General features: G+C 33.0%; 11 protein-coding genes, 1 long non-coding RNA gene and 1 other non-coding gene across 18 annotated transcripts; 5 read left to right on the top strand and 8 right to left on the bottom strand.

The window, feature by feature from the left end:
- Positions 1-76,943: 76,943 nt before the first annotated feature.
- Positions 76,944-77,573, bottom strand: LOC124530953. Its single transcript, XM_047105327.1, has 2 exons — positions 77,567-77,573; positions 76,944-77,506 (listed from the first exon to the last, which is right to left on the bottom strand). The coding sequence occupies exons 1-2, from the start codon at positions 77,571-77,573 to the stop codon at positions 76,944-76,946; spliced, it is 570 nt and encodes a 189-aa protein (XP_046961283.1).
- Positions 77,574-94,943: 17,370 nt separating this feature from the next.
- Positions 94,944-96,212, bottom strand: LOC124530873. The gene is made up of 2 exons (XM_047105229.1): positions 95,850-96,212; positions 94,944-95,453 (listed from the first exon to the last, which is right to left on the bottom strand). Exons 1-2 carry the CDS (start codon positions 96,159-96,161, stop codon positions 95,028-95,030), a joined length of 738 nt encoding a protein of 245 aa, XP_046961185.1. The 5' UTR covers positions 96,162-96,212; the 3' UTR covers positions 94,944-95,027.
- LOC124530874 lies at positions 95,286-162,709 on the top strand. Its single transcript, XR_006966485.1, has 3 exons — positions 95,286-95,377; positions 105,025-105,104; positions 162,431-162,709. It is a non-coding gene; the product is annotated as an uncharacterized LOC124530874 (long non-coding RNA).
- Positions 162,710-164,409: 1,700 nt separating this feature from the next.
- On the bottom strand, positions 164,410-165,992 carry LOC124530774. Of its 2 annotated transcripts, none has more exons than XM_047105047.1 (4): positions 165,556-165,992; positions 165,280-165,472; positions 164,978-165,197; positions 164,410-164,763 (listed from the first exon to the last, which is right to left on the bottom strand). In XM_047105047.1, exons 1-4 carry the CDS (start codon positions 165,826-165,828, stop codon positions 164,670-164,672), a joined length of 780 nt encoding a protein of 259 aa, XP_046961003.1. In that variant the 5' UTR covers positions 165,829-165,992; the 3' UTR covers positions 164,410-164,669. The 2 variants fall into 2 exon arrangements, with proteins under 2 accessions (XP_046961003.1, XP_046961002.1); XM_047105046.1 differs by having other exon boundaries at positions 164,410-164,777; positions 165,556-165,974.
- Positions 165,993-173,829: 7,837 nt separating this feature from the next.
- Positions 173,830-174,911, top strand: LOC124531243 (probable RNA methyltransferase CG11342). The gene has a single exon (XM_047105742.1). It carries the CDS (start codon positions 174,090-174,092, stop codon positions 174,807-174,809), a length of 720 nt encoding a protein of 239 aa, XP_046961698.1. The 5' UTR covers positions 173,830-174,089; the 3' UTR covers positions 174,810-174,911.
- LOC124531244 lies at positions 174,484-176,743 on the bottom strand. Its single transcript, XM_047105743.1, has 4 exons — positions 176,545-176,743; positions 176,372-176,463; positions 175,845-175,917; positions 174,484-175,022 (listed from the first exon to the last, which is right to left on the bottom strand). The coding sequence occupies exons 1-4, from the start codon at positions 176,563-176,565 to the stop codon at positions 174,912-174,914; spliced, it is 297 nt and encodes a 98-aa protein (XP_046961699.1). The 5' UTR covers positions 176,566-176,743; the 3' UTR covers positions 174,484-174,911.
- A 2,513-nt stretch (positions 176,744-179,256) lies between these two features.
- On the top strand, positions 179,257-180,988 carry LOC124531304 (nuclear fragile X mental retardation-interacting protein 1). The gene is made up of 3 exons (XM_047105820.1): positions 179,257-179,606; positions 179,679-179,946; positions 180,102-180,988. The coding sequence occupies exons 1-3, from the start codon at positions 179,388-179,390 to the stop codon at positions 180,902-180,904; spliced, it is 1,290 nt and encodes a 429-aa protein (XP_046961776.1). The 5' UTR covers positions 179,257-179,387; the 3' UTR covers positions 180,905-180,988.
- A 1,992-nt stretch (positions 180,989-182,980) lies between these two features.
- Positions 182,981-184,081, bottom strand: LOC124531150. Its single transcript, XM_047105619.1, has 3 exons — positions 183,970-184,081; positions 183,677-183,905; positions 182,981-183,575 (listed from the first exon to the last, which is right to left on the bottom strand). The coding sequence occupies exons 2-3, from the start codon at positions 183,700-183,702 to the stop codon at positions 183,032-183,034; spliced, it is 570 nt and encodes a 189-aa protein (XP_046961575.1). The 5' UTR covers positions 183,703-183,905; positions 183,970-184,081; the 3' UTR covers positions 182,981-183,031.
- A 4,389-nt stretch (positions 184,082-188,470) lies between these two features.
- Positions 188,471-191,085, bottom strand: LOC124531052 (60S ribosomal protein L3). Its single transcript, XM_047105497.1, has 7 exons — positions 190,955-191,085; positions 190,477-190,669; positions 190,203-190,371; positions 189,671-189,993; positions 189,406-189,585; positions 189,141-189,319; positions 188,471-188,693 (listed from the first exon to the last, which is right to left on the bottom strand). Exons 1-7 carry the CDS (start codon positions 190,955-190,957, stop codon positions 188,502-188,504), a joined length of 1,239 nt encoding a protein of 412 aa, XP_046961453.1. The 5' UTR covers positions 190,958-191,085; the 3' UTR covers positions 188,471-188,501.
- LOC124531500 lies at positions 190,738-190,816 on the bottom strand. The gene has a single exon (XR_006966547.1). It is a non-coding gene; the product is annotated as a small nucleolar RNA U43 (small nucleolar RNA).
- A 2,635-nt stretch (positions 191,086-193,720) lies between the features above and the next one.
- Positions 193,721-195,100, top strand: LOC124531368 (mediator of RNA polymerase II transcription subunit 11). The gene is made up of 2 exons (XM_047105918.1): positions 193,721-194,075; positions 194,154-195,100. Exons 1-2 carry the CDS (start codon positions 194,000-194,002, stop codon positions 194,483-194,485), a joined length of 408 nt encoding a protein of 135 aa, XP_046961874.1. The 5' UTR covers positions 193,721-193,999; the 3' UTR covers positions 194,486-195,100.
- Positions 195,101-196,540: 1,440 nt separating this feature from the next.
- Positions 196,541-199,823, bottom strand: LOC124531194 (protein slowmo). Its single transcript, XM_047105684.1, has 4 exons — positions 199,621-199,823; positions 199,371-199,536; positions 199,079-199,273; positions 196,541-197,496 (listed from the first exon to the last, which is right to left on the bottom strand). The coding sequence occupies exons 1-4, from the start codon at positions 199,650-199,652 to the stop codon at positions 197,203-197,205; spliced, it is 687 nt and encodes a 228-aa protein (XP_046961640.1). The 5' UTR covers positions 199,653-199,823; the 3' UTR covers positions 196,541-197,202.
- A 2,519-nt stretch (positions 199,824-202,342) lies between these two features.
- Positions 202,343-216,383, top strand: LOC124531113 (diacylglycerol O-acyltransferase 1). Of its 5 annotated transcripts, none has more exons than XM_047105570.1 (12): positions 202,343-202,502; positions 202,836-202,972; positions 203,162-203,290; positions 203,479-203,576; positions 203,968-204,020; positions 204,108-204,216; positions 204,920-205,069; positions 205,965-205,991; positions 207,154-207,292; positions 208,266-208,431; positions 215,405-215,677; positions 215,935-216,383. In XM_047105570.1, the coding sequence occupies exons 2-12, from the start codon at positions 202,860-202,862 to the stop codon at positions 216,145-216,147; spliced, it is 1,470 nt and encodes a 489-aa protein (XP_046961526.1). In that variant the 5' UTR covers positions 202,343-202,502; positions 202,836-202,859; the 3' UTR covers positions 216,148-216,383. The 5 variants fall into 5 exon arrangements, with proteins under 5 accessions (XP_046961526.1, XP_046961528.1, XP_046961525.1 ...); XM_047105572.1 differs by having other exon boundaries at positions 202,366-202,502; positions 202,842-202,972; XM_047105569.1 differs by lacking the exon at positions 202,343-202,502 and adding an exon at positions 202,530-202,707.
- The last annotated feature ends 4,066 nt before the right edge of the window (positions 216,384-220,449 follow it).

Genomic DNA, 220,449 nt, shown 5'->3' with positions numbered 1-220,449 from the left:
ATAAATAACATCGCTTATCGCGTGGGAGCCTACCCTTAAATTGGATTTATTTTAATTATTTATTGGCACAATTATCTTGCTGTCATTCCGAATCATTTTATATTTGTCATATTGTAGGCCTTATGTACAACACATAAGTTTGTATCTTAAGATCGTATATCCAGTGATTCTTGAGTCATTCAAAATGAAAATTAAACATTGTTATTAATTAATAAAATAGGCTGCGTTACTTAAAAAAAAACATATTACAATAAGATAGTCCGTTATGAATATTTATTAGTGAATTCAAATAAAAGCAATCAAGGTCTCTTTAATTGAGAGCATACGATATTAGTGGTTTTTATTTCGAGAGTATCTATCCTTTACTACGCTCGTTATCTATATTCCTTTAACCCGCCATCATAAACACTTCAGTTTTATCTGCGCGTTTACCTTTACGTTTAAATAAATAAATTATTGTCGGCGAGAGTAACGTTGGTTATTTTTATCTATAATCGCGGGGTATGACCATAAATTAGTTCTATATTTAAAGCATGTTGTTTTGCATACAGACAAGCCGTCTGCACATGCGTGCGACATCAATCTCAATTCTGAAATATTTTTCCGTCTGCGACGCCGCGGCGGGACCGTCTTCTGATCGTTCGCATGTTACATTTTGGTCAAATATTTTTTAAACCGATATACGTGAATGAAATTTAAGTTAAGTGTTATTTTAATTAGGCTATTAATTATTTAAATCAAATATTATTCGGTCACTTTAACTTTCCATCGTGAACATAATTTTAACACGACGATTTAAAATGGAATAAAAGTACTGGAATTGAAATCATTTTGTTACCTTGACATTCACATGTTGTAGCCACTGCGCTATTGTGGCTTTATTTCTACAATGCGAATTCAATTTTACTGCGTCGAATAAGATGTAAGTTTTTCTGCGTTTTCAAAGTACGTATGTGAAATAAAGTCCTAGCCCAGTAACGAAGAAAGACTACTATTACAATCGCTATGCAATATTTACTAAGTAGATACTAAGTAAACCAAACTCATCAAATATACTATCAAATTCAATCGTTGATCGCTGTGATTGAAAATCCAAAATACCTTTTGGAAAGGTATAAAAGTGATTATCAAATATATCCTTGATATTAGGTAATAATGATATTGTAAATGTCTTTATACGGTTATATATTAACATAAAAACGTACTAATGTACCTGTATAATTGAACTTCTAAACTGGTGGACCTATTTTGATGCACATTTTTGAGTCGTTTAGATTACAGCCGCGCGTAGCGGGCTAAAGAATTAAAAATAATAAATAAATAAAATTCTTATTCAATACGAAGTCAGGACGGGCAGCTAGTTAAAAATAATTTATGGACATGCCTGTTTAATTAAAAAATATTCTAATTTTATTTTTAGAAGGTCGAGCAAAGAATCGAGATGGCCCAGTGGTTAGAACGCGCGCATCTTAACCGATGATTGCGGGTTCAAACCCAGGCAAGCACCGCTGATTCATGTGCTTAATTTGTGTTTATAATTCATCTCGTGCTCGGCAGTGAAGGAAAACATCGTGAGGAAACCTGCATGTGTCTAATTTCATCGAAATTCTGCCACATGTGCATACCACCAACCCGCATTGGAACAGCGTAGTGGAATATGTTCCAAACCCTCTCCTTAATGGAAGAGGAGGCCTTTAGCCCAGCAGTGGGAATTTACAGGCTGTTGTTGTTGAGCAATACTTAAGTTAATAATGATTTTTACTAATATTATAAATTTATTGTTGTGAGTGACTTTGAATTTGTTTTACCCTCTCATTTGTTAATTACTCAATTGAGTATTGTGAAATTTTGCATTCAAGGATACAGAAAAAACATAAGGGACCTAACTTTAACATAAATGGGGGACAAATAGACCTAGGCACCAGAGTCTATATTTTGATTGCAATCAATTTCGGAAAACAAAACAAATGTTACAAGAAAAACTCTACTTGGTATTTAAGTTTGATTGTATTGTCAATCAAGCTCTCATGCGTTATACCAGCCATACTGTTTGAGCGAGGGGAAAATGATTGACGGCATCAAGAAGTTTCATTTTGCGGCTTGTTGAGAAGTCGAGGACACGTCGATAACTACGAGGCACCTACTACTGCTCTCAATTGTCTCCTCGAGAACGCTGTGTTGTGGCTCCCGTGATGCACTCCAATTCATACGTTTCCCTCGTTTTATATAGTCCAATGACTATTCGAGAGATTCATTGGTTTCAAAAGTACCTCTGATTATTGTTGATTCGTTTATCACACTTGTCTATACATAAATTTGTTAAAGTACACAATTGTGTATTGATGAGCATCGTTCTGTAAAACAATTCGATTTTCCGTCAATTTTAACAGTGAGCGTTATTCTAAATTGTAAATTTATTTAAAAATGGAAGCAGCCGTGAGCATAGACAACTATTTTTTTTCCATTTACTAATAGCGTAAAGGTTGAACGGTCGTGTATTAATACATGTAACAAGAAAACAGTCCTAAATCAATTTAACGACAAATCTTAATGCGACATTTTTATGCTTATTCAAATGTCATATAATTTTGCATACAATATTTTGTTTGTGAAATGAAACAGTCGGTGACAGGGGAATTTAATAATGACAAAATAATACAAGGCAAGTTTAAGGGCGACCCTTTCTGCTGTCCGTCATACGGCGCTCTATTCATGCACATAATATTTCTGGGATATCCGCGGACCGCCTAACGACTGACTAATTTATTCGCGTGTGGTGGATAAAAGTTTATACAATGACAGAGTTCTATAATTTGAGAAGTATAACCGATTAACTACATTCATTTCATCTAAGAATAACACTTGCAAGTTTTACAAAGAATAAAACTACTTTGTAATCATATAAAAGATACAAAATATATGATAAAATGTAAATAACAGTTCAATGTAAAATAACTATGTGTATTAGTTAAAAAATAATTATGCATTCAGAATGGATATGTCTAATAAAAAATATATGAGTGTGGTCTATAATCTACTTGATATCTATATGTGATACATTTTTGTTCTTTTTACAATTTTACTTTACTTTAGTAAAGAACGTTAACTTTCATTTACTTTTACTTAGGACAAAAACGACAAATGGTTTCAATGTGAAATGTTAATAATATTTTATTCTTGAAAGATTGCCTTACATCTTTTATTTATGTCATTAATTTTTTAATTCAATTGATTCGATACAATACATAGTGTCTCGAGGTTAATCGCAGTCACGATGACAAATGCATATCGCTTCATCTCGAGCGCAGAGATTAATGTACGAGAGGCGAATGCGGCTAGACAAAACCGCCTGTGCGTAAGCAACTATACACTAATTCGACCCGTGACTCCAGTGTTCACGCGACAACTACACTCTTCTATTACCGACGCTTATTATTTATCGCTTACAATCCTAACAATATCGAACATATCTTCAACCAACCTGCACATAAAAGTGGCACTGAGATGTCTTTATATAGAGGGCAAATTGCTTTAGCAAAGATTGCTTCTTATGTCGTCAATAATCGTCGTAAAGGTTCACAAGACAATGACATGATCTACATGTAAGAACTATGGTTTGAACTAAAATTAAGCGAGATGAAAGGGAATATTTATCTGATACAAAAAATATATTATTAAAGTATTAGAGCATTGTTCGAATGTGACGCTTTGTGCGGACACAATTACAATATTAACACGCGAGCATTCCGCTCGATTAAAGTCATAAATGAGAGAAATGTCGGATCAAAAGAATAGCAGGTGTGCCCTATTATTATAATTTGTCATTTGTTCTCTTTCAGCGTTTATATCCTTTTATGTTACGATATTAACCGCGGGAAGCTAAATGACATTTCATATTATTCATACGTTTTGACGACGTCCGTCTGGCGCAATGGCGGAATACCTGCTTACAATAACAATTTTAACAGTTAATATTGATCATTTTAAAACAAAAAAATAAACGTTTGAAATCGTAATAGCTATTAGTAGCTAATAAATGTGATTGAGGATTTTGACCACTGGCCTGACCGCTTTTTATTAAAACTTTCTACTAACAATGCTCAGTGCTTTCTTGTACCTAACTGATTATGATAATAGATTTTTGACAATGTTTTTATCAAAGAGCTATTTTTGTATAACTTTGCAATTTTAAAACGAAATTCTTTACCGGTATTGATCTGTATTCTAACGAAACGTATATATAAAATATAAATTAGTTGGATTATACTACTAGTATTTCACCCGTCACTCTCATTGTGGAATAAATGTTTTATAATGGAGGGACGAAGATTCAGCGATTAGCTTAAATTAAAGATTAACACTTTTTTTAAGCTTAATACACTCATCGTTATGTAATATGCTTGGAAGGAGTCTTTGGCATTTCTTATTCGTGATAGTCGATATTGATATGAGCCTAAATTAGACCATTAATTGTCAATGTCATTAAAAATATCTAATTAATCTTCATTTGAAACGTAGTCTCGAAAGTTATATGTCGCCGTTCATGTAGAATAGTCATTCACAAACGATGAACGTATCGTTCATAAATTGTTTCATGATTGTATCCCAATTGATACAAACATTTACAGATTGTTAGCTGAATAACAATGAACGTACATAATCCAAATCTAAACGCCACAACAAACTTGACGGAATATAAATGTGATGCTTGATCCTGCTGGCTTGTGAACCGTGAACGTGATGCGTCGTTATTAACAAACCTGCATTAATGACACATAAATACTTAACCGCACTCGGTCCACAGCGCGCATACACTTTCACGACGTACGACTACGTACGACTACGTACGACTACGTACGACTATTGCTCTAACTGCCGTCGACGTCATTTCATCCGTTAACTGGGTCTCCGAAGCGATTTGATTATTCGAACCCACAGTTCGTCTACACTTTTTACATTTTTATAGTTTATGTACAAAGTATTCACGACGTACGCAGCGGTGGTTATGCCTTATTAGTGATGGCCGTCGACTAAAATTATACAATTTCATCTGTATGGCGTATGTTTTATTGAAACCGAGATAATTAATCGACAATTACGATGCTGGACGTTATAATACGGGACATACCGCTGTGAGCGCCGGCCTTCGCCGCTGCTTAGGACCTAAATGTCGCTTATAAATCGAGGAGCCAGCTCCCCCGGCCGCGACGTGCCGGATAAATATTGACATTTATGCACATATTGCTCCATATACGTTTTTTATGCTTGTAAAATATGAAGCTAGAGCGGAACGTTTGTTCGGTTTTTAATGTCGATACCCTCAGTAAGCAGCCATAAAAATTAACATAATTGAATGTTTCTCGTTGTAAATACATATTATTCGATCGTATAAGTCCAAAACGTCTCCGTTTATGCTTCTTAATCAATAGGGAGTACATAAAAGGTGAATTAATAAAAATTCAATTCGAATTTTGTGTAGGCGACGACAATGAAAATTAAAGTGTATTTAGTTGAGCAATAATAATTGTTTTAAAACTTCCAGTACGAATGCGGCCTAGCAGCAGAGTGGGCGGCATGTGGCGACAGCGACACGTCGATCTGATAACATGCACTAGACAACATCCAGCAGTTATCTGCAGACGTGAAATCAATTGAGCTCGCGGAATTATCGCATTACGATGCCCGAGCTTTGCCTAATTGGACACTTCCTTCCATGTTCTTTTTCAGATACAGTACAGTCAATCGTTAGGTTTACGCATACTATAAAGTAACAGGGCGTGTATTTATAAATGTCTTAAAATATATTTAATGTCACCCGTATGGTAACAATTCCGTGTCGCGTCTATAAAATGACGCGTCAGAGTGTAACAACAGAAATATAAAGGTCTTTATATCACAATTAATCACCACATTACTGAAGCTGAAATTTTTTTACACGTTGTTATCAATTTTAGACTTTATCGTAAAGGTATAAGGCGCTTAATTGTGTTTTATTTTCTTCTTTCATACGGTAGCAGGAAATGCCGCTGTGGCGACGAGTCAACAAAAAAAGTCTAAAACACGTATTATGCTGTTAACTGCGATTTAACTCATTTCATATTTGAAAACCGTTGTTGTCAGTTACCACTTAATTTTATTACATAATTTATGGGATTAGATTAAGTGACACGGAGTTCGTCGCGAGTTCATAAAGGTATTATGAATGCTACATTAATATCGAGGGATTTATTTAAAGCTTTTTCGAATACATTTTGTACCGACTCATTATTCTTCATGGAAGATGTTTTACAATAGCTTTTAAGGGAATGAAAATATAAAACGGTATCTTAGTAGTTTAATAGCTTATTATTTTTAACAATAGACTAGAATAGTGGTTAGATTATAAGTCTGTAGATCTCAACGTCCACGTTTCAAATTTTGGATTTATAAAGAGATTTATAGAGTTGTACAGTTAAGTTTGAATCAGTAAGTAAGCATAATGCTTCTATGTTAAATAAAGAATCAATTAAAAATGGATTTTCTCAGTAGCAGTTTATGATAGAAGATAATAAGCCTTTAATGTATGCAAAGCCACTTGTCCTGAGTGTAATCTCTCCAGTCATATAAATATGTCGGCTCATCGAGTTATGAAGTATAAATACTTCACTCAATTGAGTGCACCTCTATTTTCACATACTCACAGGTGGCTATGTTTTAAAATTGACTATTCTAACCGATTACATTATATTATAGGCAAATATTGTGATTTTTTTATTTCTTTATGGAATCAAAAACATAAACACTTTTAATTTATTTAATAAAATTTATTGTAATCTGTATTAATGCAAAAACGAAAGTATCTCTTTCTGTCTTTTAGTATGTTATGCTTTCACGGCTGGACAACTGAACAGATTTTGATGATATTCAGAATTGAAGCAAGTTTGGACTCTGAGGTAGGACACGGGCTACATTTTTATGCTTAATGCCGAAGCCGCTGACAAGAACTGGCTATGTATGACGTCCTAATAGTCTAGATAGAAGTATTATTTTTTTGGGTTCTTTACGTTTTGTTTCTTCAAGCAATTTGTTTAACATTAGGATTAAAACTTATTATAGTTCAAATAAAAATAACATGTACTATGCATCGATATACTTCGACTAACATACAGATAAATCGTTGATATTTGCGTTGACGTATTTACAAATCGATAACAGGTACATATAAACTAAACTATGTTGTGTTATCTTAAGATCTTATAAAGTTTTATTAAATGCAGGCGATTTTAACGACATTAGACTTGATAGTTAATTTAATCGAATGTTTTAAATGACATTTAAACGTAGCATAAAAATCTACAGACTTATTTTGGCTCAATCGGATATATTTTTTTTTTATATCATTAAGGTTACGGACCACGGTGAGAAATATCATTCCTGGCTTTAAATATTTATTCTACGTTCAAATTTTTTTCAATTGATACATGATACATAATAAATTTTGTTAATTTCTTCAAAGTGTCTTTACGGCATCTGTGATCTGTTCGGACTGGTCATTACGTGTCATGAAAAATCTCTTACACTCAATTTTTTTTAATTTAAATTTTAAGAGTGCAACTGGATTTTAAATCTTATTTTGTTTAACAATAATTTCAACATTTGAAGTATGCGTACTTTATTCTATACTACATTCCCGTGACTTCGCCCGCATGTAATTTACCGGTGTTAAATTCACTCCATACTGTATTTCGTCAAAATCGCTTTTGGAGTTTAACGCGTTACAGAGTTACTTTCGTATTTATAATCATCACATAGTATAAAACAAAGTCGTTTTACCTTTACCTTTAAGCTTAAATCTTTAAAACTACGCACCGGATTTTGATGCGGTTTTGTTAATAGATAGAATGATTCGAGAGGGCGACTGTGATGACATATCATTGCACCCGTACGAGGTCGGGCCGGGTCGTCATTATTTGTATAGATTAGTTTATTTATAAGATTTTATTGACTATAGATTACAAGAGAGTTGTTTACCGATTCTTCCGCCTTCAATTTTATTTGATGTTATTAAACGACGAATCAAATCTGTCCATAGCAGCTAACACGGATGTATATTTTGATTTTGAATCATAAAACATATTTATGGAATCGCAAATCGGGATGGATATTAGTTTTGTGTTGGTCTATAAATATTAAAGAGGTCGACCATATCAAACACATTCACCAGCCGTCTCATTAACCATTCAGTGTAAACATTATAAAGTCACCTCATCATACACAACCTCTCTAAGTCAACAACTTATATAACATGTCAGATGCCTTAGAATGTATAATGGTTTTAAAAAGTTTTTAAATAACATTTTTGTAATACGAAATGGACAAACATCGATAAACTCATGTTGTTTCGAATCGAAGTTTCGTGTTATGTTTCAATGTTAATAAAAAACAATCATAAAATTATTACAACTGTTCTTAAAAGATTTTAAATTTAATCTTTAAACAAAGATAAAGATATACCTTAAAACAGTAAAAATATATTATGCAGAATTTTAGTCCCACTTGCTAAAAATTAAACCATTGTTATTGTTATTATTTTAACATTTGTAAAACATTTATTATTTTCCTAGTAAATTATTATAAAAGATATACTATGAGCAAAAACATTTAATTCTAAATTTTAATAAGTTTAGGAGTGTTATGTAAGTTAAACATAACTCTTTGTTTGTTAATACGTGTGGAATATAAACAACATTACATAATGTAATAAGAGTCCTTAAATATAGCAGATAGTAAAATTAGTTAACTCATGAAATGCACAGTGCGAGCTATTTTATTAGCGTTCTTGTCTTTTTACATCCACTGAGCGTTACCCTGAAATGTCTGCTAAGACAGTTGTTGCAGTTTAATATAAAATTAAGTAAATTTTTAAAATGTCTTATAATTTGTATAATGACAAATATCCATCGAAACTCGCCTTCACAACCAAAGTTAATTCGTCTCTGTACAAACATGGATATTTTGTCTCTAATGATGATAAATTACAATGTATTAAAACTGAGCAATTCGGAGTGTCTCTATAAATTGTTCAGACTGTCAGAATATAGTGAAACGGCAATTAAATGGTCGAACGAAATTACCACACAATGAGTCGTGTATATCATCAGATGACATCTGTCCGCCACTCTGAAAATGCTGGACTAACCACTCATCATACACTACTTATAATACTATACAGAGATGTCCTTTATTGAGGTATAAAAGTATTATATTACCCTTTTTATATCTTTACATACAAACGATAAAATTCTATAAATGAAGCGGTTATTGCCGTTGCTTACAATATAACATAAATATAAATAAAACATGGTATTTCTATAACTAAAACTATTATTCAACGCGAAAACATGAGATAATTCTAAATACAAAAGAGTTGTGTAAAAAATAAAAACAATTTTCGCGCTTTAACATCCAGCTGTATAATCGTGATGCGCTAGAGAAATATTTATGAAACCCGGGACGCATGACGAGGAATGTATTTAATGAGTCCGCGGTAACTTATACACTACAAGTTAATTTACACTTTTTGGAATTTCATTCACTCCCTCGTTTGTTATGAAAAAGAAAGCGCTAAATTAATTAGCGGTAAAACGAACGCGCTGTGATATACAACTCTTCAAAGATTTATAAGCTCAGTGCGTCATGAATTATGTGTATATTTTTATATTTTATTACATGCCTTTACTAAATAAAGATAATATCGAGAGCTGAACGAAATAGTCTTCGAAATATCAAAGTATAATCGGAACCAAATTACTTGTAACGTATTCAAAACGGCGTTCAAACTTCGGAATAGATCTTATTTGTTTAAGGGTAATGCAAATATTTATGATAATGCGATTTATCGCAGCGGTTACAGATTCATAATAAAATCATGTCCATGCATTTGTAAAATAATGATCCGATATTATTTTCAAGTTTTCACGTGTCCCAGCAACGTGGAGCGGCTCCTCAGAAATTCATATTAATGCTATTCAATTGCATGAGCTCTATTGATAAGCATATTCTTGGACGTGTATTTCGTAACATTACTTTCAATATTTAAAGGGTTTGTAGGATCCGTTTCATAGTATCGTTGAATTTTATATTATAATTTACATAAAATTTACAACTGTTATAATCTTAAACAACTTATTTCTTTGGCTTGTTTTTGTGCGTAAACAACTTATTTCTTTGGCTTGTTGTTGTTTTGCGTTCAATTTATCAAATTTTATTTTTTTTTATTACTCTTTATTATAATTTATGTAAAAAATTTTAAAGTAATAAATTTATATATATAATAAGTGATAAATTTGAGTTAAAATATTAAATAATTAAACATATATATTAAATATTTAGATTTCTTTATATTTTGATATCTGTGTATCACTGAAATAAGTTTATTTGTTTGTTTTAAATTCATTTCATTGCAAACACGATAAAAGACTGCGTGATCATAAAAGATACTTTTTGCGAAATTAAAATGAAAATAATTGGACCGACGTGCATTAATAAAAGAAGTTGGACGTCTCATTGACGTTCAAAATAGAAAATTAATTAGAAGAGTAACGAAAGCAATTATTTACGTATTTTATATGTACGAAGCATATTATCGAATTACAGTGTTGCCAAGCTGATATAATTATTTCTTAAGACGTCATATAAATAAGTTGATACGTTAATTATTTTGTAGTGTTTTGCATAAATATAAAACACTCGGAAACCCAATCGATACTAGAGTTTAAACTCGATTACAAGCGAACACCTATATTTCATATGTGAATATATTAATTAATTCACAAATGGCGGAAATCTGAATGTATCATATCGGCATATATTTTTGTAATTATTAATTAATATTTAAATTTTTTGTTATGTAAATAAAGAGTCCTGAAAATATCGTTATTACATAGACAATAAACGAGATAGATAATGTTTAAAAACCTTTGATTAGTTTTTAGGAATTTTGTGTAAGACGTTTGAGCGATTTATTTAAAAAAAAATAGACACTTCTTTTGTGTGAGTGTGAAAACGTCCTATGGCATTCTGCCGATCAATATGTCAAGTTGTTATCCCACAAATTGTATATTCAGTATCAAAATATGTGTTCGAATTGAATTTTCTTTGCCTTTTCCCAAAGAATAAATTGGTTTTTAAAAAAGTTGCATACGAATTTTTCACCTCTTTTGTCTTTGAAAACACTAGGTAGGTACTTTAAAATGTAAAATATCCTTATCAAGTGGTCTTAATAAAGAATATCTACGGTATAAGTGTATTATATGAATTGAAGCTTCTCAATTTTTTTTATTTGACTGTCATATCCACCTTTATAAAAATATTTTGATATTACAAAATAATTTATTTTGAGTAACGTATGAAAATATAAAGTTTTTATTTGCCGACCGCGCTTAAGTTCGTTCGTTAGGGTTTGGTCAGGTTTTAGATAAAAAGTAGCCTATGTATTGATTGGGATTTAAACTGGTCAAATTTTATCTATTTCGGTTTTTTTATTTTATCATAAAGGACCATAGACAGACAATCATTCCGTCGCATTTACGATAGAAATATAGAGTATTATTATAATATAAAAATGTTATCATTGTTTTAGAAATATATTATATATTTGTTAATAATATAAATACAACAAAAGATAATCTACTTGATCTACTAATTCTCGCTCTGACTTCGTCCGCGTTTAATAAGAATTTTAAGTACGCCCTGATTGCAGCGCCACTTACACAAAAAAATAATCATTAATTTGTATTGACCGCTTAGGAGTTTACTTACATACACATGTACAGACGGTTTATAAATTATACAACTACTTGAATATAAATTATTCAATCCAAAATAGTTTTCATAGAACAGAGAAAACTGTGAAGATGACATAATGAGGTAGTTACGATTCATCTGGCGCAGCGAGAATGGGTGAATTGCGACAGTTTTAGGCATGTGGATATCAAAACATCGATTTCAACAAGTAAGTACTCTTACGGTATATATCGTTGCCCGCAGCGCACGTACTCCCAACTACGTTTAGAATGTTAATTTCATATGTAGTTACGTTACGCATCGTAGCGATATCGATACTCGAATCGACGGTGTATTATAGGCTATAACAAGAACTACCCCGTCCCCCGCGCGCTTTCTTACATCAGACGGCAACGAGATCATAGCAGGAAATGCGAGAGTTCTCCTCAAATTGGACGTGCCATTCGTAGAGCTGCGACCGAGTTCACTCGACACGCACTAGTTTTATTGCCCTCATGTTTCTAAATGGCCCTCATTTCGTTTCAACCAAATTATTTATATTTAACAACACGGACATATCGTTTCCCAATCGACTTTCGACCTAAAATTCAAACATTGACATAATAACATAGCTATGCCATTACTAATGAGAATATTCTACTAATAAACTTTTAATTAATGCCAAGTATTTTGTTGTTATCTGTGTACTTTGTTACTCGTCATCCGTCAGGTGACGTTCTATCAGCACATAATGTGCGCAAGGTCGTTACTGTTAGTAAAAAATAACCTTGCAAATATCATAGTGTTTAAAAACCGAATTAATTACCTAATCTCATACTATTATTACCAATTAACGTTAACTGTTACGCAGTGATTAAATACAATTTTAAGCACGGTTGAACGGTTTGAATGAATAACATATCATTATATAAATAAAATAAATCGACTTAATCAATCAGTAAATACAATTATTGTGTACATAAACCATGTTTCAAGTTAAGTTTTAATGTTATTAATGTACAGATTTAGCCTGTCAATGACTACTGAGCTATAGCTTCCTTTTCGTTTGAGGAAAAGGCGGAAAATTAATTCCACCATAATCCATTTTGGATTGGTGGATACACTTGTGTCGCAATTACATCATCATCAACACATGCGGGTTTCCTAATTTTCCTCACCGCCAAACACGTAATAATTTCAAAAACAAATAAAATTAAACACATGAAAATTCAGAGGAGCTTACATGGGTTTAACAACCGGTTAAAATTCAGATGTACTCAGCACTACGCGATCATCAGCTCATGCTATAAATAATAAATGTGATATTTAATTTTGTCGGATTAACTTTGTGACGTCATTTCATCCTTGAGTATTGCAAGTAAAACTTACGAAATAAAGCAAATATATAAAACCCGCTGACTATATTTTGCCAGTTCATGACAGGGCTGTGGTAAGTCCGAATCAATTGTAAATTTGTCAATTAATAAGCAAGTGACATTAGATAATATCGCTGATGTAAGTTATTCAATTCGAAAACACAAAGATTCGTTTACCAATTAAATAAACGAAACGGTTATAAAATCCCAATGACAATAAATATCCTCTATTACCGATCGTACAGTATTTCAAGCCTAATTGTGTTTACTTAAATCGATCCAAACTTACAACAATAAAGTGAATCATCTATATGTCGGGTGACCATGGTTCGTATACACAATAATATTAATTCTAATGAAACACATCACATACGACAAACAATAATATCAACTGGTGTAGTTGTTTAAGAGTTTTAGTTTTGTCTTTATAATAAATGCAAAAATGTATCCTTACGTAAATCTGTATGAAATATTACGGGGGGTAGGGTTTTGTTTTTGGGCAAGTTGTACCTTGACCAATAATTATTGTTGGCCTTTTCCTGTGTCGAGATGGCCCAGTGGTTAGAACGCGGGCATCTTAACCGATGATTGCTGGTTTAAATCCAGGCAAGCACCGCTGATTCATGTGCTTAATTTGTCTTTATAATTCATCTCGTGCTCAGCGGTGAAGGAAAACATCGTGAGGAAACCTGCATGTGACAAATTTCATAGAAATTCTGCCACATGTGTATTCCACCAATCCGCATTGGAACAGCGTGGTGGAATATGTTCCAAACCTTCTCCTCAAAAGGGAGAGGAGGCTTTTAGCCCAGCAGTGGGAATTTACAGGGTGTTGTTGTTTTCCTGCTGCTTCGGATAGTTAATGCTTTAGATAGTATTTCAACTCGACTCTCAGTAAGCTAGTGTAATCACAAGACTACCATATGCGGCATATTCTTTCTAGCAGTACCAGCGCGAAGATGAATATGAAATGAACTTATACCACCAGGTGGTCGATCTGCGACTGATATAATCTGATAGAAAAAAATCAGTCTTGAGAGCACCACGTCACACATGAAAGTCAGGAGCAAGATTGGACGTGTTCCAACGGGTATTGTTGAGTCCGTGTCGAGCTTGTGAAGCTATGAACTACATCACTATATGTAATGGTGTATACTAGACACACACAAAATATATTTTATAAGACCTGATGAAAATGCATGATTCCATATATTCTATCTTATGTATAAAATTCGTCATATGTTCTATGTTATAACAGAGATATTGAACAAAAAATTTCACCGACGCAGTAGCAGATACAACTAATATATAAAAATGACTATAGTCATAGTACTTTAACGGTAGACAATCTACCTATCGAGGCAATAGTCACATCTTGACAACTTTCATACCACGTTTCAATTCAAGTTTAATAATCATAAGTTTTAAAAATAATATAATATATTCAAAATAGGTTTTATAAATTAACATATAAAATATCTATACTTTTATATATATTCAAAAAAATAAAGTCGATGTATCGTGGTCACAAACATTTGCAGCTTAAAATAAGCTGGACAAATTCAATAAAATTCAATAGTTTTTTAATGATTTCATAGCGTATGGGGTTATCGATGTCCGCAGCTGTTTAGATGTTGATTTACGTCGGTACAGAGCGCGGCCAATTATCTTATTAGTGGCCAATTCATCGTTCATCACATTAACATATGGACGGCGTAGGCTCAGAATGAATCATAAATTTTAAATTCTATTAACAACATTTTATACCATTATAAGCATTTAGGACTAATTGTATCAACATTTTTTTCAAGTATTAAGGATAATATTATACTTTTGTAAGTCAATGGCATCATTAAAATATACTTCGTAATCGAAACAATATTAAAATATTTATCATTTTTGTGTAAACTTTAAATAATGAAAATAAAATATTAAGGCTAAAAATACGCAAATGTATTACGCAGCATTTAAAATTAAATTTACAGAATGTATTTCGGTGTTCCGCGTAAGAATAAAAAGAAACGTATTTTTTTTTTAATTACGGAAATATTCTGCCGGGTCGCATTAATTAACTAGTAATAATTTTCTTATTCCACTATCTGCGGGTCGATATTTTCTCATGAAGCTTGACGTTTTGTCACACAAAATAACGTGTTTTATCGCCGTACGTCGTTCGCTAAATGTTTTACTGCAATAACAATAAAGAAAAACAAAAGCATATTGTTTTCTCTTCCCGTGCTTATTTTCACACGAAAAAGAAGACAATCGGGTCGTTTTATTAATATTTATCTCTTTGGCCAAAATACTCAGTGACCTCGCACATTTAGGTAACCATCAATACGGTCGGTTACGCGATAAAATAAAAATACTAATGAGTATTTCTAAAAGCATTCATAAATCACTTTATCTCGTCGTAAATTAGAGGAAATATTTATAATGCGATTATATAATTCACACGAAGATTGCATTGACACATGTTTTTAATAATATTTCTATAAGAGCTGCTCAACATTCTCGATGCAACGAACAAGTAGCCCTCTATGCGCTTCTGTGAACTGCACGATGGCCATCGCAATTACAACCCGCTGATGTTCTCATAAATCAGTACATATCTACATACCTACGCTCCGATATGTGCTCTGCAGTCTCGCATCGATGATCTCAATAAAAACAACTAAATTTTATAACATAAATATTTAAATTTATTAGGATATGAAGTGCTAAAAATTATACGGCCGCTATGCGGCATAAATACCATTTTTTATAATCTTTGTTTTGTATTCTTTAGATTGAAATCTTAAAAGTTTCAACTCACAGTAATTATCATATTTGTGTTAGGATTGTATTCACGTATCCGTAATAAAATGTAAAGGAAGAATATCATAACTGTTCCAATGAAATATTACCTAAATATGTTTGATATTCAAATAGCAGAGGGGACTTCCGCTGGGAACGCAGTGGGCCCCCGACGCATCGTCAGATCTCAGGCACAAATACTCGTATTTTACTGCTACAACCGATCTGAATAATAACACGCTACATTAGTTTCCCATTATGCCTTCGAGACAATAAAATTTGCCCAATTTTACGATCACATTAATAATTTTATGAATGGAAGCAATCGTTTTAAATCTTTAAAAGCGATGAAATGAATAAAAAGTGCGACGGAGAGGGCGACCGAGGTCAGTTGGACGCGTTAGCAAGGTGTTAAAAGTAATGAGATGCGTTTTCATTGGGCGTACGTCCTCGGCGAGGCCTGCGTCGTGTGGCGATGCAGTGGCCGTCCTGGAGCGGAAGGCGTTCGATTCCCAACGTATCGCTTGCACACCGCGTGCCGGATACATTCAAACCCAGAGTAATTAATGATTTATTTTTCAATAATGCTATCGTAGCGATGTTCCTTTGTGATATATCGATTTATTCGTCAACTCATTTACTTTTACGTCCATAATTAGTTATTTTTTATGCGCATATAAACTTTAAATATGCACAGTATCAATAAAGACAATTCGGGTTCGATGGTGACATGACATTATTTGAAAAAAAGTCGTTTGCTGTTTCTATTGTTTACTCCAAATGTTTTCTTTTGTTGCTTTCAAGTATTAATATATTGGTGTTTAAAAGGAAACGTACTATTGGATTCCTATCCCTTGTCGATATACAAAACTCCAAGATAAGACACTTAATTGTGCAATCGTAAGCTTAAAATTATTAATTAATTTTAATGCTAATCTGTGTGCATATCCTTACCTCATTTACAAATATGTTTGGGTTTTAAATAATATATATTTATACATTAGTTAGTAGAAGGGTTTTTTGCCAGCCGCCTGGATATATACCCACTCAACACTTGTACTTGTACTATTTTTGTATTCCGACTATTAGTGACGTATGTATGTTTTGGTCATTATTTATTACCACGATAATATCTATAATGGTGGCCACTTATAATCTTATAGACTCTGCGCAACTCTACCTATAAAGTATGAATTAAAAAAACAATCGATAAAGTTTGTAACATCACTGGCTCATTGTAATTAACTTCAAGGATGTGTAAGTAACCAGTGTCTATCGGGTTACGCAAAATGAAACCACAAAATCAGCCACAGCCGCAGAACATCGGAAGCCAGACTCCGCGCTCTCACGGACCGTGACATATTGAGATACTAACATTTTGTTCACACTCCTATTGTAATTAGGATTAATTTTATATTATATTTTAATGTTATTATACATTGAGTAAAAACTCAAAGAAAAGTTTTGTCCGATTGTCCGATTGTTCAAGTATAAAATTGATGAAGTCTTCTCCGTATTACAACACAATTTGCTAATTAAAATTAGATTGCATATCATGTGCGTAATTTTACACAACTGTGGGTTTTTTAATTACAAATTTCCCACTGCTGGGCTAAGGCTTTCTCTACCTTTGAGGAGAAGGTTTTTGGAACATATTCCACCACGCTGTTCCAATGCGGGTTGGTGGAATACATATGTGGTACAAAATTTCTATGAAATGAGACACATGTAGGTTTCCTCGCGTTGTCTTCCTTCACCACCGAGCACGAGATGAATTATAAACACAAATCAAGCACATGAAAATTCAGTGTGGTGCTTGCCTGCTTTGAACCCGCAATCATCGGTTAAGATGCACGCGTTCTAACCACTGCGCCATCCTTAATTTGAAATCTTTAAATTTATTAATCTAATTTTTATGTAATAACATCTTTAGTTAGGTGATTGTCATAAAAAGGTCTTCTTTGGTGTTCAAACTTGCTTCATACCAAAAAGTAATTAAAATCACATGCGTATTACCTTTCTCTTAATTACTCACCAAATTTTTCATTCTATGTCTATGTTCTAGTAGCATCAAGCTATCGTAATGTCAAATATAATTACAATCAATTCGTTGGTTTAGTAGTGATAAAGTAAGAAACAGACAGACAGTGATATTTTTACACATACTAACATTAGGACCTACATATAATCTAAGTGAAGGTAATAGAAATATGTCTAAAAGAAAATTATTGTAAGTAACATTTTAGCGAAAGGTTTTTACTATAACAATAAAGTAAATAAAACTCACAGTATAATATACAAATAGTAATTAAAATCGTAACAAAATGGCAGTCATAAAAGTATAAACCATCTATGGCATTATTCAACGGCATATCGAATCAAACGCTCTCTCTGTTTAATACACTACAGTCCAAAAAAAGGTATATCAAGATAATTTTAAATTTACTTAATACATATAAAATAGATATGTTAAAATAAACATCAGATGTATTCTTCAAATACATTGTGTCATTTAAATACGAGGTGGCATAACATTATCCTCAAAATGTTATAATGACGAAGTAGATTACAATATTTTATGTATATTTTTAGTTGACCCCGTTTTATTCAAGATATTAAATAACTGATTATAGTATGTATTCAGTGTTAAGTCACTTGTTTAAATTTATTTTAGGATGGTGCTGCCCTTGAAAGTTCGTGTAAAATAATTTTACTTACCAATGCAGAGCTTTGTTTGACTACGTTTAGTCAAGGCGAATAAAGTTCATTTATAAAAAATATATATTGTTGGTCATTATAATGGCACGAAGTGTATATTAGGAGTTATAGGTTTCATTTGCGGGCGATAGACGACAATTTTCAATTTTCTTGCGCGTGCGTCCCATTTGAATATTTTAATTTGGGGGGCGGCTCGACTATTTCAATTTATTTTATGAGTTCGGGAGCAGAAGGGGTTCGCGAGACTCACCGTTCCAGATTAGTAAATATTTGATAGGTTTATTGCTGGCTGTGATACACGCCCGTGGAACGATTGAAACTTGCCCATTAACAAGGAAACGGCTTTTGAAACTTTGTGGCTTTATTCACGTATATAGAATAATTATTTAACTCTGTGTTACGTTATTTATACCTTGATGATGTATCTCATTTAACGTGACATATCGAAGTTTTACCCTTATCTGTTTGTGATTCGTGTAATGATTTGACCGATTTAGGTCAAATTCACACAATGTATTTGTTTTGTCGGGAAGGTTTATTGCTAAGCAAAGATCCGAGCGGTGTCATTATCTAGTTAATAACAAATTCTTTGTTTATGTACCAGAGTGACTCATAATCAAAATATATCTTGGTCCAAAAAAGAAAATCAAAAATTTGGATCCGATAGATGGAGCTATAGTTATAATAATAGTAATTATTAATTATATATAATTATAATATTTATTTATTTCCTACTGTTAGGCTAAGGCTTCCTCCTTCTTTGAGAAGAAGATTAGGATTATGGCTGAAGTTCAACGAAATTCAAAATGGGATGGATAAATTATAAACTCGTATTAAGCAAATGAAAATTCAGTGGCACTTCAGTGGTTTGAACCCGCAATCTCCAGTTACGATGCGCTCTACCATTGGGCCGTCTCGGGTTGGTGATTATAATAGCCATATATAATTTAAACAATAATAAAGAATTACCCTAATTACTCCTCACTATATATATTAGTATAAAACACTCGTTCATTGATAAGAATACGACATATTTTACAAAGAAAAACGCTCTGAACATAATTAAAAACACAATAGACAATGTCATTGTACCTTTGGTTGAGTTTTTAATTTATTTGAACCTTGTTTCACGTGTGGAAATGATAAAAATGTCTGCTTGAATACATTAAAATTAACCTTAACTTAGCTCTCAATGTATTCAATGTTTTTATTCTAAAATACCGTAGTGTTAAAACGTTTAATGTGCGCCGCACGAAAATATTTGATTGTCATATTACAGCGCAAAAGTTATAAGAGGGAGGGTCGCGAGCGCAATGCAACTAGGGCCGGCGTTTTCGTGTTTAACCTCACATAGCTATGTTTCATCTAATAGAATTGCGAGCTCGTTATCTGCGCAGATTAAAATATTCAGTATTTGAGTGATTTCACGAGCGAGTGAGCGGCAAAGGGTTGACTAGTCGTTTCGCCCGCTTTGAACACTTGTGGGGAGCAAGCCTCGGGTTAGGTGAAGCTACCTACTGTACATACGGGGAAGTTACGTTATAATTTTATATTATTTATTAACACAAATAATTACATTTAAATTTGGAACATTGATAATATTCAACTACCATTCGTATTTGGTAGGATAATACTATTTTCCATATTTAAGGAGACATTAAATATTTAGCAATGTCGTGTTAGTAGTCTGATTAAATACATTTGAAACACACATGACGTGTGAATACATGTGCTGCCTGAAGCCGCCACCACACCACAGCAGTCGCGCGAGCGAATGAAATTTCGAATTTAACTGAATTTTTCCAATATCAAGCTGCATGAATAATTCCATTTATATAATGGCGCCGACCGCATCAAATATTTTATTCCGAATTCTGCATATTTAAGAGTGACAAAAACAATGTTCGGGAATATTTAACAGCCAATTTGACGCTCGCTTCCATTGCGGTAGTCAATTATTTTCATAATTGATTGATTCAGAAATAAATGTCGCATACGCGAGTACTTTGCGTGGACGGCAATAAATAAATTTTACAGAATTAGTTCGACTACAATAGGCCGCAGCGCGCGATCGGTGCTTATTCAATATGATGTAAAGTAATCTGTCACGGTAATATTCTACATAAATAGACGGATGTTGTCGACGGATAAATATTGCACTCCACCCATGGAGAGCTAATTTTACGAGTGAAATTAGTTATTCACCTGTTGTTGCCATTTATTTATAGTGACTACAATGAGACCGGCAGCGAAGCGCTCAGCCGCACCCACCTATTATTTGCGAACGCATCAAAACCAATTTGTTGATTTCATATCTAGTCCGAACTATACCACGTACGGACACGCCGGCTATTTCGGTCATAGACAAACTTCTGTCGTTGGACAACCGAGGCTGCAGCATACATGCTTCTCAATCTTCTTCTAAGAAAACTTTATAATGTATGATCACTTCAGTCTTAAAAATGAATGCGTAATACCTATTTGTTAATGAGTATGTACTTTGCATTTACTTTAATTAATTATTTTATTAGGTGGTCCCACGTCATAGGACTTAGCATAATAACTCCCAAGGTTGGTGGTAAATTGCCAATATAAGAAATGGGTAATATCTTACCGTACTAGTGGCTATGGGTGGTGATAACTACCTGCCATTGATTTACCAATATCCTATAAAAAATTTAAAAATGATGTATTGATAAAATTCGATTAAAATACAGGGTAAAGAAGCGATCACGTCCGCGGCTGCGGGCATTCGTTTTACCGTAGATGGTTCACTTTGTACAATTTTTAGTGATTGTCCAACCAGTCCATATAATTCGTGAAGTACGTGAGCATGATTTTTTGTAAAATGAAGCGCTACGAGCGGATCACAGGCGTGATGATATTCCGTTGAACAGGTGCGGTATTCAGAGCGGCTCAAATAATCGTCACGTGTTCTAACAACCGAATATAGACAAACAATTTCCAACTAAACGTGGACAGAGATCAGTAATTATATTTCAGATAAAATTTGTAAAAAAATTGATAGCAAATACATCTCTAATTTAATTTGACTTCAGCGGTACCGTAATAAGCAACGCACGTTATTAAAGACAAAACACTTGCACAACCCGTACATTGTAATTAGCTGTTATTGCAATATAAGGGACTAAAAATGTTATGTCACGGCATTTTTTAGTAAAAATAACCATTTCTTAAAAGGTAAAAAAAACTATACGGCAAATATGAAATATAGTAAAACGTTAATTGCATTACCGTATCGATAGCATCCTTAAGTCGTGTATCTATTTTCATATGTCAGCAAGTACGTAATTATGAACTGCCTTTAAAGTATCAATAAAACTTTTATAATTTTACATATTGTTACGTTTTTAAATGTAACAGTCACTCTTGTTTCGCTCAATAGCTGTCAATAATGAAACAGTGTAGCGCTCACTTTATATTTTAAGCAAAAAGTTTAAAGATACATAAAATAAAATCGTTTAGATCGTTCAAAATTCGATGTCCAACAAAAATGTATGGTAGTCAATTTAACTATTGATTTTATTAAATTATTTATCATGTTCTCTTGTTCTATGTCTAAATATCTAAATAAAAATAAAGTAAATATTTAATTTAAATTCTTAAATGTTTGTTCAAACGAATAGTTCGCTATTTGCTTTGTTCATATAAATCATATTCAGTAATTACCAAGTCATGCCAAAATTAAAAATGGCGAATTCAATTCGACTTCATATTAATTGTAATGTATATGCTAAGTAAAAAACAATCAACTTTAAAGGTCATAATTTTAATGAAAATGTATAACTATATAAGTATCTATAAAAACCGAGTACGATCGATATTCGGCCGAGCCGAATCGATTACACCGCGCTACCGGAGAATGTTTCTGTTAAAAAAAATAATTTAAACGATTTTAAATCTTACTGACATATCGTTAAGCTTACAATTTGAACAATCATAGCAGTAATATTAAACAACTTAAGGGATAGTGATTAAGCATTTTCCTTGAATTATCATCATAACACGCAATGGAATCTTCTCATTAACACAGCTTTATTACTCTATTTTGAAGAAATTGTTTATGATGTCTGCCGATTTCAAAATCGATTATTTCCATATAATAAATATATAGGATATCCTTTTATGACTGTGAACGGTTATTATAAATATTACTTGAACACTTTTAAGTTCGACGAATGTGTAAAAAATATTACGAGTTTGTACCAACACGTTGTATGATTACAATTATTCAAAATATAATGCAAAAATAAATTAATTTAAAGAACTCAAAGTAAAAAGACACTTTGAGACCATTATAATTTTTTAATCGTTATCATTTGTCCGAGTGACCATATACACGCTCAGTAATGACTTGTAATGGAATGGACAGTAATTATCACCTCGCGACAAACGGAAGCACGTAGGAACGATGATGGACGGATCGAAAGGAGTCAATAACATCATCACAATGAGCCTAAATGCCAAACTGTCTCGCGCTACGCCGCCTCTGGTACCAACGGAACGAATGATCTTGATACTTTCCAAGAAGTGCTTGCGACTTCCATAAAAATAACATTTAAGGTTTTAAAATGATAATGAAACAATTTGACCGATAAAAAAAGAAACTAATATAAAATTTATCGTTCAATAAACAACCCAATGCAAATTTAATATATATAATAATTAAATTTATATATATAACAAATGTATTCAAATATTTTACAGTTTGTGTAACGAAAGAAAACCTGTATCGTTTCGAATACTCATGTCTGGTGGACCAGCGTGGTGTAATAACCTCCCAGCCTTCTTATTAAGAGAAGATACCAATTTACTTACAATATATACTAGTTTTATTGATTAGAACGATATTTTTTATTGATATGTAAAGATTTTTATTAAATGCAATTAATTATTTAACAGGTAACATTTTAAATCAACAACCTAATGACATTTTGTTTAATGCATCCATATAAAGCAATATAAAAAGACATATCCAATAAATTATAATTAATTTATAGCGGTCGACTAAGATCAAAATTGTTTAGGTGCAGTCTTATCGGTAGCAAAAGAAAAGTTATTATTTTCTGAACTATGGTCATTAAAATTTTTGATTAACAGCGTTTGATCCGTGTCGATAAGATGACTCGACAACACGCTCCGAAAGTCCTTTTCTTTGAACCGTAACTAAATGTTTTGTTGTACTTTTTATTGGTCATAAAGATATTAATAAAGTATTATCCTGGGGATGCGGGGAATGCATTTAATGATAAAATATTTTTTTTATCTTATAACAGGTAATTATAATTATGTCTAGGAAATTACTTCAGATGGACGATTAAAGGACTTAAATTCTTTACATACTCGTTGAGACTTAGATATTAAAGTAACAGCGATCGATAAATATCTTTACGAAATAGAAAAAAAATGGTGGAATCAAAATAAACATAAACACTTTTTTTGTTTTAAAAATTAAAGCGAAAGTAACTTTCTGATACAAACATTTTAAACATTTCTTACGCCGAAATAAAGCTACTTTTAATCTTTCTCAACCGTTGATGATAACCTCTTGAAACAATATATAACATAAATTTAGATATTAGAAGTAAATTGTTTTCAACAAAAATAATCTTGATACTTGATAATAGAGTGAAGGTTAACCCAGTTAATGATTGGTACACTCTCCCATACCTACAGTACAATTGAAGCCCCCTCCATTGCTCGATTCCTGTATAGAAACTAGCCATTCGTCATCCATTATTCACGGCCTAAATTGCACAACTTTAGAGCGCCATTTCTAAATGACATCTAAATCTGTTACTGTATTAACATTGTGAATAAAATTCATACAATCAATCTACATAAATGTCTGTGAGCGTCCGTCCATTAGTCAGCCCGAGCACAAAGGGCACACGCTCATCTCGTAAATCAGTATGAGCTCGTATTGAGTCGCTTGCCCAAATCGCACTCAATAAGCGACGTGCGAGACGCCCGCGCTCGCGCCGCTTGCTTGCGACTCTAGTTTCCAGCCATTAACTACCCTCCACGACTATTTATCAATAAACGAAACCTTGAGACGACGAAATACGTTTTTCTAAGCCAAACAATATTTGCCTACAATATTCATAATCAGTAAAATAACATCGTATTACATGACCCAAACTCTGTTTAAACATTTTGCAAGCCTGTTATCATAACAACCAATTATTAATAATAACTGCTTAGCATAATTATACGTACATCACAGGGCATTAACAACTGTCTACATACAAATTAGATAATCAGTGCGTCGTTTTGTCAGACATAAATTGGATAATTATTCAAAGTGTTGCCTAAACACACCCTAAACGGTTATTAAGATATTAAATATGAGCGTGGCGTGGACCGGCGTCGGGCGTCGCAGGCGGCGCGCGGCGGGGCGCCCAGCGGGCGGCGCTACCGGCCGCCGCGTCGGCCGTAGGACGTGCACAGCCGATCGCCAATCACTATTTACTTAACAAGACATTTAGGATTTACTACCAACAAATACACGTCACGTCGACTTCTTATTTCAATTTGACTTGTAAACCCAACAACATTGCCGAACATTGTCAAGTTGTTTTAAAAGGGGCATTTACATGTAATTTTCATTTAAATATTTCTTATTGATTTTTTTAACGTCATGTTCACTTCGGTAATAACAACATCCTGTACCCTTACATTAACGGTGGGTATTTAAGACTTAAGTTTATTGTATTGATGGTATCACCTGTTGACGACTAAATATATGATGTATGCATGACGTTAATGTGTGTAAACTGCCTAATTTCACGGACTATGAAATATTATCTATTTGATTATGTATGCTAATCACGTGATACTTAAATAGGGAGTCCATTATGTGTTAGTTGAATAAGTTAATCATATTTATCACTTTTATAGTAATTTCATACATGGTAAAATGTATCTTATAAGTATAATCTGTATTTAAAAAAAAACTTTATACAGAAAACAATAAAATAGATTTCATAACAGTTGAATGTTAATGTGATATACTTTGTCGAGACACAATGAAAACTACTCGTTTGAAAACTATACAAATTTTTGTTTCACGACCGGAACGTTTAATTGAGCAATGCGCCACCGACCTTAGGAACTAAAACATTACGTCCTCAGCTCCTGCAGTTACACTGGCTCACTCATCTTTCAAGCATACACAACAATATTGAGTATCGCCCCTTGGTAGAATACCCAGCCGGTGATACTTAGCCAGCCGTCTAGCTCGTCTCGCACAAAGCCATCATCACTAAGCATATGATAATAATAATTAATAATGATTTAGGGACATGCAGGTACAAACATCATCTTAAACACATAATATTAATTGTTTATTCGACGATTCTCCTCAAAGCATTGTTTGTTGCTGTGTTTTTAAGAATTATGAAATGTAATTTACTTACAAATTTGACAAACAAGAGGACGAATCGGGACTTTTTTGTTAATCCTTTAAATTTATATCACGTTCTAAATAAACCACTTCTCCTGGTATAAATATGAGGTATAGCAACAGAACATAATCCACTACTGGGCAAATTCTCTTACTCCTTTCTAGTTTAATCGCGATTCATTTGCTTGATATTCTTGCCCAGGTTTGAAACTGTGATCTTCGCTTAAGTTAAACGCGTTCTATCTAGTGTGTCATCTCACTTTTCTAGTTTGCTAGTAATTGTTTATTTTTCTTTTTTAAATTTTAGATTTCTTTTTGTTGACCGAACTTTTTAAGGTTTAGATGCTGATAGTTTAAGAGTAGCCTGAGATATAGTTTTAGCTATTGCCTTAGTTATACATATAATTCCAAAGCATCGACTATACAGAGTATACTGCGTAAAACATTAATTTCTATAATATTAATAGTATAATAATTTCAGAAACTTGAAGCGTTGATGTATATTGGAACAAGTTCACTATTAGATGATCTAATGAATAATCTCACTTCTAAATTAAATATAAAAAATAATTGATGTGAGGATAAATTTTGATCTTCCGAAAAATGTAAATCTCTACAACATATAAATGTTATTATAAAATGCAATGTTAAAGTAAAAAACCCTACAGTTTTAAAATCGTTAATGGCTTTTCAACGTTTGCGGTACGGCATAAAGTATTTGTATCAATTCACACAAATCGTAAGTTCGTCGTAAATCGTAAGACTTTGTCACCGGGATTATTCATCATGACACTTCCCGTGGAGATCGTGAAACATGAAAATAATGTTGGTAATTATTTGACTTATTACTTGACATATTTATGGTGTATATACGAACGTACGGATTTACTTCATGTAATCTCTCGCAATCATCAAACAAAGTTTCAAATAATACAATATGTTTTTCAAGAATATAATATATAAATAATTTCGAAGCATATGAACTCAGACACTACTATTAAATAGCTATTTTTCTTTTAACTCACATTTATATTTTCTACTTGGTCCGTAATTATTTATCAATCAATTCCAAAGAGAAGCAGCAAAATATTATAAACACTATTTTGATTCCAGGCGCCTTTCCTTCAATCGTATAGTTCTATGGGGTAGCTCTCTACAACAACCAGCGCAGTTTCTTGATTTCTGAGACACAAGAAAACTCTTAGGATCTACGTATCCCATAAATTAAACTAAATAAGAACCAAGCTATTAAGAATTTCTTTACACGAGGATCAGGAGACACAATGAATGGAGATACAATGAAGATGGCACGTCATCTTCGAAGCAATCCCAATTTGAACTATATTTCAAACCCTATATAATACGTTCAAATCCAAGAGTATTAGCTAAACTAAAAAAATATTTGTGTCTTTCATATTTATAAAAGTACTAACATTTATAAAACTCTAAAGTAAACTCAACAGCTTTCATATCGTACCTGCTAACGTTTAAAAAAATAAGATTTATTACATCCCAAAACAACATACTCGCTTAGTGCACTCGGTGTCATAAATATAACAGATTCAGTAAAGCATCGAGTTACATCAAACGGCTTTAAGGAGACCTTATCTGCCCATCTCTCCAATATTGTCGCCACATCTCAAAGCGACTAACACGCAGGTATAAGATAGGTGACGAAGTCAGCTTCGAAACCGAACATATTAAAATAACGACGAGGATAAAATAAAGGAATACTTATATATGCATAATAATGATTTTGGGTGAATAAAAATGAGGGGATCGGTACAAATATCTAAATAAAAGAGTGGAGCATCATACGGCGGCCGGGCGAGGCCTAGAGAGGCACGAGTAGATGCCGCGGCGAGATTGCGCCGACCGAGACCAGCAATCATTTATATCATTTCATTGCGACTGTTTACATTTCATTCATAAGACCAACTCCAATATTTATTTTTATAAATAATATCCTGCGATAATTCCGTTGGAATTTCAAATAAATTTTCCGAAATCTTACAAGCGCTGTCACGAAGTTCAATGAACTCTTTTTTTTATTACAATTCATGCTAGAGTATGAAAACCATTATTTTTAGTGTTTTGATTGCCTGACCGTTCAAACACGATTTACCGGTATTTTAGAAACCGACAAAAACTTCTGTTGTCTTTTAAAAGACCCCCTAGCGCGGCAATATATTGATAACTGCACATTACAATTGTTGCAAATATGTCGTTAAACGTGAGTAAAAGGTAAATTACTTCGAAAATTTGCAATATAATAAATGTTCATGTATACGCCACTGTTCATTGACAAAAACTGAATCATACATTTATGCAGATAAAAACAAATTATGAATAAAACCGACCGGAGGTAATATTAAAAACAGCGATCGTTTTCATTTTGTTTTAATAAGCCCTCGGCATGTATGTGTCGCCGAAGCTCGCACGTTGCTTCTTATTTATTGACCTATTACAGATAACATTAAGATCAAGATGCACGGCCAAGGACCTTTGTTATAAAAATGTCTACCTCATTATTCTTAAAAAAATTAAAAGCAACTTAATATGGACCTCTATGGATCGATCTACCTTCTTTAAAAAACAATAACGTATTTTTATTAGGTATATTTTAAATTATTTATAGATGAAAATAAAACCGTTTCGTATTAATTTGCATTTTATAACATAGCATATTAAGTTTAATGACGATATATTGACAGTAATCGATTTTGAACTGTCAAGTTGTTTGAATGTAATCTATTCTGTTAATATTGAAATTGTATCAGTAGGATGTCGTCCGTGCTCAGCGGAGCGTGTCCACACTATTCTTACGGTCAGCCTAATGGCGGCATCCTGTCGTTATAATTTTTCCCAGATTTTTAATCTAAACAATTTAAATCAATACTCATTATAGGTTTCAAGGGACACTCGTCTCGAACTTTTAACGCGATACAGAACTTGTTTTATTATTATTATTATTAAAGGCATTCTTAATTTTATGACTTTCGGTTCATGATAAACGATTGTACATAATGATATAATACATCAAAGACAGGTTTTTTTATTGTATTGCTTTATGTTGATCAAAGGCATAACGTCTGAATGAGAAAAACTGACACACTCGTAATTGTAACGATTATGGTTTGGTACCTTTTGTTAATAATTTTAAAACTAAAACCGCATCCGTTGTTATGAATATTACATTTTAAAATGTTAACAATAAGTACGTGTAAGAATTAAATATTGAAAAAATAATTAGACACAATTAAGTCAAATTTCATTAAAATTCTGCCACATGTGAATTCCACCAACCCGCATTGGAACAGCGTGATGGAATATGTTCCAAACCTTCTCCTCAAAGAGAGAGGAGGCCTTTATCCCAGCAGTGGGAATTTACAGGCTGTTGTTGTTGTTGTTGAAGTCAAAAATAATATAAGTATGGCAGGCGTTCATACTCTTAAGGAGATTTGAGTAAAGGACCTTGGTGTGAAACATCTATTGGTGCGTCTTTGGGTGAAAGATATTCCTGTGCCTTAAGGGCAATCGGGGTGATACTGACGCCGCTTTCAATTGCCTTCTGTGCGTTGTGCGTGTACTTTGTTTCTCTACGTCTAAGTGATAAATATTTATTTTATTACCACTATTTTTATTTTATTTTTTATTTGCTATACTCGTTCAATTTCATTGTTATACATCTGCCAGGCGATGGCTACATTTTCTGCCATAAAGCTACTGACCTAACTGTACACTAACGAATAATTCAGATCAAGATACTGATCGAAGATCATTTGATACACATCCAGCCAGCGGGTATCTTGCATATATTCAATGGATAATAGTCTAACTGCCTGCTTAAGCAATTTCTATTAAAAAAGAGGTTGTGGGTAACACTAACCACACTGTGCCCATTGAGATTAGCATACATTTCGGTTAAAAACAGCCTGTAAATTCCCACTGCTGGGCTCAAGGCCTCCTCCCCCTTTGAGTAGAAGGTTTTGAAACATATAACACCACGCTGTTCCAAAGCGGGTTGGTGGAATACACATGTGGCAGAATTTCTATGAAATTTGACATATGTAGGTTTCACACCGCTGAGCACGAGATGTATCATTAACACAATTTAAGCATATAACCATATGTTGAACCCGCAATCATCGGTTAAGATGCAAGCGTTCTAACCACTGGGCCATCTCGGCTATTTATTGGTATATCCCGATCAAAATATTCCTTACACCTAAGTGACATTTCTAAGCCGTTGGTAGCCTTCAATTTAATCCTGTTCTTGTAAGAACTTACTTTCACAGAGGTATAATATAATCGGCCTGATAAAATATTTCAAATGTTATTGGTAGTTTGTAATCAGTTTCCTTGAACTCAATAATATATTCATCAGTACAGTGATCAGTATCAATATGAAGTATTAGTATATATTTTTGTCTGGTATAGTCTGATGGCCTTACTGTTTCTCTTTAAGAGAAGGTCATAGGGACTCATTTATAATTTCTATTTTGATTATTTATTCCGCAATGTTAATAATTCGTATATTAATGCAGTTTTAACATTTTTATTTTTTTTGTGAAATTAAATTATCAATGCAAGGAATGTTTCTTGCATTGTAATATAAATTCAAGGAATTTAAGGCTATATACATTGTTCTTAATTATTAGTTTTTTATTTATTAATAGTGAGAATAATTATCTGTGAATTATTTTATAATGCAAGGAATTAAGGAATTACACTTCTTGTATTATCAAATATTCTTCAATCTTCATCCGATACCTTATTTACTTTAATGCAAGACTGTCAAAAGGCGGTTCACGACTTCTCCAGTTCTAAAATCAAAATATTTCGATTTCATCCCTGTTTTCTTCTCCAGCTGTACGAAAAACTTATACAAACAAGCATACGACAATAGCCCCAGGGCTCTGGATCAAACTCTGTAAGTTGTACATCACAAGACGTACCGTTTTTGACATTTTCGTTTATTTCATTCCGGTACTGCCCTTAAGGCTTGTAAATTATTTCCGCTTTCTGTCAGACTTCTTGAATCGTAGAGTTCACTTTATTATCAACAGTTAATCGTTATTATTATAACTATGATATTATAATTCATCATCATCCAATCCAATCCCTTATCCAGTCATCATCCTTTATCATCATCCTCCTGCCCTTATACCAATTTTATTTCGAGTCGGCGCAGCATGTCTTCTCCTTCCATACTTCTCTGTCAGACATCATCTCACGAGTAACATTCTTTCTAACCATATCGTCTTTCACACAATCCATCCATCGTTTCCTTGCTCGTCCTCTACCTCTATATCCATCCACATCTATGCTCAAGGCTTTATATATTAATTTATGATAATATAATTATAGTTATGGTATAATTATTCTTATATATAGATAGTTTTAAAACAATTGTTTCACAAAAGGCTCTAATATAGACAATTATAAATATAATGTTGTTAGGTGCCGGCGCTCCTTTTGACTCGTAGTTACCATTTAAGTTTACTTATTAGCATATGAATTTAATCTAATTACTGCAGTAATTGTATATTTTGCGACATATTATTTAAAATGTTACACGTTTAATTTTTCGGTCCCTTTATTCACATTGTTCGCTTTTAATTAGCGATTCCACTGTTACATAATGTATCATTGTTGTAATTATAATTAATTAACTTTAAATAGCGCATAATAATATCTTTGGATAAAATTTTATCAATATTCCCTTTGTAATGCTATTTTTATTTAAATAATAACTGAGATTATTGATTAATTGCACGGATAACAAATAAAATAATAAAATATAGATTTTCTCTTTTATTTCACATTAAATTCTCATGTCTTAGCTTAAGAATTACTTCTATTATTATATGAATAGATGCGTGCGTGAGAAGCATAATTTGAAAGCATTTGCTGTAACAAAAACTGAGAAGCTTTAAAATTTTAATCAATTCCAATATTTACTTTGAGTTTAATCCGCTAAACGAATGGAGTCGACTCTACAACAAAATTTAATAAAATAAACATATTATTAAATTCTTCAAATTGATTTTGATTCGTAATTCGAAACAAATAATTAATTTTGAACATAAAAAGATAACTCATGGAACCTTTAGGATTCTAATCAGCAGAGAGTTGCTTCTTTTTAAATTCACTCCTGCAAAATAAGTAGCGTAATAAATATTCGTGAAAGTTGTTTTAATTTCTTCTTTACACAGCGTAGATTACCAGACGCGATCGGAAAAACTTCCTTCTTTTTAATTTTCTTTAAAACATTCATTTTGTTTTTGTTGTTTTTTTTTTACATTTTATTTCAGCGAATAGTCTGAAGGCTTTCTTAACTTCAAAACGCTTATCTCTAGAAGAATATATACAGTTAATTGTTTCAACTATTTTAGACTTTAACACGGTGCCTTAAGTGCTCTTTTTTAATAAGTAAATTCCTTTATTGTTAACTTTTTAATTGCTTGGTAGAATCCTAACTTTACAGTGTACTTAATTCGTATTTTTCTTTGTTTTTGAAACAGTTTTCGCCTTGCTTGTTTAAGTATATGAGGCATAGGAATTTTAGTATGTTACTAATTATACATTCTTTAAAAAATTTACCTTTAAAACATGTAATTAATTCAAATCGGTTTTCAAAATTATATTGTTTACCATTGAAAATTCAAGGAATATAGATAGAACTTATGTCATTTCCTTTTCATGAAGTACCTGATCGATAGAAATATTAACATGACGTCTTGAATTACTCGAATGTATTCGTAAACAAATTGTTCATCATGGTTCATTGAGAACTTTTTAAAAACTCTATCGACAGCATCACTAACTTTTGCTAAAGAATATTTTGAAAATTTGTTTTAATAATAAGTAAATATGCTCCTCTGTCTATTTGCCGTCTGGATTTGCTTGCAAATATCTTGAATCAATGACATTCAACAATCCCCAGTTGAATAAAATATTATTTCAATATTCCCTCTATTGTCATAAGTAATAAATTATGCTCTAACATTCGAGTTGCAAGCTCTATGAAGATATTTGTTAGAAAGCCGAGATATCGTAATACGAGGTACAACAATAGTGATAAACTTGAATGATCGCTTCACGAGCGGGAGACAATGCCAGCGTATCGGATGTATGGACTCGCGATCATGGGAAAATTACCGATCCTTGGACAATCAGGGAGACGTGAGCGAGCTGTACGCGTTATCACTCCAGCCGACCATTGTGCCGATGTACACCTCACATTTGCAATATTCCATGCCGTTCGACAAATACTTTGTAGATTAAAACCGTGATTAGAATGTTTAGTGCCGCTTCGACCGAGTGTATTCGCATGCGTCTCATACTTCTGGCTTAATGTCGACACTGTCATGCGATTTTTCGTTAAGACACTTTTGGGACGAATATGTGCCGAATCACACATACATATACATATATTAGGCGGCGGCTCAAAAGAGATTTAAAGCGAACGGAGATGACGAACGTTCAATTTATCATCGCTTTGAGTTATGATATAAAAATAAAGAATTGAAATGATCGTTCAGTCTCGAAGAGAACGAGAAGGTACGCTGTAAAAACTCATCCTCTTATAGTTTGCGATTGCAATTAAGTTATAAAATTTAGAGATCTTCACTGTTTTAAAAATATTCAACTTGGATTATTATTATTCAAGTTTATTGGAGAGCCGTATATACGATTGTACTGGAATACATTATATTATAAACAGCATACTTGAAAAATGACGTATAACAGAAAAGAAAATTAAAGATAGGTGCTTGTTTAAGTTATAATACCTACTAGCATACCGATCATATACAAATTCACTAAAAATAATTGCCTTACATGAATTGCCTTCGATTTTACAGTCGTCGAATAGAACTCATTTACATATAGTATCTGATTAGCATCTGCGAATTTATATTAAAGAAAATATTACCTACTAGTAAAATTTTACTAAAGCCTATCCTTTTTCTTGATAATGACGACATACTTTATTAATTGTATATTGTTTCGGTTTTTGTTATCGATGATATATTATTTTAAAAAAACATAGTGGATTGTACGCTTTTTTAAAACGACGTTTGAAATGTAATATTAAACGCAAACTGCCAATTTAATTTTAATTATATTGGAAAAGATATATCTAGTAATTAAACCGTAGAATGCAATTATTGTAGAAATGTTTATGATATTTTATTTATAAATAACGAATTCAAGCACTACAAATCAATCGAAACAAATTTATTATCAGTTTATGCTTTAATAGCTTATAATATTTATTGTAGGCGCCATTAAATTTATAGAATAACTATACAGATATGTTACTAAATAATAACTTAATTACGTAGGTCTAAGGTAACCTCCACTTAATCTTAATATAACTTTAGGTTCGAATTATGGATTGTAAAGTCATAAGCGAGAACAATAAATACCAAAGGCAAGCGATATATTATATATAATTTTGTTGCAATAAAATAATAATAAGTTCTAATTAAAAAGCTTGAGAAGAATTAAATACAAAAAGTCGACGTGGTGGTCCAGCATTCATTATTTCAAAATAAAAGACAGTTGTAATTGTATAAGTGCATTTATATTTAGAGCCGAGAGTTTTCATGTTAAAACTACAAAGAAATAACGTGGTTCCTACTAATTAATGTAAGCACTGAGGAGTTAATTAATTGTCGGCTACTCGTGTAGAGCGCATGAAATATTTATATAATTCATAACACAGCTAATTATGAAACATCGACGCGCCTGCGCCCGCGCCACCCGCAGGCATTCGTCCGCTCGCTGATCCACTCTGATGAAAAACCTAATAATTCCCTGCCGGCTTCACTTACTACCCTTTTTGTTTCATACTCAGTATCCCGACAACGCACCGCGATCATAAGCACTTTTTGTTCAAATGACCAAATGCGTCGCGAAGTATGTAGTCGGTAATTGTCGGGGCACGTAGAGGGTCGCTAGCAACTACTCATTGCGAATAAATAGGAATGTTCAAGTCATAAATCGTCTAATCTCGATCGGACTACCGCACTGCCGTTCCTCATTCACAGACGAAACTTACCGATGAAAAAAAATAAATAAGCACGCGTATAAACCGCATAAGCCGGATTGCGAGAACCATAAAATTTTGTTATTGTAAAACATGAAGCAACGTGCCATCTGTAGAGGAACCTATAAGGCAGCCGCTAAATATTTATCAGTAAATTAGTATGCCTAAACTAACAAAATCAATTAACTTCGCTTTTTGCTGATAACAGGTTTGGTACGACATTCCGGTATTCCGCAACATGGATGATGTCGAACAATCCCATTGCCATGACATAGTAATGTTTTACGTTCATATCTGTTCAGCGTCGGACCGTTTTTATTAAGCGTTGATAGCCTTCCGATTCTTAATTCCTGACAAATTTGTGTTGCGTGCATTGCTCGATACATTATTCCGAAATGTAACTAAGACTTGTTTTTTATTCGTCAAATTATTTCCAATTATTTTTAATTAGAACTAACTATGTGTATTATGTATTTTTATCATTAATTTTATTTGTACTTTGCAAGATTTCAAAGATAAGGAGTAACGAAAATATTTTGATTCAAACAATAACATCAAACGGAAACAACACACCTGAACAATGGTAAAGCGCCGAGCGAATTCGAAACTCGAAGTTGACGCTAAACTTGTGACCCTACAAGAGGAATATCGAAGTAACAAGTCAAGTTTTGCATAGAGTCGAGTGGCCGTACATCAAAACAAGTGGTGTCGTGGCAATGAGGCGAGGTGGTGGCGGGGAGCGGGGTGGGGGCGTGGGGCGGTCCGGGGGCGGGCATGCAGGCTGCATCGCCTCCCGGCTGCACTCCGAACTAACGCATCGTACGATGCACTGTACTCAGAATGCATCTCTTGTCAATATCATCAACTAAGATCGATAAACTTTACTACACGCGATCTAAATAAAACCTACAAGCCAACACGCATTATCGAAATAGCTTAAGATTATTATCTTAAAACTTTGTATAAAACTGAAACATTACTTTTACGACATTTATCTTAAGTTGAAAACGATAAAGAATATATTTGCTACCGGAATTAAATTTCGTCTAATGGTAGTAGTTTATTGTGATACAGCTTACGCCATCTATCGGCTGATAGCAACACTACTTAAACCGACTACAACTGTTTACATCTAACTCTTTGAACATTTTTTTACACTCGCATTACAAAACAAATTAAGGTACTTAAACCTTTTATAATTAATCTATGTTTAAAAAACCGTTTTAAATTAAGACATTAGAACCGCATTACGACTCGAGATTCATTTAATTAAAATAATTAAAAAAAAATTAAATAGGGTTACATGATCTTCTGTGGATATAATAAATGTAAAACTAATTACATTAAAAACTGGTACTTTTTAACGAAAACATCAAACGCCGTGCATTTTTATGTCTGTGACGATGCACATTACAAATTGTAATGGTTACATCCGCGGATACGGACTTAATTTACATGCAAATACATCGACATTATTACAAAAATGAACTTCCTGTCGCAATACGATCGATTTGCATATTTTTTAATAACATATCAGGAAAAATAACAAAGGCATTCATTTATTAAATAGACGGCGAGCCATTGTTAGCGCTTCCGTTGAATTATACAAAAATTTAAATCAAAGCGTCATCATAATCTACTCCCGGCTATAATTACATGTGTGTTATGACGTGACGGAATGAACGGTCTACTTTTGAAATGTGCATAAATTATAGTATGACTACAACGGTTTGTCACTAATTGTTTTTTTATACACGTAAGCTAGGGCTTGTCTGTCATCATACCTTGAAAGTGATGATACAAATTAAACTAGAGCGCTCTAGTCTAGAAGATGCATATTGACTTGAAGGTAACAGGTACTGTACCGAGGAATGCTGTCGGGAGGTATTCCAGACTTTTAAGGTGCGTAGCAGGGGGAAGAAAATAATTTCATATATCCTTTAAGTACATATAGTATAGTATCAACTACAAACAAGTGCAGATGTCATCGATGCACCACAGTACAGATTCGCAGTTCTGTGCTGTGCCGTGTTATGGGCCGAAATATATCCTGTAAAATACCGATATACCAGCAACCTTACGATGGAGTAAAGTTTTGTAGATGATAAAAAAGCGTGGACTTAATACCTGTTGACTTCCAGGCAGGATATACTAATTTAAGTTATTATACTAACTAACAAGACTTTGTTTTTTTAAAATTTGAAAAAAGAGTAACTACTGACTTTCTTGCCGGTTCTTCTTGGTAGAATCTACTTTCCGAAACGGTGGTAGCTTTACTTAATTGTTATATGACGATACAAAAGTGCTTGTAAAAGCTCACTTGAATAAAGTTTATTTTGATTTTGATTTTGGTGTTCCAAGCTCTGGAGTTTTGTATTGATCAGTGTCTGGCTACCAATGAGCCCTCTATCACGGCGATCCATTGAATCCAAAGCATTTACAGAGCCGTCCCATAAATGACAACAGTAGGTACCATTCAGTGGAGACACATCATATTTTGATAAACACATTTTTTTTATATTCAAAGACATACATAAAAGTAAAAGAAGTTTGTCTGACTGAACGTCTTATAATATCAGAAAGGATATTTTATTTTCGATATAGATCATTCATTGAGGAAGAAAAAGCACAAGAGAAAGATACAATTGTTACGAAAGGTACACGTTAACCAGTACGACCAATTTGAGAAGTATGTTTACATCAAAATTAAAGGTAAATCACGGGATACGGCTTTGTTATATTGAAATAGAGAATTATTGAAAAATTATGAGACATTTTGTGTCGATTCTGTGTTGCTCGGAGATTTAAATCTTCATTGATTGTAGAAATGAGCAAATTGCATCCCATGAAACATAGCGAGTGTTACTGGGTGCAAGGCCAAAGCCAAAGCCCGTGAGTGAATCACCAAGCAAGCAGCAAAAATCAAGCATCATGTAATGTACTCGCAGAAGTCCCTTGTGTGTATCATCTTCCCTGTTGTTAAATGTTTATAATTTCTTCAGTAACAGAAAGTGCCAATCAGTGTTATAAAGCAAATACTTCTATGAGATAATAACTCAAAAGTAACAAATACCGTCAATATGACGTTTTTGTGTTTGTTCTGTGTGATTTGTAGCACAATATTAAAATAAAATGAACGAATGATTATCATTATAGTCGATAAAAATGTTTAGTAAAACTGCTATAAATATATTAAAGAAAAATACTTGTAATGTAAATCCTCAATATAACATGTCATCCTTCCAAGTAACTTTTATCACTTTGTGAAATTAATTATCTTTATACTGAATCACAAATAATATTTATGCAGAGGTAGAAATACTAATTAGTTTTGCGGACATTGATTACGGTGCTCATTTTGAAAGAATCATTGGAAATATTGCATTGCATAATATGGAGACAGCAATCCACAAGATTTAAGGTACAGGAAAAATAACTGTAGGTACTTGGTTTCCGAAGTACACGATGAGTCAACAAGATCATAGAATTTTGTTAAATGAAAGTATAACACCGGAACGAAATGCAGATTCTATCAAGAAACTAAAGTATGAAATTCAATGATTCCACTTTCTCTCGAATCAAATTACATTTATATCAACTGTATAAATTTGAATTGTGTAAGAATAAAAAATCAACAAAATCTGGATAGAAAAACTTTGAATTGGTTGCTAGGAAAAAAGAATGCCGGTTTTTGTCTTAAAATCGTATACCATGCTAAAGGACCAAGAATATCTTTACTAGTAGGTAGGTACTGCTCGTCTTTATAAAATGACTGTCACAGTATTTCTCAAAAAATTATTTCGATGTCATTATGTTAGCTTTAATGGTCAATACACATTATATTATTTTAAGCACGTTGTGATTGTAAGTATCTACTCCTTATTGAGAAGATATGTGCTATTATTATAATTACTCAATAATTAGTGAGTAGTAGTACAAATGCGTTTATAGCGTTAGTTTCATTCATACGATAAATGTTGTATAATATAAAACAAATAATGTATTAAATATGATAATAAAACTTCATCAAGGAAACAACATGTTCCGACTCGTATTCTTATGCAAATGAACACAAAACGCACACAACGATCGCTCACAACACAACAAAACAACAGCCGGTGACTATTTGAGTATTAATTTGATAACATCGAGTATCATTTCAACGATGTTTAACCGTTTATCTATTACTGAAGTATAGGCTATCTACGTTACTGTCATGCTGAAATGATCAAAAGAAGAACATTTTTATTTATCGTGTGATATGATATTATTCATTTCATATTTGTAAATACACTCAAGTTAGAATTGGCAATGTCACACTCGCAATTCCCCCCAATATTATTGCGTGAATCGCAGAATAAATTATAAATGTAAAATAGGAAAATTAAAAACTCTTCAATGCTTTTCCAATAGTACTATGGTTACGTCACTAAATTATAAAAAAATATTATATTCTATTTTTCCAAGATAATGTTGATTATCCAAAAGTTTTGTAAATAGCTTCAAAAGTTAAAGACAGCTGCTAAACATGTTATAACCTAAAATATTAGGATAGTGACAAATTATGTTGAAACGATATAGATAGTATCGGGTCTCGTCACCTGAGCGGAAGCGAAGCGATGCGAGTGACACAAAAACTGCATTAGTTTTGTAAACTTAATTATAATTGTATTCCCTATTTATACATAAATTAAAATGCAACAGAAACTTACATAGATAATCATCGGGTGTTCTATAGTCATTTGTTTACGGTATTTTATAAACTCGACTGTAAATTTCTTAAATAGATTTGGGCCCAACTTCCCCTCTATAATATAATATGATCTTTCCTATTATAGCGTGTGTCTATTCCTCAGACACTGGAGTATTCCGAACTCAATTAAAATAATAAAATGCTTTAAAAACTAGTTAATATTAATAATTCTAGTAATATAATAATACATTGTTTCGTTGCAAAATAAAGTTAGTAAGTGAATAAAAAAACAAAAGAAGATCACAGAACATTCGATTTTACACATTACTTATTCTATTTAAATATTGTAAAAAAAAGGTATTATATATAATGAAATAATGTTAAATAAAATTGAATTTATGGATATAGATATTATTAAAATAAAAATGGCAGGCGCGAACAGCGTGTGTAAACGTATACACCCTTATTCTTTAGCTATCAGACTCCGAAGGGAAGATAATCTGATGCTATGAAGAGGAGTTTCAGCCACAGACCTTAATGTTTGATCTGCTTTTCTAAGCGCAAATATAATTTGAATAGTAAAAAAACAAATTCTAAAACGAACATAAATTTATATCTGGATTTGCTGTTTAAGGTCGTTTATTCAAATGTACGAATTATAAAAAAATAATTTCGAATTGTTAATTTTCTAATTAACATTCAAAATAAAAAAATGGCATTACGGCACTCAAACCTACGTTTTCATTGTTATCTTCAAATATTTATAAACAAGCTGTACCCGAAACTTCGTTCGCGTTCAAATTTAACATAATAAGTTATTGTTGTACTTTATTTAACTTAGGAGTTACTCCTCATTACATCAACTTTCTGCCATATGTTCCAGAGATTATCCGAAACGAATATACAAACATACAGGCAGGCTAGGGGTTTTTTTTTTACATACATATTTAAATTTTGGTATATGTACCGTGATTCGTGATTTAATAAAAAGCGGTTGTTTGAATATTACAAAAAGACGCTCTAATTTTATTATATGTATATAGGTACATCATTCATTTTAATAATATACATATTTAAATATTTTTTCAAATATATAGATACACTTTAATTATATTGTATTATCGTATTGCGTCATATACGTACTCGTTAATATGACATTCTATGTTCGCAACAAGTTATGTAAAAAATAGCACCATCTGTGCGCTATGAACTAGTAATGAATAAGAAGAGTTCTGCCAGATGTTTACAAGGAAAATTATTTCTTCACTGCAAGTATATTATTTGAAATAAAGTATACGAGTATTATAAACATCTGATTCTGGATAAACACACACTCAGTTAAATCGGAATGGTAAATGAGTAACTATAATATAAATATCTGAAATAACAAAACTAGCAACACATTTTATAATCAAACAATCTTTCAGCAGCTTCCACAAAGCTTAGAATTTTAAAATTAATCTGGTGAAGATCGTAAAATATTCGATAAACAGGGCGGGTGTGTTTGCTTTCGCCAACTTTAACATTGCTATTAAACAGTCGTGAAATGGACAGAAATAATCGGGCCGATCCGTTATAACGCGTCATTCGTATTATGCTGGCGTCCGCATACATTGCGATCGCACTCACGGCCCATTGCCATGCAAGTCTCCTTTCCGCATTTTCCTACTTCGCCGTTCACTTATAGTTAATTCATTTAACATTACTTCATTACATTTGGCAAAATAAGTAGGCATTTTAAATTAATTATCATATCGATGACTTTTCGCGTGGAGTCTAACGCTTAGCATGCACGAGCGCATACGGCGATGCGAGGCGGCGTGACGGCACGGAGCGCGGCGCTCGGGCCCGCTCCCGGGCCGGCGCGAGCGGCCGCGGGCGTGCGGCACACACGCGCACTCTGCGCCCGCGCACCAGACGGTTCTGTTTTTGCGAGTCGCGACGCGCGCCTCGACCCTTTGCCGCCAGTTCTTCAAATTCACTCGGACGATACTCAGAACTAGAACGTTTACTCTGCTCGAACTTTCTCATCGCATTTTATGCTAAAATAATTATCTAATTTTTGCGTTTTTAAATTCCTTTTATAATTGGTCAATAAAAAAGTTAGAAACAAAGTTTTTTTTTAAATATAACTATCTCCTAAAATGCTGTATTGGAAAATAGCTGATATCGGTACCTATGCAGTTTTTATTATTAAGCAAAACCATTAGGTGCTCGAAACGTTTTTTTCGCCATATTTGTGCAAATACTAACATGCGGCATAACGAGTTTAAAGTACACATATTAACTTCAATTCGACAACATAGAAGTATGCAAGGGGCAGCGAGGAAACGGGCGCGGCGGCCAGCGGGCGGCGCGGGCGCAAGCGGCAGTACGCAGCCTCCCGCAGTGCAGCTCTGGCCCCGCTACTTTTTACCAGCGAATGCTTGGCTCGTGTCTTTTTCGCTCTTCCCGATTGGAATTCGTTGAGAGATCGCCGCTGCCGGTGGCAGACGTCTTGTGACATGTCAACGGCAGTACGTGCGCTGCGTACGCGCTAATTAACCAGTCATCTCGTTCCAATGCAACTTAGTGGGAATCTCCCCTCAAATATTCAGTGTTTCTAAAGTGCTTCCAATTATTCATGAAAAAATATGTTAAATAAATTTTCACGTAAATTTTAATGATGACATTTTAATTAAAAAAAATGATGTATTATTTTGAAATTTACGTGTATATTAAATTTACATAACACTCATATAAAAAAATGATATTTTTCTAAACAAAGTAACGCATTCTAATTCTTTAGGGTCAATTCTTAAAAGTTACTGCTTCGTTGACGATCAATATCAGAAAATCAAAAAAAAAATAATTAATCAATTTAAAGCAAATTTTCAAACCTTTTTAAATCATAACAAAACACTTTATATATATAGTACTTCTCAGTTTGGCAATGGTAAATCGTCATAAGGTGACCTGCATGTGTCCTACATGAGAATCCGCAAACAATAATGCTAGTATGCTCGATGAATACGTCATCTAGCATTTAGAGAATATGTCTGAGTACATACAAATATTAAAGGCTTATTCATTTATATAGTGTCCTTATTTTCAATCAAATGCCAACAATTGGGAATATATCCTAACCTTCATTATAATATATGTATATATAATATGATAGGTTAGTGAAATAGCAATGGCACTTCTTTCCTACCTAAGTAAGAAAAATGGCTCAAAAGATGGTGAATGGTTGACTTCGTTCACACACATTGTCACTATAATAAGTAACCATCCCTTACAATGTTAATGCACCACCAACATTAGGAGCTGAGCTGAACCAAGATGTAACGTCCTTTGAACCTAAAGTTATACTGACTGGCTTTTTATAAACATGGGTTTGATGAGGCGCGATCCGTGGTCTATTACATGTAAATTCTATGCTTCATACCAAGACGCCAGCGTTCGCTATACTGACTGACTTACCCTAACACAAAAATATAAAACTATTTGACGCTACAGTATGTAATAAGTGTGTGGTCACATTTGACTTGCACAAAGTCCTACCATCAAGTTAAAAAGTTTCAATTAATCTTTATTAAATTAGATCGCCTTTATCTATCTTTTATACTTCAAGTACAGTTATCTGTTATGTTGAGTTCATATTCAATGCACATATCCTACTTAGCTTCCATTTTCATTCCATTTGAATTTTATTACCTATTACTTTGCGATATAAAGTGTACGCTTTGCTGTAGGAGATAGGCCTCATATACTATATCTAGCGTCCCACCCCGGCTTCGCACATCTAAAACTATCAGTGTTTCTCTACTACGTTGTGCATGTATTATAGAGATCATAAACCTTCCTCTAAATCAAGCTATCTGTAGCAAAAACCGCATTAAAATCCGTTGTGTAATTTTCTTTAAAATTACACAACGGATTTTAATGCGGGTTAGTTTAGATCTAAGCATACATAGGGACAAAGAATGGTACTTTGTTTTATTCTATGTAATGATGATAATTATGGTTTTATTTTTTACTATAATAAAATATATGTCGTTGTTAAGATTTAAGAAGTTAAACTATCAATATTTTTAATCAGGATAATAAATATAATTTAAACATAAATACTTGAAGTTCTCAAAGGGCAAATATCTTTTATAATAATATGTAATAATGTCGTTTGTTCTCGGTAGAATATATATTTCTAACGTTATAACCCTACTAAATTAAAATATCCTTTATTCAAAATATTTTGATTTAATTACTAACAAGATATATTTGCACGTTTGATCGTGAGTTTCTGACGAGAGCTTAAAATAATAGTTCATAAATAAAAGGCTATAAATAATAATAGGTTTTATTTTTGACGCAAATTACGTCAATATTCTGAAAAAGAAAAACGTGAATGTTAGTATAGAGTCCAAGTACAACGTTGAGGCAATTATGGAAAAGGCTGCGAAGGTGTCGTGGGTAGCGCGGGAGCCAACTACACGTGTTAGCGACCACTTGCATAATGCCTTTTCAGGGCTATGCTCCAGTAATACTATTGTATGGCCTATTTTTGGTCCACGTGCTGAAAACTTTGACTAACCAACGACAATTATATTAACTTTATTGGCGCAGATAACTAATAGGATTTTGATATTATATATTTTTATTTAAAATAACTAATCTTTTTGTTTTTTTTTTTTGTTATCGTATTAGTGTATTATTTTTAGACCTATTATAATTCATTTTAGCATTAATATTATACATTACATTTTTTATTATAATTCTATTTTCGGACAAAAGTTTCGCGTCACTCAAACGAATACTGATGTATTTTCAAACAAATATTAAAATCTATATTAAATAGCAAAAATTGAATCAATTAATATCAGTAGGCATTTTAAAAAAAAGTAAGCAATTATAAAATTTTATATCTAATTAAATGAAAGATTAAGATGGCAATTACCTCGCTAAGCGAATGTCTGCGCTGCTTTTAGCTTTCCATTCATCATTATAAATGTTACCTTTCTGTCTTATCTTCGCAATTATTGATTTCTCTATCTGATTATTATCAGCGGGCTATTTCAGATCATCGCTCAGCCATACATATGACAATCACGAACAGAAACGATCTTATGTTTAACCTTTCGAATCTAGCCTTTGATATGTAATACATATAAAAAATAAACAACATGATTACTTTTGTATTGAAATATAAGATGATTAAATTAGGCGGTAGAAACATGTTATTTTTTATATTGAATATTTTTTGTATTTATCTGTACATAGTATTGTGACTGTGAGGGAGTTATCGTATCTCCATAACTGTACTGTTTTGGTTTGTACTGTAGTGATATACTTGTCAGTCTGTATGTTAACATACAAAAAAATATTAATATTTATGAAAACATGAACATAAGCAATAATGTTCATACAGTATCAATCGAGGGCGCAGATTCAACACATTTTTATGTAATTTTCTGCTAAATTCGCCTTAAAGAACATCAAAAATAAAATCATAATCAGTTAATTAATAATCATGTTTTTTAGAATTCCTACATTGAATATCGAATTTTTCCTTAAATAAAAGACTGAATATTATGTTATCATAAATATTAATCTATGCACGGCGTTCGGAAAGGAAAATATGACGGAATATTTTTGCGAAACTCGCATAATGTGGCCATATATAATATTAAAAATAAAGAAATGTGCCAAGCGAATGCCCCGGTGGCAGCCCTTTGCAATCACAGAAAGAGAAGCCGCTTGCCCTTCCATTGAATCAAATTCATATATTTTGAGATTCAGTCGCCAATTTTATCTGTACAGTCAGCAGAAACATGTCTTGTCTATATACCCGACTAACTGTTTCCGCCAACTCTCTTGTTTGTAATTAATTAATTTAAATTGCTGATAATGTTTGTTTTATTAAAAAACAAAAAAATGAACACCTGTAAATTAAATTACATGTAAAAAAGTTAAGATCTTAACATAGTTAGCTACTTTAATTGCGGTCGTTTATAATATATTATATTTTTTTATACAAAAAAAACACTTTTATACAAGCAGTATGTATGTTTTCGTTGACAGATCTAAACCGACAATGCGGACTGAATATTAAACAGAATTTTAATTACTATACGATATAAATATTCATAAGTACATTTATATGGTTCTTGATTGTATGCGTATCTCATTATTTACAAAATCAAATAAAATTAAAAAAAAATCTCTTTAAATTATGTATACCTATACTTAAAGATAACGCTTCTTTTTATTAATAGACATAATTATGTTGTTTCATCCATTTTAAATAATTACAGAAGCTATTTAGGAATAAACTAGATCCACGAAATAAAAGGTTTCGTCATCTATACATATATTATCAATGGGAGAGTGACTCGGCCTGTCTGTCTGTATGTGCGTTACGCTTTCACGCCAAACTGTTCAGTGGCTGTCAAACATCATACAGTAATATTTCACATGTCGCTGTTTAATGCGTGACCTTTTTTGTTCTCAAATTTAAAAAAAAATCGAATTACGTCACGAATTAATTAAATTTAAGCTACCACCGGTTCGAAATTTAAATTCTACTAAGAAGAACCGACACGAAACGCTGTAGTTGTTATTTTAATTACGAATTAAATTTATGTAATTTAAGTATTTTAATTCAATAGAGTTAAATTATTTATTTATCCTGCATGGTAATCGACGAAAACCTCATTGCTTTTTAATATTTAACAATATTTTTGTAACATAAGATTTACTTAATTGATAAACAAATAGATGAAATTATCTTCGTCTCTTTGTGTAACTGTAGTGTAGACAGCGAGCAGTACAGCTCTCATATCACACGACATTGTTTAATGTAAGACTGGAACTGATTAAAATATTAAGTATTCTGACGGTACCTACATTCCGAGAATTGTTTTATTGGATTATGCGGCGAGGACGCGAAGCAGCTATAACTATTCAGTGTCGTCTTTTGTGTTATGGAAAAACTTGTTCTTGAACCCATGTAGTGTGAAAGTGTCGTTTATTTTTGCAGTTTAATGTTACATATGTACACATATTATCGCCTGCGCAGCGCGACTGTCATCTCAACGCACGCCGCGCTCGCGCAGACCTCTTGTTAGCGGACAATGCAACGCCCGCTTAATATTCCCTATTTTATTAACCTCCTCTTATTTTTTTGCTACTGTTACATTTTGTAGTATTATCAATGGTTATCAGCGGTACGGTACTTCACTATACATTGATTAATTTAAACATATATTTGAAATATCAGAGATTGTTCGCTTGTTGATATGGTTATCAGTTCACTAAGGCGATTATTGCGATAAATACGAAATAAATCCATATAAAAGTAACAGCCCAACAGTTCTTAGACTCGGCAGAACCCTACAAAGCTTACACTGCCCGTTGAGACTAATGTTTATTTGGACATATTTATGGCTATAGTTCCGCTTTTTGTGCAGATGGAAATATGTGTGGCGGATCGCACGTCTGCGTGAGATTTCGGACACCTCTCCGCTTACTAAATTTAATATCGTCGGCCTTTACGGCGAGGACGAAACAAAAAAAAAATCAAGAAATCGCCATTGTGTCGGCGACGCGAACGGCAGTTCGCGCCTACCGCCACTCATGAAAATAATTTTGTTTTTATTTCAAAATGTATGTTTATGATAACACCTGTTTCGTTGATGCCTCCGCGATCAGTGTCAGTCGAAACTTGTCGCGCTTTTTGCCAATTTGAGGACTATAAAGACGCCCGCATCGCGAGCTAATTTAACCACTGTTCGCTGAATTACGCATTCAATCGCGCTCGCTCCGACAAAAGTATGCGTTTTCTATCTTTTTCTACTGAAATATATAATCGAATGCTTCACAAACAAAAAATATCACCAAAAATGTATAATATAGTATCTTGAGCCATTAATACCATGTTTTTATATTGATAATTACAATTCTTATGATATAAACTCTAACTAGAGGACTAATGAAAGTAGTTCCCAATCACCACTTGTATGGCTGATGTTAAAGTATATTTATATTTATTTCACTTTTCTTCTCCAACTTTTTGGATATTCGTTCATTAATAACTACTCACTTTATTGTAGGGCTTTGTAAAAGTCCATGTGAGTTGGTATCAATCTCGTCTAATATTTTACTGTTAATCAGCAACAATTTGTATTGCTATGTTACGGCTTTACGGTTCAACAGTGGTTATAAGGGAAATAACATCTTAGTTTCCGCGGCTGGAGGCGCTTTGTTTATGAATGGAAAGATTAATTTTTCTTGTACCACTTCGATTACCAATGAACGTCGGATTTCATCACTTAGCACCGAATGGGCCATATGCTTGTACCGACGCGTGTTTGTTAAATAAATATCGAAAGTAAGAAATATGTTACGAAGGGGATTGCAGTTATATCAAATTCAATATTGATGTTCGAGAGATAAATGCAAAGTACGTACACCTTATTTATAGCGTAATGACATTTAAGTTGCACGCGAGATTGCCGCAACTCACATTCAAACCGATATTAAAATTAATTTATTGATTTAATATTTCCAATGACTGCGTAATATCAAGGTGAACATCGACATCGCGGTATTCCACATTTCATATTTACCTTCTAATAAATCAATCGTACGAATCTAAGTTTATGTCAACTATAATGATGTGGTTGTCAAAGGAGGGCCGCTGCGGCCACGGTCCAGCTTTTTGCATAATTACGTCGATGGAATGTCGTCCCTTCAATATGATAACAAAGAAAGATGACCGACTATATGATTGCAAAAATTTATGGCCGTCTGATCCCGAACATTTGGTCCGAAGCCCCTGAGAACAGTCGAAGATTAAAAAGAATATTTTCGACTCAATTATTGCTATTAACTCTAATAAAAAGTGTTTGCTGCGAATATATCAAATAATGCTCGTATCGAATAGAATTTCTATACACCTGTAATTTAACAAAGGCAGAAATCACAATTTATCTCGTAAAACAGCGCAAACATTGTCTGCGAGTAAACAAATATGTCTATGGAGTCGTTCAAATTGATAAACCACATGAAATCGCAGATAGTGAAGCCCTCCTTAGCGTATCCACGAGTTATATATTATCGTAACACAATCCATAAGAAAGCGCTACAATAATCGTACGTTTCTCTTGACAATGTTCCTTTGAATATAGAGAGTTAAGGCGAACAGATACAATGTCGAAGATTTGTTTACTCAGCACTATGAGTCCAGTATTCCGTGATTACCTCTCCGCTTCGACCGCTTGAAAAATGAACTTTCCAGCGAAGACGAATAAGAAGAAATTCCCCTTCTCGTTAATGCGGTGCCGTATCTATGCGTAGATAGCGCAATGACTCGCAGACGCTCTGGGAAGGCTAAATTAGTATGTACTCAAATGTCATCGCTCACTATAATACCGCAATCAAAATTGACGTGGGAAATATACTTGTTTGTTGCTGAAGCCGTGCAAGCTGTGCCTATAAATTTCACAATGAAATATAGAACTGGTAAGCTAAGCTTAGACTTGCATAATTCAATCATATTATTCAGATACACCGCAATAAACGCAGCGATCTCATTTGGCCCGTTTGCGAGCAGTAACGATGCAATAATCGAGTCGATATCGCAATTGTATGATATCGATATTAAAAAAGGAACAACTTCAATCATTACCGAACATGTTCGTATAAAAAGTAAAGTGTGCGCGATAAGCGTGTACGTAAAAAATATGTGAACATATAACCCAAGTAACTGCACGTCGCGGGCCGCGGGGCACGAACGAGATGCAGTGTCCGGGTTCGCATACATACTTACGGGATGTGAACGGTATGGCAAGCACTGGCTTCCTGTTTTAATTCCCACTTTTTGCGAAGTGCGTGAGGTCGGATGTCTTGCTGATAACTATTTATTGAAATAAACACATGCTTTTTACGTTTATAATTATATATGGATGTAAGTGGTAAGGCCACATGAATGTTAAACAAAGACAGTGGGTTCAATCTCACATCACTGACTTTCATCTAGTTTATTTGTGTTTATAATTTATAATCCTATGTGCTTGATTGGAAGAAAATATCATGTTGAAACCAGCATGTGTTCGATGAAAATCTGACACATGTACCTTCACTAAATATAATTGCTACAATTGGTGAAATAAGTTTCAAAAACGTCCCATTCAGGAGGAAAGGCATCAGCCGACCAATGACACAGAAATAAATTGTTTACGTTACTTTATTTTTACTTAATAAAGCAACATATCACTACAATTAGGATTTCTAAGACATACGGTTGTTAGCTGTTGACTTTTCGGTGGAGTTTTGCGTTGCATTAGTCGTAGTTTAATTAAATAAATGATCATGACATGCGCTACTTTATTTTTAATTCCGTTAACATGAGTAAAATGTCAGAGTCAATCGACAACCTGTTGAGGTGGGCTCGTTCGTCAGCTATAAAATGTAAATCCTGCTCTCGGAATAAAATCGAGAAACAAAAGTATCATTTTTAATAAGACAAAATGATGAACGTATAAATCTTCATTGCATCCTTAACGATTGTATCAGAAAGGCAAAAGGGAAATATATTTCGCGTCGCACTCTTGTCTAAGCAAATATACGCTTGAGTAGTATAATGTATTCGTTATTATGCGTCCACAACAGAATGTATAAAAGTCGAAGGGATCATGATTGTATTTTCTTATAAAGTGCCTGCACATTGCTTGCAAAATTGACATCCAAATCAGATTAATCCAATCAATGGAAATTTATGACGCACCCGAGAGCGGGCGCGCTCCGTGCCGTTGAGAGATCCGCTGCCTTCGCTAATCAGTTCCCATTCCCAACCTGCAGACCACATCCTGTCTACCGGTCGATGTTTTATTTTAGATCTCAAACAAACTTTCGGCAGCGTATAAATAAACATCGATATTAATAAGGCTTTAGAAATATGAGATGCTCGGCGAGTATTGTACGCGTTTGGGAGACGATATCGTACAAGCGACGCGTATCGTGTACATTTATCGGTTAAAGTCGATACTTATTGAACGATTCGTATTCAACGAGCAAAACATTGTCACACTAGAGGTATGATTCACTGGAATTATTTCAAAATTTACCATCGAGTTTAAAAATCGCTCAAGTCAGGTTTTTGCGGCAATTACAGAGACGTGCCGCTCCGCAGCCTTCCGCTTAAACATTCTTTGATTTATATGTCTGCTTTCAACTCACGAGATGAGAGTAAAATATGAGACGAGCCATCAAATATTCAGGCTTTTTAGGACACAGAAGCAACTCTTCGTGCTCATTATAATAAAAATACGATAGTTCATGTTTCGAGCTCATCTACATAGCGAAGCGAAATCTCCAAACGTATTCCAATCATTATTCATAGCTTATTGTTTTGTGACTCAGAGTAAATCTGTATTATATTTACATACGGGTTCTATTCCAAAATTAATGAATACTAATTATTTGAAAGGAATCTGATTACATTTTGCAATCATTGAGTTAAACTTATCTAATATATGTATAAAGTAATGTTAATATAATAAGACTACAATTGTATGGTATCAAATTATGACCCTTATTACAAGATGTTTAATTTATTTGCACGACTATTAACATTAAATCAATGTAATTAAGTTCACTTAGTGTTTTTATCTTAAGACGGAAGGTACAAAATATACTTAAGTGTATTTTATATTTAAATCCTTATAAACCATAACCATACAATTACTTGATAAAGGAACATATATATCCAAAATCGTTAACTGTAATAAAACATACATACATATTAAAAACATACAATACAAATTTTAAGAACATTATTAATCGATTACTTTGGTAAACACGAAACAATAATGTTATATTAAAAAAAATATATGATGTTGTATTAAACGTGAACGTGGCCATATTTGTTATGGATTAAGGCCAATGGCCAGCGCTGATACGCGTCAATCCTCAGCCATTTACGCGACTGTCATTGCGGGCCGCGACGCGTAATTAAAATCAATATTTATGGTCTTATTAGAAGACATAAATAAGAAACGCTGGACATTCCCCCGCCGATGTGTACTGACACTCCTTCACTGTCATTTGATCATAAACTTAAAATACCCACGGGACGTTTATTGACAGCCCGAGAGGTTCTACATTGTAATGTATACAAAGCGTGTATGTTCGATTTATATTACCATAATAATATTATAAATGTGTAAGTAACTCTGACTGTCTGTGTTCCACGGCCAAACTACGGAACCGAATTTGGTGATATTTTGTAGGAAACAAATATGATCTCCAAGAAAGGACATGCTACTTTTTATACTTGGCACGCGAGTAAAGCAGGGGATAGCATTTTTAATTCCATTTAGTATTGTTGTTAAAATATATTTAACAGTTTATCAATCAAAAATTTAATTAATTTTATTAGATTCATTATTGTCTATTGTCTACGGTTACTTAACCTTTTTTTGTTAACTGATGAACTGGTTCAGAATAATAGGAAACTTACTAGTGCACTCTTTTATGTAAATTATTATATGGAACAGAAATAAAACAAATGCAACTCATTTACTTGACGAAAAAGTAGAAGTCTTTGGTTAGAATGTAATGAACCATCTCGGTTCTTAAGTAAAGTTTGTATATATATATATATATATATATATATATTTTATATAATACTTAAGCATTAATCTTATTAAAGGGCAAAAATAAAAGTGTCTGCAAGACCTTATTATAGAATCGAATGCCTTGCCCCAGGAAGGATACATTGACATCGCGGAGTCGGACACTTGGTGTTATAACTTTATCTTTAAGTACAACTCATGTTTTTGCAAAGATTCTTTCTGTTTCAATAAAGATAACAAATATTATTTTAACGAATAATAATTTGTAAAAAAATTGTATATAATTTAAGGATAACTCGTACATTTTCTAATTTATTCAAAATACCCTAAAAGAAATGAAAACCGATGTCAATTACTGTATTTTAATGTATCTCACAGTCGAACGTAAGTTTTTTTGAAATATATTATTTTTTTATTGCTTTAGATTCCTGTGGGGTATCATATGGTGTGTGCTCATCGGAGTTCATAGACAATGACACTGCCTTAATAGTTCCATACATCGTCAATGCGCCACCAACTTTGGGAACTGACGTATTCTGCTCATTGTGGCAACACGAGCTCACTCATCCTTACAAGTGGAACACAACGTAACGTTATATTGCTATTTGACTGTAGAATATAATATACCTATATACATATATGTATTATACATACCTACTTTGTTTAGTAAAAAAACTAAAGAATTGCTATATATGTTTAATATAAATAAGTTATTCTTTTTGTACTTGCATAGTGTCGTAGTGTATTTATAATTTTTATTTTTAAAGTATGTATTTAATGAACACATTACAATTTATTACTCCCGGTGCAAAACTTTGTATACTTTTTTTGCAAATTCATTTGGTAATATAATAATTGCACAAGTACACAACGGAATAAAACATTGTTACAAAAAAAAAAAACAACAGTTGTCGTTTATAGAAAATCTCAAAAAGTTTTCATTCGAATGTGAACCGTAAGCTAAACTAATTGAAATTTGTTTCTTTAAACGTGATAATTACTATCTGAATTTCTCAATATTAATTATTATGACCCTTAAGATAAGCAAACTGACACATACGTTGCGTAATGGCGCAACAAACGATTCTACCCAGGCGCCTCGACGTGTACGAACCACCGGAAAAAAATGATTATTATCCTTCAATCAATAATTACGAATAAGGCGTACTTAATGTATTTGCGTGAGTCTTTTAAATATCAATTAAATTTATATCAGTAATATTTACGACAAGAGGACAGCATCAACGATAACTAGGACTTTTTGAACACATGACGGTTATAAATTTCGCTTCGCTTACTCAATTAAGAAACTTCAGTTGAATGACATAAAACTTGAGAGAGAATGCTATAAAGTACTCGGTAATTACAGGTCATGTGAAGGTTCAGCATCATTCTCTTATGACATTTATAAGTTTCATTAATAAAAATAAAACATAAGTATTTTCTCTTTAAGGGAATTATGTACCTGTTTTAAAATTCTGTATGTACGAGTATAATCAACCGATATGGCATAGAACAATTTATCTTAATCGAAGTTGGTTGAATCTCGCGCAAGCCCCACCGAATTTTATTCTCTAAATTTGTGCTTATAATTCATGACATTTTATACATCAGACATTCTACCCCCAAACAGTATACTGTTCTGTTTCGAAGATTCAGTGAACCAGTGTAACTACAGACTTATAGATACACATAACATTAGTTCCCAAGGATGGTGATGCATTGGCGGTGTAAGGAATGGTTAATATTTCTTACAGCCCCATTGTCTTGAACCTCGTCAGGATTCTGCGTGTTTTAGATGCAATCATATGTCATACGAATTCTGCCACATATATGTACACATAAACGCCATGAATAAGATGGACTTTGATTGACTATGGCATACGAGGAACTAAGACACGAAAGCTTTGTCTTTGAGGATCAAACTTGCTTCACACCACATTTTATCAAATTTTGGTTCAGAGAGGTAGGTAAATAACGTCACTTTCGCATTTATAATATTAATATAGATTAACAGCAAGAAGCCTTTCTTAAAAGTAGAAGTAATTATTAAGTAGTGACGTTAATTTATTTCATAGAAAACATATTTCTATATACATCAAGTTTTACTATGTAAAACATGTTTAGTGATCATCAGTTCGACATTAAGTTATGATGATTCTTAGTATCAATAAAAAGGATCGACCGATACTTGTTATTAACTTTAATTATGACAGTTTACCATATATGAATGCTTTACTCGATTGCGACTGGCGACAGCGCAAAAACAGGCAAGTCCTGAAAAGGCTCCAATACGCGCTGTATTGGACTTGATATTTGAAAAAAAAATTAAAAACATTAACTTAGATGTCAGCGAGAAGTACAAATGAAAGTTATTATTTACTTGTTAAAACAAAATTGCACGATTTTTGATTCGACTACAATAGATTTCATCCTATTTAAAAAGGTGATATGTCTTTTAATTAATATATAGTAACTTAGTAAGTACGTCAAAGTAAAATGTGCGTTCTCGATAGTTTTATGTGAGGTAGATGAATAGTCTTTTTCATTTTATTTTAATTATTTTTATAATAACGCTCTTATTGTATTATTTGTATCATTATCCGATCAACTAAAGGTTGACTCGAAAATGATGCCTCTTGGCATTATCTGCCTTTGTATAATTTGTGCAAATAAGTTGATAGCATAAGACATTTATAAGAAACAGTTTTTTAATTAATTAATTGCTCAAAAGTTTGAACGAAACATTCAGAGAGTATTTTTTATAATTTAAATACACTTTAATGGTCGGGTTTTGAAATCCGTAATTGGCTCTGGGATTCATCTCGCTGCATTTTCAGGCAATATGGGTATCGATTCTTAAAGCCAAATGTTGAGCTAAGAGTACTTGGAGCAACGGACGGCCATGTTTAATTGTAGCTATTAGAACAGATGGCTTATTCATTTGTAGAGCAGTCGGTCGTTGTGCTCATGTCGTAAACTGGCGATTCGTTCCCGTACTGATGTTATTGTAGCATTTTGTCTATGCTCTGCTATTTTATTGACCCGTTTCGTTGTCTATCTGACTTAATATATTTATTTACGTTTATGCTTTTGATAAATACGAGTGACATTCAATGTTCTGATTTCTTTCTGATACAAATATGATCCTAATTGATGTCATATAATAATTACAACTGATCAATGTACTTTTAATAAACATAGCAAATGATAAAGAATATTAGTAAGAACGGTATACATATTAATAAGTATAAATTGAAATATCCACGTGACAGAATACTTTGTTTTTATATATTATGTTATATAATTATTTGATAATATATATGAATAACAATAAAAATGGGTTCAAGTTAATTTGTATTAGATATTATGTTTATACGTCATTTTGTTTCGTCATATGACGAAATGCGACGAAACTTATTTTTAACTCAAAATTTAAATAAATGTGTATAATTACACACTTTTCTCTATTTTCCACGTACTCGTACTATGCGGAACGCGTTTCTATCTGTTCCGGCGAACGCAGTTTTATCATTACGCGACCATTAGCATGTGGCTAACCGTACCTATTTGAATTCAATTTTGCTCACGTGAGTGGTAAAAATAAATAAAACAGAACGAAGCTATGATACGAGGCGGGTTGCGAGTTATGGGTCCCCGTGCGCCGCCGCGGCCACTCAATTTCTCTAATTAATTAACGATCCCATAGATAAGACTCGCTGACAACCTTATTTGTGGCGAACAAATCTTTGAAGCATAAATTTTAACGTACATGCTCCTAAGTTGTAAACACTATGCACGATTACCCGCGCACCGATAAATATGGCCCGATCGTCGCTTATATAGCTGATGCATTATATTGAACCATTTAGCGGAATAAATGCCTCGACGTTACTTATATAAATACTTATCACACAGTAAAATCGACTAAAATCTATGATATATTTATCAATGTCCGTGATAATATGAATAAATGAGCATGCTTATAAAAAATACGTAATTGAAAATTCATACGGCGTGTACTGGAGCGTTCTCGCACTAAATATTCGTGAAAGATTCACTCTATCCAGAGTTCCAACAATTTACATTTGTCACATAAATAAAAGAAGCAAGCGGCCTCATTAGGCACACCGCGACAGCACGCCGCGCCGCCGCCCTCCGCCTCCGTTGCTACCGTGTCTCTTCCACCAATAACGTGTATTTGTCAGGAAATTTCCACATAATTGCTAAGGGCTCCAGCACTCGCCGATTATTTTATTCGTTCTCTTAGGGTTAAAAGGGTGAGCACAGAGTGAGATGCTTCCTAATACCATTAGTAACGTGTTATACCAGACCAAGGGATAAATTGAGTTTAAGAGCCTTTATTTGTTTTTTCTGCAGTGCGTTATCTTTAACGTGAAGTTTGGGTTAAGTTGAGGACGACATTTTTAAAACGATATTAGTGTATAATTTATTAAAGGCTTCGCTATCACCAACAGCCAGCGAATGGGTCGTGGCGTGTCGGCAGGATCGGCCGCTATCGAGCGTGTATAAGCATTTGGTCAATTTGTTGACCGCTGGCCCGCCTACTATCCTTTATTAACATTTTTGGTCTCCCTATTTTCCACTCTAGTAAAGTTATGAGGTTTTGAGCGGGTATGGTTTTATTGCAGTAATTAAGATATGGTCTTTGTCATGCTTTTAGAGTTAGGGTTGTGTTATGTAAATTTAAGAATAATATCTTATACTTACTACGTTACTAATTTACATGATAACTAGTTTTATGGCACTGGACAAAGTGATAGTTTATATGCTGCAGATAATAAAATAGGGAACATACAATATCAATTTGCATCAAATCTTTAAATGAGTAAATATTCAGATCAATAATTAATTTATTTTGTTTCAAAAACATCGTTACGAAAAGGTTCATCGTTACAAAAATAATACCTCATTATGTATTTTGCATATAAAACATTTGAGTTACAAAATAAAATAACGTGTGTTCCATATTTAAATGCAGAGAATGAAATTGGGAGGGGTGGGAGTCTACAAAACTAAGACACGAATACCATATCACCACAATATATTACTCGTGCATGGAGACAGTTTCACGAACAGCTATTTGACCGACCTCGTACCGTTTAGTATATAACATGACTTCACTTGCCGGCAATATAATTAAATTATTAATATTTATTGCTATTAAATAGTTTTAAAATTGATTACGAACATCCATTACTGCTAGTACATTATTGATGACTAACACATATCATTTGCACGGTAAATTACAATATAAGAATTGCAAAACAGCAGTATATTTTAATATGAAGCACATAATGTCACGAATTTATATGATTTGTATAACGATTCAATAGAAGTACTCATTTGATAGCCGCGGTTCAGTTCCCATGGTTATTGTAGTCGTCGAATAAAAATAACGACGTGACAGCGCAATAGACATAGTGGACAGGTCATTGCTTAAATAAATCAAGAAGTAACAACTAATAAAATATTCTTCATACACGTTAACGGTCGTGCAATACAGACGCCGGCTACCGATTCTGTGAAGTCGTTTGGAAAGCAGGCTGTGATTTGCAAGGTCACGCGTATAACACGGATGTTCCCGATATTGAAATGTACAGACGTGCTTTATTCACCTACATATCAACATATGCCATTTGAAAAGATCGGAGCCAAGTCGCTGACACCTCGTCAAACTCGACCTTATGCGACGGCTCGAAGCCAGCATTTCACTTGGAGAAAATCTCACGTCCGAACGTTGCCCAATGCTGTCGCAGTATGAGAAACAAACACTCATATTGAATACGAAGCAGATGAACGGTACGACACATCGTATGGTAAATTCCGTATTGCGAATTATTAAATTATTTATGCCGCATATCGCGGTGTGCCGCCGATCGCTGAACCACAATATCGGGAATCCCTGTTCGCTACTAATGCAATAATTTGGCGTATTTTGCAATCGCGTATTGAATATTGAATAGTTGGTAAATAGTTTATGTTCTCATCGTGGATTTCAGAGTACGTGATCCGCCGTGCGCGGTGGGCTCGTTGTGAAATTGCGCGACTTACAGATATATAACACGTTAACAAGTGGCCGTTTCGAATAAAATTTTATGTTCTAACTTATCTTAGATTTACATCAGATAACGTTGATAGCTTGATCTATATTTACGCATCATTCAAACTTATTTATAGCCAGTGACTTCCTTGAATCAAAGAAACAAGCCCACGTTTACGATTAGAACATTTTATATCTATATTATTGCTCATACTATTTGAACGACATTTATACATTATAATCTGTACCCTTCATTGGAACTGGTTTCGAATCTTTTCTTTAATTTTTTGTAGGAATTTATAAAACTCGTTATGATAGTTCGATAAACAATATCATTTTTAATTTACACATATATGTATATCTAAGGACTTTATTTCTTTGAAAACTAGGTATGTATTATATATAAAACTTCGTATTCGTGTTATATAATACAAAAAAATTCTATAACTTGGGAAATATTCATTCATAAAAGATCTATTCAATTTTGGTTACAAAAATTTGCGATAGCTTATAAAATTGAAATGTAATCGATGCGTCAATTTTTTTTACAATGTTCTTAAAGAAATTAATCTTGAAATCTAGGCTAAAAAATCTAAGTTAAAGAGAAAAGAGACATTTATATTATGAGTATAAAAACGATGAGTAAGATAACACTTATTATGTAGAGGTTAATAAGTAGTGTCATTGAACCCACTGAAAATATAACGAATCCTTGTTGTACAGGCGATTGCTAATTCTCCCTCGAGAACTGTCAATCTTCTTGGGAATTCTTTTTAAACGTACATTACGCTTAAATTGAAATAATTCCATGTATTTACGATTCCGCAAAAGTGGATTCATCTGTAGCTGCCGTGATTTGTTTATTAATCACATTTATGTCGGCCAACAATTACAAGTATTAGAAGAAATAAAATTTTCCACGTCCGACACACGTTACATATGGACATCATCATATTAACTAAGAATAACAATATGTTTGCCAACTTTTCTTAATGTTACGTAAGACAGGATAATATAAGATATAAGTCGCTTGGGAAATCCTATTTTTTTATGTTATGATTTTATATTAAATTATAAATGAGATCTGAATGAACGAAAATCGGTGTGATAGATTGTTAAATAAGTACAAGACTAATGAACAAATTTTGATTGACAAAATTGCGATATTAATTAAACATTTTTAAGTCCACAGTCAGTAAAAACATCGTTCGAAATACAAGGATATGAGCGCGTTTTTAATCCTAGTTTAGTAGGTGTATAGAAGAGAATGGCATGTATTGCGATAAATTTAAAACCTCAATTTTCACCTCCATAGAATACCACAATAGTTTCTTCCACAAACATTTAATACAACACCTTATCTGCCCGCAGTTACAACTACAAGGCATACAGATTGGACTTGTTCGTCCACGCTATTATTTTCTACCCTCCTATTAATTTTGTTACCGCATAAATAAACAAATGAAGATTCGTTTTATCTGTCATACTATCCATGTTCTATAATGACAACGCGTGCGTTGCGTGTCTAGTCAATCGCAAGCGAAATAGAAATGATTTAATTTGGCCGCTGAGTGGCTCCGAGGGACGACTTACCTGCGGTTTACATAGCATAAATAATTCAGCATCACATCTACATTTTACTGTTATATTTTAATGCATTGTTAAGTATTTTTGATTGCGTTAGAAACAAATGTATAATGTAGTAAGCTATACCGCTAGTACGTTTAATACTTTGAAAGCTCTTTTATTTTATAAATGAATATGAACGCCTAAACTTTAAAGTATGAATACTACAATTTGACTAAAGGTTACTTTTAAGATTTACATATCTCAAATATAAGAATATATTTAAACGTAAGCAAAAATCTTGACACAGCAACATAAGATAATTCTATTGAAACTGTTAAATATACTCTGTGGCATGGCACAGCGGCTCCGCAATCGTTCGTCATCGAAGCGTCGCGTGACCAGCTAGTGTTGACTTTATGGAGTGCTCGCGAACAAATTTAAACACACCTCGTTATAACCGACAAGGGCCCGCTTTTATGAGTTATTGCACGAATAACTCGAAATAACGTATTAACACGCAGAAACTGATCATGATTTACAGCATTACCTATCCTTTACAAATTAAGTACAATGAAATTAACAGTGGAAATTGTTTAGAATAAACATACATATGAAATGAAATAAAAAATGAACATCGTAGGGTCTTGCAAAGTTAACCCCCAGGCGCCCGACGAGACCGGGGGATCGTAATTGAAAAATAAAAGGCCGTAATAATAGAATTTACATTACGTGCTTTTAAATGACAAATTTTGCTGTCTGTGTTTTTGTCAGGAGAGCGAAATTGACTAACATACGTACAGCGATTAGATGTTCAATTTTAAAATTATTTATTATTTGTGGCTTATAAATTGATTAAATGTCATATCAGATAAATTTCGTATATGACACATTCGTAAATAAATACATGCAACACTTTAATGCCCCATGGACACGTGCTGGCTTCTTCACAACTTTCCATCACCCCAAGCACGATTTAATTATAATCAATTATTAGGCACATGAAAATTTAACGGTTTGAACCTGATTTGAACCCGCGACCTTAGTTTTAGATCCACGTGTTATCCGATAGGCCATCTCGACTGTTGTGAATATTGATTACAATATTTTAATGGCACCAATAGCATTTATTACACTTAAGTATCAGGTATTGTAATCCGTCGTACTCGTAACAGTGACTGACTTTTATCTAAATATATTAACTTAATAAAGCGCTCAGTTGCAGATGTACAATTTCCTCTAAGGCAGTTACATATTAGGGAAGCTAAATAAAGCATAAACACATGCAGCGGAATACCGAAGCGAAGCGAAGCACCGAAACATTTGTATGCAGATATTACGGTATACGGTAGAATTGTTTCGTGCTCCGTACCGACATTTCCGTACAATACATTGGTCGAGGCGTGGCTTAGCTAGTTAGCGAGATGTAAATATGCGCTGGCGCAGGACCAGGGGTCGCAGTATCTCTGCCGCATTGTAACATTACATACTCGACCGGATTTCGTACAATTTCACGGCATTGATCTACAATATTTCAATCCTATCATTCAAATTCTTTATTGAGAAAAAATGTCACTGTATAGCAAAAAATATATAAGATTATAACTGCATATTAATTACATTCTAAATTGAACCTTATGTATTCGATGATGACATTTACTTGCATGAGAAATTACAAGTTGTAGACAGTACTTAGCTCGTTTAAACATGGGTTATAAATCTAACTAATAGTCAACATATCAATTAAAAGTTCCATATGCCTTTGAGTTATATACATGTTAGTTATGTATTTGACTGCTGTAACTTTATTGAGTACAATAGCTCATAAACATATTAACATGTGGCTTTTAACCGACAACAGTATTGAAATGTGTTAAGCCATTTATCCTCTAGCTTTGTAAGTAAAGACCTACAACTCTCTACAACTATTTGATATTTAAACAACTCAATAAGGCGCCGAAATTAAATATTTTAAAAAGTGTTTGATGTCGCTTTTGATGCCTGTAATTTAATAATCGTTATTAAATAAAATATGAAAAAAAACTGCAAGGCTGCTGTTTACGATACTTAAATGTAATTTTAAAGAATATTGATCAATATTATATTCATATAATTACGACATAAAATCATATGTTGATCAAAATCAAAAAATCAAAATAAACTGTATTCAAGTAGGCTTTTACAAGCACTTTTGAATCGTCATTTAACAAATAAGTTAAGCTGACACCGGTTCGGAAAGTAGATTCTACCGAGAAGAACTGGCAAGAAATACAGTAGTTACTCTTTTTCAACATTTAAAAAATACAAAGTCATGTTAGTTAATACAATTATTTAAATTAATATATTCTGCCTGGAAGTGAACAGGTTTACAGGTAGATAGGTACAGTATCATCAGCTTTGTTACTTTTACTCATTTAACGATAGTCTATAAGTGGAATAGCACTAAGTTAATTCATTGTTAATCTCTAACAGGCGTATTTTTGTGTATAAGAACTTTAATGGTAGTTCAGTAGTAAAGAAACGAAGAAAAAATCGTATATATACGACCTGAGAAATCTGTTATATTGTTATTTTTACGCACTTCAGAATGTACTTGCCGTAGTGGCGTAGGTGAGGATGTATTTTATAGGTATTTTATTGCGCCCTTCTATTTCTCTGACAAAGTTAATTCTTTTTTCGATACCATTTTAGTTAATAATAGTTTTTAAAATCCACGCTGATTTAAGGTATATTGAGAAAAAAATATTTGAACACAATATTTAATTCATAATTACAATATGTAATTAAACACAGTAATTTAAATAATACGACTATTTGTTTTGAATGATGTGTTTGTTTTGAGAAACCGTACCCTATTAACTACGTGACTTTGTCTATTCAATTAATTTATAAATAAGAAAAATAAATTTAATTACGTAAAATGTTACAAAGGGTAGCTTATGTATCTAAGAATAAACATAACTGAAGCTGTAATTAAAGACTTTATTAATAGCTCAGCAAGGTACTCTTTAGATTTGTTTGTAGTTACAAAGTCTGTTTTGTAGTTGAGTATGAAAGAGTGATTAGCCATCCTCTATAGGCTACTTTTATAAATTTATAATTTATTAAAAGTAATCGTATAAGTTTTACCAAAAATAAGTTTTTTGAATTAATTTGGTTGGCAGTCAAAGTCCATCCATCTATGATGTGAAAAACGTTATTAAAAAAAAATATTTAAAAATAGAATAAATGATAGTCGTATGATATCCCCTATATTATTAACATTGAATTTGACTTTAATTATGACATAGGAAATTATCGAGTAATAAATGAACAAAATCTTTTTAATTTATTCGGTAGTTATTTTCATATCACAGAAACAAAAAACTAGCTACGCGTACTTCGACTTCGTATGGTTACATAAATGGCCAGCAACTTAATATTTATTAGAAATACATAGTTCATATTAACTCGTGTGATTCATTAATTTTCTCGCCCCAACCCTTCTTGCCTTTATCAAACGCACCCATAACCCATGGTTAATACAACTTAGGCTTTTCTCGAAGTTAGTTCAATAATGTCGATAACATTTTCTTTATTGACAACTAGTTTCCGCCCGTGGCTCTCCCTCGTCCGAGAACAGGACAAGTGTTTGGTTATGGTGCGAAAGCTTAAATACACTTTCGCGTTAATAATATTAAATAAATCGATACTAGTACATATTAAGGTAAATAAAGAAAAGACGGCTGCTATAAAAAAAACAGTGTTTTATAAATTAGGTATAGTATAGTAGGTATATTTTTTAATAATTATAATTATAAATTCGTTCGGGGATAGACTCTGTTTATGATAATAATATTGACCTTGAAAGGTCCAAGTCAGTTGAATGAAATACATATTGCATACTATGTTTTATTATATAGTTCAATTTAATCTTGGTGCACTTGTTCGATTGAGGTCATATTCATACAATATTGTATTGTTTTTTATAGACAATGCTACAAAAGCTATGCTATGTGCAATATGCGATGTGCGATGTACGAGCTAGTCATATGATATTTTATTATTTTTTTTTGTGACTAGTAGTTGGCTCCGGCTTTGCTTGCGATTTAGGGGATTGGTTGTCATGTGTTAGGCTAGGAAAATATGTTCTTTCTTGGAGTTCAATTTTGCTTCATACCAAATTACATCAAATTCGGTTCAGCGGTTTGGTCGTGAAATAGCGGCAGACAGACGCACAAACAAAGTTACTTTCACGTTTATCATATTAATATAAATTTGCGAGTAATGTCTTATCAACATGGTAACGCTTTGCGTTGTCCTTACATTAAAAAACAACAACATTAAAAAATCATAAAATTATAATGATGTATGAATGATATTACCTACGCAGTAGATGTCAATCTGTATAACAATTAGGCAAAAATAATATATATACAATGCCACCGCTAGGAAATGGCTAGGCTGGTTATTAACTATTCCACCTCGAAAAACCCTTTTCATATTAAAAATTACTCTAATATTATTTGACAGGTCAGTCAGGTAACATTTAAAAAATATACAATTATAACATCGATTTCGTTTAATCAACAAAACGTATTGTAATTTTGTATGAGCTTACAATATATTATACAACGAAATGTCAATTGCGCGATCACTGACCCGCTTTACTTGGAGCTGCTTCTCGCGACATTTCGAAGTAATTATATATTGCGAATAGCTCACCGATGTCATATTGAGATAAAATATATTGTTTTTCATCGCTTTTATATTTTGTATGGCTGCTAAAATGTTAACGTACAAGTTCGCGTCGGTAACAATGTGCCGACGAATGGAGATGATTTACTTGAAACAGCGCCAGTAAATAGTCATCATTAACATTTTTTATCCAAATAAGTTTGGCATCACACAAAAACTAACCTACTAACTACATTAACGAACATAAATATAGTTTTTTTATGTGTACTTCCCAAAAAAATGGATAAATATCTCATCTCTAGATAAGATTAATTCGCGTAAAAAATATTTTAAACTCATGAATATAGTCCTGGAACATGGCGGAGTAACGTATTAAAAATTTATCGTTGTTCGGTCGCAATAAAATAGTTCCGCAAATTTAATATTATGGGCAATAATTGGTCATTAGCATATTTTCAGCTTGATAATGAAAACAGAGAAGCACGTAGATTACAAAGGTGGCTCAGGCGCATACCATTCTCGATGCGCAACGCCTCACCTAATTAAACGGAGACGTGACATAGCTTCGTTATAAATTTTTAATCTGTTGCTACTGCGCTAATAAAATAAGTTCAATTAAGCAGAAACAAAAGAGATTAACACAAACGATAGTACGAAATGGGACTTGATAAAATACTTTGCTTAAGTAAATATAGTATGCTTGAAAATTTTTATTATCTTAACGACTTTTGTGGTAATATGTTATGTAAATGAAAATTTTTGTTTGAAATAAAATATACGTTTTTTTAATTTTACCTTTAAAAGACTAGTTGAGACCACGACTTCGTGCGCATTTGAATTTAAAAAAAAGTTACCGTTGTAGCCTAAGATACTGCTTTTCATTATCTACTTATATCAGTATTCCGCCAGTGAAAGTCCCGTCAAAATCGATCCAACCGTTTCAGGGATTAGCCGGAACAAACAGAAAGACAAAAAAAAAATAGTTTTTTTGGTACTTGTACCGAGTAAACATACGTATTTAGTGAAAACTTTTAGTTTTATGTTACAAACTAATTTGTTTAATACATGTAACATATCAAGTGATATTATTTTTATACGTTATAATTGCATGAGTCATGGGTAACAAAATAAATGTGCGTTGTAGCCGCTCAACCTACTAACCCCGCGGTTCACGGTGAAGGGCGAGGCGGCTACCGATCATCGAGTAATATATAAATCGAAGCGTTATCATCTTCGCCGATCACCGAGGACTGCGGCGGCGGTCGAGACGTCAAATAAATATCCATTTCCATAGTCAAATGTGAGAAGCTTTGCTGCGGGACGTCAGCCGACATTGACAGCTCCCGCTGATCTATAACTCCTTATTATTATTTGAATGAGATCTATTGATCCGAGAGGTGTGGAACGCGCAATCCGATCGAACGAAGATCATTTTGTTCGCCTGCAACGACCGCTTTTGAACTAACTTGACGTTACAATGGCGGTCGGTGACGGCAATGATTTAAAATCTGTTAACAGGACGGTCCTCTTTTTAACGATTGGTATACAATTTCCATAAATGGTTTCCAGATGATCTTAGCGTTCGGAATGCATTACACATAATAAGGTGTAACAGGATCTCCGTCATATATAAAATAGAACTGGACGTGGCAAGGCCCTCGATGTGGTCTGAACCTAACAATCGTGAGGGATTATACGTGATGAAACTGAAATCCCCGCCCTAATGAGGTTCCTGTTCATAGCTCCCCGTATTATCTCAAGTAATTATCTGTTACTCCCTACTATTGTGAATGGCGGATCATCAAGATGTCAATTAATGTCCAATTTAGATATACAATAGTCTTGATACTTGGTATTACAATTTATTTATTTTTAAAGCATAATTAAAAAAAATACTTTATTAGTTTTTCAAATCTGTTGATAATTTATAATTACTTATAAAAAAATAAAAATATACTATTGAAAGTTTGTTTTATAAATACTATGTAAAAATAAAAAATGAATTCGTTTCTTTAAAAAACAATTTCGTTACCAGAAAAAAATAGCGTTCGATATTTTTATATTTGCTTTTAAAGAGTAAAAATACTGCGAATGCATTCTCATTTCATCTTTCGACGAACTCTTATTTGCGTTGTGATAACAAAGCAACCAGTCAATTTGCTACATGATGCATCAAATACAGAAGCGCACTTTTCTATTTATGTTAGTAGATTGCTGAATGCTTGCGTCATCTCGGCATCGCGAAGTGGGTCGCAGTAGCTCTCGAGGTGATTGGCGGCCGGTGTCAATCATCGGTGATAAAATAACGACTCCACTGCAGGAAGCGCAGTTATTCGCTACACCCGCTCCACCCGCCACCGCCGCCCGCGCATAGGGGCTTTTAATCAACACTTTATTGTTTAATGACCCCTCGTCCGACTCGTAAATTAAAAGGGTGACGGCTCAAACCCTATTGACGAATGCGTAATATATGAACGGATTTAAGACTGAATATTTGATGATAGATAATAGCACTGTAGCTCAATACTCGCCATTTGCATTCGCTTCCAACACGGTTTTAATTGATTTCCTTTTAAAATATTATAAGCCAACATCTACGTGGAAGCGAATTGTTTCGTAAAAGTATTATTGGAATTTTATAGAACAATGTGGCCATAAAAAGGAAGAACAAAATATAAACGCTTAAAATCAAGTGTAAGAAGAAACGTGACTAAATAGGTTGTAAGATATTTAAATTACCATTAACTCGAGCTCTAGTTAATATATAAACATACCTGTAATCATTTAGAATTATTACTTTAATTATTTATTTTATGGTACCCTTTGTTGTACAATTTTTCCAGAATAACAATTTATTGGTATCGATCCGCGCTTCTTCTCCGTATTACGGCAGAAAAAAAACAAAAGACCGCTCAAGAAATTCCTCATACAAGTCCATAGAAATACAACGAAATCCCTCTAATGACACACAAGTCAACATTACACTTTATATGTACAGGAATATTTTAAAACGAAAAGCCTTAAATATTACAATACTCACAATTTAACTATTTCACGGCATCTGTCCTCCAAATCGGGAGTGCAAAATAGTATTTATTTAAATGTATTTAACATTGAATGTATGAACTTATTGGTAGTATTCCTAGAACTATAAAGAACATATGCATATTCTAATCATAATGCTACGATAACTTTTTTTATCAGTAAATAGAGTATATCTTGAGATGTAATGGTGATAATAGTAAGATGTGCTGTGCTGATATAAAGTTTTGTATTATCATATTGTTGTACGAATTTCAGTTATGCTTAAACTTACAACCATTACTTTGAATTTTATTTACAATGTTAAATACATATCTCTTGTTATTTTAACATTTCACAACAAAATGTAGTCTACATGGTACAATGACAAAACTAGTATAATATATATAGTAGCAAGCGATGAATGACAATCAAACTATAAAAACACTATACAAAATACAAACTACGTGTAATAGTGTCTAAATTATCCAATATAAAACATATATGTAGTTCACAACAATTGTAATTAATAATTTCGAAATAAGAGTTAAACTTCGACTGTATGTCACAAAAATTATCCCCAGCCTAATAAAACTGAGGACCAATTGTACTTCTTTACGCGTTATGATACCATCCTGATTACCAATTTCCACCGAAAAACAACTGGATGGTTGCGTTATTAGAACAGATACTCGATTGAACGACTAATCGATTGCAGCATATTATTAAATCGTTAGCACAATTCAAGCCTAGTGACTGGATCTGTCATACGAAGACGTTACACAAGCTAATCCACATACATGTAAAAGCTACGTAATATACCTTATAAGTTCAGCCAAACCGTATGCGATAAAATATATTTCTCGTATAGAATCAATGAGCTTATTTTTTTGTAAAGTAAGCTTTTTTAAAATTATCAACAATAATGATTCCTTGGACATTGATATAAGCAGATTGGTAGTTTTTTAGTCTGTGCCATAGACAATTAAAAAAATCTTAAAAAATATTAATAAAGAGTTTTCACTCATTAATTGATCACGAAACCTGTAATAATCGGATATAATACCATCACATGTACCTATATAAAATCATAACCTTTTAATTGACGGAAGTGCCAGTCTATTACTCTCCAATAAAAATTATCATAATTAATACAAACAAAATTTCTTGCTCAATAGAACACCTGATAGCGAGTGTTATTAGTGAATATGATTGGAGATTAGGCTAAGTCAAGTGCGGATGGCGCAGGTAAGCCGTGTGCGTCGCGTGCGCCCCGCTTGTGTAAATAACTTACACTTAGTTGTTTAAAAGCAATAGAGATACCATGAAATGTTCATGATATAACTTTGCAAAGAAGACAAAAGCGCTTTGTTAAACGTATCATTGCGACTTAAAATACTTTGAATACAACTAAGCTCTACAAAGGTGTCTTTTGTCGCTTCAATATTATTGATAAAAAAATTAAGTATGCTAAAAAACATACTAACAGAAAAAAATTAGCAAAGATTAAATTTTGTTGATTTGATAGAGCTTAAAATTCAGTTGCCAATATTATACCCGAATAAAAGTCGGATAATAATTTCGCATTGAAATAAATAACATTATTTTTCTAAAATAATAAAACATGTAGTTCAAAATAAAATAATTTCAAACGAAATTACAAATTTAATAACAAAAAAGTATCTTTACAAACGAAATAGTACTAAAAATATGTTAATTACAATTTAATCAATTCCAAAAGCAAATAAAAACAATGTCTACTCCACAGCTCCCCCATACGGTATTAAAGGCATTTGATCCCTGACTTTTAATGCTTCACCCCGGCATTAAAATTATGTGTATATTTGTATCACGCTAGCGATTGTAGGGCCTCAACAGCTACACGGTGAAACGAACACCGTCCGCCAAGGTCTTCACTTATACTCATTACTTTATTATTTGTGTATTCATCACTAATTTACCTACTACCTATTACCCCGAATACCCCGAATATAAATAATATATCCTTCGTAATCCTTAATCATTTGTACTGATAATACACTTACTTTTTTGTATCGATTCTATTGTTACGTAAATACTTCTAGAAATATAAAAAAAAAAAAAACAAATAAACACTTAGACAAAAATATCCCGCAATTGTATCAATGTGCCCTGAATCTCTTCCATTAGGTGAAGGGCTAGAGCTCGTTCGACTTCGGTGCTCAGATGTGGGTTGGCGGATATAAATGTAAATTACAAACACAAAGAAATATTATATCAAAATAATACTTATCATATACTACCGCCAAACAACAATTCTTAGTAATGTTATGTTACAATTGTTTCAATTTGAAGAGATCTCGTTCTAACGACAGACACAAGAAACTCACTATCTTAACATCCAAGGTTTTAAGGAATGATTAATATCTCTTACTGCACCAATTTCTATGGGCGATAATGAATACTGATCATTAGTTAGCTCATATGAGATTAAATTTATTAAAAAAAATAGTTCACAAAAATTCGATGATGTTTGCATAGATTTGAACACGCGATCTTCGCTTAATATAAACAATCTTTTTAAACTGGCCACATCGGCTCTTTCTTAGAGAGTGTAAAAAAAAATCCGTTTTATTTTATTTTTTTGAAACTTAGACTGAGACCGTTATTTTAATTCATTATAAAAAACTAAGAGTAACCTAGTAACCATAACCTCTTAGTAAAGTACCGCTTATTGTACTTTCTGCGCCAACACGCTTCAACCGAGCAACCGGTTTCATTAAAAATGTTAAAGTAATTATAAAACTTGGAAATACCAAAATAAGCTTTTTATTTAATGTACAGCAAATTAAAGGATTGCAAAATCTCATATTTATATTTGATAACAAAAATAACAATAAGCCTCTGGCGTTAATTACACGGAACCCGATATCGTTCATTAGAAGATCCCCAAATTATTGCGCCAGCAAAATTCTTAATTATATATCTTAAATTTCTAAGTAAAGTGTAGCCCTAAGCGCCGCCGGAGCAACAAAATAATATGTTTGTAAACAACAAAATTTTACCGTTAACATTAATTATACTTTTTGATAACATTCTGCCAGAGCCGTGATAAAGGCTTGATCGGTTAATTCGTTATTAGTGTCAAAATTATGCTAATTTTATATGATATGAAAATAAAATGTTTCAAACGCCAATAGCAGGTAAATTCTTAGGACTCGAACGTAAGTAACCAAATTACACACTTCATAAAGCTCGAGTTAAACGTTTAGGTAATGCGTTAAAAGAGGAGCTCATCGCCCTTCCAATTAGACGGATAATGACGGTGTTCAGTTGGAGTTATTAATTTAATAAATGGGGGAGGTCGGGTGACGCGTCAGGTGCTTGGCGCGTGGCACGCGACGCGATGACACCGCGCGCTGACATGTTACACTTTAAAATAACAGCGATAGATTACCTATGTAATCTTTACCCGCTGCAACGTGCACCGAGCAAGGAATGCCTAAGCGAGACTCTATTGTACACACTGACTATAAAAGTACTTTTATTTACAAGAAGTACTTACATGTACAAAACTAATATACGGTTCTAACACTTCTTTCACTCAAAGAAAGGTTATTTTTCAAATGAACCGCATTTAGAACCGGTGAGGTACAAAGAATCACACACTTTAATTTATACGTCTGGCTTGCTTCAGTGAAATTAATGTGGATTTGTAAGAAACAACCAAGACTTCTTTCATAAAAATTTAATTCTCTAATTCATCCATCTATAGCTTGCTCTCCGGACGAGTAATTACAGTAAAAGGTCTTAAGCATGAATGTTATGACGGCGTTTATGAAACGTATTTCAGAGTAGGTATAACGATTCATTCGCGCTTCCTTTTTCGGCGTCTGAATGCTCGCCACACAATAAATTTTAGGTCGAAAAGATCTTTTATGAATTTTCAGACGGCCCGCCACCTTTGGAAAAACTTAATGTTCTTTTTCACACACAATTAAGATTAATTAATAGCCATAAGTATCATCAGCAAAAATTCCGTTATGTTAAATGATATCAAGTTAAACACAGGAGAATCTGTGGATCGAAATAATATGCTATTCTTTTTGTATGGAAACATTTTCGGTGTACGAAATTAATTTGGGAATTCAATCGAACGTCTGATAGGTTGCTTACACACGACGAGCCTTAACATTTGACATAATGATAATTCGAAGGGAAGAAGTCGAATTTAATAGCAAGTTAAATGATACGTGCCCTGATTGGAAAATGTATGCTTATTCAGGTCGACGAGGCCTCACCCTCCCTGCCTCCACACGGCTGATTTGAAATGAATGGTAATAATGCCCGAGAATCCCGCTCGCATCGTTTTGTATGATTATTCCAGATTAATTATTTGTCGGAATTTTGTTGGCTAATTTTTCGGAACAGGATTTTTCCGCTTTGACTGACGTTTTAATTCCAACTCGTCATGGGGTGATCGGAATATCTTTAGTATATATTTTATGCCTTTCATTTATACTTATCACTAAGATTTCATAAAAATACTTGGATGTACACAATAAAAAAAAAGTAACAATTTCCAATACTAACTAAATGATGAAACTTATGAGATATAAAGCCGAACGTTAAATTATAATAAATTGGTTCATACACAGAGCATGTAATAAATAGAAGAAAACAGAGAAAATTATGCTTTTATAAATCTGAGTTAAGTCTACTAACAACCTTGCATTTAAATACAAATAACTTCGTAATCAGTTTTAACTATTTTAACCAAAAAAAAATAAAACAGCTTTCAAATATTGATGGAAAAATTATTATCAAGGGCACGAAAATTTATAGGAAAAACATCCACATCCATATCGGTCCCCCATACTTTCAGGTTGGACATTTAAAAAGGCACATGATCGATTTACCAAAGCACATTCCCATATCAGAACGCTTATAAAAAGCCAGTAGTTTTGCTACAGAATCACGTCACAGAGTCCCGAGGGCCGACTGATGCGAATATCAAATCGCTGCCACCCTCGCGCTGAATAATACTCATCCATTAGACGAGAGGGAAAAACGACACCTATGTCCATCATGTACATACAGCTACTGTCAATACTTATGATACGGCTTTTTACCGATATCGAAAAAAAGTGATAGCATTATTTTCAAACAATCAATCCATCCATACATTTCCACGTATTATCTGTGATTTTTAAATACTAGTTTTTTTACTCTTTGTCCTTTTCTTTAACACTGGTGAGGATGTATATTGATGTTTGTCAATTTTGATGATGATCGGTTGAGTATTTATTGTAAGTTTAAAAACAAATACAGAACCTCAATTTAACATTCAAAATTAAATAGGATTATATCATGAGCTTAGCAAAGGTAAACATTATTGTAAGAAAATATAAATGTATTTCAATTACAAATATATATACTATACGTCATTAAACGCACTACTCTCTTCATTAACGGATCATACGCTTTATATTATTTTGACAGCATAAAACAATATCTAATATCAGAGTTGAGAGATTAGTTTTGCTTGGCAAGCAAACGATGTTTATAGCCAAACTGGACTGTCCCAAGGGGCCTGAGCTGGCATTCTGACGACTGAACTAAGTAGAAAGATAGAACAGAATTAAGCGGGCCAATTATCCCGTATTGGATTTATTGGTAATCTCTGCACGAATGGGCGCGAGGGTGCGAATCGAACAAACTTTTGATGATGCCTCCGTCGGTATTATGAACAAAGTTGTTGCAATTTTTATGTAGGTGGATTTATTGTTTGCTTTCCTCTTGTTTCGCCCCCGATTGTGTGTAGATAGATAAAAGAAAGCCCAGCGTTTCATTACGAATGAATCAATCTTTCATCAAATATACCTTGGATTAGACATTGCCTTGAACAAACGATCATAACAATGATTCTCACTCCCTATTCATTTCAGATATAAATATGAGGATTTTTTTTAAACTTTACATGAACATAATACAAGCTAAACCTCCCTGACTGTGTTTGATATGAAGAAACACCCTATTAGTGTAATAGATGGTTGAAAAAGTGTGCAGATCTCGAGGTCTCAGGTTCGATGAAATTTTAACCCGAAATTTAAAAAGTTAGCTGCTTCACACTTGCATGCCTCGAACGGTTGTGTGTTTGAATTTGTTTGAGCTGCGTAGCTTTCCTATCAGATTATGAATTTAACCGAATAGTTAGACACATAGATCAGCAGCAGCTGTAGCAAAATATCAATTGCGCAGTTAGTCGAAATGGTCCAATGGATAGAACATTTGAATCTCTACAGAACATTACAGATTCAAAGCCATCCAAGAGATACAATGAAGATTCGTGTATTTAAACGTTAATTAAAATGTATCTCGTGCTCGGAGGTGAAATGAAACATAAAAAAACCTGTATGTGTCGTTAGAAAAACCTTAAGGTTCTTAGTCTAGGAGCTAAATTATAAAAAAAAAAATTTACAAGTATAAATGATGCACCATCACGTCAGCCTGTAAATTTCCCACTGCTGGGCTAAACCATCTTCTCCCTTTGAGAAGGTTAGGAGTACCTTCCACCACGCGTTATATATGTATAAATAGTACACATTTGATACACTTATCATATGTGCATCATTTATACATAAAAAAAACGCATAATTAATGGTTTTACTCAGACCATCAGAAGTTTTATAAAGTAGCTATCAGACCAACAAGACAGAAATAAAAAGTATCTTATATCACTAGATTAAACGGAATCAGTGTTCACAAGATCAAAGGAATACATTTTTCCCTACAACTATAAATATTTTAGAAAAACGAGGGGTCAATCTTTAATAAATATCGACAATCGAAATTTTATTGCGTCCAGCCCCGTCCCGGCTGACCTAGTATCTTTGTATCTCTACTGCCATAAGGGAGGGTCATCGCGAGATTTATTACTCTAGCCCCTGGTGACAAAGAGCCAAAAGTATGAAAAGCGACGTACGACTCAATCCCAAATATTCCTTTTTATATTCTTTAGTACGAACCGTTTCGCTTCTGTTATTTGTTACAATTGCGACGATCGTCCCTAAAAACTCCTTTATGGGTACATCGTGAATGATAACATATGAACCCAAACTATAAGTATAGATTAAAACTATTCCATTAATTATTATAAAATTCATTAAAACAATAATAATACACATATAAAGTCGTTTATAGCAATGCCATTTAAATAATAGTTTTGACATTATTGCTGAGAGCGTGGGTCTTAAATAAAGACTGTATTGCATTATTTAATACATATAAACGTCTTATATTTGTAATTATAACCTTATTACCTGCACGCGTTGGTAAAAATCTGCCACAGTATTCGTGTCTACCAACCAGTGGTAGTGTAATGTTGGGGATGAAGAACAATGTTTCTCATCAAGTAAGGAGTGGTAACTTAAAAAATCTGCCAAATGTGTCTCTATTCGTGGTACCAGTGGTAGTGTGATGTTGTGGATTTAGATACTATCTTTCTGATCAAGTTACTGGTTACTTATAATAGATAACACACTGTTACTACACTTACGGCATGAAAAACAATGAAATTTTTCACAGTAATTAATAATTACACACTACGATTTTAGATTCATAATTAATTAATAAATATAATTTAAACGATACAAAATTTAGTGTATTAAAAAGTATTATGCTCTAAATTATTTCATTATAATTACTAATTGGTTTTGCGTATACAATTTTTCCTTAAGCAATCACAACTAGTTCTTGTATCCATACATTTAAAACATTAAAATAAGAATAATATAAAATAATACGTATATTAAATAGTACCTAAAAAAACGATAATAATATTATATTTTTTTCTGGTTTACATTTGATAAAATAACATAATTATCAACTCACATATTGGTAATTTAAGAAATATTAAGCGTTCTACTGATTCAAATATGGAATTTAGACGTCGTCTCGCTTGTTCCTATAATAACACTGGCTTACTCGCCCCTCAATCGGTAACCTAACAATACAAAGTTTGGCCATAGATTAACGACCTACATAAACACACCACCTTTAGATATTATAAAACCAAAAACTTCTCTATAATAATAGCTATTAGTCTGAAATTGAAACAAACACACTTTTACTTTCACGTTTATTCTAATACCAACACTATTCGACAACATCGTAAAAATATCCATAATAAAAAAATAGTTTTGCCTAAAACGTCGAACGTGACAAAAGAAATTGATGTATGATATAAAAGCATATTTATGTTCTCGATATATTGCTAAAAAAATCCTCAGTGATACGTCATAGCCGTCAATCTTACATAACGTCTCCAGTGTATTCGAAAAAAGTTTTTCTACAGATGGCTTAAATTGAATGAGTAAAAGAAAAAAAGTTGATAAAAATTATATTAAAATAAAAATGCATTGAAATTGATGCACATTGCGGACCCGATCTATTTACCTATATTTTCGGATAATGTTCAAATTTCCTCCGTAGAAAATCATTTCAAAGATGATGACATGCATGCTGACATGTCAGTTAGTCTAGTAACTATTGTCATGTTTAAAACCTTAGTCAGACTAAGAAAGAGTTATAATGTTTTTGCCTTATAGAAATTTACATTAGCCTCTCGGAGTAAAAAGGAGGCAAGTAAATCGTGGATGTCTCTCTAATCGTGTCGGGTTATATTCAAACAACCGATAAAAGTACACTTGTATTATTAAAAAGATGCTTATGTTATTATAATACAATATAATATATCTGCAGAAAGTTGTCTTCGAAACTGACCGTAATTCGATACATATGTTTACTATTATTTGAAATATTTGATTAAATGGAAACAGCAGCTAACTACAATTAAGAGTTATCGTGATACGTAGTAACATTATTTCAGAAAGCAATATCAATATCTTATGCTATTTCCCTAATTCAGCCGTTAAGTAGAATATATTGATAATTATATCACAATATCCTCGTAACCTTTCCGATCACGAACTAACTTGGCGTATTTATAATTTTGCAGACAAAAATCAAATACAATAAGACATTTAGTATTTATTAAGAAACTATTTAATACCATGTAATAATTAATTACTTTTGTTTTAATTTTTATTTAAGTATAAGTTATACGTAACACAAATCCTTAAATAAATCTTCAGTAAATTCTATAAGTAACATAAAAGTTTTTTTTTTAAATTACGATGCTGTTTCACTCGCAGCACCGGCTTCAGTGGGGTTCAAGGTTACCCCTGTTGAACCTTCACCGCCCGAGTTCGAATCTGCAGTAGAATTAGAAGCTTCACTATCAGTTGCGTTGACACCATCAGTCATGTTGCCATTATCAATTGAATTTACATCTGTTAGATTTGTATCACTACTCATTGTACTCGTTTCATTTGAAACTTTCATATCATCATATATGCTTAAAGTCGTATTACTAATATCTTCTCCATTATCGCCTTCATGATCACTTTCGATCTCATCCTTTATTTTATCCTTTAATTCTTTATTCTGTACTGCCCAAGCTGGCTTCGTGGTTGACGGAGGTCCTAGTTTCCACTTGGTTCTATCATAGAATGATTTCGGTGTATATTTTGCCTTTTCCTTCTTATGGTAACAAGTACAAAAGCAATATTTATCTGAATATGCCAAATCATAACGCAAATCTACGCATTTTTGGACGCAAATATAGGCTTTTTCAAAATCTTGACATTCAGATGTTCTGTGAAAGCCGTATCTCAATGCTGGTTTAAGAGAACCTAAAATTTTATTTAAAACAAATATATTTTCCTTATTTATAAAATTTTGCAATAAATCACATGACATTTTATATGGATTTGGATTTTACAGGGTATTTTTTTTTATTATATTGCTCATGCAAATTAATTGTATTGTATGTTTCGAAAAATCTAAGAAAATCCAAATTTTCTTAAATTTTCTCGCTTTGCTTCCAAACAACTCTACTTTAAATTAGTTACAAAAACCCTTTTATAAATTTTAACCATACTTCAGATACATTAATTTCAAAGAAATTGTCTGTGAAAATAAATAAATCATTCAGTTTGATTCTTTGAAAACTAAAAAGTCAAAAATATATTTAATTAAAATTAAATTCATTATGTAAGCTATGCCTTAGTTGCTTTCTTTTACTTACTATTTGTTGCAGTGTAAAAGCTGGTCAGTTCTGCTGGTGAAAATACTGAAAAATAAAATAGGTTAAATAAATTTATAATACTTCTAAATTACTATAACATTAAATTTACTTGCCTATTTCCGCGGGCTTGTCTGGTGAGGAATTTACTAAAAGAATATTAAAAGAAATTAAAAATAATAATGCAGTCACATCCATTACGATGTCTTTCCAAATGCTTATATAATTCTAATCATAATTAGAAATTTGCACCTGGAACAGCAAAACCTATTAAGATGATTAAATTGTTATAACAGTTATTTATTACTTGCAATACCAAGAAATTGTTATTTGAACTAACATTATTGTTTTTGTTTTATATGAATGAATAGATTTGAATAAAAAACTAAAGGTCTAAATATCGTAAAGCGAGACCCTTAGGTCTTAATAATAAAGAATAGATTTATTGGTAAATTATTAAAAGGTAATAAGTTTATCGTTTAAGCACAAATCATCCAAAAACAAAAGATATTTAATTTTCCCTTATAATGATAACTTTCGAATCTTCGATGCACAGATTTAGATTTTTGTGAAAAGGTGCTTTATGTTTAAAGATTGTTTATTACACTGGTCTTGGTTATTTAACTTAATATCTTCGTAGGTTAGTAATTAAATAAAATCTTAATTTAATTTTTTTATGGTATTGGTTGGCGGACGAGCATATTGACCACCTTATGGTAAGTGGTCACCATCACCCATAGACAATGACGTTGTAAGAAACATTAGCTATTCCTTACAATATTAATGTGCCACTAACCTTGGAAACTAAGATGTTAGGTCCTTTGTGCCTGTAATTACACTGGCTCACTCACCCTTCAAACCGGAACACAACAATACTGAGTACTGTTATTTGGCGGTAGAATAACTGATGAGTGGGTGGTACCTACCCGGACTGGCTTGCACAAAGCCCTACCACCAAGTAAAGTAAAATAAAATAAAAGTCCATAAATAAAAAGTAAAAAACTACCTTAACGTTATAGAGACTTTTTTTTAATATGATAAAAAATATGTTTTACATTTCAATGTATCCAATGAATGCTTATATGTTAAATGTATTGATACAAAAACCGAAGTAGTTTTTCAAATAAGAAAAATTATATTTGATCTAATTATCAGTCTAAAAGATTTACACATCTACATATTTATAAATATAATTTAATGAATGAACAAAGTTTAAACAATAAATAATTAATTATACAAGGTAGTGAAAGAGTTATTTTGTAAATTCTTGTATAGATTTCTAATGATAAAATAAAGTAAAAATATTCAAAGCATTTTTATTGAAATGATAAACAATTGTAACGTGAAGAACTTTTATTATTATATAAATTATATTAAAGTAGTATTTGCATTAGTTTTCTGGTTTACTCGAGTTAGTTTGACCGGTATTATTAGCAGCATTATCCAACGAACCATTGGTCACAGCACCTTTATTTGTATCGATCACATTCGTGCTCTTCACTGAATCTTCACTCTTAGTAACACTACTATCTGTACTTATTTTCACTGTTGAAGGTAGAGTGGGACATTCGGATTGAGTTGACTTAGGAGGCCTAGGTTTAGTGGGTAGGGGCGACAAGGTTCCAACTATATCGTAAAGGCGAGGACTGTATAACTTTGGTATCTTAATTGAAGTACCGTTGGTCCTCCATTTGAAAAATGGTAAAATAGTACTAGTTTTCATTTCATGACATGTGCACTTACAATGGATGTCTAGTCGATATATTTGATAGCCGATGCTTTTACACGCGGCCATACATCTGATTACTCTGTAAGGGCATCCGCATTGGCTGTAACTTAAGCCGTAATGTTTTCTATAATCTGAAACTAAAAATTACATTGTTTTATATAACTACAGTTCACACGGTGATCTAAATTCGAATCTTTACTTTAAGGAAAACATGTTTGAAATTTCATGTTGCCAACTTTATTTTAATTCTTGCTTTTTATGAGTGTTGCACAAGATTATTGATAGCTGTAATAAAAAACTGATCGATTAAAGAGAAAAGGGTTTTTTTTATATTGCATATAATACAGAGGGATTTAGATTTGTAATTTCAAATAGAGCAACTTGCTGTATACTGAAATGCAAATTGCGATACATTTTTATTAAGAAAACAACATGAGTTAATTTTTAAAATATTATGTATCTCTTGTTTGACCTGTAAATATTTCTTAATAGGCTACTTACTTTAGCTTGGTCTGAATTTTTTTCTATTCAACAAATCATAAAATAAATATACAAACCATTATGTGAGTTAATCGTAGCGAACAAAAACCCTAACAAGAAATAATTCATGCTAACATAAACGTTAAACAGGAAATTTAATGAGATGCCTTTAAAAAAATACACTCACAGCATTAATTAAAAGTTTTATTGATCCATCATAATAAAAAAATACATTAATTAAAAATGATTATTAATAAAAGTAACAATCGAACAAAGATAAAAGATATTCGAATTTCAAATAGACATTTGGAATTAATTCTTTTTTCGAAATGCAATTGTTTATATTTGAAATTCAGTTAGACGCTTATTGAAAAAATAGTTCGCCGCCGTTGTCTGATCTGAAGCTATCAAAGTTCTAATTAATAAATCAGGAATGTGATAATGGCGGTGCACATTTGAGTCCGTCTAAAATTCTCGGAACCCTGGATGGTTCTATGGCCACCCAAATGATGATTTCATTATGTGTATGATTTTGATTGATGTATCAAAAGAAGTTTGCTGGCAGCCGAATTCTTTTCATAACGGACATATTTGCTTTGTTTATTACCTGGAACTAATTGATCTGCGGCGCCATAGTTTTTGAGCGCTTTTAGATCCGATTGGAGAATCCAAGACATAATATTTGACAATCTGCAAAAGAAAGTATAGACAACCTTCATAATTAAAGCGTCATCATTCAGCAAATCTTATAATATAAACTATATACAATTAATTTGAATTAATAGACTACATTTTCAACCGACTTCCAAAAGGAGGAGGTTATCAATTCGTCTGTATTTTTTTTTTTTTTTTTTTTTTTTTTTTTTTTTTATGTTTGTTACCTCATAACTTTTCACTGGGTGGACCGATTTTGATAATTTTTTTTTTGTTTGAAAGGTAGTGCTTCCCGTGGGGTCCCATTTTTTTTATTTTTTTTTCCGATGATGGTATCCATGTGAAAACGACATAAGTCTTAAATTTGCATTATGTATATGCGCGACAAATAGGTGAATAACTGAAAACCACGTTAACCAATTTTGATAATTCTTTTTTATTATAAAATATATACTTCAAGGGTAATTTGGTGAAAGTTTGGTAAGGTTCTGAGCACAGGATCCATGACAAAGTAACGGAACGGAAGGGAACGGAACAATTCTGAGGAGCACGTTAGCGATACTCGGTCGAATCTTTTATTTATAGGTTATTTGGATATTTGAGTCACCTTCCGTAATGTGGTTATGTTTATGTAATTATCATAGTCGAATATTATAATCAACTAGCTACCCACCCCGGCTTCGCACGGGTGCAATACTGATACTAAATATACTACAGAATTTGTTTATATACGACATCACATCGCAAACTTCTAAAATTATCAGTGTTTCTTTACTATATTGTTCATGTATTATATACACAAACCTTCCCCTTGAATCACACTATATTTTAAAAAAAACCGCATCAAAATCCGTTGCGTAGATTTAAAGATATAGGGACAGAGAAAGCGACTTTGTTTTATACTATGTAGTGATGGAACTCCTATACGGCTCGCAGTTAGGGTGCGATATGGGGCAGAATTTCTTACTATCTAATCAAATTTTGTGTATGTGATGTGATGTCATATGATGTACGAAATATAGTTGGTCTTTTTCAAAGTTTTTTTGCTGAGTTCGATTACAGCTCTTTCGAGGGATCCTTGTAGTTTACGCCGCGTGACGTATTAAATCCGCATTTTCGAAAGTCTATTTTTGCTTTATTCGCAAGTTTCCTTTGAAGTTGTTCTCGAAGTAGTTTCTGACTCATATAAACGGAACGCTTAATCTATCCATATTAAAAAAAATTAGTTAGTCAGCATCAGCTTCACTTAAAATCAAAAAATAAATAAAAATTTTAACAAAAAGAAAAACCGACTTCAAACAAAACACTATTTTAAAACAAATGAATATGCACGAAAAAGTAATAAAAATAATTGCGTATTCAACATATTTTTTAGAGTCTTCCTAAGTTAAATGAAATGAAAAATATTAGACTACTTAAAAGTTGATCAACGATTATATCATGTAGTTATAATTATTGTTATATTTGGAGTCGGTGTCAGCCAATAAAACCCTACAGTATATCTATCAAAAACCAATACGAGAATACTTTAACAAATATGTTTTTTACAAATTACGTTTTACACAATAATATACTGGATCAATCAAGGGGCTCGTATCGCTTCTTTCTTTTGATTGTTGGGGCAAGGGCACCGTGGCTGACACCGGCTCCAAATATACCAATAATTATAACTACATGATATAATCGTTAATTGACTTTTAAGTAGTCTAATATTTTTCATTTCATTTAACTTAGGAAGACTCTAAAAAATATGTTGAATACGCAATTATTTTTATTACTTTTTCGTGCATATTCATTTGTTTTAAAATAGTGTTTTGTTTGAAGTCGGTTTTTCTTTTTGTTAAAATTTTTATTAAAGTTTGATCGTTAAGTTTTAGATCATTAATAAAACAGAGATTCATGAGGACGGAATGACCAAGAAGAAGGTGACAGGTCCCCACGGTTTACGCCAACTACGACACAAATTGCGATATTAAGAACAGGGCGTGATGAAAAAACTCCAACTGAATATAAATAAGGCGGGAGCGCTATAATCAATATAAACGATGCTAAGGAAGATTAGAAAAATCCTTCGCGAAAACAAATTTCACAAGATTGAAAGTTTAGAGCGACGAATGTTTCATGACACGTATATTGTTACTATTTTTTTTGTTTTTTAAATACTAATTCAATCATTTTACGCATGAAATTCACTTCAAAACATTATCAATTTTAAATTTCGCTCATTTTGTCGTGTTCACCGAAATAGTACATATAGATTTGATTATTCACTTTTTGAAAGTATACCCCAATAAAATAAACATGATTATTATGAAAATTACGTCACGGGCGTATCCACATTATTCCTTTCGCTCAAACGTTAAAGTTATACGACTCTAAAAAATCGAATATAAAATGCAAAGACGAAATTGAATTTGATTCCGATACATAAATTTTACTTAGACTATTTGTCTCCTCGGATCAAGCGGGAAAATAAGCCGTGTTAATTTAATTTGTTCGTTTCAAACTAAATCACTAACCGCTATTTAATTGTCCTTTTTTTTTTAATTCATTTACGTTTAGACTTTTGGATGTTGTCTATGTACTTCGTAATAAAATCTAATCATAGTTGCCGGCTGCCTCAATACAGTACAAACAATGCTTCTGATTGATAGCTTTCGAAATGACTTAAAACAACAGATATAACGGATTTTAATGTATGTTATGTTTACATAAAGATTCTTTGTGTGTGGTGTTTTATGGTTTTCTGTTCAACCGATTTGTATACGAATGAAAATAGATTATAGCCAGTTTTTCTCGTTATTAGTGGTCATAAATCATTGGACATCCGTGGTTCTCGATCCTTAAATAAGATCTGAGGAAACAATAGGAACTCTCATAGACGCCATTGATCACTATTTTTTATTATAAAAATACAATAAAAGAAAATAAAGTTAAAGCAAGTAATTTCTTCTCTGGTCACAGCTGAGGAGACTGTCTTGGAGTGACTTACAAATAATTTAACTATTGTTCCATGAATGCAAATTGATAGAATGAAAATATACTTCATTCAAGTAAGCTCAGCCAGTTTTCAACAGCAAATTAAATTTAAAGTTTCACTGCTTCAGACGAAGATTTTATTGAAAAATTTCTATTTTCCTACCATTGATGATATGTATGTTATTGTTTATATACAGGGTTATTGGTAATTCAACGTATATCCGTTAGGAGGTAAAAAACGCGATAACTCAAAAATGGTTCACTTTTGCACTATGCATATGGGGGTTCAAATTATTGCAAATAGTCACCTCTGTCACCTCCTAACGGATGGATATACGTCGAATTACCAATAACCCTGTACATAGTTACTAACTCTACTTAATAATTAAGAATATTTTTTGTAGAGATACGAATGTATGTATATACTAACAAGAAATAGGCAAATCAATATTACATCATTGGACAAAAAATAATAAAAAATAATCACAAAAAATAATCACAAAAGATTTGAAAAACAACGACTGCATTTGGTTCTTTAATAGGTGTGTCATTCAGACCCCAAGTTGGGATCCAAAATTCAACATATATTTTCAGGAGGAACATTTGTAGCTTAAATGGATTTTGACGACTTATTTATATTACTACATAAGATAATCATAATAGAGTATTTAAAGATTACTAAGAGTGTCTTCCTTTTTTTGATCTGGTCAAATAACAATGATGATTTATTTAATATTATTATAATTGATTAAACAAATATATTTCTATTTAATTGTCGAATAAGGGGTGACTAAAACAATAGATTTGAGGAAACCTGCTTGTGTCTAATTTCATCGAAATTTTACCACATGTGTATTCCAACAACCCGCATTGGAACAGCGTGGTGGAATATGATCTAAACCCTCTCCTTAATGGAAGAGGAGGCCATATCTCAACAGTGGGTAATGTACAGGCTGTTACTTTACTTTACTTTACTAATATTCATTTAGATGATTGTGACTTTTATTTTTATTGACTCCAATAACATGGACTTATTTATTGATTTGAAAGACCAGCAAGTATAATGGTAACGAATTAAAAAGACCATATAACTTAAGGCATATATATAAGTTAATTAGACTTACACGCATACGTGAAATATTATTCATTTGAGCCATTATCCACCTTGAATGTCGTAAACGTTTTAATTGTCTTCATAAATTTAAAAATAATAGCAATACTATGACTATGAATTGAACTCGAATTTCTCTGCTAATTAAAATATTTTCCGGGAAAGGAGAGGACATATAATAATTTAAGTAAGCCTTAAATATACGTTTATAAAATACGCATACCTATCTCATTATATGTTATGTTTTTAATTATAGATACTATAAAATTAAATTTGCGTTTGATAATAATTAAATAACAATGACAATATCTGCTGTGTAAATAGACAAAATAAAAAAACTTAACAAAAAAGTTTTTTTATAGAATAGGTTGGCGAACGAGTATATGGGCCACTTGATGGTAAGCGGTCACCATCACCCATAGACAATGACGCTGTAAGAAATATTAACTATTCCTTACATCGTCAATGCACCACCAACCTTGTGAACAAAGATGCTATATGCCTTGTGCCTGTACTTACACTGGCTCACTCACCCTTCAAACCGGAACACAACAATACTGTGTACTGTACGCGGTAGAATATCTGAGAAAATAAAACTGGAAATTAAAAAAGTCATCTGGAAGAATATTGGTTACGAATTCCACAAGCTCAATCATATTAGATCACTATCAGTTGTCTTCTACGATTGAGCTTGTGGATTTCCTTCCAAAAAAGTAGTATCAATATTAATAATGATTATAATAATAAATCACATCACTAATGCGTCTCTGTGTTGAGTTCATTAATTTACGTTGATAGCTATGTACACATAAATAATGGTCTTTGAAGAGGCTGTATTTATAATATGCACAGGCATAGGTTAAATATGAAACATCCATCACTGTGACAGGTTGGCTACCTATATTTACTGCCTCCTCCTCCCACCTAAAGCTACCAATCCAAGTTAATGCTCCGAATTCAAATCTTCCGTATCGCATTAATCCAGCCGAGGGTCGTGCCGTAATAAATTCCGTATTATACGCACGACACGCGTATTAGAATAAACATATAAATATGTTACTCCCCCGCGATGTACAACCGAACGTGCAGTTACATCAAATCAAAGGTTCCGTACTATTTCAAAACTTCAGCATTACTTAAATTAAAGTTAATGCAAAGCAGGGTACACCCAGTGAAACAAGTGAATCTCAATCGATATTGTAGGTTTAAGCCCGAACAAGCAATACAAATATTAACATAACTAATTTGTGTTTATCATCTATATTCTCAGCTGTGATAGAAAAAAACGTGAAGAAATCTACCTATATAGATGAACATCTGCCAGTTTGTATTCATTGAACCCTACTAGAGCCAAGTCTTCTTATTCTTCTTGTTCTCTATATAGATGATTTTATTATTTAATGTTGTTTGTCAAAAGTAAAACTAGAATCCACGTTCTCGTTACGGTGTGCAATAATTCTCCGGGATGGCGTTTTATTATAACAATAGAGTCCCGGCGGAACGCAGCCTCGCTTCGGGGCGCAAGTGTATAATTTACATGACACATTGTCACCAAATGCACTCGCGAACACAGGCTACATCAATTATATTGCTCTACGAATAATGACTTGAACACTCTAAGTGATAGGAAATTATGGGTTTAATATGAACGTCATAAATTATATTTGTTTAAGTAGCTTTTTTGTATTGTTTACGGATTATATTGTTTACGAAAATATTATCTTCTTTGATTTTTGCAGGTATTTCTTTAAACTTATCTTAATTAGTTTCACTAAATTAAATTATTCGCTTATTATTCTCATTTTTTTTAATAATTGTCCTATTAGTTGTATACTTGAATCCTGATGTAAATTTTCCTTTCATTAAAATCCAGGCAGGCATCCTTCCCATGCTTATTTATAGATCTTAACAACATTAATTTGTGTTTTTGGTACATTTCTGCACGAAACGGTCCAATTTCTGTTTATAAATGATTACGCGCTCGTATAAGGAAAATTATTGTGAAATAATCGGCATAATATGTTGTGTAACATTTTGGCACAAAAGATGTCCGTATCGATCAACTTAGTACTTAGTAAAATAAAAGAAACCTTATCAGGACGACCTTTACTATATAAATTTCCACAAAACAGTTTACTCCAGCAATATCGTAGAATTCGATATAGTTGAGCGCCGTAATTATTAAATGTTTTATTTAATCGATTACACTAAGAACCGTTTAATTTCTCCCAATCCTGAATCGCGCTTATAATTTATGATAACAAAGTCGTCCCTTAACGAACGATCGTTTTGTAGATAGGTATCTATCAAATTACGCGCCTCCCCCAGAGCTCATTGTTGTCTAACACGGAAAATATTCATTTGAATATTTACTTAACATGGATAATATTTTAATCTTCCCCTTTGAATTATACATTTTCCAACGGAGACAATTTCACGCCTATTTCATCACAAAGACGTAACTTCGCATTTTAATGCAATCAATTATAACACGTAAGCGACTTGAAAACGTGTAATTAGAGTTGCAATTTGCGTGAACATATGAGCAATATCAATTTAACAAGATATTCCTTTTGTTAATATTCGCACACGCTTTATCAAATTCTCTAGCGGGGGTGACAATAAGCCGCTGTAAGTACTCTCCCTGACATATGGATAAAAGCTTTCATTTCACTCTTAGCTCTTTTGAGTGTGATATAGAATGGGATAATGGATATAAGTGAATTAAATAAGAAAATTGAAAACATTAATAAAGTCCCTATTCAGTTTCCGCGAAAGAAGAGAAGTATAGCTTTCCACGCGGTCATGATTAGTACAATAAAAAAAATGTATTCAATTAAAGACTAGATATAGGTTGTAAATAAACATTGTATAATATTCCACATATGTCTTCTTTATATATCTTTTCATCTGTACAAATAAATGGAATGGAAGTGTCAGTTTTTATGTAATTATTGCTATTGGCAAATAACCAAAACCAATACTTTCCTTACTTTTATTTTTGTCTGTCAATCTGCTTGTCGGATATAATCTTTCAAACGGGTAGAGTTACAAATATAATAATCATTACGTAATCAAGGGTACCGTTTAATTTCACCTAATTGAATTTGTTTTATCAAACAATAGTACAACTAAAAGTTTACGTATACATCTGTTTACTGCCATTTTAGGCATATACTCGAATATAGGTCGAAAAAGCCATTTACAATTCAAATTTAACGCAGATAAAACCGCGGACACATCTAGTATTTACATATATTGATACAAATTATTGAGAGTTGTTGATTTGCACATTCTCATAGGGCTTTATACAGTCTCATGGTAAACATTGTAGATACCCAAATGTTGTCTAGAAGAGATTGCTTACTTAACGATGGGCCCGTACATTCTATTACATACATGAAATACTCTCTATATTCTATGTTAATAAGATGTATTCTTTTTGTTATTGAATATAACGCAGAAATCATAACTAAATTATCTGGCTGTATAAAGGCGATTAAAAAATTAAATTTCCCAGTTGTACCAAACAGAAACAAAATTAAATAAAATGTAAGTTACTCTATCAGTGAAGGTTTTTTATCCGATATTCGCAAGTTTACCTTTACCACCGAGCAAGATATAAATTAAAAAATTAAATCAAATACATATAAATCCTTATCCTTCTTCCCAGAAATAAATTATTATTCCAATATCACGTGCTACTATCACTTCTCTGATATATTCATTATAATTTAAGCATAAAATCTAACGTTTTGTCACGGTAGGTCACATAATTTAATTTGCAGAGAAGCTTGCACGATACCCGAAGGGTGCGAATTCGAATCCCACGTGGATGCAAGTTGATATATTTATTCAAATTTGGAATTAATGAACCCATCATGTGTATTAACTTTAAAATGAATATCATTTATTATCTGTTCTTCTTTATGAACAGCGTATTTACTACTGAAATCGTACTGCGCAAGTTATTGTTGCAATACAGATAAAAAAACCTGAATATAGAAATTTTAGATATGATACTTTTTAGTTAATTAATTATTTTAATTTTTATAAAAAACTTATTTTGCGAATCGTGTAAATTAAAGTAATTTTGATATGAATCGTAAAACTATTTTACTGCTAGCATTCTTGCCACCATTCCACGCTTTCAAGAATTATGAAGTAACTATCTTTAATATCTTTAATAGTAAGTATACATTTAAGAACTTAATGATAAAAAATCTTATGTGAATATATTTATAAATTATCATATTTAAAATAAACTAAAAAAATAGTAAAAGTGAGCGACACTTAATAATACAAGAAATCTATTTACGAACACATATTTTAACTGCGAGTCATTCAGTAAATTAACTTATCCGCCATAGACTTCGTGCCGAAACGGCTTTGTTGTGTCAAATTATATCATAATTCTATTGTGAAAACTGTTAACTGTCTCCACGACGCCCTCCGGATAAAAAATAACTTGAACGGGGTCCTGCCCTCCTCTGTTTAATAACATAATAGCACAATTCCCTCGCCGCATGATTCAATTTGGATTTCCTCCAGCCTCCCCCGTGCAAGCTAAAAAATGACAACTTCATTATATTCTTCGCACTCCCGGGGGCGACTTGTTTGTCGCGAGGATTATAATGATTAATTCCCTAAAATATTAATACCCATCGCACCCGTGTGCACACTTGCTAGCCGTTCAGGCTTAGCGGATTTTATAAGACTCTATTGTTATCAGAGATTTGTTATTTAAAAAAAAAACTCCGTCATTATAGATGAGGACTACAATTAAAATAGTAATATTATATAGAATATGCAATTAAATTTAAATAATTTGAAGTCTTATAAAGAATTAAATATATAAAAGTTTTTACAGAAAATGTTCTACAACTAAAATTTTTTAAAGTTACTATTGCTTGGGCATTTTCTTCCGGGCCTTTGTCTGCGCAGAATAAAAACTTCATTTCTCTCCCCGAGGAATTTAATTTGGAGTAATGGAAGTGTTATATTGACTTAACAGGCCAGAAGCTCCCCTAGCACAGTTACAGTTATTAAAATGGAGAAATTTATTATTAGCATTTCACTGTTATACTATTTACATTTGAATTTATTTGTTCTGTGATTCCATTAGTCACAATCTGGTGCATTAATACAATAACGCGGCCCATAAAGCAGTGAAGTTTAAAGACAAGGTTACAACGAAGGACGTATAATTAATCACAGCATTGTGTGCTTGAGTAGAGATCCGAGGAAGTTAATTTATTGAAAAAAGAAAACTCCCTTTTATTTCAATTATTTGCAATTGTATTAAATAGTCGAGATAGTCCAGTGCTACTCGTGCATCTCAACCGAAGATTCAAAAGCAAATAGATATCCTCCGATTTTTATGTGCTTAATTATTTATATTTCTAGTATAGTTAACGGATAAATTGATGACCACTTACCATCAGCCGTAACTGATGGTACCTAAGTGGTCATCACTGCCGATATATATTAGCGCTGTAATAAATATTAAACATTCTTTACATTGCCAATGTACAACCAACTTTGGGCATTTGGTGATTCCGTTTCACTGGCTTACTCAAACACGGCTATGGTACTTCTATTTAGCGGTAGAAAACTTGATGAGTGATTGGAACCTACCCAGGCAATCTTGCAAAAAGTGCTACCATCAAATACTATATACATATTGTTTATTTTATTTACTGTTCTATATTTAATCTATACCCAAATAAATATATGAAATAACGAATTACATCTAACTTATTGGCACAGCCCTCCAATAGCAAATATGGACTTAATTTTAAAATTCGTATAACAAGAAATGTGACACGCACTTGCAGCAGTACCCTTAGCGTATCATTTATAGTCCTTTTGTCGCCGAAATTATATTTACAGAAGTGAGCAGACAATTTCACGCTCTCTTCCCCGCACCCCACGCCCTGGACTCTAATCAACGAGATGTTATACTAGGATGGACATACCTATATTATTATCTTATAATATAATTCTTAATATGAACGACAATTATAATTTGGTATATTAAAATTGATTTTTCGAAATTGTTTTATTAATAAATGAATGAAAGCAAAATTTACATTCAAATCATATCTATGTATACACATTTAAAAATATAAATTTGTAATTAAGACATCGTTTCAAAGAATTATGTGAAAGATATGAAAAGTTGAGACTTGCCATTTCTGTTGGAAACACAATTTGCTAGTTAATCTACTATGTAATTCCAATGTTGATTTATGTGGCAGGTTTCTGTAGGTACATGTTTTCCGCAAGTCTTTACAGAGCACGTGATTAATTATAAACTAATATAAAAATTCAACGATATTATTCGGGTTTCGAAACTGCAATTTTCAATTAAGGTTCACTCATTATACCCACTGGAACTATCTGCTGCTTTTATATTAATAATATTATAACTAGATTTTTTTAAATCCTGATCCATATTATTACAATGGTACAACGTAGATCAATAAAAGGGTGAGCGTACAGATGAGCGTGAAAGATTGTCCACATGTTCGATCACACCCCATACGATCGCGGCTCGTCTTAGCGGCTATCTGGCCGATGCATCAAATTAATAATCTCAACTGTCCTTTCCGCTACATTATCTAATATGTCACCAGTTTTCACGCCTCGAGTTACTGTTGTAGTTTATAGACAACGTTATTGATGATATTGATTGAGGCAAGGAAAATTTTATAAGGTGCTATTTTAATTATAAGATTTAATTCATTTAATTTTTAACTCGTTTTTTTTGGTACCGTTTCGTCAGATTTATTGATAATTTAAGACGTATTTTCTCTTTAATTTCTTCTAAGCAAAATAAAAACAAAAAAATATAATTAATAAATCTAATTATATATATATTTTTAATTTTATATATTATTAGAATTTCTATACATAATATTTTTTAATATAACAAATTATTATATAATTGCAAAAAATGATATATAAAACTCTAGCAATTAAGTTGTACTCGGTCACGGACACTTATTCTGTGGATACTAAATAACAAAGATAGAGCCATTTGATTCATATTATTTAATAAGGCTGCCATCACGAATTTTACTTGTTTAGTTAGGCTACGTATCTATACAACAAATTTGATTTACTTATTTATTTATATTTTTCAAACACTATCAATTAAAATGAAATCACTAAAATAATACTCCATCGTTAGAGATAACTTGTTATTTGAATCAAAACTTACATGATTATCATGATTCATTTGATAAAAACTCGAAACTCAAACATAAAGCACCATTATGTAATAAATATTCACATAAAATCTAAATAAAACCATAGTATGGATGTATCAAGATTTTGTCACACCATTTAACATGATATAGTATTGCTGAATCATGTTAATATTATTTACAGTACCAATATTGATAAGATTTATCGATGCGATACGAGGCATCCAGCGCCGCGTGTCCTTTTCCTGAAATTGACAAGCAAATAAATTGCAAGATCAAAGCTTGGTACTTAGAAAAACATCGTATCGAAAGGGGCGGACCGTACGTCATGTATCCATGATCGGAAACGGAAGCAGCGATAGAGGATGCGACGCAGAGCGGCAGACGAGCCCACTTCCTGCGCGTTGCCATCACTTAGCTCAGCAGGGTGTACAAAAATTATCTTCATACTTCCGTAAATAGACAATTTATTCGCTAAAATTAGTTTCAAAATTGAATAATGTTACTTGCAAATAATATATCTCAAAATATCTCTACATAGTATGAAGCAGTCGTTTCGCCCCGTCTGTACATCTTCCATTCATCTTCATCTTTTAGATCTTTTAAACTACGCAACAGATATTAAAGCGGTTTTGATTAATAAACAGGATTGATTCAAAAATACGGATTATATATTATAGGAAAGCCTAAATTTAGACTTTCTTATTATACCTTATACTACCCCTACCCTACCCATATTCTATCCATGTGAAGCAGGAGTGGGGAGCTAGATTACCAATATTTTAGCTTTAAATAACAAATCATTGGTTCATTAACCCAACGTTTTTTTTTTTCCTTTTCAAAAATAATAATGTGAAGGTGAATCATGTGGGCGCCCTTATACATAAGTTATTCTCAACTAAATATTTCATATGTACTTTATAACTGTTAGCAATAATCTTCAAAAACCTCAGAGCTGGACAGAGGACAACTCTTCTGATAATGCAGAATACTTGCAGTTTATTAGGCCAAGTTGGTTAGCCTGCATATACTCGTATATACACCCGCTTTTTATTAATTATTATACATATTTGTGTTCACCATTAATACGAAATGAAGAAACGCAAATCACTTCCACAAAAGTTTAGTATTTTTCAAACCGGATTTTATTCAGCTATCATTGGTTATGATCATCGCATTACATTCTGGGTCATATCTATGGGATGAGCTGAAGAAGCGGGACCCAACTGGATGCGAATGTAAGGCTGGTGTTGAGACTTATGTGCAGCAGTGGATTAAGACTGCATCTTGATTTGTAAGTGCAAAACGCACTTACCTATATAGTAATACTGACGGCATATTTAACAATTATTATATACTAAAAACATACCTGGAACTCTGTTTTAGGTATATTGGTTAAAAACTTTATTGTTTTCTAATTAATAAAACGTCACCTCATTTATTAATATATTGCTATTTGTTATTCTAACGATTTGAGTTAACATAACAAAGTGTTTGAGTTCTAGAGTAATTTTCTGCTTATCATGATTTTATCAAAACATGGAACAAATTTAAAAAGATTAAAAAAATAATTCCATTTCGATGAAGTTGGCACCGCAAATAGTAACTTATATTATAAGTTGATAACTATCTTAACGAGAAATTGAGTGAACAAAAACTGAGTTAAAAAGTTAAAACCACAGAAACCGGTACGATAATAAGTGAGGGCTATCAGGAAACACAACTCATTTATGTAGTTAATAGTGTTGCTATTGCGTGTTTGGAAAATTAATTTGTTTGGAGTTGGTTAATATTAGGGTTCTCTGATCCACCCATCTATTCAAAAAAATTAAATAATTTTTTTTTTTCTTTGAAAAAAGAGGAATAGAAGAGAAATAGCAGGCTATTTCTCTAAAAACTATTAACTGTATATTTGATATATTTTACGAGATACATATATCAATCTAATTGCAGAAAAAATGTTAGCTTTCGAGATCTATACGAGCGCTTGCAAAATCATTAAAACATTATTTATGTGGCTTCTTTTTAAACCTTCGTTCTGTTATGAGAAAACACGCTGACTTTTTTCCTTTACTTTATGTTATCGATCCTTTCCTACTCATATTCTTTTAAGTTCACCAATACAACAAAATATTTTCATTTATATTATTGCTATAGGACAAAAATACCGCATTGGAAACGCATATTTATGTTGAAAATGTTTTTCTTCCCGTGAAAATGCCGTGACGGAGAGTTCTCGTAGTTGTTTTTTGTCTTCAAGCTGAAATCCCAAATTTGAAATTTAATAGAACCTTACGTACTTAATACACCTATTTATAGTAATACACAAAAAAGTGTTATTAATAATAAAAAAGTAAGTCCCATTGGCCTAGAAAAATTCCAGCACCAGTTATAGTTATATTTGAATGGAAGAATACTGCACATTTACACACAAAAAAAGTTAAGTAAAGATCGCTGATCACTTTTAAAATTGCGAATAAGATGTTTTAATCAATTATATATCATATTATTTATAAGCACTCAGTTTCAATGTAATATTAAATTTAAGCGTGGGATTATTTTGAAAAAAATGTCATTAATTGAATTCCTCATTGTGCTATTTTCAAACTGTCTACGGGACCCACAAAATTAGCAAGTATTCCACATGATCGGTTATTCCGGGGTGCACGGGCCCGGACGCGGCTGAGTGCGGACTCGTGTTGTATAAACGACTTCTGTAATGAGTTCGGCTAACTACCAACGACATAGGCAGCTAATTTCCAAACTCGCTACGCTTAAATTTCGATACCAACGCTATAAAATCGAGAATGATTTCGTTTAAAAATTAAACTTGTAATTAATAAAGAAACTTTAAAAATTAAACTTCAAATAGAGTAATAGTCATTTTTTAATTTCATATTTATATGATAAAGATAATTCTCGTATACATCAGGAAATCGTTTTTTATTTTTTCGATTTGTTAAAATTACAAATATACGTCTTGGTTATTTCCACAAATGATTTTATCGTATCCATCGCCGAATACTTCGCTAAATATTAAACAAATAAAATTGAAATCAACGCCGTAACTTTCAAATGTAGATTTAAAGTCACCAAACTTCTCGCTACTTAGCATTCTTTGCACAATACCCACAAACTCAGGAGATTCAATAACTCCAATGAATTCTGCTACTGCTGGGTAGTTTTCCACTTTACTCTTTAATAGATCTGCCATTTCTTGCAGGGGTAATTTTCCAACAATAGCCGCAATGAATCCGGAAACCCCGCCGTCATTACCCGCTTGCCTCAAAACCCTTTCGGGTTTCTCAAATTCAGGTAAATTGAAAATTCTATTTACGTAATCAATCGCATCTTTAATATCATAGCCCTTAGTTTCCAAAAATATGTAAGCCTGTAAGGGAAATAAATGATTATACTAGATTCAAATATAAATATTTTCTCCATAGAATTTTAACTTAAAAAACTCACATAACACCTATATTTTAACGGTATTGGTGAGCAGATGGCCAATTAGCCATCTGATGGTAAAGTTGCCCCTTGGCCATTACTGCCCAAATATATTGGTGTCGTATGAAATTGTAACCATTTCTTAAGTAATCAATGCGCCACCATTCATGGGAACCGAGGTTTTATGCCTCTTGGACGTGTACTGTACGTACAGTAGGTACGTGTACACTAGTTCACTCACCCTTCCATTCGAAATATAAAAAAGTGTCGCTTGCACAAAGCACTACCATATTAATAATTAGGTACTTATAATAACTATTCAATAAGGATATTTTCTCACCTCTTTAAATTCTTCAAAACTTTCGAATTCCCAGACCATATCCTTAAACTTTGGGCTTAAAAGGAACCCAATGAATCTCATTACTTCTGGGTCGTCTATAAACCTTACGACGGTGCTCAACACTGAATCTACATCTACCAAGTTTATAAAATCTTGAACATGATTCTGCCACTGTTTATGTGGTCCATTTTCGAACCTCAGAACCTGCTGATCTTCTAAATTAAGCTGATCTTTTGGAAATCTTACAATTGTTCCTTCACAACACAAGATTACCACAAATATTGCAACAAAGCTAAATTTATTTTTCAACATTGTGCCAACTGAATGCTTGTACTCGATTGTTCTTAATAGATAGATTAACTTAACTGGACTATTATATACGTCGGTATTTCTTATATTTCGAAATTTTTTATCTTTATGTAGTATTTTCGTAATCAATAAGTGTTTATTTACTAAATAATATTTAACCTACAATGATTATTATCAAAGTCAATACCGATAAAGATATGTGTTAACCTAAAGCTATGAGTTAATTGTTTTTTTTTTAAAATATATTATTATTTATTAATTTTAAATTAATTCATCTTTGTTTGGGCTTAAATTAATTTAGATTTTTGGATAATTAATAGGCTGCTTCTCACTAAAAGGCATGTCTAACGTTGAAAGAATTATTAAAACCGAATTGGTAGTTCTTGATATCTCTATCTCCAGCTTACTCAAATATCAAAATGAATATTTATAATTATTTTAATTATTATGTTATTTATATTGTCATATTAGTCGACCCTGAGTCTGATTGACGAATCAATTTAAAATAAATATGTATTTTTTCATCGAGAATATTAATAACATAAATTTCGACAAATAATATAAAATTTTCCCATATATTAAGAATCTAATTGTGACACGTCAAGTTAACGATAGGTAACCTTGTTAAAATGAAAATATACAAAGTACAAGTAAGTATAAAAAATGCTGAATGAATTTTGCTTCTTGACGTAATATCTATTATCTATTGCTCGGAAAATTCCACGATACCGGTATAAAATTGGTATATATTGGTAATTCTAAGACGATTTGACGCCTGAAGCCATAATGACAATGATCGTTCTCAGTGCTTAGGCTGAAATTGGAGGGAATGCACAATTGTGCAATGTACGCAATGAGCAGAACTGATGGACATGTGACGGTCGGACGTTGTCCGTCGAAACGTCGAACACATCGCCTACAGGCTGTATTTATTAGCATTGTTCCATCGCCTTGCTTAGACAATATTTTAATCGATGTACGAACGATAAATACAACTAACTTAACAACAACTTTCAAAATCGACAACGTACGTTAACTATAATTCATATTAAGCTAAGACAGATCGAAATGTGTAACGTAAATTTTATGGTAAAAGTAAAACCGACAATTTAAAATCTAAAGTAATATGACCTATTAAAATACATATTTATGAGTTACACTAAAAGAACAATAATAATAAATATTTATAATCAGTTATTTACTAGATTTCTTTATAAAATGTAGCCGACGATAGTTAAACGGTATATGGTTACCTGATTTTGAAGTCGTTGTATTAATTCTCATCCAATGGTATTGCCGTATTACACAATCCTAACACTTTGATGCAGAACATATTAAGCCGCGAAAATCTTCGTTATCTATAAATTATGAAAACATCGACTGGAAACCCAATAAAAAAAAAAAATCAAAATATACTTTATTCAAGTGGGCTTTTTCAAGCACTTTTGAATTGTCATATAACAATTCGGAAAGTAGATTCTACCGAGAAGAACCGGCAAGAAACTTAGTAGTTACTCTTTTTCAACATTTAAAAAACAGCTAATGTATTTTTGCTACAAACGTATAAAACATACATTTTTGTTGGGTCAATTACTTGACCTTCATGTAGTAACATGTCTTAATTTACGTACGTAGATTTCTGTATAATAATATAAAAAAAATCAATTAAACGCTGCTTAACATAAATACTCTTTATCTATCTTTCAAACAAACTAACAGCGATCCCGATAAACACTCATTACATTGCAATGCGTCACGCAAATTGTAATCGTTACAATTAGTAATATTGTATGAGGCATGTATACAGCTAGCACGATATAAAAGTATAGAGGCGAAACAAAATTAACTCACTAGTTATCTAGATTAGTTTAATAGTTTCTTAGAAATTATCGGTACGTCCCAACCGCAAGCAACAGCAATATAAAGTTCAAATTGGCTTTTTATTTTCAGTGTAATGGAATTTAAATCGCTGCAAAGGATAGTTTCCTTTAAACAATTCCTAGCTCGTTTGCTTCCAACTCTTTCTATAGTCACGACGTTTAATTATATTTATATATTATTCGTGGCTGACCGCGATCGTTAGATACAAGTGTTTCAAACTGATTATCTAACATAAACACTAATGGTTTCCAGCCTCATAACTTTTGGTGATCAAATTGGAGAGTTGCACTGTTATTCTGTTTGACATTTTAAAGCTTTGGTTTTTTGTTAACGTATGCGCGCTAACGCGTAGTTTAACTATAATAGGATATCGATATTAATATTAATAATAACTTGTATTTTATTCAACGCAATATATTTATATTAATATGATTTCGCATACTTAAAACAGCAGTTTAATAAAAACGATTGAGAAAGGAATTGTCATTCGTAATATGTCGTTTTCAATAAGGTTTTTAATACCTAATAAATACTTGTCGCTCAACTTAGTACATATAATTAATATTCAGTTTATAACTAAAATGTATTAGCATATAACTTTTCCATAACGAAGTACCCACCGGGCACGTTCTATAAAAGGTACTTAGAATGTTGATGTTATTAAACATGGTATCACGCTGGTTGTTCTCACAGATTGTGTATGGAAATGACAAGTCTATTAATAAGTAATATATGTTTTAACGGATAAGATCCTGTTAACACTTTTTGCGTTTCGATGGATGGGAAGCCTGAACCAAGATCCCGCGATAACCAATGTGCCTACGATTACACATGCTAATCGCGTACCAACTTTTTCCTTTTAATGCGGGTAACTTATTTAGCATGGCAACGTTTTTTATTAACGCTAAAAAGTTTAATGTTACCCGTAAACGATTTCAAGAAATCTGTGGCAGCGGTGCGAGTGCGGCGGCATTTTAAGATTATAAGTGATTTCGAAGTGGACTTCGAAGTGCAATATCATAAAACTCGGTGACGGTGGTGGCGCGGTGGCAAGGTGGCAAGCAGGAGGCAGCGCGGTGCACGCGCCTCGCAATTCAATGAGCTTGAAACGGGCGAAACATTCAAATTGCACCGCCCGCGCCTGCCCCTATCAAATGTTGTTTTATAGCTAATTCCCAAATTCGGTTATGGCCTATAAACGATCCGCTGGAATAATTTAAATGCGAACCAGCCAGCATAATGTTCGTACTTTACTTGAAATAAGGTATTTGTATGTGAAATGCGTTTTGAAATAGGATTATCCGTCGACTTTTATTTCTTACGAGGATTCCGCGAAGATCGATAATTTGTTACCCGCGTAAATATTTCTAAGAAATTATAATACAAGTATATCAATTGTATCAATTGTGTGAGCTATCCAAAATCGGATTTAAACGAAACAAAAAAGAACGAAATAGCTCATGCATTAACTTGTATTTTTTTGTCATAAAATTAAAAATGTGTAGCTACTTCATCAAGCGACACGCTAAATACATTAGCCCGGCTAGTGTCCGACGCTTTTTACAATTTAAACAGTTCAAATATAATAAACGGCCGGCTTTAAAGGTTTTCTCTTGTTACGAAGCTAATTTCCAGACAGACATTTCCTTTCATTCAATATGAGCGATTGTTTATTGGCGGGCTTCGCTTTGCGAGACAATTGAACAAAATTACTTACTTTAACGGGACTACGTGCCGGTACAATACGAATTACCTGAGTATTATTTTACACACACTAAACACAAGTCTGTTTAAGAGCATTCTGATAACATCATGTGCATACGTTACTAGCGCATATAATATTCTTGTATATAATATTGCTGGCTTGTCTATCATATGTTTTGACTTTCTATTTTATTTTTATACTTATAAATACTAAATCATTACCATAACTATATGTTAATAAAAAAATGTATTGTTTAATTTATCGAATAATTTAAGTTAATCGAAAATTTAAGTCGTGTTTTCGAAAAGAATTATAATTCTGAATTGGTATTGATTCAAAACAATTAAACATAAAATCAAAACGATACGCTATCTGTCGACAGTACATCGTATCAATCACGAAACGCAATACCACAACAAACAACAATCGCGAGGCCGAATGATGTTTCCATAACTAAATTATCAGATAACGGAAAGCTATTTCGCAACCGAAATTCTATTTGCTGGATTATTGTAGGTGCACATTATCCGCTTATATCTATCGATCGACGTAACGGTGTCCTAATGGTTGAAATTTAATCACGACAAACCGAATGCCACCCGTTTATGAAGTCGGATGACTAAACATCTTTTTAATACGATTCACACGTTATAGTTAGTTAAGTTTTTGTATCGTAACATTTCACGGTGCGATGTATTGAAGTCTTATTATGTGAAGTCCACACGGACTGGGAGGCCCGCGATGATACCACATACCGGTCACTGATGAAATCTATTATTGTTGATCCACGGATGAATATTCAATCATCGTTCTACTTCGACATGGATTCCGTATAAATATAAAAAGTGTTACATTCGTTCCACTGTTTAGTTCGTATAGTGTTACAACTGGGTTTATTTATCGAGTACGTAAATAATATCAATCCAATTTACAAAGTAAACGAGCTCCTATCACTAGAAACAATACTCCTTAACGACGGAAGGAAACAAAACGAAAAACAATGTGAGAGCACCTTAATTATAAGGCACCTTTGAATAATCTACGAGAACGGGAAAAAATAAAAAAACTCCGGTAGAATAGTCCGTTTCTACCTTCATGAGATCGAGAGAGTGCAAAGTGCATACAAAATCGTGATGTGGCCTTTTAATCGGTTTCACGTTCGTTCCCGCGCTAGTTTTTGTATTCGAATTTCTCCCGACTCGCCAATCTGTGTTCGCTGGACGACCGGCTCTCCTAGTGACTTAGTCGAAAGAAAATATGCCATAAGACGCTCACTTAGGAGCTATTTTTATAGGTTAAGCCGTGGTACGGAGTGGCATAGCTCGCGACCAATACTGAAGTAATAAGATAAAGAGGCGGACGCATTTTGTTTTGCAGCAAGCTCACTCCAATTTACGCGGCGCAGGGGCCATTAGCATAAGTCCGGAGGTAGCAGAGCGTGATGTGCGCGCGATTCGCCGGCGCCCGGTACTCGGCGTGACGCTCGCCGCGCCCGCGCACCTGCCAGTGTAATTGCGTCCGCGCGACACATTTGTTTACTATTGTAAGCCGTGAAGATGCCATCGTATACCGACACTCCGACTGACTCTCTCAAATTAGCGCGCCGAACACTTAGACTATGCTCCTTTTTACGACGTCCTCGTCTAATCGACCAGCGAACTTCTACGTTGAATTGATTCCTTATTAATAATGATATTTTATGTTAAAATTATTTAGAAACATAAATTATTCCTATAACACGTTTCAACGAAAATACAGTTTCGGCACGAGAGTAATGTATAATTAATAAAATCAAACATATTTTTAATAAACCGCATTGAATTAATAATTAATTAATAAAAAATCAAAATCGTTACATTTTGTACTGTACAAGTTTTTATTGAAACATAAAGATAAGTAGGAGCGCCATACCTATATGACCACAAAAAACTAGGGCTGTCTCTTTTGAGAAAAAATACTTCAATTATATTTAAGCGTAGTAATTTTCCGATTTAATATAAAAGTCAGAACATTATTTTTTACACAACATACTAATATATTTTTCTGTGTAGTTTATAGTGAACCAAAAATACTGCTCTAATTTTTATTACATAATACGAATCTTAAAAATATATACCATTATTAAATGAAATACTCACATTGATTTAAAAAAGGAAACCCACGTGCGCTATCTAATATTAGTATGATCTAATAGTTTTATACGTTATATAAACATGTTTTCACTTGCTGTCATTGGTCTAGCATGTACCAGCAAAGTTAATATGACAGCCCTAATCCCTCTGAGTAGCGGCGCACGCGCGGGCTTGCAAGCTGGCATTAGAATGTAGCATCCCGATCGATTTTCCTACTTTAGATAAGGTAATGACAGTAAAAACAGCCGCTAAGGAAAAACGAACAGCATAAAAATATTGTATCCTTAGTGCCTATGTGCCACAGCCATTTCTGAAAATCATACGGAGCGAATAGCAAAATCAAGTCGGTTCACATATTTTGCCATACAGAGTCACTACTAACGAATGCAGAGAGGATTTTAATGTCACTAATGTGATTCTCGCAATACATACATTAATGTATCGTGATCGTTTTTGCATAAGTACGGTATTTTAATAGCAACGCCAATTTAATTTTCGATATGGCTCATTCCATGAATGCATTGTCTTTAAAATTTTTATATGAAAATCAAAAATGCATAATCGAATGTATCATATACATAATACATCTGTAATATTAAATTACAAAGTAAATGTATTGGAATTCTTGTTTATAATTTTCTAGCTTCATTCGGTTACTCCCAAATTAAGTATTACAAGCTCGTTTTTTACATAGTGTCGTATAGTCTTTAATCTTCAACTCAATCTCAATTATTTAAGAGGCTATTTAAGATGAAACAATCTCCAAATATATCACGAGGACAAATATACAATTTCTTCATATGTTAAATATGAATTGTTGAAATGTTTAATGAATAGTTAATAATACATATTTTTTCATTGATCTATGATCAAAATTTCAAGTCTTTATGTCACTAGAAAGATAATATAAAAACTAATTTTCATATTAAAATATTTAATTTTTAATCAGTGATGAAAATATTCGATATTCAAATCCGATGCACATACATAATAATGCAATAATTATATATAAAATTACAATTATTCTTATCGTTAAACTCAAATAAATATAAAAGAAAATCAGTTTTAATTAAATAAAGCCATTTAAGCACACGTAATCAAGTACAAAATGGATAACTGGAATGCAATACAGTCCAGTAGAGGCGCGTTGCTAGCGAGAATTATAAAATTGCTTTGCATTATGTTATGTTTGTCCTCGAGTTCATGTGACATGAATAATTTTAATCTATGCCTACTATGAATCATAAGATGTATAAGTTTCCTGTCGTCTCCGTTATGTGCCCGTACTCGGTGAGGTAAGAGCGGCAAGAAAAATGATAAAAACTTGTATGCGAATGTAGATCCAAAGCGGGATGCGATCATTAGACTCTCGCCATAATCGCTACATCCTGAATAGGTAGGTGGTGAAGCGTGCTCGCTCCGGGTTCCATCATCGGTTCGCAGGAACCTCGTTCATTCATCTTAAACAGCGGTAATATATTTGCTAAACTCATTCAATGAACTTATAAAATATAATATATATCATCTTGGCTTTTTTTTTGAAATACGTGAATTAAAAACTTTGTAATCCTTTTTAAGAAAATAATGAGGTTCAATAAAATTAGTATGACTTTTGACACCGTTACAGTTTACATGGTGACGGAGTGCATAAAAAGGATATATTAAAATAATATGCATTAGACGTACATGAAATTAATAAAAAAACCATACACACTATGCGTTTTATACAGTTAACGGTCACACGGACAATGACAAGACGTTATATTAACTTAAAAATCGTGACGCTTTTTTGACGTTTTGATTTTTTTTTGTTGTAACAATTTGAGTCTTAACTATTCTACTTTTAGACTCAAAACATATTTTCATTCCTTATGATTACCGGTCGAATTTTTAAATAAATCTAACTATAGCTGATCGTAATTGCATTAGTAATTTAAATAAAAATATCGAATGCGGAAAGTTAATTTTCTTTGTCTGTTTATAATGTAGCGTTGACAAGGTCGAATTTAAATATGCCAATACAGAATATTTTTTAATTGCTCATTATGTTACATAAATCATGTTCGAACCATACACGACAGTTTTTAAATTGAAATTCCTTTTTAGGCTTTTATTTATAGTCATAGGAAATGTTATGCAAATGTTGTCGGCCTTAATGAAGGCATATAAAAAAAACCAATCAACTTTATAATAAAGTCACGACGTGTAATATTTAACAAGTGAACATGTGTTAGTCGGTTAAAAGGTAAATAATAATTAGGTAAGACATAAAAGTGGCGTGAGAACTTGCGGGGTGGGCTGCGGTGGCCGGCATACAAATTGAAATTGTCAGGTCGCTCGATCGGGACTCGTTGGTCTCACGGAAGCATTTACCCTAAGACAATAGCCTACAAGACATGCATCTATTACCCTTTTTAAAGTTAGAACTGACTGCCCTTTAAATAGCGGCCCGTCGTAAATGATATGGTCTGATTGCGATGCTTTCTCTATAATTTGAATCGGTTTTGTTAAATAGCAGTTACGTAAATCTCTACTGCATTGGTACCATTGTTTGTAAAGGTTAAGTGTTCGGTTAATTCTTAATTAATATTCTCGGACATCATTTTATATTGATATGTCGTGTAATTTATTTAAACTATATCACTAAAGTAATTATTTTTAATGAAAAAGTTCGGAACTTATCCTATATGGATTATTGAATACGTAAATATCAGAATTTATTTCAGATGTATACAGATTTCTTCAAAATGTTTTCCTTGGCCATCAAGTTAAAGATAAATTAAAAAATAAATACAAATTAGGATTATATATCAGGAATACATTTTTTGTCCGATCGACCCAATCGAGGTTATTATTTATACTCATAGTTTAGACATTAGGTCCGTAAGAAATATCAATTATTCTTTACATCGCCAATGCGCCACTAACCTTGAGTACCGAGATATCTGCTGTACCTGGAGTTACACTGGTTTACTCACCCTTCAAACCGGAACACAACAATACTAAGTATTGTTGCTTGGCGGTAGAATAGCTGTTGAGTAGTCCCAGACAGACACTATAAATAAATTAGTGTATTTATATATTTTAAACTCAGTAATTGATACTAAGATTCAGATTTTATTAAAAAGGTTTCTTTTTTATGTTATAGGTGGCATACGAGAGAAGGCTCATCTGAAGGAAAGTGATTACCACCGCATATGGACATTTGCAACACCAGGGGGCTTGCAGGTGCGTTACCCGTTAAGTTTACTTACCGCTACCGTTAAAGAAGTAGTACGCTCTTTTCTTGAAGTTTGTATTGTTTCGGAAAAACGAGAGAAAGTGGAATATAATTTTATTTAATAAAATAAGAAAAAAAAGACACACAACAACATATTTTTTTTTCGTATAAATCAATCTCCTTAACGATTAATTAATCATAACAAATCTTCGTCTACATTATAACCCTATCATTTTATCATTGTGTATACAATTAAAATATCATTTGATATGCTGTCAAAAATAAGTGCAGTCGATGCAGTGCGAGGGTGTCCCGACGTGACGTACAGCGGAGTACTCGCACCCTTACCACTGAGCCCTATGCAAAATAAAACACACGATTGACATCTCTTTGAAATTTATTAAAAATTCACTCGGCTTACACTTTAAACGGAGGGTTAAACGCCCAAGTGAAAGGATTACCTTACATCCGAAATGTCGCTGGCTTTATCCTTGTTATTTATAAGTGCTTAGGCAATGGATGCTTAATGCATTTTCAATTATTTTATTCTACCGATTCGTCTTCTTACTGTTTGTTTATCACGTAAAAGATTTTTTTCAACACATACAATCTGTTTATCTCCAATTATATATTTGAAATTTATATATATTAATACATTTTTCATTTCGTCTATGTACTGGTATTGTTTTTACTTTTATTAATTTAAGAGTGAATTAAAATGTTTCATTCAAATCGATTAAAATCTGTGAAAGTTCTATAAATATAATAATAGATTAGTAAGCTTTATAATATAATAATCAAAAATAATAAACGCGTTCGTGTAAGCGACTCGTCTAGTCCAACATATAAGATGGCGGGTTATCTGTTTATGATGATTAGGCGGTTGCCGGGCAACGGGGGTGGTCAGCGGGGCAGTTCCTCATACAGGCGCACGCCACCCCTTCCGACCCTGGTAATTATTCTCGTTGACCACGTTAAGTTTAATGTTGCTTTATCGTGTAATATGATTTTACTCCGTTCGTGACTTTAAATATGTCTGCGTCGAACAAATATTATTAACATTTAAACCAACCAAGTATATAATGTATAGGATAGAACATTAACATACATATATACATAATATATAATAAATACTACAACATTTTTAATGATTAAATATATATAATTTTCGTTTGTTATATAGAAAGGTTTTCACCCTCATAATCCTGCCATGGTTTTTTCTAATTAAGATTTTCCCTGTTTACCTCATTCTATGCTTTAAACGAACGAATTCAGTGAGCAGATCTTAATCAGATGCCACAGTAAGGGGCCTCATCCGATTCTATTTGGAAGCTAAATAGCAAAGGTTTATTTTGTGGTAAGGAGCTTTTTTAAAATGGTCACCAAATCTGTGAACAATTTTACGGAGCGAAAACAAATGCATTCGAAATGTTTTCTTTTCAAAATAAAATATTAATCGTACTAGATTTCCATTGTTAAAAGTAAATTGATGATTCTATAGTACTTTGATTGTTGTTTTTTCTTTTGAATTATATCTGGAAACGAGCCATTTGTTTTGGAAAACATACTAGTTAGTTCAACAATGTTAACGCGTGCTATCAATATCAATGACAAATTTAAATTTCCTATAGAAACTTTGATTTTAAATATATTTACTATATTAGACTGGTTGTAGCCCGCCTCTAGTCTTGCCTTTCAGGGCTACGAGGTTTTCTTGGAGTTCAAATTTCTACAAATTAGCGGTTTACGGTTTAGCGCTGATAGTATAACAAACAGATAGATGTGTTACTTTCACATTATATAGATATAGATTTAATTCACTAAGTAAAAATGACGATTCAAAAGTGCTTTTAAAAGCCAGCTTATATAAACATTTTGATTTGACACATTTGAGTGTTATTAAGATCAAATTTAGTACGTCAGAGCACTTGATTTGAACAACATATTTTAATTTCAAATATCTACAATGTTTGAACACTGAGCTATCTACCTATCGTTATCCTCAAAAGAGGCCTCTCTCCAGCCGTAGGACGTCAACATACTATTGTTGTTTATACAGTTACAAATATTTGTTTTACTTATATATTATTTTCTAGTTGATTTTGTAGTATGTATCAATTTACGATTAAAATGGTACCTAATCTCTAAACAAGTATATAATATTATTTTTAATATGAAATATGTCATAAATAATGAAACTCTACGAAATATTTAATTAATAACTTTATGAGTACAGATCGTATCATATTGACTAACAATTATTCAAAAAGTCAAAACAAATTCTTGACACGCATTCTCATATAATTTAGTAGTAAGAAAGCATTCTAATATGAGATCATTATAATGTCCACAATACAATAAACTATCGAACTATCAAGAGTGCATTCAACTCTAACGCGGTACTATTATTAAACGGAATTCGATTTAAAACCGAACCCTCCTCGTCGTTTGTGAAATTGACATTTATTCTTCGTGTTTCATTGTTGTTGCGTTCGGATTCGATCTATTGTTAATTAGCTTAAACGGCCCATGCGCTATCCCATGCCAAAATACGCCTGTTTAAATTATAACCATATTTTATTTTCTATCTTTCCAAAATAAGTTATATGAAATAATGAGATTTCTATTATGTAAACAGATTAAAAAAATAAATTGACAAAATAACAGCGCTGATAACGTGACGGAAGTCGGAACTATACAAACACGCGTTCTTCTAAACTAATACATGTTGCGCCATCTATTATCGAATAGTGGAAGTAATGTATACACATTGCTTATAAAACTATGAAATTGTTGTGTTGTATTTTTTATCTGTTATATATGTGTTAAAAATCAAATTGTACTATTCATTTAAATTATATATATTTTATGATAGCAAAAAATAAATAAAATCGAGTGAAGCATATAAAATAAATTTAAAGTAAGAACATATTGAGCATAAAAAATCAACCTAATTGAAAAAAATATAAAAATACATACTTATGTTTGTGTGCGTATAGTTACAATCGAATGCCACACACGTGAATCGTATCACGCAAAGGTATATGTCAGTGGGAACGTTATTACGTACGAAAATTATTTGCCCCCATCGGGCGGGAGTGCCCCGATTAAAGCCGTAAATACTTTGAGATTAATTATCTCGTAAACAGTCGCAGTGGCGCCGCTCCGCGACGGAAATCGCTCACCTACGCCGTGAGCGCGATACAAATTCAACTTTTCCAATTAAATTTCGTGAGGCATTAATAATTATTTGGGTACATCAATTTGTTTCGTCGCCGGTTGCCGCCTTATAAGGGTTTAGCGCACAGGGTATAACATATCGAGATAATTCTCAAGATATTTACTTTTAAATCAACGTCAATTAATAAACTAAATGTACATAAATCTTATGAAAAACAAAATATAGCTCTTTTTTATATTAAACAAATATACTTGTTTTATGAACATATACATATATATTTAAAAACAGGAATGCGTAATAAATATTTATATAACGCAGTGACATATAATGGAATCATTACTTTGTTAGGAATATACAAGATTAAATAAATTTTATAGAGTTAAGTCATAAGATCTGTCAGAGTACCCCGCGTCGCTTGCGTTCAAAAGATTCCAAACTTTAGAATTAATTAAATTAAACTTGAAATGAAATATTAACACTTTAACGTATAAAATTTAATAACGTTAAGTTATAACGTGATTATTCAAGTCCTCGGCAATTTTCAAAAACATCTAGGAAATTGGATTGAAGCGACGGCAGCGCCACCTTTGAGCGCTTCCGCTTTGTCGGAGCGAGGCGCTCGCCACTTCGCACTGTGAAATTAATTTTCTTCGTCTTTATGTAATTTAATTATAAACATTTCAATATGGCGCTCCGGGAATTTGTGCTCGGGAGAGAAGTTAAATAGAAACGTTTGATACTTATCTTCTAATACACTTCAGAGATAATTGCGCGATTTAACTTAAATTAAATATTTCGAATGCAATATTCTCTTATAAATGTTAATCGAACTTTTAATCTCTTTCCAGAGAAGCTTTTATAAAATGTGTCGATTAATTAAAATGTTTAATTAATATTAAATATGTAAGTTATCTTTATATACAGTCGTTCTCTAAATACTGTGAAATAAATTATAAGGCAATAACAATTATTTGGCACTAAATTACTCAGCCCGACATCCTGCAGGAGATTGTTTTTTTTTTTATCAAAATAATAAAATGTCATCCATCTACGAAATTAAAACCATTATTTGTATGAAGTGTACATTTAACAGATGCAACAGAGAGTAAGTAGCGTTTGCAATTTTGCTCTAAAACGTTCACGCTCCGGCGACGAGAGGCGACATCAAACATACGCGCTGCTCCCAAACCTTTAGCCAGCTTATCTCCCATTCACTATCTGAATCTTCCCAAAACTGTCTACAATCCGCCCTATTGTTCGATGTTTATTAAATTTCATTTTACGTTTATACAACAACACTTTTGTCGGCTACTTTTTGTAGTGATTTGGGACATTTTACGGGTGGATTACTCTCTGACGTCTCGTAAAGGCTCGATGTCTTTTTGTGCGGGTCCGGCATTATGGTACGCATTGCGAGTATTATGTCATAACAGACGAGCACTCGATGGATTCGTTTGCGTTTTGTCGCGCTATTTTATACCAAATTGAATTCTGTGTTGACAATGTCGAAAACATCCTGCCTTTTTATAAACGTTGTATTTTTAATAGCGTTCGGAGCATTATCTAAAATGTGGAGTGTTCGTATTGAATAAGCCGGATCAGTGGGCATTATACTACCTATGTATGGACGAGTACGAGTATTTATTATGAAGTTATACATTCCGCTAGTGTATTGATATTACATTTTACAGATCGAATATTATTAATAAACAGAAACTTTATAGCAATGTAATTATTTAAATAAAAATGCTACTTCAAAATTATTAATATATTTAAATATAATCTCTATTATCGTTATTTATCACCGGAATCACAATTTAAATATTGTTATAACGTATGCCTTCATTTTGTTTGATAGAGTCAACTCGAAAAACCAGTAAAGTACTCACTCACAGCGCATCTAATAAAATTCATAAGCACCGCTTTCCTCACCATACTTGAATTCAATTTATAGTGAATTATGTATGATGTTATTGGAAAACTTTATGCGTATAAGATAAGAGAATACTCTGATATGCATAGCAGAGGGCCTATTATGAGAATCAATTTATGAACACGCATAGCGGAGCGAAAGCTGATGCGTTATAAATATTAATATGTCAAAATTGTTTAGTAAAATTGTTACGTAGATATTTCAATCACATTCAAAGGAGCTCATATTAATCGCGTGTTTGAAATATTTATAATTCATAGTCACAGTGCGTCGATTAGACGACAGGCTATTTGCAAGGTCAGTGGCATAATTTAAAGCTGACACGGCATCATTTTGCTTAATCAAAATCAGATTAAATTAAACTATTCAGTAAGGTATTACTAAAAGCAATAAGCTTACAACTCCACTGCTACGAAAACAATCCTGTATCTCGGTGTCTTCACTAATGGCGCAAGTTCGACAGTCGAAGTTAGTTGGAGTGTTCTACAGCTGCAATAAAGATAAATCCAGCAATAATATGTTCGGTTGGGCCTTACGTGGAGGATTGCTTGGGCACGAAATTGAATTTGCATGGAGTCTTAAGTCGACACCGATTGAGACGCGCTGCGCATTCAACTGTCTCGCTCGGTGGACAATTACGAGTTCCACAACAGTTAGACGACGATTACGCGGTTGAGCCTGTTGAGCCATCCCGAACCTACAGCCCGGCCCTCCCGACACTTTGAATATCTAATTTTACAAATCTTCGACTTGGTTTCTCTATTACAGTGTGATAATGCTGTTTCGATACGTGATTGTCAGATTAATCTCCATAATACAAATAAAACGCTAGTTGTAGATATGAGAGACATCAACATTTATTATTATATCGAATATTATTTACGGCAGATAATAAATTATCTTAAAGAAAAGGCACTCAGCGTCAAATGGTTAATATTAATATGTATGTTATACAAAACTATGAAGCTGTTGGAAAGGCTAAATCCGTAGAGTATATATACACAATACTTACCTTCCTTATTTGATTAGTGCTTACATATTAATTATTTTAAGCGGAGACTTGGTTAATATGTGGGACGTGAGCAGCAATCTTCGTCGGAGCGCCGGTAATCCACGCCGGAGGGCCAGCATGGAAGGACGCTCCTTATCCCTTGATCCCGTTGTTTACCAGACATTAAACAGATAACAACTCCACGCCCTGATACTCTCTCCAGATTAAGCCTCGGCTCTCGTAATCCGAACTTCGATTAATTTCATCCAATACTTACTCACGAGTTACTGGCTTTACTAAATATTAGATTACTAACTTCTTGCTCGAACTCGGTCCAACTTACTGACATGTCATAATCTGTCTGTCATGCTTGTATTTAAGTTGACATGTTTGTGTGTGTGTGTGTGTGTCTCAAATCTTGCAACCGGATTGTAAAGAAGCTCCAAGCAACCGATTGACATGAAATTTTGTACAATATTTTAGTGATGATAACAATTTGTGTTAGTAAAAATAAAACAGTTAAAACAAAAGCTTGCCTTTAATTATTTCTATGTTAATAACAAATCATTGCAATAAATCTAAAATATTATCCGTTATAAATAGGAAATAGATTAATAGGTAAAAATTAATAGGTAAATGATTCTTTTGTTACTTTTATTAAATAAATCTTTTAAAATATCCTGAAATATATTCTTATATCCTAGGTTCAATCTATCAAACAAATTAATAATAAAAATTAAGTATTAAGATTTGGAATGGAGACTATATTTCAAATACCCACCGAGAAAGTTAGAGAAATTCATCACTAAATATTATAAAACAAAGTCCCACGGCTGTCTGTCTGTCTGTACGTTTTCGATAAACTCCAAACTACTAAGCGAATTTTCATGCGGGTTTCACTAATAAATAGGCGGATTCATAAGGAAGGTATTGAGGTATAAAATTCATTAAGATTTTTTAGTCAATAAGTTAAAATAACAACGACAATTGTTATACATGTCGGAAAAGCAAGAATAAAAGTATAAATAACGGGTAATAACATTAAAAAACAAAACCTAATGTCCTCTCGTGCGAAGCCGGGACTGTAAAATTTCGGACTCACTCGGTTGAGATGCATTTATATAAGAAACAAAATTGTAGAACACAAATTTGAGCGCAAATCACACTCATTCTGATCGTCAGATACGGATCCGTAATCCGACACAACTACTGAGAGATCAGACGAAAGAAAAACAGCCCTATACGGACTTTTCTTCCGTTAGGAGGTTGCAGCTGAGATTTTATTGACAAAAAAAATGGTTACATAAAAGGGGAGATATCCTCTGAAAATTTGACACCGAAACCACTAGACCTGCTGCGGTATGCTAATAATGTCTTCTTATTTTGATTTAATTAGATAATTTCTTTTTGATTTTGAATATATGTAAATAATCATAATTTAAGAAAAAGTATTATCCGCTGCGTTTTTTTGGCAGTTCTTCTCATATCAGGGTTTTTTATTACTATTAACCGTTGTAGTGTTTGACCATCAATAAGTAAGTGTAATGCTTCTATATTATATAAAGAAATGTCATTTGATTTAAGTTCAAATTACGTAATAATTTTGAAGCTCTTTATATATTTAATAAACTTTCTAATCAAAACATAATTATTTCTCTGAACAATTTTTGTTTTATTTTCCAGTTTTAAAACCTTAGTATTAATATACACAATATATTATACAATTGATAAGAATTCTCATAAAACTTATTATAACCAGATAATAAACTGACTTCAAAATATTTTTTTCGTTTTTACTCATAATTAGTGTATTTCCTTCGATAAAACTTAAATCTTAATGAAGCAATATTATCTTTACGATACTTTTATCAAAAATAAACATAAATATTTTTACCGTTATAATATAATATATTCATATACATGACATAAAATATATTAAAATATAATGATAGCGACGGACTCACAACCTGATTACATAATCTGTGGCGTTGAAACATGCAGGTAGCTAATTTAAAACAGCACTATAATTCACTTGGTCGTGTTATGGTATGTCGAGTCGAGACTGCTCAGTGGTTCGATAACGCTGGTCTTAAACAAAAGATCACGTGTTCAGATCGATAAAATTTTTAACCCGATTTTAACAATAAAATAATTTTGCATCTGATCATAATAAAAATAATGGGGACATTAGAAATTTATAATAAATATACGTAGAATGTATATCGTATTAACACGCATATTTGGATAATATTCTTTGTGTAAAAAAGGTGGTGGTGGAAGGTACCACCCCTGAGTTTCGGTATGAGTGGTGATTCAGTGGAACTACAGAAATATCATTAATTTTAATTGGTGTATTGACGATGTAAAGTACAGTTAATAGTTCTTATAGCCCAATTATCTATAGCCCATTTGCTTGTTCGTCTGCTTGTGTCATAAAATAATCCAGGAGTTTAACTTACCATCACAATCCATTACCCAAAGAGTTAGTGTGCGGTGTACCGAAAACAGAGTAATAAAATATTTTTACATTCGATCTATATAAAAAGTATCTTTTTTCTCAATAAAAACGATTATAATAAACTACAAAATTGAAGAAGGCATAACTTGCAAAAAGGAGGTATAATTAACTCCAGCCTTCTTAATTTTAAAGGAAGGAAATCATCCTAGTTTGGGAAGTATTCTTGTAAAATTTGGGGCATGTGCTCTGTCCAATATACTTAGTTCCCTATCATTCTTGTCTTATAGCTATTGATTTTATTCTATTCTGGGTTCAGGTACAAATCTTCACATAATGATAATGATTGTACATTATCATTATGTGAAAATTTATTTTTAATTTTAATAAAAAAATTGTTCTGGTAGTTTATTTTGTGTATGTTAGAAATTGATATGGACTGTTAGGTTATTTTTATATCATTGAACTATTAACACTTTTGAATTATTTTCATATCATATTTTAAAGTAATTCAATTTAACTCCAATATGGCAAGGTTTAAGGAAGATATAAGATTGTGTTCGTATAAACGAATTAATTTTATGACTCGAAGAAAACTTAAATCGATTTCACGCTCATACAAAAGAAGGATCGACTTCTTTCGTACATTCGATTCTTTAGTACATTTTTTTTCCTTAGGAAAAGAGATGAGATTTTTAGGGATTTGCGTCTATTTTTTATTGACAAATGCAAATCTCAGCTCTTCTACAACTATCTACTACTAATAAATTATTTGGTAAAAAAACCAATGATTTCGAACCCAGGACCTCAAAGTCTACAGCTTCATGAACTAGCCACTAAACCAACGAAGCAGTTAAAATTAATTAACGATGTGACGCATCTGTCGACGACACGAAGTTACATTTCGGTTACAACTTACTGATGCGATGGCTGAACAAACACCAGGCAGAGCAAATAACGTTGCAAATGATACACCCTCGCACCCCACTCATACACATGCTTCTACGACGAATATGAAATTTTATTACAAATCTAATAAGACACATTATATACAACTACAAGTTACGACCTTTTTACATTAGACACGTATATTGACGAATTTAGTTAATTATAATAATCATGTTTAAATAGTTATGTCTATGTAAATATAAATTTTAAATAAATTAAGAATATTTAATTCTAAATTCAAATTCATTTCATAAGCAACCAAAAACTTCGCTTATTATTTATTCATTTGAAAAGAATTTAGTTTTGTTGCAAAATATATCTTATAGCTTTGTCATTTAAGAATATGTATTCTAGTCCCAAGTGGATTCATTGCTATTCGGTTTGAATATAGACTGGCCTACCTAATTAGGTACTCCGAGAGACCAACAAGAGACATTCCAATATTTGTAGAGCGTCTTAAATCACATTTACTGGTAACAAACGGCCAGGTATGTTTGTTAACTGATAAAATTTAGTTTGGTCTGATCAAATTCAAGACATGTATCCGTCGTACGAGCAACGGTAACCACATATGTAAACTTATGAGAGTCTTTGTGAAATCATGTTTTAGTTTCGTCGTATAAGAGTAAGGAATTATGTGCAAAATATTTTAATATCATATCCTATTAGAAGCAAAACATTCTTTAGTTTGACTTTAATATTATATTTATGTAAAATATATAATGACAAGGATAGATTTTTTAATAAGCTACCCAGATATTTACTAAAAAAAAGTAACATACATGCTGCTTCAATGCTGTTCCAAGACCTCAAATTATTTTTAAAAGCAAGGTTGTTTTGCATTGTTATTCCAGCTACTTCTCTGATTGGGATTGGTGGAAACACGGGTAGCTGACATTTATCAAACACATTTTGATTCATTGAAAACAGAACACGAAATGAATATAGGTAAACACTAATTAAGCAAATTAAAATTCAATGGTGCTTATCCGGATTTGAACCCGAAATCTTTTGTTAAGATTCACTTGATCTAACCACCACCTCGGCTTTATTAAATTTAGCATATGTATATGAAATATATATAATATGTTAGTCTTTATTCAATATCCATATTACGAACATTAACAAACCCTTAAGGAATTCAAATGACATTATTAATATGTAACTTGGAAACCTCAACCATCTTAATGATAAACCGAGAGGCGAAGTCTCAATCTGCAAACACAAATATAAAGCTAATTAAAAAGTTCCAAACTGAATTATGAGAGGGGCCTCGATGGACTTGGAACCAAGGTTGGAGCAAAGATTTAATCAAAGCGGGTGTTATCGCCAGCCCCGCAGGAATGTTACCCCGTGTAACACAACATGACAAAGTTTCGTGGTACCAAAGCAAATGTTTGTTTGAAACAGTTGCGGCAAACATCGCTCTCACACTCCGAGAATTCCAAATTTAGATTACATATTCATAACAGGCGCTGAGGATCTGTTCATTTCGTAAATCCCGACGGGGACCGTTAGTAATAGCTACCAGGATGTAGATCTGTCGCGGTTGTACAGTCGAATCGAGAACGCGCATAAACAATTTTGGCTACGGGACAATTATTAAGAGGTGCGCTAAATACAGTTCATACTTTCTGGACCTCAGCGTATGAATAAATAAGAATTGCACCTATCTATTCAAATATCTTAAACAATGTTTAAACAGTTTTTTTTTTTTATTTCTATTCATACCTGATAATTAAAGAGTTCAATAGTATTTTTTAAAGTGAAAAAGATGGCAATTTTCTGGCTGGAAAATAGATGGTTTTATTAATCATTTCTTACAACGCCAACTCACCCAACAACCTTGAAAACCTATATAAGTTTTGACCCTTGTGCTTGTAATTACGCTAACCCACACGCCCTTCAAACCTGAATTCAACAATACTAAGGAATGCTGTTCCATGGTAAAATCAGTGATAAATGGATATATGATGGTACCTACCCGGAAAGGCTTGCACAAAGTTCCTAAATATAATATAAAATGCTTTTATTTCACTTAGTCAATTAGAAATTATGTTGATAAAAATGTCAAGGTACAATTTGCTCATTTAAATTCGATGTATAGACAAAGTATTGAAGTGTCAAAATTTCTACTGATCTAAGCATATATTCAAGGCGTACAGACTTATTCTTTGACTCCGGCTGGCCATTGAGCTGTCAGCGAGCAAGAAGTAAAACCTATAAGAAATTTAATGATACATTAATCGATTAAGTCTTGGTTTAAGAATTATATAAATAGCTATTTAGTCAGGTAGCTTTCATAGTTGCGAACATTTGTGAAATTTCATCTGGTGAGACACCACTACTCATTATGAGTCAGTGCAATACATTGATGTTTGGGAAGAGTTGACCATTTACCAATAGTTTACCAAGTCTAGCAATTAATCAAATGCTGTTCTTCATTCCGATTATGAATTAATAATCTTTCAAAGCATGCATAAGAATCACTTGCAGTGATTCTTATGCATGCTTTGAACTCATTTTTCACAACTCTTTCACTCAATACCGAATCATCACCATTCAATTTAGAAAATATATTTTTCTTTATTGGGTTTGTTCTACCACAGTATAATCTAACAGTTCTCGTAATATATTTAATAACGTATTGGCATTTCTTAAGCGCTTTATTAAAAGAAGAAGCCCATATTCCCGTTGGACTATTTATCCAAGTCAACGCTGAAGCGACAAAAGCGAGTCAGCTTATAAAATTTATAGTCGATCGAATGAGATAATATGGTCGACGTTAAGAGCAGCTTAGACAGTTTGGAAATTTAAATGTGAAGTAAGTTTTGCGAGATTACGCGGTATAAATCAGAGTAAGACGAGCGCGGCGGGCGGCAAGCGAACGGCAAGCGGGCGGCGCGGGCGCGGCCTCTTCTCGTCAGACTGTGGCGATAAATCCGAGGCTCCCTCGGGCTTCTACACCTCGCTTCGTCTTCATGTAGAACACGCCTACCTTTACTCAACTGGGTATGTCACACTTGACTTATGGTTTCAAAGCGGTAGTATGCTTATTTAACTGGGTAATGCCATAAACGGTCTTTAAAATTACCTTAGACGGGAAATAATTAACAGAAAGTGTTTTCTTATTTCATTTATATTTTATCGAACATATAACGTTTTTAGTGGAGAGCTAAATACGAAATCTTTTCAAAATAAATATAATACACATTTTGAAACGGTGCTTTCTTATTTCAAGTGTCAGCCGAAGCGTTCAAGGTATTTTCCGGTAACTTCACCTAATTCTTTTTCACGCTACATTTCAAGAATCTTATTTTTGTAATTACAAAAATGTCTAGTACGCCGACGTTATCCTTAATTGCTGGACATAAAAATTCCATTTAAATTTCCCTTTTAACGATCGAGGAGGTCTGTCTAATTGTTATAATACACTCGTTTACGTATTTTTATTACCGGTACAATAATTAGAATATAACGGTACGTCGCCTTTTTAAGCATTGTTGTAATTAAACTTCCCTGGATTAAAGTTAAACAATATTACAGAATAAGAATTCAGCCAAGGGTGGAGGGTGAGATTCGGTTTAAGAAAAGGAAAGAAAAGTAATTTATTGTTTTTTCTGATAAGTAGCGTAGACTCGGCCAGTATTACAAAATTTATAAGAGCTAAACATTTAAACATAAATAGATATGTTGTTTCATTTTGATTCCAGTATCATTTATTATTCATTGATAGATCTAGTTTACTTCGTATTTCTATTGGAACGGATAACTTCATTTATGAAAATAAAATATGTACGTAAAAATATTATGCCTTTCACGAAAACACTACCTTTGACTTTTTAAATTAACCTCTTCGATAGAGTTCTTTTCGTAGTTTGGTTTGAATATATTGAGCTAAGCCGTCTGTGCATATAAAAAAAAATATAATTCGCTATTTTATCAAGCAATCGTTAATGTAATCAATAAAGGATTCTTTAAGAAATGAGGGATGAAACGATCTCTTTGAGCGAAATCAACATTTTGCAACGTAAGTTTTAAATACTCAGGAACTAAAACCGTAAATCTAAGATTACCTAAACTTGCACGGTTGTTGCTTATTTGAGGTGTTCGACCAAAAATCGATTAATCTACAAAGTTACTCTATTATAAGTTGTTAGGCGAGTTAAAGTGAAATTGGTTTAAGTCGACAAATTCCGCCCGTAGTTCGACGACAAGGCAAGCTCCAGCTAACTTCAGTAAGACAGTTTTCCATGACAGCTACGAGACTGGTCGTAAATAATACATTAGGTTTATATTCGTATACTCGTCTCGCTAACTAAATGATTTTCCAACGTAATTAAGACCTACGAAAAAGTTCTATTAGATGTGATTTTATCCTAAAGTTTAAACCATTTTTGACGTTTTGTTGTTATAGTTCAATTTGCTTTTTCGCTATGTCATAATTTTTGTTTTATTTTTATATTAACATCATTCATCTTAAGATGAAAAAAGTGCATAACTGGAACTTATTTTTTAATGATGACTTTAATAATAATCTATGATAAAAACAATATTTGTTTATTAATTAATTATCAGTCTAGAAGACATCTATCTAACCAGAAAAATAATAACTTTTTACATTAGTATGAATGAGAAACGGTCATCAAAATACAAATTACATTTACAATTAGTTTAAGGTAGAGGGACGCGCATTAGTAAGTAAATAGATCTATATACTTATTAATATCATTATGCCATTTACATATGATATTTGGAAAAAAATGCATAAACTGCCTTAACTCACAAAACTCATTTAAACTCGCAATTGTGAAACTCATTGTCACGATAATTGTTTGTTAGTAAAAAATCATATTCTAAGTTTAAAATTATCTCATTGAGTTCCAAAAAGTTTTACTTCAATAAAAATATAATTAATAATTTCATTGTTGCAATACAATGTGACACTTGTGTTAATGCGTCGATACTGAAATGCGTGGCGAAAAATTGCAATCATGAGATGGGGTGCATGTGTTCTGTCACAGCTGGGGTGTCGGGGGTCGCGACCCGGGGTCAAATATTTGGGTGTCAACCCTGCTATTGATGTTTACCATGAATAGATATCTATTTGTACTTTATTGTAACACAAAGGAATGTTAAAATGATAAGTAAATAAAATAAAAAGTATTAAAACTATTTTGGTTTAACAACAGACTGTGATAGTGTTACACTAATTAAAATTTTACGTAATTGTTGATAATTTAAAATGTTTCGTTGGTCCTTATTTTATACTTTATATATTTGATGACAGATTTTTTTTCACACACTGGTAACCTTCAGAAAAGTATGTTGTTTATGTGAAATTCCTACACACTAATACCACTGCGTTGGTCATCTTTGTGCTGTATTCAAACGTAGTATGGAGTTCTCCTTAGGGATGATGACGTTAAAAATAAAAATATTTACTCCAGTTATCAATAATCATCGATAAATTGGAATTAATTGCCCTTCCCGGCTTCGTACGAGCAAACTTTATACAAAGTAACATCTCATTTCTATAAAAATCTTATTTAGTGTTCTTGGTGAAAGAATTTACTGCCTAATTTTAAGGCATTCGGATCTCTACTTGCGGAGATCTCGTGAAACGAATTCAGTATTGTTTTACTACATTTATTAACTGCTAAAAATACTGCTGTGCGCAGGACGTGTCTACAAACATATATGACTAGGTATCCCTAGGATTTCCTTTCTATTTGCTCTCATAACACAATCGAATGTGGGAGTTCAGGCCTTCAGGCGCTGAGCCAAAAGCTTTACATGGTTTCCGAGGCAAGGAAACGTAAACATTATCAACCTTCAGATACCAGGGTCAGAGATTATTGACAAAAATCCAATCATGTTTTACTTGATTAATATTTAACTCAGGGATCTGCTTTATACGCTAGCCACTTAAACTCTAGAATACGTCGTTATTGTAAAATCATCATTATTAACAATATTAACAATATCATTATTTACAAACTATAATTTTTGCATCAATATAGTTTGAGATAAAATCTTTCAAAGTTTAGATACTGTGTACGAGGAAATTTTAATTGTTAAAGCTTTCTATAATCATTTTAGTATCAGTATATTTATATTTCTTGTACTTTAATCTCGTAAAGTTGACGATTGCTTAAATCATTTAATAGAAAATGTAAGTTATAAATGAAATAATGAAAAGATTTTAATGTTTTTATAGATAAAATTGTGTCGTTACACTTTATAAATATAACCCAATCTAAATATAAAATTTGATTAATAATAAAAGCATATTATAAATATATTACTTAGTTGGTGTCAACTCGACATTGTCAACAAAATATTCTCAATCATAAACATATCTTGCAAACATTTTACGTGTATAGATAATCTGAAGTATTTGTATTATTCGTTGAATTTGATCCTATACAAATTATAATAACAAATTTAAAAATTAAATAATTTTAAATATAACTGTATATATGTAATAAAACTGGAGTGTTAATTTTTACAATTTTAGTTCGTCTGTCTGTCTGTCTGTTTGTTGCGCTAGTTTCTGAAACGGCTTCATCGATTTTGACGGGATTTTCACTGATAGAAAACTTATTTAATAAGAAGTAACTTAGGCTACAAGAATAACTTTTTCGTTAAATAAAACGCGCACGAAACCGCAGGCTCAACTAGAACATCATATAATTTAATTGTCGACACAAAATAACTGCTTACCGATTTTTACATTCATTACGGTTAGTTAAATCGAACTAGCAGATTCGATTTAAACTATTATTTCACAATTTGTTTTGATTTGATTTGTTTTATAGAATTATACGGTACGCAGTATTTCCGTTGGCTAATTGGTAGGTAGGAGCATTTGAGAGTTTGATAGAGCATCGTAATAACAATCATTGGTAAACATATACTTGCATTACATACCTATTTAGAGTAGATATATAACTCAAGTATACATTTACTTAACTCAGTTATACTCATGTAAAATGAGTAATAAATCTAAAAGTAACCTCAAAAGAATCTGTCCTAAAGGTACGAATCGAACTAGACTTCTTAAGTTGGAAAAACATATTCCTGATTCGAAATATAAATTATTTAATAATAATAACACAAGAATACAGAAAACGTTTGCAATTAAAATAATATTATATTAGATTTGAAATCAATTCAAAAATATTCTCATGAATTTCTAACAGTATATTCATCATCCCGCACATTGCGACGTTTTTTTGCGCAGGCGTTCTATACAATATGAAGTGAAGTAACGAAAAATTATTTGAATTAAATATATATGTATTTACGACCTTTTTATCTGCAATATTTACTATTCTATCAACATTATCGACTTAGGCAGCAATCATGAGAGCGTTCCACTCGAACATATTGCATTTTAAAACTGTCGCCCATCTATGTTGCTCATAATAGCTTTCAATTTTAATATATGCACGTTTTCACATGATTCTCTTTCAAATAAAACTCGTTTAATCGATATATCACACTCGTTCCATAATTAAAAAATAGTAATTAACTAATACCAGTCGAGCTATTGATATGCGGAAATGAATAAAGATTTCATAATACATATGGAGATACTGTTCAAACTGTTACTGCAATCGAGAAAAGATAAAAAAAACGTCGTTTGTAGAGCATTTGGTTTGGTTCTATTGCTACTACTTAAATTATGAAATTAGGTATTAATTAATAAGAAGCGGATACTCCTTTATGACTACATAAAATTGTTATTATTGCCTCCCCATATGCATAGTTAATTATATGTATTTAAATTATAGTTATAATTAAACTATTACAACCGAATTGTTTGGAAAAATATATTAGGTTGGGGAAAAAGTCTTTTCGCATATAGTATGTATGAACTTGTAATAAAATCTCTTTGGCTATACCATTTGTATCTGGCTGGTTTTGGTATCATTAAAAAGTTTTAATTTTAAAGAAGGCACTTCCAAATTCAAATTAGGAATTTGTGTGATTTTCATTTGTTTTTGTTGTTGTTAAAATGAGTGAATCTAAAGAAGAAATTCGATACATTTTAAAATTTTACTATAAAAAAGGTAAAAATGCAACTCAAGCCTCGAAAAAAATTTGTGATGTTTATGGACCTAATGCAGTATCTGTGAGAGTAGCGCAAATTTGGTTTAAGCGTTTTCAAGCCGGAAATTTTGATATCAAAGATGCATCTCGCTCTGGTCGCCCTGTTACGGACAAAATTGATGCCATTTTTGAAAAAGTGGAGCAAGATCGGCATATTAGTAGTTACGATGTAGCTGAAGAACTGGCAATTGACCACAAAACGGTTTTGACTCATTTGAATAAAGCTGGGTACACATAAAAGCTCGATATATGGGTGCCTCATGAACTCACTGAAAGAAACCTAATGAACCGTGTACTCATTTGGATTCTTTATTACGACGTAATGAAACCGAACCATTTTTGAAGAAGCTGACAACTGGTGATGAAAAGTGGATCACATACGACAAAAACGTGCGAAAAAGATCGTGGTCAAAGGCCGGTCAAGCTTCACAGACTGTGGCAAAACCCGGATTAACTCGCAACAAGGTAATGCTGTGTGTATGGTGGGATTGGAAGGGCATCATTCATTATGAGCTGTTACCGCCCGGCAGGACCATCGATTCAGAACTGTATTGCGAACAATTGATGAGATTGAAGCAAGAAATTGAGAGAAAGCGGCCAGAATTGATCAACAGAAGGGGTGTGGTTTTTCACCATGACAACGCTAGACCTCACACATCTTTAGCCACTCAACAATAATTACGAGAGTTTGGCTGAGAGGTATTAATGCATCCGCCGTATAGTCCTGACCTTGCACCTTCAGATTTTCATCTGTTCAGTTTCAGGTTAACATCACGAGAGGACTGCCAAAACCACTTGTCGCAGTTTTTCGATCAGAAGCCCCAAAATTTTTACAGCAATGGGATCATGTCACTATCAACAAGATGGCAAAAAGTTATGGAACAAAATGGCACCTACATACTTTAGTCAAATGTAAATAAACTATAAAAAAAAACTTTTTGAATTTTCATATAAAATACGAAGAAACTTTTTCCCCAACCTATTATATTCACATATTTAAGAAGATAACTCGTTCAAACATAAAAAAAACCTTGACTTTTTAGAATTAAATAAAATTTTAAACATAAAATCTATGAATTAACACCATAGACATTTAACAACAACAACAACAACAACAGCCTGCTAATTCCCACTGCTGGGACATTTAAGCCTAATCTCAAATTACTACTATCTGCGCCAGTGGTACCTATAGTGTTAAAATACCCTTATCTGGACTAAAGTCTCTGAATTCCAATATGTTAAATAATGCATGTGTGTACTAGTGAAATCATTAACGAATTCATTAGTGCTTTGTAGTAAAACCTTACGTGAATCGTAAAAATAATACAACTTTACCTAAGTTATATTTTTTAGAGTAGTCAAAACAATATCCTATACTAACTGCCTGATATCCCTTCATGACAAAATAAAAATCATTCCATCAATTTGTCGTTTAAACTTATACAGATTCCCGAATATTAAACACCAAAGCTTCCTTTAACTTTAAATTCATTTTTAGACCAATAAAGAGACACCCACGATTGATTCACGGGATCAAAGCCCAATGTTTATGAATTGTATAAATTATACCGGCAAAGTTTACGCTCAATCATTTGTAGCTAATAAAAATTCCAGCAGTGTTCCTTGTAACGCTGCGTCAACCTATCAATCAGTTTAAAAATTCCCCGTTGATCCCCTTAATTTAATCAAAAGATCGCTTTAGCTGGTCATGGGTAAGAAAAAACAGGATGACGTCACGGACGATACGGCAATATAAAATTTTCATCCCAGGGCAGGCGGGCAGAGGGCGGAGCGCACTGTAATATCCTAGTCGAACCGAGTAGCCAATAAATTACAATTTGACATAAACAAAACCTCTCCCTGGCACACGTTGTATAGAATAATTTATTACAAACGAGATTTATTCTGTTCATATTATTTCAGTTACAGGCATATGAAATCGTCGTTCATTTATATCTTATTGCTTATATTATGTTCACATATATCATTTTTTAACACAAATATACAATCGTGTATGTTTTTTCCACTGAGACTTGACTTGTATTTTCATTATCATGATGGACGTACCCAGGGGAATCTTTGGGATAGTCAATTGTCCTCCCTGCGTATGGCCTCAGCTACCGTACGCTTCATATGTTTTCGGTCAATTCAATGATTCAATTTCTTTACTATATTAGCAAATATAGGGAATAATTTGTCGTATAAATACAAAAGCTAGGCTACCATGCGTATGAGGAACTTTTTTTCTTAAATTTACTGTTTCGAAAAATTTGAATGAGTAATTCAAGTCATTGCAATTGATTAATTAAACTGCACTAGCAAAATTGTTTCCGTTTACAACGTAAGTGAGTGTTGGGAGTAAGTGAAGATTGATACTAATTACATTACAGATACGAGTTCAATTGACCCCAATCGGGTGTACGTGGCCCCCCAGGCCCGCACCCCGTGGGATGTAATAAAATTTGCATACTTTTAATCAAGGGCCGTGTCGCGGAGAAGTTTGCCAATAACGGACTACCGTGATCGATCTCGTGCCGGCTTGTAGTCGCATTACAATACTGTTTGTTGTGCAAATTCCGCGACAGACAGATAATTTACCATCATAAAAAATGCTATATTATGATCAATAAACTTATCGACCAGTCATTTAATACCCCTCTGTTTTCCCTTATTCCCTTTAGATAATATTAGCTACCCGTATGCTTCACACGGGTACAATTTTTGGATTGAAGAACAGTCATAAGCTTATGTATGTATTGAACATATAAGCCATTTTCTTGAATATCATTGATCAAAACCGTGTCTAAGTTCGTTGCGTAGTTTTAAAGGCCTTTTTTTTCACGCTGGAAAAACGCTTTACGCGCTTCCCCCACGTGATGGAAAGTGGGGGAGTTGTGTGGGACTCCCCAGTTTCCTGAACGCCTAGTGCGCCCAGGTCCACCAGGTTAACCCACTAAAAAACCAGCGGTACCCTCTCCGTCTTTCGGCGGGCGCCACGGGATCGCTTACGCATGCTACCGTGACGCGCTGACAATAGTTTAAAAGACCTTATCCTATAGATGCTGGAACGCGAGATTGTTTTATACAATATAGATTATAGATATTGTGTTGTTGAAGAGATGCGTTAACTTTATGCACGCATGAAACTATGAGACTTTTTTGCAGTTTCCTTTAACAAGAAAGGAATTTTCGCAATCTTTTTATTTATTATTATTATCAAATGTAGGTAGTTTGATTCAATGATTAGAAGATATTATAATAATATAATATTTTTGCACTTTAAAAATTAGTAGTAAAAGACGTAACTATTGTTTTATACGTATTCTTTTGATATGGCAAAGTCGCTTCGGGGACGTTCACCTTTCACCTTTTCACTTTACTTTCTACATAAATCCTTAGTAACAAGAAATTAAAACGTTCCTGTTCTTTAATCCCAATAGTTACTACGAAGAACAAAACATAGATATTGCGAAAGGAATTCTGCAGCGCAATTTGCAATAAATTAGCTAGCATCTAATATAAAACGACAAAACGGCTAGAGAGCAGCACGGCCCCACCGTCGCCGCCGGCCCGCCCGCCTGTCCATCTCCGCTCCGCATTAATCGTGTTTAGTTAGCGGATATTGGCGGCGGAAATTCAAATGCAATCAAATGAAAATAGAATTCGTAAAAAAGCAAAGAAAACAAACCGACAGGCGTCAGTCTAGCGAGCGAAGCGCCTCCCGCGCTGCCTGTCCTCCCCTCCGCACGCTGACCGTACTTACACGATTTTAAATTGTACATATCTGAAATTCCGATCTGTCGCGCACCCACCCTGCGCTATGAAATGAAACGAAATAAAACTAGGACGACACGGCACGCCCGGAAAAAATCAAAATCGAAATTAAAAATAAAAGGATTTTCCGACGCGAGCGAGGGAGGCGGATGCTGCAATGTTTGCGGCCGTCATTCAATGCAGTCCGCAATAAAAACATGCACTGAACGTCTACATATAAATATGTGCGGTAGGATTGATTGGAATTGAATATGTGTGGGTGGGGAGGAACGGTGCAGGAATCGAAGGTGAACAGCGCTAAGACTGTAATCGGTTTTGCCCGGGGCCGGCCGGAGCCGCAGCGCTCACAATTAAACTTTGTTTGTACATGTGTCGCTGGAGATTAGCCACAATGCTCTTTTTAAGTGAACCAGCAACGGTCCCACAAGCAATTTAAGAATCTAAAACACAATTTTAACTGTTTGCTTCATTACTAACTTTGAAAAATCTATTTGCATCAATATTTTCTTATGCATTATTCAATGTGGAATTGAAAATATACGTAAACCACGAAACATTTGAAATAAAACGTCAAATAGAACAATTATTGTAAAGTAAACAAGTTTTCCGGTATTCCATTTCTAATATATTTTCAAATTATCAATTGCGAAAAATGGCGTAAAAATAAAAAAATCTGCGTTGCATTTTTCGAGTTTCACATACCTAACTGCATCAGTTATAAACAAAGGATCTAATCTTCTAAATCCACAAATCTGCAGATAGCGATAGTAGCGAATGGTTAAAAGATGTAAATGTAAGCAGCGAGCGGCGCACAGCGGCCATAAATCATCGGGTGGGGGCGCTGATTGCCTACAATTATGGCATTAGCTTTCATGCCTAATTTTATATTGCAGTTACTTCCCCTAAGCGATGTCACATATTGTGGTCAAGGAAGCAACTGCACGAGGAAATTATATGATTGATATTACTTCAAGTACCACGACACTATAAAATCAGATGTATTTTTCCTTTGCGCGTATTTAAAAATGGAATTAGATTTAGGTTGAAAGAGTATTCGAATCTTTATTACGAGTTGACATGGTTAACTTTTTATGAAGAAATCGATTTATATTATATTCAACCAGACCATATGAGCTCTTTAGATTCATAATTTTACGAGATCAAAGTTTAGGTAGCCTATTCTGAATTTAGATTTTACCAAAAATAAAAAAAATAAGTAACTCAGCACTAAGTACTGATTGTCAACAATCGTATGATATGCAATTAACTTTATATATCTCATATGTACAGTAAGTACACTTAAACAGTATTATACATCAAATTACATATTTACTTATCAATACTTTTTAGCATAAAATTTGTATTTAGATTTAAATATCAACGAGACAGATAATTTCTGATATAATCATTTTATTAACAAATTGAATTAGTCTTGTATTGTATTATTTAAAACGCAACAATGTTTGTACATTCGATAATGATAAGCGCTCATTCGCTTCGACCTATCAATCACCCCCGGCATAACAGCTACAAGCATAAAATCTTCGGGGGCAAAGGAACAAAGATAAGTCCCGTTTAACTTCCGTTTCCAACTTATCGAATAATTTAACTGAACATTTATTTTTGCGCGCTCATCAATCAAGCGAACTCGCTCTCCGCCGATAAGCCTCGCCTCGACGCCGAGAAATGACTAGGCATTACATAAATCCCCTCGGATGATGAAAAGTGAAGTCTAACAGATAAGAACCGACAAAAAGTTACGATGAGAAATGAATCGCGATTTATATTCGCGAGTATCCTCGCGCTCGCAGCGCTTACTCGCTTTCAGCGGCGGAGATCCCCTGACTACTTCAATGAAACTTAATTATTTTATAAATAATAAAAAATAATATTTTTTTGTAGTTGCTGTCCTTTTATTTTAAGTAATCTGCAATAAACACTTCTTACATAAATAACGGCAGGTTGCAGGGTCCTCGTACGGATAGTGCGTAAAGGAGAGTAAAAGGAGTTGAGGAACAGTTCCAGAATATAACATTTTCATATAAATAAATCAGCTTATGTAGAATCCTTATGGAAGCTTTCTGGAGTCTGCTGTCTAGATAATAGAAAAATCACGTCATAAACATTACGTATATAATACCGTTTATAGCATATACTTAGTATCTGTAGTGATTGTTAATTATTATATTAAAAATATTGTGCCTAACCATGTTCTAAAGAAAAAAACGGTTGTAACAGTGATTTAATCTCGATTACTGTAGCTACACGATGATTGTAATAAGTAATAAATTAACATTACCAAAGAATATTTGGTAATTCAGTCGAACATTGTGTGGATAAAAAGCCCAAGTTTAATCGAAACTTTTCTCCCGACGGCCATTATTAAGATAAACAGTACAATACATAAGCCTATCTCGACATTTATTTTATCACGGGTTCACATCACGCGCCGCTATTCCCTGTTATGATACGGCCCGTACCTGAGTGGAGCTGAAAGAAAAGCTATAAACCTGTTCGAAGCGTTTCTTCCGGCGCGCCGGAGCGTCGCGTACGCGCGCCGACTGGCAAGCAGCCCCTGTCCCGCGCAACCCCCGCCCTTCGTCCCGAGAACCCCCCACATCTGCCGACCATATTTTCCACTTTATGTGTGACAGTTGAGGTAATATCGAGACTCTCTCCGCTCTCTGATTGGACGAAAAATACACATTAAAGGAACCTGCCGGTTGTGAGCGAGCGATTCGAAGCTGTATTCCCGTGGAAAATGTCGGAAAATATTGTATTATGGGGGTGGAAAATTGCCACCCTCCCTCCCGCTCGCTCGACTCGGCAAAAACTGTCGAGTATTTGTTTTTGATGAAAACGATTTATTATTCTACGTGGGTTGGAGGCAATAAAGATAAGCCAGCGAGGTGGCGGAGCCTTATTACGGCTAACCCTCGCTTTTGTTTCCTTATAAAGAATAATAAATGAGGCCGCTACGCTTATGTACCAAGTTTCTTAATTATTTATTCATATTGTTAATATTTAGAGGACAAACGATGGTTCAGTTATTTGCCAATAAGAGTAAACGTCACACCGCAAATTGTATTAGGCATTATAGGGATTATACATACGTATGTACATTAATTTATCAAATTGACATCAAAAGTGACGCTTTAAATGTCATAAATAAATAGTCAAGTCTAACTTATAAGGTATAATTCTTAATTTAAATTTGAATGTCATTGCATTAAAAATAATAAAAGCTGCTTGAGGCTGCCGATCTCTTTAATACTTCCTTATAAATATAACAGTTACTTATAAAATTATACACCCCATGCGGCGCGTTGATAAATCCGAGAGCCCCCGCGGAGCGCACGCGCCGCTTATTACGCTTCGTCATATTTAACATGAGATACAAACGCTGACAGATTTTTTGGTTGTTTTAATCATCTGCTGTGGTTTAAGAATGTATTTAGTAATGTGATTTATTATTAAATTTATTACCTTTTTTAAATATATATATATATAAAATGTTAATAAATATATATATATATATATATATATATATATATATATATATATTATGTCAGTAATCAAGGAAACAACGTTAATTAAATATAAATAACAATCGCCGTGTCACTTAAATATCTGAGTTTGTGTATAATGTGCGCCAAATAAATACCCATTGCAATCAATTGCAACTTACAGTTTTGTCTGACAAATTTGTACAAACAAATTGGTTGTGCAGCGCGCCTCCCGTGTCCCTGTCTGGGCGACGTTTAAAAATTTAAATATCGACAGCAGCCCCTCCTAAATTAAACGAGTTCACAACTGAAAAATGTCCTCGCGGCTTCCTACACAAAACGTCTTTTTTACAATATTAATTCGCAGCATATAAGACGTTATAATTATTACATGAAAAAAAAAACATAAAAATATATTGCATAGAAAATGAAAACCAGCACTCATATCAATTAAATATATTGTTCACAAAAATCTGTCGTTAATAAACCTTAATTAATAAACAGTTGCCAGTTTTGCAAGTGTCCACGAACCCCAAAATGACGCGTATCGGATGCGGTGTAAGTTAACCGGTACTATTTAACCATCCGTCCATCCAGCAACGATGAAACAACACCCTCGTGATGTCAGACAGAGAGGGATGATCCCACTAGTGCCGAGTGAAAGAGTAGCAAAATATTCAACAGGGCATAACTCATAAATAAAATACAATATGGTGAGCAAAACATTGAATTATGCCGGTATTATGTCACATTTGGCCTTTGTGAATTTGTCAAAGCAAATCGCGAGGGGAGATATTTAGTTATTTGTCGCTGTTGTTAGCAGACCATGGAGATGACTAGATTTATTACCGTCACGTAATTATAATAAACACGCATACATTATCTTATCTTTATTAATGATAAAGGTATTTACTTTAAAGCAAGATATAATTGAGAAGCAGTAGCAACGCTGTCGCTCGCAAAATATTGCACTGTTTCAAATAACCTAAACTAAATTTTCATTTAAAAAAAACTACAAATGTATAACTAAATTTTTATTTTTATTCCAAGTATATATGTGTTTGTTAAAGGTATCAAGAACATGTAATGACTTAAACGAGTATTGAAAACACTTCAATTTATAAACAAAATGCTCGCTCCGCTTTGACATAAAGGGGAAAACGGCGAGCCCGATTCAGCGAAATCATAGGAAAGCACATAAATTGGCACGCATTAACATTTCCTTTATCGTACGTGTCGGTGTATGACGGGGGCGCCGCCCGACGCAGCGCGCCGCTCGAGCCGCCCAAGACAATAAATTTACATATTTCACCCCTCAAACAGACCTTTTTTGCCATTCCGCAGAATTACGCACATATGGGAATATTCTGTTGAATATATCAGCAGTAAGGAGATATACTCTCAGAATAAAATTATCGCCTCCAACACATTTACGAATGAAGAGCCGTTATCAATTGGATAAAAAAATATATATTAATATGTATTCTTTTTAGGATGTGTATATATTATTTTAGTATTGAATATTAATTATTGTGTCGCGTTTATCAGCAGTCATATTCAACATTTTAATTAAAAGCGTAATGATCAATTTATATGTATTTATGCGTTCTATTAAAATTTCTAGGCATATATCTAAACGACTACATTTATTTAATAAGCAACATTTTTAATTAGTATTCTAGAGATACAATATAAATATACAGATGGAAATGTAATTTTGTGGTAGGGGCACCCTCCAAAGGGTCAAATCAAAATCATTTTCACAGTCCAGTGAAGCGATGTGTGTACAGACAGACGCTCAGCGTGCCTTATGGCATTGAACGAATTTCGTATTTGATCTCTATCTCTTACAAGCAAATATTATATAATAAGATTATAACCGTCATACTAGTTTATTTCGAATTACATCGAATTGGTGCGATGAATGGATGATGGTCGAAATGACAATGCCAGTTCAATCTGCACTAGCAATATGGACATCTTAAAAATAACTTCCTTTATTACAGCTCGATGTTAAATTTAGTGTAATTAATTAATACGTCAATTAACGTTTCCTTCTAATAAAAACAATACGTGTTAGTCGAGATGGCCCAGTGGTTACAATGCGTGCATCTTAACCAATGATTGCGGGTTCAAACCCAGGCAAGCATCGCTGATTCATGTGCTTAATTTGTCTTTATAATTCATCTTGTGCTCGGCGGTGAAGGAAAACATCGTGAGGAAACCTGCATGTGACAAATTTCATAGAAGTTCTGCCACATGTGTATTCCACCAACCCGCATTGGAACAGCATGGTGGAATATGTTCCAAACCTTCTCCTCAAAGGGAGAGGAGGCCTTTAGCCCAGCAGTGGGAATTTACAGGCTGTTGTGGTTGTTGTGTTGTCGTCAAAAGTATAAATGCTATAAATAATATCAATTTGAATGCTATACATTAAAACATTGTGTTATATATATAAATATATATCATGATAACAATCATTATTATAGACGATAACAATCATATTTATATGTTCATAATGAAAAACTTAAAAAATGTCTCCAAGGCTACGTAAAAAAAAACTAGATACGCTCAAGATTTTACTAAATATAATAGTTATACATTTTTCTAAGATAAACATCAATGTATATCGAAAATATAGCAATTAAGTTGATACGAATAACACTAATTATGAAGATTGTACAAAATCGAATGACAACATTTCATTAAAACGAAAGACTTTTGGTTTGTACAGAATAATCTCGTCTATGAAATAAATTTCCCATTCCAATAAGCGAGTAGGTGAATAGAATGAGGCAGAGCAGTCCAGGGAGCTAGACGGACGACACTAATACTCATTAGAATTACATGGCGGAACGGAGCGAGTGGTTGCAGCGTCCACAGTCGCCACTCGCCGCACTCCTACACGCTCTATGGATTTACCCATATCCGTAGACTGGGAAATGACACATACTAGTCTCAGTATTCACTAATTCCCTCTAAAGCACTATAAGTACAGCAATATTACATTCAGTACTTTATCTATAAATGTTTTATAAAAAAGGATTATTAAAAAAAATCTATCAAATGACAAATCAAGAAACAAAAAGTAACAGATAAATAGATTTTTTTTTACGAAGAAACCTTAATGTATTCTAAAAATTGAAGCCTACAATACTCAAGCACTTATTAATTTATATAAATAAAAAAATATATTAATCCATTTTTAAATAAAAAAAAAACTATAAATGTAGAACATTATAATATAATAATTTAACAATATTATTTTTTTTATTTGCAAATATACAAACCGCCTGATGCTAATATAACTGTCGTAGGTTGATGTATTATTGATAAATTTCCTCTAGGCGCTGATTAATAGAGTAAATATATAATTCAAGTATTCAAATATCTATGGGACTTCTGCATAGCGTGATCTATAATTAATTACAAATTAACCAAATTTTTTTTTTTGGTAATCGATTTCACTGACATTCAAATTTTAAACAAATAAACAGCTTTTTATATTATATTAAACAAGCTTATATACACCATGCTAGAAGTATGTACTTAAACTAAATTCAAACATCCATTGAAATGATTTTATAGTTAACGTGTGTACTTCAAAAGCGTCCACCATCGGCTCAACGGCTGCGGTCGGAGGCAATGTAGACGAGTTTACGCTAGGCGCGCTACCATATCGCTAATCTTTCAATTTCTATGTTACTATTTGCTGTAGTCTGTGTTATGTGCTAATATCTTTTAAGTGATTTGCTCAATGTTATCGGGCACACAAAGTAACAACGTATAATGTCACGAGTTGGTGTATACGAGTGGCAGATTTTCATCCGCTCCTTGTAAGTTTCCTCAAGATGTTTTCCTTCATCGCTGCAAGATTAAATTATAAATGCAACATACCACAATAATTCATCAGTATTTGCTGGGGCACCAATGAATTCATGTACTTAATTCTTAATTCAATTTTGAACCGATGATTCACGTCTTATAACCATTGGATCATTGTGGATTTATTTAAAACATAATTCAAATCAAATATTGTTACATTTCTTAGGTATTACAATTTTTTAACTATCGATTATTCTTACACAATGACAAAATAGAAGACATTTTAATGATAATTAAATATAATTGTTAGCTATAAAAATCAATGAATTTGCTAGATAGTTAACAGAAGGTAATTTATAATTCTTTTACCCTAATATGATGAGAAAATATGACTGGAGTAGAAAAATTGATAATCAGTCCTGAATATTTTCGTCAAGCAAAACATGTGAGTATAAGAATGTCCAATATAATTATCTACGTTTGTATCTTAGCGGGTGTAATAGGAGTTGGGAAATATCGCATTCTCTGCACGAATTCCACCACAATCGATAAGAGAGATGACCACTAGCCGCGAGGGAGCAGGGGGGACCGGACGATGGGGAGACTGTTATTTGATTAGTCTTACTGAGAATGAGCTCGCCTTCACTTAATGGGGTGAGGGCTTGTAACCGGACCATGTATAATTTTCCACATTCGCTAAACACACGTTGGAAAACAAAAGATTATAATTATCTCAACTATCGAGCGTGAAGAACGCATTAGACGCTCATCGTTGCTAATAGACACATTTCGATATAAATGGTTTTTCGCTTGAAATTAATTAGTTGCACGTTTCCATTATAAGGACAAATGTAGAAGCGACCGCTTAATAGTGCGGTGGAAAACTCGCTAGTTTTAGCTCGCGAGAATAGGGCCGGAGAGAAATTGCGGATAGACATAATCAGTCTTCTGGCTTTGAGGCCGCCGCCCTAATGTGCCGCACGCCTCTTCACCTGATGAATACACACGCATTACCACTCGCTGATAGAATTCAATATCAACGTTTCATTTGAGCGTAATTGAAATGTTCCATTTTCTACCTTTTGTTTCTCTTATACTTTATGTGTGGATTAACGATTATTTTAGTCATATAAATTTAACGACACATTAAATTTTCAAACAAATATTAACAAGCACAAAAACTTACAAAAAAGAATTCAGTTCTCTATACCTACATATAATAAAATTAGAGTGTCTGTTTGTAATATTAAAATAACCCTTTTTTACTCAATGCATGTGCATATGCCAAAATAACATTTTTTACAATTTTTGTCTGTCTGTGTTTTTGTTCTGGCTAATCTCTGAAATGGCTGGACCGATTTTTACGGGACTTTCATTGGTAGATAACTGATATAATAAGGAGTAACTTAAAATAAATTAACATTCCACTGTTATAAGTAGTTAACAAACAAACTGCCGTTTTATATAATTCCACTCATGTCTTATAAATCTAAAGATATGCATGAGAAGTAAATGACTTAGTAAAACATTTAATAGTGTTACAATAAATTAAGTAACACACTTGAACGAAACCAAATAAAAACATTTTATATTTCAATTTAAAAGTGGGATGACGCATAAAGGCTTCGTAATAACATCGTCCCGATCTTACAAAAGACAATTACAATAAAGTTCCATTCGCATGCTCGTTAACTGGACGATATATCTTGGGTCTTAGTGAACTTGCTATTCGCGCACCTTTCATCTTCCCATCTCGTTTTGTTTTACATATTACAGATTTTCAAATAAATTTATTCGAAATGTTTTTAGTTTTAGCATTAAAAAAGCTATAATAGTTATCAAAAAATTTACGCATCAATAAATATCCGTCATCTTTACTTAAATTTAAAATTGTATAGCTTTATGACTGTATTTTTTAAATGTTGAAAAAGAGTAACTGCTGAGTTTCTTGCCGGTTCTTCTCGGTAGAATCTACTTTCCGAACCGGTGGTAGCTTCACTTAATTGTTAAATGACGATTCAAAAATGCTTTTAAGGCTACCTGAATAAAGTTTGTTTTGATTTTGATTTTATATTAAAAACAAAGCTGTACTGGATTTCACGATGAAGCGTATAACCCTACAATCAAAACATGAAATAGTTTTGAAGGTGACTAATATAACATGCGAGTAGAGGTACGGCTGAAGACCACCCCGCGCACCTTAACTACCTCGAAGCGAACGGTTTACGACCGGGGGATTAACCCAAGTAACGAGATTCATTAATTCTTGTCGTTAAAATTTGTCGTTCTCGATTAATAAGGAAGTCCCGGGTGGCGGTACGTTATTATCACTCGACCGCAGCAAGTGTCGCCGGCGCCGGGGCCCTGGGACTGTTCGCCGCGAAACTTCCCACTCCGCTTGCTTTATTTACACTATCGAGTAAATTAAACTCGCGCTCGAGTGTCGAGGAAAACTTTAACAGAACTTTGTGTGTAATAAGTGGTACAACAACACGAGTAGAAGAGCAAACGTCGGACGCGGTCTACGCTTCGCACTTCTCTCCCACTTAACTCTTTGGGACATATTTATTCGACCCTCCGGCGACCGCTGCTACGCTCACCCGCCCCGAGCCCCTTCAAAATTAACCTAACGAATCAAAGACTATATATATTAAATGTTCCGACCACTTTTACGTATAATCTGTACTGTTACGATATGAACCTTTACGGCACGACTGCATTGATTGACTATTCCATAAATTTTTGATTCGTCTCGGAAACGAATGAGAACAAAGGAAGTGAGCACCTCCCTTACAAATTACCTAACCTTATCTATTTGTATGTAATTTTTAATGCGGGGTCAATCAGGGAGCTATATCGTGTATCTCCGTCGACCGAGACCGTAACGATAATGAATCGGCGCTGTAAGTGCGCCGGACCAAACTCACAAATTATTAACCGCTTGTTTCCTTAATAACAGCCCTCTCGCATTAAACTAAAACAGCTTAAGCTTCGTCTTCTAGATTTAACTACGAATGAACTTCTACAAATTACTTACCCTCTAATTAATTTAAATCTCTATTGGAGTCCATTAAAGACGCTTTGAATATAAAATAAGATATAGTGGTCATCGTCTTCAGTGTCAATTAGATTGCATTACTAATGCATAGAGTACACCTTGAGGTCCACGGCACCGCATTTCCTTGTCCTTTAAGAGGACGCTCCCTCAGGAGGCTCGCTGGTCTTGTGTTTTGTTTGTTTTGCCTACCTGTGACCCTCATACAATTGTCCTCTAAGTGTTGATTGCTTGTAAACACAGGTTTCTGTTAAAATGTTTACTTGTAAGGTAATTGTTTCTGATAACTTGACGCAATTTTGTTCGTAGTTAATGTGTTCGATACAAAAACTTTGCTCATAAGTTTGTTCCACAATTTAAGTATTCAACGCATAGCAAGATCTGATAAGATATTCTTGAACCTTTTCGTCTATTGCTTTGAATTTATTGCTGTTTTGGGTTTTTATTGTTTCGCTTTACGGCCTCCTCGAGTATAAATCTTTCAGATAAAAGATGAATTTTCGACCGCTTTCAATTTATCCATACTTAGTTGCCCTACAGACCATTCTTTACGAATTCACCAAAATTATAATATAATAAAATGTAAATCAAAACATTTTATTCCAAGATATTTAAATATAAATCAAAATGAACATCAATATTAAAATAACTACTTATAAATATAAGCATTAAAAGAGTTAATAACACATCGACCCCAACGGACAGCTAATTCAAACCAAGATCACCTATAATATATATTATATTTGAGATAAATTAGTTTACTTATTTACTATTTTTTGGAATTGTGTGAACCTCTGTACATATTATTCATACTTATAAAACATAATAATGACATAATTGGTGTAGTTGGTCCAATACATATTTACACGATAATTATTGTTTCCCTCGTTTCGAGAAACTTTCAATAAAAAATACTTTAAAATACTGGTAAAACTAGAAAATTATAAGTAAATTATTTGAGTTTCTTAGTATGACTGTTTCAAATGCAGACGAAACGAAATGATTTTGAACAAAGCCGAAGCAGGTAGGTATACATTTTAGAAACGTTAAATATTTCTCATAAAGGTCGGTCGCAGCGACCCTCTCCACGATATATCACGCAAAATTATTCTTGGATATGGTTGTACGTGCGCGAGGGAGACAGCAGACGAGCCGCTGACCCTTGGCTCATAATGTACAGTCCGGTTAGGTATACGACTTACGGAAAATGGTACCTACGTAACACCCGCGCCCGCACCCCGTGCATGAAATGCTTATTATACGCGGCACGTTCGCCGCCACCCCGCGTTTTCCGGGGCTCCTTGCCTCGCTCGCTCCAACCCGCTGACCACCCGCGTGGACAGGGACGCAAGACCGATATTATAGCAAATCGAGGATTGTTATGTCCGGTCCGGCAGAGGTCGGTGTAATATATGACCACGGTATTCCGGGCACATATATTAACACAGAACTCGCCTCATACGAAAAGATCTTTCGCGATGGAAACAAATGGCAAGGAAAATTTTGTCGGTAAAATTCATTGTGATGGAAGAAGTAAAAACGGGACGAAAAATTGCTTCAATTTTTCTAGTTCATTTGACTTAAGTATTATATACCTATTATGTAACCGTACATTCGTACGACGTACGAATTTCTTGGTACACGCGGACATTGCATGGCGATATACAACCTATCCATTTTGTGGATATTCTCAATTTTTCTGATATTAAACAGTATTCTAAAAATTGATTTAGTTTTGAATATTTCAAAGTAAAAAATATGAGAAAAATAGTGATTTCATGACAATTGTATTGAAATACTAATAATATTGAAATTGGAAACAGGCGTTTCCTTTTCATAACATTATGGATCTAAGACTAGAATGCGTTAATTTTTTTTATAAAAAGTCATGGAATCTTTACATCACATTATTTTACCTTGGTGGCTTGGTGGTAGGGCTTTGTGCAAGCCCGTTTGGGTAGGTACCACCCACTCATCAGTTATTCTACCGCCAAACAACAGTACGCGGTATTGTTGTGTTCCGGTTTGAAGTGTGAGTGAGCCAGTGTAACTACAGGCACAAGGGACATAACATCTTAGTTCCCAAGGTTGGTGGCACATTGACGATGTAAGGGATAGTTAATATTTCTTACAGCGTCATTGTGTATGGGCGATGGTGACCACTTACCATCAGGTGGCTCATATGCTCATCCGCAAACCTATACTATAAAAAAACAAAAAACCTTACCTACATACCTTACTACAGATTTTTTTTATCACACAAACAAATAGAAAAAATATTAAAACCTTTAAAAACGAAGTACCAGTCTATTGTGGGTCAGAAATTTAGTACAAAATAACCACGTGACGAGAAAAAAAGGTTATGTCGAAAATCATTTCTTAAGAAATAATCAAGAAGTCAGTAATAGTACATAATGTGTAGTAGTTTATCATCAGCGGTCAGGCGGTGTCGCGGTGCTGCAAATGAAGAATGATCACCGGTGCACCTCCCTCGGGGAGGGATGCAACTATGACAAGAAGTAAGTGAATGATGGCCTCACATATCAATGTCGACTAACTTCTCTATTCGTTTTTTAAGTATGGATTACAAAAGAGCATTAGAACCAATAATAGTTCTACAAGAACAATACCATTCATATTATTTTAAAAGTCAAATACATTTGAATTTTTATTTTATACGATTAAAGCCATCACTGATGAAATATTTATTATTAAAAGGAACAAGACAAAAACAAGGCAAGGTATTCAGTTTTTCATATATCATAAACATGTAAAAATCAGATACAGTTAAATGATGTATCAAGTATCAAAACTATGATATACGATATATAACTAGCTATCTGCTCAGAACTCCTTTATAAGGTATTGGATCTTGAACGGTATATGCCATATTTATTTATAATTTTTTAACATAAACGAAAATTATACAATTTCTGACACAAAGTTCACGGAGTTTGTATACACTTACTTAAAAATACAATCACGCTCTGGCTATAAATGTTTTGGGACGCAGTCACTCACACCACCTAAACGAATTTAAATAAAATCGGGCATTAAAATCTCCAGGCGATCTTGCAAAAATATACCTATGTCAGAAGAGATTTGAACGAAATAAAAATTCCTCAGCTCCGTCGCATTATCGAGGGGCGGGACTCCTGTTTTCTTTTATAGCTGTCGTACGGTATAATCTTTAAGAAAAATGCGATATTTAAATGAAGTGAATTCTTCGATGGGGTTTCGCTTGATACCCAAATTTTGCGATTCCATTTATTAATTCGATAAGTCACGGATAATCGCATTCGAATCGTAAGAACGTGTTCTATTCGATCAATGTTTACGGAATAAGAATACTGAAATGTTAATGTTATGAGTACGTATTAACATTTATATGTATGATGTTATTAAAGGGATATTTCGTTTAAACATATCGCTATCGGAGCGTCACCCAGTGTTACGCACAGTATAAACATTAGGTTGTAATGAGGGCCGCGACGCGCGCGCTCTGCTTCGGTAGGATCTCCGCCACGTGGCCGCCACGCGCGACACGTCTCTAATTGCCCTTCCATAGAGATTGTGACAATATTGGACAATCCAGTGAAAATAACACCGAACCGTTTTGTGTACATTTGAGCCGACAATAATCTCTCATTTTAATAGATAAGTGGAGGCGGAGTCGCGTGATTTGTTAGTAGGGCGAAGTCACATCAGCGTTCGGTTCTCACTAAGATTACGTTTTTTTTGTTAAGCATTTAAAATGTAACGTAATTCAGACTTGATATTTTAAGTCCATAAAATTAAAAGAAATTAAGGCCTGACACGAAACAAACTGCCGCCAAGAGAAATAAAAAGAGCAAAACAAATGAGAAGAACTCATTTAGGCGACCACTAAATTGTATTCGGGAGGATAATAAAAAGGGAAGTCATCAGTGACACGCACAATAAGCATCAACCTCAAGAATATCATAGATAACGGCGCGGAGCCGCCTCCGCCGAGACCTCATTAGGAGGCCGTAGGGAAATTAAAAAGAAAGCAAGATCTCGGACTCGATTGCGAGCGGAGAGAAACGGCGGCCTTCCTCTCATAACATTACATACAGCTTCGGTCGATTTTCCGGACAATTATTATTTTGTGGTGCGTAAGACAGTCTCGGAATAGTAGTTAATGGCAGAAAAAGGACCAGTAACCGACGAAAATAAATCTCGAACGCCTAAAAAAATCTCAAGTCTACAAACCTTAATTTCCTTCAACTGATCACAATGGCAGCAGTCATTACTAACACTTATTTATAAAATGTAAGCATACATTAATTATGCTTACTATAATTGTCTTCTCAATTATTATTCAGATTTGAAGATTAATTGTGACGTTATAAATCTCGTTTAATTGATTTACTATATTGAGTTTGAGATCAGACGTGCATGACATGCGTGCATAAACGTCAATACTATGTTAACAGTAACATAACAGCTTACTGCCCAAGATATACTTGCATGCCACTTCTATGAGCAGTGGTGACCACTTACCAACTAGGGGCCCAATCGTCAGTCTGCCAATTTTGAAAAATCTCCAATAAAAACAAATGAAAACACTTTATGAAATATAATCAGCTCACTCACTCATCTAACCGGAAAATAATAATAAAGAGTATCGATGTCAAGCGGTACAAAAAATAGTTCCTAGTTCAACTTCTAAATTGTTTTTCAAGCTGAAACTTAGAAAAGACAACTAACAATTAATTGCCTTATCCAAGAACAAATTTCGAGTCTCCGAACTTACCCGATGTGCTAGAAAGAACCTATAGAAATCTTGCATTTATGCAAAACAAAGGCAATCAAGGCCCCGACGAACAGAAGAAATGAGCTTCATTAAGCGACGGAATGAAAACTTTAATAATGTAAGATGCAAAAAAGTCGACAAAAAATGCTCAAGAAAATCTGACAACATAAAGGCTGTTGTAACCGGGGACTCCCCGTAAAATCATTAAGATGCTAATAAAAACTTCCTTTTGTCGCAAAGAGACCAAATCGGGGGACGGCGAAAAAAAATATTCAAATAAAAACTCAATCGAGAGAGTGGAATAGGAAATGGCGTCCATGATTATTCTTCAAAACATAATGAAGAGAATTAATGTAAATATTCTTTTTGCTCGGAACTTTCCGCCCTCCGAAAAGTTTTATTTTACAGCGTGTCGTTTAACAACCGACCCCACTTATTGACATTCAATTCGGGGGGAAATTGATTTATGAAGATTGTTGCCTTAATTGAGAATAAGTTTTTATGCGACGTGTATAAATATTTGCTGTCTTTGTAACAATTTAAATTTAATTAAATAATTTACAATTTATATAAATATGTTACACTGGATTGCAGAACTATCTCTAACATACCACTACATATTACGAGTAGTTTCAATATACTTTTAGCCGACTTGGAATTACATAATAATTCCATTTCCCTATTTTTTTCATTTATCAATTTATATATTTACGTAAGCAAATTTAGAGTGCTTCTTAAAAATATTTAGCACCAACTTTGAATGTATCAAGAATTGTGTATGTATCGTTCATAGAATTAAATTTATTAGAATTAAAATTTTAATTAACAGAAAAATTTACTTTTAAAAGTATGAATAATAGTTACTTAACAAGCTTTCATAACAATATAACAAGAAAACCATTTCATTTTAAAAATGAATTCGAATAATTATATTACTGGATTGGACCGTGTAAAATAATAATAATAATTTATTTTGCTTTAAATATGTTTAAAAAATACATGAACATCAGTTATTTAGTGTTTAACCAATTTGAAAAGAGCTCTGGTTTTTAATTCCTGAAGAAAAATTAAAATTGTTTTTATTTTATTATCTCGCATACTAAAATAAAAATGAGTCAAAGAAAATTATTAAAAAAAGTACGTCACAGGTTTAAAATATAACAAAATCAAATCGCTCCCTTTCGAAGCACATCATATATATTTCACGAGGCGTCAAGCATAGAACAATGGCTTGCATTATTGAACAGCTCATGACGTTGCAGCTGCATATCATGCAGTGTACAAGCGGAACAAATGATCGTGTTTATTTTATAATTTCATTTAGGGTGCACGACATTTAGGTTTATAAATTAATTTTTGAAACTTGATCGATATTTGATTATTTTGACGTGCTGTTTGTTCATTATAATTTTTATTGGATTTATTCTTTATTATTTACTGATTTACGTATACAAATATTAGATAAAACTAAAAGCAATGTTTCAAAAATAAAGTTATGAGATGAGAATATTAAGGAGTGAACCAGTAGAAAGAACGTCGGCAAAATATGATTAACATATTACAAAACCAATTTTACGAAAGTACTTTTACAAAAAGAAAATCGATTCGTTTATAAAATATACGTATTTAGTTCAATTATTTGCTGTGATTTATTCGTCTCATTTAAAGGAAAAAGAAGATATCATATGCCTTGTTTATTAAGAAAATCCGATAACAGCGAAAAATATTTAAAAAAAATAGTTTTTGAATGTAATTCCTAGAAGTAAATAATATAATAACTTTTTTTTAATTTAAAGTTAAAATTTGAACTTGACGTTTTACACTCATTAGACTCTTTAAATTATTATCAGTTAAAATACGAGTATATAAATATTTTTATAAACAATTAATAAAAATATTTAATTAAAATTACTTATTAATAACAAAAGTATAAGAAACGAAACGAAACAAGTTTGTTTCATATATAGTGTGATTTCCATTCAACAACTATTATGATTTTTAGACCTAGACATATGAAAGTAAATATATGTAATAAATTATTATAATAAAATATATTTTAATTAAAATATATTATAATATATTTTTAAAGATTTAGAGTGAAATGAAAATATTAAAGAAATAATATATGTGACTGGCGTTGATAGCGTTAATTAAAAAATAGCATGTTGGAATAAAATTTGCTATCTTTTATGTTTAATAATTTTATCATAAATTTATTGGCAGCGTTTCTATGATTCCATTGATATATAATGCACTAAAACTATTAAGAAATTATTGATTCAGTGCAATTTGTTTCATGCAAAAGTTAATTTGTTTTGCACGCGTTCGGGTTTTAAATACTCATATCCCCTAAACCTCTTGTTCTCAATCAACAGTCCTAACAAATAAATTATAATTATTGTTATTTTAGCTTCAGTACAAAAAAACCCTCAATGTATTAAAAAAAAAAGATATGTCAATACTTTATTTCATTATAACAGAACATTTATGTTCCAAATTACATAGAAATAAAATAGTTATATGGAAATTAACGCTTAATGCGAATATCGTATATGGGACTGAGATTTTTTTCTGAAACAATTGCTAGCTCTGAAATCCGTTCCGTACATATTTGTATCGAAACAATCGAAATTGATGGAGACAGCCCAAACAGACATTAGGCTAAATTATACACATTAAAAGTCCCGAATCGACTTCTAATATGCAATCACATACTTTATACAAAATTTATCGTACCTATTACAAGATTCGCATTAAACTACCCAGAAAATCTTTAACCTAAGCTTTAAGCTTATAAAAGCTCGGCGCTAATGGCCGGATACCGGAAATTGCGCTCTCATATATCTCCCGACAGATTTATGAAAGTACTCACACATGTGCCCCTGTCTGTACACCCACACAGGCTCTATATAAACACACACATGCCAAACTACACTGTCCCGATCACTGCTAAACTTTGACACTTATTAATTTAAAGGGTCATTAATTTTAGAGTATCGACTAGCGATAAATTTAAACGTATACTATTAAACCAAACTTACATAGAAGCTGATACATTGCATACGTTCATTACCTGCACCGCTTGCTGTCTCTAATACTATGTTATTATACTTGGAAAACATTACAGTAAAATGTTTATGTTAAATATTGTGGGTTAAGATAAGGATCTGAATGATAATACTACACGCGTAGCAGCTCAAAGGCCTACGGTGTAGCCGCGTAGCAGATAATCCGCGGCCGGCGCACTCTCACGCCGCCCATACCCTGATATGACTCTGATGGTCTTTCCCTGTCATGTTTAATGCAACCGTCAGCTGTGCATATAATAATTATGTCGTTTTACAAATCAACGTCCTTACAGTTTTATTCTGTTTTGTTTTTTAATATGATGATTTATTACAATGCTTTATCGCCCTATATTATAAATTAAGTAACAAAATAAGATTATATCAACGATACTTATTCATATAAATATTATACTATTGTCTATTATATAATTATTTAGATATTATATATTGACAATATAAGTTTTGAGAACTATTCGAAGCAGATCTTCAATAGCGAAATGAAATTGAAATAGACGTACAGTTGAGTGGACGCTGTTTTTTTAGGATCGTAATCTTTCTCGGCTATCCCGCCTTAGTCCCGGCCGACACGTAGCGGCCATTGTGACGTCGAATACGTCTTCCGTGGCGCTTCTTATATGAGCGTTACAAGTGCTTTCTAAATAATCTAAGTCCAGCTGAAGAGAGCGTATTGTATTGACACAGTAGAGTGGTGGCCGGCCGTATAATGCCAGTTCGATGTGTGCGCACGTCGTCGATGCAAGCGCGCTCGTGTGTGTTCACGCTTGATAGAATAAGCAAGTCGTCCGGCGCCGCGGGGGAGGGTGGGAGAGGGGAGACACCCCGCAAGTATCTTCAAGACTGGACCTCCACCTCCCCAGCCCACTACACGTCTTCTGTAGCACTTCCGTGGCCACACCGCTCTTTAAAGGTCCTTTATGTTGTTTATGAGGTACTTCGAAAATAATTTAAATAAAACCCACAAATTAAATCAATTTTACACAAAAAACCATATAACTTCTTATAATTTTTGGCTAAATTTATAAGCCTACCTTATTAATTTAGCCAAAAATCCATTACCGATCCTAAATTCATATAGAATATTTGGAATTTCGAATAAAAAATAAGTGAAACGAGCAATTTGATTATGTCGGTTAGAACGGCAGCAGACGAGGCGAGCTGCGGCATGGTCGGGAGCAAATCATATTAACGAGAACGTCGCGTTCGCATCTAACCCTGCCTAACTATTCCACTGCCAATTTTCCACCTCGCACTTGTTAAAACGTGTACCGAAATAAACCAGAAGGAATATCGGTCAATTGTTCGTGTTATAGAATGGGAAGCGATGCATGAGACGACTGAATCGTTTTGTTACTTTCACAGCTAGCGAACGATTAAATTAACGTTGTTTTGGTTCCCTAATGGATGCCCTGACGATATTCTAATTTTATGTATTATATATCTTGTTCCTTGCATCGTCAAGTATATAACAATAATTTTGATATATAAATAAGTGAATTGCATAGGAAATCCTTTAAGCCAAAAGAAAAAGTAACGATATGTTACATCGTCATATCATATTTATTAGAACAAAAGTTCTGTTTATTACATTTCAAGACTTTTGTGGAAAATATAACTTTAAATATCATAGTATTAAATATATCTATACTTAATATCTTAACAAACGTTTGAACCAACGACTTATAGGGATTCAAAACTTCACGTGTAATGTTGCAATTTCACGAATATAGAGCAGCACTGTACGTGGTCCGAGCCCAGTATCGCATTAATTTTAACAATGCCCGCCACAGACTCCGTGGTAGTAGAGCCAAAAGTTATGTTCGAATACTTTTAACGGGCGGGCGGCGGGTATGAGTAGATTTACAATAAATACACCAAACAAAGAAAAAGGAATCTCGCTGTGGGGAAAACTTCTGCTTTGAGCTCTTGTAAAGTGCTGCACGTCTACCGCATATGTGTAACAAGCTTACTTTTATTAAGTTATATTTAAGTACGGAACAGTGTACATTTATGCTACCGCTAACAATGTATACACCAAACAGAAACGAATCACATAGGTAAGTTTGATTAAAATATTCTGCTGTTTGTAAACTTATATAATTCATGAAAAGACAGTTTTTTCAACAATTGCATTCGATACAACATTTCATAGCCAACATAGTCAGCTGGAAATGAAATGCGTTTACCGCGGAAGCGTTTGAAGGAGACACGCAGACGGTTGCCGCGGGCTGAATCTGAGCCACCTGATATAATTGGACTTCAAATCTGCGCTCACAGATCCCCAATACTTCCGCCTCGCTTCGCACTCCGCCCTCCTATTTATTTTGTCTGCGTTGTCTTTGCCGCTGCTGCTGTCAGCCTGCCTTTTGAACGCCTTTCTATTCGACGCATTATAGACGGTATCAATTCTTTTCAGATATCCTTATCCGTCGGAAAAGTGCCTTACTCTGATCTCGTGGAACTGTCGTAAACGTAATTGATTCTTTCCGCTCTAACAAGCAATACATACGATATAACAGTTGTATTATTTTTAAAATGTAAAATGTTTACAATTTAATTTATATTTTATACAATCATGAGATAAAAAATAAAGGTTCGGTGTTAATTCATGACATAGAAATACAATATATAACGACTTTATACGTTACAATTGATCGATAAGTTTCTTCTTACGTAAACGATCGTACAAAACTCAAAATAGAACTCCGAAATACAGTCCATGCAAATAGAAGTGTCGTTTTCGGCCACTCAAGAAGCAAATCAAGAAAGAAACTCCGGGCCGCGGTCGAGCGTCGTTCACGCCTCAATCAACTGCCAGTTACGTTTCTTTGTACAAGGAATGCTTTCACAAACCTCGAATCTTAAACGTTTAAACTTTCGATGCCATCTTATAAATAGAGTAACAAATCTTCGCGAACATTTTAAAACTTCGCCATCAAAGTAAATAAGCTAAGGTGAACAACTCAAGAGTCATACTGCAGATATGAAAATAAAGAAAATAAGCTGCTCGTGACCGTTCCTCCAATCGCGCACCTCGCTTTTATTACATCCATAAATTCATCATATCGCAAAGGCAGCGCGAGTCGCCATTGGCCGCGCAAGCGAGAAAGCCAAGGCTTCTCACTCGCACCTCCTTCATATTAATATTGAATTTTTCTCGACCCCCGCCCGCCACCCTCGCGGGAGGCTCTACACTCGCTCGCCCCCGTATTGTTGTTATCTTTAATGTTGTGGAAAACGCGTTTTCTTGTGTCGTTAACTTTTATATTGCACGAGTGATACTTTTACGAGTTTGATACATAACTTATGTTGAATACATAGGATACACAATTAAGCTACACCTAGCTTTTGGTATAATCGTTCCAACTTAAGAATTAAGTACTTTCTAAATATAATAGACGAAGAATAAAAAAAAAATAGATCTTTATGGATCTTGATATTATTAAATTATGTATTTTTAGGATTTATTAATTAATTATACAAATGAAAACAATATAATTGTATATTGTATTCCTAAAACCAAAATCTGAAACAAAGAACATAATAAATTAATCACTTCCAAAAGGGGTCGGTTCTCCCCTTTAATGTTTTCCTTTACGTTTTCCTTTAATGCATTGTCTGCCGACGAAATTAAAAACAGAGGAAATAACCCGTCTCCGACTTTAAATGACATTGACCTTTCGCCAACTTATCCTTTTAGTTGTTAGCTAAACTGAAGAACAACATAAATTAGTCATAATCTGATACTTTAAGATACTAAAAATGTAAGTAAGCAATTTATATCACTGAATAGCTAATAAATTATTTATTAATAATAGTTACGTTACTCAATATAAATAACCTCCTTGATTCATGTAAACTTTGTAATTATAAGTTTAACAGTGTATTTGACTACGTATCACGAATTTACTTAATAACTATTCTTCAATGAAATCTATCATAAATCAAACTTATTCATAAACTAAATAAATATACGAACGTTTCGAAATTAAATTAAAGGTTTTTCTGGGACATCCTCCCTTATATTTCAAAGCTCAAAAGAAATCGCTAGCAATATCTGTCTGAAAAATATATCGGATTGCTTTGTCGCAGCTTTCGAAATCGAAATCTATTTTCCTTCAAATCTAAGTGAATCCCGTGCGGATTGGAAATGTACCCTTTACCTACCGCCGGGCGAGGCAATTGATATTCCAACAATACAATGTATGAATAAAATATAAACTGAATTCTATCAGCCTTGTTCGGTGCAATCGCCGCTTGGATTTACTAAGAATCTCTTGTTATTTTGGGCTTATGTGTAATGTGGTGCTTTAAATAACTCAATCGGCCAATAGAAAAAAGCAATTCATCTTTATATTTCAAATTTCAAAGCTCAACTTTACAATTTATTAAAGAAATGAGTTTAAACTCTCTGGTCAATCGTTATAGATCTATTCATCAACGATGGCGTGCCCGTTAAATTAATATATTTCTTAATTATTATTTATTTCTAGTTTATGTAGTCATTACTCATAGTCATCGCACGCACACTACATCTTGTAAGCTCGTATTTCACTCATACTAATTACTAATCCGGGTTTATAATTTAACGTGAAAGGGCGTCACTGTGTGAGTGACTAGACCTTATACTGACCTTATGTCCGATTACTTTTAAATGTTCGTATTTAAAAATAGATTCTTGTTTGTAATCCGCGCGTTCTTAGACTGCGTTTTATTTTTGTAAAAGGAATATAGGACACAAAGGAAAATATTACGATGGATTTTTAATGTTGATAACGATTTTAAAATTTTGTTCATAAGTATTCATTAAAAAAAATTCAGAAGAAATCATTAAAAAAAATTTAAAACCTTTTAAAGTTTTTCTTTTCAAATTGATCGGAATATTGTCCTGTTTTCGTTACAATTCTTAAGAAAATATTTTTGAATTTGGAATGCAATTGCTCAAACATCGATATGAATAGGTTAGGTTAATAGTTTGAAGCATAAATTGTTGTGAGTATATAAAATAGTTTCTATCTAGTAATAAATATATGCTATTTTGATTAAATTCTAGCCGTCACAGATGCTTCGGTATTCGTTAATTAAAATGCAGTGTTGTTTTTGCGTTAATTTTTATTTCATGTTTCATTCATAAAAATGAAAGATTATTACAAAACGTATTTGTAATTTATGATAAAATCGTCGAATATTTTATTACATTGTGGAGACGAAAACATTTAAACATAATAATTTTAACATTGGTTTGAGTTTAAATTTATAACGTTACCGCCATCTAGCGAAATCTTTACGAACCAGTTTTGCAACAAGTTGCTTGATACTGTACTGTAAAAACTACAAACCCTCATTACCGTCATTATCAACAAATCAATACGTATATATTTCAATTTACTACTATTTAAAACATACTTTATTTAATAAATATTATACGAATAGCGTACCACCCGCTATACTGATTCCTTAAAGAGTTATACAACATTAAAAAAAATAGCTGTAAATTTTTAAGAAAGTTCCATTTTTTTAAGAAGCGTTTAAATTTTTAGCTAGGGCCGTGTTAATTATGTAGACATATCATAATCAGGTAAGTATAGATGTTTTTTACTCGTTTACAAGACACGCTTGAATAATTAGTCGTCTGCGTGAGATGTAACATACGTGTATAATTCCACAACTTTAAAAATCTTGAGATACCGAGTTAAAAACTATTTTTTTTTTCAAAACAAAATAAATCCTATACCCATTTAATACCGAACGTTTTTTTATGGAATAGCTATGCAGCATATGGGCCACCTAATAGTAAGTGGTCGCCGTCATCATAGACAATGACAATGAACTAAGATGCTATGTCCCTTGTGTCTGTAGTTGGCTACACTGGCTCACTCACCCTTCAAACTGGAGCACAACAATACTGCGTACTGTTGTTTAACGGTACAATATCTGATGAGTGGTTGGTAACCTACCCAGGCGGGCTTGCACAAAGCCCTACCACCAAGTAAAGAAAAGAAGATTTATTAAAGAGAGTTCAGTAATTATCAGAATTAGATAGACTATAGAAAATATTGCTAATAAATGAAAACGACCGAAGTAACGGAACAAAACTACTTACGTGTAATATAATTCAGAAAAGCCACGTTGTTCGCGTCCCCTACTCATTTAGCTGTCGGAGAGTTATTTAATACTGCAAGTGACCCCGGCCCGGTCTTGTCTCTGCAAATGTATTGAACACATCTGCCGGACATTCGAGGTATCATTTCAACGTAATAAATTTAACAGTTTAAATGATATATCGTAACATTAATACGATGTGATTCTGCAATTTCCATTGAATTTTGTGTTAAATATAACCATATAACCAGCTTGCGTTTCAAAAAATGTCTCGATGAAATACTATAGTGTATCATTTTTAAAGTACAACATATGATAGTTTATTTAAAATAACTATGCAATAAAAATTAGGGAAAAGATATATATCACACAGAGTTATGAATAGTCCAAACTGTCTTCAAATTGAGAGAAGGCCGCAGTATTAGGATATTAACAGGCGGATATTTTACTTTACATTTTTAGGATTGATTCAAATATTCTTACTTGCACTTTTTAAGTCACTTGAGGATAACAATACCCGTTTAGACTTACTATGGTGTACTAAGATTATGTTGAGAGTAATAAATAAATATGAGAGAACATCACATACATTACTCTGATTCCAATGTAAGTAGCTAAATCACTTGTGTTATGGAAAATCAGAAGAAACGACGGTACCACAAACATCCAGACCCAAGACAACATAGAAACCTAATGATAAACTACATCGACTCGGCCGGGAATCGAACCCGGGACCTCGGAGCGGCGTACCCATGAAAACCTTTGTAAACACCAGTCAACCACGGAGGTCGTCTAGAGTAGTTATACCTATGTACTTTTTGGGGAATATAACGCTAGGGTACAAGAGTGTCTCTGTGTCAATAGTTATAATTAATCAGTGTAATAAAATTTTGATGAGATTGATGTTTCGTGAATTTGATTCGAGTGCTTAATCGTTTAGAACATCGATCGAACTAAGTTTTTCTTCAAGAATATAACTCATATCGTAATTGTCTTTTTGAAAATAAATATTATTAGTGGTGATTTCTTTACTAAAATAAAATTATAGAATAGGTAATTAAGCATGGAAAAGTTTAATGTGCGTAATTTAGTATATTACGCAACTTCTGTATCTGCGTGCTAAAAACTTTCCGATGGTATAATCATATTACTAATTCTATCACAGACCAAGTTTTCCTTTTGTTTGAGATTCCTTAACTCCTATTTATGTGCTAGTTAGTATGGACTATTCGCATTTATAAACGTTAAAAGATTAAACTTAATAACCAGCATGTATCAAAGATAATTCATACTGAAAAGCAGTCGATGGATACGTAATGAGTACTCCACAATAATCTCTAAAACACGCGACCGACGCCATAGGCTTGAGCTAGTTGTTTATAAAATCCTCGCTATAACATCGAAACATACCGTTCGTAATCTCCTACGTCTTAAATAAAATAGTGTTGCGTAAGTAGTATATGGCCGGTATCTTATGAATTAAATATGAGCGCTTTATTTGATTCCGTAGTCCCTCGATATCTGATAATAAAAAAGAAATTTATCGCACACATACAAGCGTGGAGTAAATGTGAACTCATAGTCCGCTATTTTTTACGGCCGTCGTCCGTCGACAATCACTTCATAGCGGACCCCTGTCCGAGCGTTCGATGACAGAATTATTTATCAGTTTGAAAAATGACGGGAAATTGAATGTAGTCGCAATGTTTACAACGCATTTTCTGTCCGGCGTCCTCGGGGGCTCCTTCCCTCGCGTTCCGATGTCCACTTTTCAAAGAGGCCGTTCGGACGAGGGTCGAAAAAGTGTCCCCAGAGTAAAAAATAAAAAATAAGTATTCGTATTGTATCTAGGTTCGGCGATGTAACGCGTATGGTGGATGACAAAGAGAAAGCAGAGTTGAATGAAAGAAGCATCGAGTTGAGACGAGCGATACTTTATTCATTCGGTTGGTATAATTGTTTTCTGCTCTGGGATGGCATTACGCTATGACGCAATCTATTTGAGTGACCGTAGCCGTGTGTCCGCCCCGCGTCTGGGAGCGCCGAGGGACATATATCTGCTGCTTCTGACTTTAGATCTATATTGAATTATCTAACTCGCATACGGGAACTTCGAAGGATAACTCGAATACTGCAGTACATTACAAACCATTTCAATTGAAGATAAAAATTCCAAACAGAAAAATTCAACAATAACTCTGTTTATGAAATATTTAAACATATATATTGAAGATTTTTTTATCTATCTGTATCGTCCAGTGATTAAAATTTATTTATTATTCATCATTAAGATTTTGAAAATGAAAATGTATACTAATTTTCATGGGACAAAAATATTTTTTGTACTCTTATTTGCCACATTTTTATTCATACTTTTCTTACGTGATACTTATCTTCTCTATAGCAACTAAATAACATGTATTTAAGATTATTATATAAACGAAAATGATATGGACCATGTTTAATTAAATCTATAAACACTATATTTTAATACTCTGGCGTTTGACGATTAAATTTGAAAAATATCTTATTTTCTACGTAAAAAAGACTTACCTTTTTTTTAATAATACATCAGTATAAAATTAAATAAAACATCTTCTCTTGTATGTACAAAAAAAAACAAGTGAAGCCATAAAGTTAATAGGTAATCGTGTATATATTAAAACAGTTTTATACTTTATTACCTGCGATAGTACATAGTGTATGTAGGTATCGTATTATAACAGCCATGGCCGCTCGTAAAAATGTTTTATTCACCCCATACGGCGTCGTAAAAGGCGTAATAACGCGAGGAGGCATCGTGGAAGCAATTACCGATCTGTTATAGTTTGTTACAATGGCGCTTGTTTAGTATCTTTTTATTATCAACTCATTTGCCGAACAAGGATACCGTTTCATTCAATACTCGCAAAGGTTAATATAATTCTCGATGATGAAACTAATGTACGTTAAATTAAGATGATGTTGTGTTTACTTCATAAAAAAAAAAAACTTTATTACATAACAAAAGCATTACAACTGTTAGTTTTTAAGTCAATTTTATTTTGCTTTTAATTAATTGCTTTTTGAAACTAACCACTAAGATTATCACTCGCTAATAAATTTATGCAAATGACATTTTATGTATTATACTATATTCAAACTCGGAAAATTCAGCTTACATATTATGTACCTAATCATAATCCAATGGAAAATCTTACATAGGGCGGCTTATGATTGGTGAAGATAACTCAAACAAACTTCGCACCCCATTATAATCATAACAAAATATCATAAGCCCGCCCGCCCTACGAGGAAAAACTGAAGCTTGCATTCGCTATCGTCCGCCTACAATATCATAACGGGCTGCTATTGGCCGTTATAAGTTGATATAATATCATAACGAGACGGGATTGGGCGAGGGCGCAAGTCGAGCTCCCCGACCCGCGCCCTGTCTCATTAAAGGTTAGTGCACCGTGAGGTGGCCAGCTTTATAATAAGTTGTACGTCCATACGTTCCCGCATCGTTCCCTTCCCGCGCGCCTCAATAAATATGTCGGGAGTGGGCCCGGGCCCCCCGCCCGCCCGAGTATGAGCGGTAGGAAATGCCGACCGCCGACCGCCCGAGTCGGATCAATAATAATACTCGCCCATATCTGCAGTGGACTGGATCTGCTTGAGAAAGCGACCGGCCGTACCACCCGCGCCTCCCACCGCCGCCGTTACACAAACAATATAAATCATTTTCTCGATCCTGAAGTCGCGACCACACGCGACCGACTGAAACGCAACCGTCGGTCAGTGAAATGACGAACGTTTTTATCTATTTTAATTAAGTATGTCTGTCATTTTAATTAACGACTTATTTAAACGAAAACTAATCATTTATATTCTAAAAGTATAATTGAAATACGAGCATAAAAATCATTTCATAGTGCAGGTTAAGGAAAGCAAAAGAAATCTACCATCGGTGCAATAAAAAATCTCTCAAACACAAAAAGATTGGACGAAAGAAATTCTTGAAATATACATATATTTTTTTCAAATTTATTAATACCGCTGGTTTACACGTTTTTAAGATCCTTTTGTAAGACTGTATACAATAACAGTAATGGCATGTAACATTATACACGTCAAAGCAATTTGAATACTATAAGAAAATAAAAATAAATAAATATATCGATGTATAAAACGCAAAACAAAAGCAACACAAAATACTTAACGAGCTTACATGTCCGACAATTTTTTCAGATATTAACCTGCCAAATTAAAAAGTATTATAAATTTAAAGCAATATCAATGTGAAACAGCTCTTACGTCCCGTAGCCGTTTTATGTTTCGTCCAATTCTATTTAAACGCGGATGATAGAAAATCTGAAGTGCCAAACTATAGTATAATTATTCCAAATACAATATTTACTTAGATATATTTCATTGCTTAGTTTAGTTAGCATTTAAATTGTATGATCTTAGACGTCTGTTATATATGAATGTATTCAAGAAGTTTTTTTTTTTACTTAAGTATAAAGCAGTTACTACCATGGACTGTTCGTCCTTTTCATGTTGTGGTACCCACACAGACAGGATCAGTACGTGATACGTCAGTGTCTTGCCACGGATAAGCGAAAAAATAGAGCATAAACACACAAATCATCGTCATAATTTAGTTTTTTTAATTATATCTAACAATAGGTATATATTAAATTATGTACCCATATTATTTATCTTATACATCCCTAACATGACGATATAGGAACACAACATTAATTTGTAAAAAAAAAATCTATCAAGGATAACCTGACCTAGAGAAATGGCAGGGACACACTAATATATTTTATCGAATGTAAATTAACTTAGATAATATATATGGTAAATTAAAAACTATAATATAATTTTACCGCTCTACCACCTTTCAAACAATAAGATTTTTTTTTTAAATTAAAAACCGAATAAGTGGTTTCTAATGTTCGATTATAGAATACGAAAATTTATAAAAATCATACAATGATATAAAACTGTAGTCGATACTTTTTAATTGCATTTAAAAAATATATTCTTTACATAGAAATAAATTCAATAGCGAAGGTAAAACCTATAAAGATCATCCTGAAACAAGGAACCAAAGAGTGGAGATTGGTCAGGTTTATCAGAAATCTCTAAGAAAATTATAAAAACGGTAAAAAATACGAGCAATTAAAAAAAAATAAAAAGCGTTGATAGATAAAAAAATATATCTAAGAAAGGTTTTAATTGTGTCACAAAATTGTTCATAACGAGTTCGTGTTTTGTAGTATAAACGAAACGTTTTCAGCATTTTCATAAATTCGTTTAATTTTCCGTCAGCTATAAACTATCATGTTGCCATTCATGATATGTCACGATAACATTCCTAATAGCTCGTTAGTTATTAGTTCATAAATTATTGTATCAGATTTTAATGAAGGAACACAAAACTGTGTAAAATGTCTTATGCGTGTATGCTTTAGAACACGCAATGCTAATCCTTCCTTGTGGATAATTACTCAAGAATAATTCGTGGTTGCTTTAAAATATTTGTATTGTCTGTGTGTTGAACTTAAACTTCAAAAGAAATCAAAGTCGAACGCCAGCTACGGGCAGGCCGCGGCAAGGTTGCCCTGGAGATGCAAGTAGGTGAATACGAGTAAATTTCATTACATCTAGATGCAACATGTCGATCGAGCTCATGGCATTACAGAGCCGGCGAACTTTGCACAATTTATCAAATTGAGTTACTGAGGGGCAATATCGCAGAGCGAACGCAATATTGCAGCGCGTGACCGCGTCTGCAATACGCGCTCAATACATCGGCCGGCGCCGGGCCCGGCACGTCCGCCGCCCCACCCGGCGCGCCCGGCGCGCCCGTCTTCTAGCCGCCCGACCCCCGTCCGCCCAACTGACCACCTAGATATTTAGCTAACAATGCCTCGCCGCGGCCACCTAGCCCGCTCCGTCCTGCTCACGCCGCCGGACCACTCGAACCTCGGACAAGGACCGCTGCGCTAGCCTCCGGTCATTGCTATATTTATTGGCGACGCTCATAAGTACGCGGGTCAGGTTATAAGTTCTACGAAATGAATGGCCGAGCCACGTAGGAGGCGAGTGCCCGTCGCGCTTAACAAGAAAGCACCTCCACTGAACTCGACAGGGGGTACCACCCCACCCTCGGCAGCGTTATAATTAAAAAACAAAAGAATACAGAGGCACTCAGCCTCTTTCTTGGCTGCCGCTCGTTCGACTTTCATGCGAAAAGTGCAGTGACTAAGAAATAGCTATTGGTTTTTATCTTTTTTTATTAAGAGAATTTATGTTATATAATTAATTTCAAGAAACTCATCTTAACTTTATGCAGATCTTGAAATTAACTAATTTAAGATATTATTGCAAGCTTATGACAGTTTTATCTGAGGTACATTGTTACTATGTTATTGTAAGTTTTTCATGAATAATACAAAAAAACAAAAACATAAATAAAAAAATTTTTTTTTCCTCATATTGCTTAATTGCGACAAATAAAATTAAATGCATGACTTAATTGGATAATTTAATTGTGACATCTGATCTACAAAAATTAACACAAATATGTTTAACCTACATTACGTTGATAAATTATTAAAAACTATATCTTTATGATTATTTGTCTATTGTCGTAAAAGACAAACCATTATTAATGTAAAAAAATCAATCTTAAAAATAAATATGTACTTGTCTCTCGCTTTATTAACGTCTTTTTATGACGTAATAGTCTTCCGGGATGATATTTGAAATGTTTATGAAAAACCAGTTTCCAGATGATAAAATACAGATTCGAGACCCATGTGTGGATGCTTACAATTCATACGAGCGGCTCCTATTACGAACACAATTACGGGCTTCGCAGATGACCGCACGGTTTTATAATGCGAAGGCAACGTCGTCCAGCCTCCCTGCCTCATCCCTCACCGCTCCCTTGACCATCGACCGACAATTGTAAATGGCACATAAAATAAATGAATGTGCAGCGGGACTCGCCTCTGCAGCAGACAATATAAATTACAAACGGACGATTATATTCCGGCGGGAATGAAACGTTTTCCTTCAGATACACTTACATTATACGCCGTATCGCCCATAAATATCACAACCGCCAAGTCCCTCTCTCGCGTCCATTAAATTAAATCTTTTACTTTAATTATAAACGTTAACAATCTTAAATCAAAAATTAAATCGGCGTATGAGATGTGACAACATAAAACACCGTTATTTGAAAAATAATTAAATGATAGCCAAAAATATATTTACCGGATATTTGTTAAAAAATATTTGGCCTTCTTACCTCTAAAGTACGAAATACTCGAAGAAAAGTAAAGTAAGTTAACAGTTAATAAATGTCAAGCTGCCTATGGCCTAAGGCTTCCTCTCTTCTGAAAATAAGCCTTAAAGCTTCTTCCACTACCCTGATCCAGTGCATGTTGCATGAAGAGTATTCATTCAGAGACAGAATTGCAAATTGTATTATTATAATAACATGGTTGCTACAAATACGTCTCTCTAGAGCCAGCGATCCCATAACCTTGAAGTAAGCTCAAGTGACATTTTCTGTAGCGGACAGCCGTCAATCTCCACTTCTATACTAATATGAAAGATGCAAAAGTAACTGTCTGGTACCTCTTCATGCTTAGAACGCTGATTCGATTTAGATAAAATTTTATATAGATATAGTTGAAGTTCCTTGGAAGGACTTAACTACTTTTTGATTTCACTCCTCGAGATGTAAAACTGGGGTTACGGTTTGTGTGCTGTAGGTAAAGTTTTATAAATTTCGCTCAGCTAAAACTACGGTTTAGCTAGTCTTATTAAAACTTCGCATATTATTTGAAAAATTAAACCGATATACTCTTTCCCATCTTGTCTAAGAGTAAGTAGGTGAATTGTAATAACATAAACATCTACATTAATACATCAATTAATATTACAACCATATTTTCTACAATTATATATTATCTGTATATCAAGCCATCTGTCATCTCAAGTGACGCACCAGTTCCAGGGGAAATTAAAAAACTTAACCAGCGCGCAGTAAACACGACGGTGACAGCGAGCTGATATGTTAAATATAAATTATTTCATTTAATTTGTAATATCATACGCCGATGCCTGAACGAGAAAATTACAGTAGGTATATAAGATATCACCGAAATAAAACGTATAATTTTCCATTATTAAACTGAGATTCACTTACAGAATGGTTCGCGTTATGGCAAATTTCCAATAACATGTCACTTATGTTGCTAAGGGTAATTTATGAGATAATTAGGGCGGGAGATAGCTCGCTCTGCACACAAGACGGGCGTCGTAAATTAGTTTGCCTCCATTAGATACCCACCTTACAATGGATTAATTAAAAAACCAGGTACAGATAATAAAAATTAAAATAAAACAAAATACATAATTAAAAATTTAAAACAATAAAAATCTCAATCTAAATAGAATAATATATCAGTGCCGATTTTTATAATTAAATTTGGAATTGAATTTTCTTATAAAATTGACATAAGTATATTTTTTTATTCAAGATATTTAATTAATTTGGTCCGGTTTAAATCAAGTTTAAAACAAATATCTTATAGTACTTGCTTTACAATTTAGCTAGACATTACTTTTGAGCATTTAGAAAATCACAGAGACTAATCACGAACGGAATGAGTCATTCGATATCACAGACCAGTCATTTGGTCAGTGTCGCAAAACTAATGACACATAATGACGGCCGGACTAACGTCCAGAGGGTGGTGGCCGGCAAACTTTGCAATGCCACCCAGGCACGCAATTTTCAACTTTATTACATGGCAATAAAATCATTTAGGCGTCCATTCATCAGTCAAGGTCTGTTGGTTGGCCTCCCAGGGAGGTCTTCGGGGTACAGTCGCGAGCGACGACGGCCACCTGAACACCCTAGCCGCAGCTAATTGAAGCTCCCTACGGTAATCCGAAATATTCTATAGAGTTTAATGAGATTCGACAAAGTGTCCACAGTATAACGCTATTTATGTTTAACTAGTAAACGCCCGCAGCTACCCACGCGTTTAGAGATTTGTTGTCAGTTCTTTAGCATATAAAGTAACCTATATATCTTACCTTGGAATTCAATCTTACTTTATATACATTTTCATCTAATTATGTTTTTTATATATATATTTCAATTTAATACTTGACAGACAAACAAAGTAATATTCCTATATACAATAATATATACAATAATATAATCATTACTACCAAAACAATAGTAGAAATCAAAATTCGGAAATAATTTGTTCATTGTGTTATGATTAAGTTTGGATATCATTTCAGAAATAAAATTAAAAAAAATTTATGAATGATGTGCTCGATGTATGCATCATTACATACCGAACGAGTGCCCCACTGATCTTATTAGGTAAAGTGCGCCAGCGCAGTGCGTGCACTCGTGGAAAATTATATACACTCCGTGTCCGAGACGCGTCCGTTAGGAAAATACGTATTATACTTGGTAATTATCTTTACACGCCAATAGATTACAATAATTTCTATAACTTACTAATTGTATATCAAATAGTTCCCATTTCTACCCAAAAATATCAATTATTATTATATGTATAATTAAACTATAATAACTATATGAAAAGTAATATAATTCGCTGAATCAAATTATGTTTATTATCTAATCTCGCAATCAACTAGTTGACCTACGTTACCTGCATCCTAATTTTAGTACACAAACCGCAGCAGCGACCGCTGAAAATCAGTGAAATCAGCACAAATAGTATAATTATGCTATTTAGCTGCCTTCATCATTATTATTTTATTCTATTTTAACATTAATTCATGTACTTGCTTTTATAAAAGAAAATTGCATCGCATATGCGATACTCCATAGATCTTTTAAACATTTATTATGATATGCAGTATTACATGCTTAAGACATATAGTACACAATATGTATACATGTGTGAAACCCACGAGCAATCTCTATTCCTTCTCTCACAGTATGATGGACGGCTATCCGACCGAAAAGCAAAGTACTAACTTTTTATAAATCTTAAGATTTGAACATAATATCTTGAAATCAGCAACATTATACGCAATAGATAAGAACTACGAGGCAGTAAGTAATATGAAAACAAATTTGAATTGAAAAATAATCATTAACGTAAGTAACATATGCAATCTTCCCAACATTCCTAATTGTCTCTGAAGTGAAAACTAGAAAGTGGAAGACCACTTGTTATTCAATTCGAAATGCACTTCGCAATAATTCTATTTCCACGGACAAGCGTGTGAGAGCTCACTCACTTTCACTATGCTTTTTTATGCAAGAAAATCTTTCGTTTAAATTGATTAATTATATTATCATATATAAATTAATTGATACAGTGTTAATTTATAAATGTTGAATCAAAATAATTATCTTTATTTGATTGAGAATATTTCGAAGTGTAACATAAATATTTTTATAATAAGATATATACAATATTTATGTATCGTATTATGTGTTGTATGTTATATACAAGCGATAGCGATACAAGTATGTAGCACGGGGCGAAAGCGCTGGACGTGTACGAAGATAGAAATGAAATTGATGAACTTTTCTCGCAGCAATAATGGCTTTGGCACGTACCAACATAATTCCCAACAAAACTTCCTCACTGCCCACCCAAACGCAGGGCTGAACACGCGATATTTATATACATATTTTTTTTACCAACAACCAATTTAATAAATACCGACAATTGCTTACATGACGAAGTATCAAAGTATAACAATTCATTATTTAATACGATTTATTTTTTCTTGATGTTTATGATATAAATGATAAGATCGATTCAATAAAAAACGTTTATATTATTTTATAACATTAAATAGAATTTCTAGCGTCATATTAATAAGTGGCGTTAATTAATTAACAATACGAACAAAGCGTTATCGCTTTTACGATATATTATCTGCAATTATTTTCCATACAGTAATTGAATCTTGTTTAAAGTGAATAAGTTTTCACAAAGTTTATATGTTATAATGTTACACTTTCTTCTAACGGTTTCTGGAATGGAAAGTCTCTGAACGCCTGCTACGTTCTCACGTTTCCTAACACTAAATAAATAAAATGATATCAAAGTAAATCAAGGTTGCTCTTTGACCTATTTTCGCACGTTACTCAATATTATAAGATCTTCTTGGTGACAAAAAATAAAGCTACAAGTATATCTGTGTAGTCTAACTGTACTTATTATAATTAGTGTAAGCGAACATGGTAAGAAATTAAATATTATTTATCTTACATAGGTTGATAACAATTTAACTATAGTTTATTGTATTACTAAAAAAAATTTTTAGATCTGTTTACAGATTAGACTGTGGTACAAAAACTCTGTCGTAGTTTTAACATCGCTTAACGGTTTAACGTTATGTGGATACAAAAAAAAATCTTTATTCAATAATTAATACATTTACATATGAACAAAAAAAATGTATGTGGTTAAGTAAACCTGATATATTTAAATTACTTATACGATTTAAAAAAAAAACTGTTTAATATCATCGAAATATAAAGAAGAATTTCCTTTTCAGACAACCCTGCTTCAAAGGACAACGGTCGGCGGCGCGGTGGCTGAAGAAGGGAACGTACATCCAATATAAGAAGAGAACAAAATAGGTTTATGTCGGATACTTTGACCATTCACCCGTAAAGTAACTTCGCTCTACGACTGACGCCCGCAGCCTCATATGTTATGTACTTATGTATCGAAAAATACATTACATTTTCGTTCTTCTTCCGTATTCACTAATATTATAAAGATGAAAGATTATTTTGTTTTTATTTTGTAATATTAGTGTTAAAAAAGTGACCACTGAGCTAATATACTGGTTTTACTTTTAAAATTTACATTCTAAATTACTTGGGAAAGCCCTATTGAATATAGTATATTTGGATTAATTGATTTTGGGATCGTAAATTTCATAAATAACCTCTTATTATAATGTATTTTCTTATTGCCTTAACCTATGTAATGTATTATAATTTTAATTAATCAAACATTCAAGTTATCATGGACAATGAAGCTTTACTATACGAATGCTACAGATATGTATTTTATATTTTAACAAACACATTATATAAGATACTTAAAGAAATCTAATCTAAAAAATTCAAGAAATAATTAGGTTAAGGAAATATCGTAAATAAAAATATTATCCGGTATAAAAATTGTAGAAGCTACAACAATGCTTATTTAATTGAATATCTTATCTTATATTATTCACAACAAAATCGATTAACTAAACAGCAAACATAATAACATAATTTAATCATATTTACTGAGATCATTGACACATCGTATCTAGATATATATAATATATGCATTTACATACATAATGATAGTCTAATTTGAGACGCAGACCATTAAGTATTGAAGGCACCCATTGACAGGAACCCAAGCAAGAGAAGTAGCTGATATGGGCTAATGCACTAGTCACTGTAAGCTCCCAGTGGACACGAGCCTTCAGATGTAGACGTGTACATCTACGCATCAACACTACACTATAAATAATTAAAAAATAATAATAAATAGATTATATTTGTACTGTCCCGATTAACTACTTAGCATAGTGTAGATACGAGCCATATTTTCGACGTATTTACGTGTAAATTAATAAACATTTCAATACACTACACTTTGCATTAAAAAGAAGATCTTATATTCTACAAATATAAAGTCCAAAATACACTAAAATGTGGATAAGTAATCAAGTGTAACGTTGCTCCTAAAACGGAAATAAAGCCAACATCACCGCCATGGTACCGCTTAATCAGAGCTGGACCGCCCGCCCTATATTTGCGTATGCAAAGAGACTCGAGCCGCATTAACTATGCCATATAGCCAACGTAGCGTGCAGCGATTGGGCAAACACATATCTGCATTATAAACAGCGTTCGGGCGTACAAACGCGCAATGTGGTCGGCCTTTAGCCGGGCCCGACTAATCAACGAGCTGACCTTCCGCAGCCGAACAAACGCCATACCACACTCCGCGGCATTATCACTGCCCTCCTCAATAGAGATGCTTAGTTAACTGTTTGTTTATCTGTATAGTGCTACTGAAGCAATCGATGAAAGTATCTCCTGTACTATCGGCGCATTTACAAAAATGATGCTATCGCGTATGTCACAAGTGTTTAACAAAGTTGAAATTATAAGATCTAGGCATTCTAACAGTATCTAAGCATGCATGTTCAGTGAATCGGTAAAAACTTTCTACTTTCCACGTTCGTAGCCGCTGCACTCATATAGCTGGAAAATCTTAGCATATTTTATACTCCTCTCTTCGGTAGAGCGTGCAAAGAAAGTGGATCAATGTTACTTATTAATTACTTTTTAATATTGATCGATGATTTCCAATTCGATATTACAATTTCATGCTTTAATGAAAGAAAGTTAATATTTATAATCCAGTGAAGTTAATACAAAAGTAAACATAAAGTTTATCCTAATCGAAAATGCTATCAAGAATTTTAACTATTACACTGAACCAAATAATAAAACCACAATATATATCATCATTTTTATTTTATCCTTAAATAATTTAAATTAATATTTAAATATACCTAAAACCGTAGTCACGATTAAATAAATTACATTAAATTATTAACTGACATAGATTTGAAGGTAGTATGAAGGTGGACAACGGGTTTCTTTAAATAGAATGTCCGCGGGTGGACGGCACTTTGGTTTGAGGTTATTTTGTATGGTTTTCAGCGCAAGGTCGTAGCGAGGCCGGCGTGTGTCGAATTTCGTTCAGCGACCGCGCGTCTACGCACTAGCGCTTGCTTGCGACTGCTCTGCGTAGTATCGGTAAGGGTCCATCGCGCCCGATCTCGCTGGCCTCACTACATATAGGTTTCGCCTTCGAATTAAAGACTAGAATTAAAAAAATACACAGTAAATAAATGTAATTGATCGTTATTTTAGTGTAGTAAAATTAAGTTCGTAATTTTATTTTATTCAATCTCTTACTTGTGGTTTTACATCACCTAAAATATTTCTCTATAAACTTTAATTAGGTATTATATACTAGTCTTGTAAAATATTGATTAATTGTATTTTATGAAATAATTTACCTATGGTGGCCATCTGCGTGAACTTGGAAAGTGGTTTCTCCTGTCGCGCCATCATGGCTGAACAGCTTTTTAAGGGCGATGATACCGGCGATCGTTAGGGCTACCTTACTTGCAATCAGCGCTTTACCAGCAATGGCAGCTAAAGTCTTCAACGCTATTCCTCCAACGATGCTCACGGTTGTGAAAATACCGAGAAGCAGGTAGGGCAGAACTTTTTTCCCTGTACAATATAAAAGTTTAGAATTATTTTTTTACATTTTAAATTATATATAAACACCTTATTTTATTAATGCCATACACACCTCTTCCTCTACCTTCCGATGCAAGATCCATTGAGACAGTGTGAGTGCTTAATAATTGCTCGAATCGACTACGTAGCATGGTGTCAAGCTTGTCCTCCATCGACATTCCAGGGAGGAAGCGAGGCTCGGCTACAGAATTTGGCGCATCGGCTTGTTTCACCAGGGTTAATCCGTCAGCAAGCTGAACGCTGTCCTGTACAACACATTGAAAAAAATTACACAAACCATTTCAAACAAATTCACTTCTCACGAAATCCACTAAGAACACTCATTCACCTGCTCTACTGCTCTTGTCAGAGCCGTTAGGGCTTTTCCTTTAAGGCACGTCGTTAAGTGTTTCTGCGCACTGCAATCATCGTAAACTTTTCGTAAAATGTTGAACTCAGCGGAGGACCACCAAGATCCTTCATCAGCTCTGCCACTGTCAATTTCATTTTGCTCGTAATCTTCTATATCCATCCGACGTGATCTTCGAGGCCCGTGAACATGTCCAGAGGCGACAACCACACAGATAACTAATAAACCGGCTATCCGAAATGAAGCGCACATGTTTCTATTAATTTAAACGCACTACACTTTAAAAATTAAATTAACGTATATGAGGGTGGCTTAGCGTCGACTGATGGTCGAGGGAAACGATCCGAGCTTATAACGGCGCGTCGCTTCACCGACTAGCACCACCAAACATCCGCCATTCCGCACCAATTCTCTTGCACGCCCACTTACGTAACTGAACTTGAAATGATGGAGAACTATTTTCCAACGCAATTTCTCCGATAAAATGCACAGTAAAAAGCGAGACACACGTATGCTACTACTTTTGATGCGTGTTTCAGATTTATATGTGCGCATGAAAAAACAATAATTGCAGATGTATTCGCGTGCTCCATGAGGACGTTGTAGTCCCACGTTTCACTCACGGACGACCGGTTTCAGCTCTATTAGTTACACTTGCAAAGTATGAAACTGAAGTAAATGTGTCTTTAATGCCGCGTGTACAGGGTCCAAGGTCGATTTGAGTAGGCATTGACCATGCGAATGCAATCCGTAGCGTGGATGAGGATGTGCAGTATAAGGAACCACGGATATGTACGATTAAAGAAAGTAAGAGTCGTATCGAACCGTAGCGAAATAATAGCTTATGTTATATCACTAATGTATATATATTATTAACCTATTTAATTTACTTTTGACGATGTGCAAATGAAAAATAAGAAAATATTAATATTTTTAAAGCAAAGAAGATTTTTCATTGTATGGATAGAATAACAAAATTACACTTTAGAGTTTTTTCTACGTCGAGTTCTTTGGAACTTATATCTAAGAACTGACCCAAAAACACGACGAAGATTTAATCGTTTTTCAAAATGTGATATGCAGGAATTACATAAATGCACTATAAATAGTGTATTAGTTGGTCTAATGGCTCGATATAAGGCCACAGACCCCGAGGTTCTGGGTTCACACCCGAGGTCGGACTGGTAAAAGGTTTTTTTATCCATGCCTCTGAAAGCACGTAAAGCTGTTTTTTTCTGAACGGTCTTTTTCTTTTTTTTTCTCTTTCCGGTCATGTCGACTTGCCGTCCCATTGGTTTTTGAGATGACAGACTATAGCGCACCTGTGTTCTGTGCACTACAATAAATCCTGCGTAGTGGTTTGATCTCCCATGAGATTATCCGCCGTCACCGACATCGGTCGGACAACATCAATACTATACCTTAAGTCGATTTTGAACATTTTACGATTGCAATCCTATATACATATGGTTAATTGCAACGCCAAATAACAATTGTTTTGTTTTTAACTGAAAATTTTCACTTTAAGTATTTATACAAGTTACGATAATCAACATTTATTTGCGCTCGCGATTTTGTTTTCTTTCGATATCTCTTCGTTCAACTATCGTAGGAACGATATATAAATATCTAAATCAGTCGAACATTTTAAATGTTCGTTTTCGATACATATATATTTAATATTGAATAATATATTTAATTTCCAAACACGGAACTGCCTGTTTTCCCGCCAGTAAGAATAAACATTACAAGAAATGACACACAATAAAATAAATTAGGTAGCCAGTCTTATAAGCTTCGATCCAATATATAAAAACACTTTTCTAATATCATATAAAATGAATTATTGTTTTTCGTTATTCTAAGTGTTCACTCATCGGTTATCGGATTAAGCTGAAAGTTCAACGTTCAGTTGTTAACTGGTATAATACAATCAACGTACAATAAAGCACATACCATATCGTCATATCAGATATTATAATTTATTACAAAAAAAAATTGGCAGCTTGACAAAAAAAAAAACTAGAGACGTTGGTTCACTCATCATCTTCTACTGCATTTTCTGCCTCGCGCAACCATTCTGTGGAATCATCGGCGGTTTATCAGAACCGTAGAAACATTAAGAGGAAACCTTTAAGAAAGAGCAACTTTTATTAAAGTTCCCCGGTGCCGCCTTGTCCCTAGCTGTGCTAGGCAATTTCCATCAGGTGAGCCTGCGCCTACTCGTTTGCCAGCTATACAAATAAATCTTAAAAATATACTTAACGTTATAAAGTAGCGAATAAAATTTCGTCGGTATTTCAAAGTGTTATTGTAAAATGATTTCTTTAAGTTGCGTGTAATTGCAAGATTCTTTGTCTTTTATCACATTAAAACAGCTGTCAACGTGTGATCTATCCGTATAAATACTATCTTCTTCATTAAGACATACCAACATAATCGAAAGTTTTGTATTTAATGAACATCGTAATTATATAAATAATGATATTTCTATTAATGGTTTATTTATAAAAAATACTTTAAATAAAAAAAGTACTCTGACTTGTTGGTCCACACACTACACTTAATTTCATTAAATGTTTACTATTATTATTACTATTTTTCCAAATTTGAAATTTCTTCAAGAATTAATTTATACTATTATGGTAAACAAGTTAATCTCACTGGATTCATTGTCCATTCCACGCATTGGTGCAGCGCAATTAACGTAGTGTGTTTTGTTAACACGCAATGTAAATAAACGTAGCTGAAACTATCGTATGGACCTACACCACGGTACTGACCATATATGATATATAATTCCTTTGTTTTATTGGGGTAGGCACATTAGGTATACAATACTGATTATTTATCTAACGATAATCTTATAGAGACATAACGTGTTATAAGAATAGGCTATTTGACAATGCGAAAAATAAAGTGTCAATTATTGTAATAAGTATATATTTTGAGTTTAAAAATGGTTATTTATTAGCGAAAGTTGAAATTATACTTATTTTATTCAAAAATATATTTATCCAGAAATAAAAATGCAATTTTTTAAACGTTTGTCAAGTGATAAGTCCTGATTGGCCGGGCTTATGATGACGCGCTATTTAAATATGGAATATTTGATATGATACTTTTCGGCAAATATATTCTAGAAATAAAAAAAAACACTTTTTACTGGGTTCCTTAACCTCTACAAAATTATACAAAATTGATTTTAAAAAACAGTTATAGCCTATTGGCTTAAAGCACATATAGCTCTATATGTTCTAAAGACTTATAAAACCAGCTTAGCTAGAATGTAAAAAAGTATTCTTTGTTGTTATTGCGACTCTTAAGCAAGCTTTCCAGGGTCATGATCATTGGTTGATACACTTCTCGTAAACCAGCTAGTAACAGAGTGCCTAGCCACTCATCATCCACTAGAAAACCAATATTCCTGAGCTTGTGTGCTGATGTCATAATTTTATTCAGTTCAATTCGTGGTTTAATGGCTTTTAGTTGTGCCATAATTTTATTGACATATTATTCTGTACCTTGGCAATTTTTTAACGTTGTGGTTTTTATTTTACTAAATACAACATTCTTTTTCGTACTTGTTATATCGAACATTAAATTGCTTGTGTCACGTTAAATTGCTTTAAAGGTCCTGTTGTAATGTGACGCAATTTCAATTTTATTCTTTTTAATTTATTTTTTTCACAAATGACACCCCCTTAAATAAATCTAATGTGATTAAAATATTTTTCTCGTAATTGGTCGCTTTAGAAATTTAAAATGTAGTACAATAAATAAATAATATTATAATACCATTTCACAAAAAAAACTATTGAGAGTAAAATGTATATTTTTTAACATTTTTAATTTTATATGTTTATATTATTAGGTAATTATTTATAGTTTTATAAAACAAGTAATTTCTTCTTCTTTAGTATCTTCTTCAGTATCTTTTTTTTTAGTAATATGCAATGCATCAATTGTCGTTAGAAATTTGCATTGATGCTGTATGTTGTCATGGTTGGTACCGGTATGTCGCGCAGCCAATCAGCCCTGACTTATGCTCGCAGAAGTAAGCCTATTCTAGCATCGTGGGATCATCTGTTGCTGACAAATCATCATCATCATCATCATCAGCCTATTTTTGTCCACTGCTGGACATAGGCCTCTCCCAGTGCACGCCACTGTGGTCTTTCTCCGGCTACTCGCATCCAGCTCCTGCCTGCCGCCTTGCGTGTATCGTCACTCCACCATGCCTGAGGACGTCCTACACTACGTTTGCCGAGACGCGGTCTCCACTCTAGAACACGTTTTCCCCAACGGTTGTCGGTTCTACGACAAATATGACCAGCCCACTGCCACATCAGCTTACTAATCCGGTGGGCTATATCGATGACTTTGGTTCTTTGACGGATCACCTCATTTCTGATGCGATCCCTCAAAGAAACGCCGAGCATAGCCCTTTCCATAGCACGCTGAGCGACTTTAAGCTGGTGGACCAGCCTTGTCGTGAGTGTCCACGTTTCGGCTCCGTATGTCATGACGGGTAGGACGCACTGATTGAAGACTTTCGTCTTAAGGCACTGTGGGATCGACGATGTTAAGATTCGACGTAACTTCCCAAACACTGCCCAACCCAGCTGAATTCTTCTATTCACCTCGTCCTCAAGGTTGTTTCTACCTAATCGCAGAGTCTGCCCGAGGTAGACATATTTTTGAACAACTTCGAGGATGGTACCGTGTATCGTAGTCGGTTCCGGTAGAACATGTTCATTGAACATGACCTTGGTTTTATCCAAGTTCATCCGTAGGCCGATACGCATAGAAGAATCAGCCAGCTCGTTCAGCATTTGTTGTAGGTCCTGCAGCGTTTCTGCCACGATGACGATGTCGTCTATGAATCTCAAGTGAGAGATGTATTCGCCATTGATGTTAATGCCACGTCCTTTCCAGTTCAGCGTCTTGAACATATCCTCCATTGCATTAGTGAACAATTTGGGGGAAATAACATCCCCTTGTCTCACTCCTCGATGCAATGGTATGGGATTTGTTTGCTGATTCTGTACTCGGACGGACATGGTGGCAGCTTCGTAGAGACATCTCATCACTTGGATGTATCGCCAATCAACTTGGCAACGCTGCAGGGACTCCAGAACAGCCCAGATTTCAACCGAGTCAAAGGCCTTCTCATAGTCCGCGAATGCAAGACACAGGGGCCGATTATACTCATGGGACTTCTGTATAATCTGCTGCACTGTATGGATATGGTCTATGGTGCCGTATCCGTTCCGAAACCCGGCCTGCTCCGGGGGTTGGAGTTCGTCGAATCTTCGCGCAAGACGGTTCGTGATCACTCTTGAAAACAGCTTATAGACGTGGCTCAGTAGGGATATGGGACGATAGTTCTTCAGCAGGGTTTTGTCTCCCTTTTTGAAGAACAGGACGACCACACTCCTACTCCACGCCTCCGGAGTTCTCCCTTCGAAGAGGACCGAGTTAAAAAGCGTCTGAAGTTCCTTAAGTACCGGTTTACCTCCCGCTTTTAATAGCTCTGTGGTAACGCCGTCCTCTCCAGGGGCTTTTCCATTTTTAAGCTGTCCAAGAGCAGTCACGATTTCGCCAATACTGACTTCAGGCGGGTCTTCGGAGAAATGGCGTGTTAATGTAGCTCTAGGATCCTCATTTTCGGGATCAGGTCGAGATGCATGCGATGCGTATAACCGGCCGTAGAAGTCCTCTACTTCCGAAAGTACTGCCGGCTTAGAAGAAACGGCTTCTCCACTTGCTGTGGTCAACTTCGTCAGGTGGCTCCTTCCAAGAGACTGTACGAACACCTTAGACCCCCGATTCTGCTCAATAGCTCTTTCTATTGCAAGAGTATTGGAGCACCGGAGGTCGTGTCGTACGCGCCTGCTGATCTCTTGGTTTAATTGCCGTTTCTCTGACGAAGTGACGGGTGGGTTTTCACGTCGTTTCTTCATGAGCCCCAAAGTCTCTTCCGAAAGGTTGGACTTCCTGCCCTTACGCTGCATGCCACAATATCTCGTGCCTTCTTCCCTGAGAATTCGAACTACATTTTCGAGGTTCTGGTTTACGTCAGTTGTGGTTTCCACAGCAGCGAATCGGTTCTCCAGGATTGACTGGAATGTTTCAGATCCCGCAATGGTTTGGAGCAGCTTTGGTCGGAGCGTGGACTTCATCAGACGGGCGCGCTCGGACTTAAAATTGATATTCAGAGAGCCTCGGAGGAGTCGGTGATCACTACCCGTATGGAACCTATTAATCACTGAGACGTCTCTGAATATATGCCTCTTGTCCGTCATTATGAAGTCGATCTCATTTTTTGTCATAGTGTCAGGGCTTTGCCACGTCCACTTCCTTTGCGGCTGCTTCTTGAAGAAGGAGTTCATCAAGAAGAGCCCCTCCCGTTCGAGGAAGTTGACAAGCATTTGCCCCCTATGATTCCTGCTTCCAAATCCATGGGGTCCTACTACCGATTCGCTGCAGTTCTGTACTCCCACTTTAGCGTTAAAGTCCCCCATGACAACGTTGTAGTGGGTTTTCGTGGTGAAGTGGAGGGCCCTCGATATGTCATCGAATAATTCTTCCACTTCATCGTCCGAGTGTGTCGAGGTCGGTGCGTATGCTTGCACCACCTTGAGGCTGTACCTCTCGGTGAGCTTTATAATGAGGTACGCTACCCTGTTCGACACACTGGAGATTTCCACAACGTTGTCAACTAGGGACTTATTTACCAGAAACCCAACGCCACCTTGGGATTGTTGGTCACCCTCTCGGAAGTACATTAGGTGGCCCAATTCGAGGGTTACGGTGTCCTCTCCCTCTCTACGGACTTCACATAGCCCTAATATGTGCCACCTAATTTTCCCAAGTTCTACCTCAAGTTGCGCTAGATGCGAGTCAAGCCGTAGCGTGCGTCCGTTGTACGTCGCAAGGGTCAGTCGGTTGTGGTGGCCTCCCGTAGCCCGGTGATTCTTAGCACCCCCCGTCCCGCCGTTACCATCGTCGCCACCATGACGAGGAATAGCGGGGCTGCCGGGAACTGGGGGCCGTGGCTTGCGTGTGTGCAGCATGTGGAGGTTATTGCCCATAATCGCCACGCTGGGCAGGCGGGTTGGCGATCGCAGGGCGTAGCTTCTCGCAACGGTGACGCTGCTGCCCGTCACCGGCCTGTGGTATTCCGCTACGCCTATTTTATTTAATAGTTATACCGCCATCAGTCGGTCGCCAGAGCCTCGTTTGCTGGTCGGCAGGATGCACAACGGGCAGGTGAGGTTGGCTTGGGGCACTAAGGTGTAGTTTGTGCCCCCTTACATCCCTTGTTGCTGACAAAACAGCGTTGAAAACATTGCCCATAAAGTACAAAACAAACATCATGGGCACTTTTATTAAGGCTAATTATGTTTCTTCAGCAGTAGTACTAAATAAAACAGAGATTTTATAATTACTTTAGTTTAACTATTACATTCATTTGAGACAATACTGAACAATTTTAGATTCACATAAGAACAGATGATTACCATTAGTTTATATTTAATTTTGACGACCTCCGTGGTCGAGTGGCGTGTACACCGGTTTTCATGGGTACGCCACTCTGAGGTTCCGGGTTCGATTCCCGGCCGAGTCGATGTAGATTACCATTAGTTTTCTATGTTGTCCTGGGTCTGGGTGTTTGTGGTACCGTCGTTACTTCTGATTTCCATAACACAAGTGCTTCAGCTACTTACATTGGGATCAGAGTAATGTATGTGATGTTGTCTCATATTGTCTCATAATTATAAAATTTATATTCTACTGATGACGTCTCGTAGATCTTTGTCGCAGGTGAAACTGGCGCCTCGCAGCAGCAGCAATTTACCTTACAGTCATGTCATGTAATGGGTTACGGTTCTATGAGTCAGTTCCAGTCTGATCCAATAAAATACTAAAACTTTAGTACTATAGTACTATAATATATAGTTTGAATTAGTAATTATATTCTCTCTTCTCTTTCTCTGTCTTTCCTCTCCTCTCCTTGCATCGCCTCACTTCGCTTACATTTTAATTTCTGCTCATTTAAAAATATCGCCATTACAATTATAGTTAATCGTCCTATTCAAAATTATTAATCATTAACAATCCTCTTTATAATAAAAGTTATTAAAAAGTTTTATTTTGTTTAAAGTTGCAAAAATTGTCTCTGGCAACACATCACGCGTCGTGTCAACACTATGTCAAATAAATAGTGTCAGCACTCAGCTGACGCCTGACAGCTCAGCTGACAAATGACAACTTAGGGTCTGTGCGACAATCAAGTAGCTATAAATAGTTCTATTAGTTAATAGTTTCCTCTTGAATTTACTTTAGTTTTACTGATATATTTACTAACTAGTTTCAATTATAAAATCTTCTTACCTTTGTATAACTGTTATTAGCTATAAAATAACAGCACACTCAGTACTTTTATTGCCGACAACTACATTATTTACAAAACTTTTACTTTACAAATAAATATAATTTAACCTAATATGTCACATGGTATTAAGGATTTGTCATTTACTGGAGATAATCCTGGAGCAGCAAGATATGGCAACTTTATAAACTACTACTCATTTCACAGTTCAAAAGAAAGAATAAATAACTTACACCCTACAATGTTTTTACACATAGAGAGTGAGAATATTCATTGTTTAGATGTAGGCTGTAATACTGGAGAACTTACAGAAGAACTATATATTTATTTAAAAACTATGTATCCTAAAAGCAATATAAAAATTTTAGGCATCGACATTGACCCTACTTTAATAGAAAGAGCTCAAGAACGAAACACTAATAATGCTATTTCATTTGTTACAATAGATATAACTACAGAAAATGGGTGTAAACAAATACAAGAATATATTAAAAATGAAAACAAAGACATGTTTGATATAGTATTTTGTTTTTCGGTCACAATGTGGATACATATTAACATTGGTGATTTAGGATTACAAAAATTCTTAAAATTTCTCAAAGATAATTCGAAATCAATTGTTATAGAACCACAACCATGGAAGTGTTATAAAAATGCTCAAAGAAGAATGAAGAGGTCTGGTAAAGTTTTTGAGTTATTTGATTCACTGAATTTTCGAGATAATGTAGATCAAGAAATTGAAGATATTTTGAATGACCAGACACATATTAAGATTTATGAATCACCTTCTTCTTCTTGGAATAGAAAGATCCAATGTTTTCATCTAAGAGAATAATCTGAACATTTAATTATTATAACTAAAATTAAAAATTTTGTATATTCTAATTATGTACAACTTATAACAAAATAAACATTCTGGTATTCATTTTTTTTACTCTTATGTTGTTGTAACTTCTTCTGTGCTGGATTCAAACTCCAACTTGACATCACTGCCAAGTCCCTCAACATCCATTTCAGACTCCGAAGCATTTAGCATGTTAAATGTTACCTGAAAAATATATAATTTTATTATTCTAGGTCTATGTTACAAAACATACATTACAGTACATTCAGAAATTCTATTAGTATTGCATCCTTACAATAAAGTGAGATGGCCCAGTTGTAGGAACATTTGAATCTTAACTGATTATTGAGGGCTAAGACTCAGACAAACATTACAAACAAACATTACAGATATATATGTTTGAAAAATTATTAGGTACTGTTGAGAAGAAAAACACAAGGAACCCTCATCTATCGTCACTGCCTAATCATAAATATTTGAATGATATAAATGAAACATTTAATTTAGTTTAAATATCTGTACTATAACAATTTAGTAAACTATTTGACTTGCAAGATTTGACCCATGATTATTAAATAGTCGTATACAGTACAATCCTCTACTATTTATCCCTATATCAATAAATGTTAAATCTACAAAGCTTCAACTAATTAGGATCTATGAATTAATTATTTTGTATCACTTCATACTTCATAGAATCAAATGATTTGTCCAAATTAAGAAAAACATTAAATCTCATTTTTACTTACTGAATTAGCCATCAGGTTAATACAAAATATTAATTTAAAATAGTTTTGAATATGTGTATACTATACATACCATTGTATTTTAGAAAATATCAAAATAAAATCAGTTATTGTTGTAGAAATTAAACTATTTTAAAAACATAAGCTACAACCAGTAATGTATAGAAAGATTGATTTACCACCAAACAAGCAGACCTTTTGAAGAATTGAAATAAAGATCAGTCATGAATTGAAACTCAGCGGTGTAAACATATACTATATATCTCTCCTATATGCTTACCTGACCCGAACCACTATTGCTTCCCAATCGCTCGTCCTGAATTTTTCTTTTAACTGGTGTTTTTGATTGTGTACTGTAAATGTTTGTATTTATCAATTAATAATAATCAAGACAAAAAAAATAGAAATGTTGATATTTGTATATTAGTTCAAAAGTATCATTGGGATTCACCTAATTTATATAAGGCAAACAAGTAACATATTCTCTTGCTTGAATTAATCCTAATGAATTAGTTCAAGTGTTGGTTCAAGATATAAAACAAACATTTATTTTATATTTCACTATTTCCAAAAGTAAAATTTTAAATTAAAAAATATAACTTTGCTTATATTTCTCATATAAGCCAGTATTTTTGATTTTATAGCTTGATTATAAAAAACATAAGTTTACATAATAAGTTTTTTTTTCACAGGAAGGATACGGCAATTGTATTAAAAATATACTTTTGTATTCAAATAATAGTTTATGTCTGTACTAAATCAATAGCCTGTTCTAAATAATTTATTTTTTTATAAAATGAAACAAACCTTGGTTGCTGCTCCGTCATTGGGTGCAACATCATCGTCATTTCTGCTAGTTTATTAAAAGCTGCACCGGCTTCTGTAAATATTTCGCCCACCTGAAATTTAAAGTTGCCTTTAAATAATAATAGAAGCATTATGGATATGTATTTTTGGGTCTATTATGGTTTAGATAATACCTTTGCAGCCGAATTATTCATTTCGAATACGTACTTCACACAAGGTTACTAGTTTTAAACACAATTGAACTAAAACAATCTTCCCAGATACCCAGAATCTGCAGCAATATTTAATTTATGAATGAAATTCGAATTTATTTGTTTATCAAATTATCAGAATGTATTACTAGTGATGTCTAACAGGACGTCAAAAACAACAAGGTGTCAAAAACTCAAAATTAGTAACGATCAATATCGATACATTCTCAATAATAAAAAACCCATTTTTGGTATATTACGATTAGCAATATAGATTGTCTCTTTTTTGTTTAACTTAATATGTGTTTTGTTTTTAACAATAAAAATCTAGAAATTTGTTTTTTTATATCTTACTAAATTCAGATGTAAACCGTATAGTAATTAAACTTATATTACGATTTTACTAAATTGATGAACTTTTCTTTGAGCAACCAGGAGTAGTTCTACTTCAAGGTTTAGAATTATTAAAGTAATTTGCTTGAATCATACATTTAATAAATATACCATAAACCTATGTTTCCATGTAATGGATTACCATTTACCATGTAATGGATTATATACCATTACCATGTAATGGATTCTAAATCAATTATAGTGCTACATTCATTAATTATAATCTTAAAAATCGAAGTTTTATATAAATTATTTTGAACAACTCAATTCAATTCAATTCTTAGTTTAATGGCTTTTAGTTGTGCCGGCAGGGCACAGATTATTTCGCCAATGTCACGTAGGATGGAGAAGACACGAATGAGATTGATCGGTACGGTTGAGACACTAAACTCAATTGAATTTTAAAGTCAAGAATAGTAGTATTAATTTCCTTGTTAATCCTTAACCTAGAACAACACAAACATTAAGAGTTAATAATAGGATAATTAAAAAAAAAAATAGTTGTTAGTATTCTAAACTATATATGTAATAAAATATGAAAAATTTGACTATTCACAACTTAATTTTATTTAATTTGATATATTTACATAAGATTGAACAAAATGGACTAAACACAAACGTCAACAAACATTCAACATTTATAGGGCGAGGGACTTTAGGAGGGAGGATGTCATAAATGGGACGAAGAAGTTTAGGGCAAAGGAACAGGATATGGGTTGCAGAGCCTTCGTCTAGGCCACATTCACACAGCGAGTGATCACGAACTCTGATTTTTGCTAGATGAGTAGGTGTGCATGAATGGCCGAGGCGTAACCGACAGATGGTGGAGGTGACCCAACGGTCAGCGTGCCTGTGAGATGAAAACCAAGGTCGCCTCGGAATTTCAGGTTGTAACGCCGAATAATATTTACCCTTGACCAATTTTGATGAAAACCAAAAAGAATTCCAGGATTTAATCAATTCAGCTTTGGCAAGAGAAAGCAAATCCTGAGATGTGTTGGCAAAATGCTCTAATGTACCAGATTGGATAGCAATCTTAGCATATGAGTCTGCCATCTCATTACCAGATATAGCTGAATGGCTAGGAATCCAGACCAGCAGGACTTGTAGCCCTTGTTGATGACAGGACAACAGGGCCTCTCTGATCTTAAAAACGATTGAAAGTCTTGATCTGCTACGAAAAGGATTCTCTTTAATGGCTAACAGACAGCTTAGTGAGTCACATAAAATAATTGTTTGCTGAATATTGTGTGACAGGGCATACTTTACGGCTTCCAGTAAAGCGATGGCCTCACCGGAGAATACAGAGGTTTCGGGGGGACATTTAAATAATAGGGCTATTTTAAATTTAGGAATCCAACAAGCTGCACCAACGCAGCCGGTCGGCGAGAGCTTAGAGGCATCAGTATATATAGGGAGATGATTAGGCCAATTTTGATGAAAAATTGTTTGAAATTGGATATTAGCATCAGGGGAACCTTTTACGATTCCAAGATTTGTTATTACCGGAGGATTATAAATAAGTGCTTTAAAGGAGGTGGAAAAAAGAGGATTAGAGGGAAAAGTGGTAAGTGGATGGGGGAGTTTGGTATACTTGAGGAAACTGTTTAATAGGAATGGGGATGCCGGATTATCTGGGTTACAAAGGTGGGATAGTTTGTTTAATCTAATCAGTAGAGGATGGGAGGGTAGCTGTAACAATCTGATGATAAAGCGGTCACAAAGATATTGCCTCCTTATCTGTAGAGGAGGGTCAACACACTCAACCTGCAGAGCATTAGTAGGGGTGGATTTCATCGCACCCAATATAATACGGAGACATTTATATTGTATTTTATTTAATTTTTCTGAAGCTGATTTATTAAAAGGATCCAGAACGAACAGTCCATAGTCCAAATGACTACGAACTATTGCGTTATAGATCAATTTTAATGTATAAGGGTGAGCTCCCCACCAGACTCCAGACACTGCTCTAAGGGCATTAATAGATTTTTCACATTTCTTGGCTATGTAATCGGAGTGAGAAATTCCGTTCAGTTTGTAATCGAGAATTATACCAAGAAATTTTGTTTTGTCTACAAAGTTAATGCATTGACCCTCATAAAACAGATCAAAGGCAGGAATACGTCTTTTTTTCGTAAAAATCACTGCTTGACTTTTGGCTATCGACAGCGACAAGCCATGGTCACAGAGCCATTGGGATAGGTAATGCAAAGCAGAGTTTAATCGAAATGATAAATTTTCAACGGATTTGAACAACTCTATACTCCATGAACTTTGACAATTGACATTGACATATATCAGTCTATCTGATTCAAGATTATAGCTGTTGAGTGTTATGTTTAAGGATATTTAATTTAAAAGTCAGGACACATTTAACTTGGATAACATTCGAAAATAACGTAAAATTACAAAGACAGAATAAGCTCATCATGAATACGTTTACACAAAATAGAAAAATGGCATATACACAAAGTGTTCCATTTAACCAAAATGTAGGACCACAAGGTAATATTATGCAGCGAAAAAAACATTTTAATTCCCATTCGACATCGCAATCATTACCTGGCTGTGAAAAATATTGGTGTGAAACGTGTGATAAGGGTTTTATGACGAGAAATCATCTTGACTATCACAAACAGCGTCATCAAGTAAGTTAAAATGAATTATTTACAATTAAGTCTTTCTTTATTCTAGTTATTTTTTACTATTATTTGTTTTAGAAATGCAACATAGATGGATGTCAATTTGTAGCACACCCTCAAGTAATTACAAAACACATTCAAATGCAACATGCTACAGGCTTATATAAAAGAATAGGAAAACTAAACAATCCAGAGGAGATTAAAAAATGGAGAGAAGAAAGAAAAAGGAAATATCCAACAAAAGAAAATATAGAGAAAAGACAAGCTGAAATCAAAGAAAAAATTAGAAGAGGGGAAAAAATGGGATTAAAACGCAGTAACAATGGAGCTAACAGTGTCAAATCTGGTAAGAATGTCATTATATGTACTGCCAAAGGTTTTTCCATGTCTATGCCCATGTCCTTTTAAAGTCACCTTTGGATTATATTTTATTTAATAAAATTAAGAATGTTGTGTTTTATATAAGGTGCATTTAAAAATATAAAATTTATACATTTTCAGGATTCGACAATAAAAAACAGCAACACATGACCCGTGAAAAATATATGAAAACATTAAAGGACAGAAAAATTACACCACAATTGCCCAACAAAAAGAGAACAGTAAAAATAGTGCATAAAGTAATTCCTCCTAAAGAAGAAACCAGAAAACTACAACCATTCAGAGGCATTCAAGATATAGCAGCTGATGATGTAGTTGAAGAGGAAATGCCAGAGGTTAGCAATAATATAATAGAAGACGAAGATGTGCCTGATGCAGAAGTAGTTGATACAACCATTACAAAACCAACTCTGTGTGGAGCTTTAACATCATTAATTAGTAATTATGAATCTAGCGATGAAGATACTGAAGTAGACACAATAACTACACCTAATACAACTACAAATAATTTGAACACAACTCCAATTTTGAATGTTAAAAATAATGACATAAAAGATTTTAATATTAATAAGGAACCTATTCAATTATTAAATGAAAATAAGACAGTGTTAAAAGCTGACAATAATCTAATTAATAATCCTAATGAAAGTGAAAATGAAAGCGGACCTGAGGAGACAACAGTTGTTAAGGTCACAAATAATGATGAAACAAAACATGTCAAACATGTACCATCAAAAAAAGAACGCTTACAAATGTGTGCAAAGGCTAAAACTAAAACTAGACCTGTTAACCTAAGAAGAAAGTTGCCTTCAACACTTTTAGAAAAATTATTGCATAGAGAAATACAACATGAACGAAATATTATTTTACAATGTATAAGATATGTGGTAGAAAACAAATACTTTGACAAAGTGACAGTCTAATTGCTTTTGTTCTATAATTGTGTTTGCTGTTACTTATTTTTTATATAAATAATTGATGTAAAATAAAATTTATATTTGGCATGATTTCTGTTTAAAAATTATACATTTCAATTTCCAATATGATTAAAAGAGATAATTTTATTTGTTCCTAATCAAAATCTTCTATAATTTTTTTTTCTTATTCCCTAAAATTAATTTATTCACCAAAAAATGATACAAATATTCATATTTTAATAACATTTAAAAATTTCGTTACTAAATGTTTTTATACAGATGTGTAAATTAATTTGTTAGTAAGCAGTTTGTTAATTAATTTGCTCATGAGAAGATAGACTATATATCAATAATATTTTACCAGTTTTAGTTACAAATCTACTTTTGCATTAATTTATATTGCATATTTTTGAATATAATAAGCTCATTAGCCTATAAAATAAATCAAAATTATTTTATGACATATCCTTTGCATATATATAGTTATAGGCCAGTACCATCTAGAAAATACCTAGACCACAATTATTTATCCATTTCCTGCCTCATTGTTTAAGCGGCTAGATATGCTAGACCGCAATTTCGAGTTATCTCAGGTCGGGTTAACAAGTTACCAAAACTTTTGTTAACCAATTTCTGTCAAAAAAATCTCAGAAACATCCCAGAGTTAGGATTAGCACACTTGTACTATAAAATATATTCTGCATATTCAGTGTCGAATTTAGTCCAAATTTTTATTATCTTAAAGAAATAAAAAATAGTTATAATTATAAAAATACTTTAATTATTATATGTATACACATTACGTCCGTAATCCGTATTGTCGTCACTACATAGCGGGTTAGAAAAATAATCTAGTACTGACAGAAATATCATCTAGTTCATAATAATACTAATAATGGCAAAAGGTGATGTAGTAAGGATGATAGAACACAAATAAAAAAGATGCAATTTCAAAATTAATGTAGGTAATTAATTTGAATTTCAAGTCAGTAGGGGCGGCAAAAATTGAATAGCCTACTAGCGGCAACTTTGTAAATCCGCCACTATGCGTATTGCGCTTGTCTCCATTAATTGCCCCAGCCTTTTGGCTACCGTGGCCAAAATCATTCCGGATATCATGTAAGCCTATATCTAATAACTTATATTAACGTATAAATGGTAAATTTATTTCTTATACTATCCTAATTTACTATTTATTATTTCTTACATAACACTATATAAGAGTCAACACTACCACTAGCACGATATATTCTAATTTTTAACCAGTGTTGCATATCAATAGTAATGTAAAAACCATTATATTTAACCTAAACTATCGATAGCCAGTTTATATTTCGATAGTAATATTTTTAGATAAGTAATTTAGTAGGCCAGGTTAGCTTAGTTTACTATATTTTAATAGTATCGTAATAAATTTAAATTTCCACCAGTAGAGTATAAGCATAAATACATGGACAAAATAGAGAAAAAAATTGTATGATATTTAGTTGCATTGCATCCGTGCGAAGCCACCGAGAGTCGTAGTTTTATAATATAAGAGGACCCGGTTCAAAAAAACATTTAACGAAAATTTGAAAGACTGAAAAGATCTGAATGAATAAAATCGACAGTATTACAAAAACCATTAATCTAGACTATCGATACTATCGCTGTACCAATCGATATCCCGATTAGTTTTCGAGGTCAAGTATCGATAGTAGATAGGAACTTCTGGTTCTCGCACTCCTAGCAAATCATACATACATCCTAATTAGCACTTTAGCATTGGCAAAAACATTATGGAGAATTATATTTAAATTCAAGAATTAAATCAAACAATGGCTTGATAAATATTGCAGATAATTTGCTCAATCATTTCAAAATTCAAATTAATAGCAAAATATATCTTTTTTTCAATACTCCGTCTATAGTCTATTCCAATGGGAAGAGGAGAAAATGTTAATAAACAACTTTGACCTTAATTGATATGTCATTTGCCTTCGACTAGTGAGGTGAAAATAATTGAATGAATGGGTAATTAATGCTTAGGAACGATATATTTTCTTTGATGTTAAAAGTAATTTTATGTTATTTTATAATTGTATAATAATTACAGGTAAAATAAAAATAAAACAACAATTATTAAATAAATATTTATTCTGATTCGGTGTCTGAGCTGTCAGAAACCGAAATAATAAATTTGGTAGGGTCCGACGTCGTGGTATCCAATATTCCCTCCAATTCCTTCATTTTCTCTTCCTCTTTTATGACATGGTCAATGCACCGTAACCACTTATTTTTATCTATCGTTTTAATTGCCTCGTGGAGCAGATTTCTAACCTCTAGAATTTTGAAGGTTTTATTTTTTCTGCCAATGTAAGATTTAACTTGAGCCCAAATTAATTCTATCGGGTTGAGCTCGCAATGATATGGCGGAAGACGACAAATTGTAACGTTTTTAGCATTGGCTATATAGTCAATATATTTTATTTTAAATTTTTCTTTATTGATCTTGCTTAGAAGCTCAGCTATTATTTCGCTTTGTTCGTAAGCTATTTCTTTATTTGTAAGCCAAGCTTGTACGTCCTCTTTCCTCCAAGACATATTTGGCAGTCGCTCCACTTGGCGTGAGTGGTACGGGGCACTGTCCATTACGGCGACTGACCCTGGTTCTAACTTATTAAGTATATCGAGGAACCTTAATACAAAACAAAAACATTATTAGATACCATTACTGTAATTAATTAAAAATTATTATGGACATCAAGCAGAGTAAGAGTGATATATAGAGAATAATACCATTTTTCAAAATTATTGGCGTCCATGTCTCCATGGTAATCGTCTTCTTGCTTTTTTGCCTCAAAAATGAGTTCGCTGTTATCGAGAAACCCGTCGTCGCTCCCTATATGAGCAACTATGATGCGTTTTCCTTTTACAGGATTTTTGAGGCTTGTAGTAAGCCCACTTAAATAGGCTCGACGGGAGTTCTCGATGTCGTTGTCGACCCAAATATAATAAGCAATGTGTCCTAAAAAAATTTAAACGTTTTAAAACGGAATATAATTTATATCTATTATATGAAATAACAAGACCTTCATTAACCCAAGTTTCGTCTAAGTAATAGATTTTTCGGTTTTCCCGCCGATATGCCAAATACCTCTTCCTCCAAATTTGCAAATCTGGTCTATCGAGGAGCGCACTACAGATTTGCTATTATTGATCTCGAAGGTTTGGTAAGTTTTGGAAGAGAGTCTATTTTGTGCTCTTTCTTATATTCGTTTAGTAGTCTATAAATGGCGGACTGCGCCGCACCCATAATATTGGCCGTAGTTTTCACGATTTCGGACTCGTATGGGTACGACGTAGTGTTGCTTTTAACCTGTTTGTAAATGTTAATAGCAACATTTTTTTCATTTCTTGTCAATTGGCCTCGCTTTGTCCTCTTTTTAAGAGGGGATGTAACATGCGACGGCCCTGGTTGTGGTTCATCACCCATATTGAATTCCTGAAATTGCGTGAAAGATAATTAAAATTAAACTTTATGATTTAAACACCTAAAATATGAGAATAATTTATTTTTTAACAATTGACTTTTTGTCTATTGTCTTACATCCAGATGTCGATATATTTGCATGCAATCCGCAATCATAATCCATTATACAATATTTGTTTTATTTTTAAAAGAGGTTGAACCTAATTTAAACCTAACCTAACCAACACATTTTTTTTAGTGAATGAAAATATTGCTAAGACGGTCGGGAACTCATTTTTGCTGACTATTTTCTGCAACAATAGATCTGCGATGCTCGATTAATTGTGATTGACGTTTATAATTATTTTTATGCAACTACCGCAAGAAAACTAAAACAATTAGTTGTATGAATACTCACATTTTTTGCTTCGACGTTCTTGCATCATATGTGATACACTAAAATTAAGGACGAGACGTCCTTGTATCGCATGTGATACATGCTGAAAATAACTGTAATATTACAGTGACGGAGATTTCAAGTATAAATTTATTAAATGTGAAGTATTTCCAACTACCTTTAACAAAAAGACCGCAGGACGCCACGTGAAGGTTGTTGGATTTGGCCTGGACAGTCAACGTGTTAATCTTCAAATTAAAGAAGTAATGTTCAATCAACGTAGTCCGTGTTGAAAGCAAATTAAAAGTCAGTAGACAAAAGCAAAAGGTTGTAAATGGTAAATCGGATTCAATCACAGTTCGTTTAAACAAAGCCAGGTCGTAATAAAAAACTTTAGAGAATTCCGAATAAGCACCCGTGCACATGATACGAAAGATCAGAGACGAATGTTTTTCTTACCCTTGTATTATTTTCAAAACTATAAATTAAGTATTGCTATGCACAAAACTGGTCTTCATTTCGAGATAAGAGAATTTTTTCAAGTAAAATAATTATTTTAACATTTTTGGTAAAAAGTTATTTTTATGGAAAAACCTTACTGTATAAAAAAATAACTTTTTTTATCTAACGTTAGGTAACTTTTTACGTTTCTAACAAATAATTCATATATTACAACCAATTAAATAAATATACCTATATTTTAAAAAATATCTATAATGTATTTTAAAACTAAAATAATATATTTTTATCTGTATAAATTCATTCAGTCTCCATTCGTTTAACACGTTCACTGCCACCTAAATTTTTCCTATGCTTATAGCGATGCCGGCATACATAATGCCGCGAACACGCTAAGCCTGTCCCCGGCATCGCAAGATAAATTGTATGGACAAGCGTAGCGTGTCTACTGGCACAGGAACAAAAAAATGATTATTTTTTTGTTAAAACGGTCTTTTTTAGTTAATATTTCTTGTGTTATGCAATAATTAAGGTGTTTAGAATGATGTTGTCAGTGTTTTATCCCGGAATTATGACAAAAAACCGCTTTTATGGTAACTAAACATCATAATGAATCAGTGGTTGTAAAACTTTTTAATAAATTCCCACATATCATATTTACATTGGTGTCGAATTTGATATATACTTTTTATCGCGTTATGATTTAGTTCGTATTTCAATAAAAAAATTGTTCATGATATATACTGTTATCTGTTATCTACTGTTGTATCCCTGCAAAGGACGCGGGTCAGTTTGAAATTAGTAAGGTATAATCAAATAAAATAAAATAGAACTTTCAATACAAATTAAAACAGAGTTTAAATTTCGCTTCATAAAGTGTCCATAAAAATCCACCTTCTTTTTTTTTCTCAAATACATACTTATTAATTTCTAAAATCAATTTTTATCTCACTTGTTTCGTTCACTTTCTTTTTAGTTGCTAGAAATGTTCAAAGGTCATAGGATATCGATTCGGTGCACATGTCTTGATATAATAATAAAGAAAAATTAAATAAGTAATAATTAATAAACAAATAATTAAAAAATAATCAAGCTTCTTGTAAGCTAAACTCGTTTTATTGTTTCATTACTTCAATTCTTGTAACACGAATTTGAAGTTGACATGTCTTTACATTTTTAAGGTAAATCAGCCTTATTTAGTGTTTGATTTTATATATTTGGTGCATGTATGTGGTAGTTAATGATTAATCGAACTAACATATAGGTACTTGTAATACATAATCAGTATCAGTATCAACATAACACAAAGTAAGACAATTTAGTATAAACTTTGTCATTAAATAGGAATGGCAGAATTACGGCTTATATAGTTTTACTACAAAGGTGTATAAATTTTTATAATAATAGATATTTGTACAAAAAAAAATGTAACAAAGTTCCTCAAATTTGAGAAAACAATAACAAAATTAGTTCAATTGTCAACAAATTGGTAATAAGCCATTAATAAAATGTGGTTTGTTGAAAAAACAGTTTGACAATCTATGATTATCCTTAATAAGTGAACAAGCCTAGCGTGTCGCCGGCATTACAAAAGACATTTTTTTCTAAAATAAAAAAAAATATATTATTTTAAAAATTTATACACCTTTGTAGTATAAATAAAAATTTTAACAAAAAGAAAAACCGACTTCAAACAAAACACTATTTTAAAACAAATTAATATGCACGAAAAAGTAATAAAAATAATTGCGTATTCAACATATTTTTTAGAGTCTTCCTAAGTTAAATGAAATGAAAAATATTAGACTACTTAAAAGTCGATTTACGATTATATAATGTAGTTATAGTTATTGAATCGAATTGATAACCTCCTCCTTTTGGAAGTCGGTTGAAAACTATATAAGCCGTAATTCTGCCATTCCTATTTAATGACAAAGTTTATACTAAATTGTCTTACTTTGTGTTATGTTAATACTGATTATGTATTACAAGTACCTATATGTTAGTTCGATTAATCATTAACTACCACATACATACACCAAATATATAAAATTAAACACTAAATAAGGCTGATTTACCTTAAAAATGTAAACTCATGTCAACTTCAAATTCGTGTTACAAGAATTGAAGTAATGAAACAATAAAACGAGTTTAGCTTACAAGAAGCTTGATTATTTTTTAATTACATATTTGTTTATTAATTATTACTTATTTAATTGTTCTTTATTATTATATCAAGACATGTGCACCGAATCGATATCCTATGACCTTTGAACATTTCTAGCAACTAATAAGAAAGTGAACGAAACAAGTGAGATAAAAATTGATTTTAGAAATTAATAAGTATGTATTTGAGAAAACAAAAAAAGAAGGTGGATTTTTATGGACACTTTATGAAGCGAAATTTAAACTCTGTTTTAATTTGTATTGAAAGTTCTATTTTATTTTATTTGATTATACCTTGCTACTTTCAAACTGACCCGCGTCCTTTGCAGGGATACAACAGTAGATAACAGGTAACAGTATATATCATGAACAATTTTTTTATTGAAATACGAACTAAATCATAACGCGATAAAAAGTATATATCAAATTCGACACCAATATAAATATGATATGTGGGAATTTATTAAAAAGTTTTACAACCACTGATTACATTATGATGTTTACTTACCATAAAAGCGGTTTTTTGTCATAATTCCAGGATAAAACACTGACAACATTATTCTAAACACCTTAATTATTGCATAACACAAGAAATATTAACTAACAAAGACCGTTTTAACAAAAAAATGATATTTTTTTTGTTCCTGTGCCAGTGGACACGCTACGCTTGTCCATACAATTTATCTAGCGATGCCGGGGACACGCTTAGCGTGTTCGCGGCATTATGTATGGCGGCATCGCTATGAGCATAGGAAAAATTTAGGTGGCAGTGAACGTGTTAACGAACATCCTTAGTCGAGGCCTCTATTTTAAAATGTTCGTCATCAAAAAATGGAGTCTTGAATGTCGACAAAACTGTTTTCGTTACTTTGGAAGTGAAATTAAAGCAGATTTATGTAGTTTAAGTGAAATATTGTTGTATTACAAATGAAGGTATATTATTTAAGAACTGTTTGTCTTTGTAGTTAATCATATAGCGGAATTATCAACAGAACACTTGTGATATTGAAAAATACGGTATGTTTTGAATGTTTCCTTTTGTCATTGGAATGGACTTAACATAATTAAATTAGGAAATATTAGCAGTAAAATACATAAGTATTTTGATTAGTTTATTGTGTCAATAACACTTAAGACTGTGCTGCAGCTGGAGCAGCGGTGGCGGCAGCCTCTTCACGAATGCGGTCCTTTTTAAGAGTACCCATGAAAGCAGCCTTGTCAGCTGGTGTCTGGAAGCGTCCATGACCAAATTTGGATGAAGTGTCAATGAACTTGAGGTTAATCTTTTCAAGTGCTGCTCTCTTGGTGTGGACACGCAGAGACTGAAATTAAAAATATAGAAATTAACAGAAGGGTTTTTAATAAATTATGGATTTGATTGATTTTGATCATAATTTTTTTTTTTAAATGTTGGTAAAATATAATGGCAGATTATAAGACTGACTTTTTTACCTAATAATTTTTAGAATTTAGCATAAAACATTCTTTCCAACTAATTATACTAATATTACATTATAATTCATATTTTCAATAAAAGATTCCCTGAGCATGGTCATTAAGTTAAATTGTAGATAATCCGTACATTAAGATTTTAGAAAGTAATGCCTTTTACATTGACCTGCAGCACTATTTATAGAAAAGGAATATATGAAGCCACTTATGAACTTTATGAACATGAATTTGTGTAAAATCAATACTATTAATTTATCTGGAAGAACATAAGATGTTGGTTCAACCAGGAATAATTAACCAAATAACTGAAAACTTACTTTTCTTAAAGTGATGACACGCTTTTTAGGTCCCATACAACAACCCTTAATCATGATGAAATCATTGTTGACTTCACCATAATGAGGGAAACCACCCATTGGAGTGATGGATTTCTCAGACAAGTCGTATTCAGTGGAAGCATTGTTCTTAATAACTTTGCCATCCTTTGTGTGGATTCCTATAAGTCACAAAATTATAGATTATAATTTGATATGTTCTTAAAAAAATTAAGTCATAAGAATTATTCCGAGTAATAGTAGTTACCTTGTCCAATTCTGTAAATCTTTTTGTTCATTTCTGTACGATGATGGTAGCCCTTCTGACCAGCACGGGCAACAGTGAATGAAACTCTTGAAGGATGCCATGCTCCAATACAGGCAACTTTACGTAAACCCTTGTGCGTCTTACGAGGGAGCTTCTTAGTGTGCCAACGTGAAGTTACACCTATATCACAGAATTTATTATTAATCAAGAAAAGTTTTACATTAAAGAATTTAGTAATATAATTATACTTGTATTTAAAATTTACCTTTGTATCCTTTACCCTTGGTGACACCGATACAGTCAATCATCTCATCCTGAGTGAAGACAGAGTCGATAGGAATAGGCTTCTCAAGGTGTTCCCTGGCCCATTTAACTTTATCCTCAATGGTTCCACCATTAACTTGGATTTCCATGATATGGGCTTTCTTTTGTCTCTGCTTAAGAAGTTTCATTTGAGTGTGTGCAATAATTCTGACAACACTGCAGTAACGAATCATCTTTTTGAAGTCCTTCTCAATGGACTTGCGTCCAAGTTCGTCCTGCCATTTCTTGCTTGACTTTGTGAAAGCCTTCTTCTTGCACTTATACCTAATCGGAGGACAAAGGTATAGAGCCTGCTGTAAGAAAAACCAGGTAGCCTCTTCGTTGAGCGGAGACCACTTGGTAACAATATGCACATGGCATATTTACAAATAAACCCTCATCCAGCGAGAGGAGAGCTTTAAGAGTAATAATTAGATAATGATATTAAATGTTAAGTACATCACATTAAAATAATCAATAATTATCAAGCATACCAGTTCTTGTAGAAGCGACGGCGGCAGTCTTCCGACATGTGTTCGGCCCATACGGTCAACAGGGCGCGTAGACCGTGTGGTGTCTCAATGTAACCGACGACTCCAACACAGACCATGGGAGGAGTTTCAATGATGGTTACAGCTTCTACGATTTCCTTCTTGTTGATCTCTAAAAGTTACAAATAAAAGCATGAATTAACAGTTTAAAGAATCCACGCATGTTTTACATTTTAAGGTTATGTCTTTCAATAATATCAAGTCTTCATGTACTTACTTGAACCAGGACGGTCAGGTTCACGGACCACGTGGGTCATACCAGCTTTGTAGCCGATGAAAGCAGTAAGATGCACAGGTTTGCTGGAGTCATCTTTAGGGAAAGCCTTCACCTTACCACGATGACGACGGGATCTCTTCTTGGGATAGAATCCCATAGACCCATGGCGAGGCGCCGAGAATTTCCTATGCGACTGAAAAACGAGAAATACTGGTATGAGTGTAAGTTGAGAGGTACACAAACTTAATATTTTATTAAGCATTAATCAGTCCGCCCTAGTACAATCTTCATTTTATTTCAGGTTCTAACCGTATAAAAAATTGTAAGTTTGTATCATCATTTTATATTCAAACATAATATTATAAATATTTATTAACGAAATATACAACATACTTATTAAATAGTTAAAACAAAAAAAAATAAAAATAAATATTAAGATTACAAAGATAAAAAGGGATACAAAAATGTGTTAACCTACCATGTCTGACGACTATCGCAACAAAAATGGCCGAGTCAAAAGAGGTTGACGTTGCACTTGGAGACAATTTGACACTAGTAAGGTAAAATTAGCAATTAGTGTTGCCCTAAAACAAATGATTTGAGGGTGGAGAATGAGTATATCGTATAATATTAATCAGTACAATTCAACGATTTCAAAATTTTAATGAACTATCAATTATTTTACGTAGTAACATAATAACATCATTTCTGAGAATCATAAATAGTGTTCCTTTATTTTTCCATCACTTTTTTTATTCGTTATAGATTACGTTAAAACTTTCATTTAACCTTTTCTGATGGAAGATTATTCAATACATTAGTCGTAAAAATTATTGGATATTGATATTCATATCATAAAAAAATAATCAAAAAATTAAAAAAGTAGAGATGACGATATCATATCACTCGAGATTAACAATTACTTATTCTTTTATTCACTGTATTAGTTCTCATTACATAATATATTAAATTATAATAGTTTGAAACAAAATTACAAAGTAAAAATACCATTAATGAATGAATGAATGAATGAATTATTCTTTATTGTACACCACAAACAAAAAGAAAAAAAAGAATGTTATATAAAATTAATAAAATACGAAAGAATAATTAACAAAAAAAAAAAAACAAAAGAAGTACTTTAAAAGTGTTGTACAACGGGCGGACTTATGGCTTTTTAACCGTTAGAGATTTCAAAACCATCCGCGTAGGCGGTGCAGTCATAAACTTACATACAAATAGTTACACACTAATACTTATACTTCCTACACACACACATATATATATATATATATATATATATATATATATATATATATATATATATATACATGTATACATAATATATATCTCTATCATACACTAATACATACTTAAGATATATATAAGATATATAATAAAATGATATATTATTGTAAACAAAAATTTCATGTTTAAAACTTCTATGTAAAATTTCTCAGTGCAATAAAGAGTATTAATAAAAATACATAAAATTATATAATAAATTTTATATAAAATAATTAATTAAAGTCGTCTGAATTATTATTTAGGTAATAGTTTTAAACGGCTCTTTTGAAAACTGAAATAGATGGAGCCTTTTTAATGTTTACTGGAAGGGCATTCCATAACCTTATGGCCTGTACAGTAAACGATTTGTTTAGTAATTTAGTTTTGTGTACAGGCATTTTAAGTGTTAGGTACCGCTTAGATCTTAAAAAACGAAGGGTCACCAAGAAATTCAAATTTTTATTTTAAATATGTAGGAAAACTATAGTTAAATATCGCACAGTACAGAAGAGAAAGAATATGTAAGTTCCGGCGAAGACGTATAGGAAGCCACTTGAGTATTGAACGATATTCGGAGCCGTAGTCATATTTTCGTAGGCAAAATATGAATCGAATAGCAATATTTTGAAGTCGCTCAAGTTTATTCAGTTGGTCCTCGGTGAGATCAGGATAGCTTGCATCTGCGTATTCTAGAATTGATAAAAGGAGACAGTTTGCTAGCATAATTTTGGTAGGAATTGGAAGTACAGATTGGAGTCGCCGTAATGAGCTCAACGCAGCGAATATTTTCCGAGCATCAAGGTCGTTGTCGACGGTGTTCCACAAGGCTGCGTTCTATCACCCACTCTGTTTCTTCTGCATATCAATAATTTGTTGCAAATCAGTAACATTCACTGCTATGCAGTCGACAGTACTGTAGACACGTGATAAAACGTCGAAGATAACCGGAACAAACTTATGTCTGAAATCGAGTCTTCGTTAAACGAAGTCTCGAATTGGCGCCGGCTAAATCTAGTCCATTTCAACCCCAAAAAGACGCAAGTTTGCGCGTTAACCGTTAAAAAAACACCATTTGTCTCTCCACGATTTGAGAACATCCCGATAGCCGCTACCGTTAGTATCGGAATACTTGGCGTTGATATTTCGGGCCTCGTTCAGTTCCGCGGTCAATTGGAAGGCAAAGCCAAATTGGCTTTAAAAAAGCTCGGTGTGCTCAGCAAGGCGAGACAGTATTGCACGTCGGCCCATCGCCCAAAACTTTATAAGGCGCAAATTCGACCTCACACGGAGTACTGCTCTCACCTCTGGGCGGGTGATCCCCAGTACCAGCTCCTTCCATTTGATCCTACCCAACGTAGAGCGGCTCGAGTTATCGACGATCAAGCCCTTTCCGATCTCCTTGATCCTTTGGCTTTGCATAGAGATGTTGGATCACTCTGCATCTTCTACCGAATTTTTCACGGGGAATGTTCCGAGAAATCGTTCGGATTAATCCCAGGCTGCTGAATTTCACCTTCGGACATCTCGTCAAAATTCGAAGTTTCACCCGCACCACCTTGATGTCCGAAAATCCACAACAGCGCGATTTCTTAAACATTTTCTGCCTCGCACAACCACTTTGTGGAACCTGCTTCCGCCGGCGATTTTTCCGATCCGATACGACATGGGAACCTTCAAGAAAAGAGCGTACTCCTTTCTTAAAGGCCGGCGCACCTGCAAGCCCCCTGGTGTTGCAGATGTCCATGGGCGGTGGTAGTCACTTTCCATCAGGTGAGCCGCCTGCTTGTTTGCCACCTATCTCATTAAAAAAAAAAGCTATTTTATATTTATTATTTTTATTGTTTATGCATAATAAAATAATAATTAATAAAATAATTCATATGAAATAAAAAAAGAATTGTGCTACATTGTGTAATCTGTGGATAGCGCTGTCAGTGTCAAATATTAATTGTCACTTTTAATCAAAAATAATACTTTCTTGCTTGCTTACTGTATGGTTTAAGCCTAGAAATTGAAATTCAAATACTAGCTTTTTAATATTTAGCTTAAGACAATCTTGTCTTCCAGTTACAATTAATATTGAATTTGTTAGAACAAATAAAAACCCTTGTAACGAAGAAGCACTGTTTTCCGTAAATTGTGTGGAGTGTAATTGTTGTTGTGTTAATTCTCTTATTTGAGCTACAGTTTTTCTTTGTGTATCAATACTCATATTAAAAAGAAGACAAATTAAGATATGGCAGGTCCTATAGAAAGGATTCAAGTTCTCGACGACATAGAAAAAGATATAATTACATGTTTGCAATGTGCAGGTTCATATAATGATTACATTTTCTATTTTATTTAAGCGATTAAACGCCTTCCGAAGTAATATCTTTTTTGTTTTTTAGCTCAAGCATTGTTGGAGTTAGGCAAAGAAAGATCAAGCCAGAAGCAAGCTGAGAGTAATACGTCTCAATTTCTCAGGACTTTAAGTCAGGTTGAATCTAAACTAAGTGATCAAATAAATTATTTGACACAAGTGTCCACTGGCCAACCGCATGAAGGATCAGGTTATGCATCACAAAAAGTATTACAGATGGCTTGGCATCGTTTAGAACATGTACGCTCTTGGGTAAATGAACTTGAAAGACACAAAGCATCTCACTTAGCTGCAGGAAATAGAACAACAGTAGGTGTCATAAATGGCAATATGACCTCATCTGGAACAAGCACTCAATAAGTAGGTTATATAACATAAAACTTATGAAATATTTAAGATAAGTCTTGTGAATGTTTAAGTGAAAGATAGTAAGAGGGAATTACCATATTAATCATTGTCCCATTAAACAATACAACCCTTACTTGTGTTTTTTTCTTAACCAATTGTAAATATGTTAAACCTGTATTTTAATTGTATTTGCGGACTAAACATTGAATTAGGCTTTTCATGGTGCTTGGGTCAGCAATTATTGAGGAACAATGTTTAAAATACTTCAATATAACCTTTCGTATGTTAAATGACATTAGCCCACCTTGTGTTACCTGTTATACCGGGAGCCGGTATGGTCAACAGACAGCCCAATTTTGAGACAGACTTTTATTGTAACTAGATTTTCTCCGTATTTAGAACGAATCAAGTCAATTCAAGTTATGAATCTTATTGTAAATTGAATAATCTTTATTCACTTTCAACCATTTCTATATAAATACTCAATCATAGCTAATATATAAACTTTCAACAAAGGGTACTTCAGAGCGAATAACAGAACACACTTAGCCATACCGGCTCCCGGTATGTCAACAGTTGCGGCCAAAATGTGTTTATACCGGGAGCCGGTGTTTCAACAAACAAGAGGATAATATACGATAAAACATAAAATTTGTTTAAAACTTATATTTAAGAATTAAGTAGTTGTTAAAGTTAAGTAAAAACATTACATTTTTGGTTACTTTTTAAGTTTTACCTGCATTCATACACATAATCTATGTGTTAATTTATATTCCCATACATTCTTAAAAGCTGTCTTTAAATTACTTTTTTAGAATAAAAAATTCTTAAAAAACTTACATATTTTCTATTGATGTATACCATGAATCAATATTTTTAAGGTCTTAAAAAAAAATGCATCGAAGATCTCTTATAACACATGTTGCCAAGCTCATTTACTAAAACGAGTACAGATGCCGAAAAATGATTATATATGTATAAACACTCGCTAGTACAGTTCATCGACGCGGTGATCGCGTAATTGTTGTCGGTGCCAATAGCTAGGTATTTAATTCGGAATGCTAGCCATTCTAAATTAATATTTAATAAGAGGTATCATTATTAATACTCGTAGAGAAAAACTATTTAAATAGCAAATATGAGTGTTTATTTTAACAATAAAAATATATCATATATACAACTCTTGTTACATGTTTCAAAATATTCTAACAAGATATTTTTTTGTAAATCGTAGGTTTCAAAGTTAAGTAAGGTGGGTTCGCTTACAAAGCGAAGAGTTTGTAACTTTAAGAAGAATTTGTAAAACGAAAAATATACATACGATTTCGATAGTCTCAACATCGCCACAAATATATTATTTATTCGGACCCCAAGGTGTTTCAATGCCTCTGATAATAACATGTCATCTATGAAGTGCGATTTAGTTGGGTTACAGGAAACAAACTCAAATCAACGCTGCCGGCGGTGTCGAGTAGAGGCCCATATTCATCAATACTACTAAGCGTTGATGGAGTAATAAGCAGCAAGCTCAAATCGTCGCCAGGGAACCCTTAGAACACGCTTTTTAAACCTTTGAGGCTTTGAGTACTTTATCATTGGCCCTGTGACTAAACGACGTTTTATTTTTATTATGAATTAAAGAATGTATGTACGATATAGGTCCGAACCTTCACCTCTGCCTTCGTACACTCCGCTAACATTTGCAGTAGCTTATGTACATATTTAGTACTATGTTAGTCCCTCTAAACTTAGAAAACATAATATATATGTACTCCATGAGTCCTTTGTTTATTATTCATTGTGGTGTGTTACGATCCGGCGTCATACTGTAACGTCGTGTTGCAATTTTTGCTGCGCAAGACTATCCCGAGTGCGTAGTTTGCGCGACTGTTGTCTTAGAATATTTAATTATATCGTGCATATCAAAATACTACATAATTCTATAACCGTATAAAACGAAATATATTATTTTTATAAAAAAAAACCGCTTATATTTAAATCTAGTCTACTATTTTAAGGATGGAATATATTTAAGGTTATGGAATATATTTAGTAAAAGATTATAAATACTGCCAGTAAACAAAAATTTATTTTATTAAATAGAAATATACAATGATATATAGTGAGAAATGTTACATGGAATTGATTTTTGTGCTTATAAATTATAAGTTGAGAATGTTACGACATTTTCTATTTTAAGATATAAAAAATATATTGTAATTATAATTGAGTTAATAAGAACTTTTGTATTTCACTGACGAAAACATTTCAATTGGATCTAACAAATTAAAAATAAGCTTACTGTATAGAAAACTTCTTTTGCTATAAATTCGTGTCTTTTTATGGTCTAGAGCACAAATGACAAAGAAATACAGAAAATGCATCTCACTTTTATATGTACATAAAATGCATGTTAACAAACTAAACTATTTCAAATGACAAATGCTTTTAACAATTATACTACACATTGATAAAAACACAATTATTTTACTAATACATACATACATTTAATAAATTAATAATAATACATTCCTCACTATAATTAAGACATTGCTATCATATCAATTAATTAAATGTGATCATCATAAGGGACAGCTTTTGCAGAAATCATTATATGCATATGAAAAGTTAAATTGAAACCTTTCTACAAAATAATAAAATGTATTGTTATAAATGATTGTCAAAAACCTTATGTCCCCTTATGGTCTTATTTGAAATCACTCCTCTTTTCAGCTTCTTTGATTAGCATTAGACTTTCTAAATTTTTCTATATCATCTAAAGACCTTTTGGCTTTAGTTGATATATCATCCATGGATCTTCTTGCTGTAATTGTGATGTCATCTAATGACTTTTTTGTCTGTGATAGAAGCTCATCCGTGCTTTTGCAGGCTGTATTTGCTAATTCTTTTATCTCAGAGTCTAATTTTCCTATGACCCACTCAATAGCTTGACGACCTTTTCCTGCATTCAAGGAAATTTTATTTGTCAGCAAATCTTCCATGTAGCTACTTAGTGGCACACCCTGAAAGAAGAAAAAAAATTATAAATTTATGACATGGCCCAAAATACTTTAGTAATTTAAGTACAAATTAAAAAACATCTATTAGACATGTCATCCATATTTATATATTCATTTATAATTAATAGCTTTTTAGCGCTTCTACCCTTATCTTATATCATTTTATTTTACCTAACATCACAAACAAATAGTCAAACATTCAGGATGTTTTTAAAAAAATCTCTGAATCTCAGTTTATATTTTTTTTAGTTTTCAATAATATGAATAAGTTACTTTTAATTATAATTAACATTTATTTCCATTGTGGACTTGAATAATCACATAGAAGTTAAAATTAGCATCTGTCAAAGTCATGAAATTTGGAAATGGTGAGAAGAAATCTCCTGCATTAGCATTAGTATTACAATTTCTATGTCTTGGTTGAATTGACCAGTCCTCTAAAAACTAAAGAGTTGTTTTACAACTCTGAGATCTAAGTGTTTCAATTATTATTATTATGTGTATTTTAAAGATTTGTTTTCAATAATTCTTCAAACACAAAGTACTAAATAATCATCTTATTCATATTTTATCATCTATGAAAATTGTTATGTTTCACTATGAATGAGGTCATTTATTAAGAAGCAAAAACTATATAATGTATTAAATACCAACAATTTGGTGAATAGTCATGCATTTAGGTATACCAAATGCAGATGCTGTCTAAAAAAATATTTCAACAACTTTTAAAAAGTTTAAAAAGCATTGTTTAAACTCACAACTAAGCAGTAAATTTTCAAGTACATAAATGAGTATTATTTTTTAGACTCTTGTTTTTACAAAAATTACACCATGTAACAGTTATCCTCACAAGTCTGTCTTATAATTTTAAATTCGTAACAGACTGACAGGCACATATTGTACAATCAACAGAACAAAGTGCTTGCACACATTCCATAGCTATATATATATATATATATACTTACATAACTCATTATATTTATAGATACAAATTTGAACAAAGAATTAATATCAAATTAGAACAAGTACAAAGTGCTCAGTGATAAATTATAATAAGCTAATATTAAGATAAAATTGGTGTCTAATGTATTTATATTTACATGAGTTTTATAGATATATATTTTTTTATTTTCACTTTACAGAAAACTAAATGTTCATCAACTTTATTTAATTTTTTTCTAAAGCAATTTAGTGCTATATCAATCCTTAAGCCTTCACTAATATATCTATTATTAGACAATTACATTATAATCTTTGCCAAATTTTATCTTTTTGTCAAATGATTAGTACAAAGTATTTAGTCTTGTGATTTGGTCAAATATATATAATTATGGTTTTATTTTCATGCACAAGGCAAATAATTTTCAATTCTAAACAATATGTTACCATATGGTTTTTGACAATATAAAACAAAAAAAAAACAGTAATTGTTATTTTTTTTATCATTTGTTACTGTCAAAAGATTACATATCAGTCATTACTATGACCTTGAAGATAAAAAGAGATCTAAAAAAATTCATTCACTTTTGCAACAAAAATTTGAATAAACAGATACTTAATTTATAATAATGTTTTAAATACTCACTTGTACAGTAACTACAGCTTCTTGTGTTAGAAGAGTTTTAGCAGGATCAGAAGGATGAGGAGTGTACTTAACTGTTTCATCAACAGCAATATAACGACAAAAAGTTAAATTTGATGTTTTCAATGTCATTTCACGCTCATTAGGATTCACTTCCGACTTTTCACTGGCATAACAAATCTTAGCTGTGCCAATTAGCTGAAATCAATACAATGTTCAGTTACATTAGGAATTCAACCTAACAGTTTGTTTTTAGTAATTCAAAACAGAGAATTAATTATAAGTATGAACTTACTGCTTGTGCCCATCGCGGAAAAAACCACTTTGAGCTGACGAGTCTATGTGTGTGTAAAATGCCGTCTACGACCTTCCTATCAACAACATCAATCCCAATAACAGCTGGGTTCATTGGGTTTGGGTATTTTCTCCATGCTGCTTGTGCAACAGTTTCCCATGGATGGCTGCAACAATTTATTAAATTAAATCATTTAGGCTTATTAAGATTTTTATCATCGTATCTTTGTCTCTGTTGCGTCATAACATACTTGAAAGTATGTTCTGATGTCCAAATCTTCATTTTTTACTTTATATATCGTTCTGGAAAGGGTTCTAAATAATAATGGTTATCCCATTAAATTTATAGAAATTTAAATTCGCGTAACATTACGTTAGCAACAACATAACTACACTCCCACACTTCCGTCGTCACAAAATGGACCTTTGATATCAATTGACAGTTGTCAACTTAAATATGTTGACATTTGTGAAAGTAAAAATATTATAACAGATTATAAAATTAAACATTTTATTTTTTTAACATATTATTATTTAACAATTTATTTTATCTAAGCGCAGTATGTGCAGTCGGAATTCTCGAAATCTCTACATTTTTAAATGGAAATAATAGCATTCTTATGTGTTACATAGTAATATTCGATGAAATAATGATACGTGCATAGAGATTAGAGATTTCTGCCGGTACATAATTTAAGAATTTATTTCGCCGGTAGATCTCTGGTTTTAAGACAATAAGTAGGTACTAGTATAGTAGTATAAGAAATACTATATAGTACTTAGCTTAATTGCATTTAAGTTGCTGGAAGAAGGGCACATTCACCTTTAGGTTGACACAGGTACTTACCACTGGGCACGGATGCTTCGGTAAGTACCTGCACGGAATAGCGCGGCGGGAGGTGTCACCCTCCTGCCACGAGTGTGATGCTCCAGTAGACACGGCGCATCAGACCCTGAGTGTGCTACATAGGGACCCCAGAGGCTTGCCTTGGCTGCGACTGTGGGCGGAGACCTCTCGCTACCGAGCATCGTCAATGAAAAGCTCGGCAGTGAGATGTGCTGGTTGGAGATGCGCTCCTTTTGCTAAGACGTGATATCGCAGAAGGAAGCCGCGGGAAGAGGATGCCGCTGCAGACCCGCTTCGCCTCAACAGGTACCGCAGGGACGAGGAGGGCGTCTCAGTACCCCGAAAACCCCCTTAGTGTTGAAGGCCCGCATAAGCGGGCCGACCGTCAGGGTGTCACTATAGCATGCTAAAGCGATCCCGATCGAAAAGACGGCGAGGGTACAGCTGGTTAAAAAAAAGGTAGTTACTTAATATCTTGCTAAGATATTAAAATAACTATTTTAGTTCATTTACATGAGCTTCCTTTTCCAATTATTTTTAAATAACCTAAGATTTTAATTTTGGGGCAGCCTATTTTGTTCTGATAATCTTTCTGACCAGTTGGCAGTTTCACCATGACTCGTCTCTTAATAATATCAAAGGTAGGTAGTCTGGTAAATGGGCTAACTGATGAGAAGTAGGCACCACATATTAGTGGTACATACTTGTACACATACACATTTGCACCGTAAGAATTTAAAAGCTTCTATTTTCTTGTTATAACATTATAGGTAGAGCTTAGGTATTAATCCATTTTTAATGTTTCTATTTAATGTGTTTTAATGCTTTAGATCAATACATACATATCTACACTAGTACATTTTTAATTGTTCATCATTAATATTAATAAAACATTTTAATGAGGCTAATTATAACTTATATATGTTTTATGCGTCATTTAGTATTAACTTTGTTCGTCTATTATCTACGTTTATTTCTTTTTATTTATTCTGAAGCACGCACTACGGTTAAACCGCCGCGATTTTTAATCGCGTGAATTTGTTTACTAAGGAAACTCTCGGGTGAAAACTGCAACAAATTTGTAACCCATAGAACTTAGCTGGCGCGTACGCACTTGCGATAACCGCGGGCGGATTTTGCTCAGTATTCGGTAAACGATGTTTGGACGCACAATGTGTAAAACCTTATCAAAGCTTACCGACATCCTATAGTAATTAAAATTTTCTCAGGAAGTTCAATAGTTCTTACTAAAATTCTTTCTCAAATCTACGGCTTGTGAGTGGATTAATCCAATGTTTGTGAACAGTGGCGTAGCTAGGTGAGGAAGGGCCCCGGTGCATAGAAAAAGAATGAGGCCCCGTTTCCCATCCCTCTTTAAATAATAATTACCCTTTAAAATTATAGATACAAAATAAGAAGTCTTGTGCGCAGGGTCGTGATTTCCTAGCTTTAGCAGCTTAAGGTTTAGTTAAGAGGGCCCTCTGAACTCAGGGGCCCTGGTGCACTGCACCACCTGGCCCTACGATAGCTACGCCACTGTTTGTGAAATTTACGCTGACGTCTTCTCTTTCTATTTCTTAATATCAGAGCAATAACACAATACTGCCACCTTGAAATCGCGAGCGGTTTCGCGGTTTTTAATCGTTGTGTGTGCGTCTCAAGCGATTTCGCGACTGTAGCGGTTAACCGCTAGCTGGAAAAAACCGTAATGCGGCCTCAGACTTATTCTATCGCCGAAGTATCCCTTTTAATTGATAATTATATGATAATGTAAATTATTATTCATACCAGTAGTGCGCATGCGCAGGCTTTACTTAAAATATATCCCTGCATTCTGTTTATTACTATTAGAAAGAACTCAAAATACAATGCAAATATATTATATATATATGAGAAGAAAGAATATATAATATACTTAAGAATATTAATGTTTCAAATAAAAATATGAATATTGAAATATGATGTGCGGTGTAATATAAAAAATAATGGTTTTTAGACTATCGTACTACTGTAGGTACTTATTTTGTAGTGTAAAAAAATACATGATATTAAAAATTGTTCATACGATCGAATTTAAGTTCATATGTACAGTACACATTTGCTTTGCTCTGATTGGCATTGAGCATCGCCGTGATTGTGTAGGTACTCTTTGTTTTTCATTTGTGGTTTGTGGTCAGATGTCTCAGAACTCGCAGATGTCGTTTGGATTGGATTATGATTGCCGGTTCATATTACGAGTGATTCTGATTCGTTATAAAATCTGAAGTCTGAAGCTTCTACTAACTGGTAACTAATGTTTTTTGTCATCTGTGCTGCCCAGTGTCCACTGTCCGATTTATTTTGTAACAAGATGAAGTAAATAATTATCTTATCACAAAAATAAAATACTCCTAAATGAATTTGATATTTAATTATTTAATTTTATGTGATCGTTTTGAAACTGTGCTAATATTTTTTTAAATTATATGTACTGAATTTTTGATCTGAAAAGGTAAGAATAAAATGAATGTGTTACATGTCGGTTGAGTAATAATAACATAAGTTTGATAAGGCGGCATATCGATTAAGATAAAATAATTACTGTGATTTTTGTTGATGATTGCTTCGGTAATTTTTTAGTTTTAGCTCGAAAGTGGATGCATTATGTCTAAAACAGAGGAAAATGCTGTGCGGTATAGGAGAGCCCAGAGTGTTACTAAAGCTGAAGAAATTACTGAAAAAGAAAAAAAAGCGCGAAAGTCTCAGTTAGACAAACCGTAAGGAACATTAAATAATTAAGTGTAACATTTTACATAATGGAAAACTGCAGCATTATTAGACTTTGCACATTAACAAAGGACAACATATTGATGAATCATGAAAAAAAATTATTTGGAGTATACTTAGTATACTCATCTGTTGTGAAAAGTTAATTAATTAAAATATATTTTTAAAACTTTTTTCAGCTGTCACAAACCTCGAGATTCACTTTTTTCATGGAGTTCGGAGTTTACAAATTTTACTGGATTAGTGAATTGGGGTTTTCTTATGTTAACCATAGGTGGACTACGGTTGTGTCTTGAAAATTTTTTGAAGTAAGATTTTTTGAAAGGTCTTTTATTTTTAAATTTAAAATTACTTCGAATTTATTATATTCCTCAAATTCATTTGGTCTTTGTATATTTTTTATGGATTGCCTATTCCCGAAATCTTGAAGTAAAGTAGCAATATTTATATGGTTTAATCAATATTTACATTTTTTTTTAAATATTATTATTTACAGATATGGTATACGTGTTAATCCATTTGAATGGATTATTGTTTTGACTGGACATAATGAGGGCTACAGTCATCAATATCCATCTGTGATATTGTTAATTTGTGAGTATCAATATAAATTTACACAATCATTATAATATTCATTTTCTTTATCCTAATGCCTGGATATTGGAGGACACATACAAGGAGCATTAGTAATGATTTAAATGGATAGTATTTTGTCTTGACTTTTATTTTTTATTGAACATTGTACAACATAGGTAATGTAAATATCAATAACAAACGGATACTCAAAACATACATGTATTGTCACTGTTTTACTCCGCAAATAGCTTCGATAATACCTAACTACCAAATCAACTTTTTAATTTCAAGATAGACTGCAATTCCAAAGCTCATGTTCTAATTGTCTTTTAATCTTAAATGTTTCTAGTTTTGTTTTTAATCTGGCTACTTACCATACCTAACCCATATAATAAAAACTTAATTTCAGTTAGTGTGGTGCCGGCAGTTACATGTTTGTTGATAGAAAAGGCTATAGCAGTGGTAAGAGATCTCGTTTTTCTATAATATTTTTATAATTACTTTTATATTCCTATATTTAATTACATTATTACTTTTTTTTAATTACAGGAGATACTATCACAAAAACTTGGAGTTAGTCTGCAGATCATAAACATGATTTCTGAGATAAGCTTGCCTGTAATCATTTTGTACTTCAAAGGAACCCAATTTAGTTTTGGTTAGTATTAAACTTGTATATTAAACTAACTAACGCTAATGGCTTTATATGTGTTGCTTACAGTTTCTCTTGTGTTATTTCAAATCCAAGGATATCTCTTTATTGTATTTATTTAAATTTTTTGTATGTTCCAAGTTGGCTGATGTCATTATTTAGCAAACGACTAAGTTTACCAATTACCATGGAGTTCAATAGATTTATGCTTTATAAATTCTGTTGATTACTACAGTAAAATAATACAATACTGACGGACAAAAATCCAACTTTGTGTTTATTTAAATCACTCATTGACCCATTCAGTGTTTTTTCGGTGATATCATACATATGTAAATTTTACAGTTTTGTTCTTTATGTTCTAATAATTTATTTGGTTAACATGCATGTTTTTTTCATTCATGTTTTCTTTGTGTAGTTTATTTTTAGAAATAATTGTCTGTTTAATGTAACTTTAAATTTTAAATTTTAATTCTTTAAAAGAATAGTCAAAAATACTTTGATTTATAATCAATACCTACTAAAATTGCTTATACAATACATATCATACGATTTCCCAATTTTAAATATATTTCCAATGATAAATAAAAGGAAATACTTGGCAAAAAATAATGTATTAGTAAATTAAAACCTGATCAAATAATATTCAGATTCAGTACTAATTAATAAAAATTTTTTAAATTAATTTATTGTATTTTTATAATTTCAGTTGGCATTACAACAGTATGCACAATATACTTAGTTCTTTTCTTAAAATTGTGGAGCTATTGTCAAACGAATCATTGGTGCAGATTAGGAATGAAGGGGAAACAATACAAAAATACATTGAGACGACAAAGTCTATCGGCACCTAATTGGAGTAAGTAATTATTATATTCAAGTCTAGGTTTAATATTATCTTAATTAGTTCAGTGGTTGTATTTTATTATATATAATTAGTTAATTTTGCTTACGGATTATAATGTCAAGCTTTTCAATGTTTATAAATATAGGTAATACTTACACACTAGCATTAAAAGATTTAAAAATATGGATTCCTGTTATATAAGAAATAGTAGGAATCAACCTTAACATATTGGTCAAACAGAGAAGATATATTAATATATAATATTTACTTGGTGGTCCCATAATGCAAGCCCACTTGGTACTCATTACATTCTACCACAAATCTGCAATATCTAGTATTGTTGTGTTTCTGTTTGAAAGATGAGTGAGGTAATGTCACTACAGGTATGGGGGATATAACATCTTGGTTCCCAATGTTGATGGTGCATTGGCTATGTAAGAAATGGTTAATATTTCTGATAGTGCAGTCTCTGGGCAGTGAACACTTACCATTAAGTGTTCCATTTGCTCATCACCATAATAAATAAGCTATTCACATTGGTTTGATGCAATAACATCGGACAAGATCATGAATATAATTTATGATATTTTTTACTCATTGTGGTTTAGTTAAAAAATACCTTTCTGAATGTTGGTGTTATTATAGCTTCGAAAGAATAGGGATGGTATTGTGTTTTAGATCCAAGAACTGGTTCTATGCATAATATATCAGAGCAATTAACAAATCGCCTAGAGTATTTAAATGTATATGTATACTATATTGTGTTATAACGATTCATGGCTACATCTTGCAGTGTTCATGGAAGCAATACTGTAGCAATTTTTTTGTGTAACTTAATATTTTAAAGTAAAATGCTCAAGTGAAGTGCATATACAATTTTAGATTTAACAATGTGTTGTAATTCCAGATGAACTAATTAATGCTGAACATGAGCGTAAGTGAGATATTGATTACAGCACAGAATGCTGGATATGCACTTAGTTTTATAACATGTATATTTTTTTGCAGCTTTTGTTTCCTAAACATTTTATAACATTTGGTGATTGGTTCGCTTGCACTAATAGCATTTTTAATCTCTATGTAGGAAGTGTGCATAATTTTATAAGTCAATTACTTTTCAAAGTAGTGCTGTTTCCAAAGAATAATTTCCAATTTACTACCGAAAAGACGTGTCAATATCATCTATACAGCTCTGTCAATCGTTTCAATTGCAGCTTCATTTCTGACTAACTTAACCTTGATGACCTTGAGCCATTGTCATCTCTACAAATTTTAGTTTTAAAGGGAGGGAAATACCAATATATGTTGAATAGACATATAGGCATTATTAGTAATGTTTTCTTAATAGAACAAAACTATTTTTGCAAATAAAAAATATTTCTAAAGATCTTATATTATTGGGATTTCTAATAAAGCTGTTCAGTTAGTTAAATTAAGATTATGTTCATTAGAAACTACATTGGTTTAACGTCTGTACTCAGTATTGTTGAAAAATATAATGTCACTAGTTATTTACTAAAAAACTTAAAAAAGATTTTTTAGACTGGTAGCTTGTAATAAAATATATTTATTTTTTACAAATTGTTTTCAATTCATTTTTACTGATTCAATTCAATTTATTGTTACTGAAGCCACACTCAATAATCAATGAATATGCATTTTTAACATGTAATGTTTTAGGAAGACTGTTTTTTTGTCAGTAAGTAAAGACTGTGTGATTGAAACATAAAAAGAACTAAAATGACTAAAACTACATTGTAAATTTTTGCATGTTCTCTATCCAATCAAATAATGCCTTCTTTCAAATAGAACGTATATCTTCTTTCTCATAGTCTTTTTTTTTATGGTACTGTACATGATATCTTTAATTTTTCTTTTAATATGTATCTTTACTTCATATATTTTATCATTTACACTGATACAATTTTTTTGTTTAATAGTATTTTTTAATGTACTTATGTTAGTGTTAATGTATTTCTTTTAATATGTACTTAAGTATGAATTTAATTCTATTTTATGTTTACTAATTGTTTGTTTTGCTTTTTATCCCATATGTATATAAAATCATTTTATCCATGTGTGTGTGTTGTCTTCAGAAACGTTGGAAGACGAGAAACACGACTTTGTATCGGCTGGTTTAGTGAAATATCCGGATAATTTGACACTTAAAGATCTTTTTTACTTCCTATTGGCACCAACACTTTGCTACGAATTGAATTTCCCACGCACTACACGGTAAGGATTAGTATGCACTTGTATTATGAGGAAGGTACATGGAGGAACCGCGTTTCTTTGGGTTACAGTCATTACTGTTATGTGTTTAAGTCAAAAAAAATCCATACTTGAATATGTTCAAATCACTGGTCAAATGGACTAAACTCCAAATTTCCAGTAGTTCTAATAGTATTTTATTAAACATCTACAGTAGTCTTTTAGAAAACTGCATGATAATATGAACCATGTTTATTAGTCTTCTTCCATATATTACACTCCGCTAATGTTAAGATGTGTTAGTCAATATATACAAGTATTAATAAGTAGTTTATTTCTTGTATTAGAAATAGCAATTTCCTTGTATTTATTTTCTTTATATTATTTCTTAATATTTAAATATATACTTATATGTTACTGATATTATATGCCTTGACTTTAAAGGTGGTGGTGTGTAAACACCTCTAGGCAGGTATTTATTCATTATAGTATTGTGTCCCTCAAACAGCTGTACTCAAACTCAAACTCAAATAACTTTATTCAATATAGAAGCATTACACTTTCTTATTGATGGTCAATTGAAACACTACCACCGGTTCGGAAAAGAAAATACCCTGACCTGAGAAGAACCGGCGAAAGAAACTCAGCGGGTTTTTTTTTTTTTAGTTGTCTCATATATTATTTAAACAATTTAATATGAGATGAAATAGCCAGGAGGCGATCGTTTCATTCCCAAGGTGTGCTATCGATCATAAACTCATTAATTGTATAGTAACCTTTTGCACACAAGCGTTCCTTAATAATTTTCTTAAATTTGTTGTGTACAATACAATAGTGTTGTGGTCTATTTTGAAGGGTGATAGAAACAGGCACACGGAACATAACATACCTATTTGTTGTCAAGTTCACTGGCAATGTAGGCGATGCTTACTACCATTTTTCATTTGCCATTAAATTTTCCTATTTGCAATGAAAAATTTACACATTTATTTTCCAGAATAAGAAAACGATTCTTAATTAAAAGAATAATAGAAGTTGTGTTCGGTATGAATTTGGTGATGGCTTTATTCCAACAATGGATGATACCTTCTGTGAAAAACGCTGTGGATCCGTTTTCGGAAATGGGCTTCATAAAGATGACGGAACGACTGTTGAAATTAGCCGTAAGTAGTTTATATTCAAACTTAAATCAAATATTCATATATAATACACCTTGTATAAATTATTACAACTTATTTACAAATATACTATATAGTTTTAATGGTGTCATTGCAATAACCTTATATTTGTACACTGACATTCTACAATAAAAACTAAATATATATCTATATTAAATATTAAGTACGTTTACATACATTTTTTTCATCAAAACCATTATTCACCAGTTTCATTATTGAACTATCAAAACAAAGTAAGGGCCACCATGTTTTTTTAGTGGATTAAAAAAATATGGGGTTTAGGGATATGAAAATGATTATATTAAAATATTTAGTAAATTTTTAATGTATAGAGCAGCAGAATTTTTTTTTTACTCTAAAATTAACATAACTTTCTTTTTTTTGGAAAAATCGACCTTTTAACCTAAAATGCACAATTTGAAAAAAGTGTCTAATTTAAAAAAAAAAACTGAACATTTGGTGAATTTTTTATCTTTTTCAGTAACGTGTGTGTCCTCCCCTATTTTGAACACATTCTTCAAGCCTCGAAGGTATACTCTCCACCAGGTGTCGTATTGTCTCCTGAGGGATTTGTTCCCAGATTGTCTTTAGCACGTTGATGAGCTGTCGTTCGTTAGTTACCGGTTGATTTGTGTCACGAACGCTTCTTTTTAATAAATCCCACATGTGATCAATAGGGTTAAGGTCCGGGCTATTGGCGGGCCACGGCAGCACCTGTACACCAGCTTCTTCTAGTGCTTCGACAGTAGCTCTAGCTGTATGAGCGCGGACATTGTCATGCATTAATTGGAATCCTGCACCAATTCTCTGTGAAAATGGCACCACGTGGGGTCTTATGACCTGCTCAATGTACCGTTGAGCCGTTACCGTGCCATCGTTGAGAATTACGAGCTCGGTTCGACCTGATAGTGAGATTCCGCCCCACACCATTACGTTGGGACCCCCGAATCTGTCACTTTGGTGGATGCAAGCATCGGAAAATCGCTTTCCTTCTCTTCTCCAAACTCTAATGCGACGATCGTCACTAAAAAAAATTTCACTTTGGATTCATCTGTGAACAATACCTTGCTCCAGTCATAGATGTTCCAGGCCTGGTGTTGTCTAGCGAACGTTAATCGCCTTGTTCGATGTGTGGATGTCAGTGGAATTCGCACTACTCGTCGTCTAGAGAACTGTTGGTCTTCATGCAAACGATTCCTCATCGTTTGGTCACTTACGTCGGTACCCGTCGCTTGGCGCAAGCGGTTTTGTAAGGAACCGGCGGTGACGACTCGCTCTCTGCGCGCAGTTAACCGTATGTAGCGGTCTTCCTGTGCTGTGGGTGCTCGACTCCTGCCTTAGTCCTGGTCTTCTTGTAACTCTCCCAGACTCTTGAAACCTAATTCAAGCATTCTGGATTGCTCGCCTTGAAAAACCCAGCTGCAGAGCTACAGAAAGCTGCGAATAGCCCTCTTGAATCAGTGTTATGGTCCTAGTTGTGATCTGTATGTCCTCTAAAAATGATAATCACGCACTAACAAAGAAAATTCCTGCAGTTCACCAAGAACTTGACAGTTTAAATGACTCAATAAGTCGACTTCAAATAGGGTAATTTTTAGTGACTTCGAAAAAAATTTTCATATTTTACCCACTTCAAAAATTAAGTAAGTGATATACTGTCATAATGTTTGTCAACACTTAATATAACGCCCCAAAATAACTTAACCGGTACCGATAGCTTAAAGTTTATTAAGATCGCTTCAAAAGTCAAAATAAACAATTTAAAAAAAAAAAAAAAAATAAAAATTTATTGTTTAAATCAGTTTGTACAGCAATAGTTAGCAACAGGAATTTTGAAGTAGGTTAAACCTGTATCTCAAAATACCCGCTCCTCCTCCTGGATATACATATATCGAAACATACAATTTTAAACTAATAAATATTTAACTTATTTTAAGATTAAAAATGGAAATGGAAAACATTTTACATGTGCGCGCGCGCGTGTGTGCGTGTGTGTGTGTGTGTGTGTGTGTGTGTGTGTGTGTGTGTGTGTGTATGTGTGTGTGTGTGTGTGTGTGTGTGTGTGTGTGTATTAGTGTGGGTGTGTATTATATAATTTTATTTTTTATACCTATTTACTTATTATTATTATTATGGTTTTTTTAATGAATATGAATATTTCTTACGTTTGTACAGTTAATAATTCTTCAGTAGCATAATAGTCTAAAGTACAAAGCCAATTAGTTAATGTCTGTTTACACTGATGATATTGAAGGTCATAAATGTTAATAATCCTATTTATTTTATTATAAAGGAAGGAAGACTGTTTGTTGTATTGTCTGTTAGCAAATTGTGTGTTGCAATGTTGTAAATTAATTACTGCATGATTTCGTCTTCTATTCTTGTCTGGTTTATTATATGTTAATGACTTATGAACTCTCAACACAGTTTGTAGAACGTAAAGTTGTCTGATTGTTAATATTTTGGTTGTTGAATATAGATTATATGTTGCGCATCCATACGTTTTAAAGAACATTACTTTTAATAATGATCTGTGGGCTCTTTCTAAGTGAATAAGTTGGGTTTTGCAGGTACCTCCCCAGACCGGGATACAATACGTAAGAATTGACTGTCCGAGAGCTAAGTATACTGATTTTAACAGATCGGGTTGTAGAACGTGACGAAGTTTTTTAAAAACCCAAATAGGATTTCTTGTCCTTTTTATTAAATTATCTATTTGTTTATACCAATTGAGATGTTGATCAATTATAACACCTAAATATTTATATTCAGTTACTCTTTCGATGTCTAGACAACTACAGTTATTGATATATGGATAGGAGCATGTATGGCATTTTACTTGAAAATTTTGTGGGGGTTGGGATGGTTTTCTAATCGTAAAAGTTAGGTACTTAGTTTTAGTCACATTTAAAGTTAATAGATGTTGATTTAACCAATGGGTTATTATGTTTAGACCTTTCTCAGCAAATAATTTTGTTTCTTCCCAGGAGTTACCATTAAAGATCAGGGCTGTGTCATCTGCATAAGAATAGATTTTACAATTATTAATTTTTAGCATTGATAAATCGTTAATAAATATTAAAAATAGGGTCGGCCCAAGGACACTGCCCTGTGGTACACCATATGTAATAGGTGCATCTTGGCTATAGTTATTTTGAATTTTAACACGTTGTTTTCTATATTTTAAGTAGCTTTCAAAAAGTGAAAGTGGTGTACCTCTTATGCCAATTTTTTCAAGCTTATTCAGGAGAATAGGAACAGAGACGGTATCAAACGCCTTGGCCAAGTCCAGAAATATGCCTAAACATTTCCGGCCGTTGTCAAGTATTCTCACTACTTCGTTCGAAAGATCTATGACCGCATCTTCGGTACAAATTTTAGTCCGGAAGCCATATTGCGAATCGGAAAGTATATTGTGATGTTCTAAGTATTTGATTAGCCTTTTATTAATTAACTTTTCAAGAATTTTAGATAGTGTTGGCAATATTGATATTGGTCTAAAATTTCCAATCACGTCTCTGCTCCCACTCTTGTGAATAGGATGTATCACAGCTAACTTAAAAATGTCTGGGAAGATGCCCTTGTCAAAAGAGGTGTTACAAAGATGTGTTATAATTGGGACAAGAATATGTTTAGCAAGCTTAATAAAATTAGTAGGTATGTTATCCCATCCAGTAGCACAGTTATTCTTTAAATTCAAAAGTATAGATTCTACTTCAGACTCATCAGTATGAACTAAACCGAAAGAACTCGGTAAACCACTAGATGCTGAAAACCTATAAGTAACATCGTTGTAGGTTATGGTGGATTGCTTATTTATTATATCTTCAGCTAAATTTTTACCAATTTTTGAAAAGTAATCATTGATACTATCTAATGATTCACCAATTAAAGGCTTTATTTTTAATAGTTCTGTACAGGCTTGATTTTTTTTAGTTATGTAAGCAATGGATTTAATATTTTTCCACATTTCCTTTGGATTTCTAATAGATTGTTTAAGTTGCGCGCGCTCAAAGTTACGTTTTACTTTTTTTAACAGATCATTACAAAAATTTCTGTAGCGTTTGTAAGTTATTTGTAGTATATTATCATTAGGGTTCTTTTTAAGTTTATATTGCATTTTATTTCTGTTCTTAATACATTTAAGTAATCCAGGAGTTATCCAAGGTTTTATAATTCTTTTATTTCTAGGAATTTTAGTAGTAATTGTATTATTCTGAATAACTGAAGTAAGTTCATTTAATAATTTATCAGCAATTTCATTAGGGTTAAATAAAGAAAGTAATGGAGACATATTACAATTCTCTAGTTGTTTCAAGGCTGCATCGACATTTAAGTTTGTAACGAATCTAGCACAATTATTTTTAATCGTAGGCCTTGATGTTAGGCATATAACCACACTTAGATGATCAGTTACGGATGTGTTTAATACCATTACAGCGATATTTTTATATGCTCGTATCATAGCATGGTCAATACAACTTACTTCTCTAGTGGGGTATGTATGAGCCGGTAAGATTCCGTATTCAGCTAGTACATTTAGATAGTTATGTCTATTTCTGTCAGAACCATTCGTTGATATATTAATGTTTATATCACCAGTTATTATAACATTTCCATAATGCTTAATAGAGTGTAACAATTTACCTAAAGAATCAACAAATTGATCTGCATTGACAAAAGAAGGTGAACGATAAACACCTAAAATAACTGTGTCATCATCAATCGTAATGGACATGCAAGTTGCATTAACAAGAGAAATTTCTTCTATTTTAATATTTCGAAACCTGTTTTTAATATACACAACAACACCGCCATTTTGATTAATATTAAATTTACTACTATACAAATCGTAATGATCAATTGTAGGTATATGTTTTTGTGACGATATCCTACACTCCGTAAGTATTATAATATCACAATCGAATTGTAACAATGACAAAAGAGTTTCGAAATCATTAATATTTTTGTATATACTACGTATGTTCTGGGTAATGATACTAATATGTCTATCTACTATAATATTGTTATTAATTAAGAACTGGTTGCAATCCTCTGGATTACATACAGTTGATCGCGCTATATTTATGGATTCTAATTCTTCTTCTATATTGAGAATGTTATCCATAAACAGTAACAAGTAATTTTAAAAATACGTTGCTATAAGTATCTATGTATATAAATAATAATTTGTTGTGTAAAGTATTTGTGTAAAAAATTTTAAACCCAATTATAAATATGACTTTTATTTTTGTTAAACGTGTGTACATTAAGAAGTGATTATTTGAAAATGTAAATAATGAATTAATAATAAGGTATATTTGAGTACGAGAATAATTGTAAATAGTGTGTAGTAAATGTAATGTTAAGTAGTGTGTAGTAATTATTGAAAATGATATTATAATACACATTTTGCTTACAAACAAAAATTTACACAAAAGTATATTAAGATAACTAATTATGAAAAAATTAAAAACTATGAGTAGTCAATCTTTTTGCATTAAGCTTTGTACTTGAAATTCATTTTTAATCAATATAACAGGCGAGTTTTCGGTTTTTCGAATATACACACGTCCGTAGCCTGTCCAGCAAAAACTATAGGCCTTGGATTTGGTTAGTTCTCGAGCAATGAAGAATAAGCGAGCCGCCTTGGGTGTTAGTTGTTCGGAGACGAAGATTGGAGTATCATCGTTCCCGGTTAGACCCATATGTTTGGCTCGGAGCTTTTCTTTGTTCTTAATATTGAAAGTTTTACATTTTGCAAGAAAGGCAGTTTTTAGCATAGTAGAAGAAGTCTCGACAATGATAGGCGTATTATTTATTCCTTCTTTTTTTCCCTTCATTCTATATACATCTCTTAAATCTGCTTTTGAAAGATTACAGTTGATAGTTTTAGACAAGCTGAGCACCATATTGATTAGGTCTTCATTGCTTTCCTTAGTTGTTTTCGGCACATTTTTAATCTCTATATTCGTTTTCCGATTTTCTCGTTGGATATCTTCAAGTTTTTCTTCTAGCAATGTGATATATTCCTTATCTTTCTTATTTTCTCTTTCTAGCTTTTCAACTTTCAGTTTGAGCTCTTCATTCTGGGCTGCTAGGAACGATATAGAACTTTCTATGTTGCTGTTAGTCTGTTTAATTTCCATCAATGTGGGCGTAATTTTCTTAAGTTCCTTTTCTTGAGCAGCCATGAGCGACTTAATCATATCCTTCATTTCATCTTTAAATGTGTTTAAGGCCTGATCATAGTCCTCTTCCCTTCTCCTTTTATTGCGTTTCGATACATAAGTAGGAGATATCTCCGCACTTACTCCCGAAAGGGTGATATTCGAGTCCGATATGGACTTATTTAGTGTACTTTCCATAACTAGTAGTTACTAGGGCAGCAGAAACGTAAAGTAGCCTGAGACAATTATTATCAATAGCTCATAAGTACGATTGTATGTATGTTAAATAAATACCCAATCAGGATAAAGAGGCCGTAACCTTTGCAAAAAAATCTTGTAGATATTTCAAGCGCTGATTTGCAAGCGACGGTACCGCCCGGTAAGAGTATTCCGCCTTGCAATTAGCTTAACCAATTAGCATATAGGGGTGTGGCCTTGAAAGCTGTAGCGTGCGCAGGCGACGGCTAGTTGAAGGACTTAATTGTGATAATAAGGTCGAGTTTACGGTACCTCAGAGATTGTACCAGGGCACCAGCAACTGCACGAAGGTTGAATCTTCATGTGAATTACTCCTTGTTTATTATGCACTCCTATTTTTTCACCAGAATTTAAGTTTCAATAATTTTATTTTAATTTCGAATTACCAAAATTATAAAGTTTGGGTACACGTTCGCACTCTAAAGCGGTCCGGGGGGAAGAGGAGACAATTGGCCCTTATTTTGTTTTGACTAGTATATATGATTCGAGTTGGTATGTGTAAAAATATAGTGTCTGTATTCTTTTTCCAGGTACCCAATCATCTCATTTGGCTGTGTTTCTTCTACCTCAGTTTCCACTCATTCCTCAACCTCATGGGAGAGTTGTTGCATTTCGCTGACCGGAACTTCTACAGCGACTGGTGGAATGCGAACAACATCTCCGTATTTTGGAGCTCCTGGAACATGCCCGTCCATTTGTGGGCTGTCAGACATGTATACATTCCTATGACGGAGATAGGATATTCTAAAGGGGCTGCTAGTATAGTTGTATTCTTTATATCGGCATTCTTTCACGAATACTTAGTGAGTATACCATACCACTGTTAAATTATGTGGGTGTTTGGCTTTGTAGATGATATACCGTATTAAAGCTAATTTGACACTTTAATCATATTCATTCCTTTTGTTCGTTTTCAATTTATTTTACCATAATTTTTTTTTATTAGAAAATTGAAAAATTAAAATGTTAACTTAATAATAAATTACGGTAACATAAATATAAAGCAATATATTATATCAATTTTAATAATTCAGATTTAAAGGATTATAAATGATTCCAGGTTAGTGTACCGCTGCAGATGTTTAGGGTATGGGCGTTTTTGGGGATGATGGCGCAACCTCCTCTGTCTGTGATATCCCGCGTAGTAGAGAAGAAACTTGGGGCTCGATGGGGCAATATAATTGTATGGAGTTCTCTTATTTTGGGCCAACCGCTCGCTATCATGATGTACTATCACGACTATGCTCTGGCTCATTTTGCCCCACAACAGTAATAAGTGTGTATGAATTATCACAATTTGAAAAGAAAAGTATACAATTTTTTATCTATTTGTAATTTTAACACAAAATTTATGCAAGGAATAAAATCACAATTTTAAAGATTCTATCATATTACAAAGAAAGTATAAATGAAAAGCAGCTCTCAATTAACTCGCAAGATTATTCAGATTGATGATGTTGCATTTACAATTTAAGCATTTAATGCATTCAATTTTTACTATTATTTTTAAAGGCATCCTAACAAGAATTGTGCTCTAAATGTTTAGTCAAAATTAAGCCAAATATGTTATATTAATATATATTTTCCTATTTGAAGGAATTTATAGTAAATTAATCTATTTGAATCCAATTTGCCTTTCGACGTATATTTTTAAATGTAGTAAGATATATATGTGTATAATTTTTATTAATAATAGATTATTGTTATTATCATTTATTGAATATTTTTATAATGATTAGAAAATGTATGCATTTATAGTATATTTAATTGTGGAAGGTGGTTTGCATTGCAAAGAGATTTCATGACAATGGTACAAATTTGGATAATTATATAAAGTTATAAACTTTATGCAATATTTGCCATATACAATAATAAAGTAGTCTCAATGAGAATTATTAAAAATATTTTTTATATACTAGTTAATTATTAAAATATATGAAATGTTTAATTTAAACAAATACTGTTATTTTTTTATAAATATAAATATTATGATTTTATTTTTTATCAAGTTTAGGGTTCTTTAAAATTAAGACTGAATGAATCAAATAAATCAATTATATTGCAATAATTAATATGAAAATAATGTTTTATAAAATCTACAACATTATATATTTACATATATAATGTTATCTGAATTGTTTTAAAATTAAGGAATAATAATTGTCAATTTATTTATTGATAAAAAGTTCGATAAATAATTATATAGATGCTGGATCATTAAAAGGTAAAAGTAATAATTATGTTAAGTAAATATGGTGATTAGGTATTTAGGCATTTACATTTATGTGTGGGGTATTAGTATAATGTGCTTTTTTACGTTTTTTAATGGAACAGGTAATAAGAAAATCATGCATGTTATTTTTCTGTATTAAGATATCTTTCATGAGAAATAATTGTTGATGCATTCAGAGTATAATATGTATATTAAAAGGATTTATGAAATGTTGGATGTAATTATAAATTACCAATAAATATATTTTTTACACGAATGACGATTTTTTTAACCACACAACGATTTCTTTATCCCTTCTTTTATCATAGATTATCTTTTCGTTTAATTGCGATTTGCGTCTTTTTGTTTATTGCATTAAGTAGAGTTAACACGTTATTCCAGTGTATATAAAAATACTTAAATTGATTAGAAAATGTAACAAGTAGCGTTTTCCTTAACCTAAAATAGTAAAATTTGTCTACAATACTAGTTGCCTTTGAAAAAAGAAAGTACATGCCATAAAAGTACCAATTTAAATGCAAATTTTAATTATAAGATTACCTAAATTGATTAAAACCAAAATATTTAATTATTTCGTAATAGGAAATTTGACTGGTTTTTAAAATCAATTTTATATAATTTAGTAGAGCTTGTTATCCAGTAAAAGTTGTTTTTTTTATTTCTAGTACATATTTGCCGAAAAATATCATATTAAAAAATCCATATTTAAATAACGCGCGAACACGCTACTTGGACAATATGGCGCTGCAATGGGGTCGGTGACGTCACTTTGCTGTATTTTAATCTGTGGTACATATAGTAGAAAAGCAAGGTTTACAAGAAAGTGACTTCATCATAAGTCCGGCCAATCAGGAGCGGTTTGTGTCACGTGACAAACGTTTGAAAAAATGCATTTTTATTTATTGATTTTTGAATAAATTAAGTATCATTTTCAAGTTTCGTTAGTAAATAACCATTTTTAAACTCATAATATGCATGATACAAATATGATATGATTACAATAATTCACAATTTATTTTTCGCATTGTCAAATAGTCTATTCAAGTAAGTAGGTACATGAAAGCGCTTTTGTATGAAAAATCATGTCGCTGTGATGAATTGGTATTGTTTAAAAAGGTAAAGCTACCATCGTTTCGGAAAGAAGATTTTACCGAGAAGAGCCGGTGGTAGCTTACCATTAGCGCGGTACCTCACATTTACGTTGACATGTAAATCAGGTGGATTATCACTCCAGGGTGATTAACTCCAGTTTAATGTCAGCATTTAATTCGATACTTTTATGATATTTCGTTAGTATTGTCAAGTGATACACACAATTGTTATAAACACCCAAGTGACGAAAATAATTTTAATACCATTGATAATAATTTTTCAATTACCCCAGACACGTTCAGATTGATTGAGGCGTTAAAACTCATGAGAGGACTTTAAGCAACACTTGTAATTAACACAAGTGATTTAATGATTTTAAAAAATTCTAAGATAAAGCAATAATTTTGTGAAAAAATAAATGAAAAAAGAAAACCATAAAATATGTTCTTGACATGGTTCGAGTTATTAAGTTATAATTTTTAAATATTTTATTTTAATCAAAGTGACGGATAAACACAATGCTATTGGAGTATTCTGTGATTTGTGTAAAATTGACTGTTTAGAACATGAAACGCTTTTTTATAAGATAAAATATTACTTAAGCCAAAGATTCCAACATTTAAGGCCGGCAACGCATCTGCAAGCAGGTGAGCCCCCTGCTCGTTTGGACCCATAACAAAAAAAAAATGAAAAATTATTTTCATTAATGGTCTTCTGGATCTACGTTAAAATTGGTGTTCTACAAGGATCAGTTTAAGGGTCTTTTCTATTTCAAGTAAGTATATACAGGGTTATTGGTAACTCGATGTATATCCGTTAGGAGGTGATAGGGGTGACTATTTGCAATAATTTTAACCCCCATATGCATAATCCAAAAGTGACCCATTTTTGAGTTTTAATGTTTTTTGTTTTTAACTAAAAATAAAAACCAATGAACCAACATATTTAATACAAATTTCATATAAAATTTAGAAACAGAAACAGTTCAATAGCCAAGTAATACAAAAGACATTTTGTAATATAGCCACACGCCTCTATAACAGAGCACAGCACACACACGAAGAAGTCTCTGAAAGGAAAGTTATTTTTATAAATTTGTACTTAATGCGTAAGTTTTTTTCATTGGTTTTTATTTTTAGTTAATTTTGTGAGAATTTCAAAGAGCGACCTTTAGTACGAATTCGTTGATGTTTGACTACGAATTTCCACCAGCGTCCTTTCTGATCATTTTATTTCGATTGATTTTAAATAATTTCCTTCATTTTATACATTTTTAAAAAGATAAGAAAACGGTTATGTTTTTTTAAAATAATCTGCAGGCCAAGTTTCATAATGATTTTTTTAGTTTTAAGGCATTTTTGAGGAAAAAAACAATCTAAAAATAATTGAAAAAAAATTCATTTTGTGAAAATGAATTTTTAAATTTGGGCCGATAATTATTGTTTAAATATTGACAAATATCCAGTGTTTAATCGTTTTTTATAAAACAAAAGAAAAAAATAGATTTTAATTGATACTTTTTTTTAAATAAATTTTTGAAGTTGCATTTTTGACAAATTTTGAAAAAAGCTAAAAATCATGATAACTCAAAAATGGGTCACTTTTGTATCATGCATATGGGGGTTAAAATTATTGCAAATAGTCACCCCTATCACCTCCAATGTTGAGTTAACAATAACTCTGTATATATAAATGATCTTCCTATGTTAAAGGTATTTGTGATATAATGTTAGCGGAGGATTCACAGAATTATAAGGTTATCAGAAACACACGAATGGATCACAATAAATAATTTAGTTTTGAATACTTGAAACGCAAAATGTTTTAATTTACCCTACCGAGTGTTAGAAAGCAAAATGACAATTTATCGTTAAACGATGGCTGTCTTGGTGTAGCTGATACTTCGGTGTTTGAAGGAATAACATTGGATTCTAAACTCCAGTGGTATCTTCATTTATCGCCCCTGACAGGAAGACCCAACTTCACAGCATATGCGATTAGAAAAGTTAGAGAAGTAACTGATATTGAATCAGCTCGTTTTTTAAATTTTTCTTGTTGCCAAAATATTATGTCGATTTGTATATTACTTGGGGGTGACGCAGAAATTGATTTTGTTTAAATCATAATTTAATAAAATTTAAAAAGGTTTTACTGTACCTACCACGGCATTTATTATCCTTTTCCTACCTAGAGTTTTAGACTAAATTCATTTTGCCTTAAAAATTCTTGATATGTAATGATTTTTCTCGG

The sequence above is a fragment of the Vanessa cardui genome, chromosome 7 (genome assembly GCF_905220365.1).
Source record: "Vanessa cardui chromosome 7, ilVanCard2.1, whole genome shotgun sequence".
In the NCBI taxonomy this organism is placed as follows: Eukaryota; Metazoa; Arthropoda; class Insecta; order Lepidoptera; family Nymphalidae; genus Vanessa; species Vanessa cardui.
Note: the sequence above shows the minus strand (reverse complement) of the source record. Positions and strands in the feature narration are given on the sequence as shown.

Excerpts from the sequence above, each read along its gene's own strand:
- LOC124530873 (XM_047105229.1), bottom strand. The coding sequence starts at position 96,161 with ATGTTGAAAAATAAATTTAGCTTTGTTGCAATATTTGTGGTAATCTTG. Across the intron at positions 95,454-95,849 it reads GTTTTGAAGAATTTAAAGAG|GCTTACATATTTTTGGAAAC; the intron begins GTGAGAAAATAT and ends TTTCCCTTACAG.
- LOC124530774 (XM_047105047.1), bottom strand. The coding sequence starts at position 165,828 with ATGTGCGCTTCATTTCGGATAGCCGGTTTATTAGTTATCTGTGTGGTT. Across the intron at positions 165,473-165,555 it reads TGACAAGAGCAGTAGAGCAG|GACAGCGTTCAGCTTGCTGA; the intron begins GTGAATGAGTGT and ends TGTGTTGTACAG. Across the intron at positions 164,764-164,977 it reads CACGCAGATGGCCACCATAG|GCGAAACCTATATGTAGTGA; the intron begins GTAAATTATTTC and ends TTTAATTCGAAG.
- LOC124531243 (XM_047105742.1), top strand. The coding sequence starts at position 174,090 with ATGTCACATGGTATTAAGGATTTGTCATTTACTGGAGATAATCCTGGA.
- LOC124531244 (XM_047105743.1), bottom strand. The coding sequence starts at position 176,565 with ATGAATAATTCGGCTGCAAAG. Across the intron at positions 175,918-176,371 it reads ATGACGGAGCAGCAACCAAG|TACACAATCAAAAACACCAG; the intron begins GTTTGTTTCATT and ends AAACATTTACAG. Across the intron at positions 175,023-175,844 it reads GCAATAGTGGTTCGGGTCAG|GTAACATTTAACATGCTAAA; the intron begins GTAAGCATATAG and ends TATATTTTTCAG.
- LOC124531304 (XM_047105820.1), top strand. The coding sequence starts at position 179,388 with ATGAATACGTTTACACAAAATAGAAAAATGGCATATACACAAAGTGTT. Across the intron at positions 179,607-179,678 it reads ATCACAAACAGCGTCATCAA|AAATGCAACATAGATGGATG; the intron begins GTAAGTTAAAAT and ends TATTTGTTTTAG. Across the intron at positions 179,947-180,101 it reads AGCTAACAGTGTCAAATCTG|GATTCGACAATAAAAAACAG; the intron begins GTAAGAATGTCA and ends ATACATTTTCAG.
- LOC124531150 (XM_047105619.1), bottom strand. The coding sequence starts at position 183,702 with ATGGACGCCAATAATTTTGAAAAATG. Across the intron at positions 183,576-183,676 it reads GCCAATAATTTTGAAAAATG|GTTCCTCGATATACTTAATA; the intron begins GTATTATTCTCT and ends TTTTGTATTAAG.
- LOC124531052 (XM_047105497.1), bottom strand. Across the intron at positions 189,586-189,670 it reads CAAGGGTAAAGGATACAAAG|GTGTAACTTCACGTTGGCAC; the intron begins GTAAATTTTAAA and ends TCTGTGATATAG. Across the intron at positions 188,694-189,140 it reads GTGTCATCACTTTAAGAAAA|TCTCTGCGTGTCCACACCAA; the intron begins GTAAGTTTTCAG and ends TTTTAATTTCAG.
- LOC124531368 (XM_047105918.1), top strand. The coding sequence starts at position 194,000 with ATGGCAGGTCCTATAGAAAGGATTCAAGTTCTCGACGACATAGAAAAA. Across the intron at positions 194,076-194,153 it reads TACATGTTTGCAATGTGCAG|CTCAAGCATTGTTGGAGTTA; the intron begins GTTCATATAATG and ends TTTGTTTTTTAG.
- LOC124531194 (XM_047105684.1), bottom strand. The coding sequence starts at position 199,652 with ATGAAGATTTGGACATCAGAACATACTTTCAA. Across the intron at positions 199,274-199,370 it reads TTCCGCGATGGGCACAAGCA|CTAATTGGCACAGCTAAGAT; the intron begins GTAAGTTCATAC and ends TATTGATTTCAG. Across the intron at positions 197,497-199,078 it reads AAGCTGTAGTTACTGTACAA|GGTGTGCCACTAAGTAGCTA; the intron begins GTGAGTATTTAA and ends TTCTTCTTTCAG.
- LOC124531113 (XM_047105570.1), top strand. The coding sequence starts at position 202,860 with ATGTCTAAAACAGAGGAAAATGCTGTGCGGTATAGGAGAGCCCAGAGT. Across the intron at positions 202,973-203,161 it reads AAGTCTCAGTTAGACAAACC|CTGTCACAAACCTCGAGATT; the intron begins GTAAGGAACATT and ends AACTTTTTTCAG. Across the intron at positions 208,432-215,404 it reads AACGACTGTTGAAATTAGCC|GTACCCAATCATCTCATTTG; the intron begins GTAAGTAGTTTA and ends TTCTTTTTCCAG.